The 228,972-nt window shown below is 44.8% G+C and overlaps 1 protein-coding gene and 1 long non-coding RNA gene across 2 annotated transcripts; both read left to right on the plus strand.

Moving 5' to 3' along the window:
• The first annotated feature begins 29,269 nt into the window (after positions 1–29,269).
• LOC142765973 (uncharacterized) lies at positions 29,270–179,605 on the plus strand. The gene is made up of 18 exons (XM_075867781.1): positions 29,270–29,484; positions 38,434–38,481; positions 65,771–65,818; positions 66,808–66,855; positions 87,415–87,462; positions 92,363–92,392; positions 96,577–96,615; positions 97,536–97,577; positions 120,716–120,757; positions 131,415–131,462; positions 138,742–138,780; positions 139,792–139,830; positions 140,047–140,085; positions 164,608–164,655; positions 173,776–173,814; positions 175,671–175,718; positions 179,058–179,199; positions 179,409–179,605. Exons 1-18 carry the CDS (start codon positions 29,395–29,397, stop codon positions 179,603–179,605), a joined length of 1,074 nt encoding a protein of 357 aa, XP_075723896.1. The 5' UTR covers positions 29,270–29,394.
• Positions 179,606–181,892: 2,287 nt separating this feature from the next.
• LOC142765412 (uncharacterized) lies at positions 181,893–219,392 on the plus strand. Its single transcript, XR_012884239.1, has 3 exons — positions 181,893–181,932; positions 186,511–186,552; positions 219,296–219,392. It is a non-coding gene; the product is annotated as an uncharacterized LOC142765412 (long non-coding RNA).
• Positions 219,393–228,972: the final 9,580 nt, after the last annotated feature.

Genomic DNA, 228,972 nt, shown 5'->3' on the forward strand with positions numbered 1-228,972 from the left:
AAAAGAGATCAAAAAAGTTCTACAAATGACCGCATTGCCCAAGCGCACTCCGCTAGTCTGTGAAGGCACGAGCATGTTCCGCTAGCACGTGAAGTGGTCAAGAAGGGCTTCAGTGGCAACCCTGCTCTTCTTCACATTTTTTTTCCTTTCAGTCTATTTCGGGATGTCACGCGTAGTTTCGTGAAAGCAATTTTCTTTTGTTATTCATTTCTAGTACGATGCCCGGTAATCACCAGAGATAAAAGTGATCCTGCCGCTGCCGAGAGCAAATACATGGGAGGTATACTCAGTTTGCGCCCCCTGCGTAAGACGTGGGCTCTTTCGCTGGATTTCGTGCCGACCGGTTGTGCCCCCTCGTTCTCCTACGACAGCGAAGCTCTGGTCGATTGGCTCGTCCTACGCCATCTCCTGACGCTGACAAAAGCTCTCCCCGAGTGGTGGCCCGTCCGCTGACTCCTGCGACGGTGTCCATCTCTCCTGTCTTCTCGTTACTTCCATATGTGACTGTTGCTGCGCCTCGTTCTCTCCTTCCGCTCCTCTATTTCTATACATTTTAATCCTATCCTTTTATTTCCTCCTTACCCTCACCCATCGGGAGCTACGGTTGAGGTGTCGTCCCCCTGACAAATAGTTACGGGGCTAACTTTCTTTTCTTTTAATTTAAGAATCAATCCGCCCCCCCAGTTTCCGTCCCTTGCGTAGGACGCCCAACCCATCATTGCCTTGGTGTTGACAAAATGAAAACGCGAGTCTCTGAAGAAAGTTCTTGTCACTTCAAAAGAAGAAAAATGGCACTGCGAGCCCGGAATTTACCGAAATTGAGGACATGGTTTCATGCATTGCATAGCATTTCTTATCACACATTTACTGCTGGACAATGCACTTCTGAATGCGACGCAATATTTTGCGTGTGCAGACACTCTGAGCGTCAATTTACCTACATGTCTACCTGTTTTTTTAGCCACCCACGTGTGGTGCTCTCGTGATCACCCCTTTAGGTCAGTGTAAACAGAAATGAGTAGAAGAAGGTAAGTTGGTGGGATGAATACAACTCGCTGGTCATCACGTGAATAGTATGACAGTCCTGTCGCGTTCGTCGTCAAATCATTTTCGTCAAACCTGTGGCACATACCTGTAGGCAGATAGCAGCAACAGGTAATTGACAGTTTATATGTGCCCAGGAATGGCGCCAACAAGCTTACGTGAGTTTAACCCGAGACAGTAAAGATAAAGCTCACATTGTCATGTTCGACTCGATGATTGCAAAGAGTAAATGTCGTGGACCAAACATTCCACCACTGATCAAGCCTTCTACCACAGAGTCACACCTGCTTTTGAAACTACTTTTTAAATAAACGGCAATGTTATTGAAACGCCAACTGTGGTTACAGTGTGCGCTCTTCTTTTTGATAAACAATACATATTGCCACGTGCACGCATACTGCCATTCTAGGCGGCGACGCGCGTGTGTGCCTGACGACGAAGACAAAGGGGGTCTCCGCTCGCTCGCTAGTGAACTAGTCACGCAATTACCCCTGGTTTAAAATACATCTATTCCACAGCATCGACCATACGGCATCTCTTCTTTTCCTTAACATATTTAGTAGAGGTGGAACGTTGCCGTCCTCCCCACGAAGCTTCGCAGTGACTGCACTGTTCTCTCTCCGGCCATGGCTACCAATAACAACAACCCATCAGCGTCTCCATCTGTAGGTCCAGCCGCCACATACCTGACGATGTCCTACCCCCGTGATCCCGGTACATTCTCCGCACAACCTGGGCTTGACGTTCACTACTGGCTCCGTATGTACGAGTGTGTTAGCCAGACACACCGATGGGACCCTGCAATGATGCTCGTCAACGTAATATTGTACTTGGACGGCACCCCACGTGTTTGGTTCGGCCCCCATGAGACCGAGCAAACCAGCTGGGATATCTTCAAGGAGCGACTACGCGACCTCTTTGGGGACCCGTCCCGTCGCCAAATGGAAGCGAGTAAAGAACTTGCCACTCGTGCGCAGTCCTCAACTGAGTCGTATGTCTCGTACATACAGGACGTGCTCGCGTTGAGCCGAAAAGTGGACGAGCGAATGACAGAGAGTGACAAGGTAAGCCACATTCTTAAGGGCATCGTGGACGACGCCTTCTACTTGCTCGTGTATACCAACATCACGACAGTGGATATGATTACTAAGGAATGCCGCCGCTTCGAAATGGCCAAAAGCCGCCGTGTTCGGCCTCAGTTTACGTGGCTACCAAACGCGGCGCTTACGTCAACCTGCACCGATCTCGGTTCCGCACCACCCATGCAGGACAGCGTGACACGTATAGTTCGACGGGAGCTTGAGGCGCAAAGTCCAGCACCATTTCCTGCACATTCGCTCGACCATGGTGCCACTCAAACACCTCTGACGGTCTCCGTTATACAAGCCGTCGTGAGGCAAGAAATCGCAAAGCTCGGTACTCCTGTGGCCTGCTTTGCCTAACGACCCACCTCCAGACCAATGACATCAAAGGCACCAGGCCATGATTTACATTCTATTCCGATATCCCGCAATCCGACGGAATGGAGAACTGCAGACGACAGACCGATCTGCTTCCGCTGCCACCGAGTTGGCCATATCTCCCGCTACTGCCGGAGCATTTGGACGTCCTCAAACTGGAGCCCATTTTATTGTACTCGACCATACGAGGACTCCCGTCGGTATTCGCCCAGTCATGTGTACCCTTCCTCCGACGTCCCTAACAGCCGCTCCACCGCTCGTTCGCCGTCACCTCAACGCCGCCATTCCCCATCACCCCAACCACGCCGCTATCCGTCGCCGGTCAACTATGAATCCTCTCGGACGGAAAACTAGATCATGCAGCTCCTGGAGGTAGGGCTGCATAAATTGCGAGCGATCCAAATCCTACGTTGACGCTTCTCACTGATACGAACTTGATTGAGGTGTATGTGGACGGTATGTCTTTGACGGCATTAGTTGATACCGGAGCTCAAGTGTCTATAATGAGTGCTCATCTGTGTCGCCTGCTCAAAAAATTCCTCACGCCTGCAACAACTAAAGCCATTTGTGTAGCTGATGGTGGAACTGTGGCCATCACTGGAATGTGTACCGCTCGCGTTAGTATTGCCGGCCGCCATGTGCCTGTTTTATATACGGTGCTTGAAAATTGGTCTCACGATCTAATCTTCAACATGGACATCCTATCGCCGCATTCTGCCCTCATCGAGTGTGCCACCGCTACTCTCTGCCAAGAACTTCCTCTTCTCCCTGATTCTCACCCTGAACTCCCGAACAGCTTGTGCACCACTGACTTCTTCCGGATACCACCTAAAGCTCTCACATTTGTTGAATTTGCAACACCCTCTCGCGTGCTTGACGATAATTATATCGTGACGCCGATTCCTGATGTTCTCCTGGCGCGCGAGATTACTGTTTCACACTCCATCGTAACCATGGCCTCAAACCGAACATATTTGCCTGTTATCAATTTTGGTTTCATGAAACAAGTGCTGCCTCAAGGAATATCGGTCGCCACGCTAAGACCAATATTTGATGACCACGTCACCCGTGTTGCGGCAGACGTATGTCCCGAGCACCCACATCACTCGCAGGATGCCACGTGCCTCGATGCGACCTTTCACTCCATAATCACCCCGGACCTCAATCCTGAGAAATCAGCTGCGCTATGCCGCTTTCTGGCTTCATACCGCGACATATTCGACTTCAGTACTGAAAGTTGGGCGAGTTGGTACTCATTCATGACTTCTTTGCGCAAACACGTACACGGACACAAGAAAAGAGGCAAACAACACGGGCGCAAACTCACAACTGGTTTATTTTGAACAACGAACTGTACTTATATCTTCACGTATCCCACACGCCCCCCCATCGGTGGATCCAGGAACAAACGAGATAACCCAAAGCAAGCTTATTCAGTGCTATGACGTAGCACTGAATAAGCTTGCTTTGGGTTATCTCGTTTGTTCCTGGATCCACCGATGGGGGGGCGTGTGGGCTACGTGAAGATATAAGTACAGTTCGTTGTTCAAAATAAACCAGTTGTGAGTTTGCGCCCGTGTTGTTTGCCTCTTTTCTTGTGTCCGTGTACGTGTTTGCGCAAAGAAGTAATGAATATTCGACTTCGACAGCCGTACACTCGGCGAGACTTCACTCGTCAAGCACCGCATTAAAACAGGTGATTCTCATCCCATTCATCGGCGACCATACCGGGTGTCTGCCACCGAGCGCAAAGTAATTCAACAAAAAGTCACCAAGATGTTAGCCAAAGGAATTATTGAACCCTCTTCGAGCCCTCGGGAGTCCGTCGTTGTGCTCGTTAAAAAGAAAGATGGCACATGGCGCTTCTGCGTGGATTACCGTCATCTGAATAGAATCACAAATAAGGACGTTTACCCTTTACCCCACATCGATGACGCTCTCGATTGTCTCAACGGCGCCTGATACTTTTCTACAATAGACCTACGTGCCGGCTATTGGCAGATTGCTGTCGACGAAAAAGACCAAGAGAAGACTGCATTTGAAACACCAGACGGCCTATATCAGTTCAAGATTATTCCGTTTGGGCTATGCAACGCCCCGGCCACGTTCGAGCGCATGAGGAACTCTCTGCTACAAGGGTTCAAATGGTCAACATGTCTTTGTTATCTTGACGATGTCGTTTATATAGCCCAACATTTGAGACCCACCTTCAACGTTCGTCAGCTATTCTCGACATATTCCGCACTGCAGGCCTTTAATTGAACTCGGCGAAGTGCCACTTCGGACGCCGGCAAATAACAGTGTTGGGTCACCTCGTCGACGCCTCTGGTGTGCAGCCAGACCCATAGAAAATTCATGCAGTCACCAGTTTTCCTGTACCTCGGTCGGTGAAAGACGTCCGGCGTTTTGTAGGACTTTGTTTCTACTTTAGAAGGTTTGTGAAAGGTTTCGCAACATTCGCTCGACCCCTCACTAAGCTTCTGAAGAAAGACGTCACGTTTACGTGGGGTACCGACCAAGCTGTTGCTTTTTCTCATTTAATCACGCTTCTGACGACTCCACGTATGGTTGCTCACTTTGACCCATCAGCTTCGACAGAAGTCCGAACCAATGCTAGTGGTCATGGGATCGGAGCCGTCCTAGCCGATTGCCAACGGGAACACGACCGAGTTGTCGCCTACGCTAGCCACCTCCTCACAGCTGCTGAGCGCAACTATTTCATTACAGAGCGTGAGTGTCTTGCTCTTATTTGGTCAGTCTCAGAATTCCGCCCATATTTATATGGCAAAAATTTATCTGTAATAACTGACCATCATGCGCTATGTTGTCTTACGTCACTGAAGTATCCTACTGGCCGGCTCGCGCACTGGGCTCTGCGACTGCAAGAGTATACCTACACGGTGACATACAAGCCCGGACAGCTACGTCAGGACGCAGACTGCCTGTCCCGCTACCCGGCTGCTGAGTCAAGCACTATGCCTGACACCGACACCGAGCCTAGCGTGTCTTCCGTTTCGCAAATGACATCCATCGGTGACGAGCAGCGCCCTGATGCGTCCTAGCGTGCTATCATTGAGTGCCTCGAATCCCCAGCTTTCAATCAGTCCCATCGCCTCTTCGTGCTCCACGATGGTGTACTATACCGACAAAGGTTTGAGCCGGATGGACCAGCCCTGCCGCTTGTCATTCCGAAACACCTTCGCTCGGAAATTCTAAATGAACCTCATGACGTTCCGACTGCCGGTCACCTTGGTGAGTCACGCACTTACGACCGAATACGCCGACGCTTCTTCTGGCCAGGGCTTGCACGCTCAGTCAGAAGATACCTTGCGGCTTGTGAGAAATGTCAACGCCGCCAAACGCCATCGACACTTTCCGCCGGACGCCTTCAACTACTTGACATTCCGTCAGAACCGTTCTTCCGCGTTGCCGTTGACCTACTTGGCCCTTTCCCCTTGTCTTCCTCGGGTAACAAGTGGGTATCTGTGACCACCGACTACGCCCACGTTATGCCATCGCACGAGCTCTTCCAACAAGCTGCGCCACAGGCGTCTCCGACTTCCTCCTCAAGGACGTGATTTTGCAACACGGAGCCCCACGGCAGCTGCTTACAGACCGTGGCCGCATCTTTTTGTCGAAGGTCATAGCCGACATCTTGCAGTCCTGTCAAATGAGACACTAGCTGATCACGTTATACCGTCCGCAAACCAACGGACTTACGGAGCGCCTAAATCGAACTCTTACAGACATGCTCGCTAAGTATGTTTCTACCAACCAAACCGACTGGGATCTTGCGTTGCCGTACGTCACATTTGCCTATGTTTCTTCGCGCAGTGTGACTGGCAGTTACTCTCCATTTTTTCTGCTGTTTGGCCGAGAATCAACATTGCCTCTATGCACCGTCATACCGTCCCCTGCAGTACCGACCAGTGAATATGCCAAGGACGCTATCACTCGGGCCGCCCACGCACGCGAAATCACCCGTAATCACCTTCTCACCTTTCAAGAGAAGCAACGGCGTTTGTATAACCAACGACACCGCGACGTACACTTTCCGCCCGGTTTTTTAGTCCTGCTCTGGTCTCCGACCCATCAAGTTGGCTTTTCAGAAAAACTGCTTACTCCCTACACAGGTCCATACCAAGTCCTTCGTGTCGTTACTCTTGTGACATATAAAATACGTCCTGTCGCCTCGTCGCCTTTATGTTCCCAAGACGCTACCGATATTGTACATGTTGTGCGCTTGGAGCCCTACCACTATCTTAGTGAAATTTACATTTAGATGCGGCGAGACGGCGCTTCTGCCGCCGGAGATTATGCTACATGCATGCATACTGAGATTCCAGGGGGCGACGCGCGTGTGTGCCTGACCACAAAGACGAAGGGTGATCTCCGCTCGCTCGCTGGTGAACTGGTCACGCCATTATCGCTGATTTAAACACATCTATTCCACAGCCTTGTCGATACGGCGTCTCTTTTTTACCGTAACAATATGTACTCCTATGAAACAGACACCACGTTGATTAAACCTGAATTATACTTAGACGTCATCTGCTGAGGCTGATTTGTGTACTTGTGTCCAGGGCTACTATCCTCGTGAGTACCACTGCCTAATATCAGCTTACCGCTTCTGGTGTGGCTAATATACATGTTGCTGTTGACATTCTCTTGTATTGTAAACAACTGGTTGTGTAAAACCAGTTGGATGTTTAGTATACGTCTGTGCGTACAGTACATTTCATGATAATATTACGTGAGAGAAGAGGGGCCGGGTAGGCGAGGCTGTAGGGTAAACATACTGTAACCAGCAGTTGCAGCCAGTCCCGTTGTTGAGCGACCAAGCGGAGACAGATTTTGTCCTCTTCGTCAGGTGCACAAGCGAAGAGTCATAGAGAATGTCAATGTGCATGTATGTTGCAATATCTTTTGCGCCACACGTAACGTTTCCGCCAATTGAATATTATCAATTCAGTCAGCTTGCAACCACATATTTCTTATAGAATTGATTCCCTAGATACGTGGGATCTGCCAGTCTTTTTTCGGATACAAATCTTCTCGTTTCCACAAAGTGGCTTGATGTGTTTCCTCAATTAAAAAAACTTGCTTTTCCCCCGTGCAGTAAGATCAGTGATATGTGAAACATAAATGATATGTCCCCCTAAAAACAGTACAACAATATCAGGTGGACGTAAATTGTGCCGTGCATGACTCCCATGCCATGATTACCATGTTTGGTCGTGCCATTGACCTTCTTCGTCTAGTCACGTCACGTGATACCATATTTAATACATGTGTAGCTAGTGAAACGGCCGTGAGCACTCTATGACTGTAGCATGTAGCCGCGCTCTACATGACACGCAGATCATGATTATCAAGTTTGGACCTTCATTTCACCTTCATAGTTTGTTCACGACACGGGATATCTAATTTGGTATATGTGGAGTGATCCAAACATCGTGAGCGTGCTGTGAGCGTAGCATATAGTCATGTTTTACATGACACGAATATTATTATTATTATTATGTTCGGACGGCTCATTTACCTTTGTTGTCTATTCACGCCACGTAATATTGAATTTAGTATATGTGAAGCTAGCGAAAGTCCGCGAGCACATCATGAGTGCCTTCATGTCCTTACATGACACGCATATCGTGATTATCATGTTGGCGCCAGTCATATGCGTTCGTCATTCATTGTCGTTACGAAACACCAAACTTCGTATACGTGGAGCTAGCTTTACGGCCACGAGAGCGCTATGAGCTTAGCAGTCATTTATGACTTACATGAGAAGCATATCATGATTTCCACGTTAGGGTCTGTCACTTATGTTCGCTGTGTAGCCATGTCACACCATATAATTTCTGCAATGTACTATGCGGACGAAACTACCGCAGTAGTTGAAAAACCACTAAATTTAAATCAATACAATTATGACATACTTGTTATGATTTGTATGTTAGTAGTCGTTTTGTGCTCGTCGTAGAGTCATGGTACGCCATACCAATTTTGCATCGATGTCATCACCGAAACGGATTGGAGAGCTAAAAGTCATTGGAGGCTAGACACACACACACACACACACACACACACACACACACACACACACATAGATAGATAGATAGATAGATAGATAGATAGATGGATGGATGGATACATGGATGGATGGATGGATGCACGAATGGATGGAATGATTGATATGTTGTGAAAGAAACGAAACAATCATGTGCAGGCTAGCACTGCACAAGAGGAAGAATAGGTTGGAAGCCAGTAACGGTGATTGGTCTGGTTTCTTCACCGACCGATAGTTTTGACTTACATCGGGATGCGGAAACCCTTCGTGCGGACACGTCTCCTTCATCACATGACTCGAAGAGACCTTCTACTTGACCGCGTCATGCTGCGGGTGGCGAGAACTGCAACGAATAGTTCCTGATCGGCATAGACCAGACTCGTAGACTTGAACACCGGATCCGATGGATCGCCTTAAGAACAAGCGTTCGGCTCGACGATCCCCGAATATGAAGCTCCTACAGAAAGAAAGGTCCCTGCTAACAGACGCTACAGCTGACAAGCTCAAGCTCACAGGTATCTATGACCGTTTGTCTGCTTGAAATAATGAGCTCTCGAAGATTAATGATGCTCTCTAGGACGGCCTAGCAGACGAGGAGCTCGAAGCGAAGTATATCGCGGCAGCAGAGTATAACGACAAAGCTATAAGCATGCTCGCTGAGATTCGCTGCAAGATAGACGGATTGCGAAATGGGGACAGCACAGCTGCGGCTTCTCCTCAAAACGGAACCCCATCACCTCGAATTGCGCCGACCGGAATTACCCCAAGGCTATCAAACATTGGCATGCCAACATTCAGAGGTGGTATACATGAATGGTCGGCTTTCTGGGAGCAGTTTGAGATAACTGTTCACCTGAACAACGCTTTGTCAACAATAACAAAATTCTTCTATCTACGTCATTATTTTTTGGATAAGCGGCAGCTGCGATAATTGGTTTTCTGAATTCTAAAGCCTGCTATGATGACGCCATAAAATTAATAAACGAACGCTTGGGAGATCGAAAACACATCGAGCAACACTACCTATCAGCGCTTCAAAATCTACCTTACGTTAAGTCGGGAAGCGGCGTCCGCGGCCTCAGGCGACTTTACGACGCTGTGAAGTTGATTATCCGCTGTCTAACTGCGCTAAATGCTCCCACGCTTAGCTTTTCGTGTATGCTGAGTGACACTTTACAGAAAGCCCTACTGTACGAGATAATTTTTGCCTATAGACGTGAAAAGTGCTGTCAAGCACTAAGAGAAAATTGATCTGCGGCCAACGTCTTCGAGCCAAGCGTGGCAGCTGCTACATCTAATGCGGAGTTAAAAGAGCTGCTCACGTACACTTGCTTAGAGCTAGAAAGTCAGAAGCATTGCAAGTTTTTTAGTGACTGACCACTGAATGACCGCGCACAGAAGACTCGAAAAGCCAGCACCAGCATGTTTTCCGTGCTAGAAAACGCATCGAGCAGATGGGCTGAGTGTTTTTTCTGCAAGTCGAAGAAACATGTCACCCTCGCTTGTGATGCGAACCTATTCATCGATTCGTAGAAAGGAATGCTTGCGAAGGACAACCGGTGCCATCGATGCACGTCCCGAGGGCATCAGCCATGTTCAGGCACCGTCAAACTCACCTCCTAAAGTTGCCACGGGAGGCACGCGTCAAGTATGTGCGACCCGCACTACACAACGAACCGAACAACGACATTATTTCGTCCAGATGACTGCACTGGCAGCACAGTAGCAAAGCTGTTGTCAAAATCACTGCTGCTGTGTGACAAGGATTCACTGAACGGGGGCACTTCAAATCACAACGAAGGATATCTACAGACGTTTCGCACTTTTCTTATCGGAAAGGGCAACACAAAGTATGTCCAAGGAATTCTAGATGGAAAGAGCCTGCAATCCTTCGTCACGCAAGATCCCGCCAAAAAAATTACATCTACATGTGCTGGGAGAAACACAAATTCCACTGAATACGTTTGACTGTTCATCACCAAGTACTGTGGGAAGACAGCGAGTGGTTGAAGTTCTCCTGCGTAGCCATTACGGTTATGACTCCTGCACGGCAGCCGCAATTGTTGTCCCGGTTATCTGTCATGACATTGCTTCCCTGAAAGCTGACAGCCATTTCCTTCATAACCTGCGTCTTGCAGGCAAGTTCAAGGACGACAAGAAGTTTGATGCGGAAACGGAAATGAGCCTCAGCTTGCTGATCGGGGCTGACCATTCCTGGCAAATCACGTCGGGACGTGTGGTCAAGAGTGCAAAAGTTCTAGGACTGGTAGCAATCGATACATCGTTTGGATGGACGCTACAAGGACCCAGTCGGCAAAAGGCATTTATTGACTGCAGCTCTAGCCTAATGGTCTGCATTCTGAAAGTACAAGCAATTGGTGATGTCAAATCAACCTCGCGCATCTTGTAATCTTTTTGGCAAGTAGAAGAAATGGGCATTGCAGATTCGACGGAACCTTCCTTCCACGAGTCAGTTGCACAAAAACATGGAACAATTTGCAATAAAAGAGACAGATACGCAGTGCTGTTGCCTTGAAAGAAAAAAACCGCTTCTAGAGGAAAACCGGGAAATTGCGCTATTATGTCTTCAAAGAATAACTAGCAGACTATCAACGACGGAAGGAATGTAGCAGCAATATGATACAGCAATCCAGCAATGTTTAGAGTTTGGGTCACGCGGAAGTTGTGCTCAAGGATGCTTCTCTAGATTGAGATCGGGCAAGTATTATATGTCACATAGGGCAGTAATAAGCCACGAATTGTTACCTCAAATTCGAATTGCTGCAAGACCTTGTTTGCTTTCCGTGGTTTCCTGTCACCAATAAGTCCGACATCAAAAGTGCCTTCTTACAAATTGAGATACAGGAGACTGACCGAGATGCATTTCGATTTTTGTGGTTTGACTTGATTTTCTTAAACCAACATTGTAAGCTCCTCAAATGGCGCATGACTTGGGTGCCGTTCTGATCAACATCAAGCCCCTTCTTGCTCATGGCAACTTTTCACTACCACTTAGATAACGTGTGTGAAGACACAGAGCTATCTTCTGCATTAAAGAAGTAATTTTAAGTTGACGATTTCTTGGTGGGTGCGAACACATTCAATGAAGGCCTGCACATCTATGAGCAGTCGAAAGCAATGATGAAAGATGCTGGAATGAACCTCAGAAAGTGGAAGACCAATGACCATAAGATGCAGAACATTTTTGACAACCAGGAGAAGAAAGTAAAAGGAGCATCGAGAGATGCAGCTGCAGTCTTGAGATTGCAATGAGACATAAAAATTATTACTTCACGTTTTCTTCCAAGCTTGTGGCCGAGTAGTGGCTAGCCAGCTTGGCAGAAAACGTAGCCTACTGAAGGTAGCTTCTCGAATTTATGACCCAGTTGGCATTCTATCGCACTTCATCACTGCGAAGCTTTTTTTTCAACGCCTTTGGGTTTTAGGCCCTTCCTGAAACGATGAAATGCCCAAGGAGATCAAGACGCAGTGGGCATCCTGGTGTGCAGATGTAATACAGCTTAGCCACATAAATATTTCACGCTGCGTGGAGAGGCAGACTGCATGGAGCACTTGAAGAGGCTGAACTTTATATATTCGTTGACGCCCGCGTGAAGGCTTATGAACCCTGTGCTTATTTGAGATCATTTGATGAAGACGGGAACTCAGCTACCTCACTGATAAGAGCGAAGTGAAGAGTGCAACCTATCAAGACAATAACGCTTCCAAAGCTCTAGCTTATGGCCGCGGTAGTGAGTGCCAGATTGCTAAATTACATTTGCTCCTCGTGGTAATTCAAGCATTTCCATTGCGTCATGTGAACTGACTCCATTATCACCCTAAGCTGGATCTGCAGGAACCATAGCATATGGAGTACGTTTGTAAAGCACAGTGTAACTGAAATAGCGCAAGTTACTCAAACAGCCCTATGTTACTACTGCCAAGGTGAAGACAACCCAGCGGATGTACCGACTAGAGAAATACCGATAAGGTCTCTACGTTCACGCCGCTACTGGCGGTCAAACAAGCTCCAAGGTTGCTTTACGGCAAGTCCTCTTCACCTCGGGCTCCTGGGCTCTCAGCTCAAGTTCTTCGCGGCAAGCCTAAGCTACTACTGCGTTGCGAGGCGGCGGCGCCCACTACTTAGCATTGGATTTTGGAACGCCCAAGCTGCTACTGAGTTGCGAGCCTGCGGCACCCACCACTTAGCGTTGGCTTCTGAAACGTTCACGAACATTCTTTAGAATGGTGACTAACATTGTAAACTTAGCGAGCTACCAGCAAAAAGAAAGAACGTGTGCCAAATGCGAGTGCTGTATAGAGGTACGGCCGTCAAGTGGTCACTATAGAGGTAGAGCAAGCGGCGCCCACTAAACGGGCGCTATTTGCGTGACTGGAGAGAGCTCACGGCAAGAGTGTAGTATCACGCGGTCACGCCAGCTTTTTCTAGCAGCCGCGCGAGAGAAGAAAACCACTACTTGGCTCTTGATGCGCGAGCCATGTAATAGTCAGAACTAGAACGGCCTAGCTCCTGGCCTGGCTGCACGCTGCAGCAGCAACGTCGCCTAGCTGCAACGTCGCGCACGAGTTCTCATGTGCCGGCTACCGAAGGGGCTTCTACGATTCAAGGAACGCCTACTGACTCTCCTCCAAAATGCGCACTTGCTCTGTTCCATGAAATGTGTCCTGCCGGGCTCTCGATGAAGCACGCGAACCAGTACGCGTGTAACTCGAATATGGACATTCCCTTTGACACGTCGCAAGCTTCGTCCACCTCGGCCCGACGCGCTGACCACTCACGTGCCTTGCCCCCTACTACAGGTAACGTGTGTAGCGTAGTCCATCGAGAGTGGCGTTTTCCCGTCAGTCAACTCGTATACTTGTGTCAATACGCCAGCTGCAATATAACACAGCAGGTGTCATTGCGCCACCAGCGACTTCCACACAAGCACCACTGACCCGCTGCCAACGTCAGCGGCCACACTGGCACTACTGTAGGCATCTTTCATAGCCGTGTCAGCTCGCGCTACCTGAAGCACTCAACAACGCGCCTACTAAGCCTTCATGGCACTTGCATGTCTATAGCAACGCACCGGTGTCTTGTTCCTCGGCCACTATGTTTTTCCCTGTGCCGGCCACCAGAGTGATCTACACGACCTTGTACCGTTTTTTGTTAACCACTCAGACTTCTTAACGGACACCTTATGAATTGCCGTTCATGTACACAATATCTGTCCCTCCCTTTCTTTCGCACATTTGTTTTACATGGCGCAAAGCGCTTGGACTCGAGATCATATAGCTTCGCGCAGTCGTTCCAAGCTTTGCCAGCAGCCGCTAAAAAGAAGAAAAGAACCGCTTTGCTCCTGATGCGCGAGTAACGTGGTAGTCAGAACTAGAACGACCTAGCACCTGGCCTGGCTGAACTCTGCAGCTGCGACCTAGCCTGTGCCTGCGTCCCAACGACAAGCCGCGACCACAGCACAGCCAGGTGAGCTGCTGTCTCGTCTCACGTTCTTCAATAAGAGAACAACCGCAGCCCTAGCATGAATAACGATAGCTTGTGTACATGTCACTGACAACAGACACGGCGCGAGCAGAAGAACCTTGACGAGCGTATCCTATAACCTTAAGTGCTCGTATGAAAACAGGCATGTTCGATGCCCTCTCGAAACCGAGATCACCCGCAACCGCACTGCTTAGTGTAATAGCACATGCTCAAAATCTCCGTCTACTTAACGTAGACTGTGTTGCCATATAGAGGTGTGCCCATAACACAGCCACCTAGAGGAGCGGGAACATGCGATGATTTTGAAGGCTGGAACTCAACTTAACGAGGCACTCTAGAGACTCCTAAAATATGAAACTGAAAAGTTTGATTGTTCAACTCTATTTGTATACGTCGTTTGGAAACGAAAAACAATATGGGCATTGCGAACCCATGGCAACCAGTCGTTTCTGATGCAGCATTCAGATTTCACATAGAAGTTGCTGTTCTGAGATCTTATTTCAGGATGACACATTTCATGACTGCACTTACATGAACCCGCTATTGTCACTGTTCCCTGTGGCTATTGATGTATAGCACTGCTAAGCTGGTAAATAACGGTTATACCACCTGCGAAGAGGAAGGAAACAGTTGGGTATGGGCATAATTCAATGCTAAATAAATAAATAAATAAATAAATAAATAAATAATTGAAAGCCTTGAGGCATACTCGCATGCCAACTTTCACCTGCCCTCATTTACGTGGTTAGTAAAGTGCTACTCTATTTTTTATCACGTAAATGCTTCAGCTTCGTTACTGTGGAATATTCCCCATTACCTAAAATGTCTGCTAATTACTATTTAGGACAACTACGCCGGACATCTTTGCTGATTATAGCACATCCAGCGGCACGAATATTAGTATTTTGCACACTGGAGTTCCTGTTTTCGAACCAATGTGCGCTGCATAATTACTCTCCAAAGGAGATTTCATGACTATCTTCTTTGAAAATTTCACACACAATACGTATTTCGTAGCACCTAACAGCTGGCAACGTAGTATATGCGGCAATACTTGCAGGCTGCACTCCTATTTCGTTAGCTTTGAGTTACAATTTTGAAGAGTCTAGTGTATATGAGATGCCGCTTCTCGAAACATACAAAGAGCGGCATCTCTTTTCAAGCCGAAGCTTCTTATTCTATGGGTCGTACGTCCTTGATGTATGTAGAAGTAGTATAATGGCAGTATAGTAGATTGCCACTCCCTGTTTAGTCTTTGGAATGGCTGAAGAATGCCGGTACTTGTATATATGAGGAATATATGGTAAACAGCTGCAAGATGGCGGAACTTGGAGTGGTCACAAGATTGATGGACAGATGAACGAGCAGACGTACAGACAAACGTACCGACATACATACATACATGCATACATACATACATACATACATACATACATACATACATACATACATACATACATACATACATACATACATACATACATACATACATACATACATACATACATACATACATACATACATACAGCCAAGCGTACGAACGAACTGACTGGCGTCCGGACGGTCGTACAGAGAGGCAGACACGAAGGCACGCAGGCAGGAAGACGAAGGATTCACGGACGCTCGGACGGACGGAAGCAAGAACAAATAAACAGACGGAAGCACGAGCGGACTGAGGGACGCTTCACCCAACTCGTCATCATTCACTCCTTGGATATGCTGTAATCTTTCTTTTTATTCCTTTGCCCAATCCTCTAACGTATATCGCTTGACGAGCACAGGCGCATTTATAGGAACATCGCGCTGTTGCTCGGAATCATTTTTGAAGTAGTGACTACTATTTCAAACAAAGCCTTTGAGCACGTGATGAACTCATTATGTCCTCAAGTGTGGAAGCAGCTGGGTATCGTGACTACCGTGAGCCACTTATTTTTTTCTTTGGCTGTGGACGAATAATGACAGCAGGAGGAGCACCATACTTCGTGTTTAAAAAAGCTATTTTGAGCATTTGCGATGACTAATCATGTTTGATCCTCTATAACACACCAATGAATAGTTGTAAGCACTGCACGTAAGAGCGAAGACGTATGCATCGTTAGATAACAGTGCGGTAGTGTTCGCTTACTACGTACACTGCTGCATGACTGAAGGATAAATCATAGCCTCAGATCAACCTTGCGTGCATAAATATAGAATTATGAAACCACTTTTCTGTTTTGAAATTCACAATGATGAAGTTGCCTGATTGAATGCTCAAAGCTCATGGAGACTAAAAAGTACAGCAGGCAGAGAAAAGGTGATAAACATATTCCGGGTGCCATACATGCACAAAGGCAAAACGTTCAAACTCATTACTGAGCTTCTGCCAACTGCTGTCAGGGAAGTTTTCAAAACTTAGACGATCAAGACAATTAAAATATTATTCAATAAAATGCATTGAATGGACATTTTTTCAGAGATATACATATATGCAAATGATTTCACTTTACGAATTTGATAATGAGGCTGTTGCTACCAAATATTTTTTACTCTACACGCAACTGTTATTATGACGCATGTAATAAGACAATTGCAACATAACTGACGTATATACATGGCTAGTCTCAAATGGATGTCATGGCATGATATATATTTAGGCTCATGTACTCATGATTTTGTTTTTGCAGAACAATGTGATATTTGTTATTTCATGATAACTGTTGATTGACATTGTGAGAATAATATTAGCACTCACACTGCTGTAACTTTTACACGTATGGCGTATTAGAGCTGCTACCACATTTTCCCAAATACGCATAATGTGTAGTAATAATAATAATAATAATAATAATAATAATAATAATAATAATAATAATAATAATAATAATAATATAAGGTTGCTAATAATATCAGCATCATTAATTTATTCAAAGAATTACGCACTATAAACTCTTGCACGTGCCTTTGTCAATATATCTTAAAGAATAACACGTGTGTTCTCGATTGCAAATAAAGCGTTAAAATAGTCTAGCATTGCCTTTTTCCCAGTAGTGGAGCTGTTAGTGTAATTAACTTACCCTGTGCGACAGCACATTCGCAGTGCCTGCTAAGAAGAACATGGCATTTAATTCTGCTAAACATGAAATGCGTTGTGAACAGAAGAACACCAGAATATCAACTAAGCGAGCCTGAGGAAATGTTTTGAAGGAATGCGTCACTCAACGCGCGTGTTTTAGAAATTCGTGATTTCGCAATAAATTTTAGATACCTCTGAAGTTCTGAGGATCTGGCTTCTCGCAGGCTGCGCTCTTCATTGTGCAGATGCACGCTCTCAGGTACTAGTGGGGCCATGACACCCGCAAAACGCGACCAAGAGCGGGTGGGAGCTTTGTAAGCATGATTTGCGTCGCGCCCGACTAAGCTTAAATATAACAAGTTCAAATTGTATTGGAATGCGTGACAAAACATTTGGCGTGTTCTTAGCCAGTGAAGTATACTTCAGAAAAAGGAAAGGCAACATAAAAAATACAGGAATGGAGAGCAGTGGGAGACCGCACTGCTAAGCACAGATCCAAAGGTGTTACTCGACGTCCTTCGGCAAGGCGCGGACGCCCCCGAGCACAAGTACTCATGGCTGCCACCTAGGGGAAGGAGACAATTTCGCAACGTCTTGCCATTTTTTTTCTTCAATAAAGTTATTTTCCCTCCTCTGAATATTGATTGAGCACCAGTTTCATGTGTTCCAGTCTTGGCGTATTGATTTCTTGCATAAAACTTCTTACTATGCTTGTGCTTCTAGCCTTCTGCTTTGAGGCAGACAACAAGGCTGGAACACCTACAACCGACAAGCAGCAACCGCGTTTTCGCCTCACCAAGGCTTCCTCTCTACTGAGCAATTAGTGTAACCGGCGGAGGAGATCGACAAAGAGGACAGGGAAAAAGATGAGGAGGTCTCTCTCTACGAACGAGCTAGACGCCATCATGTCCACCCCAAGTTTATTATGTATATTATCCCTGTAGCATCTTTAGTAGAAGGTCCGAGGTACTGACTTCAAGCAAGACGGAGCTTCGTAGCGGGCGCCTAGTGCCCCCCCACCCTTCCAATGGTGGCTGAAGTCAACGATGCCGATCCTTCCTCTACTACCGTGCCGTTTCCGACCACTTCCGTGCTTTCTCCAACGGGCCCATCAAATCTCTTCTTGGAGCCCCCGAGAGATCCAGGTGCCTTTCCCGGCACCAGTAATGTAGACGTAGAAGCCTGGCTGAAGTCATACAACCAAGTGGGTGTACGTATGCGATGGAACCCAACGATCATGTGGCCAACGTGATTTTTTATCTCAGAGACACTGCAAAGGTCTGGTATGAAACGGACGAGGAAGAACTGACCAGCTGGGAGTTATACAAGCAAAAGCTCCAGGAGCGTTTTGGCAGGGTTGCGAGAAGTCAACGCGCCACCCAGAATGAGCTCGCACGTCGCGTTCACACGTGCACCGAGTCCTACCTAACGTACAATCAGGACGCGCTCGCTTTGTGCCGCAAGGTAGACTCGCAGATGCCTGAAGCTGATAAGGTTGTCCACGTTATTAAGGAAATAGCATATGACGTCTTTCACCTTCTTGTGTTCAAGAATTCATGTGCGGTTCAGGATAATATTCGTGAATGCCGGTGCTTTGAATAAGCCAAGAGCTGCTGTGTTCTCCACCGGCTTGCCCACCTTCAAAACACGGCTGCTACATCTACACACGAAGACCCTCGCCTGTCTTCTACGGAAAGTCCCCATGACGTAGTCCGAATTATTCGTCGCAATATAGAAGCCGCGGCTCCACTCGCGTCACCCTCTCCCAAGTCTCACAGCTATCATGCCACCGTCTCCCTCATTCAGACCGTCGTGAGGCAAGAATTGGCCAGCACCGGCTTGAACATCTGCTCCGTTCATTGTCCAGACTATGCCCCACCAAATCCACATGTGGCTGTTGCGCCCAACCAACGTTTTGCTGCAACTCTACGTTATCGCAACCCGGCGGAAAGGCACACCCCTGACGACCAGCCGATATGCTTATAATGTGGTCGTATAGGCCACATTTCGCACCACTGCTGTGCTTGGTCCAACTCTGCTCTGTGGCCTCACTCTCCACCTTACCGCCAACTTGCGTGAAATCGACGCTCGTCATCACAAACAAAGCCACTAACGCTTGATAATTTCTCGCGCCCTCGATTCAGCCGCCCCCTTCGCCGCAACGCCGTTTTTCCCGCTCGTGCCCATCTAGTCGATCGCCACCTCCAAGCTCCTTCCGGTGCTCACCTCTGGAAAACTGACGGGAGCAGCTCTTGGAGGTGATGCTGCAACACGGACCCGATGCCGAAATCCTCTACATACCCTGCCCGCACATCGGAACCTTATCTATGTTGACGTCGACGGTGTACCAACTACGGCCCTCATTGACACTGGCGCACACGTGTCCATCGTGAACGCTGACCTTAGAACATGGCTGAAGAAAGTCCTTACTCCTTACATGTAACAAAGTCTTTACTCCTTTCTCATATGACACGCATTTTATGATTATGACGTTTGCACCGATCAAATGTATACCTTCTTCATCCATTGGTGTCAGGTAACACCAAATTTGGTATACGTGATGCTAGCGAAATGGCCGCGAGCGTGCTATGAGTGTAGCATTCAGTTATGTTTTACATGACATGCCTGCCATCATAATCGTGTTCGGAAGTGTCACATACCTGCGTAGTCCTTTCAAGTCACGTAAAAGAAGCTTCGGTACATGTGAAGGTAGCCTACGGCCGTCAGCGCGCTATGAGCGTAGAATGTAGCTATTCTTTCACTTGACACGCATGTCAAGATTATCGTGACAGCACCACTCATATACATTCGTCATTCATTGACGTCACGTGATCCCAAATTTGGTATATGTGAAGCTAGCGAAACGACCACGAGCACTCCACGAGCGTGGCGTGTAGTCATGGCGTGTATGACGCGCATGTCTTGATTTCCACGTTAGGGCCTGTCGTTTATGTTCGTCTTGCAGTCGTGTCATACCAAACTAGTTTTGCGATCTGTCACGTGAACTAAACCGCCACAAAAGCAGCAAGGCCACTAAATGTAAACCTTGACAATCATGAGATACATTTCATGATTTTCATTTGATGACTAGTCACTTATCTTCGTCACAGCGTCGTGCAATACGATACCCATTTTGGTATCGATGCCATTATCAAAACGGCCAAGAGAGCTAAAACTCGTAGGTGGCTAGAGAGATAGATAGATAGATAGATAGATAGATAGATAGATAGATAGATAGATATGCTATATGTCGTCGAAATGCAATAAAAATGCTTTGCGTTTAAACATTTAATTCTATTAAAAAAGTTCCAGCATTACTGCAGCGTCTTCACTTCGCATGTTATCTTGAACTGCTGGCAGATTACTGCTAGAGTGGAACTGGTTAGATGAGCACTTAAACGAATCTATGTATTTTCTATCACTTGTGCATACGTGAGTATCTGAAGGCTTGCCGTCGCATTTGAATAAAATTACTTTTAAGCTTTATTTCAGAACACTCTTGCGAAATAGGGGCGTAAAACCACCCCTTAATCCTAAAAGTGCATGATTAATTATTAATATGTGGCGTTTAATGTCCCGAAACCACCGTATGATTAAAAAAGACGCCGCAGTGGAGGGCTCCGGAAATTTCGATTACCTGGGGTTCTTTATTGCGCACCTAAATCTGAGCACACGGTCCTATACCATTTTCGCCTCCATCGAAATTGCGGCCACCGTAGCCGGAATTTGATCTCGTGACCTGCGGAGCAGTAGCAGTGAACCTTAGCCACAAGACTATCATGGCGGGGCCACAAAGCGAATGAGGATAGAAGAACTTAAGTAGCCGATGAGGCACAGGAAGCGGTGCAAGCATGCATTCGCTGAAGCGTTTCAAAACACAAAACCAGGACGCATGTGCGTGAGCAAGTCTTCGATCACTCTCTTATGTGCTGAGGTTTCATATCTACAAGATAGGTGATTACATACTTGGTGGTAGTTGATAAGCCTTTCAGTGTCTCCATTTATGCTCATTTATGCTACGTTTTTTCGATAAATTTTCAGTTTTAGACCGCGCTTGTGTCGGGCACTTTCTTGTGTCTTCGCGTTCTTGGGCTTATTGTCATGAGCCGTTAGAGATGCATGCTCGGACATGATCCGGTGACCCACAAATTATAGTGTGGAAACATATGAGCGCAAAAGGGAGAAGGAGAAAGCCCTTCACAGGAAAGACTACAGAAATGAGCATCCTTCATGTCAAGTGCTTTTTTTTTTCTATCTTGTGCGCTCATATATTTTCACACTAGGTTGTGTCAACTGGCCCCCGCTTTATTGAACCACAAATCATACATACGAATTCATCTAGCATCACGTCAAGACATGAAGTGTTTGCTCCACGGCCCACACGCTTCAGATCTGCTTTGCTAGCCCATATTTTCCAGCTTGTTTGACGGTGAGCTCTCTAGATCTCGGGCTCCTTGGCTCTCACCGCAAGTTCTTCGAGGTGAGCGCAAGCTGCTACTGAGTTGTGAGTCTTCCGCGCCCACCCCCTAGCTCTGGCTTATGGAACATTTGTGAACATGCTTTGGAGCGGTAATGAACTGTGTTAACTGAGCGAGCTCCCACTGAAAAGAAAGTAAGCGCGCCAGACACGTGTGCTGTGTAGAGGCGTGGCCCTCTAATTCTCACTATCTAAGCGGAGGAAGCTGCACCGACTGTGCAGGCACTATTTGCGTCATTAACCGGAAAAAGCACTGTGGCAAGAGGGCACAGGTGTGCCTCTAGCGTCAACAATGAAAACTAGTCTACATGCCACTGACAAAGGACAAGGCGCGAGCAGAATACGCTTGAGAAGGGTCTCATAATACATTAAATGCTCATGTGAAAACAGACATGTTGAATGCTCTTGCGAAACCAAAATCACACTAAAACGCACTACTTAGCGCATTAACACATGCTTAGAAGCTCTGCCCCCATAGCTTTGACTGTGTCAACATATAAAGGTGTGCTTATACCATAATCTTCGGAACCGAAGAAACATGCGATGATTTTTAAGGCTGGAGTGCAACCTAGCCAGGCGCTCTAGAGCCTATAATTATAGGAAACTGAAACGTGCCTCGTTTAAGCCTATTTATACACATCTTTTTTATATTGATAACTGATCTATTGATCATGAACCCAATGATGACCAGCCGTTTTTTATACGGCATTCAATTCACACATAGAGGTTGTCATTCCGATTTCTTATTACACCGTGACACACTTCATGCCTGCGCCTATATGAACCCCCAATTTTCCCTGTTCCCTGTAGATATTGATGTGTTGCACCACTAAGCTGGTAAATCCTGGTTCTACCGTCTGCTAGGGGGAAGAAAATAGTTAGGAGTGGACATTGCTCAATGCGAAAGACAAGAAATAAATAAAGAAGAAACGAACAAAAGCGTGAGGCACACTTCATCGATTGATATCTGGTGTTTAACGGCTCAAAACCACCTTATGATTATGAGAGAAGCGGTAGTGGAGTGCTCCGGAAATTTCGACCACCTGGGGTTCTTTAACGTGCATCCAAATCTGAAGACACGGGCCTACAACACTTCCGCCTCCATTGGAAATGGAGCCGCGGCAGCCGGGATTTGATCCCGCCACCTGCGGGTCAGCAGCCAAGTGCCTTAACCACTAGACCACCACGGCGGGACCCTGACCACACTCACACGCCAACTTTCACCCTCCCTCATTTTCGCGATGAGTACAGTTGTACTTACGTTTTTGTCTTGTAGTTGCTTCAGCTTCGTTTCTGCGGAATACTGGCCATTAGCTGAAATGTCTGCGAATGGATATTTAGGACAACTACGTCGGCCATCCTTGCCTATTATGGCACATCAGCGGCATGATTGTAAGTATTTTTCGCATTGGAGTCCTTCATTTCAAACCGATGGACACGGCATATGCACTCTCCAAAGGACTCTTCATGAATACCTTATTTGAAAAATTTTATACAAAATATATGTTTGACAGCACCTAACAGTTAGCAACGTTCTATATGCGGCAATTCTTGCACGCTGTTTTCCTATTTTGTGTGCTTTGAGGTAAAATTGTGAAGAGAGGAGTGTACACGAGATGCCGCTCCTTAAAACATCCAAGAAGCGGCATTTCCTTTTAGGGGTGAAGCTCCTTAAGCCGTGGGTCGTGCGTCTGCGTTGTATGTAGTAGTAGTAGCAGTACTCTCATCGTCTATGAGAAATATTCGCAATGTTCTTGGACTGTCGTGCCACCTGGCGGAATGCAGGAGCGTCCTCTCAAGGATGATCACTGGGCAGACGCTTCCCATGCTCCCTCGTTCGGCGGTGTTAGTCGCAGTGTTAGCGCATTAGCAAAAACGAACACATACCACTTTGTTCGTTTTCTGCATTGGTGAATATGCGAAACTGTTCGTCGCAAAATAAATCTGATTCGTTCTTCCGAGACATGAAGTTTTCGTGAAACTGCGTGGCAACTCGCGCTTTTGATTATAACATTCAGAGTACACATATCAGCTTCGCGAGATTTTCTGCAGCCAACTTGGAGAGTGAAATGTTATCGTGTGATCATTCCTGTTAAAACTCGCCTTGTTTTACGCGCGCATAGCATTCGTCAGTACTTTTGTAGTGAATGAATCCCATAACAATCATTGTACGCAGAAAGTAGCGCAGGCTCGCGATGTGCGGTTCTAAACTTTAGCGTACGCCCTGCCGCTTGTTTTATTTTTTTTTGCGTTCTTTGATAGATAGCAGCACACAGCAAGTAATTCCTTTCTTGCCGGGTATCGGAGCGAAATGTTCTCCGCGCTGAGGCAAACGTGGGAGTGACGCCGTGTTGGGATTTTGCGTGGTGAATGACGTGTTGTTGGTGCTATTGAAGTCGTTCACGGAGAGAATTCCTCACACTACTTTCGGCAGTGATGTTCAAAAAAAAATTCCGCCATATCCACGAAGTGAATGATGATGAGTGGGTGAAGCTCCGTAGGTAAACCTGGTAAACCATGAATCCTCTGTACATTTTGCCCACTCGATTTTATTACATCGCTCTCCCTAGCGTACGTCGCCGCACTAAATCGAACGATTGCCTTCAACCAATGACACGCGCCATATGTGACATCATTCCTATTTTATAAGATCTCGCGTCTTTCATCAACTACAAGTACCGCTTTCTAGTTTATAACATCTTGCATCTTTTCATCATCAGCTACAAGTACCACCATCTAGTAAACACTACAAGAACTAAACGAGAGGTGGCTACATACAAAAGACGGTACCGCCATCTAGTGAACACTGCAAGAACTAAACTAGAGGTGGCTACATACAGGGGACGGTACCGCCATCTAGTGAACACTGCAAGAACTAAACTAGAGGCGGCTACATACAGGCTACAGGGGACGCACAGCCCACGCCCTAAGGAGCTTCGCCCCTAAAACACCGTCGGGACGTTGACGACTTTTCACTGGCCGTAGACGGTTGTCAACGCGCTGAGAGGGACAGCGACGATGAACGATGAGCTGCTAGCTCAGAAGCACAGATTTTCACTTCACGTCCCGTCATGCGTTAATGTTTTTTCACGTTCGTAAGTAACTTTGATTGCATTTATAGTATAATATCCATCAGCGAGCTCAAAATAAGAGTATAATTTTTCTTGTGCATTGAATTTATGCAATTACAGTGGATATTACAGAGTGCCACATGCCGCCAACACGCTTGAGCACGACAAGCGAAGTGAGATCATTAGGCCAATGAAATATGCAGTTACGACTATAGTCCATGCTAACTTCTCCTGCACTTCACCGGTGCCATTCGAAAAACATTGTTAATCGAAAAACTTTCATAATGTCGACGTTGCGAAAAGCGTACGCATGTCGATATATTTGTTCCAATTGCGCTGATAGAACCTGCAACATTCGAGAGTAGGAAATTGCGCACTGTAGAGTCTGATCATGGCTGTGATACAAGCGCTACCTAATGGGAAGTTAATTCCTTCTGTTCCATTGAAACAACAGATGTATGATGCTTACTGCGCAAGTAATGCCAATGCGTAAGTTGTTTTTAAACCATTGCTACGTTGAAATTTCGGTTCTGTGCAGCCGGGATGGCACTACTAGAAATAGTTGTCTATTATTGCGGTAAATTCACCAGTCCGGCTCGGCACAAAAGATTTTGGAGTGCTGATCGATTGATTGATAGATATGTGGGGTTTAATGGCCCATAACCACCATAAGATTAGGAGAGACGCCGTAGCGGAGGGCTCCGAAAATTTAGACCACCTGGGGTTTTTTAACGTGCACCCGAATCTGAGCACACGGGCCTACAATATTTCCGCCTTCATCGGAAATGCAGCTGCCACAGTCGGGATTTGATCCCGCGACCTGTGGGTCGATTTCGGAGTGCCGTTCAGTTCATACGTGAATTCTAGTTCGCACAGTTTTCTGTACCACGCACAGGAAAGTATCGATGATACAAGGTTGATCACCTCACACCGCCACTCTTTGCACTACGGCAAGAAAGGAGATAGCGAACATTCAGCAGTTCCTGTCGGTTGGGAAAGCACTTTGGTTCGTCATGCATTCTTTTGACGAACAAGAGTTCATCCGGTGAAAGCGGCATGGGGAATACAACCGTGCGTCTTATCTTTTCTTATGCGAGTTCAGGGATTTATCATCCTCTTGCAGCCATCTTGGATTGCTCGGCGAGCCACATATAGGCCGTGGGCATTGCGAATATGGTGAAAGCGGCGAGATGGCGGTACTTGGAGTCTTCCATAGATTGACGAACGGAAGGTCGAACAGGCGTATATACAGACGGACAGACAGACAGACAGACAAACAGACAGACAGACAGACAGACAGACGGACGGACGGACGTACGGACGTACTGACTGAAGCAGGGACAGATGAATGAAGAGACAGAGACGCACGAACAGGCGGAAGCACTGATGGAAGGACGCTCAGACGGATGGAAGTAAGAACTAACAGACAAACGGAAACACAAACGGATTGATGGACGCTTCACCCTAGTCATCATCATTCACTCCGTGAATATGATTTGATCGTTTTTATTCCTTCGCCCGTCTCTTTAACATATATCGCTTGAAGAGCACAAGCTTCTTTCAAGGAACATCGCGGAGTTGCACAAACTGGTTTCAAATTGAGTGACTATCATTGCGAACAAAGCCTTTGAGCACGTGATGAACTCCTCAGGCACTCAAGTGTGGAAGCATCTGCGTATCGTGACTACCGTCAGCCTATCATTTATTACTTCTTGTGGGTGCAGGCAAATATTCACAGCCCGATGAGCAGTATTTTTGTGTTTAAAAAAAGCTATTTCGAACATTTGCGATGATAAATTATGTTCGATCGTCAATCACACACCAATGAATGGTTGTAAGCAGTGTGCGTAAGGGCGAAGACTTATGCATAGTTAAAAAGCAGTGCTGTAGTGTTGGCTTACCATGTTCACTTCTGCATGACTGAAGGATAAATGATAGCCTTACATCGACCTTGCATGCATAAACTTAAGGTTTAGAAATCACTTTTCTTTTTAGAAATTGGCAATGATGAAGCTGCCAGATAGATAGCTAAAACCCTAAGGAGACTAAAACGTACAGATGGCACAAAGTCATTTATATAATCCGGGTGCTATACGTACACATAATTGAATTGTTCAAACTCATTACTCAAGTTATTCCAACTGCTGTCATGAGGAGGGTCAAAAGTTTAGACGACCAAAACGATTAAAATGACAAAAATGACATTTAAGTTGCATTACGAGGACACCTAAGTGCTCTGAGATGTGCATATATGCAAATGAATCCACTTAACAAATGTGAAAATGAGGCTGTTGCTACGAGAATATTTAAACCAATGCGTAACTTTTATTATGGCGCAGGTTATATATTATTTTCTACATAACTGACGTATATACATAGCTAATGTCTAATGGTTGTCGTATCACGATACATATGTTAGCTCATGGCTTCATTCATTCGTTGTTGTAGAACATTGGAATATTTTGGTTTGACGATAAGTGTTGAATGACATCGTGAGCATATTATTAGCACTAAAACAGAAGAGCCCGCACTGCTGTATTACAAATAAATACTTCGAAACCCGCCCAGTGGCGGCCAGGCTAATAAAAAAAGAAGACAACCACCCACTTGTAGTAAGAAGTCACAATGAAATCTATACAGATTTCTAAAAAACCGAACGTCTTAGTAGCACAAAAATTCATCCTAGTATGGGTATTACAGAGCTGGCGTAACATTGTGATGAAATACGCATAATAATAATAATAATAATAATAATAATAATAATAATAATAATAATAATAATAATAATAATAATAATAATAATGATAATGATAATAATAATAATAATAATAATTATATTTTTAATAATATAGATTCGCAGCAACACACGCTGTGAACTTTTGCATGTGCCTTTTTTTCATTTAATGTGACCCTGACGAATAATACGCGCAATCTCGATCGTAAATGAAGCTTTGAATTGATCTAGCTATACCGTTCTCACAGTAGCACATCTGGTAGGTTAATTCCCCAATCCTGCGCGACCTCACATTTGCAGCGCCTGCTAAGGTGAACATGGCATTTTCTTCTGGCAAAAATGAAATATAATGTGCATAGAATAGCACAGGAAAATCAACTAACCAAGGCTGAAGAAATGTTTTTGAGGAATGCTCCACTTAACACGCATGTTTTAGATATGTGTGATTTTCGAACGAATTCTGCATATATACCTGTGAGTTTTATGAGGATCTGCCTTCTCGCAGGCTGCACTCTTCGTTGTGCAGAAGTTAGCTCTCAGGTAACAATGAAACCATTACGCTCGCAGAATCGACTGAGATTGGGTGAGAATTTTGTAAGAGAGATTTGGGTTGCGCTCTACTAAGCTTAATTATGAGAAGCTCAAATCATAAAAAAGGCGTGACCGAAAGAGTGGAGTGTTCTATGCCAGTCAAGCATACTTCAGAAAAAGGTTTGTTGTCTGAATATTGATTGAGCACCAATGCAATGCGTTCTAGCCTTAGCGTATGGTATTTCTTGTATAAAACCTATTAGTATGCTTGAGCTTCCAGCCTTCTGATTTGAGCCGGAGAAGAAATCAGAACAATTCACAATTGACAGACTGCAACCACGTTTTCGCCCCGCCAAGTCTGCCTACCTCTTGAACAAATAAATCATATTTTCACGTGTGCTTCGATGTTGGAATATTTTTCACGTTTCTAGCATGCTTTCAATAATTTTTTTTTCAAATTGGGGGTTTTAGTTTCCACAGAGGCAGTCAATGTTAATTATTTTCATCCTAACATTTCGCCCCTTACTTCTCCTCTCCAATGGTCACGTTGTCATTTGCGTCAACCTTCGACTTTCTTTTTTCCAAAAGCGCCAGCTGCGTCGGTGATTCAATGTAGAACAAATATCACATCCTAGGATGACAAAGTGCGTTTAGTAAGTATATGTCTTGCAAATCATACTACGCCAAGTCTGTCTGAAACATCTATTGAGGTTCATATAGGTTTTTTAGTTCATTTTGTTTCTCAATATGTCACGGCTGCTTTTCCGTGAAAAAAACGTCCTATAGTAACGCAAAAAAGCGCCTTACTGTTTGCTTTACAAAATAATGACAAAATGACCAACGAATATGTTTATTTTGTATCTTGTTTTTAAATAACTCTATTTGCAATTCACTATGAAATAACATGTAAAACTTCTGATCACTTGAGTTCAAGAGCGTGCTTTGAGATACGTGGGCTAACATGGCATCAGCATAACAATTTACCGCAATCCCAAAACCTTTCCACTGGTATATAACGTGGCAATAGGTAACTTTAAAACCAGTTCTATTTTCAAGATAATATATTGTTCAAATATTTGATTGATCGGAATATATGCGGTAAACCCACCGGTATCGGAACATATGCGCAGCTTTGAGCTACTATTCAATAAAGGGCAAATGACAATAAAGCACTAGTTATGGATTTCAAACCATAAACGTTTGCGTCATCAGCAATTCATATCAGTGACAAGAAAGCTAAAGGTTACGGATCAATTAGAGAGAGAGAGGTAACGTGTTGGAACGCAGAAAGTTAGGCGTGATCTAGTGTGCTCTAGCTAGCTATTCTGTAGAGGGCAAAATTATGCCTCAGTGACGCATCCTAGCTAATGCTTGCTAACTTTATTTAGTGAGTTTCATAAACAGGTTTTTATTTGGCCGCTCTCAGCGGACCCTTTGTACCTAGTTATGAGCACTCAACATAGAATTTTTGCTCTTTACTCCACCGCTTCATTGCTGACAATGTTAGTGGAAAAGGTGACATGTCCTGACGGAAATGTAAGTATGCTTACATTTCCTAATGGCTATAACTCACCTCTTTCTAAAGTAACATCCGGCGTACCCCAAGGTTCCATATTAGGCCCTTTACTTTTTCTTATATATATTAATGATCTCCCAGACAGCATTAACTCCGCTATAAGGTTATTTGCAGATGATTGTGTAATTTACCGCGAAATAAACAATGAATATGATAACCAATTTCTACAGTCAGACCTTGACACTGTCTCAACCTGGTGCAATAAATGGCTTATGACACTCAACTCTAACAAATCTAAATGCATGTCAATAACCCGGCGATCTATTTCTCCCCCCTGTACCAACAGAATTAACGCCGTTCCCCTCCAGCATGTCTCTTCATGTTAGTACCTCGGCGTTTACATTACCAACAATCTATCTTGGCACACGCATGTTACCTACATCTGTAATAACGCTAACCGAACGCTAGGATACTTACGCCGCAACTTTTCTCGTGCTCCGCTGTCCCTCCAAATTCTATTATACCGATCACTAATTCACCCAAAGCTTGAGTACGCGTCCGCTATATGGGATCCCGTGCAGCAAAATTTAATTAACGCGTTAGAATCTGTTCAGAACCGCTCAGTTCGGTTCATTTGTTCTAATTATTCCCGTACTGCTAGCATATCAGAAATGAAATCTAACCTTGACCTACCCAATTTAACTGTCCGGAGGAAACTGGCGCGACTGCATTTTTTTCATAAGATATTTTTTCACAATCCATCAATGAAGCGAGACCTCATTTCACAACCGTCATACCACTCATCGCGCATTGATCATCAGCATAAGGTTGCCATTCCGTTTTGCCGCACCAAATTCTTTTCAGCAGCCTTCTTACCGAAAACAGCCGCCGATTGGAACCACCTTCCCTCTTCCGTTGTATCAATAACAGACCCTTTGTTATTCAAGACTGCAATTTCTCAGCAATGCTTGTAACTATACGCATTTTCCATTATCTATCTTTGTCTTGTATGTGCTTGAATTCTTATACATTTTTAGTTGACTTATGTTGCCTTCCTGATTTGCGCATCTGATACTTGTTTCTTTATTTTGTCTTTTTTTCTTGTGTGTTATATATGTTGTACCCACCCCCTCTGTAATGCCCTACGGGCCCTGAGGGTATTCTAATAAATAAATAAATATGCTTATATGAGTTCAGAAATATAAACCTCTGTGATTTCTTTACCTACATATAAGCCGCCAATTTGGCAGATAATTCACTTCCAAACAATTTACGGAGAATGTATCGCCGAAGGCAACTTATGTATTTTTGGAGCTCAGCACCACTATACCACGTCGACGGGATACAACAGTAGTTTTGATGCGAACTTAGTAAGAACATTCAGTTGCGTCTGTTTTTATACACAACTGACACGTGGTAATTTGGTAAGCCTCACTGTTTTACTATATTAAGAGCTTCATTTACCACACGTGAAAAATATGGGCATTCGCAGCCCGTAATTAGCATTTTACAGAAGTTTAGTCCCCAAAAAATCTAGGATTGCTCAGAGTTCATCGACAAATTTGATGTGATGGCTTCGCACACAAAGAAGACGACGAGAATTCACGTATAAAAACTGAAAGGTTATCGTAGACGTAAGCAGATCACAATTAGGCTCAGCAGGGTGCTGATTGATTTGTGAACGTTCTGGAATTTAGAAAGGAACGGCTGCTTGAACAGTGAGTGGTTAATACAGCCTCAACATGAAAGCAGGTCAACTAGTGAGCGTATGACGAGCCGTCACCACATGAGTGACGACGGCGATGTTGCGCTTCAGCTGCTGCGCACGTTCAAGCCGAGTACGAGAGAGGAAGGTGGCGCCACTTATGGCCAGTTGTTCGCAAACGACTCCAAAGTACTATACGTTGGCTTGCAAACGCATTATGTCGTTCCACTATGGGTAACCTGGATATCTGACGTCAACTTTGAACCAGCTCGTACTTTTGTCAATCCACGGAGCTTTATGCCCACCACAAATTCTTCGGTGAACGTGGCAACCGTTCATTCCAGCTATCCGAGAACACCACGCCCAGAAACATGGCTTGGCAGGATAAAGATACAACGATATCACGAGGCCAACTTAGAGGTATTTCTGAGTATCCGTTTCTATACATCAAAATACATTGGCAAAAGTATTTATTTCTAACTAATTAAATATATTACGATGTATCGACTATACCACAATACAGTGCCATACGCGGGTATTGTTAATGCTTTCTTTTCGGAAAAGAAGTCGTTTGTTTCATGGGGGCAAGAAGACATTTCCGAACTAAGTAAAAATTCTCTACCGGTCGGAGACACAGCAAGATCGGTGATGGATTCCCCACATCCACATATTGGCTCAATTTGCAAATATTAGTCACCACTGGTGGCAGAATTGCGGAAGGAATATTTCCGTCTTCTAAGAAACGTATAGTCCCTCAAGGCAAGAATCACGCTCTTAATTGTTTTCGGGTGGAGACCCCTTTCATGAGCTAATTAGTCATGTGTTTACACTGAACCAACGTTGGATAAACTACAGTGAATTGAGGAGCTCTTCTTGCTTCAGAGAATTTAGCGCTACAACCTTCTATAAGGTTGAATTTAGCTTCTATAGGCTACGAATTTAGTGCTACGACCTTCACACAAGAACAAGGTCATCCAGGCTACCAATGAAGGCGTCACCACAGACATGCCTCTGCAAGAAAGACGGACATCAGACTGTCTCATCTTCTGGAGGCGAAACAGTCTGCCCTTTCCAAGTGGAAAGGGCAGTGCCTCAATTGCTGGCTGCACAAAAAGCTTGCCGAGGTCAACAAAAGTGCTGAGGAATGCTCCAAGCTACTCTCTAAGCAGCAATGGGACAAGATTTGCGATTAGGAAGACAAACAGATGTGGAGGGAAGCCCCTTAGAAGCACCTAAAGCTCATGTTGGATGACACCACCAAATCAACCGAGAAATGTAGACTGACTGACATATTTCATGCAACTATTCAAAAATCTTCGGACAATTATGTAGTCGCAGAAATTATTGGAAAGCACCTGATTTCACCTCCGGCCTGTCATTTCCTGCCCCCGTATACGGAGCAGGCGCAAAGCAGAACTGGACGCAGAATTTGAAAACGAGGAGAACACTGAGCAGGCCTAGCATGACTTAAACACTAGCACAGCCCTGGTGGAGATAAGATCACGAAGAAGACTTTGTGAAACTTAGATACCAGGTCATTGAAGTACCTGATGGATGTCGTGAAGCAGGCGTGGCAGAGTGGTCGTGTCGTTGAGACGTAGAAGTCAGCAACCACCACTCACAATTCCAAACCGGAAAAACCTCCCAGCCGTCGGTAAATTCTGGCCCACCTCCCTCACCCAATGCGTGCGTAAGGTAGCCGAACACGCCATAATGATCAGGGTTACCGACTAGCTTGAGGAGACATTTATCCCCATAACGTTAGAGGCTTCAGGGTGGGTCTTCGACGCAAGACCAGGAAGCTGATAAAAGGCAATTTAGAGACACCAACACAAGGAACTTAAGAGGCATACTGGGAGAGGACTTGAAGGGGGCATTCGACAACGTTCTTCATCACTTCGTGCTTAGTCAGACCTCGAGCCCTGAGCTTGGCAAGCGCTCACACGACTAATTGACATCAATCCTGACTGATAGAAACACAGTTTTCAAGATGTGTGATCTTGATTTGGATGTCATAAAGCTTGGATTCAAAGAGACATAACAAGGTTGAGTTTTATCAGTGACCTTGTATAGTCTCGCGGTGGTTGGAGTGCCTCAGAGATTCTTCGAAGTCGATGGCAGTGATAATACTATATGTGCCAACGATATCGCAATATGGTGGACTAGGGGCAGCGATAGTCGAAAAGAGGCCGTGCTATAGGGAGCCATTAAGGTGATGGAGGTCACTCAAAACCAACAGGCCTCTAGTGCTCGTCATGAAAATAGGAACTTCTTCTGCACAGACCAGGGTACAGGTGCTCCAAACAGAAAGGGTGCCAACTATTAGAGGACGTCGAGACGACTCTTGGGATAGGTGAGGGTAGCTTGATCCCCAAGGTAGACTGCTTTCGTGTTCTGGGTTTCGCATTCCATCGAACAGCTCCGCTAACTTGACAGTTGAAAATTCGCCAGGAAAACTGACAATGCCATCAGACTGATACGAAGGGTTGCCAACAGGGAACATAATCTTACAGCAGAAAACTTCGTAAGGGTGGTGCATGTTTTTTGTGATGTGTCAGTTTACCTATCTTGCAGCCTTGCACAACTGGCAGAGGTTGGAGAGTGACAAGCTCCACACGTTAATCAAAAAGGCCATCAAGAGAGCCCTCGAGCTTCTCATAAACACAAGCTCGAAGAGACGGCATGCACGACACGCTGGAAGAAATTGCAGAAGCACAGGAGAGGTGCAATTCGCCAGGCTGCTCACTGTGCGTTCTTGTAGAAACTTCCTGCAGGAGGTTAGGATTACACTGATGAAATCAAGTCTCACTTCCCTAGAATTACTCGCGAACACTGAGAACAAGCTACCTAAATCCCCATCCAGCGAAATGTCCACCCCGAGCATAAGACTGTTAGAAGACGGGCCAGGGCGAATTCTCTGCTACAAAGGGCTCAGGAACACTCTAAATACTGTTTTTTCGTTGGTTATGCCCAATAAGGTGTGTGCAGCAGTGCGCATTAACTACGAGGACACTCACAAACTCGGCAGTGGTCTGGACCACGGTGGCAGAAATAGCATAGCAAGCGGTAATTGCATTGGCCTTGCTAGGCAACAGGAAATGGACAATTTAGAGCGACTTGAGATCGGTGGTCACAAGATTTGCCAAGGCCACAATATTGGAACCAGCATTGTGAATCTTTCTGGAAGAAGAGATCGAGCCTCACACACGTGTTTGGTTCCCAGCTAATATGGGATTCATTGGGGGAGTCCCCCCGAAATTCAGCGAGTCAGTCCACTGAGCTGCACGAGGACCATAAATCACGTTGCTTTGACGGCGCGTGAAGTTTATGTTCTGAAGAATCGGGACCCTCCAATCTTGTAAAATCAACTCACAAAATATATTTCACCTGGAGCCGAGGCAATCGAGCACCACACAAAAACTAAGCAGACCTCAGACTCTGACACCCAGACTTCTTCAGGTGAGCGTGTACCCTGACCTCACTATTATAAACAAGATTTATCCCGGAATATACCCAACCTATACATGTTCCTTCTACGAGGGTATAGAAAACTTCAACACATACTATGATGGCGCCCCACGCTACGCTGTGGGGAAGTCATCACGCCGTCGAAATTGGAGGCTGCTATTTCAAGCTCCAGACTACAACAAGTTATACAGTTATGAACAGCCGAAATTGCTCGTGATGCAGCATAGACAATTGGTCTTTTTCTTCAGGCGTGGGAGTGGCCCGCAACGCGCTAGTCGACGTTCCGAAAAGCCTTATAAGTTATTCAATGCATTACCATAAAGCTTACAGTTTGATTATAGTTCGTAAAAATAATGTGAATAGAACTGTTCGGGGTTGCCTTATGAGCAAAGATTAGAACATTGGTGAAGGGGTTGCGAATTCCAGGTGCAAAAGGTATTTCGTTTAAACACAAAGCTTCCTTGAGTTGGAGCTTTTAAGGCGAAAAGAGCAGCAGAAATGTGGCTTAGGAAATCTCATAAGAGGCATAACTTATATTATTGTTATTTTTTACATTTTAAGACACTCGGTACGAGTGTTAGATATATGCCAGCTTTCCAAGCTCGCCCCCTAGACGGTAAATTCACAGATAATATTTTTAAAACTGCAGTGGACAGTGTGCTGGTGTGCATTATTTATTGCTTCTCTTCATGCTATCTTACTTTCTGAGTCCGCCCCCTCCAGGTCTAGTAAGTACGCATGTAAACAAACATCGCAGAAGTTTGCTATCTTTGTGCAATCTATATTATACCAAGCACTAATTTTAGGGGTTAGCCTCCCAAAACCACTTTATATATGAGAGAACCTGTAATGGAGGACTCTGAAAGGTCTGATCACCTTGGATCGTTTAAAGTGTGCCATCTAAGCACACGGGCATCAACCAATTTTGCCTCGAACAAAAATGCGACCGCCGAGGCCCGTTTTCGACCCCATGACGGACCTGCTTGTCACTGCTTTTGCCTGTTGACCAGCGTGGCGGGCTAATAATTATTACTCGATTGTAAAAAAACGCCGTATAACTTGGGCAAGTGCCCAATCACAAACGTTATTTTGAACCCATCTCGGAGACGCAACAGTAACCTTGGTACAACAAACAGCAAGCAAGTGTATAAAATTAGGAAGCTTAATAGTTAGAGTCTTTGCTTTGATACTCAGTGTTCATATGCTGTGTCGCGCGCACTGAGGTGGTCATTACGTAAGATTAGATGAAAAACAAGATTGATTTGTAAACTGCTCAGATGACTTCTGTCTCTAATGAAATGGAAAGACAGCACAGTGATACCGGCAATTTTCTACGTAAACACGTATATACCTTAGCTGCACAGTAGAACCATCGTCATAATAGGCTGCAGTGTCATCCTGTAACTTTTGACGAATAGCACGAACAATACCAGTCATTCTACGCAAATTCAAACCCATTAGCCTAAAACAATTTATTGAAACAAGCTTAGGAATTATGGGAGGGCGTTTGCTTTGTAATATTGTTACGAGAAATATCTGGAGCAGAAGTTAGCTTGATAAATAATCTGCACCTTCATTAAAAATATCTTACGGAAAATATTGAGGAAGTTCACACCAGTCGCGTTAACATAGCTTCCGTGCAAAAGAATGCTCGATTGCATGCATGCTTGCTTGTTAGTGCCTATGCTTTGGCTCGTGCCCACTACAAGCGATTGGTCGTTAAACCAGCGGTTGATAAAATGGCCATAAAAATTTTGAAATTCGCGAATGAATATAAAATACTCAGGTTTCTATAGAATATGAATTTTGTTGAGCTTAAGAACACGCACTAATAAAGGGGGTACATAACAATTATTGAAAATTACTGAATAAATTGAACACAACGAACTAAGACTTCATTCAGGAGTTAGCCTAGATGAAACTCTTGTTGTGTCTTTAGAAATTCGAAAAATCCTATGCAGACGTTTCTCTTGCTGTGTCCGAGAGAAGACGCTGCAATTAAAAGAATGCTTTCAGAATTAAGAATAATGCTTCCATTTCTGAGCAACATTTCTAAATGCTCTTTTGTTTCCAAAAGCCTGTGTAACGTCGGCAAATGTGTAAAAAATTATCGATGTTTTCAGGCTCCTAACAGTAAAAGCAAAGGATTGATAGCACTTGAACACACCTGTGTTAAGAAGAATTGAATTGAGGAATCCAGCAACAGAGCTTTGTGAAGTGCACTTTAGGTTTCCGGGCGGGACACCAAATAATTATTACCCCAAGCACAAGAAAGATGACCATATTTTTGAACCAGTAACGTAACTTCTGTGAGATCCGGAAGTAAGAACCACCTACGGAATTTGGCCTCCGTAACAAAGACGGTATCAGTTACAATAAATGTAACAGAACAATATAGAGACCACCACGCGAGAGCTTCAGCCACTTTGCCTATAAATATTCCTTGATGACCTGGCACACATACCAACCGCACTGTACGTAAGTATTCAGAGAATGAAGAAGTCAAAACCTTCCTATGAATGTAATGGAGTTATGGATATCCATACGAAGAGCTAATCAGTAACTATACCCACTGCCTAATCAGTTACAGATATGGAGGTAAACCGGGAGCTCATTTCAAGGCCATCGACAATGAAGTTGGTGCATTCATTCATTCGCTGCCTTTTTGGCACCCGTGCATGTGGTACCGTTTAACAGCTGTGACAAAATCTATCACTCACGTGAAAACATTGAATCCGAGGAAATCCTAACTTATTTGGGTTTAAAAAACTCTATCAGGCAGGCCTATAAATAATTGTTATTTTGTTCTTCCAATTCCTTGAGACCGCATTTTAAATCTCTTTCTGCGAATTCGATTTTATGAAACACTTCTTTTAGAGTGAAGCTTGTTCACTATTAACGTGACTCTCTGAATTGGGCAGCGCAGATTGTCGTGTAGAGCAGCATTATCCCAAGCTGGTGCTTGCTCGAGAACAGGCAAGCAAGATTGAATAGCCTGAGGCTGGGAGTTGACAGGACTACTAAAATCCGTTAAGTCTTCTATTCTATTTCTAGCCAGCAAAAATTTGCATCAACATTTGTGAAACAAAAACTGATTGTTCGAATCGGTAGTTTATTAGCTTTCGGTTGGTAGGAATCAGGATAATTTGTCCTCGGTGGAAGACCGGAATTTTTCTAGTCATCGCGACTTCATCATCAGAAGGCCCCGGAAACAACTCAAAAGACCTTCTTAACAAAGAGCTAAACAGACAATGCACTATATATTAAGAAGTGATCATAAAGCAGCCAAAGTGGCGGCAAGTTACCGGCAGAAAAAAACTTGATCATCAAAACAGAAGAAGTATGCGTGTTGAGATAGCGTAGCACCTGCATAAGGAAAAGTCAGCTGTTAAGTATTGTCTAGCGCTGTTAATTTGATTGACACGTGGGGTTTGACATCCCAAAACCACCATATAATATGAAAGACGCCGTAGTGGAGGACTCCCGAAATTTTGACCATCTAGGGTTCTTTACGTGCGCTCAAATCTGAGCACACGGACTTACAGTACATTCGCCTCCATCTAAAATGCATTGCCACGAGCTGCGGGTCAGTAACCGAGTACCTTAGCCCCTAAACCACCACAGCGGGGCTGTCTAGTGCTGTTTCAACTTTTCCTATTGAGCAGGTGGGTTGGAACGTTTACAATCGTTCAGTTGCAAACAAACGCTAATGTTAATTGCACATTTATGATCATAATTTTGTGATTTCGGCAGTGAGTTCACGGACACTGCGTGTGCATGATTTTTCGTTTTCCAGCAGGGGCCACCTCGAGAGCGTTTCCCTCAGAATCCTAGCAGATTTCCGGTGAGTTGTATTCAAAGTACACTCTAAATACGGTTACTTATAATGTAACATTTGGGCGTGAATAACTTATGAATTAAAGGTTACAAAGGAGTTTATTTTGACGTTTTCGTTATTTTGCGGTGCGTAAAAGTTACAAAATCCACATTTCGAGCAATGCATACGTTACCAGCGCGAGAAGCACAGAACCTGTCTGTATTAACCTATGAACAACGCTGTAACTGATGTGTACACAGCCTCACCGCGTCGCTCACCAAAAAATACAGAAAGGGTAAAAGCGCGGTGAAAGTATACCACAGCCGCAAGCGAGGGTTCTTCTCCGCTTGGCGGTCTGCAGCGTCCGGCGCCATGAAGTCTAGACTGCGGGAAGGCGCCGCCGCGCCAGGCGCAGCGCATTTCATGCAGCGTGCAGCGCCGAATCGCCCGGGCAGCACTTGCAAGCGCCTGGGCGGCGCTTGCAAACTTTTTTTCCGATTCGCTTCCTTGGGATTGTGTGCGTTGCGTGAAACCGGGGATGCCGCTGAGCAGCAAAGACATGTAGGATGTGCTGCGTGGCAGCTGCAACGAAACTTGTGACTGTCGGCGTTACGTCGTTTTTTGTTCACTGGACGACTCCACATCAAACGTCATTCGTTGCAACTACTGCAACCACTGCCCAGCGGCTCATGGCCGAATAACTGACTTGGGTAAGTGGCTTTTGTTTCAGATACACTTCGACGGCATGCGAGGTCTTCCTGATTTCAATAGTTGTCAAATCGGGAACTTTCTCAGCTGGTAAGAGCGGCCTCGTTTGTGGATTTTGTTGTTAGACTGCTCGTCTTAGCTGTACACACACACACACACACACACACACACACACACACACACACACACACACACACACACACACACACACACACACACACATATATATATATATATATATATATATAAATATATATATATATATATATATATATATTGTGGGCATTTAGTATACGCATCCTCTTCACCTGTACATTATCATCAATATCATGTGTGGCTCATGCATCCCCATCGTTGTCGCGTAGCATCATCATCTTGGCTCATTCATCGTAGCTGTCGGCTGCCGGTTCCTCGGACCTAATAAAAGGTAATCCAAACCAAGACTTCATACGTGGTGGAGAGTGCTGTTATATCCCTCGTCATCCTCACGACCACTCTACCCCCTGGAGCTACGTTCAGGTCGCCGCTTGGCCCAGGTGTCCGGAAATATGTCGCACCAAGATGAGGCCGGTGCTGCAGCCGTTCCCACTCAACCACCGCGTGCCGCGCCTTCTCACGTCATCAACAGCCTCCAGCGTGAGCCCCATCCCTTCGCTGGTATGCGCGGCGAAGATGTGGAAGAATGGCTGGACGATTTCGAACGTGTCGGCGCTGCTAACCGTTGGGATAACGCCTACAAACTCGCTTACGTGTCATTCTACCTCACGGGTGTCGCTAAGACGTGGTTCCTCAACCACTTCATCGACATCCCCGACTGGTCAGCCTTCAAAGATCAGCTTCGTCATGTCTTTGGCACACCGGCTGTTCGTTCGGCTCTCGCAAAGAAAGCTCTCGCGACTCGGAAACAGCACATCGGGGAGTCGTACACATCCTACATCGAGGATGTTCTTTCACTTTGCCGCCGGGTTGACACACCAATGACAGAATCAGACAAGGTGCGCCAGCTTCTTAAGGGGATTGCACCCGTCGCATTCAATGCCCTAGCGATCCAGAATCCGGCTACCGTTGCTGACGTTGCGACAACTTGTCAGCGCCTCGAAGAACTTGAGTCTATGCGCCTACAATCAGACAGTGACGCGGCCCGTATTACGACTGATCCAAACCTGCGGGATACGATAAGGGCGATTATACGTGAAGAATTGGAATCAATGGGATTCACACTACCTTCAGTGTGTCCCGTTCAGTCCTCTTCAACGTCATTGCGGGATGTCATCAGGGAAGAGCTCACGTCTATGACCCACATGGCCAACCTGCAGCCCATTGTCTCTCGTACTCTACCATCGTTCCCGCACACCGCCGCCGCACCACCAGGCACCGTCAGCTCGACGTCCCCGCCACGAACGTACGCGTCGGTTGCTGCCGCACCTCCCACAAGCTTTCCCACGAGCTTTTCATCACCACCGCGTGAGCCGTCACCTGTCCCTCTGACTTCTCTCTCTCCTGGTGCAGTTAGCGCAAGCTACTACCCTCATCATCGATCGACTCGGCCTACGTGCTATTATTGCGGCTATCGTGGTCACATTGCACGCTTTTGCCGCAAGCGCCAGCAAGACGAGCGCCGAGGGTACGACATACGCGAACGGGACTATACCGCAGGAGCCTTGTACCAGGGTCGCCGTTATTCGCCACCGCCGCGTCGATCTCCATCTCCGCCAGCATCGGGTGAACTGCGCAGTAGTCACCGATCAACCCGACGCCGTTCACCGTCGCCTTACCGTCGCTCTTCTTCCCCTCTTCAGCCCGCTTCCCTTACTTCTGATCGGCGTCCGGAAAACTAAGCGATGCAGTTTTTGGAGGACAAACTGCATTCCAACACAAGACTCCAATTCCTCCAGCGCGCCCCTACAATATGATTGCGGTCACAGTTGAGGGAGTGGACGTTGATGCTTTGGTGGACACTGGGGCTGCGTTTTCTGTTATTCGTGCTGATTTGTGTGCCCGTCTTCGAAAAGTCACGACGCCTTATGATGGACCGACACTGGTTACAGCCCAGGGAACAATGATTCGCCCTTCCGCTCTTTGTACTGCCCGTGTACAAATCGACGAAATTCTTCATCATATAGAATTTGCTGTGCTATCCCCGTGCTCCCATGAACTCATTTTAGGCTGGGACTTTCTTTCCTCTGCTACTGCGGCTATTTGCTGTGCACAACGTGTCGTCCATCTTACTGACACGGACCACTTGCTCAACGACGAAACCTACAGGCCACTTCGACTCATCGCTGCAGTAGACATCGAGTTACCGCCAAACGAACATCAATTAGTGACAGTTTTGTCCAACGACGTCGACTCTGGTGACATTTTGGTCACTCCGTCACCGTATTGCCTTAATAAAGGCATAGTTCTGGCATCAGGTGTGGCTCGCTTCAACAATGGATCAACTGTCCTCGCTGCTACCAACACCACACAAGATAAAATTTTACTACCACGGGGCACTACTGTCGCCTGCGTTGCCGATCTGCAGCCTGTTTGCGTTGTGCCTCTTACCCCTGTCTCCTCTAAAGGCCATCCTGCAGATCATGCTGCTTCCTCGGCCTTTACAGCAGCCATCAACAAAGACTTGAATGACTCACAGAAGCAGCAGCTGCTTGATTTGTTGGAAAAGCATGCAAACTCCTTTGACGTTCATTCATCCACCCTGGGCCAGACATCTGCTACAGCACATCGTATTCAGACCGACGGAACATCCATTGTGCACCGCCGTCCGTACCGCGTCTCTCTAGCTGAACGAAAAATCATTGAAGAAAACGTAGACGATATGCTCCAACGGGAGATAATCCGACCCTCAACCAGTCCTTGGTCGTCGCCCATCGTTCTGGTACGTAAAAAAGACGGTTCCGTACGATTTTGTGTCGATTACCGAGCACTCAATAAGATCACTAGAAAGGACGTATACCCCATGCCACGCATAGACGACGCCCTAGATTCCTTACAGGGTGCTGAATACTTTTCGAGCCTCGACTTGCGTTCAGGCTATTGGCAAATCCCCATGCACGAAGATGATAAAGAAAAAACTGCGTTTGCAACCCCGGACGGCCTATACGAATTCAATGTTATGCCGTTCGGTCTATGCAATGCGCCCGCAACTTTTGAGCGCATGATTGACACCGTGCTGCGTGGCCTGAAATGGAAGACTTGCCTATGTTACCTCGATGACATTGTTGTCTTTTCATCGACGTTTTCTCAACATCTGCAACGCTTGGACGAGGTCCTGACTTGTCTTGCGGGCGCTGGTCTTCAAATTAACACCAAAAAGTGCCATTTCGCCAGCAGATCTATCAAGGTACTCGGTCATATTGTGAGCAAGGACGGAATTCGCCCAGACCCCGATAAAACTGCTGCAGTGCTCCGCTTCCCTCGCCCTGACAAACCAAAAGATTTGCGAAGTTTCCTTGGTCTCGCCTCTTACTTTCGGCGATTCATACAAAACTTTGCCTCCATAGCCGCACCACTTCATAAGCTACTTGCTTCCGGTATGTCCTTTCAGTGGTCTCAGGAATGTCAATCAGCTTTCGACAGGTTGAAGAGAGCCCTCACGACCGACCCTGTACTTGCTCATTTTCACAATGATGCACCGACCTTCCTGCACACAGACGCTAGCGGCCGCGGTTTAGGAGCCGTGCTCCTGCAACGCGACAACTCTTCGCGAGAGCGAGTCGTTGCATACGCCAGCCGCGTCCTCTCCGCAGCCGAGAGGAACTACACGATCACCGAGCAGGAGTGCCTCGCCATCGTTTGGTCAGTACAGAAATTTCATCCATACCTGCATGGCCGCCATTTCACCATTGTGACCGACCACCATGCTTTATGTTGGCTTTCGACACTCAAGAACTTGTCGGGACGCCTCGGACGCTGGATTCTACGCCTCCAAGAATATGATTTTGAGATCGTGTACAAGTGTGGCAGGAAGCATCGTGACGCCGATGCTCTTTCTCGCTGCCCACTACCAGCGACTCCACTCGGGGTTTCCGCCGTCAATTTGCACAACACGCCCTCGGAGTCCACGTCTACGGCGGTTTCCTCTCTCGCCTCTATGGACCAGCTGCCTTCGGACGACCCGCACGATTTTCCTTCTCGACAGTTGGCTGACCCATACTGTCGACGTATTATAGACTACCTCACTGGCAGTTCCCGTCCACCTAATGCAAGGCTCCGTCGCCAACTCTCGCAATTTAAGCTGGACAACTCGGTGCTGTACCGCAAAATTTACCATCCTGACGGTCAGCGCTGGGTTCCCGTTCTACCCCGATCGCTTCGGTCCGAAGTCCTCAGGGCACTTCATGACCATCCGACTGCTGGTCACCTTGGTTACCATAAAACCTACGATCGCATTCGAAGTCGGTTTTATTGGCCAGGCATTACCACTAGCGTAGCTCGGTACGTCGGGTCCTGCACTACCTGCCAATGTAGAAAACTACCAACATCTGCTCCCGCCGGTAAACTACAGCCTCTTCCATGCCCAGCCACACCATTCGAAGTTGTAGGCGTCGATCTTTATGGCCCCCTCCCAGTCAGTGCTGCTGGAAACCGGTGGATAGTAACAGCCATTGACCATTTGACGCGCTACGCCGAGACGGCATCCGTTACAACAGGTTCAGCTTCTGAGATTGCCGATTTCATTCTCCGAGCCATTATACTGCGTCATGGTGCTCCACGTGTGTTGCTCAGTGACCGTGGAAGGGCCTTTCTTTCACAACTAGTGAACGAACTTCTTCAGGCCTCCGGCACAACTCACAAGACTGCCTCTAATTATCATCCCCAGACTAACGGCCTCACTGAGCTATTCCACCGCACTCTTGCTGACATGATCGCCGCCTATATTCAACCAGACCACAAAAACTGGGACGTTGTTCTACCATTCGTCACTTTCGCCTACAATACGGCCATTCAGCGAACAACCGGCTACTCGCCATTTTACCTAGTTTATGGACGCTCCCCTACTTCTTTCCTGGACGTCTCCTTCTTTACCTGACAAGCGAATTCGTCTCCATCCTCTTCAGAGGAATACGTTTCACGACTCGCACAGTGCCGCCAACGAGCTCGTATAAACACTGAAGCCCGCCAGGAAGACAGAAAGCTAGTTTATGATGAATCGCATCGTGATGTATCCTTCCAACCTGGAGACGAAGTGCTGCTTTTGACGCCTGTTCGCACACCTGGTTTGTGCGACAAACTTCAGCCTCGGTTTATTGGGCCGTACACAGTTCTTGAAGAGACTTCACCAGTGAATTATCGCGTGACGCCACTTGTAGCCCCAGCAGATCGCCGTTATCGAACTACAGAGGTCGTCCATGTCTCCCGTATGAAGCCCTTCATGCGACGTTCTTTGTCCCCTTGACTTGCCGCGGCCAGGCTGGCCGCTTTCACGTGGGGGGAATTGATGTGGGCATTTAGTATACGCATCCTCTTCACCGGTACATTATCCTCATTATCATGTGTGGCTCATGCATCCCCATCGTTGTCGCGTAGCATCATCATCTTGGCTCATTCATCGTAGCTGTCGGCTGCCGGTTCCTCGGACCTAATAAAAGGTAATCCAAACCAAGACTTCAATATATATATATATATATATATATATATATATATATATATATATATATATATATATATATATATATGCTTTAGTCAGTTTATCATTGCGCATGACTGACCTATTGCTCGCGACACAAAGTAGAGAAAGTTTTTTGTCGATTTATCAGCTATCTGTGCTCCTTTTTATAGCTGAGTACCAGCGCAGCAGCGTCATGTTGACATGTGCTATTTTTGAAAAGTAAGGTGATTATCCTTCTCCAAATAAATATCACCTTCTCATGTGTGCTCGTGCGCAGCGGTGATTACGGGTTTTCGTGTAGTCATAAATGCGCAAGCTTCCAGTGCATGACTGCGGCATCAATATTTTAAACCAGAGTTTTAGAACTCTGTGCGTGCTTTCTGTATTTGTGAAGTGAGTTCTGCGCCGTAAGCGTTTGACTATACGCTTGGGGCACGAATTAATATACTTATTGTGTGGTGCCACAGAATTAAAAGATTGCCTTGTCGGACACAGCCGTGCCTCGTGGACTGCTCACAAACCGCCTGAAGAATCTTGTTTTGCTCTTGAGAAAGAAGAATGTGTAGCCTTGTACTCCACTGACATTTTTGTTCGTCTTGGTTTTGTGCGCCGTTTTGCTGGTTAGATATTATGTTGTATACAGGTCTCATTGCAGCATATATATATGAGAGTTGCCTTTTGAGTCCTTGAGAAAGCGCGAAGGACATTTTCACAACGGACGTTTTGAAAGTAACCTATGTCTTTTCGATTGCTATATACCTTTGCAAAGGTTACAGTCCGAAAGAAAAGGGTGTAACCTATAGAAACAAGATCTAATTTTTAATTTTGTAACCATTGGAAAGGTTACAAATGTAAGTGTTACACTTATGTAGCTTTTAGGTTATAGGTGCACAAAAATTTGAAAAAGTTCACGTTTGCATAGGTTACCGTATTTAGAGTGTATTGTATCCTTGAGCACTAAACAAAGCGTTTTTTTGCAATACAAGCCAGATATATATACGAAACACAAAAAGAAAAAAAAACTAAAGGGTCAGCAAATGGGCTACATTTTTTTGCGCGTCCTGAACTGGCCCGCTAATTCTTGGAGAAAGTCACAGCGGTCATACATGGTGAATATTGAAGCACTACAGGCCATTCCAGATTCAAAATTATTTTCAGCGCCCCTGTGTAGCGAATGTGCGTTGGTTCTCGTACGCGAAGTGATGTAACCCTGCCCAAGTATGGCTCGACCAAGTGAACAGGCTGGTCAGAATACGCATGACAATTACGTGGCACGCTGACGAGGGTCAACCGTTTTGTTAGCAGATACAGATAGGACTTGCGGACGTATGGCCCGTACCTCTTTCAAGAGATCAATTCATTAGACGCACTGAAGTCTATGATACCAATATACATATCGACACTAGATAGGCTCGCCACGCAATTCTTGACCATGAAGTTAAAAGATATACTTCAGCTCGCTAACCGTCCACGAATGGTGTTCTGCGTAATCCTGCACCTGCTACAAAAAGTTGCATTCAGCTCATTGACGTATAAACAAAACTGCACTCCAACATATGTATGAAGCCAGTTTCGTGGGTTTGCCGTTAGCCAGTAGGACCATCGGTGTTGCGCATGTCTGAATGTTTATGGAGGTGATTGTTTGCAAACGTAACACGCCATCATTATTTATGCTTCCAGGACTACAGAGTGGCTTTTGCAAGCAAGCAGAATCATATAACATGCCATTCAGTATTGTTTGTGTCACAGCCATGCCTAAACTTTTTCAGGGCCGACGCAATTCATGGCAGTCTGATGTCGCAGGCTCGATCAGCGGGAATAAAAAATCAATATCGTCAAGAATGTGCACTATACTTTTCCATGGTGAAGAATTCCACGTTGCAGAAATTTTCTTGAAAAAGAACGTTCTGAAGTAGCCGCATGAGTAGAAGTGAAGTTAGCAGAGAGGTGGAAATTTGCCCGTAACAGCACGTTTCATCGCTCGAACAGTTGTGCTTCACTGACCTACCGCAAGCGGCGTGGCGGCATGCGGTGCTGCATAATGTCCATACTGTTTCATAACATTCTTGTAGTAGCAATACACAAGAAACCTGGAATTCGATTTTCCTCTCACTTAGGCATTTATTCATTCAATCTGGAGTGATTTATGAGGGCTAAATAATATTCGGACGCGACGAGGCGTGATGTACAATTTCTGCTGTTGAGTTAGCATGGGTCCGTTCACCATTACTGTCACTGTCACTGTTTTCACTGGGGCCTACATTCAATGAAAATGCTTTATTGTAAGCAATATTTCTGTTAATATTAGTGGTGAAAACAATATTAAGAACTTCCTTCAATGAACAACTTCGACCACTGCTCTTCACCACGCTGTCTGGACGCGAAGATATTTCTCACACTTTTACGAGAGAATATTCGTCCTCGCAGACAGCAGTTTTTTGTTGTAGCATATATCTTGCGCTTGCACTGTATGCTATGCAAGTGCTGATGTAATGTACGGCTACTAATTGCATTACGTCCATGACAAAACTCGCAGATCTCACGTACAGTGGAAATCCATGATATGTGAAGCACATACGAGCAATGTTGATGTGTCACTTTAAAATCAGCACAACGTTACGAGGTGGAGGTAAACGATGCCGTACATGACTTCCGTGTCATGATTATATTGTTTGGATGTGTCATTTACCTTCATCTATTCATCATCAGCATCATCATCAGCCTGACTACGTCCACTACAGGACAAAGGCCTCTCCCGTGTTCTGTCAGTTAACCCAGTCCTGTGCTTGCCGCTTCCAATTTATACCCGCAATATTCTTAATCTGATCTGCCCACCTAACTTTCTGTCTCCCCCTAACCCGCTTGCCTTTTCTGGGAATCCAGTTAGTTACCCTTCATCACCAGCGGTTATCCTGTCTACGCGCTACATGCCCGGCCCATGTCCATTTTCTCTTCTTGATTTCAACTATGATATCCTTAACCCCCGTTCATTTGGCTGTTTAGCACAACTCACGAGATATATGGTAAAGGGTGGGTGGCGAGTCACGACACCATGGACAATCGCGCCCATACAAAGTTGGATGAATTTTGTGCAGTCGTAATAAATTTGGATAAACTCTCGTTTGAATTTCATGGAGGTCTATGGCGTCTTGCCCTTTCAGAGATTTCTGGGGGCGACATATTTCTGCCGCGTGCATCGCTGGTGAGCAAGAAGCTCCCGCGGAGCCATCCGAGCCGGCTCGTTTTCCTCCTCCTCACGAAAGCCGTCGTTGCTGGATAGTGGTAACAGCGAGAAAGGCTGCTGCTGCGCTCGGTTCGTGAACGCTCGAGCTAGAGTGTCCGCCCTCTCGTTACCTCCTAGGCCTGCATGTCCCGGGCACCAGACCAACTTATAAGTGTTGCTCAATTTGCCGCCTAAAAATTTGCAAATGTTTAATGGGAGGCGGCCTTTTGTGAATAGCCAGCACGCTTTTTGCGAATCTGAGAGCATTGTGATGTACGTCTGGCCGTCGCTGCGCTCTCGTTTTTTAGGAGCAAGCCTCATAAGCGTGAAAATGCATGCGACAGCGACGAGCGATTCTATGAGCGACGAAACAAGGTGTTCACGTGACGTGTCGCGTGCTCGTTTTCGCGTGATCGCTCAGTTCTCCAGATTTGGAAACCGTCGCTCATCGCCCGGAAGTGCTGCGCTCAAGCAGCCCATAGCAAAAAACCGGAAAAGACAAGGACTACATAGTGCACGTGACCCTGCCCGAGTCACGTATGCGCAACAAGAAATAATGCAATGTTTACGCATGCGCATATAAAAAAGTGCTGCAAGGCATTCATAAACACTTTCCGTTCGGTTACACAACAATATATCTTATTTTTAAATTACATACCGCTCACTACACGGTTTTCTTGGTGCGAGTAGACTGCCTCATGCCAGCAACAGTGAAGTTCGCTCCCCGAAGCCGTCGCATGAATGAGGTTTGCCTGCGCTAGCGACTGATCGCGCGAAGACGATCTCCGTCGCATCGCTCGTCGCTGTCGCGTGCATTTTCACGCTTATAAGGTTTGGCCCTTAATCGCCAATGCGAGGGCGAAACACTCGGCCTTAATGATCGATGTAGTGTACAGTGATGCGCTGAACGCTATGTTTCTCATGTCGCTGCTTACCATTGTGATGACGCAGCGCTTCCAGTTATACCTCGAAGCGTCAACGTATAGCACGTTCTCATTGCCTATTACTAATTTTCTGATTCATTCACGATTTCGTCTGGCTGAGGCGGTTGCGCTGAGAGATCCATGTTGCTGCTTTCAGTTCAGCGTACGTGTTATGCAAGCTTATCTCGAGAAGTGTTTGTGTCGAAGTGCTTATCGGTAAGCCTAATGCTGCCTTGTAAGCCCCTCTGATGATAGAATCTACTTGCTCTTCCTCGCTCTTGTTCACCGTGTGGAAAGGCAAGTTGTATGTCAATTCGCTCATTACGAGCTCCTGCACTAAACGGACAGTATCACTTTCTTTCATGCCTTTTTTGTAGAACGTTATCCTCTGAATCATCCTAGCCGCTTGTTTAGTTGCAAATTTAACAATACCGATAGTGTGATTTGCCCTACTATTGCTTTGAATCCAGAAACCCAAGATGCAGGCGATGGTTACTTCTTTAATTTTCTGCTTTTCGATTTCAATTTCCAATCTTCCAATCTTTTGTAGCGTTTGCTGTGTATTCTGATCACCTCCGATTTTTCGGGTGCGCAGCTGAGACCACTGGTTCTGGCAAAGTTTTCGACAGCTAGTGCCGCCTCTTGCAGAGTCTGCTCTTTGCTGGCCAGGGACCCCCGTGTGGCCCACAGAGTAATGTCGTCAGCGTAGAGGGCATAACCTAGCTGTCGTACGCAATCCAAGGCCCGAGCGAGTGAACTCATGGCGATATTAAACAACAGAGCAGATATTATGGCTCTTTGAGGCGTTACCTTGTTTGGCATTCGGAATGGCTCAGACCTAACGCTCGAAATGCCAATTGTCGCCTCCCGATCGGCGAGAAAATCCTTTATATAGGTATATATCCTTTCCCCACAACCAATTATAATTAGCTCTGAGATTATAGCTTCATGAAAGATATTGTCAAAAGCTCCATTTAGGTCTAGAGCAAGCAACAAATGCTCTTTACCTTTGGGAACGCTCTTGAGGACGTCTTCGTGTATCAGGAGGAAAGCGTCCTGTGTTAAGAAACTACTGCGGAAGCCCAGCATGGCGGCCGGAAATAGCCCCCTGTCCTCTATGAAATTCTGAAGTCTGGTGTGAACGAACCGTTCGAAACGCTTCCCCATACTTAACGTAAGTGATATAGGTCTGAGCGCCTGCAGGGAGGTCTTTTTTCTGGGTTGCGGAATGGTTATAAATTTGGTGGTTTCCCATTCTGCAGGGACCTTCCCTTTGAGCCCATAGTGTTCATTAATTGTTTTGTCAGGCCTTCGATGGCTTTGTCGCCAAGGTTTATTAACATCGCATTCGTAATTTGGTCTTCACCGGGGGCTGTGTTCCTCTTGGCTGCCTGGGCTGCCGCAAAGACCTCCTTCTTTGTTATCGGCTCGTCTAGTTTCTCATTTCTAGCTTCGCTGTAACTCATGTGATTAGCCGAATGACTTGGTGGACTATCGCCAATATATCTCTTTGAGGGCTTTCACGAGGTGGTCGTCCGTGCCCGGAAATGTTTCTGCAATTTTGTGCAGTGTTTTGCTTGTTCTAGATTTGGACTTGTCTAGATCAAGAATATTTCTTAGGATGGACCAAGTTTTCGCGGTGGTCAGTGGAATTGAAGCGTACTGCAGATTTCAACCCATCCCTTGGTAGCCAATTTACTTGCATAGTCATTTGCTTCCTCTGCAAGAGCAGCGATCCTACGCAGTAGTGTCCTATTCAGGCGTTGACGTTTCCAACGCTTTAGTAGGCTGCGCCTGCTTTCCTATAGGTGTAGCAGACGGCTGTCTACTGCTGGCGTCTCTATGGTTCTGGCTATTTTCTTCGTAGTGATGACGTGTACCGACTTTATGTACTCCGATCATGCCCCTATTGAATCCGGTACAGAGTTGGGTGGAGAATCTCATTTCCTAAACTCAGTTCAATCTGTGATCGCCGCGTTGCCTATCAATCTGCGCAGTTTGGGAGTCGACATGGAGACGCTTATAATATATTGGTCGCTTCCTAGATTTACCTCCAGGTTTGTCCAGGATGCGTCTTTGAGGTTGAAGGTGAAAGTGAGGTCCGGGATTGTGTCTCTACATAATATGTTGATTGATAAACAAAATAAATAAAGATGAAATAAAGAAGAGGAAATAGACATGGGCTGGGCATGTAGCGTGTAGACAGGATAACCGCTGGTCATTAAGCGTAACAAACTGGATTCCCATAGAAGGGAAGCGGGTTAGGAGGAGACAGAAGGTTAGGTGGGCCGATGAGATTAGGAAGTTTGCGAGTATAAATTGGCAGCAGCAAGCACAGGACCGGGTTAACTGGCGGAACATGGGAGAGGCCTTTGTCCTGCAGTGGACGTAGTCAGGCTGCTGCTGCTGCTGATGATGATGATGATGATGATTATGATGATGGTAATTGATCTGTAGCGTTCCTATGCACTTATCTATTGCCGCAATCATCTTGCTCACTAGCGTCGCTACGCGGGGATAATTTGGATTCTGAAAAACATAATAACCCTGAAACTTCACTATTCTGGCACCAATTTCTTACAAGCAAATAACGTCGTGTTTAATTGGTGCCACATTGATATAACTGTGGAGTGCTGCGGCGCGTTTGTGAAATGTTTGGCAATTGCTTTGCCACATCTTTAATTGTTCCACACTTCTCTGGTTATTTTTGGCCATGATGCATGAGTGCTTCCGCGTCTTCACGATTCCCCTTAAATTGTTTGCTATTTCTAGCAGAGGTCGAGCGAGAGCGCTTGTTTATCGCCCTTTGCAAGCTGCTCACAGCATCATTCACCTACTGCCTTTCAGGTTTTATTTCTTCGGCGACGAAATATTTTATATCTTTCATGAAATCGACTAGCAGTTTATTAACGTTAGCTATACCTTCCCTGTTTTCGTCTAACTGCGCCTGTATTTGCTGTGTTATTTTGTAGTGGTTATTGTACCTGCCTACACCAACCCTTCCTCAACTTCAGCCGACACCGCGCTGCCCCCCAAAAGGGTGTGTTTTATTGACTGTTGATATGTCGTTTTCTGACTACATTCTCCAGCTATTCCGGTAAAGTTTTGTGGTCGTAGTTTAGCCTCTAGCCGTCTCTCTAATGAAAATATCGCTGCCTGTAACTTATTTCGCTCTTCGGTCATTTGTTTTTTTTTTTTGAGCTGTTTGACCTCTTGAGTCAGTCTTTTATTTTCTTCCAATATTTTCTTATATTGTGGATTTTCTCTTATAGGAGCATTGGAAGACACTGCCCCCGCAAAGCTCACCTGATTTATGTTAGTCCGGCCAGCGGTTAGGGCATCTTGTGATTCCTCGCAGGAACCCACCTCGGCCGGAGATCTGCGATGCTTTCGTGGGTTCTTTAAGCTGGATTTCCCAGAGGCCGGAGGTGCCGTGTTAGTGTGATGTCGTCTGTAACTCCTTGAACGAGATCTCGATTGCGACCTTGACTGGGATCTCGATCGGGATCGTGAACTTGACCTTGACTGACGCTCTTACTGCCGGTCCGAGCTGAACCATCGAGGCATGTCCAGCCTTAGTGGAGGGAATTCTTCGGACGGCTTGGCATCGCCGGTACATTCAGGTTCGCTAACCCAGTGTTTTAGCTGATCTGTCCTCAGTTTCTTTGAAGGAGCGAAGTTCTTAAGTTTTTTCTTGCACAGACTATCTCCTGTGGGGTGTTCACCGTCACAGATGACACACTTAGGGATGCAGTCGTGTCCTTGAATTGGTTCTCTTGCCCTGCACTTGAGGCATACATTGAAATTAGGAGTTGGACAGACGTCGATACGGTGTCTGGTTTGGAGCCATATCTTGCACACCTGCACTGTTGACTTGTATGGGTAGCAAATTAACTCGGCACCCATTATGTATACGCTCTTCGGTAGCACATTGCCCGTGAATGTGATAATTGTCGTTTTAGACGAGCCCGACATTCTTGCTCTCTCAATATTCACCCCTTGAGTCCAGACACGTAGGTTCTCCATTAGTTGATATTGCGAAGTCCCGGCAGGTATTCCATGTACAATTCCTCGCAAGACGCCTTCGGGGTTCGCCACGTATGCATTGAAAGCTTGGATTTGTCCCCTGATCTTTAGTTGACTGACACCTCGCAGCCTACTCGCTATCTTCATGCTTGGCGTAGATAGGATTACAATGTTCGTTCCTGGGTGAACCCGCAACAGAAAGTCATTGCCATCGAAACTTCGTTGGCAGGCATTTATCACAGCCCTAGAGAGTTCCAGTCCCAATATGATTTAAACCCAGAGACCCTTATGTGACCTCAAAATAATTGTGATGACCTTTTTTGTAGGGGAGGTTGGCCGCGTCGCTTTTTCCGTGTGAATCCGTGCGTGGCTTCACGTTTTTGTTTTTCGGTGGGCGGATCGCTTTCAAATTTTTTGTTCGCGTTCACAGTCTTCTTCATCTGGGATTGCTGCTTTTTTAACTGGTTTTTCTTCTCCTGCGCGATAAAACGGCATACCAGGCATCCTCAGTCCTTCCACGGCGTTCCGAACAAGTCGCGTCGCCAGTCTTGTTTCCGAGTGTCGCGTCAACAGACGCTAGTTTGTCATCCTTTGCCCGCCGAAACGAGGCGCCACTCGCGTCCGTGTCAGCGGTGAGTGAATCCGGTGCCCGAGAAGGGCTTGAATAAGCTTCGTCAACTTCCATTCGGCGAAAAAAGACGATCAGCCCCGGCCAGGCATGCTTGGAAGAATAAAGGAAAAGTGACCACCGCTCCTGCCTAGTTAGGCGGAGCGCTTAGGCTGATAGAGCTTTCCCGCCGGCATTTTGTCGTGTCACAAAACAGGTGAAGAAAGTGAGCTAAACATCGCTCACCTTCGATCCTTGTCCCGTGGCAGCAAAGCAAGTGTGTAAAGTTCACTGTCTACTAGTCCGCGCTCCCAGAAACACACAACACCGTCGTGTTCCGCACGTTGGAGTGCCTTCCGGGACGCGCGACGCCGGCCATGGTCGTTAAGGTGAGCTCTCCACAAGGTCATCCAATCTGCCTGCGATAGTTTCTTCTCGTAAAGTTGATCCTGGCCCAAGCTTTGGGTACCCGTGGAATCAGGAGAACTTCACAAAGCAGACTATAAGATTGTTAGATGAGTTTGCGCGAAATTGCTCTTAGAAAAGCTTCGAGAAAGCGGACTGCAGTCTGAACATAACTTCACAGCTTGGCGCCTCCTGGCGGTCCTTCAGACGATGGCTAGCTTTGTCGGTATGCGGTTAGCTCCACCCTGTTCACCGCCTGGCTCCATCGCATGGCACTTACTCACAGAAAAGCCATCGCCCGCGCACGCAACTAAGAGATATCGGCGCAACTGATACCTCCGTTTCCTGAACAGAAAAACGTGATATTTTAGTCATTTGTTTTTCTTTGTTAACTAGAAGCATATTTTGAACAAAAAATGTTTCTTAGCGAACTTCGTCGATTTTGAGAATATCTATCTATCTATCTATCTATCTATCTATCTATCTATCTATCTATCTATCTATCTATCTATCTATCTATCTATCTATCTATCTATCTATCTATCTATCTATCTAACAAAAATTCTGATAGAGGTATGAATCAGTCTCATACAGTTTCCTTTAAGTTGTACCAGTCTCATATCAGACTGATACACAGTCTTACCAGTGCTACCAGCTTTTGAATAAGTTTGATTGGTCATTTATATGGCATATATTAGTCTATGAGTTTTTAGTCTTTTGTTCATTCATCAGATCTTCATAGGATGCATTACTGTCATTTTAACGGTAGTTCTTTTTTTAACACACTGCCCACGTATATGTGATTGGTCATTTCTGCATGTATATTAGTGTATCAGTGTTTTCTATTGAACACTTGACGACCATTGTGTGAAATATTATGATGACTCAAGAGTGCAACTGGCAGCTTTTGGATGCGTAGAATAAAATGTACAATGTTTCATGGTGGTGCATAATTGACAAACTGAGTTTTAAATATGCAAAGCAGCTTTCATCCTAGATGAACGCTTTTTTCTGTGTACAAATGGAATTGCAGGTGCCAGATAGCAACACAGTTAATGCTAACAATGATAGATGACATCTAAAAATTTCAAGATACTAGTATCCAAAGCTTATCAGATGACAGTATAAACATAACTTGAAACAATACAAACAAAACTTTTCATCACAGATCGATATTACCATAATTTCTAAATTTTAAGTAATAGGACCAGTAAACATTCTAAGGGAGATAACTTAATAATCAGTCCACTACTGTGAAATGAGCATGCTGATACAGTAATTTTTCCAAACGGCGTGGATTCCAAAGCCTCGGGTGGTTCTGCAGTTTCTCCCTTTCACAACACAAGCCAACACCAGCCGTCTCTCCCACATAGTGCTTTGCCTTTAATGACGAGCCACTACATTAGTGTCATAATCCATACTGGATGAGATAGTTTAAAGAAACAATGAAATGCTTCTTTGAGTATTCATTATAGGACCTCATCATCAAAACTTAATGCTTCGCAAATTCACTGCCAGAAATATTTCAATGCAAGTTGAGGGGTTTATTGCGCACTTCAACCGCTTTCTCTTTTTTTCTCGTCGGTCCCAACTAGCTGCGCCAAAAACTACAGGGAGGAATGGCAGTAAAGAAGTGCGATTTGTAAGCACCCATTATGAGCTAGAGCATGCTTGAAGAAACACAGTAGCTTTTTCGTGTTGTCATTCCCATGTGCGAGTGTGACTATGCAATGTTAGAAGATTTTGGACAGCAGTGCCAGCATGCGGCAGCACACTGTGGCAAGAAGCCCATTCAATTAAAACGCTGCTCTTGATTTATTTCGGCTATAAGCCAATAGCATGCTTTCAGTTGTTTTACACCACATACAGGCATCCGAAAATTCGAAGTGAGCACAGTCATCTATATAAAAACGTCACTTGCAGCTGCAAGATTTGGCTGATATGTTGATAGCAGCATCTGTTATTCACAGGTGTGTCTTTTCACAAAGCCCAAGCAGTGGCACAGGCCTGCAATATTACTTGTCTGTAATCCTCACAATATTGATAAATCGAAAACCATGTACTAATTAAGGCTAAAGCATTTGACTGTAAAACACACACACACACACACACACACACACACACAAGAAACTTCCTATCATGAGAAAGGTTCAATTGTGAAGAGAACAACAATAGAAAGGATCAAGCCAACATTTAGTTGTCCTACCTTGCTAAACTTACATTAGACTGGCTATATATGTCACAAGTTTTAAACAAGTTTGGTACATCAGCAACATAGCAAACACATCCAACTTTAATGTGCAAACACACTGGCCACATACTTTGGTAGAAGCACTACTTTTTTTCTCTTTTTCTGAGCAAATACCAATGTGAGATGGGTTCTTGAATAGTTTTGATGTAAGCCTCACACACATGAGCACACACACAGAGCCTGGCAGTTTAATGACATGCACCAGTGTAAAATACATGTCATTGTTGCATTTAAAAAGTGTCGCTCATGCCAACATTGTCGCGAGCCGCATCTGAAGTCCGGTCGGAATCGCTGAGAAAGTTTTCCTCGAAGCCGTAAGTGTCGTCGGGATCAGGATTTTCATTGCTGTCAAAATGTGCATCACTCAGACTTGGCGTGTCGAAGGCTGGTACTCCGGAACATCAATTACCAGCTAACGACTGAGGAATGCTCTTGTTGAGTGTAGCTGGTTGGCCGACTGCGCCTCCAGCGCTCCTTGTCCTTGGTACTACATATTGCGATCCAGGCTCCAAATAGCGTTTTTTTTTCTTTTTGATCGAGACTGAGGTTGAGTTGAAGCCATCCCTCGTCGAAATTGACACAAGCTGCAAATAGTGCGCTTGATGGTGTTCACGCTAAGTGAGGCTGCAAGACTGATAATAAGTGAACGGGTAAACAGCGATTACATCGACCAAGGCTTCACCATCACACCCTGCTTGCTGTGCCCTAAATGTTAAGCACGCGGCACGGATTTTGTCGAAAACTATAACATGTGCCGCAAGATCACGGTGCGAGGTAGTGACCCTACAGAACACCTCGCGTGCTTAATGTGTATTGTACTGTGGTCGCCAGGGAGCACGGTGGTCGTCGCCATGCTGGTAGCTGACATAGTCGCTGACTGCCATTATGGCTAGATGATTGTTGCAACGGAGGAAGGAAAGGTCCTTCCTCCACGTGCCTTCCTCCGTGATTGTAGCCATAACGATGTGATAGATGGATGGACAAATGGATTGATATGGCTGTACCCTTTAAATTGGGCGGCGGCTAGCGCCATCTAGCCTAACCAACGCGAGTATGGCGACACAGCGCATGACCTCTGAAATTGCCGCTGCGCGCCCGTCATTGCGCGTTTGCCATCTTGGAGGCTATGCACAGCGTCACCATTTTACAGTAACTGTGTTCATTGTTTATATATTATTTGCTGTGAGCTCTAAAAAACTACCCTATAAAGTTGTAAAAAGATGAAGTAAATGTTTTTTTTGCAAACAAATATTTTTGTTTTCAGAAACTAAATTGCGTTGTGTTGAGGAAGAAGTTGTGGACTCGTTGTTGCATAAACTACTCGGGAAATCTGCAGAACACCTACCGGTTTGGAGATCCACAAATGTCACTGCCATCGTCATCAATAGCATGTTCGTTGCGGCCCTGGTGGGTGTGTAGCGCATGTGAACATTGTTGCGTCTCTTGATTGCTCAGTATCGCGCCTGTACACTCGCAATTCTCCAAGATGTTTGGTTTCGTGATGATAAATAAAAATAATAGTTTCGGTAAGTGAATGTAAGTACATCAATCAGAAGGATACGGGCAAATATGATCCTCACAAGTGGTACCGGGTGTTCTGGAAGGATAACACACTGTGGCCGCTATCACACTCAAGTGATTAAGCTTTACGGTAAGTCCGCGCCTCTTGTATTCCCAATACGGAAACAAGGAGGAAGAAGCAGTCATTCTGAAGTTATTTACTGCTCATATTTTCTTAAGCACCGAGGATGATGCAAGGAATGCAACAGAAAAACGACCATCCATTTCGCAGACCCGATTGCGACTCCTCCGATTGCTGCAGTTCCAATGAAGTGGACAATGAGCCATTTAAAAAGTAAGTTGCAATTGGTCACACTGCAGCTGATATGCTACTTGCAGCGTAATTATTACCGACAGCCAAGTTTGGCTATCGTTGACATTGCGGCTGATGTGCTACTGCGATGCTATTAAATAGACAGCCAATTTTGCTCTGCACGTGGTGCCGTGTCACACATGAAGCACCACTGCTCTGATATACTCCCCGCCCCCTTAGCGAATATATTAGAGCATCGCTGCTCCACTACTGCGCGGGCGCCGGAAAATCGTATTGAAGGTGGTAGTAAAGTTGCAGTATGCTGAAGAGCTATTTTATTTTATCGTGGTATGAGCGCATCTACGTCAAATTTTTTTGTACAATTGACTGGTTTAAATTATTTCTGCTTGTGTGGATATACGCCCTGTTTTTGCTTGCGAACTAGCAGTGAAATTTGTGTGTTGGGTTGTCTGCAGTTGTAAGAAACACGACGTCAAGCTGCTGTTAAGCAGAAGACAAAGCAAGTCAGCAACTGTTTTAAGAAGCAGCAGGGAGGCCGGCTGTTTGCTGATGCTGAAAAAAGGAAGAGAAAGAGCTTCTCAAAGAAGTGAATATACATGCTGAGGGCTCAAAGTACAAAAGTATTCGAAAGAATAAGCCTACTGGAAAATGCCCTTCGCAGCAATAATTTCCAAACAGGTTTATCATTTCTTCATAAGCTGTTGTAACGCACTGCTGCTAGGGTTGTATGAAGCAGCAAGTTGCCCTATTCTTATAGCGTGCAATTTTGCTGAAAAGCAGAATGAAGTGTAAGCTCATGGGTGGCAGGGATGCATGCATGTTTTTCTAATCACTTGAGAATGTGCTTTTACAACTTTCAAAGTGTGGTGGATATTAAAAAGAACACCACTTGGTCAACATTTCTTGAGCCCTCCACCATGGCATCCCGTATAATCACACCATGGTTTTGAGACGTGACATGCAACGTATCATTACACTTTAATTGCATATCTCAACTGCATGCTATGTTTATCATATATATTATTTGACCATGCACACCTAGGATGCTACCGTGACAATTAAGGGTGCAATATACTTTATTTCTGCATACTCTACTTTTTCATTGAAACAAGGAACCTTGTCCTTTGCGTGTGTTGCAGCCGCAAGCCTCAAAAACAAAAACGACTAGCACCTTTGCCACCACTATGTGTTGCCACGCTGGAACCACCACAGCGACCACGGACAGCCCTGAAGTAGCCCACCCAAGCGTGAGGGAGGCTGCTCCGCTTATCAATTATGTGCCCACTGACAGAGAGGTATCATAAAACTCTAGTATGCTTTGTCTTGAAGATATATTGCTTTGCTTTAATGAGAAAATGTGCATTGACAAACTAATGTGTGCACATCATCTTTGACCTGTTTTATAGGTGCATCGTAGCAAAGGAATTGCCGTTCCCAAGAGGTTGTACAATCTTCCCATGGGCTTGAAAAGACAGACCCGTTTTGTTCATGAGGTGGCCGTTGCCATTTTTATACAGCAGGCCTAGTTGGTAGAAGTGGTACTTGCGCAGCCTCCAATCGGTCTAAAGGGGAGGCGAAATCTCCCTTGGAGAAAGAAACATATGCTGTGTTTTCAGGTAGGTGAAATTTTGCAATCTGACCGAAATTCATGGAAGTTGGTGGCTACATTTTTGCACGTAATCAGCCGAGGTTTCACGGCCAACTTGTGTTATAGTTACTTACTAAAACTTCAAGTGTAGCTTTTCCCTACTGGAGCTCGGTACTTTTATGCAAGAATCCACGAACTAATTTAAACAATATTAGAGAGGCAGACTGGTAGCACTCCTACTTATTTACTTGTCATATTGACTCCTCTATTTACAGAGCACATAATTGTCGCTTAATAAGTGCCTGTAACTTGCTTTGTTTTTGATCATGCAGATTTCTTCAACCGTTTTTTGAAGCACATCGTTCTGATTAGAGTGGTTGAGCAAATAAAGAAGCTCCTCAATAAACCTTTGGCAAACAAAATTAATGACTTTATGGAATCAAAAGATTAACCAAAAAACGGCACTTGAAATAAAATATTTTGTGTTATTTTTGTGTTCATATTTGTGTCCTGCTTGCTCTTATGTAGCGGTGCCCTGCCAGTTGGCTAAGCACCGATTCACTTGTGGGCCTATCAGAGTAGAACGCTACACTTATAGGCTGGTACACCTGTACTGGTACACTGATAGACTAATACACTCATAGACTGATACATTCACAGACTGATACAACTGTCAATAACCTGATAGCCTATCAGTTTTTCTATCAGAACTTTTGCTAGGGTATCTATCTATCTATCTATCGATCTATCTATCTATCTATCTATCTATTTAGCCACCTAGGACAGTTAGCTCTTCATGCCGTTCGGATAATGGTATTTATACCGGAATTGGTATGGCATAATATGACTGTATGGCGAGCATGAGTGACTAGTCATAACATGAAAATCATGACAAGTATGTCATAAAATCCATGATTTACACTGCATGGTCTTGCTGCTCTTGCGGTGGTTTTGTTCGCATGAGATTTTTCAAAACAGGTATGACATTACAGCATAGTGAACACAAGTGACAGATCATAACATGATAATCATGCCATGCGTGTCATGTAACAACAAGACTACATACCACGCTCATGATGTGCTCGCGGCCGTATCAATAGCTCCACCTATATCAAATTTGGTATTACGGGATGTGAACGGATGACGAATGTATGTGACTGGTGAAAACATTATAATCTTGAGATGTGGGTGATGTAAGAACATGACTACACGCCAACCTCAATGCGCCAGAACACTTCGATGCGATATGACCCGGCGCGCGTGCACGCCGGCATTCATATTGTCTCGTCACGCCGACGATGCCACGCCAGGCGCCGTTTTGCCTGCCATGTACAGTCGAGTGCATAATTCTAGAGACCATGGGAGCGCATGCCGAGGCGCGTCGCTGCGCCTTCTGGCGGCGGCACGGCTCTGTCCGGGAGCGCGTACTGCGCACGCTCGTCCATATCACCCGGCAGCCTGCCCTTTCGCTCGTTTCAACGGCGGGCATCTTGAAACGATGCGGACTGTGCAAGGTGTCACTTCTGTAGTCACTGTGAAGACAATGGAAAAAGCCGAGCGCTAATGTGACGACAGAACATCATTTGCGTTTTTCGGCGTGCTGCATATAGTGCACGTTACTCCTAGGTGATCCGCTGCGTGATCACATTTTGAATGTCGAGTTAGGCAATCAATAAGCTCAGCCAGCAGCGTTGCCTTTTGCGCTCTCATTCGCCGAAATAACGCACGTAGTAATACTTGGTCCAAATATCATGTGTCTATGAACATGCATGAAACCACCAAACGTCCAACTGCTGCAGAAAAGAGCCGAGGAAGAAAGGTGAAAACAAACTCGGTTTATTAAGGATAAATCTTTTAAGGCCACTGCGGTGGTGCAGTATTTTCGATGCTCGGCTTCTGACCCGAAAGACGCATCTTCAAGTCTAGTCGCGCATGCCGTATTTCGATAGAGGAGAGATACTTGAAACTAGTATAATGAGTGGACGTTAAAGAACTCCGAATGAGCAAACATTCCCAAGTCGTTACATTGGTGAAGCTCTTTGTCATATCTATATATTAAAATTTATTTCTCTCTATATATCGTTGTTCTGTCGCGTCGAGCGCCTGCACTTACTATTGGTAGGAGTCGAGCCTCGACCCAAGAGTTTGTTGGATTCGAATTTGAGATATTCATGTGTCGTCTTCTACTACTCGAACCATAAACCCCGATTGAAGTCAACCCATTAATTGGATGCAATATAGTAGATTAAGACAAGTAAGCGTGAAATAATGTGGATTGAGACTTGCAAGAGATGTCATTGGCTTTCACTTTCAAGTCTTTTCATATTTGGGAGTATCTTTCCTGGATAGCAGTTATAGCTATCGTTTTCTCTTTTTTTCTGGCTTATTAGAATAAACTGTTTATTTATCGCATTTCCTGGCTATTCATTCTGGACGCACGATATTCAGTGGTTTACTGTATACCACTGCACGCGCGATATTCGCACCAAGAAACGGAGCTGGCATAACGTCTCCGAGGCAGAGCACAAAATTCATCACTGCAGGATGAGCATATCAAGCAACTTCGTTTGAGAAAAGCCGAAAAACTGCATGTTTTCCGTGCTGCATCAAGGAATAAAGCGTATTGCATGGCGCGCTTGAGCCATGCTATTACATTAGAGGCATTTTCGCCGCTATATTATCGCTCGGGAGTACCAGTGCTTGCCCAGCGACTGCAGAAGTGGCACTTTGCACCGTCCGCATCGTTTCCATATGCGCGCCGTTGAAACGAGAGAAAGGGCAGGCTGCCAGGTGATATGGGACGAGCGTGCGCAGTACGTGCTCCCGAACAGAGCCATGCAGCTGCCAGCGCCTCGGCACGTGTTCCGTGGTCTCTAAAATTATGCACTCGACTGTACACGCAGGCACGTGCCGGGTCGCGTTGCTTTGACGCATTCATGTTTGAGAACGCGCGGCGTCTCTTCGTCACGAAGAGAGGCTGACGTAGTGCCGTCTTGAAAAAGTCTTCGGCGCAAAATGCAGCATGCCGCATTTCAACCCGGTTGCCGCCGGGCCGCGCCGACGAACGCTGGTCGGGCCGGTCGCGCCTGGAATCAGACTACAGACGAGAGTACGTCCCAGGCGCCTTCCCTTACTCGCAGAGACGGCATAATTTGTTTAAAACTGCCAAGGCGCGCCTCGCTATCACGGTATGCAGTGGCTCTGGGAGTTTAAACTGGGATCTTTTAACTGGGTTAACTGGGATCTTTGTACAACTGCGCTGTCGCGCTGTCATCGGTTGTGGCAACAACCAGCGCAAGAGCCCTGCCGTGGTGGTCTAATGGCTAAGGTACTCCGACCCACAGGTCGCGGGATCCAATCCTGGCTGCGGCTGCTGCATTTCCGATGGAGGCGGAAATATTGTCGGCCCGTGTGCTCAGATTTGGGTGAGGGTTAAAGAACCCCAGGTGGTCGTAATTACTGGAGCCCTCTACTACGCCTTCTTTCATAATCATATGGTGGTTTTGGGACTTTAAACCCCACATATCAATCAACAACCAACGCAAAAGGAATAGATTTCTGGGGACTGTCTTTGAAGTTTACAGCGCATCGCGCGAATCGTGCCGGTGCGGCGTTTTGCAATTGCACATATTTCCATTCACAACAACAACAAAAAAACGCTGAGCTCGGTCGTGCTATAAGATACAATCGCAATCAGCCAGAAAAACTACGAGCCGAACGAAGTGTACGAATAAGTATACTTATTGCGCTAATGCAAGCGTGACACCAGCTGCTCCACTTTACAGCAGCGATTTGCGTGTAGTATGCCTGTAGTATGCGGCACAAAACTGCTGCCGGTACTCTTTCGCAGGCAGCTTGTTAATAGGGAGTTTTAGAATAGCGTATCGTGAGCCCTTGCGGTGTGGTCGCTGCCACTGCGCATGCGTCGTAACGCGAGTCGGCGTTCGCGTTCGCGGACCGCACGCGAAAAATCTGAAATTGCGTGTGGTGATGGCGGCCCGCATGTGGCCCGCAAACGCTGGTTTCGAAGCTACGGGCAGGGAAGGCGGCCCGCGTGTGGCCCGCAAGCGCTTGTTTTGAGGCTACAGTGGCGATGCGATCGTGCGTTGCGGATCCCAGTAGGAAAAACGTCATTCTAAAACTCATATGGCACCCGCTACGCCCGCAGCGCTTGCAAACGGTATTCTAAAGCTCCCTAATAACACGATATACGTATTACGACTCACACGTAGATGCACGCGCCACGCATGTTCAGTACAACTGTAACGGCCTACTATCAAGATAAAAGGAGAAGTGAATGGCGCGGAAAGTATTGCTTTCGACTCGGCCGCATTGCGACATGCCTTGACTGTCACTAGGTGAATCCGCATGTGCTTACAGCTGGCGTAATTGAAGCATTATAAAATATTGTTCTGGCTGGCACTTTTGCACCGCGTGTGTGATCCGAGTGCCCGGCAGGCTTGGCAATTGCTACACATGCGGTGCATGATCGTTAGCCGGATTCTAGCGGAACGTAGACGTCGGCTTACAGCATAAGCTCTACCTTATCAGGGCCAAGGCACACCGCAGTTAACGCTGTTCGCGTTTCTTTCAGTCGGATAATACGTGCCTGATGACATTGCTTCAGCAGTCTGCAATGCACGTGCTGCAGACTTCCCGGCCTCTCAAGAAGGGTATTCTAGACGTTTCGCATGAAAGCAGCATAAACTTCTAGCACAAGAACAGCGCCAAACATGATTACAGCCGCACTCGGGTTGTAAAGTTTCGCATTTGTATTGCAGAGCGTCTGCTTGCGTGGCAGTTGAGGGTGTTCTTCGCCGCGCTTGCAACACATGGCACCACGCGCTTTTCAATGTGGCAGCAAGCACTGAGCTTGCTGTGTACTGGTGTAAAGAGTGTTCGCTTGTTTTCGCGTTGCGTCGCTGCGCCCATCGTGCGTTCGTGTCAATGTTAACTCGGTGTATATTGGACCCTTCAAGATTCACTCGAGACCGTTTCGCTATAGCTCCAAATATACCATATTTGGTGTTAGGTAACGTCAAAGGATGTCGAAGGTATATGACTGATGAGAACATGATAATTTTGTCACGTGTGTTACATAAAACATGACAACACACCACGCTTATGATGCGCTCGCGGCTCTTGCACTAGCTCCAAATATATGAAATCTGTTGTCACGTGACGTGAATAGACACGAAAGTAAATGACCTGTTTAACCATAATACTTATTACATGCGTGCTCGCGGCCATTTCACTAGTGACACATATGCCAAATTTGATATAACGAGACGGGAATGGACGACGAATGTAAATGACAGGTTCGAACATGATAATCTTGATATGTGTGTGTTGTTAAACATGGCTGCATACTACGCTCATAGCGCGCTCGTGGCTGTGTCGCTAGCTAAACACATACCAAGTTTCTTATCAGAGGACGTGAATAGATGACAAAGGTAAACCACACGTCCACTCGTGATAATCATGAAAATGAAGTCATGTATGTCATAATTTGCCTCCGCCTCGTGACATTGTACTGATTTTAAAAAGACATATCAGCCTTCCTCATTCGTGCTCCGCATACCATCGATTCCTACTTCACGTGGGATCTCCCAATTTTTTTTCATTAACCAAGAATGTATGATAACAAAATTTAATTTGCTTTAATATTCAGAAATATATTTTGACATGACAGACGTGCTGAGAACAAAATGAGTTTACAAATTCAAGAGCGCTTGCGTGAACGTCTCTCAATACAACCAAAAAAAGAAGGGAAGATGGCAAACGGTTGAGGGTTGAGGTAACAATTACGTGTATCAAAGACCAGGTCGGTAAGGCAAGGATGGTCACGCTATCTTAAAAATCCCTGCACAGTACAAACACACCACCAAAAACCTGATAAAACTCCACAGAACAGTTAATAAAAATTGTTTTAATCGTTTTCGCCTGATTAGTAAACGAACTTCAGTGAAACTTGCATTCCAAAAGTGCATGTAAGGCATTTATGAAATCTATACCGGGATAAATGGCAACTGCACAATTACTTATCTACCTTGAAAAATCACCATTTACATAACAATACAGCTTGGACTATTTAATTTTATGTTATATAGATTCCTAATGTATTACTAACTCAATTCCAGACTGTCCCCACGCGAGGTCTTGGAGATGTCAGTCACCAAGGGGTCCGGGTGAGTTTTTTCCTCTAATAAAAATTTTGCAATAAGTTATGTTGAGCGAAACGTGTAAGTGACTGTGCCAGAAATAAGGTTCAAGGTGCATGACACGAGCAGAGACCAAGCGAGTGCAGATAAGAGTGTATGACTTTGTTCGTATGTGTGAATTTTGTATGTATACTGGTACACAGACAGAAAAATAATGCCGAAAATCAAACTAAACGACACATTGCAGCAATGTGAATTATCACTTCAACCTACAGTGAGCAAAATACGTTTTTCTCGTTTAAGAAAGAAATGAATCGATAGCCTACTATGCTGTTATTGTTTTATTTCAACTGTTGAAAACAGTTTCTAACATCAACTGTCCAACGTTTTTAGATAGAATAGTGTAAATTGAAAGAAATATTTATGGCTAGTATCTCTCTCTTGCCATTTATTCCTCTCACACACACACACACACACACACACACACACACACACACACACATATATATATATATATATATATATATATATATATATATATATATATATATATATATATATATATATATATATATATATATATATATATGCTTGTATATATATATATATATATATTAAAGTCATATTAATTAGTCTTGGTTACACTGATAAGAGTTACGCTAATATTTTTCTTATTCTTATTCACAATACATTCGTTCTAATATCTTCCATTACACATTCATTTGTAATATTGTCTGTTATATATATATATATATATATATATATATATATATATATATATATATATATATATATATATATGTATATATATATATATATATTGTCCTAACTTTTCATCCAGCCCAGGTGTGCAAAGATTGAAGTCATTGTGCGGTACCGATAGGAGAACATGCATAAGAATGATTAAGATATTTTTTTCCTTTGTCCAGTTATTGCGTTCCTGATATAAACAATGATATGAAAATGTGATTGAGTGTGTGTTTCATTCTCTACTTTTCTGCTATCACAATTTGCAGAGGCTTGCTGGCGGTATGGTTGAACTTCCGGCTACTGTTCCTGATCAGGCAAGTGTTTTTAGAGCATACGAAAGCACATTGTTTCTTGAAGTACCAGTGTTACAAGCAAAAAAGGGCACACTCTAAAGTTGCCGAAAAGATCTGCCGTCTCATAACGATACAATACAGAATATTAGTGCTAATAAAAGACAAATCCAAATAAGAGCCGTGTTTATAGTTTTGCAACTTGCGTAAATATGTATAGTTCCTTTCTAACAATGTCTGTCACAAAAACACTGACAGTGGGACCAGAAGTCTTCTAAGCGTGCTTTATATATATTCGTGCTTGAAGAACATAACTTAGAGTTATCAAATGTCATATAGCAACGAGGCAGAATAGACAGAGTACAGAAGGAGGAGAGATGTCTGGCTCAGTAGTTGAGAAAGAGAGCGAGGAAAGAGAGTTCATGAAAAAAAGAAATTTGTAGCGACAAAATAGACAAAAAGAATGAAAAAGCGAATGACAAATAGAGAGAGAGTTAGACGAAGGTATGAAAGAAAGAGAAAATATAGAAACTATATTACGCAAGCACAGCGGAAAACCGAAAAAAGAGGGAAGAAAAGACAAAGATGGAAATACCAAGCAAGTAATACACAAAGAAGGCCGCCGATGTTTTGAGTGTACCTCAGCATCTTCATGCACAGAACGTCATATTAGGTGGGAAACAAAGTTTTATAACAAAATTGGCGATATATTTGCAGGAAATAATTTTTGCGCAAGAAACAAAAATTGCATTTTCAGCCGCATGGAAGCCCTGACGATGCAGCGTCATCTCTGTCAGAATGTGTAAAGCTTTAAAAAAAATTGGGGAACCTAATGATTTGCCTTTAAGAGTTGAACTCGATGATGATATCCTGTTCCTAGTGCTTACTTCAAAAACTTGGTTCATGAAACCTTTTCGAATTTTCTATGCACCCACTACGTGGTCTTAAGGAAGTAGGCGCATTAGGGTGTGCAACTGTAGAAGTGAGGTACAGGTTTTCAACCATGAAGCCATTATTATAATCACATATTCTGACGCCCATTGGCAATGAAAGCTTGTACCACGCAATATTACTGCAATGTTTTATGTTCCATTGTGAAGCATGCATACAGGACGCGTGTGTTTGTGAAGCGTGAAACCTACTTTCTTCGAATTTCTAAACAGGCGAAGTTCTTTTCACTAATTTCACTAGCAGAGGCAGTGCCATGTGGTTGAACGAGCCAGGTTCTTGCTCGCCTGTAGCGATTGCGATGGTGGTATTTCGCTATTATTTACGTTATTTGTCCGGTAAATACATGGCTGTTTTCCACGCAAACACTTTCACAAGAAATTTAACCTATTCTCCTCAATAAAAAGTTTATTACAATGAAATATAGTAAACTATGTACCTGATTAACCTTCTTTGTTAGCTATGCGCTTTTGAGCCTGGCTGTCCCCAAGCAGGCAGATGTCCTACAACTAGACCTCAAAGCAATTCACCGTAAACCTAATTAGGCACTCATTGGTATAAAAATACTACCACAATATATGTATTGTTGCCTCGTAAGCAGAAGGGTGGGGGTGCAGACATCGCCACTGCCTATATTGTTTATAAGCAGTAGTGTATGTGCACCATTATGAAAAACAGGTTCGCGAACATCATTAAGATAGGGATAAGATAGCAGCAAACTGTTATATCAGAGCCTTCTGTAGCTTTTTTATACAGAGAAACACAATAGCCCTTTGTGAGAGGGAACACGTAAACCTGCGGTCTGCGCTCTGCCACCGCGGCCTACCGCACCATCCAGGGGGAGCTAAAGAAAGCATGTTCGCTTCTGGTGACATCGCTCATTGAGATACCGGAGCATAATCTAGCAGCGCTTGTCTTTTGACATTGTTCGCCAATAGATGGCACCCAAAGCAGACGTGTTTAACTCAACTGTCGTTTTATGGGACTGTAGGCAGCCGCCACAGAGCGCAGGCCATGCGCTCTTCCCTTGAGCTCGTGAGCATTGCCTACCAAGCCAATCAGCTGCTTTTACCGCAACACAATGGAAAAACAAAAATCGAGAATTCTTCAAGGAGAGAGAGAGAGAGAGATGTAGGCTATATTAATTTCCGGTAGATTGTGGGATGGGGTCCCACCTAGGTGCCAACGGAGAGACCGCATCTCTTGGCAGCTTGCTTGACCTGCTGGCTCGCCCAAAGTTGCTTGTCCAGGCCCGAACTGCGCAATGCAAGGAGGTTTGAGAATGTTGCTTGAGTGGGAGCTCTTGCAATGCTTTAACAGCAGTAGTGAAGCCAGCTTTTTCCCTCCAAAAATCTGAGAAACATGCAATTTTCGGGTGGCGCCCACTAAGAGATCTAGTGTCTTTGATATGTTGGTCTATAAGCTACGTTAATTATAAATTAGAAAACTGCTGTTTCCGAAAAAATATTTCGTCGAGACTAGTATCAGTGTCATAATTTTCAATGAAATGTACTTTTAATTCGAGACTTACCAAAGAAAACTAGTAACACAAGGGCGCACTACGAGCACTATGTGTCCCCAAAAGGTTGCCACGTTAAACTTGTTGGGCGTGCGAGAAAAGCGCTCCTTCTGAATCGCCGACCGTCAACAGCTCATCATGCCTCTATAGAATGGCTGCAGCTGCCGCCGTTTTACGGTTGGCACGGCCTCAATGTGGGCAAGAATTTTTACTCCGAAAGTTTTTCATAACCTCTTTCGAATACGTGTTTGTGCGCGATGAACCGTTCTGTGGATCTGTATTCTGCTCATCTGTTGCGGAAAACAGGTATCAGGGCGCCAAGAATTGGCATTTTAATCTTGACGGCTGATGCGCACCCATTCTGGTTTAAAAAATTGGTCACCCTTCCGCAAAATAGGTTGAGACGCACTAGTGGTCACCTCCATGAGGTAAAACTGCATTACCATGCCGTTTAAAGACGGCATTACGTAGTGTGCCTGCGCGTCTTTTCAATTTCACAGACATGTTATTGGGGTCAGTTGCAGTGATCTGTCTGATTGCATTTAGCAATATACGGCAGGGGTGCTTAATTTGGTTTGTCTTTCACGTGCTCTCTTTGATGGGCGCAAGGTTGGCGTAAAACGCACGCAGCTCATGCTGCTCGAATAATGAGATCCCATTGGTTGTCTTCTATTCACGTTAACTCAAATAAAAAACTGTGTGTTCCGATAAACGATCGAGTGAACTGGAAACGGGAAGGCACCCAGTCGAAAATTTGCTTCAGTGTAAAACTTGGAAGATCCAACGTACAGAGGGAATCGATGATATGCGAAGCACAAATGAGAAATGTTGATATGTAACTTTAAAATCTGAAAACGTTAAGAGGTGATGGTATATGATGCCGTACATGACTTCCGTGTCATAATTATTACGTTTGGATGTGTCGTTCCCCTTCGTCATCTATTCACGTTTCGTAATACCAAATTCAGTACATGGGGAGCTAGCCGAACGGCCACGAGCATGCTATAAGCGTGGTATGATGTCATGTTCTTACGTGGCACGCATGTCAGGATAATCATGTTTGCACCAGTCATACATTTCGTCATTCATTGACATGACGTAACGCCAAATTGGTTATATTTAAAGCTATCAAAGCGGCCGCAAGCGCATCGTGAAGGCCCAGTATACTCCAATGTAGTGTTGACGCGCGCGCACGCAGGGCACAGCGACGATACGCTAGCAAAACGTGAGCACTCTGTAGTTTGACGCCAGGCGCGACCAGTGTCCGTCAGCGCGAACCGACAGCATTCAGCACCAATTGCGACATGCTGCATTTCGTGCCGTTGCTTTATCCAGACAACACTGCGTCTCCCTCTTTTTTTGACAGAGGTAAGCTGGACGCGCTGAAACGCGCATGCGTCAAAGCAACACAGCGTGGCGTGCGCCTACGAGTATATGGCAGGACCAGCACCCTACATGGCGATGCCGGAGTGACGCGACGAAAGGAATGCCAGCAAGCACGCGCACCGCCTCACGTCAAAATGTATTGGTGCTTTGACTGTGGCATGGAGTCATGTTCTCACACGACACACATCTCATATTTTAATATGTTTGCACCAGGCACATACCTTCGTCACCAATTGGCGTCATGTAATATAAAACTTCGCATATTTGAAGCTAGCGAAACGGCCATGTTGTCATGTTGCGTGTGCTGTTACATCACACGCATGTCGTGATTGTCACGTTTGGATGTGTAATTTACATATGTCGTCTGTTCGCGTCGAGTAATACTGAGTTTAGTACATGTGAAGCTAGCGAAACGGCGAGCGCCTCATGAGCGTAGCATGTAGCCCTGCTGTTTCGTTACACGCGTCTCATGATTACCATGTTTGCACCAGTCACACACCTTCGTAATCTATTCACGTACTGTAATACTGAATTTGGTATTTGCGACGCTAACGAGACGGCCACAAGCACATCATGAGCGTGGCATGTAGTCATGTTGGTACATGACACACATGTCATGATTTTTATGTTAGGGCCTGTCGCTTGTTTTGCTGTGCAAACGTGCAATATCATACGAGTTTTGCAACATGCCATGTGAACAAAGCCACCGCAAGAGCTGGAAGGACAATCAATTGTAAATCATGGCATTTGTGACATACATGTCATGATTTTTATGTTATGACTCTTGGACTACTGCCGAAAAAGCCAGACTAGAAGTCTTCATTCGACAAACTGTCAACAAGGTTTTGGGCCTTCCTTCAAGAACGAGTACCATGAAACTCCAGGCATTAGGTGTTCATAACAAGCTTGACAAATTAATCGAAGCGCAGCACATTGCCAAGATTTTCAGACATTCGTGCACTAAAGCCGGCAAGGCGATTCTGTCCAGAACAGGTATCACCTCTCCTCTGACTAAAGAGAAAGCAGTTCCTCTTCCAGACGCTGTTAGGTTGCCAATAATGGTTCATCCACTACCACGAAACTTGCATGCGGTACATAATCAGGGTAGAAGCGCGAGGGCTGAAGCCCTTCTTTCTCGTTTAAATAGCAGAACCAAACAAATCACAGCATATCTACGGAGTAAATGATGATTGGTGGGGCGCAGCGTTCGTCAGTCTGTATGTCTATTCGTTCTTGCGTCCACCTATCTGTGTGATCCTTGGTGCACCCGTCTGCTTGTTAATTCGTCTGTCTGTCCGTCCATCTCTTTTTGCGGCCATCCCTCTGTCTGTCCATCCGTTCATGCGTGTGTGAGTCCGTTCGTCCTTTCATATGTCTAGAGAAAACTCCAAGCACAGCCATCTTACAACTTTTCATCATGGTGGATGGATGTAAAAACTTTATTTCGTCAGAAAGCAACTGAGGATGATTCCGTGTTAGATGGCCATCAACCCAAGGTTGGCGGCGACCTGTGTGGCCCACCCCACGACCCTTAACTGGACGACTGGGTCTGAGCTGGTCAACACGGCCTCCCAGTGCTCAAGAGAGCGATCACGCATAATATCCACCGGCGGCGGCACTATGCTACATTCCCAAAATATGTGATCATATGTTGCCACAGCCTGACACCATTTGCATTGCGGCCTAATCTCCTCCGGGTACATTTTGTTCAACACGTAAGGGTTGGGAAAAGATCGCGTCTGCAGTTTTCTCCAGACGCATTCCTGCGCCTTAGTCAACCGCTTGTGCGGGGGCGGATAAAACCTCCGTTCTAGTTTATAATGATTATTTATGTCATGAAAGGACACCAGCCCATCTCTTGCGGACCTCCCCGGAACTGACGGCTCACCTACCCGGCTAACGAAACCTCGAACATTCAGGTGAGCCGCCTCGTTCTTAGGGTTCCGAGAGTGTGCTGGTACCCAGACAATTTCCATTCCTCTAATTTCTCGTCCCGTGGCCCCATGCAGACATCGTGCGGTGGTCGCCGATATTCTGCCCCTCGCCAGATTTCGGATGGCTGTCTTTAAATCACTGAAAATCAAATCAGACTGCAAATTAGTTATAGCTAGCACTATTGCCGCTTCCTCTGCAGTTTCCGAGGAGCGGGTTTTGACCGATCCAGAGGCGACCAAGCGCCCCCGCCTGTCCACCACCACAATCACAAAAGCGTCGTTGTCCTTATATTCCGCAACATCTGTATAGACTGCCGCTTTGTACTCGCCGTACTCGACGTTTGAAGCTCTGGCTCTTGCCTGCCTGCGCTGCGTATGGTGAATCGAATGCATATTTTTGGGCAAAGGTTTTATGTACAGGACCTTATGTAACTCTCGCCGCACCTGAAGTTTAGTGTCCCCAGTGGGAGCCTCTGCTCCAATGCCAATCCTTTTCAATATAATCCTGCTCGCTTTGGTTGTCGAAAGCCTAGCGTGCTGCAACACCAGATGCGCCCACCATAATTCATCCAGGGTGTTGTGTACCCCTACTTTTAACAGCCTTTCTGTAGGTGCGTTGTTGAGCAACCCAAGCGCTGCCTTGTAAGCTTGCCGGATATTAGCCTCGACCTTACTTTTTTCTGCGGCATCCAACTTCATGAAAGGTGTCGCGTAAGTAATCCTGTTGAGCTCAAACGTCTGTACCAGCTTACAGAGTTCTTTTTCTTTAACCGCGCTCTTACGGTTAGCGATTCTCCTGATTAGCCTGACAGTAGCATTGACCATGGTCTGAAGTTTTTCAAGGGCCACCCTATTCTTCCTGTTTGCAGATATTGGCCAAGAATTCTAATCGTTCGAGCTTCAGCTACCGGCCTACCCCCTACCTTTACCTCTAACGGTGGTGGCGGAATATAGTGTCTTGCATGTAGCTCTCTGGGTTTGTCCCGAACCACAAAGAGCTCGAACTTTGGCTGAGAGCATGAAAGTCCCGCCTCCCCTGCCAACTCTTCGACAATATTAACTGCCTGTTGCAGTGTTTCTTCCAGATGCGCGTCACTACCCCTGGTTACCCATAGAGTAATATCATCTGCATAAAATGCGTTTTTGAGTCCCGGTATCTCCTCCAGCCTCGGCGGTATTTTAATTAAGGCGATGGTAAACAGGAATGGTGACAAAACTGAACCCTGCGGCGTCCCTTTGCCTCCCGACGAAACATTCTCGAAAGCTTTATACAGGTCAAGCCCCAATACAGCTTTGGTGCCCGTACCATGCCCGGGATCGACTACATCATGTTCTAACTGTATCATGACATCCTGTGTGGACAAATTGGCCCTGAAACCTATCATAGTTGGGGGAAAGATGGCCTTGTCCTCTGCGTAATTCTGAAGCCTGTTGAGAACCACGTGCTCCACAAAGTTGCCCACGCATGATGTCAGCGATATGGGGCGCAGGTTTTCCAAGCAGAGTATCTTGCCTGGCTTCGGAATAAATATAATTCTAGCATGCTTCTATTGTGCTGGGATCTCCCCTGCCACCCAATACTCATTTATCAAGTCAGTGATCGCCCCGACCGATTTGAAATCTAGGTTTCTCAGTAGTTTATTAGTAACTCCATTCGGACCTGCGGCAGACGTAGTACGCAGCTGCCCCATGGCAAACTCCACCTTCACAATTGTGAACTCTTCATCTAGGTCTTAGTTTTCCACCCCCGAGTAGTGTGGTAAGCAACCGTCTACTCCATCAGGTATGTACCGATTTCGGAGTTCCTGTATAAACTCTCCAATTGTGCCTTCATATTGATGCATTAACCGAGTCATTTGTCCCCGTTGCGCCGATTTTGTTGCTGCCGGATCCAAAACATGCCTTAACAGCTGCCATGTCTTTTTGCATCCAAACTGTCTGTTCATGCGATCACAAATCTCGCCCCACTGCTTGGCTTGCAACTCAATGGTATAATTTTCGATTTTACGTTCTAACTTGGCAGTCCTTCTGCGAAGGACGGCATTATGTTTTTGCTTCTTCCACCTTCTCAAGAGACTCACGTGCGCTTCCCGCATGTGTAATAGTCTGGAGTTAGCGGTAAACTCTTCCTGCTCGACTGGCACTTTTACCGTGGTATTATTTACATCCTCCTTGAGCGCCTGTACCCATGCATCCAGGGCATTAATTTTCCCGTTTACAGTGTCTGCTCTGTTTTTCCTAAATCTGTCCCAATCTGTAATTCTATGCCCCCTCACGTTTTGTCTTTATGCTTCGCAGCGCTAAACATAGTGGAAAGGATATAGTGATCACTTCCTAGGGCTTGTCCCGTGTTAATCCACTTTGCATTACTGATGCCTCTAAAAAACGTAAGGTCTGGGGAGGTATCCATGCTTTTGCTGTTGCCTATCTTTGTATGATCTTGTGGATTGTTTAACAGCGTCCATCGCAGATCCCGGGCAACTTGCCAAAGCCGATTGCCCTTTGGGCTGGCTCGAATATAACCCCACTCCGGGTGAGGCGCATTGAAATCTCCTACCACTATAAGCGGAGTGCGAGCTGCTAACCGTTCAGTTTGAATCAGGAGTCGTGGCAAGCTCAATCCTTTATTTTTTGGAGAACTATACACAATAAGTAAAAACAGACTCTTCTCATACTTTCGTTTAGGCAAAATCTCTAGCAAGACATAGTCTTCCCTACTGCTATCTACGGAATGCTGAATGACAGTGATGTTGCGATGGACTAGCATGGCTGTGAAGACGCGTGATACGCCCTTGAATCAATTCCTGGCGCTGTAAATGCCTTAAATCCAGGTAATTTTACGGAACCACTAGCCTCTTGTAAGGCTATTACGTCTGGTTTACTGCCCAGATTTTGTACGTGCAACTGCAGGTTATCCCGCTTTTGACGAAAGCCCCTGCAGTTCCACTGCCAAACCTCAATTTGCTGGCGAGGCGCCATGATGAGGCACCAGGTTGACTAATGGCACTTGGCCACCCACGGGAGGCAGTCTTGCCTCCTATAAACTATGAAGCTGCTGAAACATGCCCATGACCTGGGTTTGAGAATCCCTAAATTCAGTGGAGAGCATGCCGAGACGCTCCTCTATTGTGTCTAATCTGGCTTCGATCTTTTTGACTCGAGCCTCCAACCTATCCTGTCTTTTCCCTTGTTTGTCTAGTTTATCCGCAGGTGTTGTTACATCCGACTTAAGACTAATGACCTTAAAAACAGGCTGTGGCATGTCTACTGGTGACGTTCCGGCTAATCGTTTTGTGTTAGCTACCTCATCCCCCGGCAGTGGTCTCTTCACTGTCCCCCGATTCTCCGCTTCCATTGCTGCACTCTCCTGTACGCGAGCAGACGCCTCTTGCATCGCTTTCTGTAGGCCTTGCACTGCTGGTGCCTGTGTCCCCAGCGGTTGGTCGTTTCTAAGTGCGCGTTCCATCTCTGCAATTCTGTTTTCCATTCTTTTAATCAAGTCTCCCTGTCGCTGAACCAGCGCTGCTAACTCCCTCTCTCGAGCGGTTTTGCTCTGGGAGGCCGTGCTTGACAAGCTCACCTTTTTGTTGGTGTCGCGTCCACAGCTGTTGGTAGAGGATGTTCGTCCACCATCTTGGCCGCCCCCGCGCCCTGGCAATGGCGGGAAGGAACTCGACCGGTCCCTGCTTTTGCTTCTGCCTTCTTTACCCCTCGGTGACCGCTCCGTGGCCCTCGAGAACCGCTTGTCGTTGCCAGCTTCGCTCTCTCTTTCGATGCTCTGCTGCCGGCCTGTCGGTGGCTTGCGAGCCAGGCGAAACTTGCAGTTCCGGCTCCTTTTGTGATGCGCACCATGGCACACGATGCACTCCGGCGTGCATGTAGGTGGCTCTCCTCCTGGCGGGGCAGGATGGTCCTTCCCGCAACGGTGACATAGGTTGCTCTTCGGACGATAGCAAACGTCCGCTCGATGTCCAACTCGTCTGCAGTTGTAGCAGGTCTCGACTAAATTCCTGTGCGGGATCACAGCGTACAGACAGTTCCAGTAAGTAATCTGCCGAGGTATGCGTTTTCCTCCGAACGTAATCTGAATGGCCTTTGACTTTCCCAGAGGTCTTGCGTCCAGAATGTCTATGCCTTCATTTTTCTTCAGGAATCCCTCCCGAACTTCTTCCACTGGGCATCCATCATAAGCACTGTAAATCACTCCCCGCACGGAGTTCTCCGACGGCGCCACGAACGCCGAAACCGGCAGGTCACGATCACCCAGCTTGAGCGTCTTCACAGTCGCATATGCCCCACTGCGATTTATGCACGGTGTGCTCACCGTCAACGTGTTGTTTGTGCCATTAACCCGCACAATGTTTTCTTCCGCGGCAATCGCACTCGTTAGACGCGCTGCTGCTCTCAGTGCACATCCGAGTTCTCTCGCTGTCACAACACTCAAGTCCCAGTTCTGGGGCCTGTACACAATCTTGAAATCCATGGCTGGCAACTTGAGAAACGGTCCGCGTTTCTTCCATACCGGCGCTTTCCCCAGCTTGACTTGCGTCGCTCCGTGCGTCTTGCGCCCGTCGCTGCCGGCCAGCGTCTCGCAAGGCTTACTCTTGGCATTGTCGCCACGCTGACTCTTCTTAAATCGGTCCTGTGCCTTCAGCACTGGAGCCCACTCTCCCGCTTCAAAATCTTCGGGTGTTATAGTCTCCCCTTCGACGTAGTATTCCATCTTCAGCCCAACAAGGCCCACGGTCACCGGGCGCAACTCAGACGCCTGGCGACGCGGCCTAGGCTTGGCCTAGGAGATAGGCCTAGCCTTGCCACCACGGGGTTGATAGTAAAATCTCGGAAACTCCAAAAACGGGGACAAACTTGCCTAAACGAGTGGTGTCCGTAGGTACAGGGAAACCTCCTGCAGACGAGTCTACTGACAGCAAGTCCACAAAAAAGCGCGTCCGCCGATAGTCGGTCACCGGGCCGGAGCTCATGCGAAACACGTCCGCACAGCGTCTCACTCCAGCCCATAATCATCTTTTCATCATGTATTCAACATATACAAGTGCCCCCATCCATCAGACATTGTAAGGACCGCTGTTTCGGGTATGTGCCACTGGTGGTTACGTGCTACGAGGAACGCACAAGCCACGCCATAAGCAGCTTCGCCCCTAAAACGCACTCTTCGTAGACGCATTTAGGTCGGGACCGAATAGCTTTGTGGCTGCAGTGGTAGACATGAGTGGACGCACCGTGAGTGCCACCTCGGTGAAGACGTCCATCGGGGTAGCTGAAAAGGTTGCTATCTTTTTAGCGCTACCGACTAAGATCCATCGTTATTTTTTCTGATTCCATGAGCGCTGACAGGTCCTTTGACACCAACCGAATATCTTTGGCTGCTTACAGAATTTTCATGAATGGCGCAGTGTTTCCTCGCGAGTTGACGTGGTTCCCCGCCCACATAGGTGCCTCCGTCTCCGGTATCACCAACCGCAACAGAATGGCTCACGCTCGGTCGCGAGGGCCCATTCTACGCCCCGGGCTAAAGACCTTCCCTCATACTGAGGGGGAGGGGAGCGGTAATGTCGCCAACGGGGACCCGTTGACCACCTTTTATGAGTTGTGTTCGCACTACCGATTAGGTAGGAAATCCTTTCCAGATCCACACAGGGAGCTAACAAGGAGGCAGCAGATAGCCCACCGACTCCTCCAATTTAGCTCCTTTCCGTTGCCGCAACTTTGGTGCTGTATAGGGACATTTCTCCTAACTGCTCGGCATGCGACTATCTCGCCACCTTCCCTCACTTGATGTGGCTCCCACTTGCGCGTTTCAACAAGGAGACATCACGTAAACGAGATACACTTTTTAGAATGCGTCGAATATCCACAACATGCGAAACAACTCGGGGCGGTCCAGGGAGCCTGTGAAGCGATCGGGAACCTTTGGTCCTCGACCCCGTTGCGGGTGTAGCCCTCGGTGGGTTCTTGGGTACTTTCTACTCAGGATGCAATTAAAGTTTATCTGTCTGTCTGTCTGAAGAAAAGCAATCAACGTAATGCAAGAGCCGGGCCTTGTGCTGTTCTTTTTTTTTATTATTCGAGAGGCTCGAATGGACGTCGAAAGATGACGGAGGGGCTTGGTATTTCTTAAAAGGTTCCACAGAATCGACAAGGGCGAAAGCTTTGGTGGCTTCCACAATTTCTTCGATGTATGCGACCGTCGTTCCTTTGATCACGTGTTTATACTCATTGCTAAAATTCGGCTTAAACTGCTGCTTGAGCGAGTCGGTGCATGATTATTTAGACAGATTTATCAGCGCAAAAAAGCCAGAACTTTTAGAAAAGAAACACACACACAGGCTGTTCCTAAGCATAAGCATATCCATTGCTTTGCCTCCCCGCAGCTGGGCAATTCCTCTTACGACGCAAATACTGTGGGTAACCAACAGATGCTGAGTGCCTTCAACGACGCCTTCCAGGTCACTAGACACTAGATCGAGGCTGAATGTTGACTTGTTCTTCCAGTATATTCAAGGCGTGGGTCCCTGATGGCGTACACGCCGGTAGTGCTCCTTCTGTGGATAACGTTATCGTCTTATTTCTCATGTTGATGACTGCACCATGGAGGCATTAGAAGTCCATGCCAAGGATGACATCGCTCGAGCAACGCTGTAGGACGACGAAGTCAGCGGGGTATATACGGCTGTTTATGGAGACACTCGCTGTGCATATTCCTGCCGGTGTTACAAGATGACTTCTGGCTGTGCGGATGTCAAAGCCTTCTCAATCTGCCCTAACTTTCTTCAACTTCGCGGCATACAACACACTGATGACGGAATAGTCGGCTCCAGTACAGACGAGAGCTGTCACACTGTGGCCGTCGATAAGAACGTCTAGATCGCTAGTTCACCTTCTCACGTTCCAGTTAAGGTCTTTCGTGTCCTTCTTGTCTCTGTGTCGTCGTTTCGTTCTCGCGCTATAACTATCGTCATGGCGTTGGGTCACGGCTGCGTCAGCTTGTCCCGCTGTTTCCACGTTGCGGCGTCAGGTTACCTTCGGTAAGTGAGGTTTCGTCATCAGGTCTTTGCTTGGTTGGCACCGTGTTTGGAAATCTTCGTCGCGGCATTGTCATCGCAGGAAAGTGTTCGGTAGTTCGTCGCACAGCACCACATCTCCATCGGTTGCTACCCTTAGTTTCCCGGATATGGGCTAGGAGACCGAGAACGGGTCAGACTTCGACGGAGAACGGGTCAGACTTTGTGGTGTCCAATGCGTTCCTGCCAGGTAGTCAGCGATGTCACGTGGCTGTTCTCTTTCTGTGCACGTGGTGCATTGACGGTGAAGCCGCGCAGTCCCATCTGTCGGTACTGTCTGTGGTGGTAAGTGTGGTCAGCTTCCCCGCAGTGGCAGCAAAATGGGTGGTGATCGGGGGCGTGCCATACGTCTGTCTTCATCGGTGCTTTGCACCGGCCTGCAAGTGGGTAGTATGGCGCTGGTGATGGTGGCGATGGTGTCTGGCGGTGGAACTGCGGTGGTACGGCGTCTTGACCTGGGCATGGTGGGGGAGCGCTACGACGCACTGCAGCAGCGTAGTTCATAGTTTCACGATGAAACTGCGCGAAAGGTTCGGTAATTACCAACGCTTGCTCGACTTCTTCATGAACAATGTCATTGATGGAGACCACTCGAGGCTTTGACTCCTAAAACATCTTACGCAGTTCTTCACGCACATCCGCGCGGATGGTCTCACGTAGATCATCATCTCTGTGAGCGTGAACGTCGGTGTAGTCCATTGCCGTTCAGTGGTGGTCATGCTGCCTTCTCCGCATCTCGAGCGCCTTTTTTATAGTTGTAACATCCGCGAGGAACTCGGCGACCATCGAGGGTGGATTGCGTACAAGTCATGCGAAGAGTTCTTGTTTACCACTCCGCATAGGCGCCCGAATTTTTTGTCTTCGACCATGTCAGAATCAGCAAGTAGGAACAGTCGGGTAATCTCATTCGTGGAGATGGCGACTTCTTCATTCGGGAGTTGCACCCGGGTGTCCAGCAAGCAAGCAGCCTTCTCTTTGTGGACAATACTCGCGTAGGTGTGCAGGAATGCGCCGCGGAAATCGTCGCAGGTCTTGAATGAACACTCCCGGTTTTCAAACCGTGTTTTTGCGGAGTCTTCCATAGAAAAGTGGGCATGTCGATCGCAGCTTGTACTTGGTGCTGCAGTTGTTAAACGCAGTGACATGGTCGTATATCTAAAGTCAATGATCCAGTTCTTTGAGAGATGTACCTCGGAATGTTGGTGGCTCCTTGAGTTGCTGGAGCAAAATCGGTTCAGTTTGCACGGGAGCTGTTCGCCGTGTCTGAGGTCAGCGACGTGCTCTGTCGGGTCTTTAGTGGTAGAGGCCCGTACTTTGGTAGAACACCAAGTTGCCGGTGGCTTGTTCGTTGCTCGGGGCTGGCGTCGATGTACTCTTTCCGGCTTGGGCTGGGTTCACGGCTTGATGGGGGTGTCCGGTACATGAAAGAGGCAGCACCTCCATCAGATGTGCCAGCGTGGTGAGGTTAACGAAGGGAGCAGACTTCAGGCCGGAAATGAAACTGTTTATTTGGGCCGAACTTGTGGCCACGCAAAAGGAAAGTCAGATTACAGCAGGTCACTGGCACTCATAGCAGCGAACAGGGCGCTGGCCGTCGATCAACTGACAAGTGGCGAAGCGCGTTGGAATTTATACCCTTGCTATCGAATAATATAGCGTTATCGCAAGCGGCGACGTAGGTTCCGGAAAAATATGTAATGTGCACAAATTGGGCGTAATCTTACCTAAACAATCGACTACATACTCGAAGCTTCTCGAACGTCGTAGGTGCAGTTTGCGCTGTTTGTAGTGTTACGGGGTGAAAACAAAGCTTGATTGATTGATTGATTGATTGATTGATTGATTGATATGTGGGGTTTAACATCTCAAAACCACCATACGATTATGAGAAACGCCGTAGTGAAGGGCTCCGAAAACTTCGACCATCCAATGTTCATTAACGTGTACCAAAATCTGAGCACATGGGCCTACAACATTTCCGCCTCCATCGGAAATGCAGCCACCTTTGCCGGGATTTGATCCCGCGACATGCGGGTCAGCAGCCGAGTACCATAGCCACTAGACCACCGCGGCGGGGCGATAACAAAGTTTCGAAAGCGAACATGGCAATATAATGAATTCCTAAAGTAGCCAGAGCGGCGGTGGCATCCACGAAGACCAGACGCGAGAGGACGTTGTTTTCAAGCCACCCTGGCATTTTTTTTTGGTTTTCTCGGCTTCTGAAGTGTGAACGTATCATTCTGGCGTTTTGTTTTTCTGTTTGTAAAAACACATTACCATGAACCATTGCTTCGTGTATACGGTTGTTGGCCCATGGTTGTGTCGTTTATATAAACAATTACGGGCGACCACGATCATGCCATCTTACAAATGAACTTACAATATAGTTACGCTAGATATTTCATACCGAAATAACTTTAACTAAAATAGTGCTCTGACACTTTCTTTAAGAAAAGAAATAAAAATGATTGCAGCTGACTAGATCTTGCCATTGAATCTCAATGCAAACATCTTGATCGTTTGAGTAGACTAAGAAGTGGTTATCCCAACATGTTTGTCGTAATATAGGCTTCAAGGCAGTGGATATAAGTGAGTACTTGAATCTATCTCAAAGTATAATAAAACATACTTGAGCCTGTGCTGAACAAACTTTATTTGATATAACATGCACCAATTTCATTAGCCAAACGAAAGCAAGTTCTTAAAATGAAGAACTAGTAACAGTAGCTCACAAAAATTGCCGCAGCACATGTGTGAATTCACCCAGCCATACGTGCATACACAAAACTATTGAGGCAGCATATGTTTCATAAAAATATAAACTAAAGACTAGCTTCAATCACGCAGCCCTTCCCCACAGCCCCACCGCGGTGGTCTAGTGGCTAAGATACTCGGCTGCCTACCCGCAGGTCGTGGGATGAAATCCCGACAGCGGCGGCTGCATTTCGAATGGAGGCGGAAATGTTGCAAGCCCGTGTGCTCAGATTTGGGTGCACGTTAAAGAACCCCAGTTAGTCAAAGCTTCCGGAGTCCTCCACTACAGCATATCTAATAATCATCTTGTGGTTTTGGGACGTTAAACCTCACCAAATAATCAATCATTCCGTTCCCTTATTAGAAAATTCTACTTACAGCGCAGCAAAGTCACCTGAGTGGCGGTAACGAACTTTAAAAGGCTACTGTATTGCGTATATTGCTTAAACTTGAAGTCTATGCTGTTCTCAGACACCCATTGCAGAGCTAGGTACATACAACTTGTCGAAAAATTGTCTTCAATAAAATATCGGTCACTATACAAGCAGCACTGTAACAATGCAAATAGCGTTGTCAAAATGATGCACACAATCGTGCTTTTGTGCTTACAGCCGTTGCTAACTGTTTCATATCATGGTGTACTCTTTTCAGTCTACAGCATCATTAAGCCCGATTCCTGGTCCTAGTTTGGTAATAGTTTCACTTCAAGAAAAATTATGTTATTTTTTAAATTCATACAATATTCCCTATACTGTCTATTACTGCTGCAAATCGGCCTCACAATAAAAAAGCAGTGTTTAACACGTATACTTACTGTGCGTGACTCCTGACACCTGGAAAGTGACCTAATTCTACTTTAGGCGAGAATTTGAAATACACAAAAAACAGGACAATTGACTTTACAAAGTATTACAGCCTATCCTCCCAGCGAATGGTGATAAGTGGGTGAAGTAGTGGGATCGTTTTGTAATATCGTCAGTAACCCGTTGCGTAGACCACTGATGCTTGGGAAAGAGTTTCAAGCGGTGTACAATTGTATGCAAAGTTTATTGGTCAGAACTTGTGTGCTGTATTCAGTTGTCCATTTCGCTTTGCCTTCAATATTGCCGCTTTGTCGTAGCGGATATAATCTGGGCTCGACAAAGGCTAGGACTTCACACGTTCCACTAGTAGTTGTTGGTTGTCTCTAGTCTTATGAAACAAGATGCGGGCGGCTCTTTTTGGTAGCTTTGGAATTTTGTCATGCAGCAGCTTAAGTGGAAAAACTGTAAACTGGCTTTGTGGCTTGACTTCTTGGCAAATTCGGCAGCACTTCAGACACTTAGTAGGGCATGTTCGATTCGAAGAGGCTCTGCCAGTTGGACACGGCAACGTGAAATCATGTGCACTCTTGCCGAATAGTACTCCACAAGGCGGTCAATGTGTGATAGGATGCCCGTCCTGACTATGTCCTGCCATTACAAGAGCATAACGTTGTCTCTAAAATGGTTCTCGAAATCTGTCGGGAAACTTGATGACTTCAACCGGACTGGAACTGCGAACTGTGCAGGAACCACCGGCCATGGTGGAAACTGCTGTAATAAGTCACAAAACACTTGCGAACTTGAAGTAATAACCGACTGATTAGTGTTCACGTTGTGTACGCCAGACGATCGAAGGTGGTTAGCGTTATCATAAAGCAAGCGTTCAGCCAATTCAACCTTTGCACCAGTCGTGTCCAGGTAACGGACACGACTGTGCATATGAAGTTTCTTGCAAACCCGTGGAAGTCCCCCAAAGTGGTCTTCTACCAGTTTATGAGCCGCAGTGTGGTCGACGGGCCCAATGCAGGCGAACGCAGCTAGGCGGGCACTTGGTACCAAACATAAATTCTCACAAAATGGACTACTGGCTTTCGTTTTCGTGGCCTGGTACGCCATTGACTGCAACAATTGTGAGGATACGTGATGGAGACACGGTTATTATATAATGAAAACTACTTTAAGAGGCAGGGGCTACGGCATCATTACAGTCATGGTATACGTGCATGCCTGGTAACAACAACAAAAAACATCACGACTAGCTCAAGATGTAGCACACGGCTGCCAGAATAAGCGCAGCCTTATTGCGTACAGGGTGTGTTGCTTATGTTTGACATTGGTTCGTGGCGGCAAGTTGACAGAAGTGAACAGTTTCATTCTGCGTATGTTAAATGCTGTGGTCCTCACCATCATAACCAAGTGACTATCTAAAATTATATTTCTCACTGCCATGCTCAGTGGAAATTACACAAAGGCATTCCCTCACGGATTGTTACAAGGTGGAACAGATATCCAAATACAAAGGCGTAACCACCGGAATAGTCTCTCCGAGAGGTACAGGTCGAGCGACTATTTTTGGTAGATCTACGTCCAAAATAGTGAAATGATTTTCACGAATAGCGTACTAGAGTCCTATCAAAATTTTGAACACGTGGGAATATTTAAGAGGCACACAGCTTCAAGCATCCGGGCTCACTTTCTGGAAATCCATAGCCCAGCTCAATGCCGCAATACTGTCTACCAATATTAGGCTAAGCAGTACAGCATCTTCAATGCTGGGCTGCCAGAGGAGCAGGAGTCGATTTTGAATAGCAGAACCGGGATAGAGTTTTTTGCATAAGTAAAGACAATGCCGTGGCTCCCTGCAGGTTTCTTTTTTTTGGCATTTCTAAAAGTAAAAGATAATAAAATAACTAAAAACATAAAATGTTGTCTTCATTATTCGGCGATAGCTACCCATTTCCGCTTGATATTTCGTAATTAAATATCAAGGCTATATTTTCCCGCGCATCTGCTTCCTTTGCTGCAAATGTGATTGAAAGACAATTGTGTTTTATCAAAAGGTGCTGCTTGAGACGTAGACGCCATCTGGCAGTTGTGTAGAGAAAAAGAAGATTCTGTAGAACACATAGCCGTTGGTAGGTGGCAGCACTCATTCATCAGGCGTCGAAATGTTCAGCGCGGCATAAGAAAGTCTAGCGTTTTTCTTCCTAATAACGAACCAATAATTTTCTAATAAACAAACCCAACACGTCATGCTTATGTTGTCGTGCTTAAGGTATGCTCAATGTTTGCTTTTCAGTCGACAATCTGTGCAAGTTTCCAGATAAGGATGACAATGTCTACATATGAAGATGGCTAGGTGTTAAGCAACTGACTAAACCTTCGGCGTGTGGCTGAATCGTTTGGCAGACAAAGTGAAATACAAAAAGACCAAAATTTCTGCGTTGATATACCCCAAAAAAGTACTATATTCTTCTGTAGCTTAGAAAGTCCTACATGGGGTACTGGAAACGCACTTGCATTGAAAAATGAAGCGCATAGTCACGTGCTTTCTCTGAAAACAAGGCCATATTTTTTACCCAACTCAGTGCTCAGAAATGCAGGAACAATTCAAGTCACTGTGTATAGGTCACTGTTTTCCCAAATGAAGACTACGTGCTTTGAATTCAGTTGACATCGTGATAAGCTAACCACTGTTGCGACGCAACACCCATAATTCTCGTGCAGTTTGTTAGGTAAGCACAACGCAGATGTACCATAGAATTTTCTAACCATGGTTATACATCTGTACTAGTTTGGTCAATAGAGAAAAGCCAGGTGGTCTGTTTTCTGCAAATTACCTCCCTAGCTTCATGCGAACATCTTTATAGTTTCTGTAAAGTTAAGGGGGGTTAATTTATCAGGCATGCACTAGTCTAGTCTAGGAGGATGTTGGTAGCAATTGAGCAGTCGACTGCATTTCTCCACACCAAGAAAAAATACCAGAGTGTGATAGAAAGCTTCCGTATTCTGATATCACATGCATCTATGCAATCAGTCAAACTGAAATGTGTTCTCGTCTCCAAGATGTATACCTGCAGTTTACGACATATTGTGACAGCAATGCTAGTCTGAAATCACGAAGGTAAAAAAATTGGCCCCGTATCTGCATGTAATCTGCAAATGTCGTCGAAAGACGATAGTCCTGCGTGTGGAGAGAGTGAACAAAACATTTATTTGATGTTCTGCGGAAGAACATCGGTGAATGGTATTCCGGAGGCGCTGCGTTAGAGTGCCTCGATCGTGCAGCGGAGGCGAACGAGCGCATCAAGTCACGTCACACGTGAGACGTGAGCGTCATTTGGCAGTTTCTTTTGGAAAACAAAGCGCATGACCGTGCGCACCCGTCTCAGATGTGATAAGGTGTAGAACGCGAGGGGACGGGTAGGTGTCACAATCATCTCGTCTTTGCAAAGCGTTGGAAACACTCCCCGTTCCATGCAAGCGTTGCATGGTAAGCGCAGCGTGTTAAGCGCTACGGTTTTTAAAATTACCTATGTATGCGTTTTCTAGTAAGAGATTCATATGCAGAATATATGCGTGGGTTTAGAGTGCCCCAGACATGCCCAATATTTGCTTTTTCATTGACAACTGCACAAGCATGAACGCTCAACGTTCAGCAACATTGGTGGTCGCTACGGATTTGGTCGTCCGTTTCGAGTACCCTATGTCGGTAAGAATAGACAAACAGACAAATTTACAGACAGAACAACATACATACATACATACATACATACATACATACATACATACATACATACATACATACATACATACATACGTACATACAGACAGACAGACAGACACACAGACAGACAAACAGACAAAAGACTAAAATTTTTACATCGAAGGTCCACAAGAAAGACTGTCGTCTTTAGTACAGCCAGATGAATAATGCATTGGAAAGTTGGAAAGACTACTGCAACACTTCAAGGCTGTCCTCTTCTGAGATATTTTCTGTTGATGTGCAGGCAAACTTTCATGAAAGCTTGTATTCAGTAAAATATGGGTTACTCCACTATATTTGCTGCGACATGTAAAACATGTTTGTAAAATTACATGTAGAATCCTGCGTTTCTTCATATAGGCATAACTAATTCCACATTTTAATTCTGTAGTCTTTGCAGTATCCACAACCATTAGGCCCAATTCCTGGTCCAAGTAGGGTAAGTGTTTCATCCCAAGACAAACTACGTTATAATTGAGCCTCACAAATGTTCTTCATATTTTTTATTTGGTAGTTCTACAAACCATGCTCACAATATAAAGCGGTCAGTCAGACTAGTACCAATTGTGGTTTGCTCAACCTAGGTGAAGAAATATGTTTAACTACATCAGGTAAGAACGCAAAAAACAGTAACGAACACGGCCGTGAATACTAAAAAACAATCATGGTTGAATTTCGTCTATGACCTACGGTCAAGCTCTCTGTGTTTCCATACGATTCCGTAATTCTCAGTAACTCTGGCCCCTCCTTGGGGCAAGATTAATTTTTACTGATGGCGTAGTGAAGATCTATAGCCCTGCATCATTGAGTCTAAATGTTCTAGTTTGGAGAAGCGCCTAGTCTCATTGCACATTGTCAGCTCACCGCGAACAGTCATTACTGATGCGAAATTTGTGTGTCTTCAAAAAACATTGCAAAACCTCTTGGTTTGTTGTTTATTTTACATGGCCATGGGCACAGCACTTCTGCACCCTTAATTTGCACCCTCGTAGTTTTGGCAGCGCCGACTTGCAATTAGGTTGCAAGCTGAATTTAAAGTACGAGAGCGTTCCCATAAGTACTCAGCCTTCAAAAGAAAAAATAAAGGTTTTCGAATGACATCCATTTATTTTTCAGCATAGTTCCCTTTCTCCTCAATAACCTTCCCCATCCGATATCCGTACTTCTTGATTTGGCTAGAAAAAAAGTTTTTTCTGCTGAATTGCATAGTAGGCATCTGTGGCTGCGAGCCAGAGGTGACTACTTCTTCATCCAACTGAAACTTTATAGCAGTGATTGACAATTTCTAATTGAAAAACCAAGAAATGCACTCTCCTTGTTTTTCTGCTTGCAAAAGTCTCTCCGGACCAAAACAGAAAAACAACCGCTTGTTTGGGCACCACTACAAAGCCCAGTTTGTTCAATTTGGCCGTGGGAATGATTCATCTGTAATATAGCACATTGTATAAGTAGAAAAGCACCTCTATTTCACCAAATGCGGATGTTTTTCGCAATACGGAGCTAAATCCGCCCAGTAATTTGGCTTAGAAGGGCACTGTCACCTTTTTGTCTTTCCAAAGGTAGTCGATGCAGTTCGCACGGATAGAATCTATAAAAACTGTGGTAATCACCTTTGCGGCCGATTCTACAGTTACCACGTTTTTCGGAGCCGGTTCCCCGAGTGCACTCGAATGCTTTGACTGTTCTTTGTCCTTGGTGTGTACCAGTCAATCAATGTTTTGTCAACAGTCGCGAAACAACGCTGGACCTCCTTTGAAATACAAATAAAAAGTTTTAAACAATGCTCCTAATTGTTGTCAAGGACGCACTTGTCCAAAGTGAGCGAACGCGGCTCGCATCGCGTCCACAGCTTTCTCAAGCGCGAAATATCTGCAAGACTTGATCAACGTGGTCTTTTAAGATTCTGTCTCAGCTAACTCGCGAACATTCAAATGGCAGTCTGCCAGTACGAGGTCAGGAAGTTTCTCTACGCTATTGGTAATAATCGCCTTTTGTCGGGACCCAAGCACATAGCCGGAAGCTTTCTCTAAGAACAAGTGAATCAATTTTCCCCATTTAAGTGCTTAGAACTGCAGGAAAACTAACGTCACAATGCCCCAGCGGCTGCTTCCTGACACCCGGACTACGTGCTGTTAGTTTTGTAGACATCATTATAAGATAGCATGACTCAACAAGAACGTTTCACCATCAGTTCTTAACGTGAGCCTAGCAGAAAGATACCATAGCATTTTTTTCCTATGGTTTCATTTGTACTTAATTCCTGAGTGAAAGAAAGCCAGGTGGTATTATTTCTAAAAGTTGTCTTCCAAGCTTGATGCGAACACCTTGATGTTTTACTAGAGTTAAATAGAAACAATTTATCATGCAGTCAATAATTTAGTCTTAAAACGATTGAGCAGTCGATTGCATTTCTCAACATCTCAAAAACATACCAGAGTGTGGCATATACCATCTCTATTGACTGAAATTGAATGGGTTCTCTTGATCAAGGAGTACTACCTGCAGCTCTTAACATATTGTGGCAGCACTCCGTGTGTGGAATCCGTAAGGTAAAATAACTCACACTCTAAGGCAAAAGTCTGTTAAAAGGTTGTGTGGTACGTCCTTTTGGGGACTAATGGGGCTGCCACAATCCTTAATATCTCTCAGGACTAACGGCACCGGGTCTAACAGTTAGTTCACAAAAACGAACTCGAGGGGCTCACAATTAGTCCTCACAATTACACATTAGTGAGTAACCATCAGTCCCACAATTCACCTCAAAGGATTAACATTTCGTCTTCACACGTGCACCTTATAGAGCAAAAGTTATTCCCAACATTTACACCTTACCGGGCAACCGTTAGTCCTCACAGTTGTACCTTGCCGGACGAATGGTTGATCCACTCAAATACTCCAATCGGATGAACTTTCGTCCCGAGTTCACACAATGATTTTTTGTTTATTTTCCACAAGGCGTAATACTTTTTTCGCCTGTTTTTCTGCGCAGTGAGCAACAAATTGCGCAGAAACGAACATGCTAAAAAGTACTTAGCCACCTATATGTAACTGCTTTCGCAGTCACGGCAACAACAAAAGACAAAAGTGAGACATCGAAATATTTGTTTGTCTACATACACTGAAGTTTCTCCATTCTCTTAAGTGAATTCACGCTGAAGTGTACAAGTCCAGTCTCGTTGTAAAATCTTGTTCACACATTGGAAGCTCCTCCGACAGAAGCGATAGATTACAGGCATTGCAGATGCCAGCGCACGTAGCCTTCGGCCTGTTGTGTTCCCACGGCTGCACGTACAATATTACAGTAAAAATAGACACACGTGAGGGAAGATGAAGATGCACGCATATGACAAATACGTGCACGTTAATATAAAAGCAAGAGTTAAAATGTGACACACAAATAACCTTACCTTCACATCTCGCACAATCCTTCTAAATCTGCTCTAACAAAAGAGATGGATGACAGGCATCGCAGACGCCAGCCACACAGTCTTCAGCACGGTGTGTGCCCACGGCTTCACAATAAGTATGTAAAATAGTGAGTCACGCGTGGCTGAGGATGAATACATATGCATATGAGAAATACGTGCAAGGTGAAATAAATACATACGTGAGATAAGACTTGCTAACAATTTCACCGTGATGTCACACACCGTCAAAGACTCATTTCGATCCCCGTAGCACAACAGCCTAGGCAGCGGCCGCAGCCACAACTCCGCGAACCACCGTTCCGCCATCAAGTCGTCGAGTCCTAAGCAAGCGACGTCGTTCAGCTCGAGCAAGCGATTCCAAGACGAAGCATGGCGGTGCACGCGGAGTGTCTGCCGCCAGCGAACTTCGAACAGGAAAGCGAGCGTACGCATGGCTGCCGCCACGGATAGTGCTGAGCTGGTTTGGAGCTAGCGCGAAAGAAATTGACGGTAATGCGGCCCTTTTCCACAAGCTCTAGCGAGTGCAGCGCGCAAACCCGAATTCGCCGCCGCGGCCTACGGATCGCGCCGAGCTGCTCGCGACCAACTGACGGGAATGTGAACTGTATTGGCGACCAATTTTCAGTGAGTTCCAACGCTAGCGAAAGCCCCGCCAGCCCGTGCTGGTGCACTTACTGCGCGCACTATGCTACAACCAAGCTCGTTACGAAAACCCGCAACGTGTTTTCGACGACTCCCAACACGGCGACAAGGTGTCAGCCCAATATGGTCAGCCCGGAGCTCATCGTGGTGGCGAAGACAAATGAAAACTCGACGAGCGAGCGTACGGGAGGCTGACGGCACTGGTGGCCAAATTCCAGGCGGTCGCAAAGCACGGGCGGACTGCAGACGCCGAAGCTGGCCTTCGCGATGCATTTTGTGCGTGCGATATACAGCACGACCGAGCCCGTTGCCGGCTAGCGCGATGTGTATTGCAAACGCGACAAGTAGAGTAGAGTAAAGAATGGTAACCTACTTGTCCTAGAATCTAGCGCTGTTTTCTGCCCTGAGTCCGTCTGAAGTATATATCCAATAGGTCTGTTGTTTTCTCAGCTGCCATATTGGCCTTCCCAACTGTTGCTGTCGTGTGTTGTTCGTGACTATCGTGAAGCCAGAGATATACAGCGCAGCGTGGTGACGGATCGAGACTTGCTCCAGACTTCATGAATGCAGCGAAACGCAAAAGCAGCAGCCCACGCTCACCCGAGCGTACACACAAGCACTACGTTGTAATTCGTGGATCGTCGAATCCAGGCGGCCGTGGTCGAGCACTCTAAGAGCGACACAACACGAACCGACGCCGGCAAAACACGGGGAAAGGCTTAGCCACAGAGGAGGAGAGGGAGGCCTGGTCACCTTGGCAACGCTTTTCGCTCTGCCTGCAATGCGTTGGCGGTTCATGCCTCGATTTCGCGTGCCATGCTATCCTCTGTGGTTGCTCCTCAATTTCCTATCTGTTCATCTCGCGCGCCTATTGGGCTCCGTTACTCTTTTTTCGGGTAATTTTGCCTTATAGTGTACGCAAAACTACATAGGTCGCATGCGTTGCACAATTCAGAAGCTTAAGTGCTGCACCTATCAGTTAGCCTAACACCAATTTTGGAATATTTCACTTGCAGTGCAGCAATGCAGCCAGAAGATAATAATTTTCAAAGGCTATTGTTAAAATTCGAAGCTTATCTGTTCTCAAACGCTGTGTGGAAGTTCATGCAACCTTTTCAGAAAAGATTATTCGGTAAATGTGCGCCACCCTGCAATTTTCGCTGTAAAATTGTAAATATGGCAGTATTAAGGATATGAACAATCTTGTCTTTTTTCATATAGGCATCAATGATTTCACAATGTAATCTTCTTGTTTTTTATTATCCACAGCGATTAAGCCCCATTCCTGGTCCAAGTGGGGTAAGTGTTTTATTTCAAGATAAACTATGTTAAATTGATGCTCCAAAATGTACTTCATGAAGTCTTAACTTGGTAGTTGTGCATACTTGGCTTACAACATAACGCGTTTAGTCGGACTGGCGCAAATTGTGTGTGACTCACCCTAAGCAAAGATTTATCTATACCTACTTGAACATGCAGGGTTAGGATACACGCTGTCAGGAAATAGACTAAGGATAACTGTCTGTGCCCTGCGCAAGACCGGGTGTGGGAGGGTAGTGGGGAGTACCCGTGTTCACAGGTATAAGTCTTATGTTATTGCTTTGAACGTGAGCGAGCATTCTCTGCGAGGCAGAGGGACTGCGGAGGTAGCGCAATTAGTGAGTGCTTGCACGGCCTCGTGTGCGCCCTCGTCAGGCTTACAGGTAGAGCCCTCAAGTGACCCGAGGGGAGCGGGAAGCCAAATGAGAAAGTGGTGCGTGATACTCTTGACGCTTTCGAGAATGCGGAGGGCCTGAGGGGTTACCATCCTGGTTTCGTAGGCCTCTATAGCCACCTCAGTATCGCTGTATACTGACTCACTGCAACTATTTAGCATAGCCATCACGATTGCAACTTGTTCGGCTATCAAGGGCTTCGATGTTGAGTACCGTGGCGGAGCAAGTAAGCCGGGAATCCGAGTAAACGAATGAAACAGCGAATGCCTCTTGTAGGACATGTCGCGCAACATACACAAAATTTGAATCAGTGCGTTTGCTATGAACGTGCTCGAGAAGAGCTCTACCCCTGGCTCTACGTCGGCTGACCATGTGTGCAGGGTGCATATTGTGGCGAATGTGTGTGACGTGCAGTTGAGACCATATATCTCTGAAAATCCACGTGGAATTAGAGCACTGGTCCATAGAATTGAGGCCCAAACCGTCGAATGTGTTGCGACCCAGTTTCGTTTCGGAAAGCCGGAGCAGCTGTTAGCACTCTTGCACCTCGATTATCTCTTCGAGTGTATTGTGAACACTAAGCTTGAACAGGTTTTCAGTGCGACTGCTTACAGGCAAGCTTAGCTCGAATCTAAAGACCTTTCTTATACGGGAATAGAGCTTACTCTACTGTGGAACATGGCAATTATGCATGGCTGTTATGCATGGCAATTATGCATGGCAGTACGACAGGTGGCACAGCACAAACGCTTGTATGCTACAGGTGATATTGTTTTCCTTGATTCGCCAGTGTATGTTGGTGAGCCTCCGGATGATGCCAAAAGCTCTTTCTGTCTTGGTATTCTTCTGTCTGAGTGTGGCTCCGTTAGCTCCATTAGACACGATATGCATGGTCAATATTCGGAGCGTGTCCCTTCTGGGCTCTAGGAACCGTCCATCATTGAGAAGCCGTATTTCACTTTGAGACGCAGGTTTCTAGCCATTGAGCCCGCCGCCTCAGGGTCTTATCATGTAGAGCAGGAGCTCCGCATTATGGGGAGCACTTGAGTTTGTTAGGACGGAAGAAACGTTCGGTCTCAGCGATTGCACGCTGTATGGCTTTCCCAACTTGGTCATGGCTTCCGCCGGTGCACCAGATAGTTATATCATCGGCGTAGTTGGTAGGATTGATTCCTTGAACGTTCGAGAGTTCCGTGTAGAGGCAGCTGACCACGATGTTAAATAATATCGGTGAAACAACTGAGCCGTAAGACATGCCGCGTGAACTGAGGGCGAGCTTTTGCGAGAAGTACCTTTCTATCTGCAGCTTAGTAGTTCTCTGGATAAGCAAGAATCTGATAAAGTCATCGACTCTTTTCTAGCCCTAGGCTTGCAATGACCTGAAAAATGAATTTGTGGGAAACGTTGTCGAAAGTCTTCTGCATGTCTAATCGAAAGTTGGCTCTGGTATCCCTGTGTTCAAGTCGATGATGTGATGCTTTATCAGCTTGATCGAACCCTGTGTGGTGAGTCCAGCTCTGAATCCAATCACAATGTGGGTGTACATGTCATTAGTCTCGAGGCGCACCTTGAGGTGGTTCAGCAGGGCATACTCTGTGATCTCACCGACACATTAGGTTAAGGAAATTAGTTCTAAAGTATCTATTTCTGGTGCTTTACCAGGATTTGGGAATATCACTTATCAATGAATCAATCAATCAATCAAAATCTTTTATTTTCACTATTTTCTACACCAGTCGAAAAAGAGAGATCTATAGAAAAAGCCGAACGTTCATAGGCTTCAGTACCGTGTAAGCCGTCTTCCACTGTGCGGGGAGCTCTTGATGGCACCACCTTTTATTAATCTTTTCCATGATTGAGTCGATGGAGTCTTCATTAAAGTTCTTCGGCATCTTACGTATGCCGTGAGGGTCCGAAGGAATTTGCCATTTGGGAAGAAGAAATCCTTTCGGTTCTCGGCCATAGTAATGTCCAGGTTGAACTCCGGCACGACTGGCTCGGTATCCCAAAGTAGTCGACAAAGATCGCCCTTAGAGGATCTCAGAAAAAGGTGCCCATCACATTTTCAGCCGCTGCGAAACTTTTACCATCTTCGAAGCAGGTTCTTCAGGTACATCCTACTGTTTCGACTGTTCTTTTGTCAAGTGTCTACAAGTAGATTATTGTTTCATCGACGCTCACAAATCAAAGCTGGAACTCTGGCGTGTTCAAACACTGACATCACTTCGGAGCTTCAAACAATGCTCAGAAGTGATGTCATGGACAGGCCAGTTGCCCAGAGTTCGAAAACACTGCTCGCATTGCGCCGACAACTTTCTCATGCTGAAAGTTTTTTCAGGGTATTACACATAAAGCCATTTTAAATTCTCTCTCAGCTAACTCGCGCACATTCAGTCGGTAGTTTGCGAGTACGAGGTCGTGGATTTCTGCTACGTTATCGGCAATCATAGTTTTTTGCGGGGTTCCTGGGCAAAGCTCATCAAGAACCCACGTGCGATCGCGTTTAAATCGTTGAACCAATTTTGACAAGTGCTAACGAAGAAGAACACTTTTCATAGACAGCATCTAATCACTCTTTGATTTCTTTGGGTAGTTTCATTTCATAAAACAAGAATTGATTAACCAACTTATATTCTTTTTTATTTTTAACAAACGAACGAAAATTAACTGCTTCCTCAAGCTGTCAAAACCAAAATGTGTACCAGATTGGACTAGTTTTTTGCAGGTGCCTGTCTAACAAATCATAATCAACATCGGTATATGTCTCATTGTGTGGTTCGAGCTCTGACAGTGAGGCTAAATACTTATCGGACCACCCTCGTAGGAAGTGATTTGTGCAAGCAGATTCAAATCTTAGGTGTCTATGAGAGAGTAGATATATTTTGCAAGCTGGTGGTCTAATCACCTCCAAGAATAAAATCAACAGCATATCGAATAGATTCATTTCTTTTATCTGAGGACCAAGTCATATTTTCCAACAACATACTGCTGAGTAATGCACCAGTGATTTCAGCCATTTTTTTACATTACGGCTGATTCCTCATACCAAGCCTACGTGCTGTGAATTTTCTTGACGTCATAATAAGCTTACTGCTACTGTAACCCCACACAAATTTTTCCGTGTCAATTCATTCAATAAGCAAAACAGAGATGTACCATAAAAATTTTTACCTATATTATATTTATATTAGTTAGCCGAATGGAGGAAAGCAAAGAGGGCTGTGTTATGAAGCTTGCCATTCAAGGTCAATTCGAACATCTTTATAGGCTCACAACAGTTTAATGTGGCTATTTCACCAGGCGTGCAATAAAGCAGTCCTGAAGCAAGTTAGAAGCAACTGGCCTGTCGCTTGCGTTTCCTAACATAGTAAAAGCATACCAGTGTGATGTAGCTAGAGAGGTTGCATTTCGATATGAAACGAACCTAGTTGCTGAGACGAAGAAACAAGTTCTTATGACCAAAAAAGTAGTCCCTGAGGTTGAAAAAATATTGTTACAACATCACAAGTATAAAAGTTGTAAGGTACTAACTGACTTTCAAACTCACTGTAGTGGTTCAATCGCATGAACTTGAAGACTGAAGTGTTCTCAGACATACTTTGTGGAAGTACATGCAACCTTGCCAGAAAACATGCCTTTACTGAAAAAGGGTAACTAGACGAATCTTACAACAACTTTGAATAGTGCAGGTAAAATGATGTATACAACAGTGTCCTTTATGCATACAGGCGTTACTTATTCTAAATTGCCAAAATCCACTCTTTTCAGGCTCTGCTGCCATTAAGCCCCACTCCTGGTCCAAGTGGCGTAAGTGTTTCATCCCAAGAAAAATTGCATTATTATTGAGATTGAGAGAATGTTCCTCATAATGTCTATTTGGTATGGGTGCATAACAACCAGACTGGATAAAAGTGGACAGTCTCACTGGTACGAATTTTGCATGATTCACACTATGTCAAAAACTACGTATTCCTAATTTAGAAAACAAGAGTGAAACTCACCTGTACGATACCCAGAACTTTACCCACTTGTCTTCATCCAATTCATTAAGATGGGTGGATCTTTAATGCACACCAAGAAACCACGGCTGCTCAACGTAACCTTTTTCTGAACTGCTCTGCATTACTGTATATTGTTCTAACATCTAGCAATGAAGAAGCAAGGACGGAATAACATTTAGACCGAGATAAATATATAAAAATGACATAGAAAAGATCAGAGGGAAGCAAGAGATTTGAGAAAACAAAGAATAAGATCACAATCCTTCGAAATCGAAGTTATTCCATGCACTTGTAGGAAAGGTGACTGTTATTTAAATGTTTTATTTAGTGAAACTTTGCAAAATACGCTTATGTACAAATGTGCACCAGTATTGATGTAGCCATCTTTTCAAGATGGGGTGGCGTTCAGAAAGAGGTAAAAAGTGTCATATTAGCAGACACAAATTTCTTCGTTTAAGTATTTAGAGATAACGTCGTCTCTAAAATCAGCAGAAATACGGAAGGCCATTGAGCTGCGCTCTCGGTGGTTTGTTTTCAGTTTTTTTGTGATTTTCTCGACCGATAGGCCTCTCAGCTAGTTGTTAGCCCGCCACTTTCAATACGCCTTGAGAAAGATTGCTCTAGCAATCTTTCTCAAGGCGTATTGAAAGTAGCAGGCTAACAACTAGCTGAGAGCATGTATTTCTTCATTCCTTGTTGCTTATTTTCACATTATTCAATTTTCAGCACAGAAGCCCCCCAATCGCCGGAGGTCCCTTGATTGCTCGTGTATGTCCTTCATCTTTTTGTAAATAGGTACTTATTCGTGTTCAAAGAACACATAGAGTAAATATTACATGGTACACGTCACATACCACAAAAAACTGGCGCAATGAAACCGCTTCCGCTATTGTATTAATATTGTAATGGCCAATCGGTTATACCCAATAATATTGATTGATTTATTCATATGTCATATTTAACGTCCCAAAACAAACACATGAATATTAAAGACGCCGTAGTGCAGGGCTGCGGAAATCTTAACCACCTGTGGTTTTTTAACGTGCACACACATCTCAGTACACAGGCCTACCACATTTGTGCTTCCACCGAAAACGCAGCCACCTTATAGCCAATAGTATGCAACAGAAACAGGAAAATATACAATTGAAAATATATGAGACAAGAGCTGTTTCAAGGGCATATACTAGCCTTTATGAGAAGAATATATTGTGCAGCAGTAAGCAGCGCATAAGGAAAACCACACAACAATCCACAAATTGCACGATTGTTAGAAATAACATAAGACGCGTACGCTGCCAAGACAACAAAATGTGTGTGCTAACAATATATTCAAATATTACATGAAAGAATGCTACCAGTCAATCTCTTTATTGCCTGGTGTGGTGCAATTTGACGAATTGTTGGTATAAGGAAACGCAGTCGCTTTAGCGAGGGCAGTAGCCTGGGTTGGTTGTTTCCTGAGACTTTTCTGAACCATTGGTACATGTTTTTTACCACTCTTGTAAGAAAAGACTGAAAAAAAACTGCGGAGTAAATGAAGTCCTCAGAACTTCTCATGGCTTCACGTAGGGTGCTCGTAAGAGCGAATAGTCCCGAGTGTGCATATTTATTAACAATAATACAAGTGCACATGGGGTATTTATTTGGTAAGGCGAAACGCTACTGCAATTCATAAAAATGCATTCGTAACATATGTAAGCACAAGCGATTTATTTCTCTATTTGTGAGATGAATTAGGTACCAGTTAAGCAATTCAAGTTGGTGTATATGGTAGTCTTTTTATGTGTTTATAAAGCTTTCAAACACTAAATGTCACCGGAAACAGAGTACCGATTGGCAGCTATTTCTATAAGGCTACCATTCGTATGTCGCATTATTGAAGAAGGCATGTCGGCCTGAAGAGTATCAGCCTAAATAGGCACCCCATTTTCTAAATTATTTTCATCAGTTCCAGTTGAGTTCCTTCCCCGACTTCTTCCCTGATGTCGTGTGACGTACAAGTGAATTATGAGCAAACATGTTGAACTGCTCTCGTATTTATTAATCAGGTAAATTTCAGTGAATCATTGTGAGTGGCTTGAAATGTTCCTCGCTGAAACCGAAACTTTGTATTTTCTGTGTGAGTTGATATAAAAAGAGAAAAAGAGCACACTATAAAAAGCACACGCATTTCTTTTTCTCGTGACTAACAAATATCAGTTGTCTAGCCATAGATTTAGCTATAATAGTTGTGATATTGGAGAATTTTTGACCTCCGGGAAAGCAAAACATGATTTCTGCAAGAATACACAGTTTTGAAGAAAATTTGTATATCACTTCGCATGTTGTAAACAGTTTGAGCCAGTGTTTTCCATACGTTAATAAAAAGCAGAACTGGAGACCTTCGATAACCATTATTTAACCCAATGGAATTACAAATTGTGTTAGTACTGCACAGAAAGATGGCCTTAAAATATTTCATGTTCGTTTTTACCAATCCCAAATATCATCATGCATCGTGAAAGATGTCTATGAAGAGGAATAATAACCAGAATAATGTGCACGGCTCTTAAGCACGAAACAAGTTTTTTAGGCTTGTAAACACTTTCTGATTTACGTTCAAACATTGTGTTTAAGACTGCCGAAATTATTCATGTAGGAGCTTAAAAAGTAGTAGCTCAAATGAACAAATAACTATTTACTGGCATGATAATGCATTACCTATCGACAAATACAATGAGTGAACCTAATAAATTATAAGAAAGTAATGCAAACAAAACTGGAATAACAGTAATGCAAATAAAGGAGAAACCCAAATAGGAAAAAAAAATGCACACGTTTGGAGGCTCTGCAGTAGTCATGTATAGATAGGAAAGAACGAAGGCACAAACTCAGGGCTGCAGACCAAATTTATGGGGCAGTACAAACATAGCATTTAAATTAAATTATGAAAACATTTATTTTCATTATCAATAAACTTATAGACATTGCGAAGACAGTCATTCTAAGCTTTGCATGCTGCATCAGCATACATTTTACCTAGGCCATGAAATGATGAAATTTAGGCGCTTTTTGGTGATAAACCTTTACCTTACGAAGGTCCAGGCAAAAACTACTGCTTAGATTTTATTAAAACTTTGCAGGTTTATGTAACTCCGACACAAAAAGTGAGCTTTTCAATGAGTTGCAAGTATTCTTTTAGATATTTTATTGCTGTACTTTGCAAGCAGCTGTTCATGCGACATAGCAACTGCTAAGCTAGAATAATCCTGGAATGAACTATACAATAGGTACTTGCCAAGCGAATGAAGAACGAAGTTGTCATGGTCCATACAACTTTTTGAAACGTTAGTGCTTTATGGAAAGCCTAACGCGGGAGATCACTTTTTCAAAAGCACGGTAGACGCAAGAGATTGCTTATTACTCGTGTTGGGTACAACAATACTTGCCACTACGTTTAACTGGTGCTGCTAGAACTAAAATATTTCGCTCTTTACCATTTAATCCCCAAGTCTACGCGTTAGGCTAGTTGTAGATGTAATTTCCAGTACGTATATCTGACTCCCTACTGAAGACAAATGTGTACAAGTATATCTATTTGCCACAGTTTTATTAACTACTCCAAAACACCAAGAAATAGAATGCTGTCTTAAGGGCAGCGACAGTTTATTCTTTGGAAGTTAGAAACTTTTCGCGTTTACTTTTCATGCACTCCAACCATCCGCAACTGATGCGCTCGAAGCAAAACTCACAAAAATAGCCTAAACTTTATACAAAAGAGTGTTAAAAGGGTGTGTGGTTCGTCCTTTTCGGGACTAATGGGGCTGCCACAACCAATAATCTCTTCATGGACTAACGGCACCGTGTCTAACAGTTAGTCCCCGCAGACGAGCTCAAAGGACTTACATTTATCCCTCACATAAACATCTCAGTGACTAAGATTTAATCCCACAATTCACCTCAAAGGACTAACATTTAGTTCTCAATATTGCACCTTATAGGGCAACTGTTAATCCCCACACTCACACCTTACTGAGCAATCGTTATCCTCACAGTTGTACCTTGCCGGACGAATGGTTGATCCACTCAAATACTCCAATCCGATGGACTTTCGTCCCCAGTTCACACAATGTTTTTTGTTTATTTTCCGCCAGGCCTAATACTTTTTTCGCCTGTTTTTCTGCGCAGTGAGCAATAAATTGCGAAGAAAATAACACGCGAAAAAGTAGTTAGCCACTTATGTGTAACTGTTGTCGCAGTCACGGCAACAACGAAAGACACAAGTGAGACATCGAAATCTTTGTTTTTCTACATACACTGAAGTTTCTGCGTTCTTTTAAGTGAATTCATGGTGAAGTGTACAAGTCCAGTCTCGTTGTCAAATCTTGTTCACACCTTGGAAGCTCCTCCGACGAAAGCGATAGATGACAGGCATTGCAGACGCCAGCGCACGCAGCCTTATGCCTGTTGTGTTCCCACGGCTGTACGTACAATAAGATAGTAAATATAGTTAAGCACACCTGGCAGAAGATGAAGGTGCACGCATATGACAAGTACGTGCAAGTTAATATAAAAATATGCTTGTAAATATCAGACACAAATAACTTTACCTTCACATCTCGCACAGTCTTTCTTAAGCTGCTCTGACGAAAAAGATGGATGACAGGCATCGCAGACGCCAGCGCACACAGCCTCCAGTACGGTGTGTGCCCACGGCGGCACAATAAGTATGTAAAATAGTGAGTCAACGGGACAGACGATGAATACGAATGGATATGAGAAATACTTGCAAGGTGAAATAAAAACATACGTGAGAGATGACATGCTAATAATTTTGCCGTGATGTCACACATCGTCAGACTCATTTCGATCTCCGTAGCACAACAGCTTAGAAGCGCCAGCCGTAGCCACAACTCCGCGAACCACCGTGCCGCTAACAAGTCAGTGAGTCCTAAGCGAGCGACGTTGTTGAGCTCGAGCAAGCGAATGCGAGACTAAGCATGGCGCTGTACGCGGAGTGTCTGCCGCCAGCGAGCTTCGAACAGGAGAGCCAGCGTACGCTGGCCGCCACCACGAATAGCGCCGAGCTGATTTGGAGCTAGCACTGAAGAAATCGACGGTAATGCGGCCCCTTTCCACAACCTTGAGTGAGTGGAGCGCGCAAACGCGAGTCCGCCACCGCGGCCAACGGACGGCGTCCAGCTGCTTGTGACCGACTGACAGAAAAGCCAACTGTAATGGCGACCAACTTTCCCTGAGTTCCGACGCTAGCGAAAGCCCCGCCAGCCTGTTCCGGTGCACTTACAGCGCACAACATGCTATAACGAAGCTCTTTACGAGAACCCGCAACGTGTTTTTGACGACTACCAACACAGCGACGAGGTCTCAGCCGAATATCGTCATCCCGCAGCTCACCGCGGCGGCGAAGACAGGTGAGCACTTGATGAGTGAGCACAGGGGAGGCCGGCGGCAATGGCGGCCAATTTTCAGCCGGTCGCAAAGCACAGGCTAACTGCAGACGCCGAAGCTGACCTTCGCGATGCATTTTGTGCGTGCGATATGCAACACGACCGAGCCCGTTGCCGGCAAGCGCGATCTGTATCACTCACGCGACAAGTAGAGTAGAATAAAGAATGATAGCCTACTTGCCTTAGAAGCCAGCGCTGTTTTCTGCCCTTAGTCGGACTGAAGTAAATATCCGACAGGCCTGTTCTTCTCGGCCGCCATATTGGCCTTCCCAACTGTTGCTGTCGTTTATTGGTCGTGACTATCTTGAAGTCAGAGATATATAGCGCGGCATGGTGACCTGTCGAGGCTTGCTCCAGACTTCATGAGTGCAGCGAAACGCTAAAGCAGCAGCCCACGCTTATCCAGGCGTACAACAAGCACCACGTCGTAATTCTTAGATCGTCGAATCCAGGCGGCCGTGGTCAAGCACCCAGAGCGTGACGCTACGCAACCGCCGCCGGCAAAATACGGGGAAAGACCGAGCCAGCAGAGGAGGAAAAGGAAATGTGCTTTGGAGAAGGAAGGCTGCTCACCTTGGCAACGCTTTTCGCGCTGCCTGCAATGCCCGGGCGGTTCAGTTATAGTGGAGAATAAGTGGTTTTGCGTGGCACGCTTCCCTCTGTGGTTGCTCCTCAACGGTCTATTTGTTCATCGCGCGCGCCTATTGGGCTCTGTTACTCTTTTTTCGGGTAATTTTGCTTTAGAGTGTACGCGGCATAGGAAGTTGCTCCAGTTGTGGTTAGGGTTATAGGCCACTCAAAAACAAAAATATTTTAAGGGCAGGCAGCGTTGAAATAACTTTTCCTTAAAACCAGAATTTCTAATTTAGCTTACCCAGCTATTCACAGCGCAAAATATTGAATATTCATTTATTTGGAGGTTCTCTTTGTCAAAAATTGCACTAAAAGTGCTAGCCACGCCAGCTGTGATAAGTGAATAATGGGTGGCTTTATTCAATAAAGCTTTGACATTTTTGTAACTAATGGCTGGAGCTATGCAGTTAACTAGAATAAATAATATGCAGTGAATATAAAGGTAGGAATGCTAAAAAACAAAAAACGGGGAAAACGTTCCAATTTAGACTGAACCTGTTGGAGGTTTTAGCTGTGAACTGAAAAATACTCCATGGATTTTTTTAATTCTAGTTCACTGCAGAGATATATATGTTGTAAATCATTCTGCAAAATTTCAGTTCAAAGTATACGCTGAGACATTGGTTATGAAAGTTTGTGCCGCAACATTTGGAGCAAATTGTCGTTTTCATAAAAACGTAAACAAAGATTTCCGAGCTTGTAAAAAGAGTCACAATCTTCGCATGTAGGCCTAAAATGCATCAGATTCATAGCTGGGCCCTTCTGCGGAAGAATTATTGTTTCCTTTTGTTCGGGTGGCTGCTCGTCTTTTCTTCGTGGCCTGTTTTGTCCCATCCGCTGACTTGCGTTTAGGATTCTTCATGCGCAGGTGATCCCTGGCGATGCAAGAGTAGAATCAGGTTCTCTTCTTCTCGATGTAGAAAAAACCACTTCTCCCCACTCGGCGCCCGAGGCGCACCACCCGTGGTGGTGTAGCAAAGTGGGAGAAGAAACGTACGCCACTATCCCAATAGCGGCTATCGGCCTGCTGGTCGCTTGATGATGAAGCAGAAGCAACGCTGAAGAAGTTCTAGATGGCTGAGAAAAACTTGTATTTACAGATTTTACAAAACAATGAACATCAGTGTTACAAAAAAAAAGAAAAGAAAAACAACTTGGAAATGAACCGACTTCTGTAGGGCGACCCTACGGGCTTCGGCGGAGCCGATGGTGCCTAACACCGCAAGCTCGGTTCAGAACACTTGGCGAAGCCCCGGAGCCTCTTTTTATCCCTTCCTGGCGCTCCGCCCTTACAACACTCTCGGCAAATAATCACCTGCTTGACCTTTGATTGGACAGTACAGTAGGTAGATCAACAAAAAAACCGCCACGAGGATGCCGCCTTCGTGCACGTGGGACTCATGCACTCTCCCCAAACAACACAACAACCCAAACGTAAATAAAACAAAACTAGAAAAAGCATAGAGGCCAGGGCCAGCTTCGCGGCGCACAATTATCTAGACAGAGCTAGCCGTACTCGGTATTGCAGCCGTAGGGCGACTCTCCTCTACCACGTCAATTTCTTGACGACGGGGCTATAATCCTCTTGCCTCTGTGCGCCGTACGAGGAACCACTCGCTGACCGCGCATGTTTCTGCTTACGAGCTCCTTTGCTCGGATAAACGGGGACGCAGTCGAAGACATGCCCGATTCAACAATAGGCGACCCCGGCGTCGAACGGGTGGCCGTCACCGTTTCCCGTGTCGCGAGCCCACTTCTGAGAGTTACTGGACCAAAGCGGGACCAGCAGAAAAGGTCGTCGGTGACTTCAGAGTTTTCGCAACGCGCGCCGCCGATTCTGCAGGCGCGCAAACAGTACGTGGCCGGGCCATACGCCGAACCGATGCGAGGAGTCACCGCGGTGCGCTGGGTCTCGGAAGAGGCCCGTTGATGCGCCGACTGCCAGTTCCGAGAGGCAATAGGGGCCGTCACAATGACGCTTATAATCTCACCCCTTTTGTTGCCCCGGTTGGTTCCCTTTTCCTTGAGTTAATAGTAACTCGAAACGCTCGACCGTCTCTGGCGTTGAACAAAGCAGGGTAATATGCTGGCACCGTGTGTCTGCGCTCGCGGGAAAACCGGTTAGTCGCGCTTCGACCGCTTGTCACTCAAGCAACGCTGGCTGCCCGCGGCTGACATGCCGTCCCAAGCTTACGCCGCAAAGCAAATAAAAGCACACAAAAATTGCCGCGCTACCAATTCTTACCGCGGTACTACAGCAAGTTTTCGTCGTGTGGGACCCTGGTTCTTTGCCAGCTTGCCTCAGGATATCTAGGGTGCTTACACTTCCATTATCAAAGTGTGCCACAGCATCATGCAAGGCAAACATTACAGTAGGCAAGCTTACGTAGACCTTTTTGGGTGCCCGCTGCCGTATTAGACTATTGAAACACTCATTAGCATTTGGAGTCTTTCCATGAAGGCACTTCATTAGAAGTTAATCGGAGCACAGATCACTGTAGACAGATTTAAGTATGTTGAGCACATCATTTGGAAGTCCTTTTTTGTGTACACATTTCCCTTGGCCGACTGCTTCGACCCTTTGGTATCCGCAGCGGCTTTTCGGTCCAAGTGAACACAGGCCATGTCTCGGCTGCTTGTAGGTAGAGCTGCAATAAGAAAGGGTGGCGAGGTTAGCTTTTTTTATTGTAGAAAGGTTGCCCACATTAGTCCCTATGGCAATGCCATAGTAGTTTTGCAGGCGCTCAATGAGGGAATCAGTAAGCTTTCTCTCACCACCGAGTCCACGCACTGTCTTCTTCAGTTTTCGGAGGCGGCAGCCAACATGCTTCTGGACATGCCCAATACATTCCAGTTTCTGCACACTGTCCATTCCATACATGTCTTTGACAGTGGCATAGCTCTTGGAATCACCATCGCCGTAGTACTCCAGGTACTTCAAGTCTCTTTTGCCTTTCGACCATTCAAATATTCGGTATAGACCAACCATCTCCATACTGACAGCTCTTCCTTCATGGTTTGCGTGACAAAATGTGTGGTTTGCCTTCCATTCCTCGTACGAAGCACTATCTTGCCTCAACTTTTTTTGCTTTTACAAGACTTACACGAACTAGAAAGGGCCTCAACACCAATAACCTTTCCCGTGTCAACAGATATCACACACACAAAACCGTTTAAAGATGAATGGCCACGCTTCTGCCACGTGCCATCACCTGAAACAACACACTCGGCACTCTCCACAACACGGCGAACTTTTACAGCAGCATCATTCATCGACTTCGTGCCACTTCTCCTGCCGCTGCAGAAAGCCGGGATGAAAGTTTGTCGTAGGCAGAGTGACGTGGAGGAGCAGGCATGTTCATCGCCTTGGAAAAATGTTTCGCACCAGCGTGCCCTTTTCCTAACTGTCGCATTGCATAAACCAGACGTAAATTGTTCATATAGGCATGGCCTACCTTCCTCCACGTATGAAATGGGCGCATGAACACAGAGTCACTACCCACGACCGCAAGAGCTGAGCATATTCCTTGGTGAGAGTGTTCCTCGAGCTTCAGTGTTGTGTTCATGCATTCGGAACATGCCAGCGATGAAAACACTGAAGAAAAATACCAATGTTCATTATCCGGTTCCCTTGGAGCGCAGAATTCTCTAGTGGAGCCTGGTACGCCTTGTGTATGTTCCTAAGCTTCTTTGCGGTTGCAGGCAGCCTCGTCGTCGTGTAGCAATTTCCAGCAAACTTGCTCTTCCTCGTCTTCTGTGTTCTGCACTTTCCCATGCTGGTCGTAATATGGTCCAGGTGGCCTAAGGATACAGCCCTAGAAGCGTTGACACGTAGAACAAATGCAGAACGAAGCGTGACGTAGCCTGACCAAGGCAAGCAACAGATATTCTGACGAGCATCGTGCGTCCCCTTTGTGGCTGTTGTTAGAGATTAACGAAGCCTTTCAAACGCAAAGTTGTATTTAATGGCATCATCTTTTATAACAGTCAAAATAAAATGCATAAAGTATTTTGAATAGCACTATTACAAACAAAACAACACTTGCTTTTGAAAGCGATTTTTCGAAACCGAAACCACTGTTGGAAACGTGGTTTTGGTTTTGCTCTAGGAGCCTAGTGTATAGAAAACTTGCTGTAACTCGCAAACTAATGACGCTAGAAGGATAATTTTTGTTGCAACATATATGTGAATGTTTGGGCGTGCACGAAATAGAAAATCCTAGAAATTTATTTTGCTAAAACAATGACATTTCAAGGTGGCCTACCACCTTAAAGTATGCCTCTACCGTTGAGAAGTGAGCACTGCCCGGCGTAACTCCTCATATTGATTGTGTATACCGAGGGCTTCGAGGCGTTCTGTGGACGCTTCGAATGGTAGGCCAAGAGCCGCCTTGAACAATGTTCGTATGAACGCGCCCAGGGTCTTAAATCGGTTTTATTGATCTCCTGGAAAGGAAGGCTATATGTTGGCTGACTGAGAAGAAAAGCCTGAACCAGCCGGAGCATCTCAGCTTCCTTGAAACATTTTTCGTGATAGGTGACTCTATAAATCATACGGGAGATCGGCTTCACCGTTTATCTGAAAGTTTTGATTGTGTAGTCCACTCGCTTGTTGCTTTGTAGCCACAGTCAAAGGATTCGCATTTTCTGTACCTCTTTTATCTTGTGGTCTCTTAGAAAGAGGTTGACAGGCTCATAAATGTGGCGGCTTCTGCCTGGGATTCTAATAAGATCAAATTTTCGGGAGCACAGCTCATGCCGCTGCGATAAGCGAAGTCATCAACAGCTGTCACTGCGCCTTGTAGGATTTGCTCTTTTTGTCCGAAAAAGAGCCACTGTTGGCCCATTGGGTAATATCATCCGCAAAGAACGCGTACCATAGCCCTGAAACGCCGTCTGGACTTTTTGCTAAGAGTCTCATGCCGATGCTGAAGAGAAGAGAGCATAGTATCGCCCCTTGTGGTGTGCCTTTATCGGGCATAGGAAACGAATCTGAGCGTGTATTTCCTAGTCCTATTATAGCAGTGCGAGATGTTAGGAAAGAGCGATTGTAGCCATAAATCTTTTGCCCACAATCGTTGTCATTTAGCTTAGATAAGATGAGCTTGTGGGACGTAGTGTGAAATGCGTTTTCCAATCGAGAACTACGACGAGATGTTCTGCATCAACTGTGGTATTGCGGCGTACCTCTTCTCGAAGTAGAGGAAAAATTTCCTGCTTTGACAAATGTTGGCGAAATCCAAACATGCTAGTTAGAAAAAGGTTCCGATCTTCACTGCAAGTCGTGAGACGTGTGTGGATCCATTTTTCGAATAATTTGTGAAGGCAAGATATTAATAATATTGGTCTTATATTTTGTTGTTGAGGCGTTCTTCCTGTCTTCCGAATAAGAATAATTCTGTCTTCCTTTTGATGTTGTGAAACCATGCTCTTCCCTTATACCCGTTCATAAAAGTACCGAGTAAGCTGTTCCAGATGTTCGTCACTCAGATTACGAAGCATTGTGTTTGCTGGCTTGTCAGGTCCAGGGGCATTATTGCGCTTTGCTGCTTGCATGGCCGCTAATAGTTCTGTTTTTGTGATTGGTGCGTCGACCACTCCGTTTTTTGGCCGTGGTATGCTGAAGTGCTTGGCGTAGTGGTTACTGCAGCTATGTACTTGTCTCGGAACTTAGTGAGGAAGGCGTCACTCGTTCCTGCAAATTCCCCGGCGAGCTTCTTAAGAATTTGGTTTGCTGCGGAGTTGGTTTCACCAGTTTTTCATATGCTGCGCAGTATTGGCCATGTCTTGGAGGTGTGCAAGGTTTCTCGACGTGAGTTGCAAAAATTCTCTTAGCTCGCCGTCGCCAACGGCTGCGCGTAAGCGTTTGACCACTCAGGTGTCTCAGCAATTCAATGACGCAATTTTTTATTAGGTCACTGTTGTCTCCGTTGCTTGGTCAACCCTCTCCTGGCTTCCCAAATATGTAGCAGATGGCTATCGACTGCCGGGGTTTCCGCTGTGAGTGCACCCCGCTTAGAAGTTGCTTTGTGAGCCTCTCGTATGTGCGTTGCCCAACCTTCAGCACTATCCTGTAGAATTTTGGGCAGTGGCACTATACGATAAGTTACCCAATCTGTTAAAACAACATAGCTATCAGATTGACAAATTTTCGGGGAGGCAATCGACACGCTTGAGATATAATTATCACTGCCGAGATTACCTTCTAGGTCGCTTCAGAGCACCCCGTCAAAATTTTTTATGAATGCAAGAAAAGAAAGTGTGTCTGCGCTGAGGCTCTTGCCTAATCTCGTCGGGTGTTGCGGGAGAACGAGAAGTTGGAGCCCAAGCGCATCAACAACTCGCTAGAGTTCCCGGCGTTTTGGGGTACCTTTTCGGTATTCCCGGTAGTGTGAGGGGCAAGGAAGTCCTCTAGAACCAGTAGTCGATCCTGTATGCTGCAGTTACTCTTGGCATACCGATTGAGTGCATCAAAATCGGCCCTATTTTATTTAGGGGGGCTATACCCATTCGTAATTATGCTTTTGGCTATGCTACGCATATTCGGTAGTATACTTATCATTCGGTGGTTAATGCTGCTAGTTACCAGGTAATCTATACAAGCGTGACGACTTTAGGGTAATCTGGATTTGATATCAACTAGTCGCCACTCAATTTTACTGGCTTATTACCAACCTCTTGTAGACAAATGACATTAGGTAAAAAATTGTTGTAGTGTGGCTGCCCATTTGTGGAAGGTGCGCTAACTTCATTGCCAAAATTTGAGATATTCGGTGTGTGTTCGTGTTTTACTATGCATGGATAATGCTATCGCTCTCCAAGTTTGGCTGTTGTTTCGTACGACACACAGACGGAGCACTCCGGCTGCTTTTAGGTTGTTTAAGAACGGCGGCCCTTATGCTGGCAATATATTCATCGACATAACTTTTTGGTTTTGGAATTTGGCATACATTTGCGGCTCAAAGCTTTGCATAATTTGCAGTTGCTAAATTACTTGTTGTAATGTATCTTCCATAGAACTCAATTCAATCGTAACATGGCCAAATGTGCCGGTGGCTTTAGAAAGTGTTTTTGGCTCGATTCCGTACCGCTGTGAGCTTTGAGGGAAGCCAGCTCTTCTTTCATTTCTGCAAAGGTTTCATTATTATTTTTTGACAGTCCGGATCAGCCATTATAGGAGCAGTGGGAGAAGCAACTCGTGCACAACACACCTTGCCATATTCAGGCGCTGGCTTGATCGCAGAGCCTCGAGCCCCGAATTTAGGGGAGTTGTGAGCGTGGTAATCGGGTGGCGTCCTGTGAGTAGAGTCATTCCTGGTCCGGGAGCTGTATGTAGATTTTTATCCAGAGCTGAACTTTGAGCTAGTCTCTGGCAACTCCGACCAGTGGACCAATGCATGTTGTTCATCATCATAACTTGACCAGCGGGGCTTTTGAGGTGGCTTCGAATAGGTGTCGTTAAGAGTAGGCTGGCGCACGCTAGCCCTTGAGGTTCTTTTCTGTGGAGGTTTGAGTCGTTTCCTGCAACTTCGGTCACCTGTCAAATGACCCTCGCCCTAAGCTGCGCACTTCGGACAGCACTCGTGTTCGGCTGCAGGGTCCCGTTGTCCGAAAACGTGACACACTCCAGTGTGCGGCTGGAGCAGACGTCCGAATGGTGATCAACCTGATGGCACACTTCACACACCTAGGTGGTAACATCTTAGGGGTATCAAGCAAGTTCTCCACCGTTGTAGTAGACGTACCAAGGTGTAATCCCTCCCCAAAATTATATAACGGCCATCTTGGTGTTTTTGAACAAACATGCTTGCAGAACTTCAACCCCTTGAGTGCGTATGCGGAGATTGGCTTTTATCGCTTCAGATGTCGTGTGGAGTTCTAAGCCGTGAATGACACCCTATTAGTCTCTTCGCTTGTCGCTGCGAGGCATTGGCTGAGTAGAGCCCACCGTTTATCTTTAGGGTAGTAATACGCCTCACGTAGTCCACCACTGTCTGGTGCGGCGTCTTAAAAATGAAGATGTTAAAACCTCGCTTGATTTGAGCAAAAATGGTTCACCGGCTATTTCTCCGCTGGAACTTGCTATCACGGCGTCTGCCAGCAGTAGACTAGCCAGGTTCTTGACCGGTAGCCCTTTGTGTGGTCGCACTACTAACTTGAAGTTGTCTTTCGGCAAGGGGATAGCCGCCTGTAGGCTGGCTTGTACTTAGATTTTCTTGTTGCTTCAGCAGAGGATATTAGTTGGTGGCTCAAGGTTGTTGTAAAATTCATGCATTTGGCCTTCTTCTCTTTCGCAACGGCTTTTTTCTGCCGCTGAGTGGGCACCGTTTGCCAGGCTCCATCCCCTTGGTTTCGACTGTCAGTACCGGCATTCTGATCCCTGGGTTCGTATGGTGATGAGGGCTGTTAGCTGTAGAGTTTTGAAAATCCATATCATATAGGTCTTGGCGTCGCGTGTCCGTCATCCGCGAGGATCCGGGACGCGCAATAGCGTCTTAGTGTTCATTCGCGATGGCCATCGAGCACGCGCGCAACCCACACACTACCGTTCCCGCAGCCACTTACATGGCGGCAATGGCTTTGTCGAGCTCGCAGCAAGGAGGATTAAAGAAAAATTGCATATTTTTAATCCTCCTTTGCTCGCAGGATAGACAGTTGCATTTGGTCTTCTAAAATATAAAGATACGGTTACTTACCGCTGTGATTGGTGTCAAATGATGCGGAACTCCAGGAAGCTATGGCAATAGTCAAAATTGGCCGCACACACAAATTTGCACAATGGTGCCGGAAAATTTGCGGAGAACATGCAGACACAACACTTCTTGTAGGTGCCACCAAGTCTCTTCCGCTAATGAACAATATTCGGCAATTTTGAAGGCCATGGTGTTTTTTTTTTTTTGTGCAAACCGGCCCCGACTGATGGCACCACCTATCCAGCCTAACCAGCCTAAAACGGTACTTTGAACCACTCTCGCCATTGCCCTTAATAATGCCAGTCAGATTTTTTTTCTATACCTTGAACTGAAAAAAAAAACAAGCAGCATTTCATTATATCTCTTGACGCACGGAAGGCTTTTTTGTTATTGCAGCTAGTTTGATTACTAGTGTATATTTTTAGCCAAGCGCTCTCACGCAACGGGTCATTTCGCAAATGTCGCATTCGGAGTGCACAACGTGTGATACATTTCACTTGATTTCTTGACTTGTAACACATTGCTATTATTACTAATGCTGTTTAGACATTGTTAGGCGTTGTCATACATTGGCTGAGCTTTCACTCATAGAAATATTGTATTGCCTTTAGGGTGAATGCCCTCCCAGTTTGCTTTTATACGCTTGTTTGTAAACTGCAGTGGTAGTTATAGCAATCTAAAATCTTTAAAATACCGTGGGCCAATTGCTCAACATCGGCGCTGCTGAAAAAAATGGCAGCATATCCACGGAGTGAATGATGGATAGTGGGCGAAGCATCCGTCTGTTCATTCGTTCTTGCTTCCGTCCATCCATGCGTGCGTCTGTGTGGCCGCCCGTGCGTCTATCCGCCCGTCCGTGCGTGCGTCTGTTCATGCGTCCGCACGTTCATCTGTGCGACCGTCCCTGCTTTCGTCAATGCATCAACTCCTGCGTTCGTCCATGCATCCCTCCGTCTGTACATCTATCCGTGCGTCCGTCCATGCATCTGTCTGTGTGTCCGTTAGTCCACCTATTCAACACTACAAGTACCTCCATCCTTTCCATCATATATTAGTCATATAGAAGCACCGCCATCCCCGGACATTCCAAGGACTGAACGAGAGGAGGCACACGCACACTTTCTTACGGCTTGCGCTTCGTGTCTACTTCACACCTTTAACCACCTCTAGTTCACTGTATTCATGGCACTGCGGCCCAACGCTCGCTAAACCTGTCTAAAACCTAGGAGGTTACGCCGAGCAAGTATAAGGCAGCAACCCTTTCTTTACTTCTGTGCGTTGTTGAACAATAACAATTTTGCAGCGTGCGCAATAACTAAAAGCCAGATTTTCCTGTTTCTCATTCCCGTTTAGCAGCCATAGGCATGTACATTGAGCACTATCTTTTATGGTTCAAGAACGCACAGAAAAAATTTCTCACCGGCACCACCTTGGAGGTCAAAATGTAATACTGGTTACACACTAAGACTACTACTACGACACCGAGGGACGAACGGGTGCCGCTATAAGGAGCTTCGCCCCTAAAACATTGTAGTATGATGGATTCATCAGGCTGACTGTTTACGCATAAAAAGTAGCCCCGCCACGGTGGTCTACTCTCTTAGATATTTCGCTGCTGACTCACTGGCCGGGGGAACGAATGCCAGCTGCGGCGGTTGCGTTTTAGATGGCGGAGAAAATGCTGCAGTCGCGTTTGCTCAGACTTGGGTGCACGTTAAAAACCCCAGGTGGTGTGAAATTCAGAGCCCTCTACTATTCAGTCTTTCTTATTAAATTGGTGGTTTTGGGCCGTTCAGAACTTCCCATATAAAAAAACCAAAAAAGCATTTGTTAGCAATTTTCTATATATTTGTGAAAACTTCATTCCGGTATATAGCAACAATCATTCGAAAACAGATTGTTTTATAACCAAAAATAAAAAAGGAAAGACTTGGTCGAGTAATCTTTTTTTTTCCATTTGAGAATAGAAAACATATTCGTATTCTCAAACGAACCCGCCAACACACTATTTCCGTTTTCTGAAATATTTTGAGCAAATGCTCTCATCACTATGACGTAGTCCACGGATAACTTTATTATTCACACGACGCTGCATGTTGTGAGACGCAGTTGGGAATCGTGTGTATCAGCACGCCGCTGCATATATACAGAGCTCATTACGTAACTGACAAGGCGACGGTGAGTTTAGCAACTTTTATGCGCAGTCGTAACATACGCGTTGCGAATTCGGCACTAGGGTAAACAGCTTGAGGAGCTGGGACGATAAAATGGGACGTTGAATCACGATTTCATTCGTAACTCTCTTTGTCTCTTCGCACTACCTGCTTCTGCAAAGGCCACGGGGACCCTTGCATTAGCCAGTAGTTCTAAGATTTCAATCGGAAACCGCTGCTGGTCGCTGGCTGGAATTAGAACCGTGGGTGAAGAGGCTTGCTACGCATTTCATAAGAAGCACCGCAAGAACGAAGATATCTCGAGTGCACTCAACGACACGAATGTCTTCGTTGAGGTGAGCGCTTTCTAATGACCCTCTTGGGGTTTCGACGAGCCCCAGGAGAGCCGTATGGCCCACACACCAAGCCACGTCGCGCTAATGCAAAGCTAGGCTTTTCGACGTGCCACGCTGCAGCCTACCCACCTGAGCCGACTAAGGAGGTTTAAGTTCAAAGTTCGGCAATTGACCCATACCAGTGTGACCCATGGGATGAAATTTAAGTCCTCAGAGCCCATGCACCCCTACGGGAAACACAAAAAAAAAGACCCACGGTGCGAACGCCGATCCTTCTGTGCGAGAGACGGCGAGTCAGTCGCGGGAGACGCCGGAGTCCACCGGAGCTCCCACGCTACAGAGCTCATCACCGCAGCTGCGCATCCTCTATACTACTGCATAAAAGATCAAGCAACTATCACCCCTTCCACCCGACAGATATAAATTGGTATTCCGCTCCCAGTGAGGCCTTGACCTTACGACGACGGAGCCACGCTACCTCCTCGCCGCTCTCATGCAGGCCGCTCAGCTGACCGACCCATCTACGCTGACCCTTCGGATTAACACCGTTAACAACACTTGCACAGTGACTTTGGTTAATCAAGGGGACGCGCTCAAGCTTGGGCAGCTCCACCAAATAACATACGAACAGCATGAGTTTACTACGACTGCTTACATCACACCCCCTGATGGCTCGGTCCGGGGAGTTATTACAAACGCCTGCTGGAATGAATCGCCACATGAACTACTCGCGAACTTGATCGCCAGCAGCCCTCATGAAACCATACTAGACACTCGACGAATGAGACTCACACGTTCAGTTCTCATTACCTTTGGTCCAGCCACAGTCCCCCGGAGAATCGTTTATGATAGACGGCTGCATCTGTGTCCGCCCTACACACCAAGCGTTGTCACGTACAGTAACTCACGGACCACAAGAAAACGCACAGATGTATATATTCAACATAGGTCTCACAAATGCCCCAGATGTGGCGAGTTACATCCGAAGGAAGCAAACCCTAAATGTACTTTAGTCGGTATTATCTGCGAAGGCCCGCATCTGCCAGGAAGCCGAGAGTGCAAGCACCAGCACCTGCCCAAAATACCCAGGCCTACTTTAGAGTGTGAAGCAAGATTCAAGCGACGAGTAGACCACACAATACCAGATTCAGGTGCCCAAGGCCGTGAGGAACTGCTTGCCTTCGAGGCAGACACTCCGAGAACTCCAATCGACCTACATGGACTGAGAAGCTGAAGACGCCCAAGGGCACCAGCATACTAGTGGCCAACACACCACCTTTCCCGGACCGCCGTGTGCTTCGGGCCTTGCGTTTGGAAATAAGCCGTCTACAACACCCACAATCTAAAACCTTACTCCCTCCTCATCTTCTCCGCAACAACTGCCCCCATACCCACCCAGCCAGCCCCAGCTCACCACAAGGTATTCAACAGCTCAGCCACTCACTCGTCGCCCCCTCATAAAAGGAAGCTCTGTTCGGGCTCAAACGATGATTATCAGGCTGAGTTCAGAAACTTAGAGACCAAATGCGATGCCAAGTTAGTAGCTACGGGGGTGGGTATTGAAGACAACTTCTCAGCACTAGCCGAGCAGCCGTCTAATTGTTTCGAGCAACCGATGAATGCATTATTCACACGCCTAACCTAAACTCTAGAAAATAAGTTCGCGCAATTTGAGACCCACCTGCAGAGGCTCGAGAACACTTGCAGCTCATGAGATGAGCGGTCGTCTACCTCCATTACACACAGACACCCGCTCCCTACCTCACTTCCACTACATTCAAAGCAGCAATCCTTGCTCTGCCCATGCTTCAACATGGTGGGTCACGATGATTCTAACCATCTATCTCTACTCCAGTGGAACTGCCGCGGCTTTCTGGTTAAGCGCGTGCCTTTCGAGCTTTTAGCATTGAGCCTTGCTGCCATGCATGAACTTCTTTTGTTACAAGACACACAACAACAAGCTAAACTTTCATCTTAATATGCAGCACCCTCATGCTCCACCGAAGCTCTCCGAATGTCCACATTCATTCACCGAACCATTACTTACGAAAAACACACCATCCCCTCCCCTACCCCAAGTGTCCTCATAGGGATTATCCGCACAAAATTCGGCACACCTCCAATATTTATAGCCATAATCTAACACACCGCACGCCAGGCAATGGCCGCTCTCGATGCTGTACTGCAGAGAATATATCGCGTCATGGGCCAAAATGCCCTACTCAAATGCGGTGTTTTCAACTGTCAACATACCTACAGGGGTCGACGGTAAACCATAGCAAAAAGTCACTCGCTTTGGACTACCATCCAAGACCTACACCTGAATACACATAACTTTGACACATCAGCTCCAATCGGCAATAGCACTTTACACTAAGCCGCTCACTCAAAGAGATCTCGTGAACCCATACGCAACACGCATTTTGAAGCGAAAATTGAGTTATCGCCATACAAATACCTTACACACATCAAAGACCTTGATTTCTCACCCACAATCATATTCAATAACACGCTATACGATCTGCTCATCGGGAGATCACCAATACCCAAATACAAGACATTGACCATTGGGTAACATCTCTCCTGAATGACGTCACCGCACACACACAACACATTATCACACCGCCCAACACCCCTCTATTGAACACACGCCTAACCCACCTCTGGGAGGCGTACCACAGCATTCAGGGGAGATGGGAACGGGAGAAACAGAACAGAACTCTAAAACGCGACTGAGCACGCTGCAGAGACAACTGCGCACGCCGAGGAGCTGTGCCAATCCAACTAAAGCCAGGTGTGCAACAGCATAGCTGGACACCTTTCCAAAAAACATGCATGGCACCTCTTACGGCACCTTATCAACCCCACACACTCACGCACAACGTCATATCACATTACACGCCTCCTTAAGAACTCGACACTTTCACCTGAGAGTCTTCTGGGCAGACTACGCAATGCACACACAGTACCCGGCTCCTCCTCTCCTCTCCCACTGCACACAGGAGCTACGAATGAGACTCTGGACAAGAAAATTTCGGAGCACAAAAGTTTGTATGGCCCCCCAAAACATCCGCGCAAACTTTGCACCAGGAAACGACATCATTAAAAGCTCTATGCTACGTAATCTGGATGATCAATTGATTGTCCAGATGACAGAATACTTTATTAAAGCTGGAAGGAAAGCACCCTGCCATACGTCTGGCATCATGCCAAGTTATTCTTTGCCCCTAAACCTAACAAACTGCTTACCATTTCAAACCTTTTACCTATTTCCTTCACATCGAGTCTCGGAAAGCTTCTCGAACACGTTGCCTTAAACAGACTGACTCAATACATGCAAGGCCATAAGCCATACCCGTACACTATCGTGAGCTTCTGACCATGTCACTCCACCTAAGATGCCATGCTTGAACTGACGCACGACATCCTTGATGCTCCAACTCCGCTCATACTAAGGCGGTCTTGTCCCTGGACTTGACCGAGGCATTTGATCGCGTAGAACACCGAGCGATCGTGGCGGCTCTCTCCCACCTCAATTCGGGCGTTGGCATGTAGCCTACTTACAATTCTTCTTCTCGGTACGCAGGGCCGAGATTACACCCTCGGCGAAGTAGGCACTCCGCACGGTTCAGTCCTTTGCCCTTTCCTCTTCAATACCACACTCATTCCCTTATCCCGTGCTCTTGACAATATCCCTCACCCACACCACACCTTCTACGCCGATGTCATCACTCTGTGGAAAAGCAACGGTATAGATAGAGAATTTGGGGAATCCTTACAAACCACTGCCAAAATCACACAGCAACACGCAGAAATATTGGTCTCTCCTGCTCCGCGGAAAAATCTAAGCTCTTCTCATACGTCCTTCACCACGTGCTCATCCCACTATTCCCCTCACCAGTGTTCTCATCAGCCGTGCTATCCCGGAGGTCCTCACATTCGGGATCTTCGGCCTAGACATTCAAAACAGCGGCCGTAACACTTTTACCATTATGAAACTGAAGAAGATGACGTAGGAGTTCTCGCACCTTGTTCGCCAAGTTTTTGCAAACGTTATGGCATGAAAGAACACGATCTGTGTCGACTCATTCATGCCTTCATACTAAGCCGCTTTTGTTATACAGTCCCGTATTCCTGACATCGACAAGAAGATGTATCCACCCTGGTTGTCATGCTTTTAAAGACATACAAGGTGGCTTTACATCTCTCTCCTAACACACAAAATACTAAACTTTTTCAACTTAGGCTTCAAATCACTACACACGAACTGATAGAGGCCAACACACAAGCTCAATACACTCGTCTAGCTACGACTTTTACCATACGCCACATACTTGACACCTTTAAGATTCACATTCGAACAGCCGACCCCTTACTCCTACCAGTCCCTCCACATATACACACTCAGCTCACCATAAAGATTCTCCCTAGAAACATTCACGTTGCATACCATTCGGCCCGCTTCTGGGCCCGGGGAAAAGATCTACACGAATAATATGGTTCCGAGGAGAATGCCTTATGGGTGGTTGCAGCTTGCACGGGCGATGACGCGGCAGTTGCAGTCGTTGATCGCATGCTCCAGCCCATCGCAACTCTCCGCCTAATTCCTGCATCCAACCCGGCTCCCTCGGAAGAAGCGGCGATCACACTTGCCTTCACTTGCACTGATGGCCAGTAAGTCCTTTCCGACTCAAAATCAGTAATTCTAAATTATGCACGAAGCCAAGTCCACGACACTGCTTTCGGCATACGCAGCTCACCTCCCAAACATCTTGCCCGCCATGTGAAGCTGATCTGGGTACCTGCTCACTCTAGATATCCCTGCAACGAAGCCGCCAATCACCAAGCTCGAGGTCTCATCAACTAGGCGGTGGCGGACTCTGAGTCGGGCTCTTCTAGGAAGCGCATGCATTCCTTCAGCGATATTACTGAAGCATACCACGCAGAACGCCAGCAATACCATCCACCCCACCGGTCCCTGGACCTTCACAGATATTAAGGCGTCGCTTCCAGACCCGCACACTTCCCTCCCCTTATTTTCTTTCTCGCATCTACTTAGGAGCATACTCCCCGTCCTGTGCTGAATGCGCTCGCTCCCACGCATATTTTCCTACATCCTTCTCGGATGCTCGGTGTACCCTTCCCCGCGGGGCCCACAGCCACTGACCACATGGGAGGAATGGCAGACCCTGCTGTGCTCGACGGCCCGGCCAATCAGAAGACCGTCACTGACCGGGCCGCCCACGTCATGCAAATACATGAAATCATGAACGCATAGCGCAGTTCGGTTCGTGTGGAGACTTTGGGCCGTACGTGCTCGAATTCCTTAGTCAAGTAATGTTTTTACCCACCACCGCCACAAGAACAAGCTTCCGTTGATTTCATCAGCTTAGCCGCTCGCTTGAGTTTACAATGGCTGCAGCAGCCAGTATATTGATGTCCACGCCATTTGCATCAGATGTTACCAGCTTGACTATTTTGCAGATGCAATGAAGTTTTGTTTGGACTGCCAGGCATAACAGCACACCACTGCCATACAATGCACCGAAAAGACGAGCTGCTTATACGAGGCTCGGATGCCCGGCGCACTCGTTTGCCAAGTCCCTACACAATCGCCTCCAGTGCCGCGGAGAAGATGTGGCTCCAGGCTCAGTTCTGTGAACAGATCCAACTACCGCATAAGGATCCCATCTCAACTGGTTTTTCGCCAAAACATGTCGACCAGCTTGGCTCATCTCGTCTGTCGAGTTTTTTATTTCAGGACGTTTTTATGGTTTCAAAACTTGTCAAAAATTGTTCGACGAAAGACAACACACGACAAAAGCAAGTGCCCTCGGTCATCCAACAGAGCACCAAACACAATGTAGCACAATATATTCCTAGCTTTTTAAACCTGGAGCATCACAAAGTGGGCCCAGCGAAAACGGAGGACAACGCAGCGAGGGATGGAAAGAAAAATGATACGTGTAACCTTGAGAAAAATGTAGAGAGGAGCGTGGGTTGGTTAACAAACCAGTGTCAGCTGTATCATAATTTAAATCAAGAATAAATAGACATGGGCCGGGCACGTGGCACGTTGGCAGAATCACCGCTGATCATTATGCTTAATTAACTTATGGTATATGGTATTCAAGTTGAAGGCAAACGCACGAGAGGGAGACAGAAAGTTAGGTGGGTCGATGAGAATAAAAAAGCTCACAAGCGTAAAATTGTAGCAAAAAGGACCGGACTAAGTTGTTTGGCACATTATGTGGGAGGCCTTTTTCGTGCAGGATGACCCAGTCAGGCTGATGATGATGCTGTGGGATGCTTTGAAGAAAACGTTCTCTTTTGGAAGGCGCGGTTTTTGTTATTTCGTCGCCACTGTTTGACATTCTCGTGAAGACGTGTGTGTACAAAACAAAGTGCACAAGACGTACTGCTCATCGTGCGTAATTAGGTTTTATATAAGGAAGTTATGTATTTATGTATTTTTATGAATGACACGTCGGCTTCTCACCACAAAAAGCTTCTCATGACTCATGGAAGGTTTTTTGTCTCACTGAGAACATGCATTGTAGCTGAGGGCAATGCATGTGCATCGAATCTTCAATGCTGATTGCAGTTATATTCCTTTTTCAGCCTGGAAGCCCTCTAAGGTTTGGAGGCATCAGAATCAGTCCGGCAAGTAAATTATCCTATTTAAACTACCTACTCATTGATGTTCGATGCGCGTTGTGCCTAATGACTTCACGATGATACTTTGTATACTGCACAAACAACACCGGGGCTTAAGCAGACCTGTTTTTTGGATGTATGGTTCATTGTCAATGGGAAATTTCTTATAGCCATCACATTGAAATCGGACCAAATAGCACAAAAAGACGTGATATATTCTTTTTTTTTTCATTCGCAGCGGTGCACAGCTTCGTTTATTATATAATGTGTAGCATGTCACACACGTACGATGACAACCACAGGACAATTTTCCAAGGAAGGAGTAAAATGAGAAGAAAAAAAAAACAATTAACACTCTAGAAATAACGAAGTAATTATGATAACAATAAGTTACAATAATTAAGTTTAGTAGTAAACTGATTCGCTATCTGGCAGTGCTCCTCTAAGAGAATCGCTCTCATCAGGAAACACTCGCACCTGTGAGCATGGTAACATTCGTATGGTCTTTTCTATGGACACTATTCCTAAGTGGTGCAGCTTTTATAAGCACTCTTAAAAGAACTGCGTGGCAGCTCAGGTCAGAATCGAGAAAATGCTAACAATATCCCCAATAGCTCTTGTAACACCGAAGCGCACAGAACGCCGACAACTTTCTATAACTTTCTTCATCCGCCTATTTTGACAGTTCTACAAGTTTTTCCTAATTATAGAAAATCAATTTACAACATACGCATTTGAAAACAAAATGATGCTCTTTTTCACAGTCACTATAGGGATGCTAACGGCAATATTCGAGTTCACAATGCTTGCTGGTATACTGGAACAGAAACTCGTGGTGACACCTGTGATTCGAGGAAGTGCTTATTTTGAAATTAGTCACGTTTTAATGGTCCGCATCTCGTTAGCGCTATTCAAATCACCGCCTGAAGGTGGTCTTCTTGGTACCACTGTTGCCCATTCCAAAGTTGCTCGCCTTTACTGCTTGACAAACGACGCCATCAGCAGCAGAGAGAAGGTATTGGAAATCTCAGCGGCAACAACGGTCATTGAACAATTGTCGGCAATCATGGAGGCCATAGTGGTGCCTTCTTTGAGCAACTAGTCCCCGAGAGAAGGCACCACCTATTCAGCCTAACCAGCCAAAAACATAACTTTTGAACCACTCTCGTCATTCCCATAGTAACCAGTCGGACAATTTATACTCCAAACAAAAACTGACAGCAGCAATTTATTACATTTCTTCAGGCACGGAAGGTTTTTTTGTATATGCAGCTAGTTTGATTACTAGCAATTAATTATAGTCGAACGCTTTCACGTAATCAAGTCATTTCGTAAATGTCGCGTTTGGGGCGCACTATTTGTGACACATTTCGCTTGGTTTCTAGATAAGTAAAGCACTGCTGTTCATAATAATGCCGTTTTGGACGTTGGTATACATTCATTGAGCTTTCATTTTGACATAAGTTTTTATTCTCCTTTAGTGTACCTTTAGAATGAATTCTCTCCTAGTTAGCTTCTTCACGACTTTTCGTATACTACAGGGATTTCTTTAGCATTGAGCAGGTAAAATACCAGTTGCCAATTCATCTACATCAGCGCTGCTCCAAAATTATTGTAATATGACGAATCCATTAGGCCAATTGTTGTGGGAAAGTGTGGAAAAGTTCTGTATTTTCATGGAAATTTTATTACTCTATATAACAAGTCTTTTCTGAAAGCAGCGTATTTTATAACTTGAACAAATAAATCGGCAGATCTCACGTGCTTGGAAATCAAAGTTATGTGAAGCATGCGGAGGGACGATGACCATGTAGCAATTTTTTTTATTGATCGACATATCATGAATTGACTCTAAATGTATGTATGAATGTTGTACGCACAGATATTTGTTGAAGAGTGGCAGATGTTTATTTATCCAGTTGTTTGCACTTGCGCAACGATGCCAACAGGAACATGCTGTGACAGGTTCAGTAAATAAAGCCAGTCGAGCTAGCTGTGAAACGTTAATCTCTCACGAGAAAAGGAAGTGAGCGTTTGATTTGCAAAAAAAATTATACTTTCACAAACACACAAAAAAAAAACCACAAAAAGGAAAATACTAAGATCAGAAAAATGTTAACTAATTAGCACTGTCAGTTTCGTTAGCGAGCGGAAACCTCTAAGAGTCTAAACAGTCCTTTTGGTTAAAGTCCTCGTGTTTGAGTCCGGACGCGAGAGAAGACGGATACGGCTCACCAGCGGTTCACGCCCTTCAATAGTCCATTGGGGAAGCTGCCGTGGTGAGAGTGCATAAGCTCGGGCCCGTAGCCCGACGGCTTGCTCCCGCTCCCGGTAGACGTCAGCTGCTGCGCTGTCTTCCGCTCGAACATCAGACCAAGGTCTTGCCAAGGATTCGCCAATAGCCGCTGCGGTTGAATGGTCACCAGGACCCCGTGGAAACAGTCGCCAGCTAGGTGGATGCCCTGACGCCCAGGAGGTACTCGCACCCGACGAGGTCGCACGCCGCACCCTAGCCTTCTTCTTCCAAGCACGAGCCCGAATCTCCTCTTCCTCGTTCTTCGATGCCCTGGCTCTGGATTTTTCTCCCATTTCCTTGAATTTTCTTCTTTTTCCAATCGCCAGTGTTCGCCGCACTGGCGCAATACGCCATCTTGCACCCATTGTCAGTAGTTCATCTTACGCGCCAAATTTGAAAGTCACTTGACTCGCGCACTTCACTCACAACAAGAGTCCCCCCTTTGAAAAGTTTCTTTTGCGAAGAAAAATAAACTGCAGTTCAGTGCGCGAGAAGTCACCACGCGTCGTCCATTCACAAGATGTCCTTAACAAACAAACAACTTGAAGTAGTCGCTTGTCTCGAGAAAACGTAAAAATTCACAACCGGCTCATATAATCTGCGCCGACATTTTCAGAGCCTCTAATGTGCTCGACTCGGAATGAATATTCTTGTAACGCGAGGCTCCACCGTAATACCCTACTGTTCAGGTGTTTTGCCCTTAAGAGATACTGCAGTGGTTGGTGATCGGTCTGTACGACAAATGACGTTCCGTACAGAAAAACATGATACTTTTCTATCGCCCAGACCAACGCTAAGCATTCCCTCTCGATTGCTGAGTATCTCTTTTCGCGAGGCTGAAGTTGACGACTGGCATATGACACAGGGTGGAGGATGCCATCATGCTCTTGCATAAGGATAGCGCCTATACAAGAATCAGAGGCGTCAGACCGAAGCACGAATTCTCTTTTCAGATCGGGTGCTTTGACGATTGGCCCAGAAGACAAAGCCTTTTTGAGTGATTCAAACGCTTCTTCTCTATCCGTGGTCCACGTAATCTTGTTTTTCATACTTTTTCAGCATGTTTATGTGGAAAAGTTTTTTTCTGTGTCCAAGGTCCAGCCAGTAGTCATAGTCGTTTTTCTTTTCTACGACTGGAAACGGCCCTTTCCAATGCATCAATAACTTGTTGTTGCTTGTGGGAAGCAAGATCAATGCACGGTCACCTGCTTTCAGGTCCCGTTGCTTGCTGTGGCGGTCGTAATACCTTTTCTGCGACACCTGTGCTCGGCTCAGGTTTTGTCGTACCAGCTCCAGTGTCTTCTCAATTCGCTCTCTTAAATACAGGACATATCCGTACGTCGTCTTAAGTTCTTCGTTCTCCTGATCATGAGTCCATAGCTCTTTCAGGATGCTCAGAGGTCCTCGAATATGTCGGCCATAAATAAGTTCAAATGGTGAGAACCCGGAGCTTGCTTGTGGGGCTTCACGATAAGCAAACAAAAGAGGTGCTAGCAAGCGATCCCAACATTTAGGCTGTTCTTGAACCATTTTGCGGAGCATTTGCTTGAGTGTTCCATTAAACCTCTCTACCATCCCGTTGCACATAGGATGGTATGGAGTGCAGCTAAGATGCTTGACTGCCAGTAGTTCATTCACCTCCTTCATTAGATCTGAGGTAAAGCACGATGCCTGATCAGCCAAGACTTCTCGTGGAAAACCAATGCGAGAAAACATCTCGACAAGTCCCTCGGCCACTGTAGCTGAGTCAATTGCTGTCAAAGGCACTGCATCAGGGTAGCGAGTGGCGAAATCCACAAGAGTCAAAATATACCGATGGCCTTTTGCCGAGGCTGGAGTTATCGGTCCAATGATGTCGACCGCCACACGTTCAAAAGGGGTGTCGATCAACGGCATACGCCCTAGAGGCACCTTGCCCACCTTGCCTTTCGGTAAAGTCCTTTGACAGGCGTCACATGATCGGACATATCTGCGGATATCTTCTTGTACCCCGGGCCAGTAGAAGGCGTCCAGAACTCGATCTATTGTTTTTTTTTACACCCTGATGACCTGACATGACATTTTCATGAGCCAAACGTAACACTTGGCCTCTCAGGGACTTCGGGACTATGGCTTGTTCAATGATCTTACCAGGGGACAGGAAGTATTGTCGGTAAAGAATACCATTCTTGGCTACGAAAGAAAAAGATGTCGAGCCCTTTCTAACAAACTTCTTACCCACTCTGGCTCTGCAGATGTCAAGCGTCTGGTCTTTTTCTTGTTCTTCGCGAAACATTTTGCGAGACATCTGGCCAGGGAGCCCAACAGAGATGGCCCTTCGCGAACTATTGAGACGTGCGGCACCAACCAGTTGAGAATTTGGGTGGTTACCTTCGTCCGCAGAATGAACTTTTTTCTTAATGAATTGATCTTGAGAAAGTTTCCGCGAAACGTCGGGGTCATTGGCGTCACGGGCCCCCGGTACGTTCCCAACTATGACGTCATACAGTGGCGACGGCATACACTTGACGATGGCCATGCCGGAAAAGTATGGAGATCTGATACGTATCTCCGCCTCAGGGGTTACGATGGTGCTGCCATCAGCCAACCACAACGTCGCGGTAGTGCCAGTTAGTGCTTCATCAGGTACTAATGACCGGCGTACTACCAACGTGTTGCTTCCGGTGTCCCTTAGGACTCGAACAATCTGTCCATTCACTTCCCCTGGTAACACTGGCATGGGACGTTTCCTACATTGCGCTTGCGTCTTCACCGTGCCCATAACATTGTCGTCTCGGTCCGAGTCGTCGCCATCAATCATGGATTGTTGTGGACCGGTCTCTTCTTTGGGTAGCATTAAACAAGATGTAGTTGATTTCGAAGTGCCAGTCATTTTCTGACAGCCCTTCACATCATGCCCCCACTTACGGCAGTTTGTACAAAATACTTGTTTAGGTTTACTTCGACAGTCAGAAGCCTTGTGCCCCTTACGGCCACAAACAAAACATTGCATCTCTGCTCTTGGGCTTGAAATCAATTTAGCCTTCCCAGTTGTGTCCTCACTCTTATTCTGAACTATTAATAAGTTCTTCAATCTCTTTGCCTCTATATATATATCAGCTGCCTCTGCCATGGCTTCCAGAGTCTTGCAGTTCTTCTCCCGTAAGAAGAGCGCCAGTTGACTACTGCAGTTCGCCATGAATTGTTCGGCTACAATCAAGTCACGGACTGAATCGAAATTCCTCTCTGTCTGAGACATTTCTATCCACCTGTCAAAGAAACTTTGGAGTCTCGTGGCATACTGTTTTCCAGTTTCGCCGTCTTCAGGCTTGCTTTTCCGGAATTTCTCACGGTAGCCATCAGCCGTGAAGCGAAAACGCTGGAGCAGTGCCAATTTGACTTCGTCGTATGACAGGGAATCGTTCGGTGACAACCGTCCAAATACCTTCAGAGCCTCTCCGCCAAGGCACAAACTAAGAGCCGTGGCCCACTTTTCCCGTGGCCAATCTTGACCTGTCGCCACTCTCTCAAACCTTTTCAGGTAGGCGTCAAGGTCGTCTCTGTCCTCGTTGAAAACGGGTATAAAGTTATGCGGGTTCACTACCATAGGCGCGTTCCTTTGGTTGCCCGTGTCAGCCACCGTAGGCTGACCGACACCGGCCTCAGCTACTCTCAGGCGCAGTTGCAGCGTCCTCTCTTCTACTTCCAAGTGTCGCTGGCTTGCTTCTCGGGTTTGGTTCTCCGTTTTTGCTACTTCAAGACGTAGCTGTAAATTGCGGCCTTCCAGCTCCAACTGTTCTTTCTTCGCGTCTCTCTCCGCGGCTCGTTCATCGCGCTCACGCGCTTCTCGTGCGTCAAACCAAGCCTGCAATTCTGCTCCCTCCAACCCCATGCGTTCTGCCAGCGCCATCAACTCTCGCGAGCCCATTTTACTTTTTTAGTTAGCCTTACTCAAATCTACTTTTTAGTGGCAAACACTCACGTCCTGTCGTAGCGGACGCCAATTTGTGACAGGTTCAGTAAATAAAGCCAGTCGAGCTAGCTGTGAAACGTTAATCTCTCACGAGAAAAGGAAGTGAGCGTTTGATTTGCAAAAAAAATTATACTTTCACAAACACACAAAAAAAAAACCACAAAAAGGAAAATACTAAGATCAGAAAAATGTTAACTAATTAGCACTGTCAGTTTCGTTAGCGAGCGGAAACCTCTAAGAGTCTAAACAGTCCTTTTGGTTAAAGTCCTCGTGTTTGAGTCCGGACGCGAGAGAAGACGGATACGGCTCACCAGCGGTTCACGCCCTTCAATAGTCCATTGGGGAAGCTGCCGTGGTGAGAGTGCATAAGCTCGGGCCCGTAGCCCGACGGCTTGCTCCCGCTCCCGGTAGACGTCAGCTGCTGCGCTGTCTTCCGCTCGAACATCAGACCAAGGTCTTGCCAAGGATTCGCCAATAGCCGCTGCGGTTGAATGGTCACCAGGACCCCGTGGAAACAGTCGCCAGCTAGGTGGATGCCCTGACGCCCAGGAGGTACTCGCACCCGACGAGGTCGCACGCCGCACCCTAGCCTTCTTCTTCCAAGCACGAGCCCGAATCTCCTCTTCCTCGTTCTTCGATGCCCTGGCTCTGGATTTTTCTCCCATTTCCTTGAATTTTCTTCTTTTTCCAATCGCCAGTGTTCGCCGCACTGGCGCAATACGCCATCTTGCACCCATTGTCAGTAGTTCATCTTACGCGCCAAATTTGAAAGTCACTTGACTCGCGCACTTCACTCACAACACATGCGTATGAGCAACAGCAGAAGCTGTATGAAGATTCGATGCTCACGAAGAGGCTGGTCCTGGGCACTGCTACATAAACCAACTTCAGCGCTTAGAACCTAACCACAATGAACGTTAACCAGACGTGATGGCTGTATTGAAGGAGTACATATGCATTGTTCATAAAATTGGGTAGGTAGCACTGCAAGCACTATTGATGTTTCATGAAAATTTGCGTCGATTTGAACAGTAGTTCCGCTACCTGGCGTAGCTCTTTGGCAGAATGCTTCATTGCCACGCAGAATCATTTGGTTCGATTCCAGCTGAAACCCTGACATTTATTCTATGCCTTCTTTGGGTCGACGCTACCGATGTCGGGCATTGCTTAATGCTTACGCGCTTAAACGGCCCTTGGGTGTTGTCGTCGTTCCAGGGTTGCAGATGTTTGTTTATTCAGTTGTTTTCACTTGCGCTCCGATGCCAACTGGAACATGCGTATGAGCATGTTCAAGTTGACACTTAGATACTAAGTGTCAATCACCTGTGGCACTTACGCACATACCAGTAGAACATACCCGGCCATGGGTATGTGTTACTGTCAGGCGGCAAAGGTTTAACTATATACGCGGCAGGATTGCGACATTATTGACGTCTTCTCCAGCGCGTCATATTCGTCAAACCATCTTACCCTTCCATGATAATTTTGGTTCACGCGAAGTATAGGGGGTGAAAGCGAGAGCACCCAAACGCAAGGGGCTAGTTATATGGATAAATATATGGAGAGATGCGCTCAAAGCCGCCAAATTTCTCTGAGAAATGCTTCAAATTTAATAAAAATTTGGCCAAATATATCTTCTTTCCATTTTCGAAAAACATGCTTGTATTCTCAAACGAATGGGGCAACACATGGCTTCCATCGTCTGAAATATTCTGAGTAATTGTTCTCTTTATTGCATAGTAGTGCATGGATAACTTTATTGTTCACACGACGGTGCCAAGTTCTCATACTTTGTTGGGGATCACTTGTCTCAGCTCCTGGCGGCGTCTGCGCAGAGCTGATAGACGAAGTGCACAAGGCGATAGTGAGTCAACGCAAAGTTTATGTACAGTATTAGCAGAGGCGTTGTATATTCGGCACAGGGGCCAATAGCTTAACGACCTCGCACTGAGGTGCCACTACGATCCGGGATTGCTTTGGTCACTCTTTCTGTCTCTTCGCGCCATTTTGTTCTTTTAAATATCTTGGGGAACCCTTGTATCAGTTCCAAGCTTTCAGTCAGGAGCCACCTTTTGTCGCTGGCTAGATTCGGACCCGTGGGTTAAGGGGGCTCTCCGCGCGTGCGTAGGACGCACCGCAAGAGATGCCCTTGATTAAATCAGCCTGGCTTACTCGCTGGTTTGACGCTAACTGCATCAGCCATTCTATCGATCGTGACGCCATTTGTTTCAGACGACACAACCTTGAATACTTTGCAGAAGCAATGAAGTTCGGTTTGAACTCCCATGCATAACAGCGCCCAGATTATCAGTTTTCAGGTGTAATATTATTGTCCCATTTCATATATAAGCAGTATATTCTAACACTGCCAGAATTGTTCAAATAAGCATTCAAAAAGAAGTTACTAGGGAAACAAATAATATTCATGACCTCTTAAAAATTCGCTTATCGACTATTTAAAGCAGGCACCAAAACAAGCCCCAGAAACAGCTAGGGACAATACGATAGAGAGAACAAGGCAAATGAGTGCAAAGAGCATAAACGTAAACAAAAGCAAAGGTGTCACCAGTAACAGAGCGCTCGTGGGACGCCATTCATTTGTAGTGCAAAGATGTCATTACATGCGCACAGTAAAAAATATTTATTCTTTTGAACCATAAACATCTATGAATTTTTTGCATTGAAATAGAAAACCATTATAAGTAATGCATAATTTATTTGTACGTAATTTACTAAGACCATGAAGAAGTTGAAATTTAATTTGATCGATAGATATGTGGAGTTTAACGTCCCAAAAACAACATATAAATATAAGAGACGTTGTAGTGGAGAGCTCCTGAAATTGCGACCACCTGGGGTTTTTTTAATGTGCAATCAAATCTTAGCACACGGGCCTACAGCAATTTCGCCCCCATCGAAAATGCAGCTACCGCAACCAGGATTTGTGGTAGGAACTGCCGGTCAGCAGCCGTGCATTTCGACCACAAGGTGACCGCGTCGAGGCAGGTTGTCCGGAAGAAACTATTTATTGTGTGTCAACTAGTAGAACGCAACAAAAAACTAAGAAGCGCTCTCTTCTTTGCTCACGGAGCTCGTCACTTCTTCCTCTCAATTGGCTCAGTCCTCCGTGATCCCATCCCGTGCGTTGACGGCAAGTGCAGTCGTGGCCGCTTTTTGTAGGTACAGCGTGCCGCTGTCTGCTATGAAGGAGGGCGTGCGTATTTTTTGAACACCCTTATGATATTCGTCAATATGAATAAGTTATAGTGAGCGAGAAGCTGCTTCCACCAGCAGGGACCGAATCTACAACCTTTGAATTAAGGCGGCCAATGCTCTAATGTGAGCTACAGCAGAATTCACTCCCTCATGCATAATTGCTCTCAAAATTGCCTTTTTTGATAGAGTGATGCTGAGGGTCTCGCTCTGAAATATTTTATCCGTTATGGTATTATACGAAGGTTTATTGCTCATCTGCCCGCTACATAGGTATCACGTGAGTCGTCAAAGATTGCAAATGTGTTTCACGTTTGCTCCTGCAATGACTTCGAGAAGCACTTTCTAGCACTCAGAGGTTTGCATGCGCAGAAATACCCATTAACGTGGCGGAGAGGACGCCTGATACCGTTCATGAATTGTTAGAGCGTCATACGTCAACCGAAGGATGCAAGTTGGATAGTTTTATCAGGACATTATCTGTGTTTCCTCGGCACTTGTTTCCAACATAAATCAGAACGACTACAATGCCCTTAAAACACCACAATCATGCCCCCTACAGCTTCTTTGGCTACATATTTTGCTGACTTTACTAAACCTATTAGAACGCAAACAACGATCTCTAAGATTTCTGTTCAATTATGCGCGCATAGTAAAAAAAGCGCATCCCAGCAGAGTTCCTGGTCAGCTTCCCAGTTATTAGAAAAAGCGTTTTATCTGTGACGCCAACTGCAAAAGAAGAGCGTTACAAACTCTGCATCACGGTGAAGTACCGCACTCACTAAGATTTTAAGTATTCCGTGCACATGAATAGTTGATACAGGGAACAACAGGCGAAGCGCCGCTGTAGCTCAGTTGATAGAGAATCAGGCGCGCAATCTCTAGGTGGCAGGTGCGGCTGCCACCATTGCCCAACTTTCGCTTCGTCCAATTCGCTTTCTTCACAGCAGCTTGAAAAGTGCTACAACACCTTTACAACAATCAGACTGATGTGCCCTCTACGCTATTTGACTTCATTATTTTCTTTTATACACATTACGATTGCATCATACTTATTTAGTGTTCCTTTTGTATGTAGAAAACTTGTTATTGTGCAAATACTACTGAATATTTTTAAGCACCTGGTTGATTTAAGCATAAGTTGAAATTCTGGATTTTATGAATCTGTGTCCTGATGGCAATGCAATTATTTTTTTTTTCAGCCTTCGAGTCCTCTAACTCTGGACAGTGTCGTGATCGGTGGATCTTTGGCAAGTATTTTATTTCAATACAAATAATGCAACATTTACTGTAAAACGAAAGTTCTTAACATCAACCTGTTATGCGTCGTTAGTTCAGTGCGTGAGACAAAAAAAAAATAGTGGGCGACCCTTAAGTTTCGTCGTTAAGAGTTGAACGCGATAGCGAAATTTGGCCCCTAGTGTGCCCTTCAGCTGAGAGCAAGCCTAATAATATGTTTTGTTACATACACACACACGCACAGAGTAGACTTGTACCAGCGTGCGTGCGCGAATGGTACATACAGGTTTTTGATGTAAAGCAAGACTCGCAAGACCTGCAAGACACACGCCGCGGGCTCACCATCTGGAAGTCATAAAGCGTCTCACAATGCCTCACAGATAGCAGCACGTTATCTAGCGTTTGCTTTTGCTTTATGAACGCCTCTAGAAAGGTGTGATAAGTTTCCCGCTAGATGAACATGGTTGTTCATTTTTAGAGCTGTTTGAAATTTCCAGTGTGTTTTTAGAGGCGATGACTGCACTATCCTAGCCTATTTCGACGTCGTTTGAGGCCTCCAAAATGCGCCTACGAATCGCCGAATAGGCTCGTTTTTGTCGTGACACCTGTCGAACGAAATGCACTAAAAGGGTCCTAGAACAAATTTTCAAGTAACCATGGAATGGATTCACTGGAAGAGCTTATTGCCTCACGAAATAAACGCCACAAAGAGTTTGAGGATTCGTTCCGGGCGAGTGGAGTTGCAAACGTTTGTCGCGTGCTGCAATTGCATTATCTCTTCTCTCGTCCCGACGAAAGCGCTAGAAGCTAAGCAGGGAAGGGTGGAGGGGCAAAAAAAAACAAAACTACGTAACCCATGCCTCGTAACATTGAGCACTTTTTTTTTCTTCGAATGCGTGGTTTCTTCAGTGTGATCGCTCGCCCACACGTGAACAAGTAGCGACCTTTCGCGGCGATCTCTGTAACTTGCTTTTTCGCTCATGGACGATTTTTCGCTTGCCACCAACGGGGCCCTACGCTGGCGGCTGGATTCCTGTGACCCGAGCTTTCTAATGATATTTCGTTAAAACAGCACTATTACCAGTGCAAGATTCATGTCACTCAGATAAGTAGGTGCGCATGCGATAATCACACAGGAATGAGGCGGGGTCATAAAGTGTCATTGTAGACACTAAAGCTAAAGACTCACTCAATGCAGTGAACAGTTTTTCAACTGTAAAAAGAGTAAAAATAGCACAGGCTCATAGATGACTTTAAATTCGCATTTCGTTTATTTCACTTATCACATTTTTACCCTAGAAATTCCACTGTATGATAATTGGTACATTTGATATAATACCTCAATAAAGGTACTATAGGTGTCATTGTAGGCAGCCATTGCAGACTTGACATGTTATCAAAAAGGTCTAAGGACTTACATATTATACGACAGTAAATAATTATTTGCTACTAGAAGTAAGTAGGTTTTGCTCAAACAAGATTACGTTCATAGTAATCCTAAAATGAACAGCACAAGAAAATAAAAACAACCAGCCGTCTTTAACAATTTTCGTAAAGGCACAGCTGTTCGTTGGCATTACAAAGGTTAGAGGCGTGAAAGGATTACATTACAAGGTGGTACATACAGAAGTTCGGAGACAGTACAATAAATGTAATTGCTAAATATTGAAACAAAAAATTCAAACAAATGTAGCATCCAGTACACAGGGACCCTTTCACACGCTACGGTAGACGCACATTGTGACAGCAAATCGCACGTTACTTTTTTGAGAACTTTTTCTCCTTATGAGAAGAAAGCGCGGCTGTAAAAAAACGGATTCGACAGTATTTTGTTAGAGGAGAAGGAGTTATTCGTCGCCGCTGTAAGACCAAATTGGTAGGAAATGCTACATGTGGGATCTAATATCGAAGATTATCGCACTAGGTGCAATAAGATGCGTATCTCTTACATGTGACTGATAAATTGGGACAAGAGATATGCAAACACTGGGAAGAATGCAAAGGGATTTGAGGGCTCAAAGTGACAGGGTGCGTTTCGAAGCACTATGCTGATATATGATGAGTATTAGGATTCTTTAAACGCGCTGCTTGGGTCGTAATGCTTCTATTTCTTCTGTAAGTTATGACTGTGATGTGTGCCTAAGTGGATGACGCATACCCAAACTTCGGTCACACATACGTCAAGTAAGCATGTTCATGATGTCCGTGGAGGTGGATTTGATATTTCGATGTTCGAAGTCAAGTGTGCGTGATGCCTCAGAGCAGATTATTTGAATATGTGGTACTCATGATAGTAATGGTGTTCAGTATACTACTAATACTTGTGAATTCCGGATAATGCGGTGGAAGACAAATTTGTTGGTATGTATGGTGAGTCGTGGTGCTTTCTCGGAAGCATTCGATTGGTTTGCATTTTGGATAGTTTTATGACATGAACCTTTGTGCATGCCATGTAGCGATACTGTCCAAATATGTAAATAGCAGTGATATCATCCAAGTCTTTAATTCTGCTATAAAATACGAACTCATCGTCAAATGGTCCAGTATTGTCTTTTTTGAAGCTATAAGAAGCGATACAAGTATACTAAGTAGGCTCCGCTAAATCTCACACACAATCTGTCCGGTGGCCGTTGAGAGAGCTGCGCCAGCGACGTGGTCATCGCGACCGCTAGCGAAGGTGGCTTTTCCCAGTGTCACAGTGTTTCGCCGTCTGCAACGTTTATTCAATAAAAAGGCCTCCCTACATCACTGGTATAAAGCAGGCGGCGTAGCGAGCTAGCACTGCCACTCTGCCGCACCGGCCGCCGTGATGAGCCCTACGAGCTCGCACTGGCCACTGGCGATGCAAAGAATGTGTTTCGCAGAAAAGGAAAGGTGCTGAAAAATTCGCAGTTCAAATTGTCTCCTGTGCGTCAGGTGACCGCGGCATTGAAATGACTAACGCTAAAATAAACGCTCATACGAGGCGGAGGCACAGAGTCAACACACATGCAATGCGAGCAATCGTAACCGTGACTGTGAACCTTTTCGTTAGTTTAAGTCTATCACTCTGTAGTGTAAACTGCGCCGATCGCGGGCACATATTTTTGTGTGTGTGAAAAATAGCAATGTTTAAAATTGCACAGCAGGAATTATTTTGTAATTGCTAGCAGTTATTCATTGTAACGCTGCACGATTATCCTGGGGAAGGTGAAGCGGCAGATTGCGGTAGCGCCTAGCTGCCTCTGTTATTCGCCGGCACAGTTTTCTCAGATTGTGTTTTGTAGGACATTGCTAATGACACATTTTTTATAACTTTTTAAACAGTGCTGCTATATATAAAGAGTTTCGCTTAGGTGCATATAGAAACCTATTAGGTAGTCTAAGCAGTCGTGCTATACTTATTCCAGACTGCACCGCAATCAAGCCTCATTACCGAAACACGAGCGCGCCAAATCACACTGTTGCTAAATATGTATGAATGGGTCCACGAGATGTATTACCTAAGGTGCCATCACAAAACCTAAATAGATCTAGGGATGAACACGGAAGATGGCTTTGCGCTAAAGTAAAGGTTCCTAGTCATCTGTGGAGACATCACAGCGCAAAAAAAAAAAAAACACGTGGGCGGCTGCACAAGGTACAACTGTGGTGAGAAAATTATTTCGCCACACGGGTGTTCTATAGACAAAAAAGTTATTCGCAATTGACTTCGGTTACGGAACTGTCAGTTGATACCCGAGCGCTACCGCAGTGGTCTTGTTTTGGTGAATACCAAATGCCAGAGATCGGCGTAGTTTAGGGTGACATTGCACGTTGCGCAACACCAGATGAACAAAGCATGTGAAGCCTTCCGCTACGGCGTGCCTTGTCATCATACAGCAGCCTTGACGTGTGATTTCCGAGGTCTAAGTCAAGGTTAAATGAATAGTGAGCAAAATGTTTACTATGAAATAAATTGTTCAACTGACAAATCTAATTGATTTGCCGGAAAATTTAGGCATTAATAACTCTTCTGTTACTTTTTCTACAGACATGAGTTAATTTTCGAAGCGGCGAAAGTCATTTTTAAGTCTTAAATTGCTACACTTGAACGTCCTTTTACGTCTCGAATATTTAACTCGTTTTGCGCATTTTGGCCAGATTCGTTAACGAATTTCACAACATGAATATTTCGGAAAAGGATTTTGCTGTCCCTTAGACCGAAATGAAATGTGTGCGCGTGGAAAACAGTTTCGTAGGTGCTATTTACACCATTCTAATTATTAATGCAACGATAATCATGTAGGAAATGCAGTTCATTAGGGGCCGCCTCTTTTATTTGTGTTGTATAAAAAGAATTCATGTTTTAACATACATGAGTTGAAGTACGTGGCACCAACTACTGAATCGTAACCATGCTCTTAGCTCACAAAATATGACCTGTAGCAGGACTGGTCTCCTATTACACGAAAAAGGTCCTATGAAGGCGCCGACTGAGGATGCCCTCAGATCGAGCTCCTGCGCTATGGCTGTCTGTGCGAAAATCCTAGTGCAGCCGTTACAAATTGTGTTTATCGTCTTCTTAAGGTGAAGAGAAACCCACCAACATCAACATTCTCTTTTCAAAATTTTACCAAAAGGACGCCGGCTGGAACCAGGGCGACGATTAACTGAATTCGCGCTAGTGGCGTAGTGGCAACGGCTTGGTTTCGAAGCAGATTGCCGTAGTGCGGAATGGTACCCTGAAGGCTGTGACCAAGAATTCAGGACCAAAACTCATCTCGCAAATCACTAATGTCAATCCTGAGCCCTTCTTTATTCATTTACGCTCACTAGCCACTAATGGCCGTTTGGGAGCGCAAAGTGGTAGCCGCAACACTTAGGCTAGCTGACAGTCAGATTAGATGATCACGAAGTACGCAGTATAAGGTGATGAAATAAGCGTGCTTTCTAAAGTTTTGTCTAAACATGCCAGTACCGAGGCGCTCTCTGTGCAATGAACGCACCACCCAATGCTACCACATCGGAGGGCTATGCTGAGGCTGCCAAGCAAGCATTACAAAGTTTTAACTACATGGAGACATCCTATGAAGCTATCTAACATTGGCCTCGCAAAACATCGGAAAGTCTAAACAACAATGCGCTCTATTTCAATTATTCTTACAACTATTCCAGCTGGCAGAAGCAGGTCAAACTTCTACCATTAACTAAAAATACATGAAATCTAGATGTACATTATTCACTTACTAGTGGTAACCTACATAACAGTGCCTGACGCATCCAACCGAGGCGGTGTCTGCAAAGCCTAAATGGACGAATCCGACAAATATCCTTATGCAAAAGTATTGAAGAAAAACTCTGACATTGTCATCGTAAATGCCAAGAGACTAGGCTGATCAAGACACCTGATAATCACCTTCGCAAGCCACGCTTCTTTCCGTGTTCCGCTACGGATATTTCACTTTTGAAGTACATCTCTTCAAGAAGATGCCTGCTTCAACTTGAGAAGGCTAGGGCACCGCACAGACGTGTTCAGTGAACGCTGAAGGAACAGTTTGCTCAATGAAGATTGCACCTGTCACACCTGTGTAGTGGTTATGGTGCTCAAACCGTGACACCCAGGTGGAGACAACAAACGATGGGCAAGGAGGCTGCATTTTTTAAGGCGAAAGTGTAAATGTAATTTCGGTGAAAGGCAAACAGCCGTTTACCGGATCTCAAAAACACTGCTGATTTCATCATGAGGGCATCACACAAGGAGTGGATTATTAAAATTTTTACTAAAGAAAAGGTAACGTCGCCGTCTTTCTTAAACATTACCCAATAATGTATTAAACTGATAGTATATTGGCATAACATGTGCACATTGAATGTTTGAAACGTTACAAGTGTAAAATCAAGAACCACAAATTGCTGTCACCGAAATATCAAGGATACTGCAACGCACATTTGAAATAATGAAAGAAATATGAAAATAAAGAAAATAATTATGAACTATGCTAAACATTAGAGATAGCACGACAATTCCACGTTTCATAAACTGAACGGCATTGTGGTTTAGGCAGGCCATCGAAAATTTCAATCTTTTCCAACAATGCCGCCAAAGAGCTCCAAACAGGCACTCAGTGGCAAAAGAAATCTTTGTATTTTTTATTAACGAACAGTGTCCCGCTCCAGGACATCAAATTTAGGTCTACATAATAACTTCCTAGGGACATGCCATTTGCTAAATATTGTTACTAGAACTACTTTTACGGCAAGCTTATGCACTAGGCAGATAAACAGTATATGCAGTTCAGCTTATGTCAATTTACGTATCTCTCATTCCACACTGTCATGGTATACTATTGGTAAAGTCTGCACTGCAAAGAGAAGAGTGAAAATAAGTCCAGTTTTTAATGACGATAGTCTTTCTTGGGGAACTTCGACGGAAAAATTTTGGTCTGCCTGTCTGATAGTCTGCCTCTCTGTCTGTACACTTGTCTGTTTGTCCGCCCTTAACGATACGTCAAACGGCACCAAACGGCCAACCCCATCCGCAGCGCCCACCATTATTGCTCAAGGCTTAGCGTTCATAGTTGTGCGATTGTCAAAGAAAAAGCAAATATTGTGCATATCTGAGGCGCTGTAACAACACTGCTATGTTTTGTATGTCTGCGTTTATACTAAAAAAAGCTCACACAAGAACTTTAAGGACTGTAGAGTTTATCACTCTGCGCTGACATTGCAACGCGATGCTGAAAAAGGTGTTTCCAACGCTTTTCTACGACGACACGGTGGTGGCACTTGCCCATCGCTATGCGATCTACACCTTACCACCTCCGAGACTTGCGCACATCTTTTTGCGCGGGCGCGCATGCCTTTGTTTTCGAAGATAACTGCCAGATGGCGCTCGTGTCTAACGTGCCTCGATGCGCTCGTTCACCTCCGCTACACGAGAGTCTTTCGACGACATTTGCAGAGTAACATGCAGATTCGGGCCAATTTTTTTTCGTCTTTAACATTAGAGCGCAGCTCTACCTTAAAGTATGTATGTTGCTACTATCCTCGCAGGCTTTTCCGGATGATAAATATTATGTTCAGTCGCCGCCACGATTACGCTACTTTTGTAGGGCAAATGGGTTGTTTCTTCCTATTGTGGATATTCATGCTTCTTACATGATGCTTATTTCGTAGCGATTTGCAGCAAGCATAGAATTACAAGGGAACTCAATTCACTACATTCTACTGTACTAATTTGAATCTACTTCAACTAAACTATATATCCTACTCTAATTTCATTTGTTTAGGTATCTCCCATTAAAAATTGTCATGTGACACTCTTTTCAGTCACCGCCACGATTAAGCCATCTTCATGGCCCAAGGGGGGTAAGTGTTTCTACAATCATGTCATTTCCTGCATGTCACGTGGTGCTTTCCTTATTTCGTAGGAATTTGCAGCAAGCGCAAAACTTTCAGACGATCCACTCTATTGGAGCCAAATTTGACAAGTGTTCTATTCAGCTAAACTAAATAAGCAGTTTTGCGTTTGTACGTCTTGGTATCTCCCATTCGAAACTGTCGTGTTGTACTTTCTTCAGTTGCCGCTACGATTAACCTACTTTCCTGATCCAAGTAGGGCAAGTGTTTCAACTCATTGAACCTTTCACTGTTTACAAACACCGACCCTTCATGACATCCGGTTTCGTCCACAGATGTGCCTGAAAAGCATCGGTGAGCAAGAGGAGCGTTAAAAATTGCCCACTGTTTTTTACACTTTCCGTCGCGCATTTAGCAAAATATATTCAAATAAATGTTCTTTTGGGCTACGTAAAACTTACAAGAGACTTCCTTGAAGATTAGGCACGTTCTTTCTATCTGAAAACCTAATTAATGATTTTCTTTACCCCGAAAATATATGAAAACGTCCTTACAGTTTTGACGTTACGTGCTGGTAAATGAGGTGACCGAAATTTTTATGGGGCACAACGCTTGCAATGTTGAAACCGTCAATAGTGACAATTCATTCATGTCACTACGTGTTTTATTTGTTTCTTTATCTTATGATGCAGCGCAGCTTTACCCTAAAGTATGTACGTTCCTACTAGCCTCAGAAGCTTTTCCGAATGAAAAATCTTATATTCAGTCGCCACCACAATTAGGCTGCTTTTATGGGGCAAATGGGTTGCTTATTCTTAATGTAGCAATTTATGCTTCTCACAGGGTACTTATTTCGTAGTGATTTAGTGATTCGCAGCAAGCATAGAATTTCAATGCAACCCAATTCACTTCAATCTAATGTACTAATTGAAATCTACTTCAGCTACACCATATATCGAACTCTAATTTTGTCCGTCTAGAAATCTCCCCCCACAAATCGTCCTGCGATACTCTTTTCAGTCACCACCACGATTAAGCAACTTTCCTGGCCCAAGTGGGGTAAGGGTTTCTACGATAATCCCAATTCCTGCATGTCACGTTGGGTTTTTCTTATTCGGTAGGAATTTGCAGCAAGCGCGAACTTTCAATGCAGTCCACTGTATTACAGTACAATATGATGAACTGAGTTCTATTTCAGCGAAACAATATAAACAGTTCTGCGTTCGTTCATCTAGGTATCTCCCATTCGAAACTGTCATGTTGCACTCTTTTCAGTCGCCGCCACGATTAAGCCACTTTGCTGCCCCAAGTGGGGTAAGTATTTCTACGATCCTGTCATTTCCTGCATGTGCCGTGGTGTTGTTTTTTTTATTTCGTACAAATTTGCAGCAGGCGTACAATTTCAATACATTCTACTCTATTACAGACCAATGTACTGATCTGCGTTCTATTTCAGCTAAAATTTATTTGCACTTTTGCAATTGTTTGTCTAAATAACTGCCATTAGAAACTGTCATGTTATAATCTGTTACGTCGCCGCTACGATTAAGCCATTTTCCTGGCCCAAGTGGTCAAGTGTTTCTACAATCATGCCATTTTTTGCATGTCAGTGGTGTTTTTCTTATTTCGTAGGAATTTGCCGAAACCGTTGAATTTCGATGCAGCCCACTCTGTTACAGTCCAGTCCGATGAACTGCGTTCTATTTCAGCTAAACAATATATGCAGTTTTGCATTTGTTTGTCTAGGTATCTCCCCTTCGAATCATTTTGTAATGTTGGCAGTCGGCGCTACGATTAAACAACTTGCGTGGCCTAAGTGGGGCTATTGTATCTGCCATCATATAATTTTCTGCATATACCATGGTGTTTTTCTAATTTCGTGCGAATTTTCTGCAAGCGTAGAATTTCACTGCAATCCTCCCTATTAGAGCCAAATCTGGTTAACTGTGTTCTAATTCAGCCAACAAAATATGTAGTTCTGCGTTTGTTCGTCTAGGTGTCTCCTATGCGAAGCTGTCATGTTGTATCCTTTTCATTCGCCGCTACGATTAAACCACTTTCCTGGCCCAAGCGCCGCAATAGTTTCAACCTATTGACCCTTTCACTGTTTGCAAACAGACCCTTGAACACATGATATGTGGGGTTTAACGTCCCAAAACCACTCTATGATTATGAGAGACGCCGTAGTGGAGGGCTCCGGAAATTTAGACCACCTGGGGTACCTTGAACACATGCGGTTTCGTCCACCGTTGAATGTGCCTGAATAGCATCGGTGGGAAAGAAGAGCGTTAGAAAATAGCCCACTGATTTTCTACACTTGCTCTCGCGCATTTAGCAAAATATATTCACATATATGTTCTTTTGAGATACGTGAAACCTACAAAATATTTTCTTGAACATTACGCACGACCTTTTTATCTGAAAAACTTGGAAGAGATGTTTCTTTTGCATGATAAAACGCGAACACATCCTTCCAGTTTCGACGTTAGTAGCTGGTAAATGAGGAGACCGGAAGTTTTTTTGGGGCACAACGCTTGCAATGTTGAAACCGTCTAAAGTGACAATTCCTTCACGCTACGAGGTGTTTTCATTATTTTATAGGAATTCGCAACAAGCATGAAACAGATTAAAGAAGAGGAGAACGGTGTAAAATTTCAAATAAGTGGCTTCTCAAGCCGATATACTTTTTTCCCAGTATACCAAACTTCTCTCATTTGATCCCCCTTAGTTTAAAATTATTATATGAAGCTCAAGGCGAGCCAGGTTTAATCGCAGCAAAGGCAGTACTCAGCAGAAGCTCGCTAGCAGAAGCTGCCTGTGTCGGCAGAGAAGGAGAGGAGAAAGAGAAGAAGGGACACGCATGTGTAATGGAGGCATAATCACCACGGGGTGAAATGCCTAGAGGAGGGGATGAGTGAGCATGGGTTAGCAGACGGTCGCAGCGTCGATGTAGTGAGGAGAGAGGGGAGAGTGTAGGAGAGGAAAGAAAGGCGAGTGGATGCCCTTTTATGTTGTAAAGAAGAAGGGGAGAGAGAAACGTGCAGCTGTCAAGAGAGAGATTGAAAAGAGTTGCGAGCGGAGGGTGAGTGTGTACTCCCACTATGCGGGACATAGATCTGAGCAACAGGTGCTCCGTAGCTACAAAGTTAATGTCACGTGCACATTGTTGTAGGGTGCGTATTTAGTGATCAGTTCGGAGCTACTTTGAGCTTAAGACATGGAGGGCCACGAGCTACTGCTATATTCTGAGCGTAGTCACCAATAACAAAAGCTAAAAATGTTATATAGCGAAGTTAGTATGGACTTTACGTATTTATCAAGATAAGGAAAATGCTTTGATTGTTTTCTTGACATATGCGATAATCCAGCTCTTAGTTACATCATACAATTTTCCGGTTTCGTCAAACTCAAGTTGTTCATCTTTAACGGTATCTTAAAAGTACCAGTAGCTGATGACACTTTTGTTTCTGTTTCGAAACCATGCGTTCCCACTTTCCTTGAAGGGCTTACAAAGCCTTCATTAAATTAGAGATAAATGGTTCTGGGTGAAGTTAAAAGTTGCATTGAATACACGAGAAACCCCAAGCAAACTTTGTTTACGGTAATGGCTAGTTGAATGTTATCATCCTATAATTGATTTTTTTTCTTTCAACAACAGTCTTATGGGCGCTCTCGAGAGAATTTGGCTGTCGCTGTCACCGTAAATATGACGTTCCACTAAAGCCTCCATTGAAAAATACCCCACGTATGTTCCACCCGCCTTTGATAGGACGACATCACTGACCACGAGCACAGCTGAAGCAGAGAAATGTCAGCCATGTCCACCACATAGACGGTGCAAGCAATAACACGTCCATGTGTGCAAGGACTGACGTTGATTATTCCTCAAGCAAAGAGGATGGACCTTGCTCTCTTTGAAATATAATAAAGGATCTCGGGCGAGGAGGGGCAGCAGTGTTCCTTCAGCAGCAACAGTTAGTCTTGATATACTCTTCCACCCGCTGTGTTGCGCTCCCCCGAAATGCGTTCACTTCATTGGCTGCACGTATATCACCTCTCCAGCAAGAGTGGCTGCATTTGCTTTCATCACGGAGCCAAGCAAACGATGGCCCCAGACATACTTCGCAATACGTTGTTTAGCTGTATCTAGACAAAAGAAAATCATGAAATTTGAGCCACAGAGTCACTGTACGTTTATGGCTCTCAGATGGAGTGTTGTGACTGGCGTCCGAGCTGACGAGGGAACGGTGCTCTTTGGATTTTCAACCAAGTAGCCAACCGGCCGGCTGCCTATATCCGCCAGGCTTTGTCCCTCCTAGACAGAGGATGAGACGTCGTGTCGCCACGACGCCCTAAGCCGTTCGAGAGAGGACAACAGATGCAGCAACGTCCTCAGAAGAGACCGCGGCGGTCACCACAAAATCCCCCCGTTAATTAGGCGAGCAATTCGGCGGACGCTTTGAAGTATGCTGTCCTGAGCTTGGGACCCCTCGACTAGCGGCACACACACGACGAGGAAGAGCCCCGCTGACCCCACCTTGGATTGCAATGATCACGGCTCAATATTGGACGTTCACTTGGGCTTTGCATGATGCTCGTCCCCCCTCGCCAGTTGTATATGATATGTGATTGGACAGTACTATCTGCACGTGTTCCCTGATCTAGAGATCTGTGGAGCACATACCCTTTATAATGAGCCGCCCGGCTCATTCGAAGGAGCACCATGTAGAGGAACGCCAGCTTCGAGAGCTCGCCACGTAAAAAAGAGCTCGTCATGTATGAGAGCTCATCTTGTATATAATTTAATTGAACTCTCTTCGAGTCTCTCTTTCTCCTGCCTCGACAACTTCATGCCGGACCTTCGGTAACTGCAAACCCTGGTCGCAACTGGAAGCAGCGGTCTCTTTTAGCTTGCGCTCAAAGAAGACAGTGCCCCGAAAGCGCCTGTTCAGCAATAATCTGCAGCCGGCTTTATCTGTCTCTCTCCCTCTTTACATATTCGCATTATTTATTTATTTATTTACATATACGGCCAATCCCAACAGAGATTATTACAGGAAGGGCACATACATTGTGAAAGGGCAAGATTTACACAGAGGGTACTCACTGAATTATTATAATAACAAGTGAGACAAAGCCGACAGAAATACATTTGATGACTACATCAGTACCACTAAAATACATTCAGTAGCATAGGACATCAATTCCAACTAGTACTGAAAAAAAAGAATAGTGAGCACTTCAAACAGTAAACAAGGAAAAAACAGAGTTTGTCAATTCTGATGACAATAAATAACATTCGAGCAGGGATGAAAAAGTTTTCAATGATTGACTGTTTGTTATACTGATTGGCAAGTTATTCCACTCGCGAATTGCTAGTGGAAAAAAAGAATATTTCAGACAGTCCGTCCGGCACTGATATTCATTCAGTGTCTGAGAATGCTTTTGTCGTGTTGGCCTTTTTTTTTAAATGACATGTACTTTGAACTGTCTATGTTTAGCTGTTGGTGAACTAACTGATATAGGAATTTCTGACGTGCCAGTTTAGCGCGGTTTTTTATTGTTAAGAGACCTGCTTTTTTTTAAAAGTTCTGTGGGTGAGTCTGTTATTCTGTACTTGTTATAGACAAATCTTATCGCTTTTCGTTGTATTCGTTTTAGGGCATTTATGAGATTGTTTGTAAAAGGAAACCACGTGACGTTTGCATATTCTAAGACAGATCTGACGAACGCTTTGTAGGCTAGAAGTTTCGTTTCAGGTGGCGCGGAAGCGAGACTTCTACGAAGGAAAAACAGCCGTTTTAATGCAGCTGTTGTGACATGACTAACGTGGATATCCCATCTATCTTGCGTTAAAGTTAAACCTAGATATTTGTGTTCAGTCACTACCGGAAGTGGAGAGTTATTTATAACGTAAACAAATTCAGATACTTGCTTTTTTCTTGTTATCCTCAAGATAGCAGATTTTTTAACATTCAGGGTCATTTGCCAAAGAGCACACCACTTAGACATGAACTGCAAGGCATTGTTCAGTTTTACATGATCTTCTAGGGTGTTAATTTCCTAGTGAAGTATACAATCATCGGCGAAAAGCCTCACATTAACACAATGCCAGCAGGTAAATCATTAATGAAGATCAAAAATAAAATGGGGGCCAAAACACTGCCCTGCGGTACACCTGACGTAACGTTGGCTATGGTAGAACTTTCGCAATTGACTTGCACATACTGTGTTCGGTTACTCAGATAATTGTCCATCCACTCAGTAAGTGGGCCTGCGCCTATCGTTGCGTCTAATTTTTTTATAAGTTTTTTGTGTGGCACCCGACCAAACGCCTTTGAGAAATCTAATAGAACTAAATCAGTTTGTTTTGTACAGTCTACATTGAGGGAGATGTCGTGAATCAGTTCAACCAGTTGGGTAACTGAAGATAGTCCTTTGCAAAAACCGTGTTGTAGTGGCGATAAGATGTGATTCTGGTCAAGGTACAACGTTAGATGTTTAAGAATAATGTGTTCCAGTAGTTTGCAAGTTGTGCTGGTTAGTGAAATGGGTCTGAAACTCGAAGGGTCAGCTTCGCTACTAGATTTATGAACAGCAGCTACTTTTACGATTTTCCATTCTTGGGGGAGGGAACAGGTTGATAGGGACTTATTGAAAAGTATACACAAGTAATTGGCTACCCATTCAGCATATCGCCTAAGAAATTCATTTGGTAAGCACTCCGGACTCTGTCACAACAAGTGGTTCAATATGTCGGGTGTTGCAAATGTCAACATCAGGCACATTTCCATCATCAATCGTGAAAACAGATTGGAAATAGTTATTTAGCGAGTCTGCTTTATCTTTGCTTTCTTCCGGGGCCGCGGGCCTAATACGGTTTTTGGGATTAAGGTAGTTCCAGAACTTCTGGGGAGACGTTTTCAAAAAGTTAGGTAGCGTACTTGTAAAATAGTTTGCTTTGGACATTTTTATTATAACGCAGTGCTTACCTCCCCGTCATCTGCTTATTTAAAAAATGGCAGTGGCTTAGCTCAGCTATGCCAGGATATACGTAGCATTAGCAAAGGTTCAGCTGATTATTGTTAGCATTCCAGAGTGTCTAGGTTTAGCTTGATTATGATGCTTACTGCTACTGCAATGACACACACACGGCATACGTATTATGTGGCACATGTATATTTTCTGCTCAACGTCCAGGTAGCTTCTCTATTGCCCCAAAGACGGCTCGGTGGTCAGTGAAGTAACACGCTGCCGTCTCTATGGCCCCAACATAGTATTTGGAGTTGTCTGTCTTTCTGTGGTAGACAAGATCAATGGTGCTTCCCCATTGGGTTGTCCGTGCAGTTGGAACACTGCCTAAGTCATTTGCACTCTCCTTCTCTATGGCTATACCACAGTGGCAAACGCCAGTCAGAGGCGATATCAAGCGTCTCCAGTGCAGTGTCAGATGGCGACTGTACAGGGAAGGCGAGGGCGTCGGCGTCCATAGGTCGGCAAAGGCTATGACGGCACTCCCCTGGAAAGCTCACCCCGGCGGTGGCGAGTCACGCGCGGCCGCGGCAGAGTGCGAGGGAGGTGCCGGCTCCGGTGCGTGACACCACTGATCGTCTGCGCAGCGCATCGAATTGCGTGCACGCCGGCGACAAGCCGCCCGCGGCGGCGGTGGAGTATCATTGCGCATGCGCAGACCAGTGCCACGCGAAATGGGCTCAGCGAGGCCACTGTAGCTAACGCTAGAAAAATTTAATGAGCGTATTCAACCCCACTTCGGAATGCGTAACATCGAGTTATAGTGATGGTGCACAGCTGCGGCTTGCAAGCCATTTTTAATGTCTGGCCAGGTTTCATTTTCTGTGCTCTGTGGTGGGTAGTGTTGCGTTCGACGAGCCCTCCCCCTTTACGTGGGCGTCTTGATCAAGAAACTGCAGCCACTTCATTTTGTCAAGATAAGGAGGAGTGCGAAGACGCCCGGCTGGTTTTCATCTGCTGGGAGGCAAGGCCACGACACATTGTTTGCGCCGAAGACGGAAGGTGGACAGCCGTGCTGTGCGCCTCTGACTGATGGGCCACCGACGCTCGAATCAACACCAGATGTCTAAGAAATGGCCTCCAGAGACGCTGAGCCCACGACTGCCGTCCGACAAAGCATGGTTGGTCGGTCGACCCGAGCACCCCCCTCGCTTGAAGCAAGCTTCGTTGGAGGAGGCAGTATTGCCGGGACCATATACGTGTTTATGTTGTGTATGTGCAAATGTTAAGGGCGGTACCGGCATGATGACGCTCGGATAGACTGTAAGACTTGTTATTGGACAGCGTGGTCTGGACCTATTTCCCGATCTAGGGATCTGGAGAGAAAGTACTCTATATAAAGAGCCCCCCCCCCCCCAGTGCTTTTCGGAAGCCCTCTCCAAATATGTACTATGTAAACTAAATCTCTTCAAGTCTCCCTTCCTCGTGCCTCAGCGTCTTCATCCCAGATCTCCGGTGCCCCAAGGGCCAGTCGCAAACACTGGATGGCAGACGGTGGGATGAATCACGGCGAGGAAAAGCGACGTGGACCGGGGGTCAACCGAAAGCCTTAGACCCGGAATTCAGTGAGATCAACGCAACACAAGACCTCATGGAGTACTGTGAGTGCTTTGTTTGCTCTGAGGTATATCGAGTCTCTTGACTCAGACCTGTTAAGTGTTCGATAATTTATAACTGCCTAGCGATTGTAATTATTTTCTCAGTAGAGAGCAGCTTTCATCATGGACCCTAATAGGATAATTATGACAGAGCTTATAATAATGTGCAAACAGTTGGGTCTTGATGTAAGGGGGTAATGCAGAAAGCCTCAGCTTATTCTGGCTATAGAAGGTTTAGACGCTGACGAATATGAGTTACGGGAGTGCTGGGAGTTAGTGTAAAGAAAAAAGCAAAAAGAGAAAGAAGACAATGAGCGTAAGAAACGAGCAGAGGATCGTGAGCTAGAAATGAAGCGCATAGATCTGCGGATTCGTAGATTATTGAGCAGTTTAACAGAAGGTCAGCAAGTGCCACACGCCACAGTAAACTCTGCCCCTTTTAAAATAAAGCATTTCATGCAATTCAACAAAATTGGTGAGGACATAGGACTCTTTCTCATCAATTTTGAAAGTACTTGTGAAAAATGGGTTGTTCTAGTGATGCCTGGCCTCAGCTTTTGTTGACAATGCTTTCATGTGAGGCAGCCGACATCATTGCACGACTGAATTCCCAAAATGCTAATGACTACAAAAAGTTCAAGCAGGCGTTCTCAGAAAGATTCCGCCTGTCGGCTGAAGCCTTTCTGTAGCGATATCGTAGTGCATCGGTTGGGGCAGGCGAGTCCTACACGGACTGTGCCTACAAGCTGAAAGGCAACTTGGTAGAGTGGTTGAAATGTTCCAAAGCATTTGGCAATCATATTCGGGTCATGGAGTAAATAGGGCTGGAATAGTTCTGTAAAGGGGTGCCATATTCCATGAACGTTTGGATCAAAGATAGGACTTCTGCAACCATTCAGGCAGCTGCCAGGTTAGCAGAAGAATAAACCTCGGGTAAGTCAAACGAGCGTGAACGTCCAAAGTCAAAGGGACCCGTGCGGTGGGGCGAGAAGAAAAGATAAAAAGCGGCGCGGTTGGGGAAGGCCTGGGAAAAGAGTGGGGTAAAGGGGAGTACAAAATAATGAACCAAGCGCGGGGGCACAAAAAGAACAGGACAGAAGGCATCTTATTTTATTTATTTATTTGTACATACTGCAGGCCTTAATCGGGCCCATGCAGGAGTGGATACATAGAGGTGACAAGAGACATAAGAACGCTCCAAAAAAAGAAAAAAAAGGAAGTATTGATACACATATAATACTTCAAGATTCACATGTAGACATTTTTAGAAAAATCTACCTCTTCTAGACAGCATATATTCACAGCATGGACAAAATATTCACAGCATGGACTGGCTGCTTATTCTAAAAACTAATGGTCATTGGGAATAAAGAATACTTATGTGTATAGACACGGCTAGCAGGTTGAAAGATGGCCTTATTAAGGTTTGTCCTGAGTGAAGTTCAAATGGGTTCTGTAAGTAGAGATTGCGCGGTATCTTAAAATGACCGTGATAGAGTAAGTATAGGAACTTTAACCTAGAAATTATTCTTCGTTTGGAAAATGGCTGAAGAATCGCTCTATTATTTAGGTCAGTGACGCTTGAATGCCGCGAATAATTAGAGTAGATGAACCGTGCAGCTAATCTCTCAAAGCGTTCAATTTTGTCTATTAGGTGCTGTTGGTGCGGACTCCATATTATGTCGGCATATTCTGAGCAGGGAGAATAAGAGGCTTGTATGCATTTAATTTGACTTTGGCCGGAGCATTTCGCAACCTTCTTCTAAGAAAGGATAGCTTCCCTACCACTTTTTTGCAGATGGTGTCGATATGAGGTTCCCAACCTAAGTTTGCTGAAAGCGTGACACCACGGTATTTCACCTGATCACTTTTAGCGAGTTGAATATTTTCTAAAGTGTACGAAAAAATAAGCGGATTCTTCTTATTAGTGAATGTGAGACATTTGGTTTTAGATGCGTTCAGTCTCATGCCCCATTTCTGGCACCAAGCGCAAACAATTTTTAGCGAGTTATTCAAGCCGATTTGGTCCTCTCAATGTCTTACAACTGTATACACGACACCATTGAAGCGGTATGAGCCTTTGGACAGAAGATGAAGAAGCGCGAGGGCCGGGGCAGGAAAGAAGAGGAGGATGAAGTGAAAAATAAAGCAGATTAAGATGGACGCCAGTTCCATACTGAAGCTTTAATGCTGTTCCGTTATTTTAAGTAGGAACACTACATTATTTTGGCGCAGCCGGCCATCGAAGCCATCATGTGGGTGACGTTCTTCATAGACGAGACCTCCGAGGAGATCATCTTTTCGAAGTACCAAGTTCAAGACGAAGCAGCGGTAGACCTACCTCGTGAGCTCAGCTCGGAAGAACTCGTAAACCTGGTTGTGGAAAAGGCAGCCGTAGACACTACTGAACTACGACGGAAAGGTGCTGTGAAAGTGAACTTGCGTGTGGCGACCTTCAACGACCTAGTTCTTGAACCAGCGCGTCGAAAACACTCAGGATCACGATCTTCGACGGAAGAGGTGAGCCTCGTTTTGAAAGCTTTTCAGCTGCAACAGGAACAGATGCTTCAACAAAACCAAATAATGACATCTCTTATAAGCTCTCTGAATGCTGAGAGACCGACACCTAATTTCGTAGAACCTGATGCTTTCGACGGTGTGTCTTCAAATCCAGAAAGTTGGCTTGATTTCTACGAATATGCCGCTGGAAAAAACAAGTGGCTCTCTGATGAGGCTAAAATCACCAACATGCGCGTTTACTTGAGAGGTGTTGCGCGAAAGTGGTATGAAACATGCATTCTGGAAGACAGTGACGACTCTTGGAGCCAGTGGAGGAAAAAGTTTTTGACTGCATTCCGAAGCAATCCAGTAGAAAGATGGAACACGGCGCTTAATTTCAAGTCTGAGCAAAGCTGCCTTGTCGAGTACTTCTTTGAGAAACGCCGTCTTTTAAAGCTGGCGGAGCCTTTGCTTCCATCTACGGCCGTAGTTGCCTTAATAATGCATGGATTGCACACTAACGTGTTGAAGCAAGTGCAAATACTGTCACCAAAGACTCTAGATGACCTCCTCGCGTGTCTTCAGAACATACCATCAGCTTCGGAAACAAGCATAACCGCCGAGTCAAGCAGCTGTTTCAGTCGGAGTAAATCGGACTGGTCAAGCCGCGCTCAGCGAGAACCGAGCCACCTCGCAACTCGCACAGATAACTTGCCCTGGCGTGTTCCAAGAGGTCGAGTGAATAATATCGACACTGAAGCTCAGGAGTATTCGACAGAAAAAAACTAATAAACGAGGGTGATCAGTCCCACCCGATGACTCCAAATGAGACTGTTTATTTAAGTTGCTCTAGCCTACTTCACATTCCCGTCAAAGTAGGAAACAAACATATGATGGCTCTGGTAGACAGCGGTGCTTCTGTGTCCATTATAAATGCCAAGCTGGTGGATGCAAATCGCTTGCATAGTGGAAGAATTCTACGAGTACAAGGCTATGATGGAAAAGTAACGTTGCATGATCAGTGGGCCTTGGTAAACATCGAGTTCCAGGGTCAGCAAATAGAGAGCGAAGTGTTGGTGATAGAGGGGGTAACGTACGACTTTTTGCTATCAAGACCAGATATAAAGAAACTAAAGATCAACGTGTACTGGGACGATGTGGTTCTAGTAGAAGGAGTAGCAAGGAACGAGACAAATCAAGGTAGACAAGATAATCTACGAGTTGTCAAGTGCGCGGCGGATATCGCAACGACCTACCCTGAACTTGTATGCATAGGAAGCTATCCTCAGGCGATGAAGTCCCACAAGGTTCCTTTCGAACTCGCTGACAAGACCGTCATCCGGAAAGCACCTTACAATATGTCAAGGGAGCGAAAGATGTGGCTCAAGAAAGAGTTGCAGGAGATGCTAGATGCTGATATCATACGACCTTCGGTATCACCCTTCGCTTCTCCCATAACGATCGCACCGAAAGAAGACGGAACCTTCAGATTATGCACCGACTACAGGGTTCTCAATCGTCAGACAGAACTCATACCATTTCCTATGCCGAAGATCGACACAATTATAGATGAGACCGGGGGTTGCCGACATTTTTCCCGCATCGATTTATGCAAAGGTTTCTGGCAGATCCCACTAACCGAAGAAACAAAAATGTACACCGCTTTTATCACGCCATTCGATCTCTACGAATACAACCGGCTCCCTTTCGGTTGGAAAAACTCGCCAGCGTGGTTCCAGAAGATCATGAACGACGTCCTAAAGCCATTCCTTGGTGTTTTTTGTAATGTGTACATAGACGACATTATAGTCTTCTCCAAAACAGAGGCTGAGCATCAGGACCATCTGTCTCAGGTGTTAAACGCCTTGAGCTTGGCACATCTCAAGGTTAATTTTAAGAAGAGTGTATTCTTTCAACAAAAAGTGGTGTTTCTTGGAAGAGTCTTCGATGGGAACACCAAAAGCACAAAACAAGAGTCCGTCGAGAAGATCTCCCAGTTGAAGAAACCATATGACGTCCATTCACTGCGTGTGTTTTTGGGATTGGCAGGACATTTCCGATCTTTCATAAAGGACTTTGCTGTCAAAACTAGATGCCTCACGCGCTTAACGCAGAAAGAAGTTCCCTTTGAATGGAGTGACGAATGTGAGAGAGTCTACCGTGACTTGGTGCACAGAATTTCTTCTGACCCCGTTCTGCGTATACCAGATTTCACTTTACCCTTTGAATTGAACACTGACGCCTCACATTATGGGACTGGTGCAGTGTTGTATCAAAAATGTATTGAAGCATCTGGCCGAGAAAAGCGACACGTAGTCGGTTACTACAGTTACACTTTCAAGCCGTCTGAAACAAACTACACTACTACGGAAAAAGAAGCACTGGCGGTTCTGAAGGCCGTTGACTACTTCCGCACGTACCTGGAAGGTACGAAGTTCACTTTGTTCACCGATCACCAGGCACTCACTCATCTCTTGAATATGACCCAAACTAAAGGGCGTATCGCCAGATGGGTGAATTACTTGCAGCAATTTGACTTTACCATCTCGCACCGACCAGGACCGCTTTTAACCGATGCAGATGCTCTATCAAGATTGATGGTACAAAACAACACAGAAAAATCTGAAGAAATCAATGAAGTGAAGCTGTGGGAAGGCTCAGAACAACTGGTTTTTACGGAAGGTCGGTATCAAGTCCCACCAACTCTTGTTTCCAAAGTGCTTTACTTGTACCACGATAGCCCAGAATCTGGAGGACACGACGGCTTTTGGCGTACCTACAACAAGTTGGTCAAGAGGTTTACGTGGCCTCACATGAAGAAAGACGTTAGTCAGTACGTTCGTTCATGCCATGTGTGTCAAGTACACAAAGTCAAGTATAAACAGCCTACGGACACCATGATACTACCTTGCCACTCGAACGTGCCTTTTGAAGTAGTTCACCTGGATTTCGCCGAACTTAACAAGAAACGGGAAGGAGTCAGAAAAACGCAAGCTTTTCTGCTGGCCATAGATGAATGCACCAGGATGGTCGCGGCACGAGCAGGAAAAGAAGATGCAAATAGCGTCATAACCCTTCTCGAAAGGGACATGTTTAGAACTACGCGGACAATCGTATGCGATAACGGCCCCGCGTTCAAGAGTGAAAAGCTAGTAAGATGGGCTCGAGATCACAATGTATCGATCAAGTTCTGTGCGCCATACCATCCTGCGGCGAATGGGCTTGCAGAACGTGCCATACGGGACGTGAAACAATACATCAAGATGTACGATAGTTTTCCTGGGGGATGGAAATGTTCTTTAGAAGCAGCCGTAAAACATCATAACCGATCCTACACCAGTGGCTTGGGGTGCAGTCCACAGTACGCTTCTACAGGAGAGACCCCTATTCTGCAGGCAGACCGTGAGTTGGGACTCTTGGAAAACCTCAAGATTGTCGAGGAGAGGCAACAAAAATCACAGGAGGAGAGGTACCGAAAACGAATGAAAAAGAATTTCGACAAGAGGCATCGAGCAGACATGCCAGACATTCAAGTCACCGACCTCGTACTAGTGAGAAAAGGAATAAGAGATTCCAGTGCCAAATTTTATGGGCCTTACTTTGTGACCAAGACAGCCACCCAGAACGGAATTTTGAAGACTGTCTGGTACACTGGTGAACGTGGATCTGTTGAATGTGCTTCAATTGGGAATGTCTTCAAGTATTACCCCAGGAGGGGTAATTAAAAGAAAGCGGGAAGGGTGAAGCGGTATGAGCCTTTGGACAGAAGATGAAGAAGCGCGAGGGCCGGGGCAGGAAAGAAGAGGAGGATGAAGTGAAAAATAAAGCAGATTAAGATGGACGCCAGTTCCATACTGAAGCTTTAATGCTGTTCCGTTATTTTAAGTAGGAACACTACAACCATTATCTGCGAAAAGCCGCATCTGGATTGGTGGCTGGATACAAAATTGGATATCATTGATATAAATAAGAATTAGTAGAGGCGCAAGGACTGAACCCTGCGGTACTCCCGAGTGCACATGGATGCTATTGGACATATTCGTTTTTACGGCTACACGTTGTGTTTTGTTCATCAGGAAGCTAGAAATCCACAAGATTAAGGTGTCACCAATACCAAAAGCCTGTAGTTTTGTAATTAAATCTTCACGTGGGACCACGTCAAACGCCTTTGAAAAGTCTAAGAATATGGTATCAACCTGCCTGTTGTTATTAACAGCGGAAAGGTGGCCTATGATTGAGCAAAGATGACCTATGAGTTGCTATATCTGCAACTGCCCAGGACACATTGCTGCTGTTTGCAAAAAACGCAGCAACGTCTTCTCGTAAGTTAGTGACACTGAAGAGAACGATAAACTGTTAGCACCATATACGCATACTTTGATATTCAATGGGAAATAATGCAAAGTGCTGAGGGATTGTGCGGCGACATTAGATATCATTCATCCATCCCTAGTAAGTGCCCGCGATTACACCGGTGAATGCACGTGAAAAATGCAAGTGGTGGAGACGCAGAGTGTCTGTCTGCCGGTTGCTAAAGTAATTGTCGAAGGCCCTTTTGGTGGGTTGGAGACTGAAGCAGCAGTGTCAAAGAACCTGCCTTTTTTTCGTACCCATACTTCTTTTCAGACAAATCGAACCAACTCTTAAAAGACAAGAGTTTAAACTTCTGTGAGGGGACAGTCTTGGCTCTCACGCGATCCAAGGCCCAAGAAAATTCAGAATAAGCTCACCCATGAGCAGATTGCAGAGACGAGTGCACTCGATGACAGCATAACAGGTGTGGCAGAAATTATTTTTGAGGAAAGAAACCAAGAGGCATTGGCAGAAAATACAGCTACAAGCTCTGAAGTGGTGGGAGTAATGGAAGCGAGCTAGCTCGCGTTCCCAAAGTTGCGAGCTATCATTGCCTCTGCCATGCGCAAAGAGCAGGCAGCCAACCAAGTTATTAAACGGCTTGATATCCATCCGCAGAAAGGTGTGGCGCGAAAGAACGTGAGGCTTTTTTGGGGGGAGGCAGGGAATCTTTATTTGATTTTGTGGGGTTTTACGTCCCAAAACCACGATATAATTATGAGAGACGCCGTAGTAGGGGGCTCCGGAAATTTCGACCACCTGGGGTTTTTTAACATGCACCCAAATGTGAGCACACGGGCCTACAACATTCGATGCCGCAACCTGCGGGTCAGCAGCTGAGTACCTTTGCCACTAGACCACCACGGCGGGGCGGAAAGATTCTTGTTTTGTGAGTATCAAGATACGCATCAGAGATCTTTTCAACAGCTGGTTGTTCCCGCTAAATATAGGGGAGATATCTTTTGCATGGCCCACGGTACCTCGTGGCCAGGACATTCAGGAATAAAGAAAACTTAAGTAAGAGAGTTGCTGGAGTTTTACTGACCGGGATGTTTTCATGACGCACAACAATTTCTTATGCCATGCGATGTGTGCCAACGTGTGGGGAAACCAAATGACAAGTGGAAAGCACTGCTTAAACAGGTTCCCATAATAACTGAGACATTTCAGTGGGCTGTCATGAACACAGTCGGACCCCTGCCAGTGATATCGTCGGTACACAAATACTTACCGACTTTGCTCTGTCCCAACACTAAATTTCTGGATACTATTCCGCTAAAAGAACTTAGTTCGTCTGAAATAGTTGATGCGCTCCTGAGCATTTTCTCTCGCGTGGGGTTTCCAGCAAAACTCCAAAGTGATCAAGGCAGTGTCTTCACAAGCGCTTTAACGACAAACTTTTTGGAGCGATGTGCAATAAAATTAACACACAGCTCTATACATCATCCCTAGAAAAACAGTGTAGAGAGGTGGCATTTAGCGCTTAAAGGGGTGCTAAAGACTTTGTGTAAAGAGAACCCTCGCGATTGGGAATGCTGTCTCCCCGCAGCGATGTTTGCGTTGCATAGAGTTCCGCATGAGTCGACAGAGTTCAGACCGGCGGAATCGGTATATGGGAGACAGGCCGTCATGTGCCTTTCCCTCAATACCTACGAAGAGATGCCCATTCAGTGTTCTCCCGCTTTCGAAGAACTAGATCGGTCAAAAGCAGCGAATGTGAAATTGAAAACGATGGTTAGTCACACGAATTAGACAGGTGACCAAATTCAGGGCTTGGAGAACCTGATCGAGGAGTTCGAATGTTTATTTTCAGATAGACCTGGAAGAATAGATGAGATAGTCTATGATACTTAGTTGACATGCGACGAGCCAGTGAAGGCAAAACCATACCACGTGTCCCCAAAGCAGAGAGATACAATGCAAAAATAGGTTCGAAGGATGCTCGAGTTCGGAGTAATAGAGGAGATTGATAGCAGCTACGCTTCTCCTATGATCATGGTGGAAGTTCCCGGTCAGGAGCGGCGTTCATGCGTAGATTACCGGTGGCTGAACTCCAAGACGAGAGATCAGCTCTATCCTATCCCTAACATCGAGGACAAGACAGAAACCGGCGTTATGGTGCGGTACATTTCTACTTTTGATCTCATTCGCGAGTACTGGCAGGTGCCGTTGACGGCACGAGCAAGTCGCTACGCCACATTAGTAACATCTCTGGATCCATCCTTCCACTGATGCTTAGTTTCGGGCTCAAGATTGCCCCGTTTTGTTTTTATAAACTTATGGACAAGGTGCTTCATGGTTTAAACGACTTTACCTTGCCTTACCTTAATGACATCGCCATTTTTTCAGACTCTTGGGAGGTACAACTGAATCACTTAAGGAAAGTGTTTGAGTGCCTGAGTAAGGCTGCTTTGACAGTACAGGCAGAAAATTGTAACTTGGGTTGCGCTCAAGTGAGCTACCTGGGACATGTAGTTGAGCAAGGATGTCAGATACACTCTGAGGTAAATGTGGTAGGCCGTTGCATCCTACCCGCGACGCAAGATAAAAACTAAGGTACGCACTTTTTGGGGCTTACGGGCTACTGTCAGCACTACATAAGAAACTATTCGGAATTGGCGATTCCACTCACTGATGCACTGCGAAAAATGAACCCCACCACGTTGGTATGGGAACGAAAAAAAACAGAAATTGTTCCGAAATTTGAAGTTGGCGCTCATCAGCCGTCCCGTTTTGCAGGCACCTGATTATTATCGACCAATCATTGTGCAATGCTAAGCCAGTGACCGAGGCATAGAAGCAGTACTTTGTCAACGGGACGAAGCTGGGGCAGAACGTCCCTGTGTGTACATTAGCCATAAGCTAACTGTTCGAGAGGAGGCGTACAGTGCCACCAAAAAAGAGTGCGCCTGTCTAGTTTGGGCTGCGCAAAAACTGTCTTGCTATCTTTCAGGCATACGATTCACCTTTCAGACTGATAACTGCCCGCTCAAATTTCTGCAAAGCATGTCGCCAAAAATGACTTGTCTACTCAGGTGGAGTGTGGCACTTCAGCAGTATAAGTTTGAAGTTGAGTGCAGGAAAGGAAAAGTGAACGGTAAGGCTGATGGCTTAAGTAGGTCTTCAGCATAAAGACGTCTAAAAAAACTCTTTACTCGAAGTCTCGTATTCTGTTTGCCCATTTACACCTTTGTCAAGTGTGGGGCTTAAGTACTCAGAGGAAGATTATGATTGCTGCTCTCGTGTTTTAATTGTATGTAATGTATAAAGACTGTTGTCTTATGCTTCACATGGGCTCGATATGTCTCACAGCGGACAATCCTTCAGTGCTTGGGCTTGGGTGTGTGTGTTTGTGCAAACCCAGAAAGAAGGCCGTCCAGTGAAACGACAGAAAATGGCGTGATGCGTCATCCGCTCAGATTTGGAAGGCGGCACCTCACAACGACACCTCAGTCAACCTGTTTAGCTGCCCCCCCCCCCCCCCTCAAGTCGTGTCTCCGGCCGGTGGACGAGCTGTTGCATTCGACGAGCCCTCCTCCTTTACGTGGGCGCCGGGATCAAAGAAAAGCCGCCGCGTCACTTTGTGAAGATAAGGAGGAGCACGAAGACGCACAGCTGGTTTTCATCTACTGAGAGGCAAGGCCACGACAACGTGTTTCCGCTGAAGACGTAAGTTGGACCACCATGCATGCCTCTCTGACTGATAGGCCGCGCACGCGCAAATCAACACCAGATGTATAGACAATGGCCCTCGGAGACGCCGAGCCCGCGAAGGCCATCCGACAAAGCATGGGTGGTCGGTCGACCCGAGCACCCCACTCCCTTGAAGCAAGCTTCATTGGAGGAGGCAGTATCGCCGGGACCATATGCGTGTTTGTGTTGTGTATGTGTGTATGGTAAGGGTGGTGCTGGAATTACGATGCTCGGAAGGACTGTAAGAGCTGTCATTGGACAGTGCGGTCTGGACCCATTCCCCGATCGAGGGATCTGTGGTGAAAGTACTCTATATGTAGAGCCCCCCAGGGCCTTCGGAGGCACTCTCGAAATTTATGCTATGTAACTTATACCCACCCTCACACGGCCACCACCAAACTCTGTTGAACGCCGTCAACGTAAATCTTCTCTAGGGGTTCGACGGAGAAGGAGTTGTGGTAGTGTCACACGGCAATGACAAGGTTGTAACAGTCGCCGCGAGGGGGCTCAGCTGGCACTGTTTGATTTTTGGGAAAGCATTCTCAATTCATGTCTATTGATTCTTTTGTAAATCCTCGTTACGTGGTTTTTACAAAAAGCACTATTAAGTAGGTGTGCGACTAACAAACCGTTAAAAATAATTTCAAATAAAAACGCATTTGCTAAATGTAGCGATGCTGCTAGTGACGCTGGCCACATTGTGCTTTCAGATGTTTTGTTGCCCGTGAACACAGAGAAAGATGCCCGTGTACATGCCCGGTACGCAAGTTCTTGTGCTTCCTTGACTCGTGAGCGCAAATTTTGTGTTTTTCAGCCATGAGTGACACAGCTGACGACGTGAGGAAGTGGTACGATTTTGCGCTGATAATGACGTTGATCAGCTCCATGGATATTGAGATTGAGGCTGCTAGAGCCCGTGTGCGTGCTATAAGGCACCGTCTCGTCGCGAACAGCTTGACGCAGAATGCGATGGCGTTGTCATCAAGGCGTGCGTCAAGGCGAGTTTGGGCATATCCACGATTCTCTCGCTGGTTTGAAGACACGCTCCCAAACCTAGGCGGGCAGAACTTCCGGCAGTCATTCAGAGTTTCACGTACTACGTTCAAATATCTTGTAGACGTATGTACGCCAGTAATGCAACGACAGACTACAAACATGTGGGAAGTGGTGTCTGTGCAAAAAAGGGTCACTGTTGCTCTCTACAAGCTGTGTTCCTCAGCTGAAGATAGAACAGTCGCCAATTTGTTTGACCTGGGCAGGTCGACGGTGAACACGAAATATAGAGAATTTTGTGACATCGTCGTGGAAGCCCTAGAAGATCAGTGGGTCAGGATGCTTGCAGCTGATGAAATGACCCACCACATACGTGAATTTTATGCTGTCACTGGCTTCCCTCTGGCAGTTAGAGCACTGGATGGCTGTCATTTCCCTGTCTCACCTCCCAAAGAAAATGCCATCGACTACTACAATTACAAGGGCTGGTAAGTGTGTACAACTTACATCAAAGTTGAAAGCTGGGCTGCTTGATACATTATTGTGTACGAAAACTTGGTGAACACACGAAGAACACGAAAATATCAGCCCATGGGTATAAACAGATAAACTCTTAAGTGAATAACATATAAATTCGTTATTGAAAGCGACACTTGATAAAAAATCATATCGAATGTATAATGCTTGTTTTGGATAAGCTTTAGTATGCACTAAACAATATTTCAGATGTTAATCATCATCTATATTACGGTGTCTCATTCCAGCACACAGCTCAAGAGCAGTTTTGTTCTAGCATGGCCACACATAGATGCCACATCTCGCCTCATAATGCATGTGTACATGGCATCGGCATGTTTTTATTACAATTGCATACAATGTGACTGTGAAGTTATTTGTGCACTGTCATCTCCTTATTGTGATGGTAATATACTTGCAGGTACAGTGTGATCTTACTGGCTTTGGTAGACCACAAATACTGCTTTCGATACATCAACGTCAGTTCCCCAGGCAGGTGCCACGACGCCCATGTCTACCACATTTCAAGCTTGCCAAGCGTTGTGACAGGACCAACATTTCGGAGTCCTACAATTTCTGTCAACAGTTCTGTTGTGCCACCATTATTATTATGTGACCAAGCATTTCCGCTTGCGCCCAATTTGATTACGCCTTTCCCTGGTTCAAGTAAATCCTCTGCTGAAAAAGAATTCAATTACCAGCTGTCAAGGTCTAGGCGAAGTGTGCAGAATGCCTTTGGAAGACTGAAGGCCCGCTTTAGATTTGTCATGAAGTGTATGGAGTGTGATGTCACGAATGTTGCTGTTATAATAAGAGCATGCTGTGTGCTGAACAACATTTCTGAACACTTCAATGACAGTGTATCCCAGCAATGGATAAATGAGGGAGAAATGCAGAACGCACTGTACGAGCAACCAGACCACACCACAGCCACGCAAGTTGGATGTGGCAGAGATGTTAGGGATGCACTCGTGCAATATTTTCAGCAGCACAGAGACAGCTAGATTTAAGTTGAATTGGGTATGAAACAAAAAATAATTATTTGCTCTAAAAAGAGACCAAGAAGCTTCATCTTAAAGCTCAGTAGGTTTACCAGTCTGCTTTGAAGGTGTCATTGAGCCTGCTGTATTGCTGTGTTTTTTAAAACATCCTGTGAGCTTCTTGGGATGTGCCTTGGAGTCGATATTGCTATCATTTGTGTGTGCGCGAGCAGTTTCCTTTTTTTAAGTATCCATGTTGAATCTCTGTTGTGTAATCCCCTTTCCCCACCTAGTACCACACCTATGTATGTTTTTTTTTTATTTTTGAAGTTTGAAAAAAATTCCCAGGTGTGCATATTTCCCACATTCTTTTCTTAAATTTTCACATTTTTATCTACTTTGTTCTGTTACTTTTTGAACCTTGTAAAGTATGTTCACCGGGTCTGAAAAGCAAACGTTCGCTGACATCTTTTGAAATTGGGAAGGACTGGAGATCATATTTTGAAAAGTTATGGTTTGTCGTAAATTGGGAATCATGTTTACTTTGGACTTTATGTTATAAATGTGCCTGTAATAATAGAAGCATGTTGTGCCCTTAATAATTGTCTGTAGTTCAACCAGTGAAGCACATCAGTATGTATACTACTCAAACAATAGGGGCCTGAAAGAAACAAATGCTTATAAAAGTAATTAGAGAAAGTTATTTATTGAAATATTTCGAAAACAGGTCCACAAGTTTTTCCTGTGTTGCCACCTGCCGTTCACGCAGACCCTGCTCAATTTGCGTGGCAGTCTCCAGTGCTGCAATAAGCTTCGCTTGCTGTTCAAGCAGCACACTGAAATTTTTCATTGGCGGACATCCGCTTTCTCTTTTGTGCTCGACGCTTCCCATGTGGCTGGCTCGTGCTGGTGCCAGGCTGGCTCGTGCTGGTGCTAGGCTGGGGTTCCTGCTGGAGGTCCGAGGCACTGCTGCAGGCATCTGTCGCGGAGCAACCTTCAGTAGCCCCGTCTTCATCTGAGGAAAGACTTGACCTAGTCTCCATGCCCCGAATAATCTGAAAGAAAAAAAAATCTGTTAGTGCGTGCACAACATCAAGCTGCTTTCAGCCTAATGTGGCATTTATGATGTTGCACATTCTCGAAGTATTGCAAGAATGAAGCACGCAAAAAAATGAACTAATCATATCGATTAGCCTCAGAAGGACGTACTCCAAGCTTTAGTTGCGACAAAAAGCTTGTTCTTTGGGGGCACATTAGTGCAATAGTTTCATCTCATGCTGCTTTTTTATTGTTTCCATTGCTTGTAGATATCAAATGACCTTGAGTGAAGTCTATATTCACAAATGACATTAGAATTTAGAGCTCAGTTAGGAGTGTCGCATTCTTAGGTTGCATTCTGCAATCACCAATTGGTCGTGGCACCGAAAATTTTTAGTTGTTATCGTAACGGCAATACCTTATACAAATGATTTACATGCCTCATCGACATTTCCCCTTGGTGAAGGTCAACTCTCTTGCACGAGAGAGCGGTCGTTTATGGGCAGTGTGCCCAGAAACCTGTGTAGTGCGACGAAAAACGGCCAGGCACTAGGTGCAGATCCGGTAGTTTTCTCCTGGGCTTCTTTTCTGATAACACAATTTACCATTAGAAAAGCAGTGATGTAATGTATAACCACATTCTCTCTGAACTTGCTACATAACTTTCGGTTGATTTCCCAGCTGGTGAGTGCGCTGCATTATACATTCGTGTCAAGCTCCATGTCACAGTTAGCAACGTTTGTTTCTTATTTTCTTGTGTAGACGCGCAAGCTTGTGCTGTTGCATCATGCCAAAAATGAAAACAGTGAACAATGTATGCAAGGCAACCGCAAGCAATTTTGATGTTTCAGAATGAAGACCTAAATAAAGACTAGTAGCTCGTGCACGCAATTTTACTCAATCATGTAGCTCATTTCGTAGGTTGCTTACCAATGCTCATAAATACTGGGAGTCCTAAAAGATAAAATAGGATGCGTACGCAGGTAATCAGTTGAATACTTTGATGTTCATGGTTACCCACATGCACGTTTTTTTTTTACAGGTAACGCGCACGAGCTGCCTCATTCCTATAACATAGCCTAACAATTGCCTCATTCCAGATAAACAAAGTTGAACGTTGAGTTGACACGCAGAAACAACGCAACGGCAGAATATCTACACAGAATTAGCCCCTCAAAATAACTCCTTGTAACGAAATGTGCTTCGTGCAATAGCACCAACTGGAAGTGCCAACAAAAACTTACACGGGTTAGCACACGACCACACACCAGCTGTTAAGAACACACGTGCTTTTCTGCTGTATGCATTCAACTGTCTGCGAACTCACCTGTACTTCTGCGTAAGGTTGTCAATTTTGTTTTGCACTTGTCGGCGCGTCCTCAAAATACCCATCTTTGCAAGAGCAGCGAAAATGGCTTCATACACTCTGGCGTTATGTTTTTCTCCTCGGAGCTCAGGAAGGTGGTCCTCCCAGATTCTATTCAACACCCAAGTGTCATTTTCACTTCATGTTACTCTTGGATTTGGTGGGGTCCCATTAATCGTTTCTGCAGCCGTCGAGGCAGGTGATGATGTTCCAGCGTTGTCAGTCATTTCCTTTAAACGTCAACACGGCGACAACCACAACCACACACGTGCACGAAATATTTTTCAATGGCGCCGGCACGCGCGACTCCCGAAGCACGGTGTGTAGGGCATCGGTGTTGAGAGTAAGTGAACTCTGGCGGGCGTAAATACATGTAAACAAACACGCGTTTTGAACGAGTACTGGAACGAAAGAACTTTTAATATTGCCAAAATGTATTATTCTTTCAATGTGGCCACTTTAGTGCTCGAAAATTTTCTCTGACCTCTAGACTGCTGAGAACGAAAGTACTTCGTTTCGCTGAGAAGGGAGATCGTTGAACGTCCTTCAGGAAATGCTCCGTTCACCTTCGTTTGCGTAAGGGTGGCCGTGTGAGACCAACCGAATCTTAGTTGTCGTAAAGACGAGGGAGTTAAACGGTTATTACGGGTGCCCGTGTGACAGGGTTATTAAACTCTCTTCAAGTCTCCCTTCCTCCTGCCTCGGCACCCGGATCTCCGGTGCTGCAAGGGCCAGTCACAACAGTGGATGCCACTGTGAAAGTGATTCCTGACATTCCCGGGTATAAATGAGAAGGTGTAGCCGATGTAGTGGATGAGACGACAGGCGCTGCTCTGTGTCAATTGGTGGAGCATATTTGCCGCTTCCATGCCTGGTCCCTGCTGTTGTAGACTTTCATTTGATAACAATTTTATCTCAAATACTATAAATTCGGCGGACTATGCTTTTGCAGAATTTATCAAATGTGAGTTTCTAAATAAGGGTGTGTTCAACAGAAAAAAAGGGAGCCATACCATAGTAGAAATCTTTGTGACACAGACTTGCTGTTAGTAAACAAAGGCATTCACATATATATGTACATGTTAGAATGTTGACAATATTGCGGTGAAAGTTAATAGTTTAATCGTGCATTATGAGTCAGAGTAGCGAATCTTTCGGGACGACTATTTTCGCACAAAACACGAGCGGCTTTAGGTGGGTTGATGAGCTCTAAGCTTTTCATTGTAAACTGAAAAATATGATTCTCCGAATTCTTAGTACGTCCTTATAGCAACACGTCTTGGGGTTCAACAAATATCAGCTACATTCTGTTTTTTTTTCCAAAACATTTGGAGCAACAGCTGTAGCTAGCCATCAACAATGTTTTTGAATACGCTGGTGAGACTGGGCTTAGACTGTACGCACACAAAAAAGAACAGATGCATGCTTACTACGAGAAATCGAGAAATTAACCAGCTGGTATGCATTTCTGAACAAGGCTTTGAACCTCGTGCGAACAGCACCTTCTGCTAAAGCTAATATGGCCATTCTTGCCAAGATAAACTGATCTCTTTCATTCAATGCATGTTCGTAAGCACCCAGTCACTTTCGCATGGCCCTCACTTGTTTTTATGGTCTGTGGGCGACGCTCTGAACATTACAAACCTAATTGTTCTTGTAATTGTGTACCGCTAAATAATAAATCTCGTTAACAAATAACAAAAGCACAAAGTTGTGAAAATTTGCTTGACTAAGCTTTCTTCATGAGTTTCATATTTACTTTTTGCAGCAATCCTCCAGCTTAGCACCTGAAGTGGTCTTCCCTGGTCCAGGTTGGGCAAGTGTTTTTTTGTTATGCAGCATATTTTTAATATGGCGAATTTTTGGATATAGCACAATCGAAATTCCTACGGTATGCTCAATTTATTTTCACCTGTTCGTAACAAGCTCGTGCAGTAGAGCTCTAATATAATATATTAGAGTCTGCAGCACTCTATTATGAAAATAAACTTTCAGACAATCAAGGCCACGCTGAGCAAACACAAAGGACAAGTGCTGACACAGAGTTGGCACTTCCACTGTGTGGTTTGTTTTTATGACCCTTCATTTTAGACCAAACTCGTAACAGTATGTACATAAAACTTGTTTAGTAAGCGACACAGCAGACTGTGTGTTCACTGAATAACACTTGTGCGATAACCCGTTTGCGGGCGAGCGCTGTTATCTCCCTTCGAGGCTATTCTATAGTTGTCGGTCAAGAAAATGCTGTCTTGGAAGAGCTGCGTTTATTCACCAAGGGCTGAAAATTTGCGTAACGAGATCAATGAAATACAAGGCTCGGGATGAAATGCCACGAGTAGTCTCACAATTAGTGACCAATAAAGAAAATATGTACGAGTGCTTATAAACAATAATAAACATCCAAGGAACATTTTATAGACAGCTACTGGTGATCCTCGAGGAAGCCTACTCGCTTCCGAAAGAAGCGCGCGGAAGAAAAAAAACTCATGATGCATCCCGATTTTATGTCAGTGGGTGGCACTTAGACTGGGAATAAGCTCGATTCCGGAATCCAAAACTGAATGGAGAAACTTACTTCTTGACAAGACGCCTGGGTTATATGCCAGTGGCGAAAAATACAGTCTGCAAGATCTGCAAGATGGGGCAACGTAACCCTGCACCGTCATTTATTTAGAAGTTGTGGGTCACATGAAGTATGACCAATTTAGCAAAAAACAAGAGCCTTGACTGAGTAAACTGATTGTAAGTGGTGCTTCTTCATTTATACATCATTTATTCTTATCAGATTTGTTATTGTCACTGCCTTTTACAAATGCTGTGTGTAAAATATTGGTAGTGTGCTGTTTTTACCTCACTTGTGTTGATTTTCTTGACAATTGCGCTACACTCCTTGAAAACTGCGTGGTCCCTAAGACCCTTAACGGGTGGTTCATGTTCTATAATTGTTTCATCTCATGAACCTTATGTGATATGTCATCATGCAACATCCAAATAAAGTTTGTCGTGGAATATGTCGGAGCATAGACATGCTAGCAGAATCATTACAAGTGTATTTGTCCAGAAACGTTACTGCCAGCAACATTTCAATACAAATATGCCCGCTTGCTGCAGTAGCTGAAAATGGTAAGTAATTAATCTTAGTTATTTTGACCAATGGCAGTGACAATAATTTTCTCTCTTTGTGTCCCTGGGATACGTAAGTTATCTTCAAAGGTAGTTTTCGTGTTCTTCCCACTCCTGAACTTAAAAAAAAACGAGAAAGGTTAACTTCGATCAGCTGGTATAGCGGAAGGCAGAACCAACAGAGTAGTGCTCATAGAAAAACTGCTCGTCGCAATACCACACAACATCGTAAATGTGATCAAACACACCGTTCTATAAATTCTTCCTGCCAAAAATAGAATCAGAGCCTTTTCACAACCAACATTTAGAGTCCGCTGACGAAACCTTTCACGAACTTCCATTTACTATTTTGTTCAAATGAAACAATAACAGCGGCAAACCTTCGTGTTGATATAGTGCGATCCGCTTATCACCATGAACAGGCGCGCGTATATTCCCGGAGGTGCTCACTTATATGTGTACCCCTGTCACTTGTGACATTTGGGCAACATTCATTTAACTGTCGTAAATTCTTGCCGCTGTTCGGGTTGCAGTTCGCGCTGATACTACTTCTGAAAGAAGTGAAAAAATGTACGGCTGCACACAAGCTCGTGGTAATAGAAGATTTTCGTGTGTACCACCTTGCTTGCGTAATCACAAAGCTGACAAGAAATGAATTGATGTTCATGACAAATGCAACGCTATCTGTTAACTTCGTGGACGAATCCACTTACCCGTACAAGATTAGATTGATTGATTGATCGATTTGTGAGCTTTAACGGCCCAAAACCACTATTTGATTTTGAGAGACGCCGTAGTAGAAGGCTCTGAAAATTTTTACCACCTGGGGTTCTTTAACTTGCACCCAAATCGTAGTACACGGGCCTACAACATTTCCGCCTCCATCGGAAATGCAGCCACCACAGCCGGGGTTTGATCCCGCGACCTTCGGGTCAGCAGCCGAGTACCTTAACCACTAGACCACCATGGCGGGGCCCACAACAATAGGACACAGGTAACAATGAAACAATGTGGCACCAATCTTGTTTGTTATATCAAGATACCCCAACCGAGATATCATGTTCATAGCGAGAATATTCCAAATCGAATGGTTAAGATTTGAAGAAACTCCAAGAGCTGACCTCTACTAGGGGCAAATGGACGTAACCTACAGAAGGACACTCCTCAAGATTGAGAAAGAAAATATCATGGACTGAACCGCTTTTTATTAGAAAAAGCTTACGCAAGGTAATGAATTCTTTGAGAAGTGGACAAAACTTACTGCAGAAGAAGTGTCGAATTGCGGGAAAAAATTAACAGTTGAAAACAAGCAGTGCACCCCCACCTTCTCCATCTGTGAGAAACCCGCGGAAGCCTTTTTCATCGATTGAAGTAATAAAATTTGAACATGATCTTAAAAAACGAACAAAGAAGTCTACCAAGGCAGAACTAGAACAAGATGTACAGCTCTCTAAGAATTAATAGGTACCCACAAAACCTGCCACAACGGAATCAATCACCAACTCAAGAAAGATCCTGACAAACTTCATGCACAATTACGGGGACTACGAAGGCGAAATTTGGTTAGAATAAATAGGAGCGGATAGGAACCAACCAGGCTGAAGTAAATATAGCTTTGGAGCTGAATCACACCTGCACGCTAAATGATGAACTCGATCACCCGTTCACACGGCAAGTTATTCAAATGCATTGGCAAAACTAGAATGAAATAGAACCATTAATAAATACCCCATAAATCAGAAGTTACAATGCAACCTAAGCAAGAATCAGAAAGATTACTTCCAAAAGCTAGCAATGAGAGCTGGAAAAGTGGGACAGTTGCAGCACTCGGTAATGACGCTGATATTCTCATGATTCTGAAGCTAAACGATCCTCTGCGAATACCACATATGCGACTCATGTTCCTGACATCCTGCTTCTGTAATTGGTATGAGCATACGGTCTTCTACAAGATTCATACTTGAATAAAGTGAGTGCTTGTCATCGACCACCTACGCAAGCCCAGTAAGAGCACAGTCGTGGCATTGGATGTCAAAAGAACACTGGACGATGTTTTTCTTTGCACGGTACTGAGGGACCTCCAGGACACGCACGATGAGGAAAGAACATACCGTTGCAGACAACACTTTATTACCACCGAACGGGAGCATAGTGCCTTGACATTCGGAAATCGGACCATTTTTAAACAGCAAAAGAACTCCGCAAGGCTCTGTTATCTCACCACTACTTTTTTACTATTGCCTTGATAATTATGCGAATATATTGAAAGGAATGCAGGTGACAATCTACACCCCACATGCAGATGACCTAACCATCTGGGAAACCGTCGGCTCTCCCGCACCTTTACAAGATTCACTTCAAGAGGTAGTCGACCACACAGACTACCTCAACAGTCGTGGGCTCATAGGTGCGCCAGAAAAGTCGAAGCTTCTTCATGATGAAACAAGCGCAAAAATACACACGCTCAGAGAGGACACTGACAAGCGCTTACTAGCAACTGGAAATTTTATTTCGAAACGAACACTAATAAATATATCCCATGCATGTACGCCATTCCCGACTTCCCCTGTCTTCATCAACAATGTGATATAACAAAGTATGCACTCCCATATTCTATGGCACACAACCGGAAACAAACAAGTGTCAAGAACTAAGAAAAGAAAAAGTAAAACAGAAGAACAACCAAAAAAAACCACGTAAAACAGAAAAATAAAAAATAAAAAAACACTGGGTTATGTGACGTGCAAAAAACCAAATTCCGCATCTGTTAGTGGAACTGACGCTTGACTGACGCAACTGTCCCCTACTTTCCTTATTCTATACGCTTACATTATTTCTCTCATCGTCCGCTGGTTGTGCCTGTCAATTATTCGTGCGTCAGAAAATTTCGGTTGGCAGGCGCACTCCTTGCAGCGCATCGCTAATTGTGAGTAAGGGACCCCCTTTAGTGAACTCTCATGTTCAGGAAGACGTAGCTTAAGCACCGACCCGTCTGACCAACGTATTCCTTTCCACATGTGAAAGGTGTTCCGTATACAACATCTTCTTTGCGCTCGACGTTCCTCCTGCGATGCTTTATTCGGCATCTGTTCTATTCTGCAGTTCCTTTCTTGTTGATTAGCCTTTCCACTGCTGGACAAATCTTTGATAATTTGTTTTCAGCTGAAAAAACAACCCGCACACCATACCTTCATGCAATTGTTTAACCTATGTGAAATATTGTGCAGATATGCAATGACCACTGTCCGCTCTCTTTCACCCTCAACTTTTCTCCTCTTTTCGCGTGTGCTAATTATTGCATTTTTCACTTCCTGACAATTCTTCTCACAGGCCAAAAGGATACAATAATCTTAATAAGCAGCTCCCCTCAAGCGCTTGATCTGCGCGGAAACACTCTATTATTTGAGTATACGCACGATTTCGTGAGGGTAGCTTTGATGCAAGAAGTTGTGATCCCATTCTTTACTATCTTCGATCGTGCCGAATGATAGCTCAATAATGGTTTTTCGGATCTAGGTTGATACATCCAACACGTGTGAAAAGGAGATAAATTAATCTTTAGGTCCAGGAACTGAAGACGTCGTTTCTTTTGAAATTCAAAGGTAAACTGTAAGCCGCACCCGTTTTTCCTACAAGCTCACAAAACAGTCCATAACGTGCTCATACCCGGATCGTTTTTTATCAAAATAAGGTAGTCATCTACAAATCTGAACAGCTTCAGATCCATACCATTTAGCTCCTTACCTATTGCTGTGTCAAGTTTGCTTAAAAAACATTGCATAAGATCGGGGCCACACGAGACCCAATGCGAATTCCATTCTTCTGGACGTACAATTCTTCATTCTACCCTACTTGCGTGGAACTGAGATACATGGCCAAAATCTCCATAAAACCTTCTACAGACACACCCAAGGCGTTACAAAAAACCAGTTCATCATTTTTTTTCCCGTGACGCTCTCTTGTACGCTTTGTAGTAACGGACTATGCGGAACGGAATAGTGCAGATCGACGACATCAATACTGACGGCATCAGAGACGCTTACATCATCTCCCTTTAAGTATAGTCTACTACTTCCATGGAGTTGGAAACCAAAAACGGGTCACTAAACTGGAGCGTTTTTAAATGTTTTTGCGAAAATTCGGGCACAAGACAAAGCCAGGTGCCCCTTTCTGAGACAATGGTTTAAAACGGACGGTTTTCCTTGTGAGTTTTAACCGTAATTTTCACGCAATAAGTACTTCACCTCGGTTTTTCTTCGACCTTCACACGGCTTTCCACGGACCTGGCCACTTCCACCTTCTCGGCGCGGAAGATAACTGGTTCCACACAGAAGTTATGTCCGTGTTGAAGAAGCTTTTATGATGGTCGGTCAAAGCCAGACCTCCTAAAATCATCACCATTCCTTCCGTACTTGTGCGTCTTTCTTTCTTGGGTGAACTTTTTTGTGCCTGGTTCCACAAGGCCTCTGTGGCACTCTCCGACAGCCTTAGCCACTCTAAATAGTGATGGTGTCCATTTCCACTCTGAGTGCGACAGGCCACTCGCAAGCAGTCTTCGAAGATGAGGGTGAAAGAGAGTGGACAGTGGTCATCCCGTATCTGCACAATATTTCGCATAGGTTAAAGACGTTTCATTAAGATATGGCGTGCGGGTTGTTTTTCCAGCTGAAAACAAATTATCAAAAATTTGTCAAGCAGTAGAAACGCTACTCAACAAGAAAAGAACCGGAGAATCGAACAGATGCAGAATGAAGCATGGCAGGAGGTACGTTGAGTGCAAAAAAGATGTTGTATACAGAACTCCTTTCACATGGGGAAATGAATACGTTGGTCAGACGGGTCGGTGCATAAATGTGCGCCTTCGTGAACACGAGAGTACACTAATAGAGGCCCCTTACTCACACTTAGCGATGCACTGCAAGGAGTGCACCTGCCAACCGAAATTTTCCGACACAAAAGTAATTGACAGGCACAACAAGCGGACGACGAGAGAAATACTGGAAGCGTACAGAATAAGGAAAGGAGGGGACAGTTGCGTCAGTCAAGTGTCAGTTCTACTAACAGATGCGGAATTTGCTTTTTTGGACGTCACATAACCTAAAGGTTTTTGTTTTCACTTTTTTTGCTTTTTTGTTTTACGTGTTTTTTTCGTTTTTTTCTGTTTTTGTTTTACTTTTTCTTTTCTTAGTTCTTGACACGTGTTTGTTTCCGGTTGTGTGTCATTGATTATGGGAGTGCATATTTTGTTATATCACGTTAATGATGACAAGGGAAGTCGGGAATGACGTACATGAGTGTGATGTATTTATTAGTGTTCGTTTCGAAATAAAATCTTCAGTTGCTAGTAAGCGCTGGTCTGTGTCCTCTCTGAGTGTGTGTATTTTTGCGCTTGTTTTATCATGAACCTTTACCAACACGCCCAACTGGCAGTAATTCGAAGCTTTTTCCGTTCAAAATAGGAGACGGGGGATGACTGGCAACAGGGGGAATCCCAGAACAAAAGCTTTGTTTAAATTAGGTGCACATAGCTGAGAATTCTTGGTCGCTCGTATTCACATAGCTACTTTACTCTATACATCCACGAAGGCGGTTCGGGCGATGCCACATTACCGAACCTTCAAGAAACCGCAATGAAACATTGAAAGATGGTAATCACGGGCACTAAACAAAAGGCCCGGCTTGGAAGAACAGGACAAATTCAAAACGATGCACGCACTTATCATCAGTAAAACTACCTAAGGAATCTTTTATTAGTAACTCAAGTGTACAGAAGTTGAAAACTGAATACACTCCTATGAAAGTCGACTAAGACTGTCATAGGGTTCTTTGAATGGGCTTCCGCCCAGTGACGACTTTCCTAAGTTCTCCACAACACCCCGGAAAAGCTCCTGGAAACAACCAAAGTTAATAATCTCGAACAGTTTAGACTGACTGAAACAGGGTGAGTGACACTTGAAAAGTTGGCGTATTTTGAAGCTATGGAACAATGGGATCCAGGAAAATATATCCTGAACAACAATTAAACAACACATCTCAGTCCCTTGCATCCCACACTAAAGTTCGTCTTACCGAACCTGAAATGCGGAAAATTGAACTATCACAAACAGTGGTGCTGAGATCGCTGTTCCCAAGTGCTCGGCCCAGCGAGCCTTTGATTCGGCACGTTGGCCGTAACTCTGTACATGATGCCGGTGGTTTCTCTTTAAGCACACGCAATTCTAAAGTCACAGAACGACTGTAAATTAAAGTCTGCATTTCTGTCAACCTTAATAAATTATTATTTGTAGTGTGCGGTATCGGCATAAAGAAGGATGACGGTGAACACGACGTGCTTTCAGCTGCCCATGCTGTCACTGAAAGCTGCTGGTCACAATGTAGCTGCTCCTTCTCCAACTCCTATCTAAGATCACGTGACATTTTTTTCTGTAGGTTGGTCCACCTTCATGAAATAAAACATTCGAATACTTCTTCAGTGGAATATATAATACATTATTTGGCTGTTTTTTATATGTAGGTATAGGCAGAAGCGCATTTTAGTGCATGGCTTGCCCGCTGTACTGTCATATCGTTGCTTGCGCGAGAACATATTATTCTCCATATTCAGTCCTGTACGCACGTATTTATTGAACTAGTCATTATAAAGCTTCTGTAAATCCTTACCAGCGAAAAAACTAATACTTTTTATAAAATAGGAAATGGCAGTAACAGCTGACGAACAGCGGCTGCTCCTATGTCCATTTGAGGTTTTTTAGTGTTAAAATGTGAATTCTTCAGAACACTTTGTTATCTTGCCATTATCTGCATATCACTCTGTGCTGTCAGCCTTTGGTTTGTGTATAATAAATACCGGAAGGTTATTTTGAATGTAGCATTGTATATATCTAGAATGTGCGACTTCTAAAGTTGATGCCGAACGGTGTGTACGTTGGATAAAAAGTTGTTTTACGAACACCTCGCCATCTTCTGGCATAGTGTAGTGGATAGAGTACTCCGTTGGGAATAAGATGTTAGGTTGAGAAACAGAAGACTGTAGAGCGCAGAGCCACTGCTAGGTGGTGGTAGGCCGCAGTGCCGTATTCCATTGCAAAGTGCAGAACACACCGACTATTTAATGCATAGCATAAAATTGTCAGCACAGTGTAAGAATCACTAGGGCGTTTAGAAACACACATCTATGCATTTTCTATAAACAAATACACCACCTAATCAATTTGTATTGATTTCGTGCGTTATAAAGGTTCATTTTTTGCTTTTTGATCGAACATGTTCACATGTGTGAACCAAACAATTATATAAAGATAATTGGCGTTGAGATAAAAAACGCTTACAGATTCGCCGGCCAGCTGATTCGTAAGACAGAAACAACAAATGGACAGAGAGACGAAAATTTCTTTATGCAAGTATCACGGAACAGGATATCGTCTTGAATAGCTCATATAATTTATTAAAGGTGTATTAAAGGTAATTCATCGCTTGGAGGTTTATTCTACGTGGCCACGGGTTTAGCATTTTCACCAGCGAAAATGGTCAATTCGTGTCTAGCATGTGCAGTTCTTGTTGTAGTCACAGTCTATGTGTATTATGTTTTTACCAGTCTAGCAACGGAGTTTATACATCCTCATCGCCTCGGCTGCGCAAACATGCAACCTTGTTGGACACCGAACCAACATACAAAAAATATGTTCGTAAAAATATGGGTAACAGACGTTTCTTACTGTAACTTTGTCAATTTTGCTGTCAAAATTTTATATATATTCACGTTTTTTTATATACGCATTACTTATTCCAAACTATCATGCTGTACTATTTTCAGTCTCCACCGCCATTAAGCCCTGTTGCTGGTCCAAGTGGGGTAAGTGCTTCTTCCCAATAAAAACTATGTTATTATTGTGTTTAATAAAATATTCCTCATATCGCCTACCTCTTACGATTGCAAAGTGACCTCACAACATTTAAGCGGACAATCACACTGGTACTTACGGTGCATATTTCACACTATGTGATGATCTACGTATAACTACTTTAGAAAAGAAAAATCAAATAACGCTAGGAAACACAATCATTGGCCTTGCAAGGCAAAACCATGATTATAGGTCGTCAATGACCGACATTTAAGCTATTCCTGTTTGCGCAGCATGTCACAATTTTTGATAAATTTGTCTATCTTTCGCGCCACCGTATTCTTACGGTAAAGCTAACCCGATACTATTAAGACTGCAAGGGTGTAAAATTAGGATGCGCCTCCTAAGACTTGTTTGAAGAAAACTGTGCATTAAGATTTTTTCCGAATTGCCGATATTTACTTGTTTTCTCCGGCTTTCACTCACGTGTGACGCTCATATACAAATTTCCAGTGGAAGTTGTGTCAGCTGGTGGTATTGCCTGGACCATATGCGTGTTTTTGTTGTGTATGAGTGTATGGTAAGGGCGGATCCGGCAGGATAAAACTCGAAAAGACTGTAAGACTTTTTATTGGACAGCGCAGTCTTGACCCATTTTTTATCTAGGGATCTGGAGAGAAAGTGCTCTATATAGTGAGCCCCCCAGCGCCTTCGGAGGCGCTCTCAAAATGTGTACTATGTAAATTGAACTCACTTCAAGTCTTCATTCCTCCTGCCTTGGCGTCTTCATCCCCGATCTCCGCACTGCAAGGGCCAGTCACAACAGTGGCTGCCACTGTGATAGTGATTTCTGACATTCCCGGGTATAAATGAGGTGTAGCCAATGTAGTGGATGAGAGGACAGGCGCTGCTCTATTTCGATTGGTGGAACATAAATTGCCGCTTCCATGCCCGGTTGCTGCCGTTCTAAACTTTCATTTGGTAACATTTGGATCTTGTTTGAATCTAAATACTATAAATTCCGTGCACTATGCTTTTACAGAATTTATCATGTGTGAGTTTCTGAATAGGGTTGTGCTCAACAGAATATAAAGAGGAGCCATAGTAGTTATTTTGGTATTCCTTGACATAGAAAAACGTTGTGGCACAGACTTGCTTGCAGCAAACAAAGGCATTTACATATATATGTACTTTGTAGAATGTTGACGATATTGCAGTGAAAGTTATTAGTTCATTCATGCATTACGAGCCAGAGTGGCGAATTTTTTGAAACGTTTATTTTCACACAAAACACGAGCGGCAATAGGTGGGTTGATGAGCTCTAAACTTTTCGTTGTGAATTGAAAATTTTGATTTTCCGGATTTCAAGTTGCGTCCTTAATACAACACATCTTGGGGTTTAACAAATATCAGTTAAATTCTATTCCCCCGAAAATTTGGAGCAACAGCAGTAGCTACCAATCAATAATGTTCTTAAATATGCTGGTGAGACTGGGCTCAGATTGTACGCACACAAAAAGAACTGATTCATGCTTACTACGAGAAATTGAGAAATCAACCAACTGGTATGCATTTCTGAACAAGCCTTTGAACCTCGTGTGAACAGCACCCTCTGGTGAAGCTAATATGGCCATTTTTGCCAAGATAAACTGATCTCTTTCACTCAATGCATGCTCGTAAGCACCCAGTCGCTTGCGCACGGCCCTCACTTGTTTTTATGGTCTAGGGGCGACACCTTGTACATTATAAACCTAATTTTTTTTGTAATTGTGTACCGCTAAGTTATGAATCTTGTTAACAAAAGCATAAAGTTGTGAATATTTGCTTGACTAAGTTTCTTCATGAGTATCACATTTACTTTTTACAGCGATCCCCCGGTTTAGCACCTGAAGTGGTCTTCCCTGGTCCAAGTTGGGCAAGTGTTCTTTTGTTATGCAGCATATTTTTAATATGTCGAATAGTTGGATGTAGCACAATCGAAATTCCTATGGTATGCTGAATTTTCGTTTCACCTGTTCGTAACAAGCTCGTGCAATAGTGCTCCAATACAATATATTAGGATCTGCAGCACACTCTATTGTAAAAATAGACTTTAAGACAATGAAGGCTACGTGCAGTGAACACAAAAGACAAGTGCTGACACAGAGCTGGCAATTCTACTGTGTGGTTTGTTTTTATGACCCTCCATTTTAGCCCAAACTCGCAACTGTATGTACATCTAGCTTGTTCACTAAGCCATGCAGCAGACTGTGTGTTCACCGAATAATAATTGTTTGATAACCCGTTTCCAGGCGAGCGCCGTGTTGTCTCCCTTCGAGGCTAATCTATAGTTGTCGGTCAAGAAAATGCTTTCTTGAAAGAGCTGCGTTTATTCACCAAGAGTTGAAAATTTGGGTAACATAATCAATGAAACGCAAGGCTTGGGATGAAACGCCATGAATAGTCTCACATTGAGCTACCATCAACAAACTATATACTAATGCTTAAAAAACATTATAACAACACAAGAACATTTTATACACAGCGACTGGTGATCCTCGATGAAGCCTACACGCTTTCGAAAGGCGCGACGGGGAAAAAAAACTGATGATTCGTCCCGAGTTTATGTCGGTGAGTGGCAGTGAGACTGGCAATAAGGTCGATTCTGGAATCCAAAATATTTGGAGAAACTTACTTTTTGACAAAACACCTGGAGTATATGCCAGAGGCGAAAAAAATGCAGTCTACAAGATCTTCAAGATGGGGCATTGTAACCCTGCACCGTCGTTTTTGTAGAAGTTGTGCGTCATATGAAATAATACATATAGCAAAAAACAAGAACCTTGACTAAGCAAAGTGATTGTAAGCGGTGCTTCGTCATGTGGAGATAATTTATTATTAATTTTTTTGTTATTCTCACAGTCTTTTACAAATGCTGTATGGAAATTATTGGTAGTGTGCTGCTATTGCCTCGCGTGTGTTCCTTTTCTTGACACTTGCGCTACACTCCTTAAAAACTGGGTGGTCCCCAAGACCCCTAACGGGTGGTTCATATTCTGTAATTGTTTCATCTCATGAATGCTATGTGAAATGTCATCATGCAACGCCCAAATAAAGTTTGGCGTGGAATATCTCGGAGTATAGATATGCTAGCAAAATTCTTAGAAGTGTATTTGTCCAGAAACGTTGCTGCCAGCAAGTTTTCAATACAAATATGCCCGCTTGCGGCAGTATCTCAAAAAGGTAATTAAGAATTCTTAGTTATTTTGACCAATAGCAGCCACAAGGTATTTCTCCGTTTGTGTCCCCCTGGATGCGTGATTTCTCTTCAAAGGTAGTTTTCGTGTTCTTCCCACTGCTGAATTTATAAAAATATGAGAAACGTTAAATTCGATCAGCTGGTATAGCGGAAGGCAGGACCCACAGAATAGTCCTAATAGAAAAACTGCTCGTCGCAATACCACACGACATCGTAAATCCCATCAAACATACCGATCTAAAAATTCTTCCTGCCAAAAAAAGGATCAGAGCCTTTTCATTCCCAACATTCAGAGTCTGCTGGCGAAACCTTTCACGAGCTTCCATTTACTATTTTGTTCAAATGAAACAATAACAGCGGCAAACCTTCGTTTTGATATAGTGCGATCTACTTATCACCATGGACAGGCACGCGTATATTCCCAGAGGTGCCCACTCAGATGTGTTCCCCTGTCACTTGTGACATTTGGGCGACATTCATTAAACTGTCGTGAATTCTTGCCGCTGTTCGCGTTGCATTTCACGCTGATACTACTTCTGAAAGAAGTGAAGAAATGTACGGCTGGACACAAGCTCGTGGTAATAGAAGATTTTCGTGTGTACCACCCTGTTTGCGTTATCACAAAACTGACAAGAAATAAATCAATGTCCATGACAAAGCATAACACCATCTGTTAACTTCGTGGATGAATCCATTTATCCCTACGAGAGTAGATTGATTGATTGATTATTTGATTGACTTTTTCGAGGGGTTTAACGTCCCGAAACCACCATATTATTATGAGAGACGCCGTAGTGGAGGGCTCCGAAAAAATTGACCACCTGGGATTCTTTAACGTGCACACAAATCTGAGTACACAGACCAACAACATTGCCACTTCTATCGGAAATGCAAGCGCCACAACCGGGACTTGATCCTGTCACCTGCGGGTCAGCAGTCGAGTACCTTAACCAACAGACCTCCGGTCAGGGCCCAGAACAATAGGACAGAGTGAACAATAAAATGATGTGGTACCAATCTTGTTTGTTATATCAAGATACCCCAACCTTGATATCCCATTCACAGAGAGAATATTACAGATGGAATGGACGAGATTTGAAGAAACTTTAAGAGGTGACTTCTACTAAGTGCGAATAAACGTAACCTACGAAAGGACACTCCTCAAGATATGGAAAGAGTACATCACGGCAGAACCATTTTTTATTGGAAAAAGCTCACACAATGTATTTATTACAATGAGGAGTGCACAAAACCTACTTTAAAAGAAGCGCCGAAGTACGCGAAAAAAATAACAGTTCAAAAACAACCAGTGCACCCCCACCTTTCTCTATACGTGGGAAACTCGCGGAAGCCTCATCCATCTCTTGAAGTATTACAATTTAAACAGGATCTTAAGAAACGAAAGAGGAAGTCTACCAAGGCAGAACTAGAACAAGATGTACAGCTCTATAAGAATTATTAGGTACTCACAAAACCTTTCACAACAAAGTCGATAGCCCACTCCGAAAGGTCTTGACAAAGTTCATGCACAATTACGGGGGCTATGAAGGCGAAAGTTCGTTAGAATAAATAGGAGCTGATAGGAACTACCTAAGCTGAAGTAAATATAGCGTTAGAGCTGAATCACACATGTATGCTGAATGATAAACTTGATCATCCGTTCACATGGCAAGTTATTCAAATGCATTAAAAAAACTAGCACGAAACAGGACGCTAGGTAAAGACACCATAAATCAGAAGTTACAATGCAACTCAGGCAAGAATGAAGAAGACTACTTCCAAAACTAGCAAATAAGCTGGAAATGTGGGACAGTTGCAGCACTCTGCAAAGACGCTGACATTCTCATGATTCTCAAGCTAAACGATATCTGATAATACCAAATATGTGACTAATGTTCCTGACATCCTGCTTCTGTAAGAGATATGAGCATACGCTCCTCAACAATCTTCATACTTGAAGAAAGTCAATGCTTGTCTGGCACAATGTATGGATTCCGCCATCAATTATCACCGCAGTACATCTTGTTGAAGCTGAAGGGGCGCATCATCGACCGCCTAGGCAAGCGCACTAAGAGCGCAGTCGTGGCAATGGATGTCAAAACAACACTGGACGATGTTATTCTTTGCGCGGTACTGAGGGACCTCCAGGACACGCATGGTGAGGAAAGGACATACCATTGCAGACAACACTTTATTGCCACCAGAACGGGAGAAGAGTGCCTTGACAATCCGAAATCAGAGATTTTTTAACACCAAAGCAACTCCTCAATGCTCCGTTATCTCACCACTACTTTTTTTAATATTACCTTGATAACTCTGTGAATATATTGAAAGGTATGCAGGGGACAATCTAAACCCTGTATGCAGATGACCTAACCGTCTGGACAGCCGTCGGCTCTCCCGCACCTCAACAAGATTCACTTCAAAAGGTAGTCGACCACACAGACTACCTCAACAGTCGTGGGCTCATAGGTGCGCCAGAAAAGACGGAGCTTCTTCCGTTCAAAATAGAAGACGGGGGACGACCTGCAACAGTGGGAATCCCAGAACAACACCATTGGTAGAATGAAGTGCACGTAGCTCAGAGATCTTGGTCGCTTGTATTCACCCAGGATCCTTACTCTCTACTACCACGAAGGCGGATCGGGCAATGCAACATTACCGAACCTTCAAGACACCGCAATAAAGGTTTGAAAGTTGGTAATCACGGGCATCGCACAAAAGACCCGGCTTGGAAGAACAGGACAAATCTAAAATGATGCACGCACTTATTATCAGTAAAACTGCCAATGGAATCTTTTATCAGTAACTCAAGGATACAGAAGTTGAAAATTGAATACACTGATATGAAAAATGACTAAGACTGTGATAGGGTACTTTGAACGGGCTTCCACCCAGTGACGACTTTCCTAAGTTCTCCACAACTTCCCGGAGAAGCTCTTAGAAGCGACCAAAGTAAATCAACTCGAACGGTTTAGACTGACTGAAACAGGGTGGGTGACACTTGAAAAGTTGGCGTATTTTGAAGCTATGGAACAATGCGATCCAGGGAAATATATCCTGAACGACAATTCAACAACACATCTCAGTCCCTTGCATTCCACGCTAAAGTTCGTCTTACCAAACCTCAAATGCGGAAAATTGAACTATCACAAACAGCGGTGCTGATATCGCTGTTGCCCAGTGCTCAGCCCAGCGAGCCTTTGATTCGCCACATTGGCCGTAACCCTGTACATGATGCCGGTGGTTTTCTTTAAGCACACGCAATTCTAAAGTCACAGAACGAATGTAAATCAAAGTCTGCCTTTCTGTTAACCTTAATGAATAATTATTCATTGTGTGCGGTGTCAGCATAGGGAGGAAGGACCATGAATGCGACGTGCTTTCAGCAGCCCAGGCTGTCACGAAAATCTGCTGGTCGCAATGTAGCAGCTCCTTTTCTAACTCCTATGTGAAAACACGTAATGTTTTTTGGTAATTGGTTCCGCCTTCATGAACTAAAGCAATCGAATTCTTCTTCAGTGGATCGTATAATACTTTATTGGGCTGTTTTTTATGTATGTATCAACAGAACCGAATTTTAGTACGCGGGCTCTCCAGCTGTACTGTCGTAATGTCGCTTGCGCGAGAACATATTAGTATTCATATTCAGTCCTGTACCCTAGTATTAATTGAACTAGTCATCATATTACTTTTGTAAATGCTCACCTGCAGAAAAAGCAAAAATCCGCTATAAAATAAGAAATGGCAGTAACAGCCGGCAAACAGTGGCAGCTCCTACGTCCATTTAATGTTATTTAGTGTTAAATTGTGAATTCTCCAGAACACTTTGTTATCTTGCTAACATCTGCATATTATACTGTCCTGTAAGCCTTTGGTTTATATATAATAAAGATGCGAAGGTTATTCTGATAATTGGATCGTACATATCTTAACTGTGCGACTTCTAAAGTTGTTGCCGAATGGTGTGTGCGTTGGATAAAATGTTGTTTTATGAACACCTCGCCATCTTCTAACGTAGTGTAGTGGGTATAATACTCTGTTGAGAATAAGAATACTCAGTTGGGAAACAGAAGGTTGTAGATTGCAGAGTCACTGGTAGGTGTTGGTAGCTGGCAGCATCATATGTCATTGCAGAGTGAAGGAAACACCTGCTTTTTTATGCATAGCATCAAATTGTCAGCACAGCGTAAGAAACACTAGGTCGTTTAGAAACACGAATCTATGCAGTTTCTATTGAACACATACACCAGCTAATAAATTTCTATTGATTTCGTGCATCATAAAGGCTGATTATTTGCTTCTTGATTGATCATGTTCACAATGTTGAACCTAGCAACCATATAAATATACAAGGCGTTGAGCTAAAAAACGGTTACAGATTCGCCGGGTGGCTGATTCGTGTGCCAGAAAAAACAACAATTTCTTTAGTCAGGTATCGCAAAACAGGATATCGTCTTGAATAGCACATATACTTTAATAAAAGTATATTAACGGTAATTCATCGCTTAGAGGTTTATTCTACGTGGCTGCGGGCCTAGCATTTTCTCCAACGTAAATGTTCAATTCGTGTCTAGCATGCGCGATTCTTGTTCTAGTCGCCGTCCATGTGTACTATGTTTCTAACAGTCTATAAATGGGGTATATACATCCTCGTCGCCTCGGTCCGAAAAACATGCAATCATGTTGCACACTGAACCAACAAAGAAAAAAATGTCTTCATAAAATTATGGATAACTAGACATTTCTTACTTTAACTTTGAAAATGCTTCTGTCAAAATGATATATACTATCACGTTTTTTTGGATATAGGCTTTACTTATTCCAAACTATCATGCTGCACTTTTTTCAGTCTCCACCGCCATTAAGCCCTGTTGCTGGTCCAAGTGGGGTAAGTGCTTCTTCCCAATATAAATGACGTTATCATGTTCTTTTATAAAATATTCTTCATATCGCCAACCTCTTATGATTGCGAAGTGAACTCACAACACTAAAGCGGACAATCACACTGGTACTTACGGTGCATATTTCACACTATGTGATGATCTACGTATAACTACTTTAGAAAAGAAAAACCAAATAACGCTTGGAATCACATTGGCCTTGCAAGGCAAAGCCATGATTATGGGTCGTCAATGATCGACAGTCAAGCTATTCCTGTTTGCGCAGCATGTCACAATGTCAAAATTTTCGATAAATTTGTCCATCTTTTGCGCCATCGTATTCTTACGAAAAAGCTAACGCGATACTATAAGGACTTCCAGGTTGTACAAAACTAGGATGCGCTCGCTTAAAGTTGTTTGAATAAATCTGTGCATCGAGATATTTTTCCACAGTTGCCGATATTTACCTGTTTTCCTCGGCTTTGACAAACGTGTCAGACTTATATACGCACTTACAGTCGAAGTTTTGTCAGCTGTTTACAAATAAACAGAATTCCTAAAGTTTTTGTATTAAGTGTGGAATGATCGATTTCATTCATCATCATCGCCTTAAATATGTCCAGTTTTCTTTTTGGTGATCCACTAGCTCTTTTAAATACCACTCAATTCATTGCATCTTCAATGAATTCCATGAAGCTGAACACACATTGATTATTAACCACGCTCCGAAGAGTTGTAGGAAACCGACGTTCACTGCATTTTGTGGTAACTAGGACTCCTTGTTCAATTCGAGCCCTGCTTCTTAATTCGATTGGGGTTGCACACTATGTTAAGTGCCTTTCTTTACAACTTGAAAATTGTAGTGATAGTCTTTAGAGCGATTTTCTTTGACTGTGTATTTAGCAAATCCGGCGCTTCCTAGGTGATTCTCTAGTACGGAATTATTGGAAACACATAACTGTGCCACGTGCGCTTATCACCACGAAGCAGATCAGAGCAGATGCCATTGGTAGAGCATGGTGAACCATTCTTTGTCGGTGATTTCGTACACCAGGAATATAACCGTCCAAAAATGCACTTGACTAGCAAGCCTCCAAGTTAGTATGAGGCAACCATCAGTGGTATCTTGTGTGTAGCGCAATTATAGCGACTGATGCAGAGCGTGGAACCAGTTCCCGACACGTCAACTATTCAAGCCGATTGGTTTCACGAATGCGAACGCGGAAGACCCGCGCACAAGAAAGAAAAGAGACTACTTCGTTCACAAGGTTCAAGGGCAAAGCCGTCAAAGTCACCCCTGTTTAACAGAAAAAGGAAACGCTTAACCGGAAATGCGTCTTGCAAGAATCACGTGAAGCGCGGTTATCTGAGTTTAAGTCATTGTTGGCAGGCATGTGTGCCATTGAGATTGAAGGCTTACCAAGGTTGCGGCACAGAGACGAGCTTATCCTTGCCGCTATAATTCATTACCGAGTATTGGTATGATGGTGGAGCGCCTCGCTGTCGCATTCATACCTGATAAGCGCACAGGACCTGACGGTGTCCTGTGAACTGCGCTGGTTTTCTTCCTCCTTGACTAGCTCCTACACTAGCTTAGGAGGGAAGGCATTTGATGTTCGGAATAGATGCCCCTCAGTGACTCGAGTGCACTGTGGAAGCGCGAAGAAAACGCCGTAATCCAGTGAAGAGATGCTTCAATGTAGCGCTCAGGCGTCTTCTGGTCAGGTGCAAGCCCGAACCTCCGCTTCCCATTTCACATTCAAAAACAACCCTTTCAACCCTCGGTTGAACAAAGGGTATCCACATAAGCCAATCACACGTGTGGGCTCGCATCGCCACAACCAATCACAAGAACACTTTCATAACAGACACTGCATTGGTAAAAACCACGCTGCGAAATATAACATGACAGGGATAGCTTCTAAGCGTGCCACTTTCTCTCCCATATCAAGCCGTGCTGGCCTCCGTAGGCTGACCTCCATTGGTAGGCGTTCTCACGCTCGAGCTCCGTCATGTCTCTCATTAAACGTTGCTGCGTAGATGCCTTCTTAAGCGCGGTGATTACATCATCAGGCCCTGCGCGCTGACCAGGTGAGCTTGCGACAGTGAGGTGCCCCATCGTCCTAACAACACTCGGTAATGACGAATAGTGGGGGAGCATAAGCTCGTCTTTGTGCCGCAACCATGGTCAGCTCAGTGGGCACGTTATGAAATATGACATGAGAAGGGATAGCTTCTAAGCGTGTCACACTCTCTCCAATGTCAGGCCGTGCTGGCCTCTGTCAGATGACCTTTCGTTGGTAGCAATTCTCACGCTCGAGCTCCGTCATTTCTGTCAATAAACATTACTTCGTAGAAGCCTCCTTCAGCGCGGTGAGTACATCATCAGTTTCTGTGCGCTGACCAGCTGTGCAAGTGACAGTGAAGCATCCCGCCATGCTAACAACACTCGGTTACGACGTATAGCGGGGGAGAATACGCTGGTCTCCCTGCCGCAACCATGGTCAGCCCAGTGGTCACGTTCCTGCGGCATTCTCAACAGCACATGCGCATGCCAACAATCTGAGACGACGGCTTGACGTGATTCTTGCAAGACGCGCTTCCGGTTAAGCATTCCTACTTTTCGTTCTAAATTGGGGCGAATTGGACGGCTCTGGATAGTTCTTAGAAACCGAGTTTAAAAATCCTCCGATTTTCATGAGGACAGTGTCCAAGAAGTTGAGCAACGAAGCCACGTCACTGGATGAATTTATTGACTTGTGTGTTTCTAAGTTCGCCAAGTATAGCTGTTCGATTGTCTTCTTGTTCCCACATAAGTATATGTTTCTTAGAAAAGTGCTGGAGTGTTCGTAGGACCCCTTCGTGGCTTTAATGCCGTTGATGGCCTTCGTTGCCTGTTCAGTTACAAGGCTCTTCAAAATAGTGGAACCATTCGATGTTCATCAGAATCAGATTTTCATGAAGGCCGTCCTTGACAGTTGAACATGCCTCAGAAAACTTGCCGTAACGTTGGGCTTCCATTCAAATGAGCATCTCAAGTTAAGGAAGAAGAGAGCTGATGAGCACGTATCTTATCTGACAGCCAAAGACACCGCTTCCTCCAATGGCGACATCAGCAGCGTTGTAATCATACTCTGTTATGGAAGCAAAATCTTCAATTTATTCATTGGTGAGGTATGCTTCAAGCTCAAAGTTGAGCACCCGCCGGTCATCGTTGCACGCCTTTATACTTTCGAGCGATAATCTGCTTGGAGACGAGCGCCTCTTTGTCTCCTTTCGTTGTCCTTAGGTGTCCATATGATACCACTTGCTAAAGAAAGCCACGTCCTTTCACAAAGGCTGATAAATTATCTGACTAGGCGGGTGAAACGCAAGGCACTGATGGAAAACCAAAGGCCAACGTGGAATGCTCAGCCTAGTGACAGCGAAAACTAGTAGAGCAACATTTCAGTTTCATTAGGTACTGAAGGCACTTTTAGGTAACTGCTGCAAGCACATTTGAAGAGTACCCACTACGCTAAAAGTCATAACTTTCATGTTGTAGAGAGGCACTTAGTATGCCATCCTTCGTTATTCTTCGATAAAGCGCGGTAAAAGCTACTTACTTACAAAAATTGTGAAATTTTCTTAAGCTGAAGGCTAACTATGATGATGAATTATGCCTGTACCTTTCTAATTGGTTGGAGTATTTCACGAATCCTTCGTCAAGCCATTCGAATTGTGTGAGGTCTGTCCATTTTTTTGTTATTCTACAACACTTTATTACTCATATTACTGCAATTTCATTCACGACAACAAACCTTCTTAAGGCCGGTTTGTAACGAAGTTGAAAGCACCAGCGGGGCTCTGAGGAAGAATACTCGGGTGGCACGCTGGAGACCTGGTCTCGTGTGCCATGGTGCTCTTGGGGCTTCTTCATTGCGTAGTGTTTTGTCACTTCACGCAACAGTGGTTACGTACATGGGCGGTGGCGGCTATGGCGGGCATTTACGCTGCACGCGACACTTCTTGTGGTCTCATAACAGCTTAGTCAAGAATTAATGATAAATACAGGATAGATTTGTGCCTAAATAAACATGTAAAAATAGTCCAGAAACTTTTTATACCTAGCCACTGCTGATCTTCGAGGAAGCCTGCATGCGTCGGCAAGAAGGGACTGGGAGAGAAAAAAAATCAGCGTGCATCCCAAGTGCATGTCGGTGTGTGACAGTGAGCATGGTAATACGCGCAACTCTAGAATCTAAAATTAAATCGAGGAAGTTTGACTTGACAAGGCACCTGAAATATATGCCAGTGGTAAGAAAAAAAAACAAGCCTACAACACCTGCAGAGAGGCGTATTGTACTTTTGCGTAATCAATTTACGTAAAAAATGTGCGTTATACGAAAACTTACCTATTCATTCAAAAAGATGATTTCACTAAGCAAACAGAATTGTACACGATTCTGCGTCCTGTACTGCTTGATTACTGTTCAATTTAGTGTTTTTGTCGTTTTTTTTACACATCTAATGAGACTAATGATAACATAGGGTTATTATTTACCGTGTGTGCAGTTATTTTGATAATTGCAGTACACTCTTTTCAGCCTCGATGGCCACCAAGTCCTAACTCGGCCAGATCCCATTCGGTAAGCGTCTTATTCTAATGCCTGCTAAATGTTTTGTCATGTTTAGGTATGTTGTTTCATAATGCCCCACGCGCCTAACGTCTGCTACTTTATTGGGATCTAGCTTAGTCCACGAAAACCAGTTGGCGCATCTCATCACACGCTGCTCCGCAGTGTTTAAAAACTTCGCGATTGCTTCAGACAATTCTTTTGAGGTTGCCTGAAAAGCAACAATAACTGTGTTTACAATAAAACTTACGCAAGTAGAAGCGATTACGTGAAAGATTAACGAGCGTAAAGAAAGGTGGAGACACTTTGAAGAAAATAAAGTTCGGGCCAATGTTTGAGCTTGGCGTTATTATTATAAAACAGTACTGCTTGTTGTTTGTCTTTTACTTTTGCTAACGCTAAGTACAGCAAACAAGGAAGTTTTATCTTTACTGGCTTTAGGATCACACCCTTCGTCGTCAAATCCTCAAGACAGTAATAATACCAGGGTAAAAACAAGAACCGAGTACGAGACGGCATGAAGGTAGTGAAAGTGACAATTTATTATAATTATCTTCATGTTTTTACGATTATGTATACTACACAATATGAAGTGATTCGAACAAAAAAAATGTTCGAACGAACGTTGATGGCTTTCGTGGCGAAACAACATAACTAACTACAAGCGATGATGATGTAATTCTAGCTGACATATCTCTTCAGATAACACTCTTAGCTTATTGCAGCAGGGAAGTCATAGCGGTAAGAATGTGTGCGGAAATTTGCAGGACAACTGTACTAAAGAGTATAAAATGAGTGTAAACAAAAAATATCTTTTGTGTTAGGAGTTCAAGGAAGCAACATTAACGCATCAGAATTCAACTAACGAAGTACGTAATTTGATTTCCACACGTTTGGATCCCCACGACGAGAATTTCATTGACACTTATTCACACCAGGACTCCGGGCTATCCTGCGCGTTCATCTGCCTAATATCATGTCGTCGAATGGTTCACGTACGCGTATTCACGTATATCAAAGTCATAAGCATTATGAAATAGACAAAGGGTGCAAAAAAGTGCCGCCATATCCACGAAGTGAATGATGATGGGTGGGCGAAGCTCCGGAGGTAAACCTGGTGAACCATGAATCCTCTGTACATTTTATCCACTCGATTTTATTACATCGCTCCCCCTAGCGTACGTCGCCGCACTAAATCGAACGATTGCCTTCAACCAATGACACGCGCCATATGTGACATCATTCCTATTTTATAAGATCTCGCGTCTTTCATCAACTACAAGTCTCGCTTTCTAGTTTATAACATCTTGCATCTTTTCATCATCAGCTACAAGTACCACCATCTAGTAAACACTACAAGAACTAAACGAGAGGTGGCTACATACAGGAGACGGTACCGCCATCTAGTGAACACTGCAAGAACTAAACTAGAGGTGGCTACATACAGGGGACGGTACCGCCATCTAGTGAACGCTGCAAGAACTAAACTAGAGGTGGCTACATACAGGGGACGCACAGCCCACGCCCTAAGGAGCTTCGCCCCTAAAAGGGTCACTTTGAGCTGAAGGAGATAGGCTGCAGTGCAATATATTAAATCAATTCATGACATCTTGCATGCAAAACCATGCAAAGTATATCTATGCGTAATATACTATTCTGAGGGAGAAGAAAGGGAAGTAAGTAAGACAAGGAGGCACAAGAGAAAGGGAGAATATATACAAATTCTTAACTTAGGATACTACCGCATATTATGTAGAAAGAGAAGCGCAAATTTAAAGGCTTTTTATTTATTTGTTACAATATTAATGAGACCTTGTTTACAGACAACCGTGCCCAGGAAAGTACAGAAAATAATATTACAAATTAGTTTTGCGTAAATGTTAAAACAGTAGACTTGTGAATTAAAGTCATCGTCTGCGGAATGTCCCTTAAGATCGTCATCTGATACGACACCGTTTCACGATGTTCAGTGTGTGGTGCGAGGGGAAGTGATGGACTGATCACCGAATGCTGTTAAGTTGCGCAGCGTCTGATGTTGTAGATGATGATTCAATTCTAGGAGCAGGTTACCACTGGTAGTTCTGTTGGCCGCGTTTGGTGTTTCTATGTTATACTTTGATACAAGGCAAGGTTGATATATCTCTAGCTTTCTTTTCTTTAGTCTTACATTGAATAATGTAACAATCGGGAAAGTTGTCTATCTTAGTGGGCAGTAATTCAAAGATTGCGTCGGTGCACCATTTATTTGAGGGGTGATCAGTTCGGAAGGAGTTAGGTGACCCCATGAATCATGCTATTAATTCAGCAGCCATGCTAGCCACCCTCCACGGAGCTTAAGAATAGGGCACCACGAGGCGCGGTGAAATTGTGGCCGCCAGTTGACTCTCACGGTATGACTCGCACGCTATACATCTACCTAAAGTTAAGGCTATACACTTTGTTAACCTTTGCAAACCAGAAAAACATGGAAGGAAAACGAATTGATTAGATGAAAATACAGATCGAAAGAGCCAAAAACAAAAGTGAAGGGAGGGATTGAGACAGGAAAAGGCAACGACTGATTCTACCTAGGTGGTTCAGCCTAGGGGTGCCCTCAACCTGAAGCCGAGGCTAAAGGGGTGTGTTGCCTCCGCCGGGTGCAGGTGAAATCACCCGGCAGTGGCATAACCTGCAGGATACCATTTTTTGCGTACACGGCTCAGCAACGCACAGCTAGGCGTTGGAGAGGGACGAAATCCCCTTTCCTCCATCAGATCAGGTCCTTGGTGTCATTACTAGCTCTATGCATTTTGAGAGCCTGGATGTTAAAGCTCAAGGCAAAAAGCCGGTCTTCCACAGAAATCCTTCCTGCTGTTTCTCATCACGTGTCGTTGCTTTTCAGTTGCACAAACACACGGAGACCATGTGCGTGGCCGCTGTGTGAGCCAAGTGCAGGCGACAAAACGCGCGCGCTTGTACCGTGGATGTTTCAGCCAGCTTGGAGCTTCATTTCTAGCACAGAAGTTTCTAGCTTCTTTTATCGTGTGTGACAGGCTGCCCTTGTACTCCACTGTAACGACACCAAGGAAATATTTCGGATAGCCCAAGAAGGCCAAATTAACCACCTAGTATGAAGCAATTTCACTGCATTTTGAACTTTACACTACTTGTGTACAAAGGAAAAAGTGACATTGTGCGAGACAAAAGAGAACAATACAAAATACTGTACTTCGAAGAAATATATACAGGTGCAGAAGCTGTAAATACAAGGTGGTATTCATTATGTCTTCCAGTCTAAATAATTTTATTTTCGGCTCAAGTACTACATCACAGCTTAAAAAAGCGGGCACTATACTATATAAGAATTCTTGGCCTAGGTCACTGTGAAATTGAATATGTTCTTTTAGTACGCTGTACTTTTTGTTCACTTTAGAGTTACTAGTTATTGTTCGAAAGAATTGTCTATCAACACACACTGCCTCGAAATTATCTACTTGTGTATATTCTTCGCTCCTGATTATCGTGCTATGGTCTTTGCAGCCGTTGCTGCGTGACACATTGCGGATGTTGGCGGCTCGTCCAGGTCCAGTGGTCTATTGTAATGATCTGTGGGTTATATTTGATGTTCAGAGAATTGGCTTTATACAAAGCCTTCGTAGCGTTTTTCAGCTAATGAGGTAGCAAGCGCCTCTAACATACGGCCCGTGAACCTCTCGCTTACAACCCACGTTTTGCGCATGTTCGTTTATAATTTTTTATATTGTCTCGATAAGTGTGTTTGTGAGCCACACATGCATGACAGATCTAAAGCATTCTTTTTGTGAGGCACACTCTAGGGTCATCACGTTATATTAAAGAACTGTGACAGTCAGAACTGCTATTTGAAATTAGGTAGCAGCGTAGGCCTAGCCAGCGAAAGCAGCGATAACGCCCAGCGCGAGAGTCTCGTGCTTAGCACTGACGATGTGTTTTCCGAGCTATGCACGACCCACTACATTCATCATTACATATTTCCCCCTCGCTGAAGACGGAGTCAAGTAGGTGTTCTAAGGTGTCGTGAGAACAAGTGGTTTGTGATACGGTTTGAGATGATCCATGTGTACGATTTTGCGTCCTCAGCGACGCAGGTCCGCAGTAGGCGTGGGGGTTCGATGAGGTTGTTGACAGGGGAAGTTTTCTCTATGACGCGATAAGGCCCATGGTACCTGCTGACGAACTTTGTAGATGTACCAGGAGCAGCAGTGGGAGGCACCTACAGCCAAACAAAAGAGTTTGGCGAAAACTGGTAGTGGGACCGTCCATCTTTGTGACGAAATTTTTGTAGCCCTTGTTCTTGTGTTGTAAGAACGCGAGCTAATTGTCGACATTCTTCCGCATACCGAGCAGCTTCGGAAACTGGTGTTCCTTCAGGTTAGTCGAGTCGGAAAGGGAGAATAGCGTCGATTGGCGATGATGGCTCTCGACCATAGAGTACAAAGAAGGGTAAAAACCTGTCGTCGCTTGAGGTGCCGTGTTGTAAGCGTACGTTACGTAGGGAAGAATAAGATCCCAGTTGGGGGGGTCGGAGGCGACGTACATAGAAAGCATGTCGCCAAGAGTGCGGTTGAAACGTTCGGTCAAGCCGTTTGTTTGTGGCCGATATATGGTTGTACAGCGGTGAATTGCGTGGCATTCAGCAAGAAGTTATTGAATAACATCCACAAGAAAGACGCGGCTTCGGTCGCTCAAAAGTTCACGTGGTGCACCGTGACGCACAACAAAACGTTGCAGGAGGAAAGAAGCGACTTCACGGGCCGTCATGGCTGGTAGAGCGGCCGTTTCTGCATATCTCGTGAGATGGTCGATCGCTACAATTACCCAGCGTTTCCCACCTGATGTGTATGGCAGAGGACCATAAAGGTCTATCCCAATCTGGTCGAATGGTCGCACTGGGCACGGTAACAGCTGCATTGGTGCAGTAAGACGGCTAGTATCGTGCTTGCAGCGTTGGCACTCTGTGCAAGATCGAATGTACTTTGGAAGGAATGTGTACATGCCGCGCCCATAAAAACGAAAACGTAGCCTGGCGTAGGTTTTGAACAAACCGACGTGTGCACACTGCGGATCAGCATAGAAAGCAGCACATATGCTGGCACGGAGATGCCTGGGTATGACGAGTAGCCATTTGCGGCCGTCAGGGTGGTAGTTGCGGCGATAAAGTATTCCATCACGCATGGCGAAGTGAGAGGTTTGTAGGTGTAGTGCTCGAGATGACGGGTGGACGAGTTTTTCTGATAGGTAATCTATCAGAGACACAATCCAGGAATCTTTGCGCTTCTCCGCAGTCATGTCGATGGGTCCTGATAGTGAAAGTAGGTTGTCTTGGATGGAGACACTCATAATATCGGCAGAAACAGGAGAACGCGAAAGAGCATCGGCATCGGCATACTTTTGGCCTGAGCGATAAATGACACAGATGTCGTACTCATTGAGCCGTAAAGCCCACCGTGCCAAGCGTCTGGAGGGATCCTTGAGGGAGGATAACCAGCAGAGCGCGTGGTGATCGTTAACAACATTGAAAGGGCGGCCGTACAGATAAGGCCAAAATTTGGTAATGGCCCAGATGATCACTAGGCATTATTTCTCAGTTACCGAATAATTTGCTTCTGTTCTTGTAAGAGTGTGGCTCGCGTACACAACAACATATTCTTGGTAACCAGGCTTTCGTTGGGCGAGTACAGCGCCAAGACCGACACCGCTAGCATCCGTGTGGATTTATGTGGGAGCACTTGAATCGATATGTCGCAGTATGGGTGGTGTTGTTAGCAGTTCACGGAGCTTCGCAAAAGCACTGTCACAGGCCTGAGACCACACAGATAGATTGCGGTCTCCCTTAAGTAGGTCACTCAGGGGTACTACGATCGAGGCAAAATCCTGGACGAAGCGGCGGAAGTATGAGCAAAGCCCAATGAAACTAGGCAGCTCCTTGAGAGACGCGGGCCTCGGGAACTCGCTAACAGCACGTAGCTTAGCGTAGTCTGGGAGAACGCCAACCTTCGACACGACGTGTCCGAGAATGGTCAGCTTGCGTGCTCCAAAAGGACACTTTTTCAAGTTTAGTTGGAGGCCAGCTGCAGAAAGGCAGCGTAGAACCTGTTCCAAGTGACGAAGGTGCGTGGGAAAATCAGGCGAGAATACCACCACATCATCCAAGTAGCACAAACACGTGTTCCATATGAGGCCTCGTAAGATAGTGTCCATCATGCGCTCAAATGTTGCCAGCGCATTGCATAGGCCGAATGGCATCACGTTAAATTCGTATAAGCCATGTGGTGTAACAAAAGCAATTTTTGGTCTATCATCCGGATTCATGGACACTTGCCAATACCCAGAGCTTAGATCAAGGGAGGAAAAGAACTCTGCGCCTAGTAAAGAGTCGAGGGCGTCATCGATCCAAGGCAAAGGATACACATCCTTTCGTGTTATTTTGTTTAGACGACGATAATCTACGCAAAAGCGTATTGTGCCATCCTTCTTTTCAACTAAAACAACCGGCGACGCCCAAGGACTGTTTGATAGTTGAACGATGCCGCGCTTTAGCATGTCACCTACTTGTTCATCGATTACAGGGCGTTCAGTCGGTGAAACACGGTACGGTCGCTGCCATAGTGGTGGATGATTACCTGTGTCGATCTGGTGGCATACAGTAGGAGTTCGGCCTAAGGTAGCCCTGTGACTGTCAAAAGATGACCGAAACTTGTCAAGGAGGCTCAAAAGCTCACACCTCTGTTGTGGGTTTAGGTCTTCGTCGATTACACGGTTGAGAATGTCGGCAGTGGAAGGGCCATTCCCGGAACTACTGGTGAGGGCGCTGACTTCCGATGATCCATCAGGAACGTCAAGTGTAGCGATGGTTTCGAATAATTCGATTGAGCTGATACATTTGCTCCGAAACAGTGTAATTGTGAATGGGAAAGGATTCCCCACAGGCACGTCGGTCGGACCACCTTGAAGAGTAACGAGAGCGGTTTGGAGCGGTGATAGGTGGCGATGAACAAAAGCAGCGGAATGCATGAAGAATGCGGTAGCGTCGACGACGGTGGAACACGACACAGGTGCGAAGACAGTAGCGCGCGGAGGGATCCGAGTGTCGCCACTAATGACCAACTTCGCGTAGGAAGGGCAATCATCCGCAGGTAGAGTGTCAGCAAAAGGACAAAAGACAACTTCGGCACGGGCCCAATCAATGACGGCTTAGTGGTGGGAGAGAAAATCCCAGCCTAAAATGATGTCATGAGAACAGTGCGGAAGTACTACGAACTGCACTCTGTAAGGCACTCCTTGGCGGTACACTCCGCCACAGGCTTCACAGGCTGTGCAGTGGCAGTATGAAGAAACGAACCCAAGTAAGGCGTTGTCACTTTTCGAATTGCACAACAAACTGTTTCGGAAATGACAGAAATGGCGGCACCAGTATTAATAAGGGCGAGTACAGGTACACCTTCAAAAACAGCATTATTCACATTCGGCGGCGAACGAAGAGGGCTTGTGCTTTGCGACAAGGACGCAGTTCTTGCCTCTGGAACTGCGTCATTTAGTTTTCCGCTTTGAATTTCGGGGGGCGTCGGCGCATCGGGGAGGCCGAGCGACGACGTGGAGGAGATCGGCGATCAGAAGGTGGTTGTTGGTTTCGTCGAGGAGGGTGCGATTCGGGGTCTGGAGTGTAGGGAAACGTGTGGTCGTACTCATATAAACAAGGGTTTTCACGTGAATGGAGTGGGCGGCCACGGCAAAGACGTGCGACGTGTCTGGGTAGGCCACACGAAAAGCAGATCGGTCGGTTGTCGGCAGTGCGCCATGGATTAGGGACTCAGTGGACTGGAGGTCGTGGCGGCTGGGTGGTATAAACAGGAGCGGGCAGTGGAGGCGGTGCTCGGAACGTGTGTGGTCGTGGTTGTGCTGCTTCTTCGGCATACGTCAGTGGCGCATTGACGGGTGGCACCAGCTGTGTAGGAAGGGCCTCAGACACTTGGTCTTGTATAATAGTCCGCAGTGTAGGGCTGAGCGGTGCACTGCGCTCGGGTAGGCCGGAGATGAGCGACAGTTGGCGGGCAACTTCTTCGAGTACAAAATCTTTTATCTGCGAGAGGAGGACGGGATCTTGCGAGAGAGTCGAGCCGGACATCGATTCCTCATGGGGGACAGCACGGCGGGTGACGAGACGTTCCCGGCGGAGCTCATCATTGCTTTGGCAGAGCTCGGTAACTTGAGCGACAGTAGCCGGCTTTTTGAAATGAGCATCTGGAATGCGTCCTCGTCGATACCCTTGAAAATATGCTTGATGCGGTCCACCTCTGTCATGTTCGCATCGACACGTTTGCACAAGTCAATGACGTCTTCTATGTCTCTGGTGAAATTCTCACCAGGCAGTTGAGATCTTGACTGAAGGCGCTGCTCCGCACGAAGTTTGCGAACAGCAGGACGACCGAAGACTTCGCTGAACTTTGTTTTGAATTCTGTCCAGGTTGGAACGTCGGTTTCATGGTTCCGAAGCCACAAGTGGGCAATGCCCCTGAGGTGAATGCCGACGGTGGCCAGTCTCGTGGCGACTTCGTCCCAATTGTTCAGGACACTCACGAGTTCGTAGGTAGCCAGCCAGTCATCGACGTCTTGATCGTCCGTGCCGCTGAATATGGGAGGGTCCCGCTGAGGGACCGCACCGGAGCACACGATGGCCTGAGGAGCCATAGGCGGAGGGCTTGTGGCAGATGCAGTGGTCATAGCGGCAGGTCGAGTCTGCCTTCGCAACTCCAGGATTGCGAGGAGACCAAGCAGACTTCAACAAATATAATAAAGAACTGTGACAGTCAGAACTGTTATTTGAAACTAGGTAGCAGCGTAGGCCTAGCCAGTGAAAGCAGCGATAAGGTCTGGCGCCAGAGTCTCGTGCTTAGCACTGACGATGTGTTTTCCGAGCTATGCATGACCCACTACATTCATCATTTGAACGTGTTGATATATTATCTTGAAAAAAAGGCTGTCTTTGAGAATCAACCTGCAGGTTGCAGTTATATTGAAGATCATCATCAGCATCCTAATAACAACCTTAATACTTTAAGAACTAGCAGTAACCCAGACTACACCCCACCAGTAATGATAGAAGAATTCAGAAAAGCTTTGGAGAGCGTGCAAAGGGGCAAAGCTGCTGGTGAGGATCAGGTAACATCAGAACTGCTGAAAGATGGAGGACAGATTGTGTTAGAAAAACTAGCCACCCTGTTTACGAGGTGTTTCCTGACGGGAAGAGTACCAGAGTCTTGGAAGAACGCTAACGTCATCTTAATACATAAGAAAGGAGATGACAAGAACTTGAAGAATTACAGGCCGATCAGCTTGCTCTCTGTAGTACACAAGCTATTTACAAAGGTAATTGCTAACAGAGTAAAGAAAACATTAGAATTCAATCAACCAAAGGAACAAGCAGGATTTCGAACAGGCTACTCAACAATTGACCACATTCATACTATCAATCAGGTAATAGAGAAATGCTCAGAGTATAACCAACCACTATACATAGCCTTCATAGATTACGAGAAGGCGTTTGATTCAGTAGAAATATCAGCCGTCATGCAAACACTGCGGAATCAGGGCGTAGATGAAGTATATATAAACCGTCTGGAAGAAATCTACAGAGGATCAACTGCTACCATAGTGCTTCATAAAGAAAGCAACAGAATACCAATCAAGAAGGGTGTAAGTAAGGGGGAACCAATTTTCCCAATGCTATTTACCGCGTGCTTTCAGGAGGTTTTCAGAAGTCTAGAATGGGAACAGTTAGGGATAAGAGTTAATGGAGAATACCTTAGTAACTTGCGCTTCGCCGATGACACTGCGTTGCTGAGTAACTCGGGGGACGAATTGCAACTCATGATTACGGAGTTAGACAAGGAGAGCAGAAAGGTGGGTCTTAAAATTAATCTGCAGAAAACGAAAGTAATGTACAACAACCTCGGCAAGGAGCAGCGCTTCGAGATAGGTAATGTTGCACTTGAAGTTGTAAAAGACTATGTCTACTTAGGGCAGGTAATAACCGCAGAGCCGAACCACGAGATTGAAGTAACTAGAAGAATAAGAATGGGCTTGAGCACATTCGGAAAGCACTCTCAAATTATGACAGGTAGTTTGCCACTATCCCTCAAGAGGAAGGTATATAACATCTGTATCTTGCCGGTACTTAGCTACGGAGCAGAAACCTGGAGACTTACAAAGAGGGTTCAGCTTAAATTGAGGACGATGCAGCGAGCAATGGAAAGAAAAATGGTAGGTGTAACTTTTGGAGACAAGAAGAGAGCATAGTGGATTAGGAAACAGATGGGGGTGAAGGATATCATAGTTGAAATCAAGAAAAGGAAATGGACATGGGCCGGGCATGTAGGGCGTAGACAGGATAACCGCTGGTCATTAAGGGTAACTGACTGGATTCCAAGAAAAGGCAAGCGGGTTAGAGGGAGACAGAAGGTTAGGTGGGCAGATCAGATTAAGAAGTTTGCGGGTATAAATTGGCAGCAGCAAGCACAGGACCGGGTTAACTGGCGGAACATGGGAGAGGCCTTTGTCCTGCAGTGGACGTAGTCAGGCTGATGATGATGATGATTATCATCATCATCAACATGTTGCAGTCCTGGTCCAAGATTTTTTTCAGAAATAGCTCGTTCTAGAGATGTGGTAGAGGTTTTCTTTTAAATGGTAACGTGTGCAGAAATTGCAAAAACTACCCTGCCCCTCGCTTCAGGCTTTTAGAGGACTGAATTGTGTAATTAGGCCTGCAAACCAAGTTAAGCTTGAAACAATTGAAGTATAGAGGAAGAGAAGAAAAGCCGGAGCACACAGAGGGTACCGATGCATCGCAATTAAAACTCAATTTTTCTCATTTGATGCCAACAGCCTGCACGTATGGAATGCAAGCGTGCAATTGCTGTACGACCAATAGAAAGCGCATAACTGCATCGCAGTTCATACATCTTTCAGTTTGATCACAACTGCATACTTGTTAAGACAACGGTGTATCTTTGAGAATTCTTTTATCCCTGCCTGTTGCTAAGGGGTGCCTGAATACCGTGGTATGATTGAATTTTCGCAGAGCCACGATCTCGTGTTCATGAATTTCAGGTAATAGCGGCAAACCTTAACGTAAGACTTGATATATTTCTGAGGATTGTTTCATACGCACCACTAGTATTGCAGTGCGATCAAGACATAGTAGAGAAAGCTTCACAGGTGGTTAGGTGGTTTCGGTGCTGGAATGATGAACTCAAGAGGGCAGTCTTGAATTCCAGCAGTAGAGGCCGTTCAATGGCAGCAAAATGGTAAGTGTTTGTTATAAAATATTTAGAAGCACGTTAAGCACACACAGGGAAAACATTTCCGGGCACCTTGTCTACGGCACCCACAATTATGCTATGGCTGTTTTTAGGATGGCAAGCTCTACCACCACTGGTAATAGGCATCTAAAGTTGGAACGTGATGGGTCAAGCAACACCAATGCCAACATGCTGAATTAGATACTTGAGCGTGCAATCAGAACGAGTACAAAGAGAAAAAAAAAACATTACAGTTGATCCTACCACTCGTTTTTACATATTTCAATAGTTCTGTACTACTCGGTAATGCTTAGTAAAATTAGGGCTAAATGAGTTGCAATATTGGGCGACGCCCAACGACAATACCAATAAATGCCACTTTTGGCACACAACGCTGGTTCTTAGATTCACATCGCTTCAGTTTTGCAACATTAGGATTGCATAGTGGGCAAACATTTAAAAGTGAAATACAAATGAACAGCAATGGTGATCAGTTGTGGTAATCATGCTAAACAGAAGAGAGGAGGTCGAACTTCAGAAAAGTTTGGTTTTCGTGTTTCACTTTTGTCTCTGGGTGCTTAGAACAATCGAACATACAATATTGCTGTAGAAACTTGTCACGCTGCAAAAACACGTCACATTTTAAATGAGTTTTCGTTACTTCTTGTTTCTTCAGTAATGGTAACCGTGTGCACAATTCAACATCGATGCATGCTAACCAGCTACATAAGTCGCATTTGTTGTGGATACTACGTGTTTGACTTTATGCTTTTTTGCGAAATACAAGTTGAGCAAATGCTGTTGGACTTTCAAAATATATGAAGATAAATCAAGACCTCATGCAAAACAGGTCACTATTGCTGTTTTATAAGCCCAACGACATAATAGAAATCACTGCTGACAGTAACATAAATTCCAATGGGCACCCTAATCGCATACTTGAAAGACTTTCTCACAAAAACTTTGGCTCTCAACATTTATTATTAAACTGAAAGCAATGAAAATGAATTTCAACCGAATTTCACTACATTTGCTCTAGGGGCAATGATTTTAGGCTCCAGTGTTCTTATTCTTGTATTCAAAATAACAATACAATGTAGCCACCCGTATTGGGCAATGAATACACGTAGCAATCCACTGAAGGCCAACGAGTTTCGCTGATGCACATCAGAAAAATCCAACATTTGGAGTGTTTCATTGCCAAGGTCCAGTGCTCAATTCATATGCCAAATAAATATTTCTGTCACTTTGCTGCACTTTTTAAATAAGGCATTCCAATGGAATTTAGCAATAAACATACTGAAAAGTAGATTATTTTCCTAATCTAGGTATATCAGTGGAAAACTATGCTCCAGCAGCCCATACAAGGCGTCTATATTGCAGCATTATGAAACAGACAATCACTGCAGGGTAATTAAAAGAAGTACTGCTAATGTGAACCCATAGTTTTATGCGCTCACGTCCAGGGTTCCTTATTGGTTTTGATTGTCTCCTTGTTTCAGCCTGGGTCAGAATTAAATCCCGGAAATATCAAGCCTGGTCCAACTCATGTAGGTGCTCTTCTTTAAAAAACACAGCTACAAAACTCTGCATGCTAATTGCGGCGTTGTGTTTCCTGTGGAAGAAGGCATCTTAATATGAGTAGAAACATAATTATGGCAGTATTTATAGAAAACAACACAATTAGCTTTTCCTCCATTGGTGAAAGCCGGTCGAGTCCAATGAGCGAATTTAAGCCCTTCCTTCGAATAGTGTGTATCAACTTTGAAGTTATAGAAACGTGGCCACTGGTAATCAAAACGGAGTGAAGTAATTAGGCTAACTTCGCCGTTATCAACCGTTCATTCAGACTTCGAGGCCGCTTATCGTCGCTGGGTATTTCTTCTCTCCCAAAGCGAGAGAACCAGCGTCGTCATTGAGGGTGTTGTCAAAGTGAATAGTAGATGCGCAGTGTGGCGTGTTGCTTTGGTTCTCACCAGCTAAATTGGCCAGGTTCGCCACAAGCTTAATTTGCCAGAAGCAAATGGCATGATGGTGCTACGATGCAAATTTGTTAAATGCGAAGCATTTCTTTCCGAGCGTCAGCGAATTTGAGCGTATCTATCTATCTATCTATCTATCTATCTATCTATCTATCTATCTATCTATCTATCTATCTATCTATCTATCTATCTATCAATCTGTCTATCTATCTATTCGCCTAAGATTTCTAGCTGTCCTAGCGGTTTCAATAATGATATTGATACCTAAATAGGTACTGCATAGCATGACAGTATGCCGAGCATAAATGCACTAGTCATAACAAGAAACTCATGACATGCATGTCATGAATATCATAAGTTACATTTTATGGACTTGCTGCTGTTTCGGTGGTTTCCTTCACATGTCATGTTGGAAAACTAGTATGGTGTAACTTGAGTGCAAGGCGAAGCGAAGTAACAGACCCTAATATGAAAATATGACATACTTGACATGTGAAAACATTACTACATGCCACACAATGGTGAGCTCGTGGCTGTTTCGCTATCTTAACATATAACGAATTTGGTATTACGGGACGTGAATGAAACACGAAGGTACGTGACAGGTTCAAACATCATACTCACGAGTTGCGTGTCATGTAAAAACATGACTACATGCCATGCTCGTGATACATTTGAGGCCGTTTCGCAACCTTCAGGCATACCAAGCTCGGCATTACGTGATGCGAACGAACGACGAAGGTAAATGACACGTCGAAACATGTTATTACGACGTGTGTGTCATGAAACAACATGACTACATGCCACGCTCATGGAGCTCTCGTGGCAGTTTTCATATTTTTAAGTATACAAAATTTGGGCTTACGTCACTTGAACAGAATAATAAATTATATGACTGCCGTAAATATGTTAATCGTGAGATGCCTGCCATGTAACAACCTGACTGCACGCCTCGCTCATGATGCACCCGCGGCCGTTTTGCTTGCTTCACATATACGAAATGTGGTATTACACCACGTCAATCGATGACGACATTATGTGACTGTTGCAAACATGAAAATCATGAGATGCGTGTCATGTAACAGTATGACTACATGTCACGCTCATGGTGCTCTCGCAGCCGTTTTGCCAGCTTCACATATACCAATTTTGGTATTACGTGACGCGAGTGAACCCCGAAGGTAAAGGACACGTCGAAATATGATAGTCATAACTGTGTGTCATGTAAGAACATGGCCACATTCCACACTCACGGAGTGTTCGCGGCCATTTCGCTAACTTCAAGTATTCCAAATGTGGTATTACGTCACATGAATGGATGACGAGGTTATGTGACTGGTCCAAACATGGTGATCACGAAATGCGTGTCTTGTAAAACATGACTACATACCACGCTCATGATGTGCTCACGGCCGTTCTGCTAGCTTCACATATAAAAAAATTGATATTACGTGACGCGAATGAAGGACGAAGGCATATGACTCGCTCAAACCTGCTAATCATGACATCCATGTCTTGTAAGAACATGGCCGCGTTTATGATGCGCTCTTGGGCGTTTCGCTTCACATGTACAAAAATTGCTGTTGAGTGACGTGAATGAACGACGAACAAAAATTCCAAGTGTAAACATAATAATGTTAATATGGAAGTCATGTGTGGCATAATTTACATGCGGAAAATTGCTGGGGCTCGTATTGCAAACGACAGTGGTGCCGTCGTTACGCGACTATAACAACATACTTGCATCTTATCTGGATACCTGAGTGCGCAAAACATTTTTACTTGTGTTTACTGTGTGCTACATCCATGCACGTCATGCGGTTGTGCTGATTTTATTGAAGTGACATACCAACCTCCCTTACTCGTGCTTCGCATATCATCGATTCCCATCTTGCGTAGAATCTGCCAATTTTTTTTTCATTGCCTTGTGCTTGCAAACCTTAAGACAGCGACGTCTTTTCACCGCGGGTAACGTCATATATCGTGAGCTATTGAAAATGCCAGCGCCAGAGATTAAAGTGCCACCAGTGGGGACGTGAAAGCTTACTTCGATCCGAACCTCCACTTACCGCTTCACCACTGTCATGACTTTAATAAAGAACCAGTGAAGTCGATTCTGCCCTCCGTGTCAACACGCCGAAGACAGTGTCACGTATTTTTCATATTTCCTCTGTTTCTTCGGCCCTTCACTTCAAGTCCTCTGCCCGAATATATCGAAATCTTTTTTCAAGACACTGTCAAATAAAGGCAACTACATTGCTGGCGAACAGACAGCATGCAAATATAACAAGCCCTATCCTACGTCTACAGTTTACGAACCACACAGTGCATGGTGTTCACTGATATTACGTGAAAAGGAGAAGTCATGAAAGAAACAAACGCCATCTACGGGTATCGACATGTTCATGTTTTTTTTTTCAATGTTGCCACTGCTGTCAACAACTAAGAGCGTTTACACGGCTAACACGTGAGCGCAACAGCCAATAACACCTGCGCTTACGATAATGGATAAATAAGTATTGAAATATTTTCACTCTTCTATACTGTCTAAGCCAATTCATAGACTCCACAGTGCTGCAGCCAGCTTACAAATTAGACAACACAAAGTGGCGTCGCCATAACTTGAGGTGACATATTGCACAGGGGAGCACACAGGTGGGAAGCAAGAAGTTGAACCACATGACTGAACAACTTTCTATTTAGTACTGGCATATTTGTCTTCAAATTATTTTGAAAACTTTTGCCTACCAGTGCTTTTACGACGTATTATCAGCGAGCGCAATTAGGCAGTGCTGAGCTTGGCAAAAAGAGCACACAAGTAACTTGCAATATTATATTGAGGCTATTTGTTTCGAATTCTCATCTGTTGTAAAGAACTGCCCAGGTAGCACAAAACATTAAAGTAACGTTGTATTTTTGTTGCGAATGTTGAAGAAACGTTTTATGTTTTCCAACAACGTTGTCTAAACGTTTTACATGAAACATTTAACGTTCTTTGTTGTATGTAAAACGTTATATATATATTAGAATTACACTGTTAAAATAACGTTGAATGTGGAACATTAGTGCAACATTCAAACAAAACATTGAATGTTGGATGTTATATTTCAAACATTAAAAAATGATAAAATTGCACAAAGAATTAACATAACAGGTAAACATTCCAGTTGTGTTCATGATATTTTACCATCATTATTTGCCGAAAATGCCCATTAACCAAGAAATTTATTAACTGATAGCTGCAGGGAAATACTTCATGACGTACAGAGAAAACACTAAATTTCATTTAAGAAATGAAATTGGTTTTTGCTTAGTGACACCAGATAATGATAGTTGCAATAACATTTAGTGCAGTCAATCTGTGGCTATTCTTCAATTGATATTGCAACTATTCTATGCACGCTTATGAACTTGGTTTACTGCTTGAAATGTCATGCACAGCTGTCATTTGGTCATGTATTTGTAGTAGCTTTCAAGTTTCTCACACATCACTGTGGTATATATTACAGTGATGTGTGAGAAACATATGTACATATGTACTTTAAAGCACATATGTACAAAACTACCATGGACGTCGGCATGAATGAGTTAAGTCTAGGCGGGGGGGGGGTTGCATTGCGGTGGGGGAGTGCTGGTGTAGCTTGGGCAAATGATGCTTTAAATGTGCATGCCCCTGCTGAATTCCAAGAACACTGGTGACTCACAAAAGGTTGGAAAAATAGTAATGCAATTTTTTTATTGAGGTCCCAATGCTTTACATGCGGGAGTGAGCCAAACAATTATTGTAAATAAAAAAAGATTCTAAGGCTTCGCTAAAGCTATCCAAGTTTTAAAGATGGTGATGCTCTTAGAAAGACTTTTCCAGTCCTGGGTGGTCTAGCAGAGGAACGACAGTGGGTCACGGTGCAAACAAGAGGTAGGTCGACAGCCTTGTGGTAATGTGTGTGGGCTGAAGTATGATGAGCAGTTTGAAAGTTATATTTAAATGTATGCATTCGGTACTACAAGTACATTCTAGTGATTGTGCATTGCAGGTATACATTATGTACGCTGGGTTTGTGCTTATCTAAGCAACACTAGCTGGTACAGTACGAGTAACAGTAGGGTTATTGGAACAGATTCATATAACTTCACGGTTTAGGTCAAGCTCCATAGACTTCATTTGGGCTGCATTCAAACTGCAGATGATTAATTTTGGGCCAATTCATGTTTTGAAAGCTCAAATATTTGACTCATGGAGGGGCAAAATGCAAGTTATAATAAAAATAGCCAGAAGATTTGTAAGTATTGTTAACTATTTTACTACAGAAGACGTTTAGATTCTGGTAACCCTTAAAAGAAAAGACACTTAAGATAATTTGAGAGACTACATCGTAGCGTGACCTCACCAGGGCTTTTGCGATCCTTTAGACTTCTATCAGCGAAGCTGTTTAGGAAATCGCGAGTCGGTGGAAAAAACTATCATTGTAAGAGGTATGTGACTCTATGCAGCCTACCAGAAAACTATCATCATCAAAAATGGGTATGTGTGACAGAAATTGGGAAAATCTTACTACTCGCCCCTGGTTCATTATTAATGATGAAGGCAACAGTTAGCCCAACAAATCGCTTTAAAGCGACAGCGAACCGAAGACCCCTGAGCCCCTATGAGAAAATACTAAGAAATGAGAAAGGCAACAGCAGCGGCGAGAAGACCCCGAAGCAATGGAAGGACTGTGCTAAAGACGTGCCTATCAATCTATAAGAGGTGTGAACGCTCTGTTTCAGGGAGAGTTTTTGTCTCTGGAATTTGAATAACCGTGTCATGCCTGTGACTGTCTATGGGCTTCTTTGATCTACGAATCAACGTAAAAACAATCTAGCATCACCTAGCTAAAGCCTAGAAGCAACCATATAAGTCTTCACAATCGTCCAGTTTTGTTGTTTCAAGCCTTGAGCGGCCTAGTACAAGTTTCGCCAATTCTTGTACGTCACTGCATTAGAAGCAATATAAATATTGTGTATGGTTTCCGCATCCACCAGAATCTGAGATACTTTAAGGGGCTTTTATAGTTAACATGTCAAAACATTTCTCATATCAGTAAGAATTACTGTTCCTAACAAGTATGGTAGCGTGAGCATGTAAAGAATGCTCCTCGTTTTGGCTTGTTTTTATTCACCGTCTACCAATCAGCAGCCAAATATACAGGCAAACTGCCAGAGGTCCATCTACAGTCGTCAGTAAGCTTAGCTTGAATGCTCCACAACATGTCCTGAAGCAGTTTGGTTGACACAAGCGCCACGCAGCTTTGAGTTTTGTTGCCGAGGTGTTATGCATGCATGCCAACATACAATCCAAGCTTATCGAGCTATTATCTCGGCAACAGTGCCCAGTGTTTCGTGGCTCGCCTCAGTCAAGGCAGCCTCAGTCAAGACACGCTGCAGAGCGTTCGAGTTAAGCTTTCCGACAATGGTACGGTGCAATGTCGTTTAAGAACACCAGATAGTTGAAATTCCTAAAGCTCTCTGCTACAGTGCGCTCATATTCATATTGTGGTTTTGGCATGTAAACGCCCCGTTAATATTATTATTAAAACTATACAAAGCCAGACATAAGGACATGACAGTGAAAGTAGTCTGGCTGTTTAAATTTCAGTGCATAAAAGAAAGCAGAGCAGTAGGGACCTAACATGAGCAGTTATGTTGTACATTCTCTCTGTGCAGTCTGCTCTTGTGCAACAATATTTCAACAAGAGCCAATACTAGATTTTACACCGTTTCTGTCATGTGCACCTTGAAATTGTGTTAAATTAATGGAGATATGGCAACTCGGCCAGGATTGTAGGCACTGCGTTAATAGGATGAGGTTAGTTTCTACATTTCATCTGGAGCACAGCCCGAATGAAACTGGCCGAAAATGAGACGTCCCATGAAAAGCATTACCCTAACGTAACTCCTTAGCCAGAACAGCAACAGGGAAGCTACATGTAAGAGACGTAACGCAAGTGTGCCAGTAACACACCTCGTAGGCTGCACAACTGCATGCAGTTGGCCACTCAGTCAAAATAGCTGAACACTAGTCAGAAAATGTCCTGCCGAAAGTCAATCCGTGCACAGACATGATATCGCAACCAACAAAATATGGTCAACAGGCACATTCTCGTCTTCGCCGCTTCGGTGAATCATGAATGCAAGGCGTGAAGACAGCGCGCAAAGGCAGTGTGCAGCTGGGCTAGCAACCCTTGCTAGGCCGCACCACAAACTGAACCTAATTGGTAACACGCTGAACACAGTAAGCACATTCCAGGCAACATGCCGTAAGGTGGGACAGGTTGGCACCAATCAACGCACCAACCACCTTCCACGATCAAATCAAAAGCACAGTAGGGGAGCGCTGAGAGTCTCAAGATCTCTGAAGGCCAAACTGGGCGCCGAATGTCAGCGTCCAGTGTATATACATGTCGCAACACGAAGAAATCACGAACGAACCCTACAGTTTTGCAGATGATGCACACACACTCTATACGTTTCGAGACGATGCCCCACATCAAGATTTGTTACCATTACAATCTTTTACAACGCTAATTTCGCCAATGGGTCATTGCAGCTCTAGCGCAGCTTGCTTTACGGCTCTACTTAGTGTAACAAGGCGTTGACTGTAACCACTTAACCACAGAACCTAGTTTTTTGCAATTTAGGTCACTTCATGGGTGCAGCCTCGTTTTTACTTCTGTGTTTGCTCAATTGAGAAAGTAGCGCTAGTGAAATTTTACTCATGTTTAAAAAAGATATTTCATTTAGTTAACAAAAACTTCCTATATTGAATTACAATCTGTTTTGTTTTGCAAAAATGTTTTTTGTTGCAGCACTAGCAGTTTTAATCAGATGCAGCGCTTAATTTTTCTATGTTCTGGCTCAAGTTGGCAACCATGAAAGCGTCTTTCTGTTTTCTTTGCGAGCGTAGACGATCGTGACGACGAGACCAGCGCGCTTTTCGTTCACGCTCGTGAAGATAGTATATGAAGGTAAGCATACATGACTTCATTGCAGTTTAAAGCTGCTACTCTCAATGAAGTGAAACTACTGCATGCATGTAATACCATTGTCACGCGGAACCGCGCCGTGGCTGACACAAAAGTACAGGAGGGGTCAACAGTTCCCAGGCCACGCTGCCATAGAAATACATGAGATAGTGGCCTAAGAACTTTCGACCAACCCTGTACGTGCCACCTTTTTACGTGCACCTCAAACGCTAAGCGACATTTGCGTCTATACATGAACCACTGATGGTGCGCCCCCGTCACTTTCTATAGCGTTAAGAGACGCACGACAAAACGGACTACTTCGCGTAGTGCTACATGTGCAGAAACTCCACCTCCGTAGCTTTCCGTGCAGTGCCAAGAAAAGTTGTTGCTTAGTATAGCAGTTAATTTCACTCATTCTTTTGTTTTGTGTAATAGTTTACATTAATCTAGTTTTATCAAGAGCCAATTGTATCATTCGCCGTTTGTTCAAGTGCAAGCATCAGCAGCCGATCTGTCAAACTTTATTTTCTTTATTTTTCTGTGGTAATATGTTGTGCCTTTCTTTTGTTCAAAAATTGACATGACAGTGCAATTATATGGTAAATTTTTTTCTTTCCATCAGTTCTTGCAGAAGTGCTCACGCAGGTTGAGCATTTAAAAATGCAGGTAGCTGCATAAAGTGCGGTTCTGACAAGAATTGAGCATCGCCTAAATCAAGACACCACAGTTGAAAATGCCATGGTTTTAAGTGAAATGCCCCTCTACCCTGCTACAACTGAGGAAGAATTGAGGACACTTGAAGCTAGTCTGGAAAACAGCGTCATTTTTGCTGCACTGGTAAGTGTTGCTGTTCATTGCAGGTGCTGCAAGCTGGTTCAACAATAACATAATGTGTTGCTTCAAAATTACAGGACTAAAAGAGTATTGTGTGAGTCTTTTTCAAAATCTTTTCATTCAAGGTGATAGAACTGGGCCAAATTGGAGGTTGTGCCATAAGCGTGACCACAAAAAGAGTAATGAAGAGGCTTCTTCATTACAGTGTAGCGGTACTGTACAGCTATACTGGAAGAAAAGGCAAACGACGGGCAGCGAAGCTTAACATTGTTCGTCTTGTATTTGGTAAGGTGACGCAAATTTTTTATGTCCTGGTGTACTTATTACTGTTCGTGAAAAAAAAATGATGGTCCTGGTTGCTATGCATAATATTTCCAGCTGCTGTACGTACAACATGCAAGGCAAAAGATGCTGAGATCAACCACGTGTTTGGCGATTGGTTACGCTTTGCCGATGCAAGGCTTACTGCGTACAAGGCAAGCAAAAGCTTAACGTTTATTATTTTATCATTCAGCCGAGCTATCACTCTTTTTGTCCTTGCCGTCTTTAGGTTTATGGCATAACTTTTTTACAGGCCTTCCTGTGTTCTTTTGTAAGAAAGAGAAAGTGGTAATGTGTATACTTACGCTTTTTTATAGTTAATCTTACTTAGAATGTAATATATATATATATATATATATATATATATATATATATATATATATATATATATATATATATATATATATATATATATATATATATATTACGAGCTCAGTTATGTTCTATTTTTGAATCAAAAGAAGAAATGCAGCACGTAACAACAGCTTGTGGTAATCAGTTTTATGGGAAGCAGTCTACGAGTGGTTTTGCTGCAATTTTTTACTTTAAGTTAAACGTACAAGGTTGGTAGATGTGTTTTGGTCAGGGCAGTAGTTATGTGCACATAGGGTTCTTACTAAGCACGTTGGCTACACCAGCTTTATTTATTGCGTACAGCTGGATCCCTGGGTTGTTAGATGACAGTATTTTTCCCACGCCAAAGATACCTGATGCCTTGTTTTCAGGTTTGGATGAGACTAAGTGATGACAGGTTATACCGCTTATTTTTATCTGTCTGGGTAGAGCGCCAGTAAAAAGCACAAATTTGGATGAAACCAGATAGTCTGGGTTGTATGGGGGCTGCCATGCTGCTGTAGGTCATCATGGTTAGGGAGGCTATTGCGATTACCAGCTGGTAATGGCTACAGTAATTCAGAGTTCGCCAAGTACATGCCAAACGTACTTCTTATAGCTGTAGCGTCTCATGCAAGAAGCACAGCTAAAACCCTTGTATATGCTTAATGAAACAGCTTTGCTCGGAACTATATTGTATATACTGCACAAGTCTACTGCCTGTGTATTCCGCGTAGCTCCGGCAGCGCTGCAAGGTATCTGCTTTCATTCAGTGATTCGGTATAAGTAAGTCAAAAGCTTTAAATTTCGAAGTGCGGTCAAGTGCAAGCAGGCAGCAAGTGACAACATATACCGTCGAGGGACTATCATGACACTATCAAATGTGATGTGTGATGTAGACCAGGAAAGTAGCACTAGTGCAAGGTAGTGCTAACAGTGAACATTATTGATGGTTGGACGAAATTCGAGTTTTTAAACAGCTGCTGCAAACAAGTACTTTACAGAGCACTTACAAGGCTACGTGCATTAATTTTGCCCCGCCGCGGTGGTCAAGTGACTAAGGTACTCGGCTGCTGACCCGCAGGTCGCGGGTTCGCATCCCGGCTGCGGCGGCTGCATTTCCGATGGAGGCGGAAATGTTGTAGACCCGTGTGCTCAGATTTGGGTGCACGTTGAAGAACCCCAGGTGGTCGAAATTTCCGGAGCCTTCCACTACGGCGTCTCTCATAATCATATGGTGGTTTTGGGACGTCAAGCCCTACATATCTCTATCTACGTGCATTAGTTGTGCAGTGGGGGTGAATGGTTTTCATTGTCATATAAAAAGCATCTGTAATGTCTATGCTGCTACTAAAGCTATTGTATTTGTTTATTATCTGCAGTAATTCCTGAATATTTCTTGTTTTTGCAGAACAAAGTACCGCGGCCTGCTTATTGATGACAGCCAAGCCTCGGATGAGCATCGAGGAATAAAGTATATAAAGGCATCATGCAATAAAGTATATTTGCAATCAAGACATGCAGTTGAGATGAGTTAATGCTGCCTAACAGCTGCAAAATGTAGAAAGTCGTTGAAACGGCTGATTAGAGGGCTTCGAATCAGTCTGGTTCGGCCCATGCATATATATACAAGCCGCTAACACACATGCGTTCCATAAATAATTTAATGTACTTTAGAATACCCTACAGCATGTGGAACATGTGGTCCAGCTATGATTCGCAAGTTTGTCTTTTCAGTTAAAAAGACTTCTGACATTGGGCCTGTTTTCAGCGTTGCATGAGCATAATTTACAATAATTCTTAATGTTTTATAAATGTTACGGGAGTGTAACTTGTAACGTCACTCTTACGTTTTGCTTAACGTTATGCAAACGTTATCGTAACGTTTTAATAATGTTTACATTATGTTTAGGATAACGTTATTTCAACGTTTATTCAGAACGTTAGCAGAACATTTAGTTTCGATGGCATTAACAATATTGTTTCAACATTAAAGCTGAACGTAAAAGTAACATTATTATAACGTATTTGTGCTACTTGGGTGATTGGCTAGCCTACAATTTGCACTTTCCTTTTTCAGCTAACATGTTCGAAGTGCTAGAAAAGTGCGCTTTAAAAGACTAATTAAAATGTGAACTTTTGACTGGAACGCATGTGTCTCATGGGTAGATCTTGGACAAGATTGTCGCTGCAGAACAAGATTGTAGGTCATCACCACCTAAATGACAGTATAGTTCTGGAGGCTTATCCAGTACCTTTGAGTGAATCAGGCTTGCCGAATGTGACTATGTCGGAGTGTTTTGACTATTGCTTTCGTGGTTTCTTATACTCTAGGTGCAGCCTAGAGTCACCCCGACAATTACATTCTCTTCCCATAGAGGGCTTTCGAGTATGTTATGCCTTCAGATAATAAACTCCCTAAAATCTTAAAGCTTAGAGAGTTTCGTTTTAGGAGCTTCTTTGTCAAGCTTATGCTCCTGCCTAGTACAGTGATGGCAGCCGTGTTACAGTGGCTAGAATAGAGAAGTGTGATGAACGCACCTGCTAGTGCGTAACGCCTTGAAAGAAAACCGCCAGGTGGCGCTGGAAGAACAGGTATCTCTTCAGCTTAGGGGAATGCACATAGATGAAGGTGACTCCAGAAGTCTGGGTAGCGATCACAAACGTATCAAGCTAAGTTTTGGAAGAGCAGTGAAAATGACAAGGAGACAAGATGAGCAACTACAGGAAAATTTTTATCCAGAAAGGCAAATTGAAATAGCCACTAAACAAATTGAGAAAGTAATCACGGAGGATAACAAGACAGTGTGGACATACACGAATCTAATGAGACTCTTTGAGCTAGAGCTTGCAGGGGCGCGTGACAAGTCCCTCCGGAAAAGAAGACCAAACCCAAAAGTTGGTGGGATGAGGAAGTTAAGAGAGCCATAGCAAAACGTCAGGAAGCCTCTAGGGAACACAGACATGCTAAGCAGCGGGGTGAACCGACAAATGATGTTGAAAGAAAATGGGCAACCTTTCTAAGCTGTAAAAGGGATGCATCCCTTCTGATCAATGAAAAGATTAGAAGGAAGAGAGCTCAGTGGCTGGCAGAAGTACATAAAAAAGATAGAAAGGCAGCTGCGAAATTTCGGAACCATCTAAACTCCCTAAGAAATGAGACGAGCCTAGAGCAGAGTTTTATAACTACAGCCAAAGGTGCTAGGCTAAAAGGGGACGAAGCTATTGAATATATAAGAACAATGGTGACAGAAACATTTCAACAAAAAAGTACTTTATGCGCCACAATAGACAAGGACGAATCAAGTGGTGCAATGGCTCCATTTTCACAACAAGAGTGGGAAAGGGCTGAGAAAAGGGTTCCTAGTAGTACATCAACAGGCCCAGATGGCATTGCAATTAGGCTGATAAAGACATTAGGTCCGAAGTCTAAGCAGGCTTTGAGAGAGGCAGTGAGCACAATAATAATCGATGGTGAAGTTCCCGATGGATGGAAACTTAGCAGGATGAGCATGATCTATAAAGGAAAGGGGGATGAAGCTGACATAAACAACTACCGTCCTATAACAGTGACATAGTGGTCTACAGGCCAGCGATGCAGATTATAAAGAAAAGACTGCAGGCGTGGATAGAGGATGAGGGGGTGCTGGGGGAACTGCAGAGTGGGTTTCGGAAACAAAGGAGGTCGGAAGACAATCTGTTCTCGCAGACGCAGTGCATCGAAATAGCAGAAAAGAAACACAGGCCCCTGTGGCTAGCATTTTTGGATATCAAGGGAGCGTACGATAGCATGGTTCAAGAGGAATTGTCGGGAATACTGGACACACTAGGCGTGGAACATGTAGTCACTAATCTTTTAAAGGGTATCTATAAAGGTGACAAGGTAGTTATAAAGTGGGAAAAACAGGTATCCAAGCCTGCAGAGGTAAAACGGGGGCTTAGGCAAGGGTGCCCCCTGTCATCCTTATTATTCATGATGTACCTACAAGGATTAGAGGCAAAATTAGAAGGAAATGGACTGGGCTTCAACCTCTCTTTAGTCAAACAAGGAAAACTTATTGATCAGGCACTACCAGCATTAATGTACGCAGATGATATAGTGCTAATGGCCAGCAACAAGGAAGATTTGCAGAGATTCATGGACATCTGCGGTAATGAGGGAGATAGGTTAGATTTTAGATTCAGTAAGGAAAAATCAGCAGTCATGATTTTCAATGACAATGAAGGTAGTGAGCTTAGAATACAGGAGGTAACGCTAGATATAACAGATAAATACAAATATCTGGGCGTATCGATAAGCAATGGGATCGAGTATCTGAGGGAACACGAATTATACGTGACTACTAAAAGTAACAGGAATGCAGCAGTCATGAAAAATAGGGCACTGTAGATTACAATAGGTATGATGTTGTGAGAGGAATATGAAAAGGGGTCATGGTTCCTGGGCTGAAGTTCGGCAATGCGGTCTTGTGCGTGAGATCAGAAGTTCAAGCGAGATTAGAAATTAAGCAACGTGGAATATGTAGGCTTGCTTTAGGAGCTCACGAGAATACACCAAATCAGGGAGTACAAGGTGATATGGGATGGACATCATTTGAGGGCAGGGAACCTAGCAGCAAGATAAAATTTGAGAAGCGATTGAGAGAAATGGGGGAAGAGCGTTGGGCTAGGAAGAATTTCAGCTACTTGTACATGAAGAATGTCGATACAAAATGGCGGAATTGAACCAGGAAGTTGACTAGTAAATACTTAGAAAACAGCAGGTGGCCAAACCAAAAAGAACTATCGGTTAAGAAGAAAGTGGAGGAAACAGAGACTGACATGTGGAGAATGGGCATGATTAAGTAGTCCGCACTAGAGATGTATCGAACTTTTAAGCAGGAAATTGCCAAGGAAAGGATCTATGATAATACTCGGGGTAGTTCTCTACTCTTTTAGGCCAGGACGGGAGTACTGCGAACCAAGACATATCGGCCCAAATACGACGGGGTAGACAGTATGCAGTGCGTGTGGAGAGGAAGAAGAAACTGCCGAACACTTGATAATGTTCTGTAAAGGGCTTCACCCTATAGTTCAGGATGATGGCGCAGAGTTTTTCAAAGCACTGGGGTTTAGGGACCGGGAGGGCCAAATAAACTTTAAGTGGGTAGACTTAACTGGAAGGAGGTTATCTGATTGGTGGCTAAAGTCAAGGCACGAGTGAAAATTAAACTCTTCACTGCAAAGTACGAATCTTCAAACTCACTTTTTAAAGAAAAAAAATATAGTTTTTGGTTCATTAGGTATTACGGCTTGGTGGCGCTAGGCACCGCTCAATCTAAAGGGTGCAGCCATATCCATCCATCCATCATCCATCCACTCTTCTGAACCTATAGAGATGCCTATTGGTGTTTGACAGGGATATCCCTTGTCACCTTTGTTATTTATGCTGTATCTCCAGGTACTAGAAGCCAAATTAGTGAGAAGTCAACTCGGCTTCAGCATCTCTTTTTCCAAGCAAGGAAAACACATTGAACAATTATTACCAGCATTGATGTATGCAGATAATATAGTATTATTTGGCGACAACAAAGAAGATTTTCAGGGATTGATAGACATCTGTGGTAATAAGGAAGATAGGTTAAATTTGAAGTTCAGCAGGGGAAAATCAGAAATCATGATTTTTATTGACAAAGTCAGTGAGCATAGGATACAGGAAGTCACGCTAGAGATAGTGGATATATACAAATATTTATATGTTAGGATAAATAACGGGGCTTAGTGTTTAAGGGAGCACGAAAGATACGCAATGACTAAGGGCACCAAGAATGCAGCTGTAATGAAAAATAGGGCACTGTGGAACTACTATTGGTATGACGTTGTGAGAGGGGTTTGTAAAGGTGTCATGGTCCAAGGTTTGATGTTCGGCAATGCGGTCTTGTGCGTGAAATGAGAACTTCAACAAGATTGGAAATTAGACAACGTGGCATGGGTATATTTGCTTTGAGAGCACACGGAAATACCCCAAATCAGGGGGTACAAGATGACATGAGATGGACATCGTCTGTGTCCAGGGAAGCTTGCAGCCAGATAGAATTTGAGGAGCGATTTAGAAAAATGGGAGAGGAGCGTTGGGCTACGAAAGTTTTCAGCTACTTGTGCATGAAGAATGTTGATACTAAATGAAGGAAGCGAACTCGAAAACTGTCAAGCAAGTATTTACACAACAGCAGAATACCAAGCCAAAAGGAAACATCAGTTAAAAAGAAGGTGAAGGAAACAGAGACGAACATGTGGAAGATGGGAATGCTTACGAAATAATCACTGGAGACCTACCGAACTTTTGGGCAAGAAATTTCAAGCGAAAAGATCTACGATAATTCTCGGGGAAGTTCTCTCCTCTTCGAGGTTAGAACGGGAGTATTGCGGGCCAAGACGTTCCGAGCAATATACGAAGGCAAAGACACGATATGTATTGCGTGTGGAGAGGAGGAGGAAATGTCTTAACACTTCATAATGTTCTATAAAGGCTCCGCCCTGTAGCTGAAGATAATGGCGCTGAATTCTTCAAAGCATAGGGGTTTAGGAACAGTTCAGGCAAAATAGACTTCAAATGGGTAGAAATAACCAGGAGGAGGCTAACTGATTGGTGGCTATAATCGGGGCTCGAGTGAATGTCTACCCTTAAACACACAGTGATAGTACCTAACTTTATGGCTAGGTGGCGTGAGCCAATACCCGATCTAAAGGACACAGCCGGATACATTCACCTATTCATTCTACGTTGCTCAAGGCGGCGATGCGCGGCGCAGAGACGGAAATCAACCACGCGCGCAGGCGATGGGAAGAATTTAAAATATATTTTATTGCTCGTGCATGACCTCAAATGGCGACCGTGAAGATATCAAAATTAGCTTCTGGATTTACAGGATGCCTACGCAGTTGTGCGACTGAACTGAAATATCGAAAGGATGCCAAAAGTCAGCGTGTGATGGCATGAAACATGTATCCGATGTGAAGTGGTAGAACAGGAGAACGATGAACGCAGTTGTGAGTCATTGCTTGCAACACCTTCCACAGCGAACCATCATTTCCTTATGCACTAATCTGGATATAAAGCCCTATTTTTCATAACATGCATAGCTCGCTATAGCTGCTTCTGATAACACCATAGAGTTTCGTATAATAATACCTACGGCAATCTTTTTATCAAAACCAGAGACGACAATCATGAGCGGTATCTGTATGAAAACATTTTGTTTTTTGCACACTGGTCATGCAACGCTTTTCCGAGTAGGGACTCGCATGCTTACATTCTTAATATTTGGTTGCACGTCTTTTTTCAGCTACAAAAAAAGGTGTTATAGCTCACAAGCGCACTGCAGAACATTGTTTCCCTTGGCTAGGTGACTTGCGTGAGCGTCAAGTGCTTTCTTTTTTCACGGGAAAATGCTCGCTCCTTGAGGAGTACCTTTGTGTAAAAATGAAAAAGGTAGAGCAGAAAATATATTGGTCCCTTGGTTGGTGAGGCTCGAACTATGTTGTGCGCAGCTTAGTGTGACATCTTTTTTTTTTTTTCGAGCAGAAAACAAGCTTATTCTGGTAAGCTGTCACTTTGGAGCTCGCTGCCGCTAAACCACTTTGATGAAGTGATTTCAAGGGTGTCCGCAAATGCGAAGAACTTTTCTGAAAGGCCTACCCATAAGCCTCCGCACAAGGGGGCAGAGGGGGAGGGAGCCCCTTCTATAGGTAATCAGCTGGCAGGGGGGCGCTAAATCTGCTCTACACATTGAGTAGGTGGCGGGGCGCTCTTTTAGTCACTTTTAAAGGGGGTGCTCAATCTGCCTCAAACACTAATTTAATGGAAAAGAATGCGCAGCAATGACCCCCCCTTCCCACCTGAACGGGAATCCTGCGCACGCCTATCCCTTTCAATGCGGACAATTTCTCGCCCTTCACAGTGTGCTCGAGGTGCAATACCTCTCGTCGACGTACAACACACACACAGGCGAGTTTTCTTGAAGAAGTTCGTCAGCGCGCGGCATCGCTTTTCACCACCGCGCTAACGGAGCTTTGTCGTTTAGAACGCCGAACAATGACATGCTGCATTTTAAATGACTTGCGGCCTGTAGTGCACCCCGAGACAAGCAATAGCTTTTCTTTGTTTTTTTGCTATGAGAGTGCATACAGTAGCATCGGTGTCAGAGTGCCACCGCACAAAAATAAACATGGACTAACGCGCCTGACGAAACCGTCGGAAACGCGCAAACACCGTATAAACGACCGCACGCCCCCACGCGGCCGCTTCGCAGAGGCTTCAGTGCGTTCCGTAGGCTCTGCTTGCCGCTCATCGCACTTCCTTATTCTAGCCACTGTAGTCCTGTGTACACTTCTTCGATGACTTCAGAAATGCAGCCAGCGTGCGCTTTTTTTTTTCGCTTTGCTGTGAGCTTACGCAGTTAAAAATATTTGTTAACACCCGGCCACCTGGACACCTCAAAAGCAAGGTAGCCACGGGGCGGGTCACCGCCAAGTCCCTACGGCGACATCAGAGGAAGCCTATAAGCCAAGAGAGCTCATCGTCGAGCAAACGTGGATCTGCCGGCTATCAAAGCATTAGCGAAGACGACGCCATCACGCGGATCTTGTGTGGAGAAGTCGCGAAGCATAAGCAAAACGAAAGTGTTGGAAATAAAGGCCAAAGAAGTTCGGGCGTGCGATGCTGCAGCAAAGTGCCAAAAGCTGTCGCTAATTGACGCAGCTAGGCGATTGAGACACGGGCTTTTACCGCTACTTTCTGCACCATACGTTCGGCCACAGCTGCAAGGAATGCGCCCGGTTGTAGTACAAGAACATGGCCATTGTTGCAAGCATCAAAAGGAGCAAAACAAATCCCACGCTCTTGCCATCGGACTCCTCCAACGAGAGTTCCCTGTCACTGCAATGCCATCGGCCCCGCCACCAGACTACAATGAGTACAGACTTTGCACCACGTGTACAAGTGCTATGGTGGTGGTGAAAGTTTCCTACAATGAATGTTATGCACACTTACTGATATTCTCCAATGCCCCCTCGCCTTACTTCTCACAATCCTTCCTTAACCTGTTTTATGCTTTTTCATTCATCCAACAAAAACTAGCATTTATTCCTCAGCTTTTTGTAAACTCAGTAGTTATTCCTTCACGTGATCATACGTCATTTTAGGTGGTAAATTGGACACACACCTGAAATTTCAGCAACATATCAATACTGTTTGAAAAAGATTTCATACGGTATTAGGGCATTGGTGAAGTCAGGAATGTGTTTTAACATCGAAGCTTTAGAGGCATTGTAATGTGCAATCATACACAGTCATCTCTGTTATTGAATTACATTATAGGGTAATTCATATTCAGTGCACATTTTGTTGTTAAAGGTATTTGAAATGCAAGCAATGTGACTCATAACTTCCGCTTCACGTCAGATGCCATCACATCGAATTTTGCCCCCTCCCCCCAGCTTGAGGTATTACCCATCTCCCAAATGTACGTTTTTAATGTGTGTGTTTTGTTTTTAAAAATTTTTCCACTGCACCCTCACTATCAATTTATTACCTACTGCCTTGATGAATAATTACAATAAAACCAGATTCGCGGTCAATAGTTACCTGTTACTACATAACGTTTGCACTAAATATAAAATATTGAGCATTTTTCTTTCACCAACTTTATTATGTAATTCTTTATCACAAGAAATGAAAGACCTATTGCACATTCATGTTTTAAGACAAAACTGAAAAAGTTTGCAAGGGGCGTATACCTGCTTGATTTTTTTTTAATTTTCTGTCTTGCTTTGTTTGTAAAAATTATTTTGTAGTGTTCTTGTGATTTGTTGCTTCATTATTTATCTTTTAGCATTTTCTTTGTATTAACATAGGAGGTCCCGCCTGCGGTTTACTTTCTCCTGCATACTTATATCTAATGTACTACATTTCTGACGCTACTTTAAAGAAGATTGATTTATTAATTCATTGAAGCCCTACGGCTCATTAACAAGTCTTCCTACAGAAGGGGTATCATCAAGAAGCACCCGTACGTACCTAGACCAAACAACTTGAATAGTCACTATTATACGAATACCTAAAATGAATATCGACCGGAGCCGCCTCGTGCAAAAAGAGACAATGGTAAGGTCAATGATGCCGAGATCTAGCTAGGAATTGATGACCTCGATGATTTTTTGCAGGCTGCCACCACACTCAATGTCATGGTGTTCCTTTGCATCATAATTTGCTGATCATAAAGTTGTTAATAATAAAAGCAAACGAGTCCCTGAACTTATCAACGGACAACTTTTGTTGTACTTTGTGACATAAGATGTCTTCTGTATTTATAATGTATATAATACTCAAAGTGTTTATGACAAACAATATGTAAAATAAATATTGTGTGTATATTATCTGTATATGGACGTTCTCGCGTCTATAGGTCACGGTGGATGTGTACGGTGAATTCGCGGTTCACCAAATTTCCTGAAGTCAGTGCAACTTTTCCATGGCTTACATGCATGTTCTCTATGCACTTTCTCACAATTTCGAGAAATATTTCGAATAAAATATTATTGCTCTTGAGAGGTTCTATGGCTCTACACTTTCCTTCATGTATTAAATTCTAACGTGTTGAAAGGTCAAGTGATTTCATTTCACTGCAGGCGATGGTCATTTTTGTTCTAATATTGACAAGCTCTCCTATGCTGTGCAATACCTTTATCTGCACAATAAGAAGTGTGTGAAGCATTGCGTGTAACTCAAAGAGCGACTAACCCAATTAGTCTGTAGAGGTGTCAAGTTGATTTGGTAAACCTCAGCTGAATGTTTGTTGAAAAAGGCGTAATGAACAGCTCAATTGCAACCGCTAAACTATAAATACTTTTTCAAATGGCAATATATGTAGTATGTGCCTGCTTCTAGTTCCTTTCATTAATCGCCATATCATCCTCATTACAGAAATGGATGGCTGCAGCATCCTATGGTGGCTTGATTCCTGTTCAAAGGGCAAGTCTTTATTCGCTCAATCTGTACAATCAAAAGCAGATGTTCAAACGATTTACTACTTTCTTGGTTTGTCTAACTTATATATTGATTAAACATTGTGCCAACTATTATAAGTCAGCACTTACATAAGCAGACAGGACAACAGACTACCAAAGTGCTCTAAGGATGACGCCGAAGAAAAACCGTAATTGAAGGAACTTCCATATACATATATATATATATATATATATATATATATATGAGAAAGAGAGAAAGAGGAAGAGAGTACTTTATTTCACACAAAAAGCCGGCAGTTTGGTCTTGGTAGCTTCCAGTGCCGACCCTGAATCCCTGAACTGGAGTAGCATCCACGGCCTTCCGGACGGCCCAGAGCTGTGCGTTCAGCTCCAAGATATTAAGGGCCACCTTACGGCGTTGGTGATGCCAGCAAAACTGTAGAATTTCTTCTTTTACAACCAACAGTACTTCGATGGCCCACAATATAGTTCTTTTTTTATTAGGCTCAAAAATAACGCTATGGTGGCTTTTTTTTTTTTTTACTGAAATACCCATATACTTGTAGCATTCGTATAACCAGAGATTATGCTGGCTGTGTCTGTGGCTCTACGTTATGAACCGTGCTTTCATGAGCACTCATAAGGGCATATACTTCTTTTATTCATTTGTGCCGGGACATAACTTGTCATGACTAGTGAAAGACGTTTGTACTAGTTGTAGTTGCAGCCGCTCTTTAGGGGCAAAGCTTCTTAAGCTGTGTGTCTGTACACGCATAGAGATTTTTGAACAGAAAAAAATGAACAAAAAAGTTCGCAACTGTTACTGTCTTTCAATACGAAGGCACCTTCACGGTTCCGCGAGGGGGAATGCAGGAGGGGGAGTGAAAGATGGAGGAGAAAGGAATGGGAGAAGAAAAAACGCATTCAATGCTGTCGCGCACGTGTGAGCGCGTGCTTCCACCGGGAAAGGGAAAACATTCAGGCAAGCCGGCATGGGGTGGGGGTGGGGGGGGGGGGGCGTCTGGAAGAATTACGAGACGAAAGTCAGAGGCAGTGACGGGGTCACGGATGTAAAAAATGTACATGGACGTCTCTCTTGCTATGTGACCGCCTAGTTAGTTCTATGACTAACTCAGCAGGTGTGGATGAATGGAAGGGCAGACAAACAGACAGAGAAACAGGCCGACGGAGGGATGGATGGGGATATGGAGAGACAGACAGACACACAGCAGACAAACAGACAGACAGACAGGCAGACAGACAGACAGACAGACAGACAGACAAATAGCGAGACACACGGTGAGACGCACGGACGCATGGAAGGTTCACGGTTTACCAATCAAGCTCTTCGAAGCTTCGTTCCCACTCTTAATCATTCACTCCATATATATGCTGCAATTTTTTGTGTAAGAATGTTTTTGTTCCACCCAATGTAGAAAATTTGGAAGCCGCTATAAAGACCATTTGAACATTTAATTGCCTTATTTACTATTTCATCACGCAACAGAGACGACGCACATTTGAACAATGTAAAAACCAGATCATCACAGTGCTTTGTTTCTCATGCCTCATTCGCATTGCATAAATCCAACGCTTAAACAATGATATGCCGATTTCAGACGCCGTGTCATCTGGTGTACATCTCAGCTCTAGCCTGATCACCATCAATTTTATCATGAAAGGGTTGTCTGTCGCAGTCCACCAAGACTCCACAGACTTATTTCCGTCACGCAAGTGAAGTAAAAAATGTGTACGTTCAGAAGACAAACAAAAAGTTTTGTCAACTTCACACGCATCCTTGTTCTCTGGATCCGCAACAACATGAACCGGGCTCGCTGTCTACTGCGCCACAGCCACTTGCATAGCAGGTTTTACAAATACGCCTTTTTGGCAGCAGCGGTATTGGTGTGCAGGCGGCCGGCTAACCTGGATGTTCAACGTTTTGCAGAAGTGACTCCACTGCTCGTAAAGAGGGTCGTTAGACCATCTTCATGCACTTCAAACAGGACTATTGCACCGGCTGTATGAAATGCGCATGCACATTTTAGCTGCTTAGTTGTGCTTAATGACGATTTCATTGACTTGAAAATTGTCTTACCCTTGATGGTGACGTGAACTGTGCAGACAAGCCATAAGTGTCCGCCCACTTCTACCAAAACGAGTTCTGTGGTGGTTTTTCTGTTATTTGGACATAGCCGTAGTGGTGCACAGACAGCCGGCTCACCTGGATGCTTAACTTTTTATAGAAGTTACTCTGCTGCACGACAAGGGTAGCTAGACCACCTGGAAGCACTGGAGACAGGACTGCCGCACCAGCTCAATGGAATTGTCATGTACAAGATTAGCTGCTTCCTTGTGCTGAATGATGATTTGTTCAGCTCTACATTTGGCGTATCTTTCATGGTGACGTGAACTGTGCAGCCAAGCCATAATTGTCGGCCCACTTCTACTTAAACGAGTTCTGTAGTTGTTTCCCGGACAATTGCAGGCAGCATTGTACAGACGGGCGGCCAACCTAATGTTCCACTTTTTGCAGATTCGTTCGTTGCGCCTTTAATTGCTATTCTCTTGATATTTTGTTCTGTGCTACTTGCTCCTGTTGCTGCCTGTTGTGTACTGTCTGCCTTTAACCTTGTAGAAACCTGTTTATTTTCTCTGCGGGTGCTTTTTTGACAGGACAAACATACACAACACACGCATATCTTTTGTCCGGTGGTAATCCACCGTTGTGTGACAGATGTGATGAAGCACTAACAGTTCTTCAAATTTTATTTCAGGGTGAAAAATTACACTCTCTGATTGATTGATCGATTGATTGATTAAGTGATGTGAGAGGTTTAACGTCCCAAAGCTGCCATATGATTATGAGAGACGCCCTAGTGAAGGGCTCCGGAGATTTCGATCACCTGGGGTTCTTCAACGCGCACCCAAATCTGAGCGCATGAGCCTACATAATTTGTGCCTCCATCATAAATGCAGCCGCCGCAGCCGGGATTCGATCTCGTGACCTGCGGGTCAGCAGCCGAGTACCTTAGCCACAAGACCACAGCGGCGCGGCAATTAGACTCTCTAAAAAGACAACACTTTCCATTACCCTACCGAATACATATACCATTACACCCTGCAATGTTTTCGGTAGAGAACTACTTTTCACTTATAAATCGTTGCCAGCTTTTTTAAGAGGCATCCACTTCGACCATGTATTATACCCAGGCATTTCGTACCGCGACCTCTCAAGAGAGGTTGATGGTGTGGTGGCTACATTGAAAAGCACTTGCCTCGCGGTCCTTGGACACAAGGACACTGATGAGGCACTTGTGCTAGTCCCAAATATTTTTACACAAGATTTTATTATCAAAACCGTTTGTCACCTAATTTTACTATACATATCACGCCACTGTCATGATTTTAGTACTTATGTTTTATTACGTAAGCGCAAGGAATATTATGGTCCCTATACAGCCACGCAACACAACATTGTCCACATCTTTTGTCACTGAAATGGCGCTCTTTGGCCATCAATTGGCCCTTGCGCCATAAAACACCACACATCATCATGCGGGCCCTTTGTTTTCGACCAGCATCGATTCTTATAAACCTCATTGTGTCGAATGTGGTAGCACCATCAAAGGCACTTACCAATCCATGAAACGTTTTTATTTCTCAGTTCGTCATTATATTGTCACGGGGTCGTTCTTCTGGCTGTGGACGCGGTGCATTGACGGCGAAGCCAGGCAGTCCCATCTATCGGTACTGGCAACGGCGGTATGTGTGTCCGGCCTCGCCGCAGTGGTAGCAGAGCGGGCGATGGTCAGGGGTGCGCCAGACGCCAGTCTTCCTCGATGCGATGCGCTGGTCCGCTGGCGAACGGTATGACGTCGATGGGGGTGGTGGCGGCGGTGGCGTCTGTCGACGAAAGTGCGATGGGGCGGCGTGTTGGCGTGGACGGGGAGGAGCGTTGTGGCGCAGTGCAGCGGCGTAGCTCATAGCGTCCGGCTCGGGCAGCGGTGCGTGGGGAATTTTAAGCGATTGCCGAACTTCTTCTCGCACAATGTCGGCGATTGAATCCACTTGAGGCTGTGCCGAAGGCAACAGCTTGCGCAGCTCTTCCCGCACGATCGCTCGGATCGTTTCACGCAGGTCTCCGGAGCTACTGCCTTGAGCAGCAGCGCAGTCTGCAGTCAGCCGACGATTATACTGTCTGGTGCGCATGTCCAGGGTCTTTTCGATAGTGGTCGCTTCGGCTACAAATTCTTCGACGGTTTTCGGTGGGTTTCTCATCAGTCCCGCGAAGAGCTCCTGTTTGACCCCTCGCATGAGGAAACGAACTTTTTTCTGCTCAGGCATGTCTGGGTCAGCGTGACGGAATAGACGGGTTATTTCTTCTGTGAAAATGGCGACATTTTCATTTAGTAGCTGAACCCGGGTCTCTAATAAAGCAGCGACCCTCTCTTTGCGAGCGACGCTCCCAAACGTTTGCAGGAATGTGCCGCAGAAAACATCCCACGTTCGGAGCGTGGACTCTCGATTTTCGAGTCAGGTTCTTGCGGTGTCTTCCAAATAGAAGAACACACGACGCAGCTTTTCGTCATGGTCCCAGTGGTTGAGGGCGGCCACACGGTCGTATGTTTCTAGCCAGGACTCCGGCTCTTCGAACGATGACCCATGGAAAATTGGTGGTTCCCTGGGTTGATGCATGACCATCGTGGGCTGGGACGTTGCGGTTGTCATTGTCGCTGCAGTCGCGGTCATGGCCTTGGTCTTCCGCGCCTTGTCTTGTAGAAGCCCGTACTCCGGTGGTAGCCCTTGCTGTCGGCGGCTTGTTCGCTGCTCCTGGTTGGCGTCGGTGTCTTCTCCGCGACGTGGGCTGGGTTCACGGCTTGACGGGGGCGTCCGGTGCATGAACAAGGCAGCACCTCCACCAGATGTCATGGGGTCGTGACGTGGCCGTAGACAGGATACTTCGTGTTGGGATTTAATTGTTTATTTGGGCTAACCTGTACCCGGTAAACGGAAGTCCAATTACAGCAGTAGTTTCGCACGGATAGCAGTCTCGAACTGATAGCGGCGAACAGAGCGTCGACCTTCAATCAACTACTGACAAGTGGCGAAGCGCGTCGGCATTTATACTCTTGCCGTCGAATGTTCTAGCGTTATCGCTGGCGGTGGCGTAGGTTCCAGAACAATCTGTACCGTTCGCACAGTGGGCGTGATCTTATCGAAATGATCTACTACAGTCCGGAACCTTCTCGAAAACTGCAGGCGCGGTTTGCGCTGAGAATCGTGTGGTGTTTTGGGACGATAACAAAAACTTGGGAAATGGAACGTGGATTATTGGTACTACATGCCCTGGGGCTTTTGAGAGCACCTATTGGTATAAGCGAGATGACGACCAGAGGGCATGAGTCGCTCGTGATGTCTTAAGAGCAAATCAGGGCAGGGCACACTTGAGCCTACAGAATCATTGTGGTGCTATAGCTGCAATGTTGGCTGAAATGACCATACAGCTTGATGTATTACTCCTCCTAAAGCAGAGATTGCAAAACATTTAGGAAACAGTTGGTCTTTTGTCGGTCAAATAAGAAAAGGCACAAGAGACCATTGCAAATCATGAAAATGATTTGATTGATATGTGGGGTTTAACGTCCCAAAACCACCATATGATTATGAGAGACGCCGTAGTGAAGAACTCCAGAAATTTCGACCACCTGGGGTTCTTTAACGTGCACCCAAACCTGAGCACATGGGCCTACAACAATACCTTCTCCATCGGAAATGCAGCCGCCAGAGCTGGGATCCGATCCCGCGATCTGCGGGTCAGCAGCTGAGTACCTTAGCCACTAGACCACCGCAGTGGGCCATGAAAATAGTGTAAAGTTGCTAAAAAACAAAATTGTTGTTTATATAGACATCAAGCATGAGTGCAGAAAACTGGCTATTCTTGCTTGAGTAAATGATCTTGATTACAAAAAAATGAATATTGAAGTTCACAGAGTTAAACGAGACAAAAATTAGGGTCTGATCGACAAAATAAACGAAATTGCGTGCGAACTGCCGATCGCCCGTTCACTGAGCAAACTGCCACCTCGATTCACAGACTTCAACAGTTAAATAACACGCTCCAAGAAATAATCATGTTTCTCTAACCAGGCAATAAGGGACATATGGCTTCAGAAAAGGAAGGCTTTGGCTGAGAGCCACAAAGGGCTCTTCATGCCGGAAAATTTGACTGCGCAAGATAATTGATGCTATATGGGATGTAACTTCGCCAAACGACCATACGATTGTGGGAGACGCCTTAGTAGAGGGCTTTGGAAATTTTGACCACGAGAGGTTCTCTAACATGCACCCCAAGTATGACCACACGAGCCTACAGCATTTTCGCCTCCATCGAAAATGAAGCCGCCACCGCACGTATTCGATCCCGTGACTTGCGGGTCAGAGCCAAGTACCTCAGACATGAGACCATTACGGCAGGGCAACAGCGCAAAATCAGATGCTTCGAAAGAGGGTGTAAGAGGGCATGCGACTAAACAACTTTTGTTTTGCATGGCGCCGGGTTGAAAAGATATTTGAGTGAAATAGCAAAGGGGAGCGAGCACACATGATAAGTTAGGCACTGATGGTGCTAAGGTGTTTTTTTTTTTGAAAATGAAAACAAATATTGTTGTTAACATGGCTGCATTGTCACATTCTACTACGTAGTTCTCACTGAACCTTCCCGATAAGGTACGCGTGCAGAGCAGTGGTGTTCTAAATTGCGTGCACATAAATTGCCAATCTGCGAAAAACGAAAAAGAGAAACTTGACATGAGCCTGAACTTTCACGCTCAATTCATAATGCTTTCTAAGAGGTAGTATAATGATTTAGATACCCTGGCGTCCACCAACATCTGCGCCTGCGAGGAAACGCTTGAGCACATTCTATGTCATTGCCCAGCATACCAGACCGGACGACGTATCATGGAAGCCAAGCTCTGTCAGCTGGATTCACGGTCGCTTACAGAAGAGAAGATCCTGGGACCTTGGCCGACGGCTTCCCATACGCGCAAAGCCACGAAAGCCCTCTTGTATTTTTTAAGGACCACCAGATTTCACGACCGCTTGTGAAAGAACTGTGTGAGACCGTGCTGTGTAGTCTCGAGCTGACTATTCATGCTTCTCTTTCTTACTCCTCTTCTTTTCTATCTCTTTCCGTTCTATTATTCTCCTTTTCCTCCACCCCAAGTGTAGGGTAGCCAATCTCTTTCCGTTCTATTATTCTCCTTTTCCTCTACCCCAAGTGTAGGGTAGCCAATCGAGCCAAGGTTGGTTAACCTCCCTGCCTTTCCTTTCTATTTATCTCTCTCTCTCTCTCTGGCATCCACCAAAGTATAGGTGCTTTACGAAATCCCCAAAAAACTTACGCGGTGTCGGGGCCAGCTCACTTGTGTGCGACTCCATTATTGCAAAGTATGTTGAAGAATTTTACTGTGTTAGGGAAGACTACGAGATGCGGTCTGTCTTATATGCGCGTACAGTTTATTCCGTTGCCTACAGATCTCAAGGTCATCTGAAAGACTTTTTGTATTTTTTGAGAAATTTTGAAAGCACGTTGTTCAATCTAAGTACAAATTGATTTGCGGTGGTGATTTCTATCTGAACGTGTTTACTGCTTAGTTCAACGCGTGATTTCAATTTGCTTTGAAAACTTGTGGATGCTTCAATGCTAGCAACAAGCCAGCAAGAGTTAGGTATGAAACATCTACATGCCTTGACTTGTTGATTGCTAATCATAGGACAACTATAGTAATGGTGGCACTACACCTCATAGCTTAAGTGGTCATGTGCCTGTATTTATTTTTTTTAAACGAAAGCCAAAAACACACAAGAGCATGTTTGTTCTTTGCAAATTATTACGGAAGACAGACTTTTAAGCCCTTGCAATGACTTGCGTCAAGAGGTATGGGATGAAGTTTTTGCCGCTACAAGTGCTGGTCGCGTTTATGATGCTATCTGGAAACATTTGTTTCATACTGCGATAAACACTATCTTTCCTGCCGAAATGTTTGTCGCGTCAACAATTCGTAAATGGTGGGCGACAAGTCAACTCTTTGCAAAAATAATAGAAAAGCAAAGCTATTTCAGAAATTCATCGCGTCCTGGAAACACGATGATCTCAAACTATTCAAGTCAATTCGAAATGGCCCTACTACGGAACTACTCACTGCCAAAACGGCATAATAAAAGAAAGCCTTGTCATCTCGTCGCAATCCAAGCAATAAAACCTTACGTTTACTTAACTTCTTGTTAAACAGAGGGTCCATTCCAAGTGCATGTATGAGTGTCATTTTGGATGGAATTAAAATACTTGAAGACAAAACGGCATACCATTTCATTGATTACTTTTCTAACCTTCCTCTTACAAATGACAATGAAGATACAAGCTGTTTCTTGAGTTGAATTGCGAGCGTTCAATCCTTCTACATTCTTGATTGATTGATTGATTGAATTATTGATATGCGAGGTTTAACGTCCTGAAACCATAATTGAGAGACGCCGTAGTGGAAACTCCTGAAATTTCGGCCACCTGGGTTTCTTTAGAGTGCACCAAAACTGAGCACTTAGGCCTAAAGCATTTCCGCCTCCGTCGGAAATGCAGCCGCCTTAGCCGAAATTCAATCCCGCGGCCTGCGGGTCAGCATTCTAGTACCTTAGCCACTAGACCACCGCGGCGGGGCCTTCTAGATTCATAAACTGGGGTGAATGTGATTGCAATATTTTCTAAACTAAACAATAACAACTCTTTCGATGCGGATAATATTAAAATGAAGCCTGTAAGGCTCGGTTTAGACATATTCCCAATGGTACTTGCACGTATACACAATATATGTCTGTCCTCTGAAAGGTTCCCACAAAGAAAACAGGTTGCGAATATAGTTGCGTTATATAAAAATGTGAAAATACTATGCTACCTAATTGAAGACTCGTATCTATTCTTCTAATTTTTTTCAATAAGTTATAAAAAAACGGTATTTGTTAGAATCTCTGAAGTAAGACTGATAGTTGGGCTAGTTGGTGGTACTTTACGCGCGGTAACAGCGAATGAACTCACGGGAAGAAGAGTCCCTTGACACGGCCCCTCGCTGGCCCATGTGTGTACGCTCTGTATGTTTATCTTACGTGTTCAGACAATTTGTATATTTCAATAAATCTTCACTTGAGACTCGGCGCTTGTTTGTGTCTCTTCTCTTCGTCCCGTGAGCTTGTGCGCTGTTACCGCCCATAAAGAATGTCTGAGTTTCTGGACAAACATAGTCTGATAACTATACATCAGTATGGCTTCTGTAAAGATAGATCAACGCTGCTTGCTCTGCTTGAACAAAAAGAATTTTAAGCAATCTTGATCAAGGCTATTACACTATGGGAGTGTTTGTTGATTCTTTAAAAGCTTTCGACTCACTAATGCATGAACTGCTCATAAATCTGAATCGTTATGATATAGACAGCATCGCTTTAAATATATTGAAGTCTTACTTAGGTAATATAGAGCAGTTCATGCAGATAAATAGCGTAAAATAGGAGTTAGTTCAGGTAATGTCGGCGTGCCCCAGAGAAGTATCCTGGGGCTCCTGTTCTTTGATACTTTCTTTT

Source organism: Rhipicephalus microplus, chromosome 6 (assembly GCF_043290135.1).
Source record: "Rhipicephalus microplus isolate Deutch F79 chromosome 6, USDA_Rmic, whole genome shotgun sequence".
Lineage (NCBI taxonomy): Eukaryota > Metazoa > Arthropoda > Arachnida > Ixodida > Ixodidae > Rhipicephalus > Rhipicephalus microplus.

Bases quoted from the DNA above. Each gene is read 5' to 3' on its own strand.
- LOC142765973 (XM_075867781.1), top strand. From the start codon at position 29,395: ATGAGCACTCAACATAGAATTTTTGCTCTTTACTCCACCGCTTCATTG. The intron at 66,856-87,414 runs GCAAGTGTTTTT...TTAATTCTGTAG, and splicing joins CGGCTACTGTTCCTGATCAG to TCTTTGCAGTATCCACAACC. The intron at 179,200-179,408 runs GTGAGGAAAGGA...CCCTGTATGCAG, and splicing joins GGACCTCCAGGACACGCATG to ATGACCTAACCGTCTGGACA.